General features: G+C 36.0%; 1 protein-coding gene across 4 annotated transcripts; it reads right to left on the minus strand.

Moving 5' to 3' along the window:
* Window positions 1–31580: 31580 nt before the first annotated feature.
* Window positions 31581–162972, minus strand: ADGRG6 (adhesion G protein-coupled receptor G6). 4 transcript variants are annotated; one of them, XM_081038531.1, is made up of 26 exons: window positions 162325–162972; window positions 154443–154543; window positions 97084–97425; window positions 94168–94791; window positions 86333–86401; window positions 84000–84080; window positions 78187–78272; window positions 75054–75106; window positions 74002–74064; window positions 70586–70728; window positions 68075–68186; window positions 66667–66731; window positions 65830–66040; window positions 64631–64802; window positions 63101–63241; window positions 60824–60928; window positions 59126–59171; window positions 57683–57789; window positions 53938–54065; window positions 52994–53262; window positions 51702–51798; window positions 49291–49574; window positions 37229–37330; window positions 36453–36605; window positions 34274–34319; window positions 31693–31842 (listed from the first exon to the last, which is right to left on the minus strand). In XM_081038531.1, coding segments are annotated over exons 1-25 (3570 nt in total). In that variant the 5' UTR covers window positions 162327–162972; the 3' UTR covers window positions 31693–31842; window positions 34274–34305. The 4 variants fall into 4 exon arrangements, with proteins under 4 accessions (XP_080894655.1, XP_080894656.1, XP_080894657.1 ...); XM_081038529.1 differs by lacking the exon at window positions 34274–34319 and having other exon boundaries at window positions 31581–31842; XM_081038532.1 differs by lacking the exon at window positions 84000–84080.
* Between the last annotated feature and the right edge of the window lie 58638 nt (window positions 162973–221610).

The raw sequence follows: 221610 nt of genomic DNA on the forward strand, positions 1-221610 counted from the left end.
ATGTTAATTATTCCAGTCTTTTCCCTCCTTCTCTAAGAAAAGAGAAAATAATTTAAGCATTGTAGACTATGATTTAACAAATCTCTCAAACTCAGGTAACTTTCTTATTTGCCTTTTGAAATTTACATGCACGGTTTCTATAGTGATTGATTTTGTAGCCTGACCCAGTTTCCTGGACTGAAATAGAGCACAGTTGGTTGGATTCCCCGGAGATGTGGGAGTGAAGTGGTTTGAATTCAGGCGCTGAAGTCGGACAAACGTGGAGTCAGTCCTATCTCTGCCACGCACTGGCTTGTGCACACCAGAGAGTTATGTGATAGCTCTGGGCACATTTCCTAATCATTAACATTGATATTACAGTAGAAAATTTCCCATATTTATTTTTCCTTAAACTTATCTGATATAATGCCTGAAAGCACCTAGCAAGTGGTATGCTCACCAGAAAGGTTAGCTGTTATTATTACCATTACTTATTTGTGTTGGAAGAATTGATAAGGTTTCTAAGCCACATCTCTAAGGATGGAAGGATTCATCCAACTGTAAAGGGATGTGTTGTCTGACATAATTGAACCGGTTGGATGAGGTACAGGTAAGGTCAAGATAACCACTGGAAAGGATTTGGGAATAAACTGGTCAAACTAGCAACGATTAGTGTGAACTGGTCCGGTTATTAGGAGCCGGTGCCAGAAAAATGACTCTAGTTAACGTAGCTCACGGAGTTGATAGAGGCGCGGGCTTTAGAGCAAGCATGGACCTGGGCAGCCTGGGTGGAAGGCTCCAAAATCATTGCCAGAATCCACCAGGTGATGTCACCAGACACAGCCCTGGGATCCCTGCCTTTGTTAACCCTTCAAAGTGACTGGTGTTGCTACTGCTCCAAAGAGGCATCGGTTCTCACTCTGCCTACTTCTTTGCATCGCAGTCTTCAAATTCAGAATATTAGGTAGGTGAATCTGAGCAGTAAAAGGGACCAGGAGAGAGGGCATACCTTTTCACTTTCCGAGTGGGACTCCGTTCCACCCACCATGACTCATAGGGTAGAAGACCCTCATGTACAGAAAGGATAAGGAGATGCTGACCAGCCAAAAAGCTTTGCCCCCTATAAGAGGATAGGATGATGTCAGGTATATTATCAGAACCAAAGGTACCGGTGTAAGTCATTCTGCAATATGATCCATGCTTAGAATGTAGGTCAGTAATTAGACTGGCTGAGTTATTTAGCATTTGAGGTCCCTGACTGATCATTTTGCTCTGGAAAACATCTGGCCTGTCCCCATGGCAGCCCCTCAGCTATCTCTGTGTGTTGTCAGAATGCTTATGTGAAAAGCTGAGGGCTGACCTGTTTGGGAACTGAAGCAATTTCCCTAATCTTGATGGCTTCAACACATCTTCCCAGGCTTGAATGGAAGAAGTTAGCATAAGGTTTTTGATTTGGAAAAAGAAGACAGTCATAAAGGTAGTTATTATTGCCCTTGTCCTACCACCTCCAGCCATAGATCAAACTCTTTTCTCATGTTTGGGGTCAGGAATGCTGAAGCCTTTGAATCTCATCCTTAAAAGTGAATCAGTTTGCTCGACTTTAGCCTAAATAGAAAACAAATATAATACTACCAATTATTGATGCTTAAAAAATAAACATATGGTTTTATCTAAAAGTAATATAATTTTATAAAGGGGAATTTTGAAACAATGGATAAAATGGAAAATTTTATTATCCCACCATTGTATCAAAACCACTTTGGTCCTTTTGGCCTATTTTCTGATCATGGATCCTCGGCTGACCTTTCAGCCCATAGAGGCAACGTGCTCTTTTCCTCAAATAGACATCCACTAACTGCTGTCTCCCAAACCTCATCCATAGGCCAGAGATGCTCTCATTTTGCAGATAAAGAAATTGACAGCCCAAGGGGCTTGTAGGGACAGAGTCCCAGAGAGCAGTTTCCAGGCTCTTGGCCTCATGTGGAAAGGTGCTGGCTCAGTTATTAGACGGCCATCAGCTGTGATCAGACGGCCATCCGCTGTAGCTGGGTGGCCATCAGCTGTTAATGGTTAGTCATTAGCCACTAATATAACTGCAGTGGCTACGCTAGGGGGTTGGTTGGTTGGCCGAGAAGCGGATGGCAGATTGCACATTGTGTGGAGTCTGCTTCCTGTATCTCCAACCCAGCCACCAGCGAGAATATAGTGGCATGAACCCCCAATCCATGGCTCTGTTGATGTTCCTTTTTTGGTCTCACCATATCCTGTGTTCTTGTGCGGGGAGCAGGAGCTGAGACCCTGCATTAGAGGGTTATATCTAAATTTCCACTAGGAACAGACCCCAGGTTTCCATAATATCCTAATAGTCTATTCCTTACTTTTCTTTCTTTCCTTCTTTTTCTTTCCTTTCTTTCTTTCTTTCTTTCTTTCTCTCTTTCTCCCTTTCTCTCTTTCTCTCTTTCTCTCTTTCTCTCTCCCTCTCTCCCTCCCTCCCTCCCTCCCTCCCTCCCTCCCTTCCTTCCTTCCATTATTTTCTTTCACTTTTCCTCTCAACTCTTTTTGTCAGTTGGGTTAGACAACGAAAAAAGACCTTTCTTCTTTTCTTAGAAATTGTCAAATGGTAAGCTACAGTATCATATTAATAATTATAATAGGTGCTGTCCTTGTCAAGCACCTAGGGTGTGCACTATACTTTATATGCACTGTTTCTAAACCTAATAAAAATATTTTAACTAGTAGTTGTTGTTAATTCCATGTTACTGACCAGGCCTTGGAAGCTCTTCAAGGTAAGGGACTTGTTCAAGTCACACAGTGACCTTGTATTGGCAGTGAGGTGCCCATCGAGGCAAAATCTGTGCTCCTTCCTCATGCAGCCTATTCTGGAGACTGGGAAGACAGTCAGGTTGAGGAGAGGTTTGGCGTTTAAAATGGAGTGTTTGTAGATAGCACTATTTACCTCAAGACTAAATGGTTATTTCCCTGAAACATTTGGCGTAACTGAATCTAAGAAGCTGTTACATGCTGGCTTTTTGGTCTGTGAGCCATGATGGGAAAAATAATTTTTATGATGTGTGTGCTCCTGAAGCTATGACTCCAATTGGCCAGTGAATGGCTGAGTGAAATGTAGCTTGAAGGAAAGTGGAAACAGAGAGCAACATGGCTCTCAGAAATGATGTAATGTCCCCCCACCCCACAGTCTATAAAACATCTTCGAAACAGGAGTCTTATACAATGGCAAGACTTAGAGAGCTCAGCACTTGATGAATGCAGGCATTTCTCAACCATACATTAAGAAGATCCCTTTAGACCAGCGTACTTTGAGTTATTTCCCCCACCAAATAATTAAACTGTGTGACATCCCTTTTCCCACACTTACTCCCCCTCCACACACACGTGGCTTCGTTCACGGGAACCTGAAGCACTGTACCATGTTTAGTAGTACCAGGTGTGGGGTGTAAATCTATAGGAGTAGGAGGCAGGCATGGAGGGAGAAACCTCTTTATGTGCCTTTGAGTAATTCTTTCAGGAACAAAGAAGTCAAATAGCTAGTGGATAAAAGGCTTTATTTCAGTTTGTCTTGGTGCTATTTAATAAAGAAATCGTCCCTAGAAAAGGCAATGGTGAACTTTGTGGTACTTGTTTCTTGTCCAGAGTTTTAACACTAAACAGATATACACAAAGTAAGTATCTGGATTGTTCCAGGAGCTTGCACAAATTCGTCTGTCACTCGTTCATCATTGTGCCAGTGTTCATTCCTTATACACCCTTCATGGTATCAGGCTCCAACTCGCAATGGCATCAATGTCTTTGTGTGTTGATCTTACTGTTCCATGCCTTTGGAGTAGAAGTGTTTTTTTAGGGTAATATAAGGTCAAGGGAAATGGAACTAGAGTTTGACTACCAGGCTAGATCTCAATAACCCCCAAGTTCTCAAGGCTGGCGAGTTGAACAGCTGCATTCCCTTCCACGAAACCAATTCGTGATAGTGCTTCAGGTAACAGTTTGAAAGCATTAGAGGGCACCAACCTTAGGGACTTTCCCATCCAGGTATATTCAATGGATCTCAAGAGCCAGGAATATCAGGAGCTAACGCTCTCCTCTTCTCTCCTCTCCTCCTTCTCTTCCTCTTTCTCTCCTCTTTCCTTGCACCATGAAAACTATGAGGAAATTCCATGATTCAATAATAAATGTAGTAAGTGCTTATTACAAAAACTTAGAAAGATGGAAACATTTAAAAAGAAACTAAATGGCACCAGGAAATACACAGCTTACAGATAAGCACTGTTAATATGCTTTTATATAGCCTTCTGGCTCATTTCTGCTATATGTGTGTGGGTTTGAAAGTAGCAAGCCTATCCAAGAATTTATTGTGCTTTATCTTGCAAAGGCAAGTATCATTTACTGTGAAATATGTTGAAGTGTGAGGACTGAATTATAATATTTCCCATTGGCCACTCTAAAATGTATTCATTATATTTTGGCATAACATTTTATAATAATTTTAGTTTTATGAACAAGTCGAAAAAATAGTATAAAGTATCTCTGTACACCCTTAACCCAGATTCCCAAAAGTCAACATCTTACCACATTGGCCTTATCACTCAATCTGTCTGACTTTCTCCTCTATAAAAGATACATAGATAATAGATACATTTTTTTTCTAATCCATTTGAAAGTAAGATGGAAGTTGCATACATTGTACCATTTATTGATGAATATTTCAGTGCCTATTTCCTAAAATTAGAGCATTCGTTTATATAACCACAATATAACTATCAAAATCAGGAAATTAACATCAATACAGAAATATTGTCTAATCTACAGACCTTATTCAAATATTTCCAGTTGTCCCACTAACATCCTTTATAACAAAAATAAATTATAGGGATGTGTGTGTGTGTGTGTGTGTGTGTATTTCATGTTTCTGGCCTGGAATGCAATCCAGGATTATACAGGACATTTAATTGTTATGTTTTTATAGTTTCCTTTAACATGGAAACCTCCTCAGCCTTAACTTTTTATCCATGACATTTTTGAAGAATACAGGCCATTTATTTTGTAGAATGTCCTTCAATTTAGGTCAATCTGATGTTTCCTCATAGATTCAGGCTTTGCATTTTTGAGCAAGAATACTACAGATTATTGTTTCCTTCTCAGTACATCCTATGAGGGGCACATAACACCTATCCCATTACTGAGGATATATATATATATATATATATATATATATATATATATATATGTATATATATATAATGAAATTGAAATTGTGTATGTGTATTATCATATATATAATTATCATATATATATTATATATACTCATATGTATATACAGTCCTGGTTTTTAATATTTAACATAATATTGTAATCATTGTCCCAATCAACAATATTTTTTGGCAGTAGGATTTTAATATTTGTATAGTATTTCCTCATATAGATGGATCTGAATTTATTAAAAATACTTCCATTGGCCATGTAGTTTGTTTTCATTATTTGGTATTCTAAATAGGAGTGTAATGAATGTCCTTGTATAAGAATATTTGTTAGCATCTTTGATTAGATTACTAGAAATAGAAATATTAGGCCAAAGCTTTTAAACTTTGAGATCCTTTCTAGATATTTTCAAAATCCTTTTCAGATTTATTAAACAAATTTATTATCTAACTATAAGTTAAAATGACTTACTTTTTTTTTTTAACTTTACTGGTATTAGTATTGTTTTTTCATCTCTGTGCATTTGAGAGTGGCATATAACAGGCAGTTTAGAATATGAATTCCTGACTTCAGCGTTTGCTTAGGATGTATAAAATTGCAACAAAACGTTACTCTTATGCTAATAATGAGAAAAGGCCAGATAAAATCATAGCATTTCTTGAAAATATTCGAGAGCTGAGGTCTTAAATCAAACTAGTGAACTAATTTCTGAAGGGTGACAAAGCTCTCTGAGGAGAGACGGGACATGTGGATTGGTTCACCTTTGTTAGAACATCGGAGGAGGGAGGCTACCACAACAAAACGCAAGATAAAAATCAACTAAAAATTGAAAAAAAAACTTATTAGAAACCGAGTGGGAGCTAGCATATCCGGTTAGAATAACTGCGAGTCCCATACCAGGTGAGTTCACAGTCAGGTGCAAGCTCATTTCCACAGTCCTCCACCAGACGCTTACGAGACGTAAGGTAATAGAAACATACTGGGGAAGAAGGTTTTGAAGACCGTGGAGCACTGACGTTTATAACAGCGACATAAAGTGCTACACAGGCCAACTACCGACTGGATTAACTCAACTCACCATACTATGGCCCAGACAGAAGAGGAGGTGTGCCCCTTCCCAAGCACAATATCGGGCATTCAATAAAACATGATGAGATATATAAAATGAAAAGCAGAAAAAAATGACGCAGTGTCAAGAGATGAATCAACTTCAGAGGAAGACTTAGAGATGATTCAGATGTTGTAACTATAACACAGAATATTTAAAAAAAAAACTAGGACTGGTGCTGGATATAATGGAATTGACCACATAGGATGGACCACCCTGAAGAAAACAACTATAAAATGTAACCGTAATACAAAACAGCAACATCCTGAAGGTACTGGAAAACGAACAGAAGCAGGGAGACTCTGGTCGGGAGGGCACACTTGCTTGAAGTGAGGGATATGAAGAATTCTGCAAGTGAATTCCTACCTCCAGGTTTTAGCCTGGGCTAAGCGAAATTCAAACTAAGCACAGTGGTGATTGGGGCTCATGTAGAAAAGCCTGGGGTCTTTCTGATATGGAATACCAGAAATGAGAAGCTGGGAAAACATGAATGCTGAAGACAGTGAGGGAATTCTAGAAGGAAAAGAGCCCGAGAAGGCATTCCCCAGCCCAGGCTACCCATATCTCTGACCCCTGAAGAATTCATGCAAGAACAGACTCAACACAGCTCAGCAAAAGCAAAAGATCTGGATTGAAACCAGAGCTGCTGCCCAAAGAAAGAGGTTTGGAATTCAAACCCATGGATGAATTTTCCCTTTTCCATGAGATATCAGTTCTGAAGGTATTTTATAGACCGAGGAAGGACATGACAATATCGCTAAGAAGGCACACTGCTTTCTCTGTTTCCACTTTCCTTCAAGTTACATTTCACTCATTGATTTATTGTCCATTGGAGTCATGACTTTAAGCACCTATACATCATAAAGTTTGTTTTTTTCACCTTTTGCCATACATAAACAAAAAATCCAGTATGTAATACCTTCTTTCTTTTCTCTTGAGAACATATTCCACTTTCTTGGTCCATTTGGAATGTATCCTAGACATGATGAGTTATAGAGATTCTAAATTCTATTATTTTTCTCCAATAAGTATTGTGTCTTCAAACAATGTAATTCACAATAGCAATAGATTTATAAATTTTACTAGGCTCTGCCCTGGAGCTATAACAGAGAACAAGACAGAAAAGGTCTTCGGCCTCAAGGACAGAAATAGAGGCAGAGACAATGAGCAAGTAAACAAACAAGTAAAACATCCAGAAGATCAGTGTAATGAACGGGATAACTACGATACTACACTAGAGACCAGTGGTCCAAAACTTTGAATGTTAAAGGTTAGATAGTTAATATTTTAGGCTTTGCATCTATTCTACTGGCCACTGAAGCACCAAAGCGGTCATAGATAATACATAAATGAGTGAGCATGACTGTGTTGTAATAAAACTTTATATAAAAAAGCAGGTAGGGGGCTGTTTTGGCCCATGGGTCAACATTTTTCAACCCAAGTATTAGAGAATAATGCTCACTTTATTCTTGATACTTTAGATAAAGTGGTCAGACAAGAGCTCTCGGAGGAGAAATAGTTTAGCTGAGACTTTGGGAAATGCCAGTGTGTTCTGGGAAAAGCAGTAGTAAACCTAAGAGTGGAAAAGGCTTGGGCTGTTCCAGGAACTGTCAGAAAGCAAGTATGGCTGGGGTGTGGTCAGCAAGTAACAAATAAAGGTTGGAGAACAGATGAGGAAATCCTGGAGGGCTTGTAGTTTAGCCGGGAGGAATTTAGATTTTCTTTCGAGTACAAGGGAGAATAGCTGAAGGGTTGTAAAAATGGAAGTGATAGGACCTGACATATCATTCAAAGGTCATGCAGTCTGTTGTGTGGAGAACAGATTGGAAGGTGACAAGAGGAGCCGTGAGGAATCAGCCTGGAAGCAGTTGCAAGAATCCTGTGAAAGACCACTGAAACTTTTACTTGGTATTCATATACTACTATCATTTGCCCTATGAGGTCTTATTCCTATGAAAGTAGTTACTGTTATTATCCATAATTAAAATTTAGGAACCAAAGTAACTTGTCCTAGGGGATGGAGCTGGGATGTCAACTCAGGAAGACTAATTTCCAGGCCTGTATTAGCCACTCTCCCATCGTCCCTTGACCTTAAGTCGCCCTTCCCACCACTGCCTAGGGCTATGTGGTTGTGTGGTTTCCAGAATTCTTTGGCTCGAGCCACCATGATTCAGCAGGAAACCATACCACCTTTGGCTTTTGGCACTTATTACAGCCAACAGCCTGTGTGTCTGATGCCTAAATGCAGGGGAGCCAGTACTCTCCATAGGCAACCTTCTCACCTCTGCAGTGTGTGCCAGAGGATGTTCTCGGCTGAAACCTGGCGGTGCTTGAGTTCACTGGAAAGCAGGAAGATAGTGTCATTATTCAGAAAAAGTTGTATTGAAAATGCTTTCAATGTCAGTTTGTCTTTTGTTCTGAATGACTGTACCAGTTTGTCATAATCTTCAGGATTTAGTGTCTTTTTCTTTTTTTAATCAAGCAGCAAGCACTTTTTGAGATTAGTACTATTTCACATTGACTTCATTGCATCTGAGGAATAATAAATATTTAAAAACGGAAGGTAGTCCCAAGATCACTAGGCCGGCAGTTTTCAAACTGCTCTGAAGAGGCTGAAAAATATTCAAGGGAAAAAAAGATGGAAACTCAACAGAAACAGACGCCTTCAACTCACGCACTTTCCTTATTTTATGTATTGAACTTTTGGAGAAGATTTAAAAAAAAAAGTCCACTGTTAAAAATGTTACCTTATTAAGTAAGGTAATTAATTCAAATGCCTTGATTTTTATAGAAAAGTAAGTTAAGGCCCAGAGAAATTAAATGATTTGCTTAATGAACCCATAAAGAGTCAGTGACCGGATAAGAAGTAGAATTTATAAACCCTGAATTTGCCTTGAGAATCAATGTGGTAAAGTGTTGGATAAAATGTTGGGTCAACATCTTGTATCTATTACTACTAGTTGTGTGTTTAGGCAAATTATTTTATCTTCCTAAGTCTCATCTTTAAAATGATTTCAGTTGTCTTCTGTTTTCTCTCTCTTTGCTATAACATTTTTCTCTCAGAAATGTGACTTTCAATCAGGTGAGGAAGGGTGCCATGAAATTTTAAAAGACCATCTTGAGACAATTTTCTTGCTTGCACGTTACTTCAGTCGGCATACTCTCCATCAGAGCAGAGGATGTGTCTGTTTCGTTAAACAGTACAATCTAGACTCTGAATCAGAACCTTGCACACAGTAAACACTTGTTTTTACATATAGATTTATCAACCTCTAAAGAATTGAATAACCCACCTTGTGCTAATGGTATACTTAGCTATTACTAATGGTGCACTGCCATCTGCTGGCCATATAAAAAATTACCATTGCATCCATGAAAATGAAATATTGAAGGACTATTTCCTTTTTTGTTTTTATATTGCTTTAACAGTGTTCAGAGAAAATATTGTGGGAACATTTTATGTCTTTTATAATAAAACTAAAAATATAATCTCTTTAGGCCAGAAAACATTTTTTGCACAAAATGACAAAATACATACATACCTTCACCTATACTGAGACATTTATCTAAACAAGTCTGGGAAAAGAAACGTTGGAGGTGAACAGAAGCACCTGATGGAGAACCGAACAAAGGTAGGGGGCGCCCCCCTGTGGACATTGGGAGCCTTACCTAGAATGAAGGGATCAAGGTTGGGCTCCACTGGTGAGGTGGAGACCATTTTTTAGAGAATTTAAAATTGTGAGATTTCTGAATCCTTAGAAAAAAATTCCATGTGTCATTTGCTATTGAGCCTGGTCCTTTAGAAAGAAAATCTTCCTCAGCATGTGTAAGTTCTTCACACCGTGTTATAAAATAGGCCCTTGTGAGCACAATCTGTTTCTTACTAGAAACAAATAATCATGGTAGGTTGCTACCATGAGAGATTCCTCTGGTCCTCGATTTTGTCTTATGAAATATGGATTGTTCTAGAGAAATCCTAAGGTAATTACAGCTCTGAATAAATCTTTCCTGTTCAAAGAGTGTCCTCCCTTGCCTCCCCTCCCCAGGTTGCAGTGCCTGTGATTATGAGAAATTACACAGCAAGGGGACTTTACAGATGTAAAAACATAAGGATCTTCAGATGAGGGATTATCCTGAGTTACCCACTATAGGTCTGCCCACTGAAATCACCAGGATGCTAATAAAAGGGGGAAGGGGAACAAAAGTCAAGGAAGGAAAGGTAACAATGGAAATAGATTAGCAGGATAAGGCCACACCGATGTCAAGGAATTCTGGAAGCCTCTAGAAGCTGGAAGAGGCAAAGAATGGATTGTCCCCTGGAACCTCCAGAAGGAACTAGCCATACTGACACCTTGATTTTAGCCCCACAACACTCATTTCAGACCACTGAGCTCCAGAACTTTAAGAGAATAAATCTGTGTTGTTTTAAGTCACTAAATTTATAGCAATTTGTTACAGAAGCAATAGAAAATACTATATATTTTTAACCAATAAGGATTTCTTTACATAATGATCATACTATTATCAGACTTCACAAAATTAATAATTCCTTCATATCATCAAGTTCCATATTCACATTTTCTTTTTTTCTCTCCTTCTACTACCTCCTCCCCCACACTCCAGTTCAAGCCATTGTTTCTCAGTCTAGTTGTGTAGGACACAGCTCCCTGCCTCATGCTGGTATTACGAGCACTCCCCCTGGCTGAGGCAGTCGGTCACTAGTTGTTCGGTCGCTCACGGCAGCTCTCGGCTGCCGGCCACTCACGCTGGCCACTGGCCATTCATGGCAGCACACGGTAGCCCACGGCAGCATACAGAAGCTCATGCTGGCTGCCAGCCACCCATGCTGGCCACCAGCTACTCATGACGGTACACAGTCGCCCACAGCAGCACACAGCAGCCCACGGCAGCGCAGAACAGCCCACAACAGCTCATGGCAGCCCAGCTCCAGGGAGAGCTATTATTCACAATCTTAGCTGTAGAGGGCACAGCTCACTGGCCCATGTGGGAATTGAACCAGCGACCTCGGCATTAGGAGCACGAAGCTCCAACCAGCTGGCCCTATTCACATTTTCTTGATTTTGTAGCTCTAATTACCATGTATTGTCATCACCTGTTTAACGCACCCACTTTTCATACTAGACAATGAGCTTATAAGGGGAGGGAGTAATTTTATTCAGAAATATATCCCCTACAATGTCCAGGGCATGGTATGGAGTAGATGCTTAATAAAAGTAGGTTCAGTTGAAAGGAATCACATCAATAATAGCTTTATTGTAAAATTCCTGAAAATGCAATTTTACTGTTATGACTATCTACACCAAGTCAGAAAGCATCACACTATAATGGCAGTCACTATTAATTGGCCACTCTGTGACAGTTCTTTTCATATACAGTTTTTCATTTCATGGTTATAACAGCTCTGTGAAATACGTAGCATTATCTTATATAGTTGGTCAAACTGAAGTCTGGCAATCAGTAATTTGATAAACGCCATCTAACAGGTGAATAGCAGAAACAGGATTCAAACCCTGGAAACATCTACTTTGAATGACCCTGATTTGGGAGAACCACCTCACTATAAAGTTTTAAGTCCCCTCACTATAGAAATTTTAGTTTCTTAGCTCCTTAGTTCCTGGTTTTAACCACTCTTCTAATCTGTTTCTAAATCCTATACCAAAGGGTACTCCTAGCCTAATGTCTCTCACCCCTGCTTCAGATAACTACTTAAAAGCCTGTGACTTAAGCTTGTTAATTGATCATTGTAGCCCACCATTCCCCAAGCCATTTCAGACCTAACTTGGATAAACAAACACTATCCCAGAGATCAAATGGGTTTTAACACTCTACCAGGACAATCCCAGAGATCAAATGGGTTTTACCACTCTACCAGGACAGTCCATATCTAACCCCTGGGTAAAGTTAAAATAATTGGGCTTCAAGTCCTACTGCTGGAGCCAGCGCTTTTATCAACTACTGTTTCCCCCAAAATAAGACCTATCCGGACAATCAGCTCTAATGCATCTTTTGGAGCAAAAATTACTACAAGACCCAGTCTTATTTTACTATAAGACTGAGTCTTATATAATTCTCTCAAGGCAGTCAGCTAGAGATAGGCACGGGGTCTCTACATTCCTGCACAAACCACAGAATGCGACCGCCCAAAAGACCTCCCCTCTCCACCCAAAACTTCTCATTTTCACAATAATTATTTACTCCTATGAGGAAACAAATGGGTACAAAACACCTAACTAGATTAAACCGACCACTCATACCTGCGTGGTAAAGGCCACAACGACCTTCATTTCACCTGGGCCTCATTATACCATCATTATAATAACATGTATATGGCCGGAAATTCATTAATATCATTATAACAGATTGAATTCTGGGATGGAACATGCAGTTTAAAAAGATGATAGCCTCTTGTCAATCACAGGTGTCAATCAAGTGGTTCCACTCACAGAAAGGAACAACCCATTCTAGAGAAAAAAAGGGATAAAAACTCCAAGTCCTTACCAGTCAGCGCCTCTTGAGCTTTGCCTTTGCTCTGAGTCGCTCCAAATCCTTCGGAGTTTATTTTTTCTCCTAATAATGCCACCTGGAGCCTTGAGCTTCTTGGGCCTTGGAGCCTCTTATTTTGCTCCGCCCGCTCCAAACTCTTTGGAGTGTACTTTCTCTTCTAATAAGGCCCTTGAGCCATTCTTTACTGCTTGGGTCTGCTTCTGTTTCTTTGAAGTGTACTTTTTCTTCTAATAAACTGCTTTTTCACTACTTTACCTGGCTATCTTGTGCAATTCTGTGCTTGAGACGCCAAGATACCTGGACACCTAGCCGAGGAGGGCCCCACTCTCCGCTAAGAACCCTACACTCATCATGAACAGCTGCTGCTTAGAGAACTGAAGGGTGCGACAATAGATAGGACGGGGAGAAACCATGAGTGCTTAGGCAAAAAACACTTATCGTTCACATGGCAGAACTGTAGGTGGCAGGAATAACAGCCTAACGGAGAGAATGCCAGAAGCCAGGTGAATTAGAATGTGATGATTAATATTTAATGTAAAATGTCACTTAGTTCCTGAGTTGAGATTGAGTAAGAATAAATATCATCCCACAGAAAAATACCAGCTGCAGTAAAAGGCTGTGGTATGATATGGTTCCATGAATACCATTGGGTCTTTCACTCTTTGACTTGCTCACTGGGTAGGATAAATGATGTCCAGGTCCTCCTCCCTGTGAATGTTACCTCGCATGGCAAAATGGACTTGGCAGATGTGATTAAATTAAGGGTTTGGGGATGGGGAGATTACCCTGGATTAATTCTGTGGCCTCTGCGAGCATAGCCTGGTTGACACCTGGACTTTAGCCCAGTGAAACTGACTTGAGGCTTCTGGCTTCTGGAGTTCCAAGAAAATAAACTTGTAGTGTTTTAAGCCACCCGGATTGTGGTCATTTGTTACAGCAGCCATAGGGACCGACCATGTTTCCCCCAAAATAAGACCTAGCTGTACAATCAGCTCTAATGCATCTTTTGGAGCAAAAATTAATATAAGACCCGGTATTATATTATATCATTTCATGTCATGTCATGTCATATCATATATCATATCATATTACATTATATATTAAAGTATATTATAGTAAAATAAGACTGGGTCTTATATTAATTTTTGCTCCAAAAGACGCACTAGAGCTGATTGTCCGGCCAGGTCTTATTTTCGGGGAAACGGGGTAGTATACTCACATAGAGAGATTACCTCTAATTGCGGCTATGCTTTAGTTTATGGGATGGGCATGTTTCAGAAATTACTACTATGAATTGATCTTAAATCAATTTTTCCATTGATCATCATTCTGAAATTGCAGAAGTTATTTAATAGAACCTCAAGGACAGCTGTGACAGCTGCTTCTCCAGTACCTATCACATTGCTTTATTTTTAAAAATGCATGAAGAAAAGCTCCCAAGTCATAACTGCAGCTTGAGGAATTTTTAAAAAGTCAATTTTTCTATGTTTTCACCGTCCATTAAGAAACAGCATTCCTAGCACCCCAAAAAGCCCCCACTGTGCCTCTTCATTGTCACTACAACCTTGTGGAACCTAAAAGTTACCTGTATCTTGCCTTTAGCTGTTTTTGACCCTTATATAAATGAAATCAACAACATATATTATTTTGTCTAGTTTCTTTCACTCAACATTGTTTTTGAGCTTTGTAGCTATAATTTCTTCATTTTCCCTATTGAATAATTATTTCCTATCAAGAATATACAAGTTCTAGTTTCTTTTGATATTGACAGTTTGTTAATTTTAGTCATTTTGGGGGTTGTGCTGTATATCTCAGTGTGAATTTAATTTTCATTTTGTGAAGTTCCTGTTTAAGTTTTTGGGCCAGTTTTCTGTTAGGTAACCTGGCTTTTTTTTTTTTTTTAATATAGGAATTTAAACAATATTCTGAATGTGAATCTTTTGCAGGATATATGATTTCAATTTTTTATAATGTGCATTTTCAGTCTCTTAAAAGGTGTTTTTAATGAACAGAAGTCCTCAATTTAAAGCAAAAGAACAAAAATTTAGCAATATTTTTGTGTGGTCTGTTTAAGAAATATATACCTACCCCAAGGTCATAAAGATTGTCTTGCATGTTATTGTATAAAAGTTGTATTGTTTTACCTTTTTTTCATTTAGATTTACCAGTCACCTAGATTTGATTTTTTGTGTGTGCAGTAGAAGACAAATTTTATTTTTTCCATATGGATGTCCAGTTGACTATACATTATTTATTGAAATAACTATACTCCATAAGCTGTTAGTATTGTCATAAATCAAAACACCATAATAAATATGTGGGTCTATATGTGGACTATTTTATATCTGTATTTGTTAAATCTCCATGTCATTATCACCTTGTCTTAATTACTGTAGCTTTATAATAAATCTTGACATGTGACAACGTAAGTCTTCCAACATAGATCTTCAAGATTACCTTAGTTTCTACTGGTCCTTCATTTTTCCATTAAAAATTTAGTATTAGCTTGTTAATTTCTACACACAAAAAAACGAAAGTTCTCTGGGGTTTTAAATAGGATTGAATTGAATATATACCCGTATATCAATTTATGGAGAATTGATATTTTTATATCATTGACTTTTTGTCTATTAATATGTATTTTCATTTTATTCAAGTCATCTTCATTTTTTCCTTAATAATGCTTTATACTTTTCATTGTAGACATCTTGCACATTTTCCTCTATAAGATTTTTATGCTATTGCAAATGGCATTTTTTATAATTTTATTTTTATATAACTTATTGCTCATATGTAGAAATACAGAGAATACTTATATACATAGAAATACATACAAACGTGTAGAAATGTTTGAATTTATTTGACATTTTATCCAGTAACCTTATTAAATTGTTTAACTATTTCTAATAACTCATTCATAACTCTTTTAGATTTTCTATGTATAGAATCATATTCTCTACACATGATTACACATTTTTTTCCCCTTTTTAATCCTTACAATTTCCGTTTTTTTCTTGGTTATTGTCCTGGTTAGACCTATTAAATAAATGTATCGTTAGCCTGCCTTCTCGTCTTGTTCCCAAATGTAGGGAAAGTTTTAATATTTCAATATTAAATCTGATATTTATAGTTTTTTTTGTAGATATCTTTATCAGGTTAAGTAAGTTTCCATTTATTCCTAGTTTGTCAACAGGTGTTCATGATCAAAAGGACTTTTCTGTATCTTATCAGGATATGCCTTTTCTACTTTATTCTGCTTACATAACAGTAAAATGATTGTCTAAAATAAAACCCATCTTGGTTACTACTTCTACTCAACATTTGAGTCAGTGCAATAAAACCAGAAGAAATAAAAGTCATCCAGATCGGAACGGAAGAATTAAAATTATCTTTTTTCCTGGATGGTTATGTGTATAGAAAATCCAACAGAATCTATGAAATAGCTACTAAAACTCATAAGTGGCTTTAGTAGCACTGCAGGACACAAGGTCACATTTCAAGACCAATTTCAGAGAAGAACATCCTACCTGAAGCCTTTCCTGATCACTCCCCAATCTGAAATCTGTTTTTCCCTTTTCTGCTTCTCCTGTTGTTCTCATGCAGTAGATTTGAGTCATAGAAACATTTTACTCACAATTAAATAATACTTAGCCACACTGCTGACCCTGCATGGTTTCTTTTTATCCTTCCCAGGAAAAAAAAAATCTACTCATACATATTAAGATTACACAGGCTTTTCACTAAAATAGAATTGTATAAATCTTGAAAGTGTGAGGACACCAAGAAATCTTAAAAATTATTTTTACCTATTTCCCCACTTTAAGGAGGCAAATACTTTGACTTGACTGCCATTTACAGTCTGGTCTTACCTGCTGACATTCGGGCTGTGACACCTCTGTACATATGTTTATCTCAACACTGCTAACACTTGATGGTACCTATTTGTGTTCACACCTGTCTCTTTTCTGGACTATAAGCTTCTTGGGTACAGGGCCCATATTTTATCTGCTTGACTAAAACAGCACTTAGTACACAATTATATCAGTAATAACAACAATAATAATCATGGAAGCAGGAACTGTCTTAAGTACTTTACACATATTTATTCAATTAATGCTCATTTAACTATGATAAAAGCACTTTTATTTTTGCAGAGGAGAAAACCAAGGGCTATATTAAGTAATTTACCATGTCTGGATGTGCTTAGGACAGTCGATTTATGCCTAATGTTCTGGTGCAACTATTAATAGCTTACCCTTACACAAAACGTCCCTTTTGGAAAATAAACTTATGTTTATGTTAGGCATAACCAGATTCCACACCTAGGTAGTAGGCTCCATATCGCCTGTTCATATCCTTTAAGAAATATGATATGCTCCTGAAATGGACATTGAATGAATGCATGGTTAAGACACCATTCCTGCCTTAGAGAAGCTGACAGTCTTGACAGAGGCGACTAGAAAATCTCGCAAATGACTACTGCATAGAGCGAAATGAAAAGAACAAAAAAAGGCTATGGATGTTTTATGGATGGAAAAATGGTGTTTGCTTGATGATAGGAGATACTTCATGTTATAGGAGGCATTTAAAATGGGGACCATTTGAAATGGCTGGAGCATAAGAGAAAATATTTCAAAGTAGAGATAATAGTGTGCCCTGTCTATGGGCAGGAAAGGGGTAGGACTTATTTGGGGAAACAGCTCATTTGGGTCATGGGATCCAAGTACTATGGAAAGCCTAGAATTCTATGGAAAAGACTTTAGACCCAAGTTAGTAGACAAGAGTAGGGAGGAGTTAAGTATGATACAGCCAGAACTTAAATTTAGGAAAATTAATCGGGATGCGGTGTATATGATGGTTTGGTATACATGCCACATAGTCTACTCAGGGAAAATTTGTTGAATGAATTTTAGAATATATGGCTTTACAAATTCAGTAGAAAAAAAACAAATAAAGGAATGCAAAGTAGTTCTCCAGGCAAGCTGATAAATCAGTAATATTACATTTTATGAATTCTTAATACTGTCTATGCCATATGGTATATATGCTTGCTGTGGGAACTGATGAGAATGTGGGTAATTTTGCAAATTAAAAGAAAATTTACATGCAGGAAATAGATAATTTATTATTATTATTATCATCATTATTATTATTCTAGTAATCTAGTTTACAAATAGTTTGAGACATGGTCAGGATAGAGCATGGTCATGAATCTTACTGAAGTCATGAAAACGCCAAGGATAGATCACAATAAGACTGAAACGTTTCTGACAGACTAGCGATGGTGAAAAGGAAATCCTCATAAGATTCAGAGAACTTCAGCCCAGCTAGAAACCAGTATTCTGACCAGTAACGTATCATAAACTTTGGAGACATTGTGCACGTAGGGTTTTCCACTAACCAGTTGGCAACATCTGCAGAATGTCACAGAGATTCTATGTTTACACAGAGAGAGCCTGGGCTTTGAAAACCCAAGATTGTCACTGGCCTCGCTGACATTTTCGTCAGGAGCAGCAAAGCCTGAAACTTCACATTTCTGTTCCTAGTTTCATCCAGGCAAGACAGAGGTGTACCTAATAATTTTCTGGGAGTGTTGCAACAATTGCAGAGATGACTGGCTGTACTGTAAGAGGAATGCATTACTGAAGCTGAAGGATTCCCCAATATGAAATTCAGCATATTCCAAAATATATCAGCATCTCCAAAAAAGGAGACAGTGCGTTTGCTAGGGCCACAGACTCACTAGGTAGAAGTCTCCCCTACTAAGTTGAAGGTCACATTCCTGTGTGATAAGTTAGTAACCTCATGTAGACACAAGAGATGCCTTCTTTAGTAATCACAATTTCCACAGTCATGGTAAGAGAGCTGCGACTATGAATGGGGCCCAGGATTCTGTAACTCAGAGAATTTGACTTAATGGAAAACAGTTATACTAATCAAGACCATAATGCCTGATCATTTACAAAATACTTTCACATATTTTATCTCCACTGATCTTCACAACCGAGTGAATGAACATCATCAGAATCATCCCACTTTAGAAAGGAGAAAACTGAGGCTTGGAAAAATTAAGCTATTTCCCAGTAAGTGATGGTTGGGACCACAGAACGTATTTCTGAAGAGCAAATCTTTTGCTGTTTCCACAACATTGTACGCTTCTCTTCTGAATTAAGGAAATCACATTTAGGGGACAGAAAGAATCGTTGATATGATTAACGTTTTTTAGTTGAAATTAATGATATTTTTATATCCTTTTCCTGGACTTTTGGAGAGTACCTTGTAGCTCAAATGAAGGCAAAGATAGCATAAAGAAGAAATAGAATCCAGAGAAGTTGGGAGTTAGTGGCAGGGCCATATGACCTCCTTCCGTTCCCATTATGTTAGCCTTTTCCAAGACAGTTTCCAAAGATATGAGCACGCATTATCCCTTTTAGACTCCAGGAATTGCTAAAATTCTTACCTTCTGAAAATGTCCTAAGCCCAAGTGTCAAGAGACACACGAAGTGATTAACATCATTCCATCCTGCAAAAAGCATGTGGCACATAGTCCCTCTGTTAATATAATGGTGATAATTAGTTTTATGGGTCAACTTGGCTGGGCCACAGTGCCCAGATAATTGCTTAAACGTTATTCTGGGTGTTTCAGTGAAGGTGTTTTTTGAATGCCATGAACATTTATTTGTTTTTTTTTTAATGTTTAAATATTTTATATTTAAGCATTTAAAAAATTTTTGAATTCCAGTTGACATACAATATTATATTAGTTTCAGGTGTACAACATAGTGATTAGACATTTATATAATTTATGATGTGGTCATCCCAATAAGTCTAGTACCCATCTGACACCATATGTAGTTACCACAATATTATTGACTATATTCTCTGTGCTATACTTTATATCTCCATGATTGTTTTTATAACTGGAAATTTGTACTTCTTAATCCCTTTATCTTATTCACCTGAGTAACATTTAAATCAGTGGGTTTTGAGTAAAGCAGATTACTTCTTAAAATGTGGGTGGGCCTCATCCAGTAAGTCGTGTCCTTAGGCCCTTAATAGAACAAAGACTGACACCCACTTCCCAAATGCCCCAGCAAGAAGGCAATCAGCCAGCAGACTGCCTTTGGACTCAAACTGCAACTCTTCCCTGAGTTTCCACCCTGCTGGCTGATCCCATCAGATTTTGGACTTGCCAAATCACATAAGCCAATTTCCTTGAAATAAATCTCACTACGGTATATACACACATCCTGTTGGTTTTGTTTCTCTGGAGAACACTGAATAATCAGAATTGTTACATGGTATATAGTATATGACATATAAGTATATACCAACACAGACACATACACATATATCTATGTATACTCAATGCAGCCACTGAACTAAATGTGCTTTATTGTCCCCATATCATATTAAAACTAGTCTGCTGATCAAGTGAACTGATCATCCTTTTAAGAAGATACCACCTGGTTATCTCTAGATTTGAGGTTCAAGGTTCAAGAGAGAAGGCAATAATCTCAGTTCAAGTCTAGAGTTGCTTTCTTCTCTGTGAAGGAAACACATAGGGACTCCATTTTCCTTCCAGGCCTTTGAGGAGACCATGTTCATTTGCCTAAACAATATGGAGCAATTTTTAAGAGAAGGAATGTTTCATGAAACTTAACAGCTTGTTTCCATGAATTTTAGGAAATAACACTATTATCATGCAGGAAACATTAGATTCTGGATCCCTGCCCACCCCGATGTTGGACTTCCCGAGGTTTGTGCTAACAAGAATTTAGAAGGAGGGATGGGTTAGGGTACAAGTGGACTTGCCCTGCTGTTTTGTTGTGACATAAAGAAAACAAGGCTTCGCACATCAGAATTCTTTCAGGAAGTGCTTAGTGACTCCTAAGTCACACATGCTGCTTAGATTGGTGGATGTGCAAGAGGTGACTGAAAACCAGGATAGGCCATGAAATACCTGCTCCCTCACTGCGACTCTGGGCTCTTCAGTGCCACTTTCATTCCCATCCATGCTAAGTGAGATATGGGGGAAAAATTAACTGGAATATTAAGGAGAGGGTGCTTCAACTTCAAGGGCTTTTATTGAGTAAATACTGACCATGCAAAATAGCAGAACAAATGTTTAAAAAAAGAGATTCTTTGAAGGAAAAGAAATTTCCAAGTGAATTGGGAATTATTTGGAAGAATGAAAGCCACAACTATGTTAGCAATCCCTTATAGCTTTTGTGGATTGGGGGAGGGGGGAAAGCCAACACTCTGTAACTACAAACTGATTTTTCTATAACCATGGTAAAGGTCTAACAAAACACTTTCTAACTCTTATGTTTGGAGAATTGTTCCTGGGAAGAAAATGTCCTTTATACAATTCTGAGTACTTTACTCAGAAAACAATCCATGTGTATGTGTATTAACACATTCACATATATGTAGTTATCTACCCAGAATTTTGATTCTGAGGATACAGGTTTTCATTCGTTTCTAGTTAAAATAATCAAGGTACTGTTCATTTCTATTTGCAGAAATATATCTGTTACATTTTTTTTTACTACAACGATACTAATGTAGGAACTGCATTGACTTGCAAGTTGTTCAAGCCTCCTTCTTGCTCTGCCCCACATATTTGCATTGCCACAGATAATCTTTCATTGTCATGTCGGTAACCTCATGTTGGTATCATTTTGGATACAGCTAGGAGACTCTCCGGGCCTGGGGAAGGGAATCCCATGAGACATTATCTCTTTAAAATGCTTCTTGGATCTTTGGCAGTGAGTTCTGTGCTAAGACCTGCCCTCCATAATTTATATACCCATGGCTTTCTCTAATTTGAATGCAAACCTGGCCTAGGCGTCCAGTGGTGAAAGGTAAAGATGCTCATCTGAGCTGTGGGGCACGTCTTGTGTGTTTATTAAACGGAATCTGTCGGTTTTGCCTTTTTCACTCTCTCAGCAAGAGATCCCCGTATTGCACATCTGAGGACAATTCTTGGCCACTGTCAAATCTGTTTTGCTTGCTGTCTTTGTATTTCCTACTGTTCTGCTTTCTTCTTTCCCCCTGTGGACTGTGCACATTGGTGGAACACAGCTGGGGAGAAGAAATAAGACTTTTGTACCCATGTTGAGGGGGATCATTAATTTCACAGATTGACTGAAAGAAAACGGGTTTTGTCTGATGTTCACAACGAGTACTGCCTTCCTGCGGGGCTGTCTCCTCTTTTGTATTTGCGAGTGAATTTTCCTACTAATTTTATCCTTAAAATAGTTAATTAGTGCCCTGAAAATATTAAAGTGTATAGAAAAAGCATTAGATTTGGAAATAAAAAGACATAAAATACATTTATTCTCTTGAAAAATTCAGATTGAACAAGATCAGATGTCTTGCTGGACATTTAGTGTTTAGGTCTCTGGAATCTGTATTTAAAAGGAAACTACTAGAATTTTTATACTTAAAGAAGTTAAAGGGAACTAAAATTCTAGTACTGAAAATATTTTAGCATTTAATCAGCCTCCTTTATTTACCAGATAAACTAAGGCCCCCAGCAGACAGGTGGCATACTAAAGTTACAAAGCACAAACCGTAACTAGCAGAGTATTTCCTACAAATTAAACCAGTGACATTTCTTGTACATTCTAGTAGCTGCATTGGATTCCTTCAGAGTGCAGGAACAGTCACCTTTAGCAAAATGGTATCAATTCACCTTTCTAAACCTTAAACAATAATAATTCTATATAACCTCTTTCTCTAGTTCTTATCCTTACTGGTTAACAGTATCAGAGTTTACCAGCCTTACTGCAAGCTGTAACATGGTTTTCTCATTTGTAGAAACTGCTAGACAGATAGAAATAGAACCAGGCTAATAAGCTGGTTGGGATCTCAGACTTTAATTACAATTTAACCAGAAAAGAAACATGCTTACCAGAAGTTCATGCAAAGCAAGTCTACCAAATACTGGGTTTTTGTTGGCCAAGTTACCACTGTTCTCTCAGTAACCTAACAGCCATTCAAGGAAGCAAATACATTTACCAAATGAATGAAAAGGAATAGGTTTCAAATGCTCGATTCAGTATAGTTTCTAAAAACATCTCTTGATTTTACACACTAAAAGTTGGAGAAAAATATGAATAATTAATAGTCACAGTGAATCACTAAACTCCACTTTTGATTAATTGAAATCTCTTCTCTTTGTAAATCCCTGGCTGAAGGTCCTGCTCATGAGTGTCCGGTGCTCAGAAGCCAGGTACCGGCGCCTGGGATCAATCCAGCAGGGTGAGTGGGTATCGCTCCTGGTTACACAGCCTGCAAGGCAGCCTCTCGAGCCACCCTGGATTTTTGTGAATATGGGGTGGTAGCCATGGGGTACGCCACTTGGATCTTTCAGAAGAGAACTTGCTCCAACTAGGGGAGTGAGCTAATGGCCTCCAGATGCAGAATCTTCAAGATCTGCTCCAGCTGAGGGCGGTCTCTCCTAAGCAGCCCCAGCCAACAGCTGAGCAGGGTGGGAGCAGCAGGCCTGGCTGTGTCTACTCAACACAGCCTTCTTCCATGAGAGATCTGTGTGCGGGAGCTCCCTACTGGGCTGCCAAGCCTTGCTCAGAGCTGTGCTGAACTTGGAGGCTCTTCCTACCCAACCCTCCTCCTTCAGACTCTCGGTTCACAGGTGTGACTCCTGCAGGATCTCCTTGCCTAGTCCTGCTCCCTCTCTCCTTCATCTTTCACAAGTATTATTCCCAATAAATTGCTTGCATTTCTAAATCCATTTGGCCTCCTAGATGACCCAACATGACACAATGAGCTAACATTCTTTGATGAATCACTTTTTTTTTTTTTTTTTTTTGGTAATCCGATAGTTCTAACTGAATCCTGTCTGAATTAGCAAGTTTGTCCCTTCCCCCGCCACAGTTTCTGTGGATGGGAGACTTGTGCAGCCATAGGCATACCAAGTGTTCTTGGACAAGGTGTGCACACTTGAATAAAACTGAGTCAATCAGGGCTCTTTCTCAAGAATTTAAACAAGGAGATATTGAAACCATGGTTATATGGTATTGAGAACTGGAGCTGTAAGTTCATGTTTAGAGTTGAGGCCAGACCTGGTACCATGGTAACTTCAGACTGCACATAAAACAAAGCTGTGAGGTCACAGAAAAGACAGGCCTTAGAGAGGAAGCAAGTCTGCTGCAGATACGAAGAAACAAGCAAAGATGAAACACTACAGCATCACTACTTTGGAATACCATCTGGTGGTTTCTTAAACAAAACTAAATACACTCCAGCCATCATGTTCCTTGGTATTTACCCAAAGTAGTTAAGAACTTACCTCCACCCCAAAACCCGTACATGGATGTTTACAGTAGCATTATTCATAATTGCCAAAACTTGAAAGCAACCAAGATGTCCTCAGTAGGCAAATGGCTGAACTGTCGTCCATCCAGACAATGGGATATTATTCAGCACTAAAATGAATGAGCTATCAAGCCATAAAAAGACATACAGGAGTCTTAAACACATATTACTAAGTGAAAGAAGCCAATCTGAAAAGGCTACATAATGTATGATTCCAATTACATGACATTCTGGAAAAAGTTAAACTATGGAGACAGTAAGAAGTCAGTGGTTGCCAGGGATTGGGGGGAGAGGGAGGAATAAGTAGGCACAGAGAATTTTTAGGGCAGTGAAAATACTCCGTATGATACTGTAAAAATGGATAGATACCATCACACTTTTGTCCAAACCCACAGAATTTACCACATTAAAAGTGAACTTTACCATAAATTCTGGACTTGGGGTGATAATGATGTGGCAATGTAGGTTCATCGATTGTAATGAATGTGCTGTTCTCGGCGGGAGGTGAGTAATTGGGTGGGGGGCTGTGAGTGAGTGGGAGCAGGGAACGGGTATATGGGAAATCTCTTCCTCTCAGTTTTTCTGTGAATCCAAAACTTCTCTAAAAAGATACAGCCTTAAAAAACAAAACAAACTATAGCATCGCAAATAAAATGACTGCTTGATGTCCAAAACCAACATTCCTTGTCCCAGATTCTCCAAAGTCTGGCTACACACGTGGCTGTTGGGCTCCAAGCCTTTTGTGCTCTTACATTAAGTTCCCTAATACTGCAGTCAGTCTGAGCCACAAAAAAAGTTCCCAACATAATTGCTCAGAAACAGGTTTAAGTACTTACTCATCTCAGACTGGAGTTGAACTTAGTTCCTTTTCCAAAACCATTAAAAAGGATTAGTTAATATCAAACTGATGTCTTTTTGTCCCACTTTCCTGAATCACATAGATAACATACAGGGTCTTGAATATCAAAATGCTGTTTCTTTTCCCTTTGCTTTGTACTTCTAGTCCATGTTCTTGCAAACCTACCAAAATCCAAGGTACTTGGAGATAAACTTTTCCAAAACATAAAATGCAAATGAACCAGCTAAATTACATACAAATTTCTATTTAATTCCATAAATACTACCCAAACACTTCTTACATGGCCAGTGCTATGCTATTGCCTATGCAAATGTGAATATAAACATAATCCAGTGCATTGGACCTTAATATTAACATCATTTAGCAGAAAAACCATACACATATGGAATAAAAAACAAAACTAAACAACTACAACAAAAACACAGTAACACTATAAAGTTTGTCAAGTTTAAGCGCCCTAGACATTGTAGGTATTTAATATTTATCGCTGTTAAGTGTTATGAGAAACAATGCATTAGCTCTAATTTAGCAGTAACGATTACATTTCAGGTCTTCACAGATAAACCAATTATTATTTGAGTTAAAATAGTTTCAAATGTGTCAGATCTGTCAGTTCTTCTGGACAGTTAGATCCTTGTAGGAAGGAAGGTTCTGTGTTTTTTTTTGCAACCCCCATCACTTAGCATCAGATCTTAGTTATTTAATACACTTGAGAGATTGAGCTTTAGGACAATGAAACAGGGAAATACCGCAGCGCTTTAGGGGTCTTTCTCTTTCTCCTGGAGAAATAATGTAAACACTATTTATTTTGTAATTTTCTCAGAGTATAACTAGACACTGTAAGTATCAATATGACAATATATTTACTGTGACTATCAAATACTTTATTCTCATTGCCATCTTGAATTTATACATATTATTTTAATTAATTCAGAATGAAAATAAGTCAACCAGAATGTGTAATTTAAAAAAGATTCAAGGGCCGGCCCGGTGGCTCAGGCGGTTGGAGCTCCATGCTCCTAACTCCGAAGGCTGCCGGTTCGATTCCCACATGGGCCAGCGGGCTCTCAACAAAAAAAAAACAAAAAAATAAAAAAGATTCAAAAGATTTCAAAGTACGTCTGAAATTACTCAACATCCAGTTATTCACCAGTGTTTCAAATAAATCCCTGATCAATATATTTTGAGACTAGACTATAAAGCATGTGGTTATAACCTTAAAATGAACTCGTTTTTCAAAACACACCAAATAAAAATATTTTAATGAGATGATTTGGTGGAATATACTTGTAAAAGCTACTCTAAGGGCAAATACCACTTATTAATTTGTTTAATTTAGCCAAGGATTTGCATTCCCTGTAAGGTTGTTTCATATCTTTTAAATTTTACTCAGACCCCCATCCCGATACCACTTCCCTTATCATACCCAGCATATGAAATGAGCCTCTAATTATTTTAACTTAAAAATCAGAAAACTCAACTAGCTTTCCTCACTATCTTCCCCTTTATCCCTCGTCTCATCTAATAATCTGCTTTTTAACCTCAGAAGGAAGCTATGCGCCTTCTCTTTGCCAGGGTGAATTCCACATGTGAATCTTATCATCCTCTCTATCAGGACCCTGCTATATCAACCACCACTCTCTTCTGCTGCTTTTTTTTTTCTTTTTTCCCGCCTTCAAATATGGTATTCTGTTCATAGAACGAAAAATGAAATTCCGTAAGATACCCTTCCTTAATGTTTATACTCCTTCGAACTAGTGTACCTGCTCTATTGCCCCCTTTCACCACATTTCTTGACAGAGCAGTTTCACTTTGTTTTTTACTTTGGAAAGGTAGAGGACAGGGAACTAGCACCTACAAAAACGTAGGCTTGCCACCGCTTTGAAAGCCTTGTGGCAGGCCGGCATCATCATTCTTTTGAGATCTGTGATCCCCAGACATTGTTCCTCAAGCTGCCTTGCTGTTCTCTCATCTTCTCCAATGGCCTCCTCACTCTTCTCCGAGTCCAGTTGCTCTGCCTAACTATCTTTCTACAGTCACCTTCCAGCTAGGATTCTGTTCCCTCCCTGCCTAGAGCCTATCTGCCTCCCTTGGGCCTGCTGATAAGTACATCTCCCCCAGGCAGACACTCGGCTTTTACACTGGTGCTCTGCTCTCGGCTTCTCCCACACACCCTGCAATCAAGCAAACCTCAACTATGTTCCACTCACCGCCCTGGACTTTCCAACCTCCATGCCTGGAATGATTTTCCTTACTCCCAAGAGAGGCCTATCAGCAGCTATCAAAACTTCAAAGGCCAAATCCTCACTGATGTTTTGCTAGTTCTGAGCTTTCGTCTGAAGTTCTGGAAGTTTTCATTGGAATTTCATGACATTGATCTCGTCCTTGGATTACCATCCTTAGGAGGGTACAGATTCTTTGAAGGGGGCCTCTGACATAGAAGAGTAAATACAAAGTCCAGTGGTCTTAGGTTTGAATCTTCCTCTTACTTTTTCTGTGGCCACAAGCAAGTTATTTACCATCTTTAACCACCAGTTTCCCCACATGGAAGATTGAAATAACAATACCGCCCCTCCCCGCCCCCCTCCGAAGTAGAACTATGGTAAAAATTACAAGAGATAGCAAAGAAGTATCTGGCACCTAAACATGTTTATAGATTCGAGTTTTTTCTTTTTCTTTTTCTTTTTTTTTTTTTATCAGATCCAATTTGCTTAGTTTAGACTGAAGCTGCCTGTGGTAATAAAATATGTCATTCCCCCCCCCATTGTTTTGGACAGGCTATAGATTATAAATGCAAACATTTGAATATTTCACATTTATTCTTATTTTTCTCTAGGGAAGCAGAAAAAGAAAACTGTTGCTTTAAGTATTCTTCCTTAAAATGAAAAGAGAAGGAGGAAAGGAGGGAGGGAGGAAAAAAGGGAAGACCTGAGAAAAGTAGGAAAGTTGGAGGAGAGGAGAGAGAAACAGAGAGGAAGGGAGGGAGCCGGGGAGAGAGATATTCAATGCTTTTATATGAGAAAAGTAGAATGTTATTCAATTGAAAACACAGAAGTGCTTCCAAAACAGTGTATTTATAAAGCCCAATTCCTTCAGATTTCAAAATACTACAAACACAGGTCAGCCTGCAAATCAAATAAGTGTTTCCCATCTACTTTAAGCTTTCTGAAGTAACCTGCTTGCAGATGAATCTTAAGCAACTTCTTGCCTGTTTTCTTAAAATGGCTTGGCCAGGAGTTGTGAACATTGGCTCAGAAGGCCTGATTTCACAGTGACCAGCCAACACGCCTCACAGCTTAGCACTGAGTAGGGCTGTGAGCCAAATGGGGCCTTGGCTTTCTGCAGAGAAGAGTTATCCTAAATAACCACAGCAAAAGGAAGTGGGGAGGTTCTGTTCTAATCACACAAGTGAAATTGGCTAAAGTCTGTCATTTTCTAAGCCTCCCACAATGAAAATAGCAACTGTAAATGTGAGAAAACTTACCAGGATCTAACTTTTACATAATATTACTGATTAGGTTCCCTTTTCAAGATGCTGAAGACTTCCCAAAAAAGAAACCTACATTACTTTTAATCTGTCACAGAGCTTGGCATCACATCAGTCATCTCAAGAAAATCTAAGAACTTCAAAATGCATTAATCTCCAGTAAACTGGATCTTTGTAACACATTCATTCTTAGTGTTTTGGCAAAGTAGCTTATGTCACTAGCTTAATTGGTGGCAGGTTATTTTCCAGTTGTCAAATAATCTTTTCCTATTTAAGAGTCAGGAATAAAAACATTTACTCATAAAGGAATTGAATAATTTGGAACACAAACAACGTAAGTATTTATTTGAAAAACATTTTCCATTGAAGTAAAATGGCAAATCAGCCATAGTAGCTTCTTACTACTAATTTTAATTTGCACTCACAGTCACTTTTATTCATCATATTCAAAGATATTGCTATAGAAAACTATTTCACAAAGTATTTAGAAAAAAATATATACAGTCTTTCCAACAGAAAGTTCATTAAAGTAACAAAACTAGGCGAAAGAAAGCTAAGATATAAAACAAGCTGACATTTATAAACACAAATAAATAAATATGTACAAAAGAGTCTATGCTGACAATGGACAAAGAAAAGCTTTACAGTACAAGTAATGGTGACAAGAACGGAAAACATCTCAGGATCCTAGACTAAGACTCTAACACAATGTAGTTTAAAACAGAGAGAGAGAGAGAGAGAGAAAGAGAGAGAGAGAGAGAGAGAGAGAGAGAGAGAGAGAGAGAAAGAAGTAAAAACAAAACCCAGAGAGTCTGAATTAATATTATCCTCAAAGTTAAGCTAAACTAAATTTTGACTCCACAGCTAACTTCCTGTAATTCTGTGCTGAGGGGGCTAACCAAAGGCGAGAACTGTGTCCTTAGAACTTTCTGAGGGTAGAATTTGGCTCAGTCTTTTAAATCCATTTCTATTCATCTGTTTCTACACATTTCCTTACCTCGTTCCTGGAAATTTCTAAAGTGAAGCTGACATTGTTGGCAAATATGGAAAAAAAAAAAAAAAAAAAGGTTTTCCCAGATCTAGATAAATATGAGTAGAAATCAAAGCCATTTTTGAAGCTATTTCTTAATTACTATTAACTCAATAAGCACTTTAGGTAGAAACCTCCCAGTAGAAAGCTAATTGAATTCTATTTTGAATCTCTAAGGCTTGGGGGAAAGTATATGTAGATTCAGTGACTAAGATTAATTTTCATCTATATGTAACCTCTGCTGGAAGAAGCAGCCTATTAGTATACGCCTACAGGAAAAGATTTGGCTGTATTGTCGTGAATCCTAGTGACCTTAAGATTTACTATCCTTCCTACTATATACACCCCTTCCCTGTGAAAGCCGCACTGGGCAGTGCTCAGGTCTCCCAGGACAATGCTCCACGCTACTGCAATGGAACAGTAATAAAAACCCACCATCGCATTATTTTGTCACCCATTCAAGTCTGGCAAATAGCTTTATGACTGAAGATCAGCAAAAGGTAAAGGGCCCCTTGGTGGCTGCATAGCCTGAAACTTCTCCTATATCTCAAACCAGGAGTTACCTGCTTTCTGAGCAGAGAGAAAAGCCCGAGGCTCAGTTCTGGCTTCTGCCTTTAAGCAGTTTGGCTCCAGAATGTTTCTTCTCATCACTTAGGCTGCCACCTCCCAGAACCTGATGCTTCCCAGATAACCCAGAGTAAATGTAAGGGTACAGCATGTACTAAGACCGATTTCTAAGAAACTGGATACAACTCCATCATTTAAGAACAATTAAAATGTTGTCTCCTACACATTCCCTAGCAAGTATATTATTCAGGACAGTTTGAAAGTTAGGTAAGCTGCTTAATATTATGCATGGCTTGTATGCAGAAACCTTATCCATAAATAACACACAATCTATCTTGCCAGACCTCCTCTGGCTCTTATAATCAGAGGACTTATGTACAAATAATTTTTAGACTAGCAATTGTAGACTCACATGTTTATAAATTATTTTGATGATGATAAGTCACCCACAAGTCTCAGTTTATATTCCTTGGAACAAAACTCTTACAGGGGGAAGTAAGAAGCTTTTCATTTGTGCAATTGGAAATGTCTTCAAGTCTGCAGAGCAAGGACAGGACCAGAGAGTCTCAATGGTTGTATTTCCTAAAAGGGAGAGACTCCTGTGCAGAGCAGGACTAATGGAAATTTTCATTCCTCCATTAAACCCGTGGGCTCAGTATTCAGTAGAGGAGCAAAAGCAGAGGTAAGAGATTCATTCCTCAACAACTACTGGAGAGGTCCACATTAATGGAACATCGATACTAAAGTTAATTCAAATGGGATTAAATTATAATTAATGATGATACTTAATCCGTGGGTCTTGAATAAGATAAGTGAAATAGTAGAAATTCACCTGGCCTCATATTAACTAGGTCCAAATTTGGGGAATTCTTTCTTTCTTAAGCATGTTATGGTCTTAAAAGTTAAACATTTGGTGTAATGTGAAAAAATTCCTTTAGAATCTTTGGGTCAGACATTAAACATTCTTTCGTGTCTGTGGTTGAAATTTCATTGAAAAGGAGGAAATGCTACTGCATTCATAGAAACTAGTAATGAGATGGGACTTGTGGGCATACAAAGTAGTTTATAAATATTAGTATACTTTTGACTTGAGAAAGATGAGGAAAATGGCCATATCCAAACCTAATTATTGGGTGGGGTGTAAATGAGCTCTAAATTAGGGTTTGTCCGTAGCTCTGCTTCTTCCTTGTTCTCTATAATGTCTCCCCCTGAGTTCTGATTAGTCTGATTCAATTATGTATGTTTAAAAAAGCATATTCCTTGTGGCTACTGAGTCACTTTGCTGTCAGTACTAAAGTTTCAGTGATGGTGGAAACTTCCCAACGGAAGAAATACACTGAAAAGACAGATTTTGAATTTCACAAAAACCTTCTTACCAAAATACATTCCATATACATATATGCATATATATATATATATATATATATATATATATATATATATATATGCAGTTACCTAGGTAACGGCACACTTATATCTGCTAGTCAGTTTTTACTGCTTGTACATCTTCACATTTCTGCAGACTGATTCCTCGCTCTTATACCAAAGACATTAAAACTTCGTGCTGTGACTGAAGGTGTCTGACATGATAATATTTTTATAGAAGTTGTCTGAATGAGCATTGCAATAATCCTTGACCTTATCAATGACCTGATGAACAGGGATGATTGATGTTTGCTCTCCATCAGCATGGGTCTGTTTTGATGAGAACTTGTCAGTGGAAGCACTGTCTGCAAGAAATGATACAAGAAATTAGTCTGCAAGAATTGCCGGTGATATGCCTAAGGGCCTCCATACTGACACTATATTTTGCACATTGGTGTACACAGAGGAAATGAAGCTCTGTTTTTTTCTTAGGTTAGGTAGTAGGCAGCACAACAATTTCATGTTTTTCATCTTCAAAGTGCATTCCTATGTATAAAGGAGTGTTAGTTTGCCTTCTAGGAGGGGTTTGTGTTGGGGTTTGTTTTAAGAAATATACTTGTAAGTGGCATTATTCAGAATCGATGAATAAAATAATCAGAGAATTGCCTCAATAAATATGGCAAAAGACTCAAAAAAAAGTGACAGATTATATAACAAGTGAATTAAAAGCTGCTGAAATATTTATGGAAGAATGATGTCTGAGATGTTTTGAAAATAATACAGGTAGAGAAAAATGAATAGGTGGCTATGAGTTGAGAGGTACAAAGGATTCATTACACAATCTCATCTACTTTATATATGATTGACATTTTTCATAAAGATTTTTATAAAATACAATTTAAAGGATTTTAGAGAATAAAAATGAATGAAAATAAACATAAAAGGTTCTTTTGAACACATTTCCCCATGGTTTTACCTTGTGAAATGATTGGAGCACAGAAAAAAGGCATCTTTTATTATTTTTCATTACAGAAACCTAGCTTATCTTTATCGAAAGATAAGTACATATTCTTAAGTACATATTCTTATTAACTGTGCTACAGTCTCAGAATGATGTTATTGCTAACAGCAATAATATCAGAGCAATTGATAATAACAAAGGACTGCTAATATATTTTTGTTCCAAATTTTTCAATATCATATATTTAAATATTATTTCCTTAGAACCCAAAATTTCTAAAATTGGCTCAGATAGTGCGCTAAAACTCTCTTAAGCTCTATTATGCACAAATACATATGTCTATCTTCATGTACTCTATGAATATCTTGTATTTGGCTCTCCCAACACATTTTGGAGAAAAAATTCTACCTTAAAATTAACCACAGAGATTTCACACTGATGAAGGAGCAAATACGACCTTCTACTAAGTACTCAGTTCCCTACAGTTGTATCTTCCCTACTCACTGTGGAAGATGCAAACACTCCATCACGAAATACTGCTTCTAGGAATCATTGCTCCAGAATTGGAATGCTCACTCCAACCATTTTATATTTTGAGTCAACTGGACTCAGCATGTGACCCAACATTAAAAATCCTTCAATATTGGTAAAAAGCTCTCATCCCTATATCTGTTATCTTTGAAAATGAATCAAATTGTTCAACTGTTATCTTGTGTTGGAACAGACACTTAAATGAAGGTTGAAACAGGAAATGGTGTGTTCATCCCACACTAAAGGCAGTAAGAGTGAATAGATGGCTTATGGGAAGAATGGGCAGACTGAAGCATGGCAGAATGATGATGACCCAGGATTGGTGAGAAAAAGGCTCAGGGCGTTCACTGTATAAAGACCTCTCCCATTCAGCTCTCAGCAAGCTGACTGATTCTGGGCTTTCCTTCAGTTCATATATTCACTAGCCATTGGTTTTCTGTTGGGGATTTTACTATTGACTTAAGACTCAATAAAGAACAATTTGTGCTTGATTTTTAGAAACTACACATCCTCAAAGAAACTTCAAGGATATAATCATTCTGCTTCACTGACAACGTCCAGGGGCATATACTTTTTAGAGATGTTGACCAGTTCCATTCTCAATATATGACCCAATTTTCTGAGTCTTCACAGACTAATAAAATAAAATTCTGAGCAAGGACTGTATTTCTATATATATATATATATATATATATATATATATATATATATATATATATATATATATATGCTATTCCCAGTCCTTTGGTTAGATTATACATTATGGGCAATACAGATGTTGATTATAGCTGTAAATTTGAAAACCAGGGGCTAGGGAAATGAACTGTTATTTTACCTATGCTGAAATTTCAAGCAGATAAAAATCCTCAAAAAGCAGGCTTAGAATGACAATTTCTCTTGTATGACTTCTATGAATGTACCATGATATATACAGTAATTCAAAAGAGCAGTGGAAAATTAAAGAATTTTACTTCATTCCTTTCTAACACAAACCTCTCAAGTACTGCCTCCCCCCCCCACCATTATTTTACCTGATATGTGACATACTAACTCCTGAGCATGGTACATTTCTTAGAAGGAGCGGCTTGCAGACACCCCCATGCAGAGAAGAGCCAGCACAGCACACAACCATTTGAAATTTCAGAAATTCTAGCTTGATGTAGGAATGTCATTGTGCTAGCTGAGAAGTGTTGTAAAGAACAAGCAATTTTGCTGATGCAGCAAGAATCTTAGTTTAATCCATGCAAATATTCTCTTATTACCTTGCAAGAAATTCATGCATTCAAAAAGGAATAAAAGTTTACCTGAATGATCCACTTTTGTTGAAGGAATGCTCTTAGAAGACATTATCTATACCATAAACATATGAATTTCTAGATCAATTCCAAGATATAAACCAACTAGATATCCATGATATGCAGTGACTCTTTGCATACTCTAAGTGACCCAATACACCAGCAGTCCCACTGAGAACTGGCTAGGTAGCAGAAGGCCATTTGTGTGTCAGTTGATGGGAAACCAGAATTTATTATATTATAGAAGTAATATCATATAGCTGACTATATCCGTATGCTAGTTGACAAGAATCCACTTAACCCCAAAAGTTTTATTACGGGAAATAGAAAAACATTAATGATTCTTAAAAAAACAAACAAAAAAAAAACCACCACATTTTGAAACATTAAAGTTTTTCTTTGGTAGTACCTCCATTTCTGTATTTCCTTTTATCTTTTGGTTGGGTTTCCCCATGATCCTTAACACTTTCAAATATTTCAATAATGCTTCCCAAATGCCCCGTATTCCAAATTGTCTACCTTGTTATCTTCTCTCCTCTTTTAATAGTGGCATTTCGTCAAACGAGCTATTCTCAGCTGTGTTAAGAGCAAAAGAATTCAGTTGGTCTAATTCCTATTCATTCATAACCGACTTATAATGCATTAACTATTTGCGTTTTAGAAGGGGAAGCAACATGAGTCTCTAATTTTAAGGTTGACTAAATAAAGTGAAGAATTCCTTCGTTATATATGAAAGATACTTTGTGCCAGGAAACTACCAATTAGGTAGAATAATCTATCTCAGGCTATCTCAGATAACACCTGCTATTCATTTTCTTACACAGGTAATTCAAGCAGGGGTGCACAGACCTCTGAATTTTAGGCAAAATTGTTTGTATACAGGACTCAAAGGCTGCAACTTATTCTGGAAGGAAGAGAGTCCATAACTTTTGTTAGATTCCCAAAATATCCTTGACTCCAAGAAACTCTTAAGGTGTTTCAGATCCTTCTTTAATTGATTTTGGAATTAACAAACTCTCTGTACACTCAAACATTTTCCCATTGTGCTATCTTGAATCTTAGGCAGTGGCCACTTCAGTGGAGGGACAGGGACACAGACAGTGGTACAAGCAGGAACTTGTGAATGAAAGGATTTAAATGTACATATGGGTCATCTGAAATTCAAGTGTTTGTAATGCGCACCTTTACACATCACACAACACTCTCCCTACTTGAAAAATGCCAAGGATAAATTTTTTCTGTGCCATTCACTGCTGCTTATGTTCAGTAGCTAAACAAATTCAAAATTTTGAAAGTTATTTCCATCATTCTTTTAGAAGCATCTGTGATGAAGAAAGTGTTATGTCTTGACAGCTGTTTTCTTGAGTTTTAATTAGTATTTAAAAGCAGCAATTCTGCTATTCTCCTTTGAAATTATTAAAAGATGCCACCTTTTTACACCATTTACTGGCTATCAAGTACTGCAAAAGAGTATTTTCACATTTTCTTCAGGATTGTTTTCATGCATGTTCAGTATCAGAATGTGTGGTCATTGTAAATATAAAGACATAGGAAATCAACAAAGATACGGTGTTTCTCACCATCCTGTATCACTTTTCAAATAGAATGCTCTCTAGTCTTTCATATTTAATCAGTACTTAAACAACTGCCAATCAGTACTTAAACAACTTCCAGTGGTCAAAGACTTAAGTCTTAAATGTAGACTTAAGTCTTAGATGTATGTTAAATGTAACATACATCATGGATGGTGTTACTTCCTGTTCGCATGCCAAATTGCCATGTAACTTTCATACTATGCTGAAATATTCCACAACTCAATTTCTATATTGTTAAAACACATATAACTTGTTAAATAAAACACTATACTTTTTTTAAGAAAACTAAGTTTTGAATCAAATGAAGTTACAATACTATTCAGATTTAATGATATTATGGCTATGTAGATTCAATTTTGGTTGTAAAATTAATATATATATATATATATATATATATATATATACACACACACATATATATATATATATATATATATATTCACAAAGGTGCTGGCTAAGGTCTTCAATATATCTGGATTTTCATAAATTTAAAATTAGCACCCTAATGGGCACTATGCTCCATCAGTGTTCACGATACGCCAGTTTTCTCAATGAACCAGAGAACATCTTTACAACATGGCTAGAGGACTCACCGGTGTGGCTATTCCTTTTAAAGTAGGTAGTAGAGCTGGATTTAGATTTGGATGTAAGGTAGGTTGAGTTGGAACCAATGGAGCTTGAGGACAAAGATTTTCCTAGATTATCAGAGCTTTTCTTGATGATATTGGTAGCTGTCTTACTCCAGTCTGAAAGAAATAACATCTCTCCATGAACATGCTCTATGGGGAATATTTTCTGCCCTGCAGAATCATCACTGAAGTATTTAAGTAACTTATCCAGAGCCATAAATGTAAACAATAATTAACTGAAGAAACTGTAAGTTTCTTACTTCAATCCTGTGTGTGAATTGTTTAAAATCCTACTTTAATATCCTAAGGGTGAGAAGTAACCACTGATGATTAAAAACATAAGAAAAGTAATACTTTTGTTCAGGTATGTTCTTACAGTATTGCAAAAAAATCTCTTTGTCTAATAATGTAATTGAGGACCTCAAAAATGGAAAGGTGGGTATGGTACAGTAAAGACTCTGGATATCTGACTTGTTAAATTAATCATAAAAACATAGGCAGATCACTTAACCTGTTTGGACTTGATGCCTCTCCTTTGCAGCACAGATGGGTCTGGCCCACAGTCCTCAGATCTCTTGCAGTCTGAATATTCTAAGAGTCCAAGTAAGCACCTCACATACCCCACCTTTATAACTTGCTACCACTGGGTCTGGGTTGCTCCGACAATGGAAGACCAAACAACAAATGTTCGCCACTACTACTCCTAGATGTAAAAACCAATTACCCACATGCCCCTTTACCTGAGTTGTCTGCTAACCGGAATCTACCACAGCAGAGATGCCGCCTCCACTGTTTCTGGACATTCTCCTTCATAGCACAGTGGAAGATAAATATAAATAAGCCTGGGACGAACGAAAATATAAACATTTAATGCAACAGACACATTTTTACAGACAAATCTTATAAAACACAAGGATTCATTTTTTGTTTTTTAATCTGAGTCACTAAGAAACAAAGATCATAAAGTATCGAAGTACGTAGTAGATGTTTTAATCCCCTAGAACAGAACTCAGAGGCTCAGGTAAAACCAGAACAATTATATGGACACGATTCTGTTTTTGCCTATTCTGTTCAGCACTCATTATGACTTAGCCTAAAGACTAAGCTGAAATAGGCAATATTCAATTTAATAGGCACTTAATATTTCCTTTATATTTGTTTTAATAACATTGAGAAAATTTTCACAAAATTTAGAAAAAAAGAGAAAACTGAAAACATCCATGAGCCCATCATCTACTTCAATCTGTGTTCTAAGCTGTTTTATGTATGCAAAGTATTATAAGTTTGGGACATTGAAAAGTGGTCTTTTTTCAGATCAAAAATGGCCCCCAAAGAGCAAATTCATATAGCTCTACTTGGCCTGCTTTAGTTTCTCAACATTTGAATGCAGAAACACCTCTGTTTTGTGAAACAGTCTTCATATTTATAGCCACTCCCTGCACCTATCAAAAACTAAACTTGTATCAACCGAGCTTTAGAAGCCAACCCCTTTTAACTTTTCAATGAATTTGTTTCTGTGTTTTAACCTCTCTTTGCTATCTCATCATTTTCTCCCTCTCTACTTGGTTATTTCCATTACTAACAAGCATATTCTACTAACTCTCTTTTAAAAACAAACAAAAAGTCCCTCCTTTAACTCCCAACCTTTTCCAGCTTCAACTTCTTTATTCCCTTTCCTAATAAAACTTCTTGAAATGGTTAACTTTTGCTGTCTCTACTGTTTCTCATTTCTTCTCTTCTTAACCCATTCCAAAATGGCTACTATCCACGTCCACAATGCCACCACAACTACTCTTTTAAATGTCACAGTGACTGCCATTGCTCAGTCTTCATTCCCATTTTACCAGCCCTCTCAACAGCAGTGAACACGACTGAACACTCCCTCATTCTTGAAATACATTCTTGATGCCATTTGCTGCTAGCTTTTCTCCTAATTTGCTTCCTGGTCTCCTTAGCCGCAGCCTTGTCATTACTTTTAAATGCTGGTGAGTCAGTGACTCAGGCTTGGGTTTCCATCTTTTCTATGACTACGCTGTTCTAGTAGGTTCTAATCTCATCTAGTCACGTTTACAAGTACCATAAGCTTTTATATTTGCCCCATTCCCTTCTCTCCACACCATCACCAGGACTCCAACCCATACTGCTTCCAGGACATATTCACTTGGCTGTATCTCCATTTAGCAACATCACAACCCCCTGATGTTCTAAATAGAAGTCCTCTTCATCACTACCCTCAAATCACCCAATACCGCTTCAAAGGCTCTTCCTTCAGATCTTTCCATAATAGGTTTCTACCTGTCCATTCAGGTCTCAGACCAATTGTTAACTCCTCAAAGAGGCAATCATGAAATATTTGTTTTTAATGTTTTAGCCTTTAGTCACACCCTTGTACATACTTATTTTTGTCATGGTACTGATCAGTACCTGATATTCTTGTATCCCTCATTTATCCATCCATTTGATTGATTGCCTCTTGCTAGTATAAGCTTCAAAAGCATAGGAATGTTTGTCTATCTAATAGTGTACTGGCCATTCCCAGAACAATGTCAGGAACTAAGCACGAACTCCAACAATGTTTGATGAATGAATGAATGAATGGTAACCATGATTAATCACTCACCTATTCTACATGAGTTAATTGAACACTTACATGCACATACGAATGTGTTAAATGTGTTTGGGGATGGGGGCTTAAAAACAGGAGTGAGTAGAACACAAATTCAGGGGCGATAGGCTATAACGAAAATACCTTCAAGGCAAAGTATCTGAAAAGCATGCAAATTAGTTGCCAAGGTACTGCTTTAGTAATATACCTTATTAAGCAGTATATCTACATAAGGGAGGGTCTTTTAGAGGATGTAGGGCTTGAACTGAACCTAAAGAAAGCTTTGGGTAGGGAGGTAAGGGAAGTTTCCGAGAAGGATATTTCATTCAGTAATTACTAAGCACTGCTGAGCTAGAGGTACTGTGTTTTAGGAGTTGGAAGTTCAAAGGTGAACCAGGTAGACGATTATTGTTTTCATGGGGCAAAAGGGCTAGCATGGGAAAACATAAAAGTAAAAATTGTTACACTTTGTTTAATAGACATTAAGACTTATCTGTTCTTTTTGAATGTAGAGTATCCTTCAGAAAACTACATTACAATGTTCACAACTAGAAAAATGGGGAAAAGTATTGCAAATACGTTCTTTTGGTGTGTATAAATTTGAAAAAGATGTCTAAGTTATACTTATATATTTTTTCAATTTCTTAACTTAAAATGGCCCTAAATTTTATTCTACAGTAAATTATATTATTTTTAATTATTAGAAAGGGAGTGTACTGGAATCTCCAGGGTGGGCCTGATCATAGTGATGGCCATGGCTGCTTCTACTCTTCAGGGTCTGGCTTCTTGTTTGGTCATCAGTGAATATCTGACACTTAGTAGGTGCTCTATAAATTCCTACCAAATTACTGGCTGAAAATGATTACATACTTTGACTTGCAAAGAAATGTCACCATGAAAACTACTGATTAAATTTTGGTCACTGATCTCAAACGCACAACTAGCCTATTAAAAAATTCCTGGTAAATTAAAAAAAACATTATCTCCAAGAGGTATAAATAAGGCATTAGTTGACCTAAGTAAAGTAACATTAGTAATCAGTCATCTAGTAATTTTATTATCACTATATCATTTGTATATTTATATTTATTAATATAAAACTAAAATACTTTTATTTTTATAATATTTTTATTATTAATATTTCATTAGTAATAAATTAATTAGTGAAGGAAATACATCCTAGTAACCTCATTATTTATCTGAATGGATATCAGATAGGGTAGGGACGTTCTAATTTTAAAAGGAAGAGTTAATAAATATGAATCAAATTTCAATCATTCAACACACACACACACACACACACACACACACACTATACCCTCCTGAAGATGCCTGTGGTGGGATGGAGAGGGAAGAAGCTGGGTTCAGGAGGAAAAGCTAGAGACAGGATACCTGCTTCCAAACTGGCCTGCATGGCAAGTCTCAGAGGAAGAGAAAGATTTTCTTCCACACTCAATATCCTTCAGAACCAAGACCTGCAGGCTGACTCACCTTTACAGGCAGTAGAGAGAATGAAGGAGGACCTTTTCTTCACCCTCTAAATCTGACTGCTTTTCAAAGCCTTCCCACACCTACAACCTCCAAGTCCCTCACTAGTTGGGTAAAACAGATAATCTCTTTAATAGGTAAACACGCTTTGTATCATAGGCAGTGTGAATCACCAAAGTGTATGAATAATTTGAATTGGTTAACAGATCCTTTAAAGTCTGTAGGGGATGATGGCAGTTTCAGAGAGCAGTGGGCATGGAAGCCTGAGATAAGGTTGACATAGGTTACAGATGAAGGAAGCTGTGGTTGAGAGGTTGGAGCCCACTCTGCCTCTGGTTGACTCTATTTGTTCAGCAGGAACAGAATTTGCAGAACTTGTTCTTGGAAGTATTTTTGCCATACAGCTAAAAATATAGGTAACAATGTGTTCTTAATTATTAAACAAAATCACTATTAGAGCTGGAAGAAATTATAAACTTCAGTTGAGAACTTTCATTCCCAGGCATTAATCTAGGTGTTACGCAGTAGAGGGCCTCACATAGAGCAAATGATTTTTAATTGAGGGCAGAAGCTGAAATGTATTAGACGTTGCTTCCCTTAATTCTCAGAGAACTAGTTTTCGGATCTGCTTTTTCCGACTTGCCGCGATGCTAAAAAGTGAATTGCCTTGAGGATCAGATACTGACCACAGTCACAGAGGAGGGTGTTAGATTAAGATAAAATGAACTTCATAAGACAATTTTTAAGATTGTGCAGTGCTGCTATAAATCATAATTACAGAGCATAAGATAACATTGCCTATTTTTAAGGTAACCACATTTGCCTGTAAATATACAGACATCCAACAAGTTTGAGACACTGGTATATAAATTAGATTCAAAATCTGATACGTCTCTAAAATTATGTGCAGAAGAAAAGTCATTTTAAATGCTCCATCCCCACTTTGAACTGTGATTCAATGGGACAAAATTAGATGTAATAGGCATGAGAAATTAGAATTCTTAGGAATGAATATGTTTTTAAATTCCAAAGTAGTATGCAGATTCTTTTGTCATGAGATACGTTTCCATTTTAAATCAGAACAGGATTCTCCTGATAGGTTAGTTTACTATTTGTAGTAACTAGCCTTTTTCACGTAAATTTAAGTTACTCTCACAGCAATTACCATACCAAAATATTTTCAGGACAAAACATCCCCTGTAGAGTTCAGCCATGAGAAATGTGGTAGGTATCCATCTGGAAGGGCACATGTACTCAGTATGGAAAAAAAAAATTCTCTTTCAGGAAGGAGGAGTAGAAATTATAGTAGGAGAGCCAAGGGCACTTGGAGGCCGAAGTGGGAAAACAGAGGGCTATTCCGTCTTCAATTTTGAGGGTTTTTTTTTTTTTCCATCTACCTCCAGACTTGGGTGCCAGAAGCAGAACTAAAACCGTAAGAGTTCTACGTTGACATCTAAGGGATTCTGTTTGATGTCTTATCCCATCTATGTTTTCCCTTTGACAATCTTCATATCAACTGCACGGCACCTCAGAGAGGCTTTTCAATCCACCTGGAAAAACACACTCTTCTAGCTTTCTTAGCGGTGACTGGAGGCCTTTACTCCTCATAGTGTGTCACAGCTTTATTTAACTGACCAGGGAGTAGGGAACATTGCCCATGAAAGTTGGAAGCTAAAATGGCTCAAAAGATTGAATTCAGAGTTCAAGCCTCTACTTCATCTTGACAGGCTAGCACTAGTTTTATGAAACCTTTATATAAGCTCCCAAAACAGAGTTCATAACGGTCTTTTTTGGGTGAATCATAGCCTGAAAAACCACCAGCTGATGCCTCTAAGGCCAAGTTCCTTAGCAACGGTTTCTTCAAACTTGATAACTGCCTGTATTCTTTATTTTACCTTTAGGGACCCATAGTCCATGCTACAACAAGAGGAAAAGACAAAAACTTAAACCTACTTTAAATGGAAAGATTCCTGACTAGTCCTTATCTACTCATTCCACCCCTTCCCCTGCCTTCCTTTACCTCCATCTTTCACTCACCAGAGGTTATCTGCTCACTTAAAAACAAACAAACAAATAATATATATACACATATGTGTATATATATACATACACATATATATGTATATATACATACAGATACATATATATATATGTATATGTATAAACATATATATGTATATATATATGAATTCAAGATGTCTTAATTCTCAGTAAATTTTGCAATTTTCTCATTTAAAATAAAGGGCATTTTCAATTGTGATGGAGGAAGGGTATTGCTAGTATGTGGGAAAGCAGGCCTGACTATGGGTACTGTTAGGGAGGAAAACATAATGAACACACTTTCTCAAATCCTCCTAGAGAAGAAGCACAGCACAGGCCAAGGCTAGAGCAACAAATATGGGAAAGGCACAGCTAAAGAGTGCTCTAAACTTGGGATAAGAAATATTCTGAAAAATTTCATCAAGTAGCGAGTCTGGTTTTTTATATCTTGTCATTTCACCTACCGCAGAATACATTCAATGAGCATGTTTGGTGGGGGTGGTGGAAGCCTACTTGTAATTATCAGTAGTTATATCACAAGTCTATACAGTAGATTGTATGGACTTGTGTTTCATCTTGGTCTTTATAAGAGCTATTTAACTATTTATTTATTTAAAAAACAAAACAAAAAAACCACAAGATCATCTTAGCCTCAATATTTTAGCTAGGAATCTGGCGCCCACATAGCATTCATTCCCTTTCATTGATTTTGGCAAAGATATCTGGCTTTCTGGGGCAGATGTAAAATGAGTTCCCAAAGAGATGTGCTCAGATCTTTAGCCTGATTATCAAAAGTTTTTTAAAAATTGCCAGAAACAATTTCCCTTGCATATGAAAATGAAGAGATCTACCTCAGCAAGATTTGCAGCAGCACATATTGTCATTCTTTCACTGTTCTAAAAGGTTATTTCAAGAAGTCTAGAGGACAAAAAAAAAAAACCAAAAAAAAAAACCTTGGGTCTTCATCTCTTGAGGAGTCCTTTACCAACAAAAAGCCACTGACACGTTCAGCAGGACTGTCATCATCAACAAATTCTGACAAATGGCCTAAGTTGACTTTTTCTTACTCTGTATAAGAAAGATCCAGAAACACAACTAAAGGGAAGATTGCAGAAACAGATAACTTCAGGTATGTGGGATGGAATCAGAATTGGTAGTAATGATGAGTGAATGGTATCTTTATGAGGCCCATGGATATAAGTGGTTCTGGAGTTTTGATAAGAAAATCAGTCAAGAATTTAACCAAACCAGCTGTTTGGGCAAAGGAGACCACATGCTCTAGATAACTGAGTTTTGACAAAAAAGCCTAGATGACCTCTGAGCTTCCTAGCAAGCCTGAGTGCCAATCTTCAAACAGCTCATATGTTGTTGTCACATAGGCATAACCAGCTGGTTGCTGGACTGGGGATCTTTAAGGTTTAGGAAGCTCTTTGGGAACCTCTACAACCCTACTTTCATACTACCAAGGCGCCCTTTAGAAAATGCTTTTTCTGTGGCACAAAATCCCGTGCCAAAAGATGAGTAATTTATTTCCTTGCAGTGTGTCATGTCTCAGCCAACACAAAGTCGTTTCAGATGTAAGGGGTATAAAGGTGGTTCGTTACCTTGGCGCCAAGTCACTGTGCTGTACATGTGATTATGGCACAGCTTCACATGCTATCGGCTTCTAACCCATAATTTGATTTAATTTTCTTAGTTTACCAATAGGATTACAATAATAAATACAATTCTCTTAATGATTTTTGCTGAATAAGGGTAAGAGATTAAATTCTCATTTAATCATTAAACATGTATTTACTAACAGTTTTTTTTATGACAGAAAATAGTCACTTCCTAGAAACTCTGAAATCACCAATTGGAAGAGCAGTGCTTTGTTTTACTTTTCGGCTTAGGCTCTGACCCCTAATAATGAATGTGCCTTTCTATTTTCATACATGCTACATTGTAAATATTCCATTGTCAGATTCAAACTGATCTTGGGAAAGTCAAGAACTCTTCTGAGTCTGTTTCTTCATTTTTAAAATGGAGAAAATATCCTCTTTCTTGGATACCTACCTTCCAGACTTGCTGCAAGAATTACATTAGCTCACAGATGTTACGTGAAAGTGCTTTGTAAAATTTGTAAATCACATTGCTCTGGGTATCTTCATGTTAGCAAATCCATTAATGGCAAACATTATATCTGAGTAGACTGATCAGGCCCTTCTGTGTCTGTCATTTCTATTTGCAGAACCACGTGCTGCATCTTATTATGCTGTTGCTTGTGTGCACAGAAGATGGGCTGATTATGCCTGAGACTATCAATTAATATTGTTTCACATGTCTGGAAAAGGAAAGTTGAAGACCAAGCTCTTGGTATGAGGCTAGGCTTTAGAACATGATGAGCTGGTCAGGAGAGTTAAACTTCTCTATATATTCAAGAAGCCTAACCTAATTGAGAGTGTCAAACACTGTTGTTGAGTTAACGAAAAAAAATTCAATTTGAGATACTGTTCATGACTTGTATAACAAGCAGCTATGAGCACATGCTGCACCTCGGAACAGTAATTCAATCCTCCCAGGACACTGGTGTTATATCACCAAGGCATACAGATGCCATGAGGACCCCGGCCAAGAGCTTCTCGGCAACCAGGGCGTGGCCTTTTATTTCTTTAGGATGAATTACATTATATTTCTTGAAGTGAGGGCTAATGTTCTCAGGCATATGAATTATGATGTACTTTTGTCAAACATCTGTTCTCTTTTGAATAGCATTATGTATGGCTGTACAATTTTCTCCAGTTGCATTCTTCAGAAAAAATTGAAATTTCTAACACAATGATGTACCAGTTTCATCCTGGGAGAGCAGCAAAGATAGGAAAAGCAGGCAGATATGAAATTCCACCATGTTAAGAGAAGATATATTTATCTTTTCATCTTAGAGAAAAAAAAATCAATGAAATAATTAATATGTAGCAAGTGAAGTAGGCAAAATGAACAAAGCAATACACTGTGGAAAATTAGAAAATAATAAACGTGGTTTCAGTCTTGATTCAATTCATAATTTCATTTGCTTATTCAAGCAGGTAAAATGTTAATTATAGCCACACAGATTATAATAATTTTCTGATATCCAATTAACAGGATTTTGTGCCATTAAATATAGTTATAAAATGTACTTAAAAATAAAAATACATATAGAATAAAAATAGAAACATTAAAATAAATAAAAATATAAAGCATATAAAGTAAAAATAGAAAAAGCATATGTAAAGTTTTAACATATATTAAACTGATGTGAGTACCCATCTAATCACACATGAATGTATATATTTGTATACAAACACATACATACATTTATAAATATATACATTTCTGAGAATTTTAAACGTTTTAACAAAATTTCTAAAGACACATACAAAAGTGAAAAGAAATCCATTAGCAAAAGCCACTCCTGTGATATACATGCCTCGACATCACTGTAGACTCAGCTCGAATACCTGTCTATCCTGCATGTCCCACCTCTGTAACACTACAGGCATTCATAATAAATTCATAATTTGTGGCATTCATACTGAATACCCAGATGCTCTACTCTAAGTTAAATCTGACAAGATTAAAGTCTGTTTAGCATAGTTTTAGTTTTCAGAATGTTGTAGTACATTCTAAATCTTTGGCCATTACTAAGTCTTACAATGATAAGCTTCAATTAACTATAATATTACCTTAACAAGAAGGCCTCCTACCCAAATCAGTAGATGAACGACCAAACCAATGATGAGTGTTTTGCAGTAGCATACTTTCTAAATTTCTCTTGACTCCTGCTGACATCTCTCCAGCTCCCTCATCCCCACCATAGTCTAAAATACTGCAACACCTTATCTCACCCGGACCATTGCAATAGCCTCCTATCTGTTCTCCCTACAGACAATTGGGCTGCTCTACTCCATTCTTTACATTATGTCCAGCTTCGTCTTTACAAGATACATATCTGATCATGTCATTTCATAGGTTGCTCTCATAAAGATCAAAACACGGTGCCTTCTCGTCTAGCCTTGATTCCCCTTTGTGCCACACCACTCTTCACTCTCCTGCTCTTTCTTGGTTCTTAGGTTATATAAGCTTTCTTTTAATTCCTTGAGTATATCCTATAATCACCAATACAGCAGATCCTCAAATGTTTCCTTTCAATGTTGATGTGCCACAGGAACTTACCTCTTGTTTATATCAATTAGCCTATGGTAAAACGAGGTTCCTTATACATCATTTTGCTTAAAGTCACAGAACCTACTGGCCACATCAAGTCAGGACTTACTATACAACAAATTATTTGCACTTGAAGTGTCCTCTATTTGAAATAGACTTCTCCTCACTTCCACTCCCACCTTTCATATAGTTAATTCCTACTGATCCTTCAGATTTCAGCTTAGATATCATGTCTTCCATCATTTGATCTTAATACCACGAGGTACTTTTATATGGTAACATAATTGATTAATGTCAGTCTCTCCTACTAGAATATAAGCTCCCTGAGGCAAAGGGATCATGTTAAGTCTTTTTTATTTTTATTTTTATTTTTTTTGCTGGAATGAAAAATATAAGAAGGAAAAGAAATAGACATCATGTAGTTGGTCTAAGTACCACCTGACTTCATTTTGCAGTCACTGAATTGTTTCTTTAAACTATCTGAATTCTACATGTTTCTTTTAATAAGACATATATTAACAACAAACAACCTCTCTTGGAAGGTTCAGAAAATAAAAACCATTAAATGACTTTCCACAGCATCCTGAGAAGTTTTTGTATAAGCCTGGCCAATATGCAATTGTTAAAAGACTCATATGCTCTGTATCACTGCCTTTTAATTTAAATTTCCTTTTTAGGAGGTGTTTTTAATATCACTGGATGTGCAGAAATCTGTTTTGAATTTGTATAATATAAATTCAGTCTTAAAGTCAGTGATTTATGGAGAATATAACTTGATGATGGTTTACAACATTTTTCCCTCCTGACAGGAGACCTATGCTGGGAAAAATAAAACATCCCATTTCTCATTAATGGAAACAGAGCTGAACAGACAACTGTAGCTGTTGAAGGTTACTGAAACTGCCAGGAAATTTTAAAAGCAAAAACAAGGTTGGGCTGGCAGATTAATGTTCCTTTCATGTACAATCCTGAAATATAAAACCATGGAATTTCTCATGTTAATGGACATTTTTGTCAGTATTTATGCAAGCACATTTATGTTGCATATTACAGAAGAGATTAAATAGAAGAAAACTCACTTTACAATGGCTAGATCTCAATGAAGATGTATTCATATGCTACCTCTTCAGTTTGCAATTTTTGAAGTTGCACTTGAGCCTTATTATTGTATTTACTAAAGATAATGAGCCCACATATTTACTCTGTTATGGGAGAGCGAACCTGAATAAAATTTGCTGAACTAATTCTTGTGGATTTATGCCAGAGGAGTCTCAGGTTGGATTGAGGCCATCCCCAAAGCCCCTCTTGTTCTCCATCTAGAAATCCATTTAATCCTTTAACAAACAATTATTGAGCACCAACTATGTGACATTTTCTTTTATTTTATTTTTTTAGGCACTCGTGAGCTAGTGGGAAGCTTAGGAGGAAAATCAAAGCAGATCCATACAATACAAAGTGGTAAACACTTTCCGGCAGGTAAATACAGACTTTCATCAGAACGTACCTGTAGGAAGCACCTGCCTAGGCATCTCATTAGTGAGTAGCACAAGCCTATTTCCACCACACTTTGCAGTCGAGTGCAGATTTGTTCAGCTTTAGTCAGCTCTTCCTTCGCCATACACCTACAGGGGCATGACCTGTAACTTCAGGTAAGCCAGTACTCAAAATGATTCCAAACTTTGTCACCTCATTCCTTTTGGAGTGTGGACCCCATGGTGCTTCTGAACATTCCGGAGTTTATCAAAACAGGGTATATCCAATGTCTCGAAGAAGGTCATTTAATTAAAAAAATATTAATAATTTATATTCACTTAAGCTTAAAGTTACGTTCATCAGAGTGCATTGGGGGGGTGTATTATGAAATCAGAAGCATGATAGGAAGCTCCCTGAAGGAAGCCTTGTATTTTTGTACAAAGCAAGCTGTTGGCAAACGTTTGTTCAACTATTGAACTAACTGCCGTATATCATGAAAAAAATGAACATTTCTGAAAAAGAGTATTGGTTATTTTGAAATCAAAGGAGCCAAGACATCAGGGTGAGTTGCTCTGTCTCTGCATAGAGTCTAAAAATTCTACCTGCCAAGAATGGTACACCACACTGGGAGAGGTTCCCCTCTGAGGAGACCAACACTCAGCAAAACTTTTAAAGGAATGTTTTCAAGTTGTCTGTGTATCCTTTAAACTTCCCATTGGGCACCTCCCTGTCCACATTCACTCAGGCAACAACACATGACTGGAGCACCTACTATCTTCCAGGCACTGTCCAAGGTATTTGGTACACATCACTGAAAACAAAGAAACTGACATTCGACCTCATCTCTCCTTTCAAGACATTTTTCATGAGTACCCACCCTGCGCTTGCAACTATGCTCAGCCCTGGGAATAGTGATACAGAAACTTAGCGTGGCATATGTCCAACAGGGAAGTGGTTGGCAAATACGATGAAATCAGAAAGCGGACGTTGTTCAGGCGCCGTTTATCTTACCTTGTAACGAATTGAAGATGGAGAAGAAGTACATGAAAGGGACATATAAGGCTCCCCAGGCAAAGAAAGCGAAACCCCATGTCATGCCCAGCAGGAACGTCAGGCTGACCACACTGCGCAGGTTCCTTAACACCTCTTCACGCAGGGTCCGGCTGGTCCTCTTGCCGTTCCGCCCACAGATTTGCACCATTACCACGACAAACATGGCGACGTTCAGGAAAAACATGACTCCAAAATACCCAGCACAGGTCACATAAAATACAACTGGATCCTTAATCCAACAGCTTAAAGAAGAACGAGAAAGAAAAAAAAAAATATTACCATGTCCTTTTTTACCTAATGTCTCCTGGCTTAGTTCAGGCTTCCAAGGTTACACAGCTGGACCGTTCTCAAGTGCCTGTAGGGAGTCACTTCACTGTTTGGGGACTCAGTTTCTTTTTTGATGTTTTCAAAGCTTTTGTCTGTTTGTTTTGATAGCTATCATCTTAATATCTAGTTATTTAAGTGACCAGTTAAGAAGAAACCAAGTGGCTATGTGAATTCTGACTTGGCATGAAGACTCTCTCGGTTGGTTCACCCAAAACCATGTTGAACCCCCTTTTCTCTTATGTGTCTGCACTGCAGAGAATGGGGAATTTAAGTATTCATATTCTCAATCTCTCTTGTACTTATGGAGTGGTCACGTGGACACTGTTCTACGAAACGATCTAGAAGCAAAGTCTGCTAGGGAATTTTTTGGAGAGCTATTCTTCCTAGATTCAACTGGCAAGGCTCATCTTTGTTCTTTCTGCTTCAAACATGAAAGCAGGCTCTGGAGATGCAGCAATCATCTTATATCCATGAGAGAAAGGCCAAGAGAGCTGCAGAGATGCTGGCCCTGACCGTTTCAGCCATAAAATCAACACCAGTTGTTGCCTACTTTCATGTTCCTTGTCACACAAGAAGAGTAAACTCTTACTTAAGACACACATAATTGTGGATTCCAGTACTGCAGACAAAATAACTCCTATTAATATAACTGGCCTAGTTGAGGCCAGACTTTATTGTAAAACTGTGATATTCTGATAGTATCACTTCTCATGCACAATTAAAAGGCTTATATTAATTACAACATCCTTATGAAATAAGGAAGGATATACTTTATATTCAAAATGATATATAGAAGATAGATGAAAGTAATTTAAAAACTGACAATGTGTAAAGTGTTCTATGAGTAAAGTCAACAAATACTACAATTTGCAGATGCCTCGGTGCCCAATAATACTATGGCAGTTCTTAGGTACCTCAAAAAATTGGATGAATTATTTAAGGCAATTAAATTTATCTTAAAATTCTACTGTAAATGGTCATCATTCAGGGTTGTATCTTCCACACTGAAACATGACTACCCCAAAGGCAAAAGCTATCCTGAATATTTTTGAATCCTAGAACCTAACACGATTCCTGGCACACAGTAAACATTCAATAAATGGCAATTGATGGCATAGCAATTTCTTAAATGTACTTCAGAGTTCTGTAAGAGTTGACTAACATACTTTTAAAATTCCTTTACTTAGAACGTATGCACTTAATCTTGCTTTTAATATATCTTATTATAAAGATCCCGCAAAAGATACAGCATATCCCTGAAGCTACTAGTTCTTTAGATATGGATGACCCCTTAGCACCCTGAAATTCCTGACCTGGATTCTTTATTTTCCACTGGTTCTTGTGGGATCTTTTGAATGCTACTTTGGAAATATAGAAGAGGGGACCTCATGAGAGAATGGGACAGGGTTGGATACTGATTGGATATAAAAATGTTATCCATTCATGAAATGTGAACAGAAATGTGGCATTACAATGAAAAGCAAGCTCTTTAGTCATTCAGTAATTCATTCAATCAATAAATGTTCACTGAGTGCCTACTTCGTGCTAAATAAAATATGAGAAAACTATTTACCAAAAGTGAACAATATAAAAATCTTAGCCTCAATGATCTCACAATCTGAAGGGAATTTTCCAAGTTATTCAAGAACTCACTGATGTCTCTATTCTCTCCATTTCCATATAACACTCATATTGGCATCATTCACTGTCTGATATTGCTATTTAACTCTCTTAAAGATGTGTGTGGGTTTAAGAAGATGGGAGTATTATGGAATCTCCTCAATAGAATCTTCTAGGCTCAGAAGACAGTATCTTAAACTTCTTCTGCATTCCCCCAGATGACAGAACACAATGCTAATATAGAAAAGCATCTCAGGACATTCAACTGAATTAATCTGCGGTGTGGCAAAGACCTTGACAAAGGCACTTCAAAATTCTAAAATGAGAGGCACACTATTTGCATGGCAACTTATACTAAACTTTAGGAAACAAAGGATATACACTCATCACAAATAAATTCCCAAAAAGTTTTTATTACTTACAATTCATCACCTTGTTCTTTTCCATAACTTTCTTTCCCATAGACATCATTTTGATTTCTGCTCACTAGAATAACTGACACGACCAAGGCAGGCAACCCTGTTACAAAAAGATCAGGACAAAAACAATTTTTCTGAAACATCTGGAACTGCTTCACAAGACTGATAATGGCAAATAAAAAGGAAAAGAAAGAAAACACTCCATATCACAGAATCAAATTTCTTACAATTTGATTTCTAAGAAATCAAATTTCTTACAACTTGGTTAAAAACATCAAAAATCCCGTCTTTGGTGTGGAACATCCAACTCTAGTTGGCAACAATCAAAACCTATACTTATTGGCAGATATTTAAATATTCTGTTTACTTATTGGTGCCCACTAGAGAACCAGAACCTGTTTTATGTTGAATTCAGCATCAGCCAATGTGGTTTCATGAATGATGTCTGTTAGACTGCTAGAATCCAGGCAGTAAGGGAATTGCAGCTTGTTTTGCCCCTTTCTATATAAAGAGTTTAGAAAACGTGGGGGGATAAACAATGTGGCCATAAAGTCTCTATAATCTTCCTTTTCCTCTCAAGAGACAATAAATAAAGTAATTCCATATATATTTCAGTGGGGAAGGCTACACCACCCTAATTCCCTGAAAGATGCCTCCTAAAATGGTAAACACCTTGGAAATGTCTCATACTTCTATATTTCCATCTGAAAAAGAGACTTGTGAGAAAGTTCTAAAGTGCTTGGTTCGATACGAAAACCAGGTAAAGAAAGAAACTCATCAAGAATATTCCAAATAGGCTAATACAATGATCCATGTCTGGCTGAGGAATCATACTAAGAAGTTCAAGGTAAGAATTCTGTCAGTATTCTGTTTGCACACAGAAAAATAACATTCTCTCTCTGGTTGCCAAGACATGGGCATGTGTCTGGGGGTGAGGATAGCTAGGAGTCTGAGCTGGCCTCTATATTGTAAAGCATAATGGAAATGCACCAAGGTTTGCCAGCAGCTTCTTCAGACTTGGGTGGGCTGGCTCTGGGCTCAGGAAATAAGTTTGTGGTGACTCAGGAGCCACGGCTTTTTCCTTTACTCCTGAATTTAGTGAGGACTGTTGAACAGTGTTTAAAAATACTGTTCTGAGGAAGCCCCTTACTTAAGATATGGATATCAAAGCCACATCATTTACAAATGTGAAGTTTCTTTTAGCAGTGCTCTTCTTTTGAAATAGCATTTTCCTATGAAAACTTGGCAATTTCCACGACAGTGAAAACAACAACAAAAACTTTTAAGAGGCTTACCCCAGCCAAGGATGCAGAATTTCAGTATGTATCTGCGGATATAAGTGTTAAATACTTTCACCAGAGCAATGTACATGTGAATTGCTTCTAGCCCCATCCAGGTAAAGGTTGCAAGAAGGAAGAAATGCAGCAAGGCTGCAATGGCAGTGCAGAGTCCGTTCACATGAAATGAGGTGATCCAGCCATCCAAGAGGAAGAGCAGATTCAGGAACAGCAGGGCTGTACTCAGGTTCATCAAGATTTTGGAGGGATAATCCCTTCGCAGTTTTCTGCAAAAGGGAAAAAGTAAGATATATGAGAACTAATATAGTAAACAAATCTTTTAAGCACAGGCAGTAAATTCATATCCTACACAGCTCTGCAGTAGGTTAGGGAACACTTTCCTAGGAGGTGGGCTAAAGATACTTGTATTTGGCAAATTATAATGGTTTATTGAAAATATTCATTTTATTTCAAAACAGTCTCCAGTTGTTTGCAAAATTTCCAATTGGTTTCAACAGCTTTTTTTTTTTTTTAATCCAGGAAAATTCTAGTTATAAAAATGTTATTTTTGTTAAAAAACAATCTCCCTAAAATTTTCTGAAGTATCCTTTTTCTATTAAAAAAAAAATTTGTCCTAAGATTTGTGAAGCAAATATTTGCATCTTTTTCCATGTAAAAAACACTTAACACAATTTTTATAATTTTTATTTACTTACACGTTAATCATCTCTAACAGGTTTAAATGTATTTTATCAATAGAAATATAGTGATTATAAATTAAGATTCTATAGCTGGAAAATTCATGTGGCATGATATATATCTTATGAGAAATTTAAACATTAAAACTGAACCACCCTACATGATTCATGAAGTGCATAAAAGTTTTTTTAAAAGCTGAGGCAATTTTCTTATTCACATTTTAGAACAGTTAGCACTGGGTTTGGCAGATAGAAAATACTTACTCAAAAGCAACATATGTCAGGAGAGTTGCTGCTGAAAAAATAGCAGATAGTCCACACCCAACGTAGGTGATGAAGGTGAGAATTTTAGTGTTTTTTGCATTCATCTGTGAAGCACTTCCTGAAAGGTCCTACACAAAACATGGAAAGCATTTATAAGAATCTCTCTTTTCATGAGAATGCTGTTGTGTCTTATTAGCAGTCCACTGCTAGCACTTAGACTCTCAGCTCAATTTTAGGTGCTAAAAACAAGGGTAAAAAATAAGTACTGAAATTCCTTTTTTTTTTTTTTTTTTTTTTTTTACTCTTGTGGATCACTCTATGAAACAAACATGTAGTAATATTGAGGGAGTTACATACTGTTTTTCATCCATTACCTTGTGACCTGAGCTCTTTACACAAAAGTATAATTTGAAGAGCAAAATCACTGAGTTCCCCAATAGAAATTAGAGAGATGTCGTTGCCTTGCATAAGAAATTATCCAGCCCATTCCTAATATTTGCAGGGCCAGGGGCGCAAGTACAAATGGAGGCTGTGGTGGTGCTCATGGGACCTGGGTTCTTTGCCTGGTAGGCCAGGGCTCAGCCAACAGACAGCCAGAGGCTGGTGCTGGCACTGAGGTTATTAGGCTCGGAGGTTGGTATTGAGGTTCTGAACTGTGGTCATTCCAAAGCATGGTATGTATGAAGTGGGGTACCTTTTTTTCATAAATGAGAACCCACTAAGAGTTTTTCAGTCATCGTTTTCTGATCCCTGTAGACTTGAAAGGGCACCATTCAAAGTATTAGAGGTTGTTGTAGAATTGCAAGAAGTAAACACTTTCTAGCATATATTAATAAGAAGTATTAACTTCATTGTGTTAAGGCGGACTTGCAAAGTCTAGGCCTGGTAGAAAAAAACTATTTTCCTTGAATGAGGAATTGGGATTGGGACAAATCATGAGTTAAGAACAATCACTTAATCCTGGTTGGAGGAGAAAAACGTTTTCATTATACATATCTTCTAAAATGGAGCCTTCTTGGGAAAGGGACATATTCCAAAAATAATATCTAGTTTAAAATTTTAGGTCTTAAATTATTTTTGAAAATGTCTGTTTTATAAGTTTTTCATTCTATTTTCATTAATTTTTCACCAAAATGTCAATAAAATCTGCTACTCGCACAAAATAAGGTAGTGTTTATATGTGTGTGAAATGAAATGGGACTTAGCTCCAGGTCTGATGCAGTAAGGAGCAGGGACAGTACCTCTGTGACACCAAGAAATGCACCAAGTGATAAAATTCAGCAGGTGCTCAGGGTTAGAGCTCAGGGTTAGAGAGGACCTTCCCTATCCTCTCCTTGGAACCCCTCAAAACACTGAGAGGATATCGGACTCCCATAGCACATGGCATAGAGTTCAAGTCAGTACCACTTGACTCACAGATAAATCACCTCAAATGGCATTTTGGTTACTCTAAGATTTCATTAGGCCAGAAAAATGTCTTGAGGAAATCTCCAAGGGACTTGTCATTACTGCTTGAAAAACATATGCTCCTATCTAGGCCAGACAGTTGACTTGAAAACCACAATTTAAACTTGAAAGCCACAATTTAAAATGGAAATTAAATAAAATAATGCTGTTCAGTAATACACATTCACACACAATTTTCATGCTGTTTTGTCCTTTTAGAGAATAAAGAATACAAAAATATTTATCATTCTGAACTAACCAATATGAAAATGTACTAATAAGTATAAAAATCAGTTTTACTAAAAAGAAATGTAGCAGAGATATTTGTATATTAGAAGATATGGTTATGGGTCTGAGGCACAATTTTTAAACTTCTCATATGGTGAGTGAGACAGGGGGCAATGCAGACTCTGGGATTATCTTATACAAGTGAATAAAGAGCTTGCAAATCAAGAGATTCTTAACAAAGTCTTGGTGGTCTGGAAAAGCTGACAGGATATGGGCCCATCGCCAGAAAGGATAAATTCTGGAAACTTTTTCATCCAGTAGTTTATAATCCCACAAAAGCAACCAATGTGAAAAGTAGAAGGATAGCACTTAAAAAAATGAAAATATCCGTATACGTGTAAAATCAGATGGCAACAGAAAAAGCAATATGTAATTGTAAACTCATAATGAAATTTAAACAATATCTGAAGAAACTGACCATTCAAAGAAGTGGGAAGTCAAACTTTGGTTATAAAGTTTGATTTATGAAGGTGGTTATAAATATGATTCATAATCATCTCTGATAGTGAATTGTGTTGTTGTTATCTATCTAATATAAGTCTTACAACACACACAGTCATGCTTAAACACACACAAACACACATGCACACAAACACAGCTGAAATAGTTAAATCAACTAAGCTAAAGCTTATATATCTGAGTGAGTTAGGAAAATAAAGTGTTTTCTGAAAAAAAGAGCATGGAAGAAAACAGGAATTTTTCTTTGAATCACTTAGGGAAAACATGCTATAGTTTAATTGTTAATTTTCATGCTCTAGCAGTAGAGAAAAAATATTTATACTTTGAGAAAGTTAAAAAGTTATTTTCTATGATTGTCACCTTTTTAAATGACTTGTTCTTATCCCTCTGAGCATTTTGTACTGGATTGTCAGGAAAATTACAACTTGCAGGGTTGCCATAGGACAATGGCCATTTACATAGGCCAAGTAGATTCATGAGCCAAACACTACATCCCACAGTTCTCACTGCTTCCTTCCAGTCCCACAGGAAGTGGGTGTAAGATTGAAGGGAGGGGATAAACATAACCTGATGTCTGTCATTGGAATTCGAAGAGTTTTATTGCCTCAGCACACATTAATCTCATCTCCAACTAAAAAACAAATATGGCTTGATCCTTTTATGGAAACTAGACAGAAACAATGGCTCTGCTATGATCTGAAGGGTGTACTGGGCACCAGAAAAGTGTCTAAAAAACACAAGTGTATTAGATATAAGGTAAAAGTATGAGTCTGTGGATAAATTCAAACAAGTCATGGGAGGTAGGGCAGCTCTAGAAAATCTGGTGGGATGGAAAAAAAAAGTCGAGGCAATCTAATTTTTGTTTAAAACCGTGGGATAGACTGGCTAGTGGGATAAAAACAGGGCCATAGGAAAGAAGGAAGAAAAGAAGGAAAGGATGATATGAAGGCCTAATAGTGAGAGAAATGCTGTCTCTCTCGCAGGCCTGAAAACTCCATATTATCTTTGTAACTAGTCTGTCCTATGAGGCTGTGATCTCCAAGACGAGAATGGCAGTCATTTTAGGACACAGCTGGCTCACCGAGCATAGTACCTAGTACAAAGTAACATTCAAACACATTGAGTGATAAAATTTATAAGAAAGAACATTTTTGATCAAACTTTTTACAATTCCCTTCCATGTTAGTAAACCCAACATTTTCTTCCTCTTTAACCTTTCTCTCTCCCCCACTCCCTCTCTGTCTCTGACTCCCTATTTCTCTCTTAATTCAATGGTCTCATGATGATTTCCTTTTTTTCAGGATTATTTATCATTGCTGTTCATGCTATGAAAAACAGTAGGGTTATTTCCTATAATTACTTTTGCATATTTTTAATATATGATCTCTAATTATATTCTTCATTAAAAATCAAGATTCAGGGTACAGATAAAAATTATCTGGAAATAATTCCCCAAACACATAAGCTAAAAATGCTGACTCACACACACACATAAAAAGTATGCCTTCCAAAATTATATCATTTCAAAATGAGCTTAGAAATCCGCCCCTACCATCAGAACTCCAAAGTGTGTGAGGTGGTCACACAGGCAGACCGTCTCGCTTGCACCTGAATCTGTGTATGCAGTACATCCTGATGTATTCCAAAATCCAGAACCTTCTGCAGGAGGAAGTCAACAAACAGTATGAAAATAACAGCAGGTCAGTTCTTTCTCTATAATGGATGATAGCTTCTTCAAAGAAATATGCCTCAATTTCTTGTACCTCACAGTTTATCTGTAAAATGGACACTATTTTTAACGCTGCCAATAGTTAGAATACTTTAGATTCCTGGAATCACAGAATGCTAGTGCTGGGTGGGTAGACAGAGATTATCTAGTCGGTGGTTTTCAACTGTGCTCCACTGAAGTGCCTCAGGGGTTCTGCAAAAGTTTGATTCAAGCTTAATATTTAATATATTATAAAATAGACTTCTATAAAAAGAACATCCTTTTTCAAATATGTTACATACTAAGGAAATCTCTGGAGATCAACACATGCTTTTTCTTGGGTCAGTCTGTTTTTGTGAAGACATGAGAACAAGGAAGGTCTTATGTACACAGAAGTCATGAATGACAACAGCTTATAGTAAATGCCTTTAATACATCTATTCTGACTTTTGTGGTATGGTGTGGAATATGAGCAACTCATAGATTTGAAGAATATTTTAAGACAGAAAGGTAATAATATCATTTTAAACTATGTATCTAGTAAATCAGGATCTTCTCTAAATGGAGTAACTAAAAACCAAACAACAACAACAACAAAAACTTTCCAGCTATGATAAAGAATATTAAAAAAAGAGGTTTGGAAATCTTTAGACTACATTTCTACCAAGAAGCATCCTGCACTAGCATTGGTTTGATTTGGCCATGATAATCCCATTGGGGAACGCAAGGAAATGTGACCGAACTTTAGATTTCCACACCTTACACCTAGAGATTAACCTCTTAATTTTGCCTTTCTCTCTTGATTGTCAAATGTCATTTTGAAGGCACATATATTCTTTCAAGTAATACATACCCATTATAACCATTCCTATATTTACATTCCTTTAGTGTGCTTCCTCCCATAATCGGAAGTCTGCAAGCTGGGTTTTTAATTATATGCCTTATGCATATCAAATAAAATCCTCAGAAGTGTCATAGAAGAATGAGATCAAGGGTACATTGACATTAGTCTAAAATGGCACTAAAAACGCATACTCTATTTTATAAATAACTGAAATCACAGAGGTTTGATTAAAAAAAAAAAGGCAAGTCTGCCTATTTCCCCTTGCAATGAACAAAAAGTTATAGAAACTAGAATTCATTTCCCAAACTAAAATTTGCTCCTCAGTTGCCATCACTCTTATATTGTGACTCACTCTGGTCTGGGGTGAAATGAAAGGAAACGGGAGTGTCCACCAATGTTTAAAATTCAGTTGTTATTCAGACAGTCCATATTTTAAAACTTACCATTTTTGTTCAGATCCCAGAAGGCACAGATGGGAGTAGGCCCTGTCTATATTAACACAAGAATAAACATGTGAAACTGTGTTTAGAATAAATGGAAAATCACATGATTTGAATATGGGAAAATTGTAAAATGCTAAGGTTTTCACAAAGAAATAGAGCAGCATTAGTCATGCTAAGAATGGCAGGCAGTCTAGGAATCAACTATAACCTCACGAGGAATTGTGTTACTCATTTACCTAAGAGTTACTATATTTGTCCCATCATAAAATGTTATGCTTACCATTTAGCAAAGCTCTTTACATTGTAATTGCATTTCATCTTTAAAATTCTCCCTTAGGTCTAGGTATATGCCCAAAAATATTGAAAGGAAGGAGTCAGATAGATATCTGGACCCCCATGTTCAAAGCTGTATTATTCACAACAGTCAAAGCATGGAAGCAATCAAAGTGTCCATCGATGGATGAATGAATAAACAAAACGTAGAAGATATAGATAGATAGATAGATAGATAGATAGATAGATAGATAGATAGATAGATAGATAGAGACAGACATATATATCTAAAATGGAAATATTATCCAGCCTTATAAAGGGAGGAAATTCTGATACATGCTCTATAATATGGATGAACCTTGAAAATACTATGTTAAGTGAAATAGGCCAGACACAAAAGGATGAATGCTGTATGATTCCATTTAAATGAAGTACCTAGAGTAGTTAAATTCAAAGACGACAGAAAGCAGAATGGCGGTTACCAGGGGCTAGTGTCGGGGGGCAGGTAATGGGGAGTTGTTTAATCGGTACACAGTTTCAGTTGGGGAATATGAAACAGTTCTAAAGGTGGATGTGATGATGGTTGCAGAACAATGTGAATGTGTTCAATGTGACTGAACTGTACCCTTAAAAATAGTTAAAGCAGTAAATTGGGTTATATGTATTTTGCCACACTAAAAAATTGCTTTATGGATGAAGGAGCTGAAACAAAGGAGGCCAAAGGGTAAAACAAGGAGGGCAGAGGGATTCGTGACAAAGCAGAGCTAGTTCTTAGATGACTTAATGTCCAAGCCTTAGTCCTTATCAGCCAGTTCACTTCCCACCCGCCTTCCTGCCTTGCCTAATAAATGGCAGAATCGTGACTGGGACCCTCCATAAAAGAGAAAAACCTATGCCTGGGCCACAGGGACAATACAAATGCTCATATAATTTTGATCAAATAAACAGATGATAGCAAGGGTAATGAAGCAATTAAAAAAACAACCTTTGCCAAGATTTTAGACAACTGCTAACCTCCCCCAAAATAAGTCAAGCCTTTTCCCCTCTAGCAGTGATTTTTGACGTCTTAAAAACACACACACACACACAAAACCCCACAACAACCCAAACCTTTAATGGTATGATTGTACAACTGCATCTAATTGATCTCAAGTAAAAAATGTCGTTTGTTTAGAAATAATGGCCCTTTTCTTCAGTCCCATTCTCCTTCTAACTGTTGAATGCTAGGTAAGACTAATCTCTCTTAGTTGCCACCATTTACCGTGACCTTGGAATAGGACTTGATGAGCTATTGTCCCCTTTTGGAAAATTGTCCCCCTCAAAAAAAGTGTCAGTTACCTCTTTTCACGTCATGTAGAAAAAATGGCCTCCCATTTCCCTGAAATCATCTGTCTCTGCTCTATTGCTATTTGTAGATTTTCTTACCTGGTTTCTTGTATGTTTGATTTTAATTCGAACTGGATCCTTCAGATTCTGGATAGTAATGTTTCCAATACTGCATGCCATCACATAACTCACTAAGGTGCCTTTCTTGGTTTTGACAACATTTTAAAGAAAAAGAAATTGTGTATTAGTCAGGAGTACACACTTGTATTTTATTTTGCTGCTCCAAAATAAGCAAACCATCAGCGCTTTTGACACTTAGGATCTTTATTAAGATCTTCAATTATAGAACATCCTGTTTATAAGCTCAAATTGCTGGCTTTCCTGAAAAAGCTTTGCTCTTTTCCTTATTATAATAAATACATTGAGAGAACATGAGGAGCCAATGTCGTGAGGCACTTCATAAAGCTTCATTCTAGATTGCTGTGACTGATGCCAGCTAGTTAACATCTGAAACAACGCAAACCCATAAATAAATAAAACGCATAAACTCATGAAAAGCTGTGAAACAATAATATCACTTCCCTACCCTAGAAAATAGATGAAGTCGTTTTCCTTTAGAGAAGTATGAAGAAAATATGGTGTGACAAATAAAAAACAATTCATCTTTCATATCTGTGCCAACAGCCTGACGTGTTTACTAATTTACACTAACTGTAATTAGACTGGATTAAAGGCCCATCCAGACTTCTGCCTTCTCTGATTGCATACTTGCTGGCATCTGTAGCTTCCACGTCAGAAACAAGCTTGTCAAAAAACAAAATTAGTGAATCTGTGGGCAAAATAATTAGGACTGATAGAATATCTGTCCAACGAGATATCCTTTCTTCTTCCCTTTGTGTTTCTTGTCAAACCTCCTGAAATTCTTTATTGCAGCTTATAAAGTCAGTTGTTTTGGAATAATTGCAGGATTTTTTTACATGCCAAATACATCTCAGCATTCAGAATATAGCTTCTTATTACTTTTGTACGGGCATTCTCAATAAAGTCAGCTGCGACTTTTCTTAAAAAAAGAAAACTTGTATTTTGTTCACTATGTGAGGGGAGAATTATAGAACCCTTAAATTTCTTTTACTCTACGATAAACTGACTTTAAAAATCAAACACATTTCCTAATAACAACAGTGACTGGAAAATGCCAAAGGAGAAGGAAAAGATGGTGTGGAGAAGATAAGACTCAAAATGAAACAAAGACAGAGTCTTATTCAGAGTTGTCCCAAACTCTTCCCACTGTGCTCAACCTCTCCTCTGAAGGGACCACCCGTGTCTGCCCCATCATTCACATTCTGTGACACCTGTTGCACGTTTGGTATTGTTTTCAAAGGTGACATGATTGTAAGCCTCAAATAATTTTAACAAATGCAGTTTTATGTGTTTGTGGCTATTAAATCCTTCAGAGTAATTAGATGTAATTGCACTGTTAATCTACTCAAAACTTTTTATATAGATTGTTCCTAAGACTTTTGTTGATAAAATTTTAAAGTTTTGGAATTAATTACTATAAACTATTCCATGGTATTCCTTTTACTTACATGCCGCCTACTTTGTCTTTCTTCCACATGTGACATATAGGGCAAATCTATCAGAATCCTTGAGACTTGCCACTTTCTCTTACATAGGTCTCATTGTTTGATATACACTGGTATCTCCAATTTAATAGATAACTTTTATTTTTTAGAAAAAGGCTGAGTAAAACTGCTCTAGATCGGGTTGTACTTTCAAAGGGAACCAGAGGTCACCAGTGTTTGCTGGCAGTGGATTTCCTAGTATCTAGAAATGATGCCAATAAAAATGATAATATGTGCTTAGCACAATGCCACCCTACTCTGGGAATGTGTGAAGGCCAAAGGTCATTTGAAATACTAATGGGAAAACTGATTAAAGCCAAGAATGCTGCTCATTATGTAAATAGTGCTTCCTGCTGAATTAAAGCAAAACAAAACAAAACCTTTCCTTTGGCGCTCTCAATTTCTTTAACTCCAAAGGTTTAAATTGCTGGAGAGCATAACATATTTAACAAAAGTTTTCATAAATAGTAACTTCTCTATGAATTCCATTTCTAATTATATCATGCAAGTCTTAAGCTAATATCTGATTTATTTAAAAAAAAACTTAAGTGAACACATCTGTTGATACTCATGTAGTCATTTGTAATAAAATATTTAAACAATTATGTTAATTTTTTTTTCATTTTTGAAAGTACAGTAGGTTAATTTTTCTATCTCTGGATATATTTTCAAAGAATCTAAACTTTCATTTTCCTTTTGAACAGAGAATCTCAATTTGCAATTGAAAAATAATACTTTAATGAACACTTACCTGGAAAAGTCCAGTTTTATTGAAGAAAGTAAACTGTGCTCTTTTAACTAATACAGAATATTCCTGACTTAAGTTCTTAAGTAAGCTTGGAGGCAAAATGACAGAAGCCAATGGATCCATTTGTCCATTCTCAAAATCCATCTGTCACACAAAGAGATATGTTGGTTGAGTAATCACAGTTAAATTGCAATGATAAATTTACTTCACATGCTGAGAAAAGCAGGAGAACAACTATCAGTAACACCTTGGCTGGGACCAGGACTTCCCTTTATCTCTACCACAGTGCCTGCCCTCCTGGTGTACCCCTGTAGACAAAGGTATAGATCTCACTGAGGTTTGCAAATGTGGCAAAACAGAAAATGTGCTGAATTTAACTAAGGCAAGTGAGATATCTACAAATCAATTAATATTTTCAAGTATAAGACTTAGAGGTATACCTCACGGATTTTGAGCTTTCCTCAAAACACACTGGGAAAAATAACTATCCAAACAATGGCTGGAGTTAATGTATTTGATTGCTGAGAATCAGTATCTCCACATAGAGAAAGCAGCTGAAGTTTCACGAACACTCTTGGATGTCATTTTTCTTGAACCCACAGATCAGGCCAAAGAGTGTTTTTCTTGCAAATGGACTTGGAATGAGACGGAGGCTGACTGAGTTTTCACTCTTAAAATGCCAAACAAAATTACTCCACAGAGCCTCGAGTCTAAAGCAAAATAAAGTTCTCCTTTATATCTAGATTTTAAAATATTTTATCTTGGTTTTTCGCCACAGCTAAGAAGTATTACATGCGACTTGTGCATTCTCCCATGTCAAGGACGATGTCTCAATCATTTCATTTGCCCACATGGCGAACACTGTCTAGCACACAGTAGGAACTTGAGAATTATTTGCTGAAGTGTCACTTGAACAGGTCAAAGAGGCTCTCCAGCCTTCATCTGACCGCAGCTGTCTTGTCCAGCCTCACCATCACCTGTCCTTTCCAGCCTTCTACATCACGGGTTCTCAGAGTAGAATCTTCTGACCAGCAATATCAGCCACACATGGGAATTTGTTAAAACTGCAATTTAGAGCTCCACCTTGGACTGATTAGATTACAATCTCTGGGAATGGGATCCCGTAATCTGTTTTGCCAAGTTCACCAGGTGTGTGATTATTACACACATCTGGCAGAGCTACCATTAGAGAATATACCATGCTTCATCCCACCTTTGGGCCCTTAATAAAGCTCTTTCTTCTCACTGAACTTATCCCCAACCCCTACACCCAACAGGGTGGCCTCCGCTCATGCTTTAATACTTAGCTCTACTATCACCTCTTGTAGAAAGTAAGTTACCACCTAGCTTCTGAAAACATGCCTCTTCCACGTGCCCACATACCTTATGGTTATGCTACCGTTAACCTTAGTCAGCATTTGGACCTGCCTGCCACTCCTTGGACCAGTATCTCCTTGAAGGGCAACTGGTAAGTGATCAGAAAGTTTTTACCTGTCTAATTAATCAAAGTTAAAGAAACCACTATCTCATTACCTGGAAATACGATTCATTATTGCTTGGAAGACTGATGCTAAAATTTAGTATTTCACTGGTCCCTGGAGATAGGGATGATACTCCAAGAGCCAAATTCCGAGTTGTTATATTCACACGTGATGTGCTATTTAGGTCTATTTTGAAGGCCAATTCATCAATTGTTTTTAAAGCTCTAAAGAAATGAAAAGTAATACCACCATTAAATAACATGTTTTAGGTACTTACACACACATGATTAGCAAGACAAAATACAAACCAAAAAAAATTGTGTTTAAATTGTCTGATCTTAACATGAACACTCACAAAATTACACCAAACCACAAAAATAGCAGTTAATACATAGAATCACAGTGATAAATGCATCCTCAAGAGAAATAATGCTTTAAGGAAAATCAACAACTAAATCTTAGCCTTTCTTTCTTCATATGAAAAATACCCTTCCAGCTTCATAACTGAGTCAGAACCAAAGAAAATAATACAGTAAAGTTTTGAACTGTAAGACACTGTAAAAAATAGCTTATAATTACTATGTAGATAAGGTAAGTTACCTATGTCATAATTCATCTTAACAAATATAAAATTTTCATCAAAGAAATTTGGTTGAAAGGAAGGAAATTGAAAAAGTTAAACATTTTAATATTAATACATTAAATAAAATAATTGGATACAAACTGAATTGTATAAAAATGGGTACATTTTTCTCCCTGCCCCAGGCATTTTCATTCCAGAAGTATAAGAATCACACAGCTATGGCAATTCTATGCTACAGTTCATAGGACAGCAACTCATAGTGACTAAGTTATGTCTAAAAGATATGAATTGAATGTTAAGTGTCTCCTTTGCAAACAAAAAAAAGTGTCATCAATCAATTAATATTTGTGATAGTTTGCTCATCTTTTGAATTAACCTCAATTAACATTTTTCAAATGAAAATGAAATGCTGATTATGATTTTCTGGGACTATTCAATATCTTGCCAGATGACAATTCTAATCATTTTGTCAATTATATATCTACAAAAATAAATAAATAAATAAATAAGTTCATTTTGTGAATGATCTTGAGAAACATCAATGAATTTTCTAGAGATTTAAACTATGAAGTAGGAGCAACAAACATTCACATGTATGACAAATTATATAACAACACATGAATCCAATAAATTTTACTCTCCAGAAAGAAAAACAAAACAAAACTTACTCAGAAGACGATTCAAGCAAGTCACTGTCTGGACTGGTTAAGATATTAGAAAATATATTCATTAAAGTTGAGCCAAGAGTTATATCAATGTTTTCTTCTTTATTCACAATCCTTTTGACTTGTTCTACAATGCTGGTAATATTGGCTGAATTTAAGGTCTGTCCATCACCAGTTAAATTTAAAATCTGATTGGCAACTTCATTTGCTTCTCCTACAAAAAGGCAGAAGAAATAACATGCAGAGTGTTACTGTTTTTTGAGCATTTCCAGGATCCAAAATATAGTGTGATATTTCACTTCATAGTTGAAGCAGGAAATCAGGCAGGGTTTCTGTGTATAAACCCTAATAACAATCTTCACCAAAGTATTTCTTTACATAAAGAGACTAACTTCTCTCTTTAGTAATATATAAATTGTGCTTTTGAGAAATTTAAGCAAATAACTAAAGGGACCAACAAATAGCTAAGAGAACCAAATAGCTTAAAGGGACCAATATTCACATATAGTTCTAAGAGAAATGCACCCAATATCACTGAGTAAGTGTAAATTTGTGGTTTAAAAAATAATTGAAAACTATAAAACATTGATGCAAATATAAATTGGTATATTATTTTTAAATCTTTTCTACAATTTTCTATTTTTAACCTCCTTCAGAATGAAGGTGGGGTAGAATGAGAAAAAACAGCATCTTCTAAGTAAGAGAAATAATCATTTGCCTAGCTTTTAATATTACAATAGTATCACACAGCAGAAGAATGTGTCTGAATAGGATGAAAACCATGGAGTATGAGGTCATTTCAACTTGTCTTTCAGAACCAAAGAAAAATTGCTCACTTACTTGAACAATTGGAGATATCAGGAGGCCCCCAGTAGGCTAAAGATGTGTTGACAGGGTCCTGATAACTATGAAATAAAAAATATTTCACATATTTGGCATATATGACATTATAAATGGCAAAATTAGTTAATAAAAAGTTGTAGAATTTGTCTTGATATCTAGGTAAGTTTCATTTGAAAATAAAAGTATAATTCATTGAAATTAAATTCATTAAAAATTCTTATTGGAAAAAAAATCAGGTGCATGAATCATGGAAAACAAAATACTAGCAAGAGCCTGTAGCCTAACCTAGGCTTCATCTGGTAACTAAGGTTAAAGGCATATTTGGTAATATGGGTCAAGTACTGCTTTAAGAACTTTCTGGATACAATCTGATGTTTATTTCACATAACGCTGTAAAGCAGATTATACTCCACGTTTTATAGATGAGGAAAAAGACTAAGATAAGCCAAGGAATTTTCCAAGGTCTCTCAGCCAGGAAGAGGTAGACTCATGTTTCACATTCAAGTCTTAAAAGTCTCTATACCCCCTTATTTCCTCCTTAGCATGTGTCAAACACAGCAGTAGGTTCAAACTATTATACCATGTTTCCCGGAAAATAAGACCTAGCCGGATCAACAGCTTATATTAAAATAAGACCAGGTCTAATATAATATAATACTCGGTATAATATAATATAATACAATACTGGGTATAATATAATATATATATAATACTGGGTATAACATAATATAATAATATAATATAATATAATATAATATAATTTAATTTAATACCAGGTCTTACATTAAGTTTGGCTCTATTAGAGCTGATGGTCCAGCTGGGTCTTATTTTTGGAAACACGGTATTTCTACTTGGCAGTTCCAGTTTCTGAATTCCTCCACTAAGAGAACTCTACTTGGACATAAGGTAGAGGGTGAAGAACTGGGATTGACTTGCAGTTGACCTGTCTGAGGTTTCTGTTCAACATTTAGGGAAAATCTATACACTGACAGCCTCCATTAGAAGACTGCCCTAACATGGATCCTGTCTTTATTCTCTTTTGCTGCCTCTTCCCCCTCCAAAAGTAGCCACTCCAAATAGCTTAAAAGTCTTAGAGTTTCAGAGGTATGTTCAAAGGCTGTGAGCTGGCCTGGTTCATCCATATACCCGGTGCTTCGCTCTTTCCAAATTTCTCCATCTTTGGAAAAGGCAAAATTAGCATGTTTCTTGGAGTAAAAATACTTTTATTGGTAATCTACCTGCTTCATCTTTACCCCCCATGGTGTGTATGATTTAGGCACACACAGAGATTCCTGTCCTTCTTTCTAAACAATACACAATGCCTGGGAACCGTGGTGCAACATGCATAAGAACCCTGGGAAGATAGATGACGTGGAGTTTGCTGGCAAGTCAATGAAAGTATTACCATATCCGTGAAGCAGAATAGTTCCTCTTTCCTGGACAAGGAAGCTTATATTCAGATGGTGCAATAAGTGGCCATTGATAGCCTTTGGGATCTTCCTCAGCAATACAAAAAGCTATGTGAAAATAAGAACCAACATGAGAAATATTAATCTATTTTTTGAAATTAGAGGTACACGATGAGAGCAAAACAATCATGCTGGTAATTACGTATTTATTTTATGTAATACTAAAATATTAGGCTTTATGTTCAGAATTTGTAAAAATTTAGAAGTTATGAAAAAATAAACATTTAATGCATTTCAGATACAAAAGTTATTACAGCTTACAAAACCATCAAATAAAATCACATATTTACATGAGCATAAAATGTAACATATATTATGATTCTAATGTAAATCACTAGTAGATAAAATCAGTAAAATAAAGATTTATTCAAGAAATACACACTACACAAAATGAAAATAGTCCTGAAAAATTCAAAGTGTAAATTCCCCACTGATCTTATTTTTCAAAAGAATGTCTCCATAGTATTATCATTGAATTGTGAGCATATTTTATGGAAAAATCTCCAACTGCTTTTAAAGCATCTTCTACCCAGAAGTCCGCTGGGGAAATGGCAAGAAGACACCTGTGAGCCATCTTCACCATCTTACACATACACTTTCATCCTCAAATCATCCCACCTGTTGTTTGAGAACTCCTTGGGTCAGTGTCATGCCATAAATAATTTACAATTTCAAAAATACCAAAATAAAAGCAATATATCAACAACAACAAAATCTTGTATCTCAGTACTGAAAAATAGCAAGTTATATCAGACTATTGGGAATCAATATTGCAGTCACCAATTTTTAAACATTTCAATAACCTTTCCATCTTATTCTGAGCCTTAAAATTGTCAGGGTTTGACTCTTTTTTTTTTCTTCAGTTGGTAGAAACTTTTCTTCACAGAACCACGTGCAGAAAAACAACAGAGTGTAGGATTTAAATTAAGTGGTATAAATTAACATGTCTAAGTATGCAAAGAGAGTTCTTCTGGGATTCCTCAGCCGCTGGGGTCAGAGAAATGGTTAGTCCTCACAGGGCTACTTCATCATATATAAACTGCCATTGGTCAAGCTACTTCTTTGTGGAGATTCCTATGTGTGAAAGGGTAACATTTGTATGTCCTCACCCCCAAGAAGCCCTGCTTGTAAAGGAACAAGCAATTTCTCACAGATGCTCAGAAACTGTTGATGATGACTTGCATTCTTCCATCTCTGTGAGTTCTTTGTAAATGTGTATGTTGACCCATTAGAGATGGGTGGTTCCCTGTAGAAGCTAAGATGCCGGCTCCTTTATTACACTGTGATTCTGGCCTCAGTCATAATCACGCTTTTTAGAGGCCGAGGAATATAGTTGCTTCCCCTACTTCAACCTCCTGCCGTGTGTTTAAGGAAAAGTGTCAAAATTTTCTTTTGATCTCCACTAATGTACCTAATCATAATATCGTTGTAATTATATAATAACATTAGAACAATAACTTTGCTTTTGTTGTCCAGATTTTTGATCATTTGCTTTTCTAAACTTTGCCTATCAAACCTCCTTTATTTATTTATTTAAGTATCTAAGTGCTGAGGAATGTGCTGGGTCCTGGGAAGAGGTGGGAAGTTAAAGAAAAATAAGATGTGTTCTTACGCCAGAGGAAATTCCTGTTTAAAGGAAATACATATAACACAAATAGGTCCAGTTAAATACTCTGGTCTTCTAATGTCCACGGTGCTCTAGGTATGTGGGCAGCAGGAAGTGGGGGCTCAAGGCACTGATATCTGTCCATACAAGTGACAACAGAAAAGGCTTCATAGAAGGAGTGGCTTGGGGCTGTCTTTAAAACTACATAGGTGATGAGCAGGTAGATGGTGAGAGTAGAGAAGGGCAGCTTGGGCAAAGACATAGAAAGGAGGTATAAGAGAGACGGCAGGTTTGGGGAGGTGCGCGCAGTACCACTCATGTGGCTGGAGCTTAGAATGTAAATGGTGGCTAGGGAAGAGTTGAATCTAGGTCCTGGATAACTCCCAGTTTTTTGGCCTATTCCAGTGAAGACAGTGGTGTCATTCATTAATGGAGACAGATCCGGTAGAGGAGGAAATGTTTTATAATCAATTCCTTTTATAAGATTTACCTCATTAGAGTTCCCACATGCACATATATATACACTCTTTATTCCTAAAGTTGAAGCCAGTCTGGTCAAGACTATCCTGGCATTGTGCTCTGACTCTTAGTATTATCATAATCCCTCCCCCCACCCCACCCCGCAAAAAGAGAGTATAAACTCTCCTCTGCCTCTTTCATTCCTTTAGATTCATAGGCATTGATTTGCTGCAATGTCAACACTATGATGAATTTCATCAATAGAAAAAATAGCTTTAAATAAGCAACAACACACGTAGGACGAATATTTTTGTTGTTGTTTCAATTAAACCTAATAGTTAGATAAAACGCATATTATAAAAAAAATATTAAAGGCACTCACCCAGTTGCTTCACATTCACTGTATATAGCCTCAAGCCGTCATCCAGGGACTCATTACTTTTCAAGAGCTTCTGCTGAATGACTTTTCCTTCTAAATTGAGATTGTTGGTAGCATTGTAAACTAGAAGGGCCCAAATCACCAACCTAGGAAAACATTGTAGATAGAACGGTTGTTGGGTTGGTTGTTTTTTTGTTTTTGTCTTTTTTTTGGTAAAAAAAATAGACGATTTGGATATAGTAGTTAAGAGGGATGATCATAAAGTGTTGAGACTAAAAAAATATGCCAAGACATTCATAAGTTTCTGTTGCTGCATAAATGATAGTACTGAAAATGTCTCTATTTAAATAGATTTTATAGAATATTGCGTGTATAATTCTATCATATCGGATCACATCACCCCATTTCTTTTGAGAAACATTTTTAGTAAAATTTAATAGCATGCATGCAAGGAAAAGACATACTTACGTTTAATTCTACATTTTTTATAGCCAAAAATAAAGGATTTTAGAAAAATTAAATTTCAACTAATTACATTTTTGTGTAAATTTCAATTACACTTTTGAGATTATTAAGTATTATTGTTTACAAATGTGTTACAATTTCTTGAGAATTGTGAGAAATGATTTTCCATCTCAGTAAAGCATTTTCAAGTACTTTGCATGGGGAAAAGTTACAAAATAAGTACTCAAAATATACTCAATGATTGGCCAGCATATTACTGAAGAAGTCTGTAGACTGTCTGACCTTGAATGTCTTTAAAAAGGAAATATCTCTATGGGAAATAGAGATGTATCCTAAAGGCCCCATCAAAACTCTGGCTCTACAATTTGAAGTAATACAATTTTCTGATGAATCACAATCCCAGCTATAGTCAGTAACAGAAATCAAAACTATTAATTCAACAGTGAGGTAAAGTTAAGTGACATTATTTTGTCAGGTAGAGGGTAACATTTTTCCCTTATATGTGCAAGCTCTGCGTTTATAATAGAACTTCCTTCTTTATATTGTGAGGATAAATGAATATGAGTAAGGCACTATATCATCAATATCAGTTACTGTCCACATGCCAAAGTCAAAGCAGTAGCATTGTTTTTGACATAACTATAAAGCTACTCAGTGGAGAATCATGCCATATTTTATTTATGAAATTCTTTGGTTATCAATAAAAATGAAATCGAATATTAATATATTTGTGGCCCTGAAAAGAAAGCAAAAAATAAGTAAGACATTTTCTATTGAAGTTTAGATGAAAATAAAGAATAGCTCTAATTTTTCCCGAAGCATCTATCCTAATCTCAAAGACAAAATGCTCTACTGTCTTCATAATTCATTCTGAAGGGCTATTCACCTCTAAAATGATCTACTGCTTAATGCTCAGATATAAGCCATATATCAGGATGAGATAAACATAGAAGTGAATATAATGAACTGTGATAACTAAATTTTTAACATGGACTAAGAAAAAGTATCCCTTGACTAAATTATCATTGGAAGATAAACTTTGCCATTACTGAGCACTCTCAGTTCGAATTATGACCCTTTATTTCTCTTGAATATTGAGAACATAATTAGCATAATGTATTGTGGATGATATTGAACACCAAATTCAGCAATTCAAGAATGACCATGAATTGTCACAGGTCTTATCTGGATTGTTTTCCTCTCTCATCCTGAAAACTGAAACTATTTATAGTTCTCCAAAGTCAAGTTCTATCTGTTGTTACCATCAGTCATTCCTTCTTTGAATAAACCAGTCTCTGTGACTTTGGTTTCCTGTCTGTCTAGGCGATAGAGTATGATAGTGTTATCTGAAGCTATGGTGTGTGTTGTGTTACAATCTAATTGAAAGGAAATGTTTGGAAAAAAGTGTGTGTGTAAAACTAGTGGACTATGGTTTTAAGAAAAACTATGAGAGACTACAAAGGTTTATCAGGAGCATTAGAAAGTAGAAAAAAAGAGAGGGGAGAAAGACTGTAAGAATATGTCTTTAAACAACGTCAAATGTTCATACCAAAAAAATAAAAAAGGAAATGTGTGAATTTGCCAATATACATTGTCTTATTTCACTCTCCCTATAATTTCTGTGAAGTTACCCAGTGGTTTGACAGACAGCAAACTGAAGTTCCATAAATTTAAATGTCTTTCCTGCAAGAGTTTCTGAGGTGCTGACATATACTAATGTTGGCTGATTTTAATATTGTCAGGGAGTAGAAGAATCACAGTAAGTGAACTAAAAAGGGCAATGCTGACTTCCTGAAGAGAGTCTACCATTGGTGATACCCTACACTAGGGCTGCTCTAATCACCAGACAGCGTTCAGCAAAGGGATCCTGTCTGTGATTTAAAGCTCAATATGACCTATCAGTAAGGGTTGGAGAAGAAATTATTTAAGTAGAGGAGAAACATTCTGTCATCATCAACAATATAAAAATTCATTACTCTATACTTCAGATCATAAAGGGAACGGAACAATGTCAGAAAATAGAAACAACTATCCCTAATCAGATAGCTGAATCCTGTTTGTTGAATATATACAGAAATAAGTTTCAAATGTAACTTTAAAGACATCTTTTTCTCATGAATAGAAAAAGAAAAAAAAAACCCATAAAAAACAAAAATAAAAATCTCTGGTCAGCACTCATATGGAATTTTATTTTTATCTTCTCATAATATATCATTTGGAAAGAAGTATACATTCCATCATTATAATTGTAAATCCATAATTTAAATTGAAATGAAGCAAGATTTATGCGAACTTTTGCTTTTCAAGTAATTTTTTGTGTGTTCTATAAAGATGCAATATAGTACCTTGAACACAATTAAATGTATTCCATTTAGGAGTCTAGGTTGTTTTTCATTATATGGCACTCTGAACAGCTGGCTTTTATATGCTGACTGATTTTATATGGTGGACATATCCATTAAATTACCTGCCTGAGTCATGATATTGATACAAATTTAAAAGGAGGCTTCAGAAAATTAGCTGATGGCTTTAAACGCAGGAAATATTGTGGCATCTATTACCCATATTATTATATGCTATCATACATAAATACCTTACTTTTTCAAAAGTTATAATAATTTTATTTTTCTTTGAAGGTCTCTTTGAAATTTCAAATGAGAAGTAATGGGTTATCATAAATAAACTGGAAATAATAAAACTAAGAATTCACTAATTTTAAATATTCTACTTCTGAATTATTTTCCATCCGATGTATATTTCTATCCAGTCTGCTGTATTACAGTATTGACTACAAGAAAACAAATTGTGTATTAGTTTTAAAGAAATAATCTAAATGTGCAATGTGATTAAAACATTTCTTTCCTATTTCACTGATTTCGTTGGTCTACCAGATAGTCAAAACAGAGGGCAAGAGAAAGGGTGCTACACCTTCAGGAAGACTTTCTCAGTTTTACCTTTGATCATTCACAATGCTTCTCTTGACTTTAATCTTGTCCTCTCCCGTGCTCAGGTGAAAGCTATAAATAAAAATATGTATATTCATTATCAACCTGGTCTGCCACACCATCTCATTACAAAATTTGAGGAGGTATAAGAAAGGCAGAACACACATTCTAAGACAGTGTTTCCAAAGGTATGTTCTGAGGTTCTAGCTCTTTCATATACATGAGGCAACCTAGCTCCACAGTCAAATAAACTCGGTGACTACGTGCCCTTGCTCTCTTTTCAAGATTCACCATGCATTTTAGTATAGTAAAGCATCTGAGATGTTCTGATATATAGAAACCTGCTTCCGTTCGTTTAACAATGTCCTCATTGAACTCATTTGACCATTCAATTTCTTTGTGTTATTATATCTTTTGGGTTCACAGAATATATGCTTAGGGTTCATGTAATACACTTTAGAAAGCAAATTTAAGTATAAAACTGTGAAAACCAGGTGCAGAGGAGCATATACATATGATATGATTTGCTAGGGAGTTGGTGGTATATTTAAATAGAAGAACAGTGAAAGTTAATTTTGAAAAACTAGTTTGTAATTGGCTATAGATGTCTTATAGAAAAATGATCTCCAAACTGGGGTACATGCAACCCAAAGGGTACTGTAGGTGATCCACTGGGTGTGAGAATAAACTAACAGAACTTCTATTCATATTTAATTATCCTCTTTTAATTTGCAATACATTATAATATATAATATATTGGTTAAGTAATACATACTCAAACACACATATATGCAACTTATTTAAAATCACAAATATTTTTGGGAGTACAAGCTAAATTTTAAAAAATTACTTGGATCCAAGATCAAAATACGTTTTAAAACTATTGCTCTAACATTGAAGTTTTTTGTGCAAAGAAATGACATAATATAGTTGTTTGAGAAAGATTATGAATGTGTGTGTGTGTCTATGTTATGTGTAGGGATAATCAGAGAGAAAGAGAGAGAGCAGTACTAAATTAGACACTACTTTTTATTTTTCAAATAATTCATTCTGTCATTTACCTGATATTAACCACATAGACAGTGTAGTTCCAATTTTGGAAGGTTGAATTGAGCTGAAAAATACAATGGAATAGGGTGAGTTTTGGTAATGCTTAAAAAAAAAAATCTGAATCAAGTTTCTTCCCTCCCAAAAGATAAGTTGTTATTGGACTAAGAACGTGGGAAAAATCCCAGAGAGCTAGAGGAGTGAAAGTAAGGTAAAGATAACAGTTACTGGATCATTGTATGCCAAGAACTTTACAAATGTTATTCCTTTCACTCTCACAATAACTAATGAGATAGGTATTATCTGCCCCTGCCGTCTTATAAACGAAGAAACTGAGCTTCACAGATATGAAAGAGCTTGCCTAAGGTCACCCAACTAAGAAATAGCAGATCCCAGATGGGAACCCAACTCTGTCTGTTGGTAAACACTACATTTTCCTCTCTAGCTCATATTATAATGGACTTCCAAATTAGCTGTAAGAAGGTACACGGGGAAGATTAGCACAATAAACACCTTCCATATTCTATATTCAACAGACATCAAGGCATAGTAAAACATGTTTTTCTGGTAATTATCCTCTCACAAGAATGTTAGCAGTAAGAAAAGTTATAAATTAACAATATAAACCTTTAAAAAACAAACAAAAATAAGTTCAAGATTATTGAGAATTATATTTTATTATGTGATTATTAAAGTCTTTACAGGTCTCAGCATCAGACTTTTTAATGAAGCAACAGATTCTTTTCAATATAAATAACCACCTTCTTTGATGCATTCATTATTCAATACAATCACAAAACAGGACTTCCTGACTGACATGAAATTCTCTTATTTATGTATCACCTCTAAAGGGTTTTTTGGTCTTATTTCATATACACATTTAGCCCTCCCAGCAAGCATTTCTAAAACTGAATGGAAATTCTAGGAAATTCTAGCAAAAAGTGTTAAAATTTAACACCTTAAATATTTTAAAATAATATTTTTAAATTATAAATAGTAATAATATGAATCAGACACACTACTTAGGATCTGCTTTAGTGTCTTGTATATTAAACTGAAAGTGTCCAGAAGCTTCAGATGAGAAAGATGCTATGTCGAAAACCATGCATAAAATAAATACAAATGTAAAATTATATCTGTCTAAAGCAGATTCTCCACTGACTGCTAATTTTCAAGATTCATAGCATTAGAAGTAGTTTATGTGAGAACAAAAATAAACAATTTTATCTTTTGAAAACATTCTGACTTAAAAAAAAAAAACACAAAAAGAATAATGCTGGAAAAAAATGGGATCCAAAAAATACTCTTTTGTAAAACCTACTCTCCATTTAGAAATTAAAAACATTTAGTGTTTAAATTACTTACTAATGTATCATTCCAAAAGTAAACGGTATGTTTTTCTCTGACTTCTATTGGAGAATTTCACTTTTACCCCCAATTTTGTAACAGAGTTGTTAATCACATACTATTATTTCCTGTGGTCAACGTGTTTAAAAATAAAACTTTTCCTATTATTCTTCAAATACATTAGTTTGGTGCAAAAGTAATTGTGGTTTAAAACGTTAAAAATAATTGCAAAAATCACAATTACTTTTGCACCAACCTAATAGTATATGTATGTATTGTCACCACTAGCTCTCAATGAATGGTCTAACTTTCTATTGTTACCAAGGACATATTTATCAGACACATATAAGAAAGTCCATTTTTCTTACTTGAGAATGTATACTCAACTGACTTTATTCACAAAAACTCTGAACTTTAATAGTGTTATATATAAAATGTAGTACAAAGTCTCATAGTATGCTGTAGATAGGGGGAAAAATACAAAAAAGAGACACCTGTATAAAATTAAACTTTGAGATTGTTACCAAGAAGAAAATGAAAAAAATCCATAGGTTAAGTTTTGGCTTCTGTGTGGCGAGCAACTGGACCTTTGGCACGGTAACTACCTGATCTAATGAGTTAAGAAAGGCCACCTCTTCTGTATTTTGTAAGACTTTGTGGAGATTTTGTAGTAATTCTTTAAATGTCTAATAGGATTCAATGGTGAAGTCACCTGGGCCTGGGCTTTTCTTTGTGGGGAGTTATTAAATTACTAATTTGATCTCTTTACTTGTTATAGGTCTAATAAAAATTTTATTTCTTCAAAAAAAAATCCATAGGTTGTATTGTAAGAAATAAAAAGGAAATAAAATGTTAAAGTTTTTTTTAAATTGGAAATTACCAAAATTTTCACTAACGTAATGCAGGTTAAATAAATTATAATCTAAACATCCATCAACAGAAAACTTGTTAAATAAATACTATGTAGATGGTGACATAATGGAATCTGAAGCACTGTTTAAAAAAAAAATTAAAAAGGTCTGTATCTACTAACGTTGCAAATTTGGGAATAACAAAATAAGTACAGTGTAGAATGGTGTGTAAACTATGTTACTTTTGTAAAGTAAAAAGGAGAAAAAGTAAGAATCTATAATCTTTTATATACACAAAGAAATTCTGGAAAACCAAAGAAAAAGTGACAGTAATTTCCAACCAAATGGGTTGATCTCCAGACAGGAGAGCTACAAGGATGGGTAGAAGATTTTCATAACACAGTAAGTACTCACTTAAAGTTATCAATAGGTTCTGCAAGTTGAAGTGAAATGATGTATAATGAAACCAATTTCACCACAGACTAACTGATATGAATAAGAGTTAAGTTTCGATTGCATCTTATCAACGTTATAACTGAAAAACGTTGAATGAAACAATATTATTCGAGGACCTACTGTATATATTTTAATACTCTTTGGTTTTTGAATCAGTCAAACAATTAAATTATAAAGAGCAACACACTTTTCAAAACAGTGCTGAAAATATATGGATATAATAATAAATAAAGATACCTAACAATACACATTTCCATTTGTGTGACAATTAATTATTTAGACATTAATAGTCTATTAGTCCCTTTTTTTTTCAAATTCACCTCTCTTTCTATACGGAACATCTTACTAACATATCGATTTATACATTTATAATGGACAGTATCTATGCTTCAGTATGATCTGTGTATTCAGTTACCCAAACAGTAGGGAATTTTCCAAATTTATAGAGGTTAATGATTTAAAACCAAAAAAGAAATTTTACGAGTTTACTTACCCATTCTGCCACCTTGCTCTGTACTTTTACCTCAGGGTGACGAAGGATGTTTTGAATCACTATTGAAATTCTATAGATAATTCCATCTGTCCATTGGAAATAGGATTTAGGCCATTAATTAAATTTTATAGTCATATAATTATCAATGTAAATTTACAATCACATAGTTTCATACAATTTAAAAAAAAAACAGTCTACTAGTACAGAAAATTTCTGAGGTATTTTGACATTATGCTCAATGACCTTTGCAACTTCTTAAAAATAGTTATCAGGTTACTCATATATAATTCATTGCTCTTAAATTATCACCTGCATGATTCTTTGTATTTTTAAATTCTACAGATTTCTGATATTTATGATCTGTAAAGTGATGATTTTTTTTCATGTACACTTTGAATTGTTACAAGGAATTATCTTTTTTTGTACATTATAAACAGTTTGGCCTGTGAAAACTTGTATGAGATGATAGGCAGGCGTTAACTTGAAAAAGAACAGGTATACACGTATTTACTGCCCTCAAGCCCTTATTCTCCCTTTCTCCTCCTCTCCCCAATAAAGCATTTACTTCTAAATGATTGATTTGGATGTCAACAGATTTTTCATCAAAATTCCACAGAAGTAGTCAGTTGTCCAAAGTAGACGGGGGAAAAACAATTATTTATAAACAGAATTTTGATTGTACAAGTTTGCTTTAGAAAACATTATGTCAGAAGATTCTGCTTTTTTCTATTGGCAATAACATTCAAACATACATATCTCTCTCTATATATCTATATCTATATATCTATATCTATAGATATATACCTCTATCTATCTATCTATCTATCTATCTATCTATCTATCTATCTATCTATCTATCTATCCTATCTATCATCTATCCATCCATCCATCCATCCATCCATCCATCCATCCATCCATCCATCCATCCATCGATCTATCTAATTAATCTCATCAGCCAGGATTTGCTAAATCTCTCTAAGTGTTTATTAATGGGCACCTTACTACAAGTATCTAATGAAAGACAGACACTTTTAAAATATGGGTGGGGGGAGGGGGATTCACAGTGTGAGGGATATAAATGATGAACGTCTAAGTATTACCTTGTCTTGTACACCTGAAACTAATAAATTTAAAAAATATATAGTAGGTTATATAGAGAAAAAACAAATTTCTGAATCTCCATTATTGTCAGTCATCTTTATTCAGGCTTATGTTTTGGTAAGTCTTATGTGAAATATGCACAGAAAATATAAACAAATACCTTTAAACAATAATGGGGAATGGATTTACTGAAGATTTTTGGACAGAAATTACAAAAAAGTATGCCTATGGAAACTCCCAAATCTACCAAAATGCAAATTCCAGTTCAACTACTATGGAAATACTTTTCTAGTATATAGGTCAGAATCATGCTAAAAAAAAAAAAATTGCTACTCCTGGATTAATATGAAAATATGAAATTGCTCCAAGTACAGTGAGCTTAATTTATGCAGACTGGGTTATTTCAGCTTCTAAAACTCTGCAGGTATTTAATGATCTTTATGTTTCTTTAAAAAAATATGTTCTGAATGAAAAATATTTAGAGAAATATATTTAAAACAATGATAATAATCCAGACCAAAAAAGCTTTTACACTGTAGATCTCATCATATCAAATCATGGACATTCAGAATGATTGAGAGGAAACTCAAATTGCAGAGGTCTAAGATTCTACATTTATTTCAGGATCCTGAGGATATTCTGTGAATGTTCACTTGATGCCAGCAGAGTAACTGAAAAGCTACCACTAGATGGAGACCTAAGGCATTTTTGTTAAAAGAGTATTATTCTTTTCCTCTCAGGAAAATACTGCAAAATACTAAAAAGTATTTTTAATCACATTTCTGAAATTTTATGAAAGCATAAATTATTTAAGATATTTTTAAATTTTAAATATTTCATTTTTTTCGTCAATTCACTGTTTTTATAAATAAGAAAGACATCCAATATCAGAGGCAGCCTAAACCAATTTATAAATATAGAACTCTCTTTAGAATTATATTGCTTAAAGCAAATAAAATACGTGAATATACCAAACAACCTAGCAACTTGTGTTACAGATTCTCTTGTAACACAAGAGAATCTCTTGTGCTATGGATCATTATCAAGTAGTCTTTCCTCAGAAGTCTTGGAATAAGATATTTATTCACTTTGCCAAAAACTAGTCCGTGGAGGCTACTTGTATGTCTTTAAAATTTTTTAATAATGTAGTCAACAAGTAATCATGAGAAATGTCCAAGAGTGAATTGTCAAAGGAAAATAAAATGTCCACTGAAGAGTTGGTGAAAAGGGTTTTGAATTGCAGCAAAATAATCAGCTTAAGCATTGCCAGTGCAGAAAATGCACAATTAAGACACACTGATGCAGGCTTTTCCATGTCATCCTTGCAGTCAAGTTGTCTTCTCCTATAAATGTAACAACTCCCAAAGTGTCTCAATAGAAAGGCTAGTCACAAATCTTCACATGTACCAGATACTTCAAAAGATATATGTACTGTACTAATAATAGCATCCAGGCCAAAAAAATTCATGATAGACATTTCTTTGGAAAAAAAATTATTTATGACTATATCCATTCTCCAATGAGATAACTATTCCAGCCATGAAGAACTTCAAAGTAGAAATGATTGCTTGCTTCTACAGAGATGCTATTAAAACACTATTCCTGTCTGGAGGTCTTTCTGCCGTTAATTGTTCCTTTTAGTCTTCTGAACATTCTTTTCAGAGTTTCTGGGAAGATGCCAAAAAGGTACTACTTCATTTACTCTCTATTCTATGCTGTGAAATATAGATCAGAAAAGGTAGATTTAAATATATACATATTTGAAAAGGTCTGTGTTAAAATATAAAGTAAATGTTATTTTAGATTCAAGATTATTTCTTTGAACTAATGGTAATTATGATATAACAGTGGCATTTGTGACTGGAGTCCTGATTATCTTGCATATATAATTTCTTTAGAATAGCTGGAATATTAAACCTAGATTGATTGTTGGAGCCACACAAATAGCCTGATAGGTAATTTCTTACTTAAGTAGTTAAATGTATGTGAGAAACCAGAAGCAATGTTATAATTTGCACTTACAAGCTAGGTTTTTAGAACAATTAGGGCTAGTGGAGTTAGTTCCTCACTTGGGTTGCTGACTTTATAAAAGTTTAACATTCAGTAGCACTACAGTGATGCTTCAAGCATAGAAAATGGAAATAGTGATTAGTTCAAGAGCTTTTCTTGGGAATGTAATGGAAACGGCACAATGGTTATTTGTGGGAATACCTAGATTATCCACTATTTCCTGAAACATCTGTGCAAAGTAGCTTCGAAGATAAGGTTTTTTGCAGTATAAAATATGAGGTATCAGATAAAAGTCGTATTAAAAATAACAAAAACTTTACACAGAAAAAGAGAAACATTTCACAAAAGCTAGGAAAGCACATTTTATTGATATATTGAAGAAATATACTTGATTATCAAACAATTTCAATCCCTCTCCCCTCATTACTGATGAAGTTAGTAAAACTCTAACAGTCCAGAGTTTAAAAAACTGGATAAGGTAGAAAACAGATTTGATAGATGTGTCTATCTTTCTTGTGTCTATCTTTCTAATGGAGAACAAAATAGATTCTCTAATATATCAGATCATAGGCCTGAGAATGTTTACTATGTCAGTTTCCCAAGGCATAATAAGAGAAGTGTATCTGAAATTGTTGATAATATGTGAATGATCTTAGCTAGTCCAGGACATGACACTAAATTCCATTTATTCACAAGGTGAACAAGTAGTTCTCCTTTCAATTATTAGAAATTTGACTACATCAAAGAAAAAATGTTATTTAGACTATAGTCTGTCTCTAACACTTTGTTATTTTTCCTTTTAAGAAGATAATGAAAGCTTCAGTCACTGAGATGGGAGAAAACAGTAGGATAAGGGGTAATTCAGTAACATTGTTTTCATTATATTTATTTTCACTTTTCACTTCTATTTTAAAACAAGTAGTAATGCTTTCATTTTACAATAGTGATATCAATTTTCCCATGCAAATAAAAATATTCAAGCAAAAAAAAAGTCAATTTAGAAAAAAAAACTTATATAAATAGTAGAGGTGGTTCAAGGATATGATTTTAAAAATGGTGCATGAATTTGAGTATACAATTTTGAGAATATTTTTACTACATGATAACTTTTTAATATTTTGAAACATTTTTAAATGCTAGGTTTATATTTTTATCAAGAATCATCTATATTAGTTTTTTTTTTTTCTTTAATGTGGCCAAGTGAAACCATTTCAACTGATTCTAACATTTGCTTGCTTTGTTGAAACTCCAGTGAAGGCTATGACGCAGAGAAAGATGGACTAAACAAGGCTCTCTTCAAGAATGTCAGAAATGACATGATTCAGTGAGTATAGCTCTGCTCCACCAAGTCAAGAACTCTGAAGCATCATATAAATGTTCTTGGGCAGTAGAGGATGTGCCAGTCCTGGAGGGAGAATGCCACAGAGGCTCTTTGTATGTTCATACAAAGAGCGAAATACTTAGTTAGAATTATAATATTCCCATCTACTGGCTGGAATCCATGTGAAATATGCACTGGAAACTTCAGCTGCTGTTGCTTTCTTGGGGGTTGCTGGAATTCTTGCTCCATCATAAATCTCCTTGGTGTAACTACCAGAATAACCATAAACACTTCCCTGAATCGATGTCTTTATAACCCTAATGAAATTTATATCTACGTTTCATGTAAAATATTCCATACTTCCAATTTAAATGTTCTTACAGAGGAAGTTGATGTAACCCCCAAAGCCAAAAGAAAAAGTGAACTATGTGGGTTTCTTTTCTCTGAGTTTCAGTCCCTGGTAACATACTACAGATGTCTTGGCCTCGTCAGTTAAAAAATTGGGGTCGAGAAAATTCCTTTGTTTCTAATATCCCATATTTGAGAATATTACTGTATTTGAGGCAATGGTGTGGTCACCTGATTGGAATTTCTCTTTTTCAGAAAAAACTGAAATCACTTACTCTGAATTACCAAAGCCTAGGTATGTGGTCCATGTAGGCAACAGATTAAATAATAACTCAATTCACCTGGAATTTCCCCTGCTCATTTCTTATCTTATATAACTGCTATATTTGTAAATTACAAATAATATAAATAGGAAAGTATATATGAAGAAAAAAAAGCAAGAAGTATTGGCAGTTACTTGAAGTATAAATCAATCAAAAATTGATTTATGGGTGATTTAGTTAATAGCCAATCACATTCTAACCATTATTCTTCAAAAAATAAAAACAGAGAGCAAAGTGTTGTCATATAAATGGATTTAAATGTCACAAATATTTGAACATAAAGTTGGCTTTAGTGAAAAATTAAATTACTAAAATTATTTCATTTTTTGAAACTATGAAATCCTTTAAAAAGTAGTTTTCTCAAGAGAATAATCTGACAAAATACCATGAATAATTTTTTTTTCTCAGATCTCTAGCATGATGCAAATTAATTCCATGTAATGAAACGCCTTTCTCATAAAAGTGCCTTTGAAAGGAATTTTAGCTAAAAGTACAGAAGAGTGGTGCTGGAAATGAACCCATTCTACTGGTCATTAAAATGGGGAACTCAAGAGAATCCAGTGATAATTATTTATTTTATTAGTCTTGCAAATGCACCAACTGATTCCAATAACAGAAACTTTGTTTGAACATTAGATATCTCCACCCTTAGAATACAATTTTTTGTCATGTCTGACATACTACAAACATAAAAGGTAATAATTTCTTACCAGTGCTTTGTTTATCGATTCTGTTAGTAACAGGCAGGTTAGTGGTGACAGTGGGTGGTGTACTAGGAGAGCTTACAGTAGCTGGTAATAAAGATGAGAAAGACGTAATTTTGCAAGGAGCACATGACAGTTAATATGGATGAGCAATCTACAATTAATTCATGACAGTCTATAGCGGAGGAATGGAAACCATTTCTTGCCACTAAATAGACTCTAAGGTTACAATGCATATGATAAAGCAATGCTTTCTATAGCACATCAAGAATCAGTGCACATGGACTTCGGTACCATATTGCAAGAGTCTGGAACTGGCACAAAGGGAACGGAGAAAGAACATTGGATTCTAGACCTAGTTCTGCCATTAACAGGCTAATGATCACACTGCGGATGACTAAACCTTTCTAGAACTCAGTTTCCTAAGTTTGTAAAAAGAAAAGTTTAGAGAAGGCAGTCTACACAGCTCCTGTCAGCTTGAAAATTATCGAAACTAAGTCAGCCTCCCTACTACGCTGAGAATAGAGAAATAAAATATCAGAGGAAAATGTATTTCTCCTTGAGAAGATAAATGTAAAGTAAAACAAAAGAGAATAAAATATATAGATTAAATCAATCATTTACAGATCCCAATACTGTACTAAACTTTGATGGACAAAATGGATTTCATAAAGTGCCTTATGGGGGAGACATTTTCAAAGCATTATGTCATACATATGCTTCTGATTCTATTAATATTATAACTCTCAAGGATTAAACCCTTATGTAATGCTTTGGTATCTTTCTAAGGGATTCTAGAAGAGCTGTAAAGTAAAATAACTATATACATAATTTTCCTGTAGTTTATCCTAGGAGCACATTTGTATTAAATGTACATTCAGCGGTACAATAACCATTTATGTCTCAATTTTTGAAAAATTATCTAAACTTAAAACATTTAAGTGATTACACAAAGAATTGCTGTCTAAAGGCTTTCTAGAAAATAATGAATTCTTTAATTCAAAATATGCATCCTTAACTTAAAATATGTTCCATTCCAAAGTAATAAATAATACTTAAGAATGGGGAATTTTTTTTGAAATCTTTATTTTTTAATGATGAACAATCAGTTACATTTATCTTAATGCAAAAATGCATCAATGAACAGAGAAACGATTTTTGGTCATTTAGGACATAGGAGGGGAAAAAATAGCTGGGCATCTTGTCCTTTAACCCAAGGAATCAGTATTATAGGTATGTCAGATTAAAATAAATCAGTAAGGAAATAAATACATACATAAATATTTTTTAAAAGACCTTTAGATCTTGAACCATGTAAAATTAAGTTTTTTCTATGTTATTTACTTATTTTAAAACTACACTGAGTTGATGGAAAAAAATTACTTAATAATAATATTTTCATAAGGTATTCATTGATAATAATATCAAGAATAATGTCTCAGAAAGGAAACAAAGATAATAATGAATTATACCCCTACTCCCACACTGGAAGCACGGAAGAGACCTTCAGTTGCTATTCATTTAGTCTTACTTCCAACCCCTGTCATTTTCATGCTCTGTTCCTCCTAATAAGAGATCCAGCTTTTACAAAAGGCATGGTCATGATTCTTAATGTGGTATATAGAATATACTACTTCATAAAGAAGCATTTAATGGAATAAATGGATGAAAGTGGGTCATAGGTAATTAGGAGGAGCAATTAAAGCAAAATATCGGTATTATTATTTTAAAACTTATGAGATTTTAATTATGTATTATTTAGCATGCAACTGTTTAGTACATAATACATAATTAGAATACTGAACATAACATAGTCATTATGAATTACAATGATTAATAAAATTATATTAATATTAGTTTACTATAACTATTTTTATGTTAATATATAAGTTATATTGCACATCATATTGCCTCATGGCCTTGTCTTGAGCTTCAGTGAATATTCAACTTAAGTTTTCCCCTTGTTTTTTAAACAGGAATACTTTTTCAAAATATTGAATGATTATATTTATACAGGACCTTTGTGGATATTCTTGAGAAGAAATATAGGGAAAAAATGAAATCAACCCTTGGTTAATAGCATATAATCATTCACATTTAAAAATCTTAGTGCTTTATAGAAATGCAGTCATCCAGTTCGTGAATGCATTCTTTCTCCACACTGTACGTACTGCGCACCCACACAACTAAAGCACATTCAGAAATTCTTCTGTTTGGCTGGTTTCTGGCTTCCCAAGAGAAAAATCAAGATAAAAATCAAAACAATGACAACCGCATTTTCCAAAATTAACAAGAAACAAACAGAGAGACTTCAGAAGATGACGACGCTGGCTCCCTACCTTGGCAGAGGGTCCCCAAATCGGCGCAGTTGGCCAGTTCTGCTGCTGGGAGTGGGATCAGGTAGGAACCTTGATCAACACAGAAGATTATACAAGTTTGACTTATGATTTAATATTATCCAGAAAAAATAATCAAGAATCATATGGCTGGTATAGTAGGAGCAGCTCTAGAAGAGTCCACCAGTAATACTCCAACATCAATAAATTCTCTTAAAGTCTTTGTGTCAATTTTTGCATATGTAAAATCAACTTGTTGACATATCCCTAAAAATCTTTAATTCAGTTTATTGGCCATCGACACATGAAAGGAAAAGTCTATATAAAAAGTTCAGGGCCTTTTCACATAATAAATTATACAGCTCTGGTGGAAATTCACACAAATGAAATAATATAAACATCAAAGATAAGTTTCAAAGATGAACCTGGATATTAACACTCATAAAATGCCTATATTCAGTTCCTAGGCACTAGCATACACTATTTGCAATTCCGGAAATAATGATGTTTCCATGACTTTAAGGTGGCCTCTGTGTCTATTTATTTCTAGGTTTAACTGACTCATCCTCATTAAAAAACAAGTTTTGAGCTGATTTTCTAATAGGAGTAGTGGATGTTCTCTGTTGCACTAAATCTCCCTCTGACAATTCACAGACTTTTACGAGCAGGTTGAGGCTGGGGAAGATGGGTTAACTTATCTCAAAGTATACTACACTATGAACAAAGACAGGAGAATAAATAAACACACACACATAAATACACAGACTAAATTTTAAAAGGACATTTCTGCAATAGTGATTCCATTCTAAAGTTTAAACATTTCCCAAACTTTCCTGTGGGACTAGGATGTGAAGGTAGAACAGGTACATCAGCTAACAAAACAGGCCTAGGTAAATGGGGCGCATAAGCAGGAAGCATCCCCAGCTTAACAGCATTTCGGGAGTCATGGTTTCTTCATTACTGATTGCCTCCAGCACCTGGCCCAGGGAAGAAATCACATTAATTCAGAAAGACTCAACCCTAAGGGCAAGTCTGGGATGTTAACTGGCAAGAAGCTCTCATTACAGACCTTCACATGTTCGTGCAATAAAAATTTACTGACTATTTATAGTGTTCTGAGGCAAAGAGGCTGGGATAATACTTTAAGACAATGTCTCTGTTTTCAGAGAAGCACAAATGGGAGATGGCTTCACAGTTCTCAGAGTGATGGGAGCACTTAACAACCCAAAGAAGGACGTGACACGAAGGGGCTTGGAGCGAAGGGAGAAGAGTGTGATCCATTACAAAGAAGAGTTACAACAAATATGAGATGGATATGTCTAGAAGACAGAATTACTTAAACACATACCTAAAGGCAGTGAAAATATCTGGGAACCCAAACAACATGGAATTACTGGAGTAGGGTTATTTGTAGAAAATTGGTAGGAATGATCAGATACATAGGTAATGGATAACAATGTGGAGGGCCTTGTGGAATGTAGGCAGCATGAGTGCAGGGACTCTGTGTCTTTCTAACAATGGTGTATCCCACACACATAGTGGGTGGGTGCTAAGCGTTATTGAGTAAATTACTGAATGCATTATGAATGACTGCTCACATTTTGAACTCTTTCCTAAAGGAAATGGGGGAAAATGAAGGGAAACTAGGTAAGAAAATAAGATTTATATTTGCAAACACTTTTGAGGCTCCATAATCAACTAAAAGAGGGGAGATCCAAGAAGCATAGATAACGTTAATAATTCAGACTTGGTATCATGAGCACAGTGAGGATGGACAGAAAGAGATGGATACAAGACATTTGAAAATAGAATGTATAGGATTCAGTGACTTATTGGAGAACAAGCAAAGAATCGGAAAAATGGAAGACTTTTTTTCTGGTTTCCAACTTGAGAAATTGGTACGTAATGACCTCATAAAAGGAGAAAGGAAATACTGGAAGAGCAAACATAGGCAGGGTGGGCTAACCGGTAAGTCTGGTGATAGAAACTCTGGTGCCCAGGAGACATCTGGATACATGGCAGGTATACCTGATTTCATAAGAGGTCTAGCCAGGAAACACCTAACAGAAGCTTAGATGTGTCTAGGATCACTGGAGCTAGAGTGTAGATTTGAAAAGAGAACAGGATGGAATCACAGATATTCCTATATTCAAGTATCAGATACTTTATTTAAAAAGAGCTATAGATTTGAGAAGGTAAAAATAGCTCCTGTAGAAGGTGGTTTTAAATGAAGAATGCAAGTGAAGAAAATGTCATGTAGGGTGTGACAATATGAAGTGTACCAGGAAGGTCAAGAATGATAAAGACTGAGAAGGCCTATAACTTTGCATTTCAATTTTGGTAGTAGCTCTACAGAAATTAGTTTCAGGAGCGTGGGAGTGATGAACTCTGGACTGCCAACATTTGATTGAGGGGTGAATGAGAAAAGAGGAAGCTTGGCTATGAAAGGAAGTAGAGACAGGAAGGGGGAGTTTTGAAAATTCAAAACTTAGGCAAGTGTACTGTGGATAAAAGCAGTTGAGCAAGCAGAAGTTTCAGGTCAGCTTCAGACAGAATTGAGGTAGAATTCTATCTTGCAAGTTTTCTGCCTATTACTCTTTCCCATCACATTTAACTTATGCTCTCCCTTCTCCTTCAGGTACTCTGTTTTAGAAAAGAACTTCTAAAAATTAAAAAGCTTTTAAAACTTAAAATGACTGAGGAAATCTCTGCCACTGGAGCATGCGAGAGAGGGGACCCTTGGATGGAGTTCCTGTGCTCTCAAATTACACACAATGTTGGCAGTGAAAGGCTCCTTAGGCCACTTCTGGCACTGATACAGTATCTCTGGAAGACAAAGGGAGATAAGGGGACATTGTGGGAAAGAAGTTTCAAGGCTAACTACATTTCCACTGCAGTATATTAAGGAGCTTAGAGATGGGAAGAAAGAAAGAAAATCAGAAGAGTTATGATTTACAGTAAGATATTTGACAATTTTCTTTAACATTTTATCCGTAGCATTGTACGGTAACAAATATAAATTTCAATATGTGATACTGTCATGGGAAATGGTAAGATGTACTTGTAAATATTTATCAGTTGTTCCTTCTTGGACACTTTAAGTTTAGCAAATTGGCACTGCTTTATAAATACTCAATGAATACTATCTTATATGATTTTAGATAGTAATGGAACTTAAATTTGATGATTGTTTTGGTTAAAATGGTGTAAATATAAGTGACGAGCCTTATTAGATGTAAATTATATTGATAAATAAAATCTTACATTACAAAGATACCAAATTATATAAATACATGAAATACAAAAAGTGTACACAAATTTTTATTTCTAACCAGTTCTATGTTCAGCACATGTACATAAAAAAGTCACTATTGCTAGTAATTTTCCAGGGCCAACAGATTTACAAAGGAAAATGTAAGGAAGAAGAGAAAATTCCCTCTCCTGGATAATGATATCTTCATCATCAAAGAATTGTTTTCAGAATGTGACCTATGTATGTTCACTGATTTTTGCAGATACCACAAAGGTGTTTAAAGGCATTTACTTAATACTAGCTGCTAAATTTAGACCCAAGTTTCCTTGAAAAAAATGTAATCACTGAAAATGAGCAGTTGATGAAAAGCTGTAAAGCTGTTACTCTTTCTTCTCTCTTTTCTTCCAAAATTATGCTACTGAAAGTCATGATTTATTTACACAAGTTGTGGTAAAAAAGATTGATGTGTAGCCAAAGACTCATCTCATACCCTACTTAATGATAATCCAAATAAGAGTAGACAGCAATAAACCCTCAGCATGAGTTATAATGGGAAAAAAATAATAATTCCTTTCAAGTCCCTCTTTGCAGCTGTACGAAAGTTGAATTTTACAATTTTCCATAAATAAATATATTTAAAACAAAATTATTTCTGAAAACCATTTATGCTCATAAAGAGTTTAAGCATCTCCAAATAATAAAGGCCTTTGTAAAGATAGAGTGATTTTATCTTTATTTTATTATTTGAAAATAATTTAGTAATCTAAAAATTCTACACTCAGTAATTTGTTAGGGATGAAAGGAAGGAGCCAATAGTGAATCAAGAGTTTTATAACCATGAAGGACAGAACTATAACAACTGAAAATGAAAAGGTAGGAATCCAAGAGTTGATGAAGCCTTAGTAATTAAGAACAAAGTTTTGGATATAACAAGAAAAGTTGGTACAAATCCAAACATTTCTAGAAAAGAATAACAACAAAGTTGGGTACTTATTAATTGTGTCTTATCTTTATAACCACAGGGGCTAATAAATGGAAGTGCTTAATAAATGCTTGTTAAATAATGTAATTTGTTTGAACTTAAGACTATTCATTGAGTTATACTGTACCACTCCTCAGGAAAGAGCAGTCAGCAGTAAAATAAATAAAACTAGTAGAGAAGGCACTGTCTGTTCTTTGTGAAAATTGATGGACATTAGCCAGTATCTAAACTTGAATCATAACACAAGCAAGTACTTTCACCTATAATTACAGAGTAGGCTAGGGAAATTGTCTATCCATGGAGGTTATAAAACTGAGTATGTTCAATAAAATTGTCCTAAGAAAAAGAATGATGCTAGAAAATAAAAAGAATTGCTGCTAAATAAAGCATTTCTTTCTGAAAAGGACTAACAATATTAAACATGTTTTTTTATTAACCATGATGAAAATTTCTTAAATAAGGTATACCCCCCAAATATACTTAGAACAGTTTAGGAAAACAAAAAAAAAAAAATCCAATTCTGAAGCTGTTGAAACATTTGCTGATTTTATAAAGGCTAGTATATTGCAAATTTGAAACAAACAGCAGGATGTTTAAATGTAGTCAGTTCTGTTCTATCTTATTTTCAAATGAAAATTTACTTAGCAATAGACTTTTGGAAAATCTATTCATTTTCTATTACAAGTTGATTCTGAAATAGAAGTTCATGTTTAACAGACATTGTCCAGCCAGGGTAACGTTAGGCATGGAATTACTATACTGATCATTAGTTTTGGGAAATTACTAGTACCATAAAGAGCAAGCCACGATATTCTGGGGCGGGGGGGGGGGAGGGAAGACAGATTAAAATGTTAATAGAGCATACTATTTTTTGATTTATTGAAGTTTTGCTTAGCTAACAAGCATAGATGTAATCTGTGTCACAGGTATTTCCTGTCAGTTAATAAGTGACTTAGTTCTTCTACTCCCAAAGCTGATGATTAAGCAGCAGGAAACTCCCTCTCCCTCTCCTATTATGACTCCTGAAACAGTCCAGGATAGCTGAATCTACGAAATGTGTGTGTTTAGTGTCATCATGGAATGTCAAGAAAACCACTATAAAAATTAAAGGAATTCAAGTACATTGACTGTGTAAGCTTGTGCCACTCCTTTCAATGAAATCATTTTGAAAACTTATAGATGACTGAACTACATCAGTATGTATCTGGTGCATTCTGGTAATCTTGAGGCTTGGGAAAGGAATTTTAAAGACTGTTAAAGACAATACAAAAACTCATGGGCATGGCTGTGTTCCAGTAAAACTTTATTTACAAAAATTGATGGCCTGCCACAGGCTGTCCTCATTTGTCAATCCCTCGTCTACAGGAATTCTAAGAGAAGTTTAGGAACTCTTGTATACTATATCCCTTACATTTCATTATATTGCAGAAAAGAAACCTTATTAATTTTGTTTAAATCAAATACCATGTTAACACCCTGGAAAACTAGCATTTTCCCATAGAAGGCACTCTGGCCAGAAGAGAGAGTTCCTGGACCTTCATAGTTCTCATCGGTGTAAGAATTCACTGACCTACTCTAGTACTATGTCCCACTTTCTAGTCCTGCTTATTCTGAAGCACAGTCCAATTTATACTGTTTAAGAGAGCATGGCTCTAAAACCAAACTCTCTGGGTTAAATTCCTGGCTTTGTCATGTCTTAATTGACATTGATTAAATTCCTTAATCCTTTTGAGCCTCAGATTTCTCATCTGCAATATAGGGTTAATAATAAAACCCACATCAGGGGATCTATGTTTTAAGAAATGAGTTAATATGAGAAATGCTTAAAACAGTACCTAGTATACAATATGTATTCAATTTCAGTATAAATGAAATATTAGCAATTATTAATATACCTACCCAAATTCTTTTCTTTTCTCTTTTTTCGTTTTTTGTTTTGGTTTTTATAATCCTCAAATATCTGCCCCCAGAAAGGGAAATGTTAAATGGTCTATATTATGATTTTTTAATAATGACCGAGGATATGGTGAGAACAGGCCCCTCAAATAAAGATTATCACCCTGAATGTAGGAAGTTCAGGGTGTCTTCTCCTGTGCGCCATCCCACACCAAACATATACACTTGATCTTCTCAAATTTCCTCTCTGAGTGAAAGACTTCTCAGGAGTCCCTGAAAATTCTCTGTGGCTAATCATACTGACTGGTGCTGGGAAACACCATTTGCTCTTACAAAGTTCCGCAGTCTCCTTCTGGAACAGGTCGTGGTTTACCCTCTTTCCAACAACCCACAAGGAAATACCTCTCAAATGACATCACTTAATAGCCTCCTAACATCTGCTGGAGCGCCATGACCACATGGAGAGATGGGTTACCCACACAGAGGGGTAGGTGACAGGAGTTCCCCAGGCCGGAAGGGCAAACACAGGTTGCAGAAACTGGGGAGGAGGCCTCTTCACAATGGATCCCACTTTGTTCAGAGTGTTGAAAATGAATTTCTGATAGAATTCCCTCCAAAGTCACATACATATTACTTTTTAATATTAGGCCCCTTCTTCCCTCCATTAATGAGTTTTCCCTGTGACTAAAAAATATACATTGTCAACACCTTAGATTTAGTCATATAACATTCAAAAGTGATAATGAAACTTCCACTTCTTGTATTTTGATCACTCCTGTAGTAAAATAAGGACTTTGAAAATTAACTTATGTACATAGAGTATGTTTGATAGGAGTCTATTTTAATTTTGTTACACAAAATTAGTTCCCTAAGTATTTTGCATTTAGCTACTTCAAATAATACCACATTTAAAGTTTCTCAAAGATCAACCACAAAGAGAAGAGTCTTTGAAACAAAGAACTAATGTTCATTTTCAAACAAATTGAAAAATAGTTCAAAAAAAACAGTGATAATTCCTGATTATCAAAGATTTTCCTTATTTGGACAGTTTTGATATTTAATACTGACTGAGTAAATACTATTCTTTTAGGTGGTAGTTGTTTATTTAAATAATGTCATGGACATTTCATTCCAGGAGATAATGATCAACTTTTCACTGTATCCTCTTTGTGATTAAAAACAATAACTTACTAATTTCTTTTGTTTCAGTCTGGTGTTAACATTTCTATTTGAGACATAATTATAACTGTTGTTATCTTAGTGATAAACTGTGATATTTTTGACATAAAGAAAATTTTAAAATGGTAGGACCAAAAGCTTTGATTGAAAAAAACATGGGGAAGGCAGTCTTTGTGACAAGGAGTCCACTGTCTTCCCTTACTGCTGGAATTTGGGAATAAACCTGTGTTTCTTTCAAAAAAAAAAAGAAAAAAGAAAAACATGGCTTGTAATCAAATGTATACTATGAACAGTTGAGCAGCTAACATTTTAAAAATCAAAAGAGCTCATTAATGACAACTATATACATGTATACGTACATACATACACACATACATGTAGGTATTATACACACATATATGTATAGTATAATTATATGTATGCATATAATTAATTATACATACATGTGTGTGTGTATAATTTCTTATTGACAAACATATTCATAGAACAATGCTTAAAAAAAAAAGAGTTAATATGCCACAGACTTACCACAGCTTAGGTTGCTTTCAGCTTTGAGAGCTAGGGTTGGGATATTCCAAAAGTCATTTTGCCAGTCGACCACATTCCCTTTCACATTACAGCTGAGGTTGGAGAGGATTTTGGAATTCATGGTAAAATTCCAAAGTCGAAAGTTATAAATGTCCCCTTTTAGAGAGGCAATTTCATTTTGATTGGAGCCCAACAACAATTTCCCATTCCCAGAAATAACTTTACTAATGGTAGAATCGCATGGAACTGCTTCATAGTTTCTTTTGAAATTTACACCAACAGAGCCCAAAGAATTATTCCAAACGATGCAGAGCTGCTCAAAGCTTTCTGTGAAAATGTCTTCTTTATCCTTTACAGGTAACACGCTGTTTAGTAAGCACTCTGAGCCAGAAATAGATAGAAAGTAGCCATTCTTGGCCTTTCCAAAACTGAGTAATTTGGGGAAGGATGCATTTGAGTAGGAGAAAGCCATCCATTCACTGTCTTCCTTGCCAATTTTGGTTGCTTCAAAACAGAGTGTGAAAGCGCTGAGCTCTGGAATAGAGACACTTTTTGCAACAGATACCTGGTAAACATCTAGCTTCTGGGGTAAAACGACCTTTTGATTCCTTAAGGACACAGCAACTAGGACAAAAGATAATGATAGATAAAACATGTTAACTTCAGATATGGACTAATGAGAAGCAAAATGTCTGATATACCCAAACCCTCCACCACTCTACTCATTGACTTGTGCCCCTCACTCCCCTCTTCCACTGTCCATCTACGCTCTAACACCGATGCATTACCTTAAACCAATAATGATAACAGCAATAAGAAACCCCACCAATTTTAATTCTAATAACCTTGAGTTACAGCCAGCCAACTTAACAAACAAGAAGTATTTTTCTTAGTCTATGAACTGAAAAAAAACAACAACATAAAACCAATAAAAACAATTAAAAAAACTACTAGTTTCAGGAAAGCTCTATTTATATTTAAGATTTTCAAAAATACGTTACTTTTCAAATCATTTCTAAAGATAATAACTAATCATTCTAGTTTTCCTCAACAATTACCTTTCACTCTACCCAAGCACTATGGTACCCTCTCCCCTTCAGACACCCCATGTCCTACTCATATTCTCCATCACCAGGATATTTGAGAGATAAAGGCAACGACAATTCCATGGAGGAGAAGGAGTTTAGTAAAACAACAAACTAAATGGAATGTTAAGCTACATTTCCTTTACATCTGGGTATTTGACCTAGTTTGTGAGGGAACAGTGGTTACAAGGGCAGAAGATGGAGCTCTTATCCCTGCTCTTCCACAGCTCTGTATGACCTAGGACATTATTATTCGCCTTGCTCTACCCTAGTCTCTTCCTCTGCAAAGTGAAGGACAATGGCATCTATTGCACAGGTGGTTGACAGGAATTAAATAAGTTAATACCCGCACAACACTACAGCAGCGCCTGTGCCATAGTCAATATATAGCTAGTATTGATTACTAATATAGATTACTATTATTATGTGAATAATAAATTCAAAATAAAAATCCATTAGCCTAGTCCTTCTGTGACATATGTGAAATTATTAAATAATACAATGGATTTAGCCCTATGCTAATCTAATAGATATGAAACGTTTTGATTTGAGAGAGAAGGCGCTCACCTCAAAAATACTGTTTAATAACGGTTTTGTAGGAATGCTAGTTTGAATATATTTCAATACTACACCAAGGATAAATCTATGGTAAAAACTTCATTAAAATAGAAATATTCTACTTAAAAATCCATGATGGAATTTAATAGAATCATGTATTAGGTTGGTGCAAAAGTAATTGCAGTTTAAAAGGTTAAAAATAATTGCAAAAACCATAATTCCTTTCCCACCATCCTACATTTTATCTACTTTTTAAATATAAAGCAGTTTACAGATTTATTTACCCAAAGGGATGTTTATGCAATATGAAACCAATATTCTGTATGTGTTGTTAAAATAATAAAGGCTAAAAGGAAATATGTCCATCAACATTTTATTAGTGCTTTTGGCTAGAGAAAGATATACTCGTATAGATATTGTAATTTCCTCCTTTTTTATTTTCAAATCCCCTATAATATCTCATCATTTTTAAAACATTATTTGAAAAATGAAAGCATGTGTTTTTCAATGACCAACACATACATTTAATGTCAATTACAAAGTAAACAACTCTGCCACCAAAAACACAATTTACAATAGTGAGTCAGTCATTTTCATCGTGGTGTCTTTCTGTTTCGATTCTTTTCATGATAGATAACATCTACTTAAGGCACTGAGGAGAAAAAGATGTACAACTAAATCTCTGTCTTAAAGCTTGAATACCTTAAGCAAAGACAGGTTTTAGAAAGAACTGAGTTATTTAAATGTTGTGATATGCCAGAATCTGAGAAATACATTTGATTGGCCATTTCAAGAGGCTTTCCTCAGGTTATATTGTCTATTAGCTTAAGTTATAAATACCTCTTTTTAAATTTTAATTTATGCTAATTTTCTATATTTGTCTCCTAGCATAATTCCTTAAAAGGGCAACATGTTAAACGCCTAAAATAAAATGATTCTAAATAGGAATGTTTTAAATGTTCAGTGGAGAGATGTTACATTTCCAGATTTTAATTATTAGCTGTGGAATATCTCATGTCTTCCAAGCAGCCTTTAAATGTTCTGCATATAAACAATATAAAATAATCCAGCTTTACTGTAACCAGATTTTGGATCTGGTAACTATATATTGCTAATGAGAATACTCAGAGAATATTAACAGCATCTTGCCCTTAAATTCTAATCCTAATCATTCACATTCACTTAAAAGAGCGTAACTGTCTTCTGGTCCTGTGTTTATTGCAGAACATGTTAAATGAAAGCAGAAGGCTGGCACCGCCTTTGGTTTACATACCTCTGATGTAGCTGGCATTGAAACCTTTCTTCTGGATGCTAAAGTCACTTGAAAAGGACACATGCATCTCATTCGCACTTGAGTTAAATGATAGGCCTTTAGCAGTTGCTCCACAAAATTTAGTCTGGCTCTCTCCATTATCAAGGGATAATGAGTCATAAATGCAATTGGGAGCTTCTTCAATGTCGAAGTCATGAAACGTTATCTGAATGATGTAGCCAGTAGGGGCTCGGAGGGTCCACATGCAAGCCTGGCTGTTAGGGTAGTCGTTAGGGTAGCACGGAGAAGTAAAGATCCCAGAAGGGTTGGATAGGACAACCCTGCAGTTGGCACATCCCCACACTGTTGGCAAGATCAAAGAGAGACAGAGAAAAAGACTGGGATCAGAGGCATACAACAATCCAAGAATACCACATACTGGGGACAAACAGTAAACATTTTTAAATATCAACACATATTCATGAAAATTAAAAGACAAACAAAACCATCTCAAGGAAAAAGAAATACCAATAAAGCAACAAAAAGTAAAAGAAAAATACAAAATTTTACAGCAATAGTTCTTAAACTGGGGCGGGGAGAGTGATATACTCTGAGAATCTGATGCAAGTTAGGGGAACTTTCTCCAGGAAAAATCAGGGGAGCCACTACACTAGCACACAATTTTAGGGAACACACGAGGCCTCAGGAGGCAACACGTTTCACAAAGCTTCACTGACCTTGGTTAGGAATCTCTACTCTATAGAGTAATTGAACTGGGTTCATGGGGGTTATAGAACCATAAAGATAGAACTCAATTATTACAAACTATGGATATAAAGCAAGAGGAATGCTTAGAAAATAAATGCTTAAAGAGAAAGCTACCAATGCAAAAAATAAATAAACAGGTTATCATCTGGAAGACTGTATTTTTTTCTAAAATTCAAATAAATAGCATCACCTTGCATTTGTGGGATATTTATAGTTTTGAAAGTACTATTATTTATCCTATTTGTTTATCACCGTTGATAATTATATAGTTGTGTGATCATGTCACTTATCAATATTCAGTAAATATTTATTGGTGCCTGTGATATGCTAGACACTGTTCTAAATAGTTAGTATATACCAATAAACAGGGACAACGATGTCTGTTGAATGATTCTTACACTTCAGTTTTGGTCCCAAGGATAAACAAACAATAATACAATGACAGATGGTGATAAGAGGTAGAGAAAAATGTAAGACAATCAATTATTTTTCAATTTTCAGTTATCCAAGGCCTGGCCACCAGCTGGAACCGGAAACCAAGGTCTACTGTCTTCCTATCTAGCAATGCTATTGCAATTAATATTCGTGTTGCTTTCAAGTATCTGTATCAAAGTAGGCAGTAATCTCATTGATCCAACACTCTGAACAAAGACACTGCCATAAAACTGACACATAAATTTTCAAACAACAAATAGCTTTCACCATGTTAATGTAAATTGCTTTATACTTGTTGTGTTCCTTTTTTACTAGATTGAGTAGAATGAATAGGCAATAATTTTTCTTAAAAATAGTAGTCATTACAAATATTACTTATTCTTCTATGATACAGTGATATATTCAAGAATGTACATGTTATGCTGCTCGAATTAAGTTTGCTGTTTTCTTTACCCCGTGTCCACCTCGTGCTATGCACTGCCTTGCCTTGACAACACTGCTCCCCATCCATTCTTTCTCACTTGCCCTCCCTCTGCTCTTCCTCCCTAAGGCTCTTATATCTTGTATGGGCCTGGAGACAGCTGGGGGGAAAACACTTTATGATCATCAAGTGTTCGCCGAATGCCTTCCCTCATCCATCCCTGGACCACCGTGTTCCTCTCCTCGGCAGCATTATTCAGAGCAGTTGTGTTACTTCCTTTTGTGAGACTGTTGCTTATTTTCTGTCTTCTCCTACTAGTCTCTAGCTCAACAAGCAGAGAGTAGGTGCTGTCATATTCACCACCTTCCTCCTCCTAGCATCTCTGACATATAAAAGACCTTTGACATTTGTTGAATTTATGAAAAAAATGAACAGTCTAAACGAATGGAAAAATGCCTAAATTGAAAATGACTAAATATGGCATGTAAACTTAAGTCAAACAAAATCTAAGTCTGAACCAAAGACAAGGGGTGCATGAGCTCTGGAATATCTCTTTGGATGGGGTTTTGGGGCTCCTTCCTTCGGTTACTCCACTCATACGTGGCATGGGATTAAAATGACTGGCCTTTCTGATAAGGTTAGCTTCCCGTTATTGTACCTTGAGCTCAAGAGAGAGAAGTAATCCTAGTGAATTAAAAATAATGTATCTGGGCCGGCCCAGTGGCTCAGGCGGTTGGAGCTCCCTGCTCCTAACTCCAAAGGCTGCCGGTTTGATTCCCACATGGGCCAGTGGGCTCTCAACCACAAAGTTGCCGGTTCAACTCCTCGAGTCCCGCAAGGGATGGTGGGCTCTGCCCCCTGCAACTAAGATTGAACACGGCACCTTGAGCTTAGCTGCTGCTGAGCTCCCAGATGGCTCAGTTGGTTGGAGTGCGTCCTCTCAACCACAAGGTTGCTGGTTTGACTCCTGGGCTGCACCCCCTGCAACTAGCAACGGCAACTGGACCTGGAGCTGAGCTGCGCCCTCCACAACTAAGATTGAAAGGACAACTTGACTTGGAAAAAAATCCTGGAAGTACACACTGTTCCCCAATAAAGTCCTGTTCCCCTTCCCCAAAAAAAAAAAAAAAAAAAAGTAAAAAAAATGTATATAGTAATAGGCACTGAAGATTAAAAGAGAAAAATAGGAAGGAAAACAAGATACAATTATCTGTGTCATCTTAATATGCATGCAGACAGCATCATTGTCCAAAATGAGATGCCATTCCCTATATCCGAGACCCAAGTAATGTTCCTGACATCCTTTATTCTGATATACTCTTTTTTGTAATTTTTTTCCTAAGAATTGAATTAAAGGTACAGGAAAATTCAATTTGACTGATAACACTGACTACAGACTCTTCAACAAGTTCACCTTTCTGTGCCTCAGTTTCACCACCTTCACACTGGTGGTAATAATAGAACCTACTCCTAGGGCTATTGGGAGGATTAGCTGGGTTAATACTGTAAAGTCCATAATTAGCACTGTTTAAGTGTTAGCTATTATTAACATTACTATAACACAAAAGCTGTGCATCCATAATTTAAGAGAGGAAAACTAGTACCCCACCTTGGTAGAATCTCTTTCCCCTTAGGCACTTGATGGGATATATAAGAGAAAGAAGACACCATAACGTTCATTAAAAAAAGCATTTAAAGCACTATTCTATATGATTCTAATCTATAGTAACTAGACAGCATTTAGAGTTAGTGCTACTAAATAGTGATTATCTTAATTGGATTAAATGTCAGTTAAACTAGGCACAATATCATCATGTTCATTATACTTCTAGATAACATCACAGTAAAGGGCTTTCACATGTAGTATCTCATTTGACATCATAATAACCCTGGGGATTGGTTTCACTTCCATCTTCAAATGAAGCAAATATGGCTAATATAGATTACATAATTTGCCCAAAGTTACACATATAATTGATAGCAGGACAAGATTCTTCTAGTGTCTTTCTAAGAAAAAAAAAAAGTTGCCACATATTTTTTTTAATGAATGCGCAACAAAGTGTGAACTCGAGTACTGTTTTAAGAGACAATGTTGTTGTTGTTGTTGTTGTTGTTGTCTTTATTTTTTTATTAGTTTCGGGTGCACAAAACAATGTAATAGTTAGACATTAATATCATTCACACAGTGACAACCTCCCTCCCCCCCTCCACTACCCCTCTGACGTCTCATATAGCCATAAGAGACAATGATTTTCAATGGCCAATTTCTTAAAAAGAGTGTAATCACCCTTAAATTTATGTTTTAGGAGACTAATTTTGAAGTATTTTAGTAAAGAGTGTTATAGAGTCTAAAATATAGTGCTTTGGGTTTGCCTATTAGAGCAAATGTCACTGCCAATTAATTTCTACACTATGAGGTAGTTGATGAAGAAAGTAATTTGTTCTCTCTTAAAGGCAAGGAACTTAGAAAGATGGCTACTGAAGTAGCCACTGAATGAAGCCTTGGTAAAACAAGGGTTAACATAGCTCCTACAAGCCACCTAGCTCAAAACATCTGGCTCAAAATGTTCCCAAAGACAGATATAGTAACATATTTATACTTATAACTTACAAAAGAAAATTTTCAGGTAATTTAAACAACAAAACAAATTCTACCCTCAACTCTTGCCTACGCTTGTCAGTGTTTGGCAATAATTTACTCCTGCACACTTGCACAAAACTTTATTCTTGAAGGGCTTCAAACCTAAAATGGAAAACCTCCCAGTCAATCTAAAGCCTATCTTAACTTACACACAACATTTAGATAGAGATTCAATAACCATTATCTTATTGGGTTTTTTATCTCAGAGACTTGAATTTTTACCCCACTCTTGCTGCAAGTATGTCTCTGTAAATCAAATACTATGCTCTGTAAAATCCCTCGAAAACATGAGTTTCAGATCTCAAGGGATAAATCAAGAGATCAATTTTAGCTGCTTTCAACACAGATCTGCAGATGGAATAACTGTTTTTCCTATACAGTGTTAAGTGGTGAACAACATTCTTCATTTGAATGTCTGTAAAACTGTCAAGAACGAATTTGTTGGAAAAACTAGCCAGTGAAAATTATCTTCAGAAAATTTAGCTTACGTCGTCAGCTCAGTTGACATCCATTCCAAGTCTTTGTTTGAATTATCTACGTGACTATTCTTACGAAACAAAAGTTAGTTGCTTATAAAGGTTTACAATATTTTATAGCCTGGCAGTTTCTGAAGATTAAACCTAGGGATCAACAGTTGACATTTCTAGGACCAGTTCTAATGCCTAAATCATTACAAAGACAGGACAGCCACACACCATTTCTCCAGATTAAGTAAACTGCCACCAGGTGTAATATCAAGGAAGTAAAATATAAGTAATACATTAGTGCTGGAAAGTATTAAATGATAATATACAAAACTGAACAACCTCATTAAAGTATTTAAATTTGAAGTGATTGCAGACTTCTATGCAGATTGGTTCAGGATGGTAAGGAATCTGCCAGCAATTTGGCTGTGAATCTGTAATTCATAACAAATCTGGGATTCTGTTAATGTGATAGACTTGGCAAGTATCCCACCTTCTCTCACCATTCTCTTCAAGTTCTGCACACAAAATAACATCACCATGTTGGGAAGGTCACTGTTAGACCAGGGTTACATTGGTCCTTCCAATCTCCTGCTAGAACTTCCAGGAGCCAAGCAAAGATATAAATTTACTCCTCAATTCCTCCTAAAACATGGTTTCCCCAGAGTTAACCAGAAAATTGTTTGATTTCCCTTTGTAAAGGGAGTTTCAACCTCAAAATGTTCTTTCGAAACACACGGATATGAAGCCACCACTTTACTTGAATCAGTTCAACTAAGTTTGACATAGCTAGAAAACTAACAAGAAGCTGAACTGAAGGTTCCTTGATGAGGCACCATTAAGCTTGATAATTTTTTGAATCTCCAAAGAAATTCACATGCACCACACCTCAGATACATTTCTGTCTTCTGTAAGATGGTTCATGTTTAGACTTCAAGTCCTGTTTTTCCATAATCACCTTGGCATGAGAATATTCCACATGTAACTACAAAGGGAACACTTTCGGAAGATCCCAACAAGTGAACTGTTGTATATCCATTTAGTCAGCCTATTATATTGATATATATCTCTTGCAAGAGGATTAAACACACAAGCACACGTGCATGCATATGCACACACATCACACACATTTTCATGGGAAACTGTTCTCTCTTAAGCAATGGTTGATTCTTTCTCCAGAATTAAAACAAACAAACAAAACAAAACAAAAACTAAAGCCAATGCATTATTTGAAACAACCTAAACTTCCTGATCTACCAGTTAATCTATCTTCTGGTTCATACATTCAAGCTTCTTATCCCTTTCCACATTCCTGAGCTACAAACCCCCACCTCTGTATCAGTCTAGCCATGGACTTCTGCTCTCTAATGCATAGGCTTCTGAGCACTATTGAAAAGAATTCACAAAATTGTGGACATTAGTTATACTAAAGAGGCTTCTAATTTTATCTCCCTCACCCTCTGCAACATTCAATACCTCTGAACACTCGATTATTTAGTCTGTCCCCTATAGTTCCTACCTTCTTCTCCTTGGTCTCCTCATGCCCTTCTCTCTGCCCTCTCTGAGCATCCCCTTTGTTCTGCTTGCCCTTACAATCCTTGCTATTTCAAGTATGGTCCTTATACCAGTAGCATCACATGGGAGCTTGTTACACATGCAGAATCACCCAGACCTTTTATACAAAATCTGTATTTCAACGTGATTCTCTGGTGATTTATAAGCACATTAAAATCTAAGAAGTGCTCCTCTGAATAACACCATACTACAGGAACTATTCACAGTCTCCATGAAGACACCTCCTCCCAAGACTGATCTCCCCTCCCACATCTCATGCAGTCATATTTATACCATGACCTCAGGGGAGGACCCCTGACCGAAGAGAACCAAATCATGGACTTAGCTAATCGGTCAATTCTCTCTCTGAGAATTTGAAGTTAGAGACAAAGATAATTTACTCACAGGATGATGAACAATAGAATGATGAAGTTATATAACCACTAAGGTAGCAGAAGCCTTGGCTACTTGTAAAGCACACTGATGGGCAAACAGAGAAAAGAAAGAGAAACTGTGTAGAACAGAGAGATGAGAGGAAACCAGACATTGAGAAACACAAAAACTTTAATTCTAGACATCCCATGTCCAGCAATCAATTGTTGGTAGCCTGTTATTGGATTCTATGACAAGAAATCCTATGATAGTTACCATATCACCTCTTCACTTGATCCAGGTTTATTGTATTTCTGTTCCTTATGACCAAGTGTGCTTTAGGCCAATATTTTATGGGCTCTCCTCTCTTTAGCACTCTCTCTACACTCATTCCCTTTGGGTGATCTCATCCAAACACAGGCCTTCATTATGTCCAAATAATGATGAGACACATGTTCTACTGAGCACCACACCCACACTTGCGAATGCCAACTCGGCATCTCCACTTGGAAGTTCTATCGATCCTTCAATGCAAATACCTTCCTCAAATAATCTGTTTTCATCCACTTTATAATTGTTAGTAGATGAGAATCATCTAAGCTAGGACTCTGAATAGCTCTTCTCCCACACCATTTCAAATAGTTTGTCAAGAGTTATGAGATTTTTTTTTTCATGGTTATTTAATTTATTCCCTCATCTCATTCCCACGACCACTTAGTTTAAGGTTCTCATATTTTCTCTCATGGACAAAAATTTCAGTAACTACTTTTCTTGTCAACAGTCTTGTCACCTCCAACTCATCCTCCACTTCACTACAAGAAACATCTATGAAAATGCAAATGCAAATGCAAATCTAAAAATAAGTTTTCTGTAACTGAAAATCTCTGGGATCCAGTAAGACAAGCGTCTTTGAATGACATATACAGTACTCCATATTTTCCCTGTTCACACTTTCTAGTTCATCTCTTAACATCCCCCACATTTATTCACTTAATAAATATTTATTACGTATTTATTTACCCAACACTGTAAGGGATGTTGGGAAGACAGTCATGGACAAGATATAATCCCTGACTTTAAAGAAACTATAGATTATTTCAAACACAAATAAATAAGTAAATAGCAATAATACAATTGAAAAGTGCTCTGATAGAGCAGGTCAATGAGTGTGATAACCTAGGTTTAGACTTCATAGAAATGGTACCATTTCTAACAGACGAGAAAGAAACTGAGACCTAAATGTGCAGCAGAGAAGTGGGCCAAGTGAGAAGGGGAAGCAGAGGAAAACAAGAAAAGAATGTCCTGGTCAGTAGATGCAAAGGCTTGGAGGTGAGAGAGAGCATGGATTGTTCAAACAACTTAAAGAGCTCAGGTTAGCTGAAATAGTGTGCAAAGTGGGGAGAAATGAGAGATAAAGATGGCAAGGGAGGCAGAAATGAGGTTCTGCAGGATTTTGCAGGCCTTTCTGAAGAAAATGAAAAACTATAAGAGCAGTAATGAAAATAAAAAGGTTTTAATTATGGGAAAGTAAAATAATCAGATTTGTGTTTAGTACAGATATTTTTAAAAACCTCACCCTTTTATACATAAACAACATGAAACTACCAGTGAATAAAGACCCTTTTTAAGAATCACTACAGCCTAACTCAAAGGACTTGACAGATGACAAGAAGAAAAACAAAAGACAGCAAGTGACAGCTTGTCTGTAAAAAGAAACTAGCAGTCACAGTGGAAGGGAAGATTAATCTACAAGGACTCATTGAGGCAAACCTTAACTGTTGATGAGTAACATGTAAAAGTGGTAAAGTGACCAACCTAGCGTTCATTCAAGATCTGTCTTACTTTGATCTTACATGCTTTATTACTCCTAAAGAAAAACTAAGGGAACGATAAAAAAACACTCACCTAATGTTCATTTGACTTGAGATGTCACAGAAAATCTTTCTATATGGATTATCTAGGCAAAGTTGCAGGGTAAAACTGGTTTATGTTGGCACTGACCAGAAAAACATTGCTAAATATTACCAACATAAGTGGAGAACGTCTTAGCCTAATAAAAACTAACTATAGTTCTAATACTCACAAAGTCAATGACGTAATTACTGGCTAAACAGTGCATTACTAACTTCTTGAGCACATGAACTATCCATATAAAGTACTAGGACTACACTTGTCTTGTAGTAAGATGCTCAAATAAAATTAGTTTTTAGTGTTGTTGTGATTATGGTTATTTGATAGCAGAGCATGTTAGCCATATTTCAGTTCCTTTGTTGGTACATTCATTCATTCATTCATTCATTCATTCATTCATTCATTCAATTTTCTGGGCTCCTACTTCCATTCATTTTCAGTTTTCTTTCAGATGTCTTTACATATGGTTACCAGTGGGTAGGTAGGAGTAAAACAAGTTTGAAAAGTCAAGTGAAAGTTATTGCTTCCAATTTATTCCATGTTATGTGGTGCAGGTGAAGAACCTGAAATTAATAGCTAGAATAAGTTTTGGTTTTACAAGCTTGCCCTTCCAATACGTTGGGAAAATGTATTGGGAAGAAGATGGCAGTAACAGGATAAGTGTGTGTCTTAGCTCAAATTTTCCAAATGAGCCTTTAATTTGAGGGCATAAAAAAAAACACCCACTCAGGTTTGTACACAGAAATGGAAGCAGTTTAAATAGTCAAGGTTTGGAGCACAGCAAATTATAGATGCAACTGGCATAATTTTGTCTCTTTAAGGAATATTTTTTTATGTAAACATCTTAGTAATAAGAAAGGGCTGATGTAAAAATTTCATAATACAGTTTTAAAAATATAAATGTTTTCTCAGTAAAGCTTTCCATAATATCCAAGAACAACAGCTTGTTTAAATATGCTAACTGTCTTAAGTTAATTCATCACTGGAATTAATTACTTTTCGAAATATTTACATAATGTTAAAAATATTTATATAATAGAGCTCAAGTATATTAGTGTATGAGAGAGAAAGAGAGTAGTAGAGAGAAATAAACTTAAGTTTTTTCAGCAAACCCTGAAATTGAACTTTAGAAAGATTTCTTCTATGCTAACTGCTTTCTAGCTAAATCACAAGATCTAACTAATAAAAAAAATAACATGTTATTATTGTGGGAAAAAGATTACTGTAACAATATACTTATGATACTGAACTAGAAGCTCTCTCAAGATCCTTTCCAGATCTAAAATTATGCCTTTCAAGGTATTTCCTTTAAAATTTGAATACAAGCCATATAAACTCATAAAACATGTTGTGTCTTCATAACAGTACGTGGAGAATGACATAAAAATAACAACAGTAATTACACGTAGCATTTAGTGGAGATTATTTTGTGCCAGATGAGAGAATACATTGCCTTCCTCTTGCAATAGCTGTCCTTACGTGAATATTTGGCCATATTATAAATGGATCATAGTGCTTTCTAGTTTTGGCTCTTCCATTCACCAACGTGTGACTATGAGCTTGTCACTAGCCACTGAGGTCTTGGTTTCCATATTTGAAAGGACTGTCTCTTTTGGTTTTGAAACCCAAGTATGGGTGATAGATTCAGGTCCTTACACACAACAGAGCTTCAATTGCTCCCTTTACTAGGAAGAAGCTTCCAAGAGAGTCATAAAGATATCTGACACTTCCCTGAGGAAAAGTGTCTCCATGTGTAGTTCACAAGACTATGAGACAAGGGGGTCTTTCTGAGTAGTCCTAAATCTCAGCCTGTTTGTGTTCATTCGTCCACTTTGGGGCCAATACAGATTGAATGCAAGTAGAACTAATGGTCAGCAAACATCCTGGCTTCTGGAATATATTCCGACAGCTCAGCAAAATTTCCACATCTTGCTAACAGCACTTATTGTGCTATTTTGAATATTGCTGGCTTAGAATTACAGAGCAAGTTGTGACAGATTGTGAAGATTTAGAGTGTGGTTACATCAGGAAAAAAATCATCTCTTTTCTACTGAACATAGAAGCTTTCGTGTGTTGTTGATGCCTACCTGCTTACTTTACAAAAGAAAAACAAGTGTACTACTTTTGTAAAGTAAACACAACTATTGAGAAGCAAGGCTGAATGTTGGTTTGCCGCACCATTGCCAAAATGTTTATCTAACTGCAAGTGGCACTGGGTTGAGGATGAGGTGATGTAGGTGCTAACTTCTGGCAGGTTATGTACCTCCCGGCAACTCAATCAGTGTCTCCACAGCTAAACTGCTTCACCTCTGCCCCAGGGGGCCTCCACATCAATCACAAATCTGCAGCAAAAGCACAGTGGAAAAAGTTCGTGCAGTTCACCAAACTTTATAATTGTAAGTTTCCAGGGTAGTATAAAAATCAACTTGCTTACTGTCCTCTTTCAGCCAGCTATATTTTTAAACTCCAGAAAAAGGGGAGAGTGACTTGTTATAAGTGGGTGAATAAGGTCACACCTGCAGGCAAGCCTGCCAGGCAGCCAAACCACCAAAAGTGGGTGGGCTGGGTGGTCTACAGAGCAAACAGTGCAGCATGTTTCCAGTTGGAGGCACAGACCTAAGAACAGAAGCTCGTCAGTGTCCAGGAGGTCTGAACTGGGGCAAACCTCACTGCCACTGGAGAGCGGAGGAGTGCTCAGGCTGCAGTCATCTGCTTCACTCACTACTTGGGGAGCGGAGTGATCATTCAAAATTTCTGTAAAATGATGTCTGTGCTCTTGATGACCATTTAGCTTCTTGGTGTTTGAAAGAAAGAGAAAAATTATTTTAACAAACAGATTCCTTGCATGATCCCATTTAGAACATCAAGTAGGGACGTTTTGTAGGGTGTGATCTAAGGGAGTTATTTTGAAATAATAATAGGTATAATTGTATTCTGGGTCAGTACCAGCTATAACACAGAGTTTAGTCACCCCACTCTTTATCAAAATGACACTGACAAATAGGCAGACTGAGCCCCAGTGATTGCCGAAATTACATAGGAACATCCATCTTACAGAAAAACTGAAAGGGAAATTTCAAACAATGGCAATTTGGGATTCTAATATAAATACCAAGTTTTAGATACATATTTAGCATTTTCCTAGGGAAAGGTTTATGATGGGAAGACTATGTCCCATTTTGGTATCAAATTTCAACCAAGAAAGGAAGAGAAACTAGGGTTTTGAATTCTTTAATAATGAGTTAAAGTAAGTAGGAGATATTTGGACAAAGATCCTTCTGAAAGTTATTTTGCTAAGATAATGTGAGCTGAATCTCTACTCAGGGAAATGAAAATAATTTTCTTCTGCCTCCAATATAATCAGCTGACTTCCAGTTTTCAGGATGAACAAAACATTAGGCATTTTTCTGAAGGACCACCCAGCCAATGTGGCACTGCTCTAAGTGGAAGGACATTTTGCATAGCAAAATGGGTCAAAAACCAAAATTAATTGATATTTTAACAGAAATTAGTATTTGCTTTACAGTGATGTTAATAGTCTATGTTGTGTGTGTATGTGTGATATTTTTGCCCAGAAGAAATTATGCTTTAAATTACCAAAAATATTTTTTTCTCTAATACATCATTTTTATAGGTGTTATTTTATTGTGTTGTACAAATTTCTTTTCTATAAAACTAAGTCACTATTCAAAGGCAGACAATGCAGATGAAGCTCCTTGATCACCGTGTCTCCCAACAAACACAGTCAATAAGAAATAAATATAGGACACTGAACTTCAAATGCAGGCCAAAGCTCTTAGCTAAAATATAAAAGAGAATGTTCTAAGTGATTGTTAAGAGTGAAGGCATAGCTGACAAACTGAGGATCATATTGGTCTTCAACTCAGACACAGCAAAGCCCCTTTTCACAGAGCCTGAGAACAGCAAAACTTTAAAGGAGAGTTTCGTGTCATTTCTGTTTACTATATTTAAACCTTTGCTCACAGGAGAGCTGAAAATTAAACACCTATAGTTCACAGAAGCTCTTTTGGACACAAATCTAAGTTTCTGTTTGAACTGGCTCCGGAGCTGCTCCAATGCCAACATCTTTACAGCTGCTCTCAGTATGTAAACCCCCCATATACTTCACTGGAAATAGCACATCGCCTAGTTGGAACTTTCTGCACAGTATTTCAGTGAAAGACACTACTGTCCTCTAAAGCACATTATTCAACAATTAAATTTGGGCCACTGAAGCAAGAGACAAAGGCAGCACTATATCCCATTTCATTCTATCAATCTGTTTCCTGACATCATTTTTAGGTACAGCCTTTCAATTCACAGTTTGATTTCTTTACATGACTTCTAGTGAGGTAGAAGCCATGTAAAAAGATGGACATCTACCTCCTGAAGTACACTCTTTTCAGAAATACAAAAAATAAGGGCTTTAGTTAGAAAATCTCTTATGTTAGCAGAACTTTTCTATGAACACCATTAATAAAGGCAAATTTTAATGTTAATAAAATTTTAATGAAAAACGGTATGTCAAATTGTACTCCACTTCGTAGAACATCCGAGTAATAAAATGTGCTGGTCCTTCCCCTGTCTTTGGTGGGTTATAAGAAAAAGAAATGAAAAAAGAAAAGATAATGCCAACCCCATTTGATTTGATTCAGGATTTTAGGAAGGCTGGGAGGGAACATGCTACACTAACAACATTTAGTATGAGTTGTAATTAAATCATCTTGTTAGATATAATTGTAATAGCATTATGGCAGATTATCACATTTTCCTTTTGACCTCCTTTGGTAACCGATGTTAAAAAAATACAGAGAAGTAAAATAGAATACATTTTGGACATAGGTTGGGTGGGAGCCTTTTGCTCTCTGCTTCCTTTTTGATTCTTTGGGTTATATCCAATAAAAATGGAAGTAGAGAAAGGAAAAAAAGCAAGTATCTCTAAGATGACCCACTTATCTTGAGTTCAGACTTTGACATTGTGTAATGCCAGTACACAAAGTTACAGATTTCCTTCATCCCACATAGAAAAAGGCTTTGGTGGTATTTTGTTTGTTTCTTTTTCTTTTCCCTTTTTTTTTTTGCTTTGGTGGTGGGCAGTGGAGATCTGAAAATCTTGTGGTACACCCTCTGAAATTTAAGACTATTTTCCTTGGCACTTATCATCTAATTTTATTTCCTTGCTTTCTTTGTCAGATATTTTTTTTCTCAATTAAATACCACAAATTCAGAAGATAGGCCAGGCTTAACGAAAAAAAAAAAAAGAACAAAAAAGGGTGATGTGTGTATATAATATGTACATGTAGATGTGTGTACGTAATATGTGTGCCTTCTGGATGCATACATGATATATATATGCAGACAATTTCCAGGCAGTCAGGCAGCATTGTCTACTTGATTGACTTCTAAATCTCCAGTGTCCAGTGTTACACATGATCAAGATTCACTACTCAAATACCGAGAAATTGAGAAAAAGGACAGATACACACACACAGAGTGTGTGTACTTCAAAATATATACATTAACAAATATTTTTACATATATTTTTTAATATATTACAATATAATTTTTTAAAATATATTGTAATTAAAAAAAATTTTTTCTAGTAATCAGGATTTTTACATGGTAGAACATCAAGTTGTTTCTTCCTGGTCATGATAAATGTTAAACTGAATTCCATTCCAGGCTGACATTATATTTGATTTCATATCACTCTAGTCATTCTATCCTCAGCACATGCTATGTATAAGGCACACATTATAAGTACTAAAGAAGAAATGACTTACTTCGGGGAAACCACGAAGCTATAGCAGCAGTGCCATAAACTTCCTGACATAGGAAGGTCACTGTACTTAAAGCCAGTTGTTGACTTTATGCATTGTTTCATCTTGAATCACCTGGATCTCTATCATCAATAACACTGAGTAGAATATCACTGCTTGTAGAAAACTTCCAGTTTCCCTATTTCATGTCCTTCATTTTACAGATGTGGAAGCTAAGGCCCAGACATACGAACTGACTTGCTTGAGAGAACATCATAATTAAAATAAAAATGAGAACCACTTCTGTTCCCAACTATGGTAAATGCAAATATTCTCTAATATGTGTATGCTTATACTAAATTTAAACATAGCAAAAAAATTATAGAGTGCCTAATGTGTCAAGTCATATACAATTATCTTACCATATGTAAATTAAATTCTTATAACAGCTTTGCAAAGTATAATATGATCACTATTTTATTGATGAGAAAACTGAGATTTCTGTATATCATTTTAATGCATTACTTGGCTTGTGTAAGCTAGTCTATAAACTTCTGAACGGGATTAAATCTAACTTGGTTTAGTCAACAATTACATGCTAAATTTATTTCTAATGATGATAGTTTGTATGGGTGGTCACAGTATTAATGACAATTTAATCTTCAAATTCTCTCCAGAATCAAAGGATTTTAAGGAATATTAGAGTTTAGGTAATCCACTCCATCATCTTTCTCATAGTAAGAAGAAGCAACACAAAAGAAAACATGAGCTTTGGAAACCGGGAGACTTGCCATCTGTATGTGATCTTGCACAAATTATTCAACCTCTTTAAACCTATGTTTTTTCTTAGAAATGGGAAGACCTCCTTTTTTTGTGGTTACGGCATAGATTAGTGAAACCCCATATGAAGTTCTTTACACAATGGTTGACACAGTATAAGTCATTTGATTACAGGTGATGTAATTCAGATCAGCCATCAATTCGAATGGAAACTGCAGCCAAGAAATCAAGAAAAGAATGACACGCAGGACAGTAACATAAGAATTAGGAAAGATCACCGAGGGCAAAGACATGTTATTAGAGACCAAGGCTAAGTTCATCCACACCCTCAGATTCTCAATTATTATGTACAGATGTGACAGTTGGACAGTGAGGAAGGCTGACAGGTAAAAAAAATCCTTTGAAATATGGTGTTGGAGAAGAGCTCTACAGATTCACTAGACTTCCAGAAAGACACACAAGTGGGTCCTAGAGCAAATTAAGCCTGAAACATCGCTGGAAACATAAATGACAAAATGGAAGCTGTCCTACTTCAGGCCCATCATGAGAAGGCAGGGTACTTTGGAAAAGATAATAATGTTGGGAAAAGAGAAGGCAGCAGGAAGAGAGTTAGACCAAATAAAAGATGGACTGACTCCATAAAAGAAGCCATAGGTATGAATCTGTAGGAGCTGAGCAGGGCTGTGAGGACAGGACATTGTGGACCTCACTCCTTCATGGAGTGACCAGGAGTTAGAGCCAAAGCAACAGCACACACAAGCACAATGAATGCTGCAGAACACTGGCCAGATCCCCCTTCAGTGCTGTACTCACCGTCTCGGCTGAGATAGTTAGGTACTGACAGCTCACAGTTGAGTCTCCCTCAGAAGACTGCCATCAGCTGAACAGAGACACCTCTCCCAAAGTCAAACCGTATTCCCTGGATAGACCCCATCCAGTGACTGACCAAAGTCAGGGTACAAGGCCCAAACCCCTTGCCCCAACCCAGGCATTCTGAAGGGCATCCCGGCTCCAGAGCTGCCTGTGGTATCTGCTGAGGGATTGTTGTGACTATGTTGAAGCCTGACTTGTCCCTCTGCCTATTCTTTCTTCACTCCCCCACAGGTGTTGGTTGAAGAATACTCCCTAATAAATCTCCTACATGCTAATCTCCATCTCAGAGTTTGAGTCACAGAAACATGACCTGTAACATTTAGCCATTTCATTATCTTATGCGTGAATGAAATAATACGAATTAAGGATGCTCAGTAAAGAAATCTCCATTCAAACTGCAGGGATGTAGTAGAAACACACTAAAATGAGAGAACTACAAGATATAAGTCTGGTTCCAGTCACAACATAGGTATTTTGGGTCACTTATTTACTGTCTCAGCTTTAGGTTCTCTCATTTTAGTTCTCTGTAAACCCTGGTATTTCTACCAGGCCAAGAAAAAGAATTACCTGTGTTGAAAAAAATCAATAATTTTATTTTCATCAAATCCCAATTGATTTACAGACCCAACATGACAAATTTAAAGATCGTGATGCTTTTTCTTAACAGATTTGGAATGCAGAACTTTCCAGATTAATCTAACCTAACCTAGTGTAAATTCACTAATAATTCATTGTAGAATACTAATCAAAGTATATTGTTGATAAAGGAAATTTCTTATGTTATCATTAAGACTGAAAGTAAATTTTAGGAAACTAGTTCCTTTTTTCCGATGAACTCTATTTCATAAGAAACTTCACAATTTCTTTGCTCATTACCTATGAATTTTTTGAAGCACAGACAGAAAGTTATTTACTTATTGAAGCGTATTTTGTATTCACAATGAAGCAGCAGATGCTTTCAAATGATGTTAGGAATAAACAGGAGAGGGGTACTTTTAAATAATGTAGAGAATTATAAAACGACAATTTCCTACTATCCTATTTTTACCAATCCAAAGACACACATTGGTCCCCCTGGAAAAATGACCCATCTCATGCCTACATCTAAATTTGCCTCTTCCATTTGATCTTTTAACATTTGATGCAGAGTCCAATTATAAGAAGGCTCCGTTGATCAAAGTTGGATTTTCATATTCCCTTTGATGTATCCTCTAGAGGGCTTAACAAACACCATTTTAAAAATATACTGTACTAAAACATAAATCTATCACTCATCTTTGTTTTTTATTGAATTTCTGGTAAGCGGATAGTGTGATGATTCTCAAAACCTTAATTCCACCACTCCATTACCATGTAGCTAATGGGTTCAGAAAAATCCAACCACAAAAACATAATCACAGTAGTTCTCTGTAAAGAGGTACCTGAAACCTCATTGATTACGACACTTAAAATGTTCCCTGTGAAGGTCAAATTCAAAACATATTTATGAAAAATAAACCTTTATGTTTAGATTTTAAACCTGTTGGCCAGAAAAAACATGGTAGTTTGGTCCTGAATATTAAGAAACTAACATAGGAATCAGGAGAATATTTAGCCACTTTATTTAAATACAAACTCTTGTCGGTACTTCGGATCTATGATAAAGAGTTCCCTAGAAATACAGAAATCAGGTTGTTCCTTAAAGTGTTAAATTTTAACTCGTTTGCATTGATACCAACTGACATAGTCATCTTAGAAAAAGAGAATCTTTCTGAGTAAGACTTGACTGTTACTAGAATGAATCTGGAGAAATACAGAGAGTATGATAAAGGAAAATCGAAGAACTCAATGGTAGTACCTAAGAACTACACTGGACCATTAAGAAAATCCTAGCAAATGACCCAGAGTCCTTCTGCCACGCTGATACGATCAAGTCTCTCATTAGATGGATACACACGTCTCATTTGGAGCGATAGGGTTGAAAACCAGATTCAATCACAATCTAATTCATACTCAGACCGTTGTTTGGTTTCCCATGTAGGTGGACCATCTAATCTTCCAGCTCCTCTGATAAATCTTGTTCATTATAGAGCACTAACATTTGGCTTCTCAAGTAGAGTGACAGCCCCATAAGAGCGATGTAAACAGGGATAATATTAAAAATATTTGACAACCTGTAACAATTAGGACTTGGGCCCTGATCAAGCAGAGTAGGTGCTAACTTGGAAGGCAGACCAATAAAAACAGCTGAAATCAGTTCTGACTGTGAGATTTCTGTACTTCCCTTTATTTGTAAGTAAACTTTCTTTGTTTACTTACAGTAAAGTTTCTGTAAGTAAAGTTTCTTATTTAACACTTTTCTTCTCTCTTATACTATGAGATCCATGAGCACAGGGACTATCTATTTACTACTGTATCTCCAGAACCTAGTATTACTCCTGGCCCTGGTTCAGGGAATGAATGAATGAATGAATGAATGAATGAATGAATGAATGAATGAATGAACAAATAAACAAACAAATATTAGCTTGGATAAATTTACCATTAAGAGATGGATCCATTATAACAGTGGGTTCAAAATCATACTCTGAGCCTTCAAGATGGAGAGTTATACCAATTCACCAAGGCAAGGAGTAGCCTTCAGTGAGGTCTCCTGGGAAACAGTTTCAGCAGCCTTTTTACAGGCAGTCCACTATCCTGACCCAGCCCTGCAGACACTACGAGTATTTTCTAAAGTGAGATTACCAACATAAGAAAACAACTTCACATTGTTTGTCTTATCAACACAAATCTAAAACATAACAACAACTAATTTAATGGATTAAGATAATAAGCCAGTTTTGCCATAATTTAAAGTCTGACTAATAGTTTCAATTTGATTATTAAAAGATACTTTAATAAGTAATAATAATACTTTACTTTTAGATTTGTTATGCTTTAGCCCCAAATTATTAGCCATGTTGCCATTGGGAAAAAATGCATCTTTAGTTGATGAAATTATTTGATCATAAATTTACATGAAATATAAAATATACCATCTTAGAGAGCAGATTCAGAACATGCTGTTGGGGGCGGGTAGCTAATGTGTATGATATTCTGTATTCTTTCCTTTTGCATGTCAGAAACACCCACTAAAAATTCATGCATTTAATGGACATGTAAACCAGAAAGAATATTTTGAATTCAAACATAGTTGATTATGACGTGAAAAGGATTTCTAACCAAAAAAGCAAAGAGGTTTAATATAGTGTTTAATATTTACAAACCAAACTTTTGCTCAGTGTTTTCATTATATACGCAATGTTTATAGTGATCAGCCAACAAGTATAAACAGAACAGCTTTCCCTGTGGCTGCCAAGAATGCTAAGATATTTTTTCAAGTTATGTACATTTCCCCCTAGTCTAGTTGTTAATTGAAAACTAAAGAAAAATTAGAGACAATGGCATTTTTATATCAAAAAACTATAGCATGTATTTTTTTCTCCTTTGCTACGCTGTAGAAATTTTTTCAGTCAGGCAAAGCTTTTAAAATGCAAAATGAATATTCCTCAATTCTCCTCTGACTTCATAATCAACAACATTTTACAATGCAATTATTGAACAACCCATAATTCTGACCTCTTTGGGGTTGGTTTGATTCTCAGTTCTCCTAATCCTCCATTCCACCTCTGCTATGTTCTAGTCTCAGGTATAGAGAATTAATGAAGTTGGAGTAGAATCAGTTCATTTCCCAGTATCCATCCCCATCATCTAAAGGATTTCTCAAATTTCCTTGTAGTCATCAATCTATTTTATCACAAAGACAACTGATAACTACAATTCTAGACTCACTTTGAATATCACAATGTTCGTTAAATATGCTAAAAGTAGCCTGTGTGCATGTGTATTTATCTCCTCTATGTATCTTTGCCATTAAATCTTACCGACCAATGATTGCCCAAAAAAGAATGGAAACAGAAGCTTTTTGTGTAGTTTTAAGGCACTCAACTTCTTGAACAAAAATTTTTTGAGGAGTCAGTACCTCTTAATATATCACATTGTATGTGGAGATTAAACAACGACAGGTTTAAAGAACGACTGGGTCAAAGAAGAAATAAGAGGAGAGATCAAAAGATACATAGAAACAAATGACAATGAAAATACATCCTACCAAAATTTTTGGGATGCAGAGAAATCAGTGTTAAGAGGGAAGTTGATATCATTACAGGCCTATCTAAAGAAACAAGAAAAATCCCAGATAAATAACCTCACGTTACACCTGAAAGAACTAGAAAAAGAAGAACAAATTGAAACCCAAAGTCAGCAGAAGGAAGGAAATGATAAAAATCAGAGCAGAACTAAATGAAATAGAGAATAAAAAGACAATAGAAAATAATTAATGCAACAAAGAGCTGGTTCTTTCAAAAGATTAATAAAATTGACAAACCCTTAGCTAGACTCACTGAGACAAAAAGATAAAAGACACAATGAAAATCAGAAATGAAAGAAGAGGATGTTACCACGATGCCAAAGAAATACAAGGATCATCCAAGAATACTATGAAGGACTACGTGACACCAAATTCAATAACCTTGAAGGACATGTTGTTAGAAACATAATAGCCTTCCTAGGCTGAATCACGAAAAATTGGAAAATCTCAAGAGACCGATCAACTTAAGGAAATTGAATTGTCATTCGAAACCTTCCCAAAAGCAAAAGTCCAGGACCAGATGGCTTCACTAGTAAATTCTAACAAACATTCAAAGAGGATATTATTAACCTGCCCTACTGGACCAGGTGGCTTCACTAGTGAATTCTATCAAACATTCAAAGAGGATCTCATATCCGTCCTACTCAAACTCTTCCAAAAATTTGAAGAACAGACAATACTCCCTCATTTTATGAGGCCAACATTACACTGATACCAAAACTTAGTAAAGAGAACTTCTTCTTGTACACACACACACAAAATTACACACCAATATCTCTGATGAATACAGATGCAAGAATCATAAACAAAATTCTAGCAAATCGAATGGAACAATGCATTAAAAACATTATTCATCACGACCAAGTGGGGTTCATCCCAGGAACAAAAGGAGGGTTCAATATACGCAAATCAATCAATGTGATATACCACATAAACAAAATAAAGGACAAAAATCATATGATTATATCAATAGATACAGAAAAAGCATTTGACAAGATACAACATCCATTTATGATGAAAAATTTTAATAAAATGGGTATAGAAAGAAAATACCTTAACATAATAAAGGCTATATAAAACAACTCTTTAGCTAATATCATAATTAATGGTGAAAAACTGAAGGAACACGACATGTTCAGGAACACGACAGGGCTGTCCCCTATTACCTCTGCTTTTCAACACAGTATTGGAAGTCCTAGCCAGAGCAATCAGTCAAGAGAAAGAAATAAAAGGCATCCAAACTGGGAATGAAGAAGTTAAATTGTCACTTTTTGCAGATGACATAGAAAATCCTAAAGACTCAACCAAAAAGCTACTAGAAACAATAAAAAATTTTTATTGATTTTGCTGGCTACAAAATCAATGTACAAAAGTCCATTGCATTCCTATATACTAACAATGAAATATCAGAAAAAGAAAAAAAAAAAACAATTCCTTTTGCAGTTGTAACAAAAAGAACAAAATACCTAGCAATAAACTTAACCAAGGATGTGAAAGACCTATACATTGAAAACTATTGGACATTTTAAAAAGAAATTGAAGAAGACACAAAAAAATGAAAAGGCATTCCGTGTTCATGGATTGGAAGAATCAACGTAGTTAAAATGGCCATATTACCCAAAGTAATATACAGATTTAATGCAATCCCCATCAAAATCCCAATGCTATTTTTTTCTAAAGAAATCGAACAAAAAAATCATCAGATTTGTATGGAACCACAAAAGACCCAGAATAGCCAAAGCAATGTTACGAAAAAAGAAAAATGCTGGAGGTATCACATTCCCTGACTTCAGCTTGTACTACAAGGCAACAATAATCAAAACAGCATGGTACTGGCAGTAAAACAGACACGCAAACCAATGAAATAAAATTGAGAACTCAGAAATAAACCCACATAAACATGGACAGATAATTTTCGACAAAGAAGTCAAAAACACACAATGGAGAAAAGAGTATCTTCAATAAATGATGCTATAAGAATAGGAAAGCCACGTGCAAAAGAATGAAATTAGACTGCTACCTGTCACCATGTACCAAAATTTACTCAAAATGGATCAAAGACCTAAACATAAGACCTGAAACAATAAACTGCATAGAAGAATGCATAGGTACTAAACTTATGGACTTAGGATCAAAGAGGATTTTATGAATTTGACTTCAAAGGCAATGGAAGTAAAAACTAAAACGAATGGGACGATATCAAACTAAAAAGCTTCTGCACAGCACAAGAAACCATTGACAAAATGAAGAGGCAACCAACCGAATGGGAAAAGTTTTTGCAAACAACGCCTCTGATAATGGGCTAATATCCAAAATATATAAGGAACTCAGACAACTCAACAACAAAAAATAGGCAGAGGACCTGAAGAGACATTTCTCCAAACAAGACATACAAATGGCCAATAGACATATGAAATAATGTTCAACATTACTAACGACCAGAGAAATGCAAATAAAAACCACAATGAGATATCACCTCACCCCAGTTAGAATGGCTATCATCAACAAGACAAATGATAACAAATGTTGGAGAGGCTGTGGAGAAAAAGGAACCCGCATACACTGTTGGTGGGAATGCAGATTGGTGCAGCTGCTATGGAAGGCAGTGTGGAGGTTCCTCAAAGAATTAAGACTAAAATTACCATTATGACCTAGCAATCCCTCTCCTAGGTATCTAACCCGAAAATCTGAAAACATTTATCCGTCAAGATATATGCACTCTGATGTTCATTGCTGCTTTATTTACAGTGGCCAAGACAAGGAAACAACCAAAGTGTCCTTCGATAGATGACTGGATAAAGAATATGTGGTATCTATACACAGTGGAATACTATTCTGCCGTAAGAAAAGATGAATTAGTGCCATTTGCGACTCCATGGATGGATTTTGAGATTATTATGCTAAGCGAGATAAGTCAGACAGAAAAAGTCGAGAACCATGTGATTTCACTGATATGTGGTATATAAAACTGAAAACAACAAAGGAACAAGACAAATAAATGAAAAAACAAAAACTCATAGACACAGACAATAGTTTAATGGTTACCAGAGGGGAAGGGGGGAAGGGGGTAGTAGATGAGGGTAAAAGGGATCAAATATATGGTGATGGAAGGAGAACTGACTCTGGATGGTGAACACACAATGTGATATATAGGTGATGCATTATAGAATTGTACACCTGAAATCTATGTAACTTTACTAACAATTGTCACCCCAATAAACTTTAATTAATATATATACATATATATATTATACACATATATATGTATATATGTATCGCATAGTATTAAATGTTTAAAAACAGCATCATTTAACTAGCTAATTATAAAAGTTAGACTGTCTAGCATCAGAAATTTCCTTCCAGTGAGAACACTTTAAATGTTCTTCCACAATATTTTCTTTAAAATATATTTGTATATGCCAAGTTAATTTCAAACACATCCAAAAGATAAATTTCGTACCTTTTCTTTTAAGATTGGCTATTTTGTCTGTATTGAAGAAATGACCTAGGATAGCTCTGTGTGATATGCTAAAATTCATGTAAAATAATCAGACTGTATTAATAAAGCATTTCAAATATCCTTTTACTATAGAGTATAAAGATAAGCTTATTTATACTGATTAGCACATTGTTAGACGGCTTCTTCTGAAGTATGTATTTCTTTTAGAATTTTGAGCTCATTTAATATTTTTCTTATCACTAATACTTTGGAAACAAAACAATCAGTGACACCATCTAGAGAAGTTTTTTTTTTCCACATTTCACAGAGTAATAAATCCAGAATAATAAATCATGTGTTAGCATGTAAGCTAAATCTTTATGACTTCTGTCTGAACTTGTCTTCTAACGACAACAAAAAAAAAGTCAAGTAGGAACTGTAGCTATTGTTCAACAAAGATATCTTTCATACATTTCATTTAGCATTTAGATAAACTTTAGAAACAGGAATTGAGTGCCGTAAATTTCAAGTATTGGTGAAATACAGCAAATACAATACTATGGGATATTATCAATCTTCATGTATCATTCTAGGAGAATATAAATTGAGAACTTCCCTCTTTTGAATTTTTTCTTTTGCAAGATAATTCACACAAAATGTTTTGACTTTTTGTACTATATTAAAATAAATAAGTGAATTGCAAATTATCATGTCTTTGGATTTGGCAATCGAAAAGTTGTAGATGATTAAATATTATTATGCTTGTAAACTAAATGTATTTCCCAAATTTGTTGACTCTTGCTCTCCTCTTCAATAAAAATTAAAATATTAAAACTACTTTATATTGTTCAAATTTAAAAATCTATAATTTGAAACCTTGTATATAACAAAACGTACCTTTAAAAACTTTATCTTTTTATCTTTCAAAGAACAATTTCACGAAATGAAATCATGAGAAAAATCATATTTAAAATAAACAGTAAGTACAGATCTTTAGTCAAAGAAGCTGATACCCCTCCTCATTTTTATTAAAAGTAATAACTACAATTTATTTTTCTGAATGTTATTAAAGTAAAATTTATGATTTATTTGCTTAAAGATGATTCACTACTTCTGGTTATTAAAATTGTTAAAAGATGTTACATTATTTTCTTACTTTCAAGTGCTCTACGTATTCCAAATCACTAAGCAAAACTTTAGTTCAGTTCTTCACATGCACTTATTTAAGTATCATTAAAATGATTAAATAAAAATATAGGGACAGTAGGAAATGAATTTTATATAATGGTCAAGATATACCTAATTTTACAGAAAACGCAGAAAATACATTTATAGGCAAATATTTATATTTTTACCCAGTTTAATATGAAGAATCTACTCTTGTGTATATGGGAGCCATGTTGGGGTACATATAAAAGTAATAGCACATGAGTAAATCGGAAGTCAGAATTTCATCTGTATGCTTACCAGAAATTTTACTTATCTAAATATACTTTTAAATGAATAAAACTGGATCATTTCCATTATTTTTCCTCTTTTAAATAGCTAAATGTATATTTACTGGGGGAGATGATAATTTATGCCAGATGAGTATGAATGAAACTGATTTCATTCATTTCGGTACTATGTGTTCGGCTTTGTTAAAAAATTTGATAATATTTTTAAATTTTTTATAAGGGTGGTGAACAACAAGAAAAAACTCAGAAGAAAGTAATGAAGACTACTATCAGTTTTCTGGCTTACTAATTGTGATTTTGGGGAAAACAACAACAACAACAACAACAACAACAACAACTGAAACAGCCAGTTAAGTATGGAAACTTCTATATGCTTTGTTTAGATGGTAAAGCTTCCACAAGAATTCTCAGAAATTAAGGGTTTCATAATAAATATTTTCAAGTTAATGGTAGGGATTGTTTTTCCTAAAATTGTTTTTAAAAGAATATAATGTGCGTCATGGAACAATAAAAAATCATTCTATTTTTTTCTTGTTTATTCAGGATATTACAGTTTCTCAGTTTGAATAATAATGATCACCGCACTACAGCACAAATATGGATTGAGAAAGCATTGTGGAAATGGATCTCCTCTGGAATTTGATTTTTGGAATAAGTCCCTGAGATAAACTTAGTTCCCCAATGTTTTTTGTTTCAACAATTTTCTCTGGCCTCTGGAGAATTTTTTTCCACTCAGTTACACTTTGCCTCTTTACCACTTGCTGCATCTCTTCAAAATTCCCACTGGCCTACTTGCCTTCCACTCTCTTTTATTCCCTCTTTGCACACAGTTCCTTATAGCAGCAGGTTCTTATAATTAATTGAGTCACCAAACACTAGAGCTATGGGCATCATAAGAGGTGAACTGCACCAAAAAAGTGTTTTCTAGATTGACCCTAAATAGCAAGACTTCTAGGCTTAAGGTCTGACACCAGATTCCACTTTGACATTCACAAAACAAAACAGTTTGGGGTGCAGCATTTCAATTAGTCAAGTTCCAGTGATCAAGTTTTTTTAAAAAAAAATTTGGTATTCACTGGCAAAATACTCATAGAATTATAGAATTCTAATTGAAATAGAATTAGAATGTATATAGTCCACTGTTTTGTTTTATAATTTGGAAGGAGAAGGAAGAAAAGGAGGTGGAGGAGAAAACGGAGGAGGAGGAGACAGCTACCTGTCCAAGGCCACATAGTTAGTGGCATAACTATGATTAGAATCTTGCTCTCCAATAAACTCTCCATTTGTATTTCCAAGCAAACAATAATCCAAGATCTTGATTTTCCATTAAAAAAATATTAAGTTCTTATACCACAACATGTTAGGCAGCCCAATGAGGCAGACATTATTGATAACCATGTCGAATAGTTAATAAAACCAAGGCTTAAAGAGAATTAAGTAACTGCTACCTTACAAAGCTTGGAAGTGGAGGAATCAGGATTCAAACTCAAGGATTCGGCTCCAGGGCTTTCCCATCAACCTCTGAGCACCATAATTAATTACCTTCAAATACAGAAGTCAGTCAGGTCTAGGCTGTCACTTTCCATTTTGAAGACCTGTTGCGTTCTCAAAATCCATTAACAAGAAGCTGACTCTCTTATCACGGTCCTTTTTATTTTTATTTAAGACAGCTTTCCACAATGACTTTCTAAACCAATTCCTGTGCCTGCATTTTATGAGACCATTATGTTCTGTAAATATTAAAAATGTTACAACCTAAGTCACCCTGCAATCCCTCGAAGTCCAAGGTGACCAGAGAAAATGATGTTATTGTGACAGTGCTCTATTCATTTAAATCCCTTCATTTAATATGAGAGGCATCTTCAGATACCTTATGGTAACAAAAACGTATTATTTTATGTATACTTGTAAACTTCAAATAAATGCTCTAAGCTTTTAAAGGTTATCCACTTTTAACTCAGAAACTTCACTGATTAACAGTTAAAGATATCTCTGATTCTACTTGGAATGAGCAGGGTGACAAAGATGTTTCTCTCTCTCTTTCTCGAAAAGTCTACATCTCCAAGGGCCTAAGAGTCAAGAAAAAATGGAAATCTCTTTATCACTCTATTTTACTCTTAACTCAAGAGCCAGGATATGTTCTGTTGATTTTTTTCTTAGTACCTCCAAGTTTTCTTTAAACAATGTACATACGAGCACTTATGATTATATGCTCTGTATTGACAATGATAGAGATAGATACACAGCTACATAGCTACATAGATATACACACACATACATATGTGTGTGTATATATATATATGCATTATATATATATATACTTTATATATATACATTTAGCGCAGATTTGTCATTCTTTGTTATAACTTGTGTGTATTAATATATATGAGCACTTCTAAATTCTTACAAGTGACCTTACTATCAAAATAACCTCCGATAGTGAGTTGAACATGTACATTGTGAATTGAATAAATAAAGGATTATTCATGAACAGGGAGGTTTGTACATAGTAGATCATTAATAAATATTTGGTGATGTAGAAATTGTGATAAATGGACATTTATTCTTGGGAATACATCTGCATTCCGTATTGTCTTCCTTGAAAAATAACTTGGCAGTAGTTGTTGGTACATCAGCATAACACTTGTTAATCCAACGCCCACGTCTAATGTTCCTCTTTTCACAGACGTGTAGTTACATACAGGAAGGACAGCCTGGTCCCACTGCCTATATAAGCTACATTAATATACAAAATTTATCATTAACAAGATGAAATAAAAAGTTAACGTTACTAAACAAGAGTGGCAAGCACCCCCTAAAAAGTCTGCATCTAACGTTTGAAAGCTTTTTTGTCAGATCAATGCCAACCGCACCTGTAAAACACATGTATAAATAGCAGTGCAACACGGAAGGGAATGCTTACCCTATTATGTTGAAGCACAATATACTAGAATAAAAGACAAAAAATCACCTGGTTTCTAAAGTGTCAGTGATATAAGGAGATCCAGAAACAATTATCTGGCATAAATTATAGAGTTGTAATGGAAAGATTAAAGAAGTAATTTCATTGGTTTCCATTATTCTAGTAACATACATAATAATCCTTAACGTCAAAACATCCTTGGAGCATGGAGAGTCTTAAGGAAGGCCTGCTCATGACTGTGAAATGTAACAGCACGGCACAAACCCGGCCCTTGAATCACAAAAGGATTATGCTTTTTAACATAAGGCAATGTCAGCAACAACAAAGAAAGACAAATCTGGGCTAGCAAAGCAGAAGTAGAGAATAAGAAAGGGCCAAAGTTTGTATCAGTACTCATTCTTGGCACTGGAGAGGCAAAGGAGGAGTTCTAATTTTAGTGTGATTTCTAGAAAGCTCTGAGATCAGCCCTGATATAACCATGCTTGATAAATCAAATCTCTAGTGTCAGTGCCTTATGCCAGTTTTTACTGTCTGCTGGTCTCCAGCTTCTCTGGAGGCATTCTCATTGCTGTGCCGCCAGTGTCCATGGGCAGCTTACAATACAGAAGAAATTCTCTACCGGGCTGGTCCTTGCATGAGCCATAAGCAGTCTATTAACAACCAGTAGTGATTGTGAAAGCTCGCCCGTGTCGTTAGCATCAGATTCTCAACAAGGTCCCTGCCTCAAAAATGTGAAGAATGCTATTAACGAATATAAATATTTAAATTAATATCTGAGATTCATACAATAGCCAGCTAAAACAGGTTACAAATGAATAACTGTCCTAGATGTGGAGATTTCAGAATGTAGACAGAAAATTCTTACATTAATTTCGAGAGTTACTATACTACAACGTCAGTCACATCCAGGGGGGATCTGGATTGTGTTTGTGTGTTGGGGGAGGGATCTGACAAATTTCTGGAACAATCATTAAGCCAGTAGGAGAAACGTCCATTTATATTTTAGTTGCTTCCAAGTTTGTGTGTGTTTATAAGTGGGTGGATGGGTGGATAGATGGATGGATGGATGATGGTTAGTATTCCTCTTTGAATTAGAAAAAAATAATTAAAATGGTTCAATTACATATCACATGATATTATACTTAACTTCTCTTAGATTATTTATAGTATCATAACATATAAAACTAACGATGTTAACTATATTACAACTACTTATGAAATGGTAATTAGCTTAGTAATATTTTTGCTGAGAACTCTGTATTAAAATGATACCAGAGAAAACTAATTTGGGTGTTTTACAGTTTCATGCCTAAGATGATTTTGATGATATATCAATGTAAAGTTATTAGCCATTATTTAAACACCAAATATTTGTGTTATATTTTTAAATGTATGGAATATCATAAATACTCTGATTTAGAGCCTTCATTAAGAATTAAATTATTAAACTACAACCAAAGAAAAAATTATATATTCTCAATATAGTTTAAGAAACAACTTTAGTATCATTAAAATCAAAGATTTATCTCCTTGGTTTTAATACAGTGTCAAAGACTCAGGGTATTAAAAAATGTATTGTCAAAATATTTGTTCATTCTTGACATAAGAAGTGCATTTAAATTCAGTGTCAGACATGTATAAAATGATCAGATATCAACTATTTGCTAATAATATTCATTTCATATATGTCCATAGAGGTCCCTGTAGAGATGCACTAGAATGCTGTAGAATGCCCCTCTGGTAGTCTTCCAAATGGAGCTTGACTCAAAATTACAAAAGAAGTATAACTTCAAGTGTTTGCCTGAGAGACATCTGAGCTACAGTGTGGGGGAAGGAGAATAATGTACTGGGCATAGAGAAGCACTGCTGCGGCCCAGAAGGGCGGGAAAAGAGATCATGAAAAGTACCTTTGAGTAACAAACAAAACTTTGACTAACTTATCATTTGCTGTTTTTTGTTCTTTCACATTTACACATTTATATGATAATCCGAGTTCCCAAGTTCTTAGCATTCTCCATGGAAACTTACAAATCAGGTTTTTACTTACTTTCCCCCTTTATGGTCTCTCAGAGGGTTCCTGACCACATTTTCTTGAAATTCTCTTCTTTCTCATCTTCCAAAAAAAAATTATTATCTCTCAGTTTTTCTCCTTATTCTTCTATTTCTATTCTTAAGTATTCTTTTATTACTGCCTTCTCTGATGATTTTTCCTACCTATTCCCTGTATTTTGCTGTTCCTCAAAGTTCAGCTCAGCAGTCTCTTTTCTTTTCCCAATAGCTTCTCCCCTTAGAATTTCATCCAATTTGATTATCTCTGTTCCACCCTCTTTGTAAATAACTCCCAAATCTGTATCTCAATGCCTGACATCTGTCCCATGCACTAGTTGCACAACTGTGGCCATCAGTTGGACAAGACCTCCTGCTTTCACACTGATGCCCCTTCAAACCTTTTCTCCCCATGTGTTTTCCATTTCAATGAAAGGCAACTCTGCCCTCCCAGGAGCTGAATTCCCACTATTTCGCCTTAAATATGTCTCAGACTTTTTTATCCCTCCCTTACGACCCTTCTCCTTTCTAAACCTTCATTCCTACCACTACCAAATCAGTATCTGTGAAAAAAGCTCACCTCACGTTCATTCATCTCTATCTAAAAAAAAAAAACAAAACACACACACACAAAAAAACAAAACCATAGAAATCAAGTGTCCACCAAAGGCCAAACACCTGAGCCTGAAATACCTGCCACAATTTCTGACTGTATTTTCTTTAATATAGTCTGCCGATTAGCTACACCAATGGAAAATGTTTGCCTGTAGTGCCTTATACATGTCTTTTACACACTAAGCTCTTTCCTCTGCCAGAATACTACTAAATGCAACTGAAAAAACTCTTTCCTAGATGTATCTGTGTCCATGGCAAACCACCTTTGTTCATTCTTTTGAGATTTATAATCTCTCCCGTGGGCTTTATACAATATGACTTTCAAAAGAATCTCATATTCTGTTTTTTTTCCTCTGACATATATCATTGTGCAATTTCACTTGATTACTTCTTTTTAAAGGACTGTCACAGCTAATCTCATTTCATAAACCCCAATCCCTCCCTGTGTATATTAAAGGACATTTATGAAAAACAGTACAACTTTGAGTATGAAAGAGAAATAAGGTGTAACCAAAACAGTCAGAATCACAGAATCTTGGCAAGATACATTCCAGTTCATCTAATTCAAACTGTGACCCAATACTGGAACCCCTGATGGCACTCCTGCCTGACAATATTCTGGCTGCTCCATACTCTCCAGTGAGAGGAAGCTCATTCCTTTGGGGAATAGGACATTCCATTGTTGGCAGCTCTTATTGTTAGAAAGTTCTTCCTTTTGCTGGGCCAAGACATACTTCCTGGTAACTTTTTCTCATTACTCCCAGCTCTCGTCCTACAAACACTTGGGTTTCTGTTATTTCTGAAGAGTTAGGTAATGCAACTCTTATAATCTGTCAGTTTGCAAATGTACCTTATTGGTTTATGGGGCACAGATGGCATAGACAATCTGAGTCCCCTAGCTGCTAACCAGTGCACTATATGTCTACTATATTGGGTAATACTAAGTAGTTTTGCCTTTCCTCACTTATCACTTTCTTCCTTTAGCCAAACTCACTGTTTTGCTTCCCTGCTTTTTGCATGAAATGTTCTTTCTAGCTTCTTCATTGGATTATTTCTTCCATTCTTTTGCCTAGGAATTTTGTATTTCCCCTAATGACCACATTTTATTTCTAGAATTTCAAGTTGGGCTGTCATTATTTGTGGCTCACCTTGGAAATATCCTGAAACTACCACAGAACAGACTGCCATACTCATTCATCAGGAGTTACTGAAAAACACTTTGTTCCCCAAGTCAACAATCTGATATTATTAATTGATGGTAATTTATACCAGCTCACCTTCAGTAAACACCACCAGCTTACCTACATATTGTCCCTTAGAAAAGATTTTACTCACCTACATCCATGTTGATTAAGAGGAATGATCGTTCGACAGGAAGTAGGACTGGAGACAGAAGGCCAGATTTTAAGCCCTTTCCTGCCACTAAATCCTAATGCAAAGATGGGCAAATCAATTAACTTCTCTGCAATGCAATTTCCTCATCCCTAAATAATAACAAACTACAACCTCACCACAGGGTGACATGGGCATTTTTAATCCCATCCTTATAAGTTCAGAACATTCAGTACAGTTTCCAAGTTCCAGAGCCTGAGGTTTCAAGGTGATGAAGTGCGTTAATGACTCCAGCCAGCCTGGCTCTAACACCCACTCTGGAGGACACCGCACATTAAAATGCGGAAGAAGAATTCACTGATATTCAACGTCTAACATATTTTATGATTTTAATGACATATGCAAACACTTAGGAAATAGTAAAAGAGTTCAGAAGGGTAATGTAACCCTGAAAAACCAACATTAAATATGCTAGGTGACGAATTCAAACAAATGAGTCAACTTACAGTGCTCTTTTTCTAACCCTCTGGGCCTCCCATTCAGTCTCAAGTTGTTCTCTAGCTGGATCTGATCACTGAAACACTGATTAATTGACAAATTTAAGCATGAAAATTACTGAATGTTGTCTCAGGTTTTGCATTATATATTTTCGTTGCTGTGAAATTTGAGGCAAACAACAGAATCATTCTTTTCTACTATTATCACCATGTGGATAACAGGAGCTGTAACCATCTCCTCTCCCACTTTTAATTTTTTACCCTCGGTAAGGTGAGTGAGTGCCGGGCTGTTTTTGTGCTCAGTAGACTCCTAGTGTAGCTAGGCTAGGATAATAACTAAATAGCAAGCATACTGGTGGTGCCATATGCTTAACTTTCCAGGCATCTGGATAAAAGGCCTGCCCGCCTGGAAGATTCAAAAACTCCTATTGGCCTATCCCTCCTGTTACAATCCCTCACCCCATATTTTGGTTCTTTGTGTTTCTCTGTTGAGGGAGGGAAAGGGACTCAAGGATATTCTCACTAATTTACACAGAATAATTTACAGAGGAGGTTCACCTTGATAAACTCCAAAGAAAAACAAAACAAATGTATATAAAATAGTCTATCTTTTGGCTTGGTAAACAATAATGTTTTATATCCACACAACATGTAAGCCTCCCAGCAAGATTTATAAGGAAAGGAAATCATTTCCTAGAGAAACTGCCCTGGAATGAGGTGGCTCATTATCTAAGCCAGCAGAATGTCAACTCTGCTTAACCCAGACTTCCTTCACAAATGAGGCAAAAAACATCCTGGTTAAAAACATTCTAGTTTAGTAAAGAACACAGAAAGGTCACCGAGCCAGTATTTACATAATTTACTTTTATTACAAATTAAAAAAAAACAGAAAACACTTTCCATTTCTGTAGAATGTCAGCTAACCCTTACATATGTTTATATTTCTTTGTGAATTGAATTAGAAGATATTATCATTAATATTCTAGGACATGCTACATAACCATCACCATGCCAGCAAACACTACCTCTCTGCTGCGGGACTTCTGTATCCAAATCTTTTGCAAGGAAGGATGGGAACCGATTATATATTATGGAGATATATTCATTTTAAAGTAATCAACAAGGGGTAATCTATCCATATTTTGATAATAAATTCTGTCACATCCACTTTAAGAACAATTGTATGCCATGCCTGTATTTATATATGCTTTCTTTTTTTCTAGAATGCCAACAATAATATTTTAGATTTGACAGTATTTTAGTCTAAAGATCTAAAATTCTTTAATCATCGTAAAACTCTTGTTAACACAGGATATCAATACAGTCCTGGATTGTAACAATGCAGTTAACTTTTTTGAGATAACAGTATTTCTTCACATCTCATTAAAAGATGACCTAACATACTAGACAAAAAAATTAACGTGAACACATGCCAAATTCCACAAGCTGTGAATTAAAATGATTAGTTAATGGGGAGGGGGTGGGGGAAGTAGTGACACATATTTTCCTACTTAGTCATAAGTATACTGGAAAAAAAAAGCAATTTCAAAAAAATAGAACAGAGGGCAATAGTTTTCATCAACTATTCTATTCCATTAATCCTGTCAATAGTGATCAATAAATATTGTAGCTTTAAAAAGTTTTTAAATACACCAATCTAGATGTATAGTCTGTGAATATCAGTGCATTTCAGGATTACTTTCATCAATGAAAATATAGAGGTCAAGTTAACGACATTTCTAAAAAGTTTTGTTTTAGCATCCTTTTCAGAGGGTCATGTCATTGTTGGATTCCCACTGCATTTTCGTCAGACAGCGTGATGATTATACCAGCAAACACAGAAGAATCTCTTTTCATTTCTGACCTTGTAAGATGAGATCACAGAAAGCCACACACAAAGCCCATGGGCTGCAGGACAAGTTTCACTGGGCTTAAAAAGATACAGCCCTTTTCATTGTGGCTTTGCTTTGAACTACACTCTTTAAAGAAACCATAAGATTCAAAGGGGGAGGGGCAGTGACAGAAGGAAAGAAAAAGGAAAGGCAGTATATCTTCCCAGAGCTAGAGGCATAGGGAAACACTAAAAAATGCAGAGCAATTGAAAAACACTAGTGTGATAGTTATTTCTTTAACTCTTTTCTGCTATATTCTATAGAGTATCCATGTCACTCAAAAGCATTTCTGACCTGAACTCCAAAGACAACTGGGCCTCCCTAGACCCCACCGGTGACTTCCAGACAAATGCATGTTGTTTCTGAGCTCCCATAGACAGAACTGTTATTGATCAAACTCAGTAATATAAAAGAAGCTTAAAAAACCCTTTTTTAAATCAATTCTAAAATGTTCTACATGGGCAAGAATTCTATGCTTTAAAATACTGTGCTGCAGTTCCTCTGATGTATAATAAATTGAAAATTGATTTTTCAAGATAGAAAGAGCATGTTTTTATACTCTAGTAATGAAAATGGAAAGAGTAAATTGTAAATTCCTCCTCCTCAAAACCCCAAATTCATAAGCATTAGGGAAAAAGGCATGTAAACTATTTTCAACTTTCATCCCACTGAATGCATTCAATAACTCCAAAGTTATAGTAAGTCAAATCTGTCTTCTGAAGCATATTGCCTTTCTTTTCCTGAGGGGAAAGGCAAGGTATCAAACATCAGCTCTTTCTTAATTCTGAACAGAGTGTAGAAAACTCTGTGTCCCAAAATGGATCTGGTGATTTATTATACAACATTGAGGGTTAGGGGAAGCCCTTTCCTTAATAATGGTTTTCATGATTAATGAATGGCATTACCATATTTACTCCCACATCTTTCCGGCTTGCATAAGCCCCTTCTGGCTTGAGAATATCATGAAGAAAAAAAAATGTTTCACCACCTAATTCCTAACCTCTCCCCTACCTTGTTTTTCTGCTTTAAAAAATAAAATTGCAGTGGCAAATAAAAACATTTCTTCCAGCAGAACATTTTTTTCTTGCCAGAGCCTATTAAAGACTAAAATAAAGGAGCAAACAGATGCTGGCTCTGAGCTGTAGTCAAGAGTGAAGTTTAAGAGCAGCACTCACATATCTAACCTTTACACAACAGCCTTTCCCCTGCCATATTCTTTTCTACCCTCTTCTTATGATAGGAGGCAGATCCCTAGCAGAGGCATGCCTATCCCAAACTTATGGGAAGAACTGAAAATCTTGAGTAAACTGGGAATGCCTTAGCCACCTATTTAAGAACCAAAGTTTAACAGAAAAGAAACCTCCAGTGTAAGAACACTCTTCCATCACTTACAGGTCCTTTCATTTCCTCTTCCGGTGAATCACAACAGCTTTCTACAAGTAACGATTATTCATTGAAGGAAGGAGGAAATGCTAGAAGTTGTAGATTAATTCATTTTGCTAAACGAAGTTTCTCTTAGTAAGGATCATGAAAAACTCATGGATTAACAAAAGTAAACAGTAAAGGTTGCAGCAGATGGCTGATGCCCAGAAGCCGCATGCTTATGTAATTTCTTTACTTCCCTTTCAAAAGTGAAAATGGTAAGAGGAAAAGAAAAATGAGTAATAGTACCTTCAAATGATGTTTTTGGCATAAGCATTCTCTTTATGCCTACTTTTAGTTATTAGTAAATTGTTTATTAAGATGAAACCACAAACAACTTTTAGAAAGAACAAAACAGCTAATGAGACATGAGAATAATTGTGCTACCCCTGGAAGGTCTTCTAAATTGTTAGTTTCCCCAAAAGTTCATTTTTAAGATCCTTGGTTGAAACAAAATATTATTTTCCAAAATAATATTTACTTGGTGAATAATTTGTCACTGTGCAAATCACTGGACTGAATAATAATAACAATTATAGCTTACATGTCATTGGTGCTTTCCAAGGGGTCAGGTTCTGTTAAATACATTACATTGATGCCCTTATTAAATTGTCACAACAACCCTAGGAAGTAGAACTATCATGATCTCATTTCACAGAGAAGTAACTTCTCCTGAGGCTACATAACTTGTAAGCAATAATATGAGCATCGCAATTAATAGTTTGTCTCCGGGAACCCATATACTAAACCACTGCACACTCTAATCTCAAATAGTCAATACAGGGAATGGAGACATGAACTGGAAAAACAAATGTGTGTGTATATATACATATGTATATATACACACACATATATGCTGGTATGCTGGATAGGCTTCTTAGATATCTCAAAGGAAAAAAAAAAGTTTAACCTGAATTTCAACTGCAGTGAATAAGAGTTTAAAACTGTGTTTCTCAAATTTCAGCTTGTATTGGAATCACATAGAGGACTTATTAACACACAGACTACTGGACTCCACTCCCAGAGGTTTTGAGTCAGTAGGGTGGGACAGAACCCAAGAATTTGCTTTTCTACCTGGTTCCCAGACAATACTGACACTGTTGGTCCCAGGACCAGACCACACTTTGAGAACCACTGGTATAAACCATCATTCTGGTGATAGTTATAATTGAAACATGGTCGAAGAAATTTTTTTGGGTACTATTACCAACTAAACATCAGGCATAAAATGCATCACCTGAGTCCTGGTTATTGAGATGAAGCAAATTTAATTGGAGAAACAAAAGTATGTGAGCAAGAGCGAACCTTTTAGAGCCTTCGCTTGCTTGGTATTTGTGGGCCCTTAGTGGATTTATCTCTAACATAATGGAAAGAACGAAGATTAGGAGCCAGAAGTACTTCCTGGTTCAACTGCACTGAATATTCTGAAATTCAGTCTCAGTCTTCTCTTCTACAACACAAGAATCATAATCTCCTTGCCTGTCTATTTTTAAAATTTTTTTAAGGGGGTTAGGGGGAACACTGTAAGACTGATGAAGTAACTGAATAAAAATATTTTATACACCAAGGAACAATACACATAATAAAGTAGCATTACTGGAATTCTGATTAAATTTGATTTCATTATCTTTAGAGAATTATTGATCATTCTAATGAATCATGATTAGAGCACATTTTAACTAAAACATTTCCTAAAGAGTTAGAGGAGACAATGGAAGAGAATGCCAGTGGGAAAACAGCAAGAGTTTTTACCCTTTATAAAAATAACTGACTTCTGAATAATAAAATAAATAGAGGTTGGTTACCCAATCCTCTTGAAGAAAAAGAACAGAAATAAAGAGAAAGCGAATGGGTCAGAAGAGAAAGAACAGAAATAGAGGGAAAGGCAGAAATAGAGGGAAAAGTAATGGGTCAGAAGTCCTTCCCATTTACCAACAGGCACAGGTCAAAGAGTTGCAGTTTTATGCAGTTATCAAGAAAAGGTAGCATGTATTTCCTACAAATATCTAATAGCTTATTGTTAAACTGAATTGAGTGACAGTGTTGAGCCTCAGAAGTTTATTCTACGTCTGTACTAATAAAATCTATTTCTTACTAGCACTGATTTTCTTTTTTTTTTAATTTATTGGGGTGACAATTGTTAATGAAATTACATAATTTCAGGTGTACAATTCTGTATTACATCATCTATAAATCCCATTGTGTGTTCACCACCCAGAGTCAGTTCTTCTTCCATCACCATATATTTGATCCCCCTTACCACCCCCCACCCCTTACCCTCTGGTAACCACTAAACTATTGTCTCTGTCTATGAGTTTTTGTTTCTCATTTGTTTGTCTTGTTCTTTTGTTGTTTTTGGTTTATATACCACATATCAGTGAAATCATAGGGTTCTCTGCTTTTTCTGTCTGACTTATTTCGCTTAGCATTATACTCTCAAGATCCATCCATGTTGTCACGAGCACTGATTTTCATACTGTGTTCAGAAACAACATTTCTTAACATAAAAGGTGGACTTCATCTGTTAAATTTGAATTAAGGGATTTTCCAGTTTATACAGAAAGTTGCTGTTATGGTAATTCCAGTTCCTCCTAGCCCTTAAAGACTTATTAAAATGAAAAGCAAACAACCCTAAATTCCTCTATTTCTTTTTTTGTCTATCATTATTTTAGGGAAGCTATGGTTTTCTGCTTCATCCTTTATGTTATGATTCTTTAAAAATTAAAACATCAAAAGAAAAAAAAATCCCATTGATAATTGTATTACATCTGAAAACAACATAATTAATAAAGGACAATACACAAAGTATTAAAACAAGATGGGATACTTGTCTTTCATAATCAGACCAAGATAAGAAATCATACTTTCACAACACCCATGATTTGGTACTGAATCATTAAATAATGTACTAAGATTTTTCTGGATACTATCAGTTTCTGAAAGAATGATCTATGTCAACTTATCTAAAAAGGAGTTTTGAAGTGGAAAGATTATTAAATAAAAAGCAAATGTTTGCAAATACACATTCCATATGTCAACAAAAGGGGTTCACAGCCAAGTAACCAGGGACATCCCCCTATACACACACTCCCTTAACCCTCACACAACTTGATTGTATGACCTTGTCCACAGATGCTTCTGTGATCACTTTAGCCATGAGGTCTCTGTCTCCACCTAATAACTGCGTTTTGATAACAGATGATCTCAGTCTCATAGAATGAGCTTGTCCCTGCATCATTAATTTAAAAGAACAGTGAACAGTCAAGGGGTACATGAGAACAAAACAACTCTGTTCTGGACAAGGAGTCAGCATTCAGCATGACACTCATCTTGAACCACATTCAAGACCAAAAAGAAAAAAATTAAAAGAAGTTGAGAGTCTAAAAAATTATGATATTATTGCATATTATAAATAATTAGGCCCAATGGGATATGCCAACTTATCTTTCTAAACTTCTAGTGCATTTTTAATTCCCATTTATTTTTGTATAGGAGCTCTAAAAATTCACAAGTTTTGTAGCAATGTAGGGAAAAGGGACCACAACTGGGAATCGCTTACTAACAATAACTTCTTTTTAGGACGGAGTGCAGAAGAACAATTATAATTCTGAATTTGTCTCAATGCATACTGCTTTAAATCAGCCTGCATTCCTATTCTAGAAGCAACTTGTTTAAAATCAAATAGAATTACTTTGAAGACACATTTAAAAAAAACACTATTATTAACTTTCTCCTATTTTATTTGCATACTGTTTCCCAGTCATCTGTATGCATGCATATTTTGCAAATATGGCATAGTTAATATTTACTACTGGTATTTTATTATTATAAACCCTGTGTTTATTTATACAATTGTAGTCATTTTGAAGTAATTCATAAAATTGTTTTGTATTAATGGGATTTTAAGTGGTTCTGTTTTTTAACCATAGATACTATCAAATGAGCATCTTTATGGGTGAAGTCTTTGTTTCTATTATTCTCTTTTGTAAAACTCCCAGTAATTAATCAGAAGGTACAACATCATCTTCCTGGATGAATCCAGCACGGACTATTTTTAAAAATCAAACACCTACATTTAATTTCAGCATAATAAATCCGCCGATTATAAGAGAGAAATATTTTTTTTTAAAAAATCTACAGTCATTCAAATGAGAAGTACATCAGATATACTGATAAACGCTTAAAGCACTGATTATATTATGTGTCTAAATAATTCACAATAAGGACATTTTAATTTGATTTAAAAGAATATGGCACAGAATAAATTAATTCTGAAATATTTAGTCTTAAAAAGTCAAAGATATCAAGCCCAAATAGTACTAACTCCTTATACTGCAAAAACTAATTTCTCAGTTGGTTGGATTTTAGAATTATTTTTCTCATGGAAATAACATTATATAATAAAATTCAATTAAAATCCAGGGTAACTCATAATATGGGTAAAACAAAATTAACAGCAGCCCAAATCCCAAATCCACTTAATACCCTACAGCAGGGGTGTCAAAACTGTGGCCTGGCCCGCAGGCCAACTGCAGTCCGCAATCCATTGTTAACTGGCCCACAGCAAATTCCAAAAATATATTTAGTTTACTTAAATAAACCAGGTGAGGCAATATGCACTTCACCTGGAGTGAGTGGCCCGGCTGTTTGTGTATTTTACCGCATGTGGCCCTTGGTAAAAAACGTTGAAAAACGTTTGGATACCCCTGCCCTAGAGCCTTAGCCCAAGATTTTGCTAAACTTGAGCCTCAGAGGAGAAGTAGAGAATAGCATGCTGGGTACCTTTCCTGCTCTCCTACAGAAAAAGGGGAGGGAGGCGGGTTACAGTGGAAGATGTGCTGAGACCATAAACCCACCATAGGGATAGTTCAGTAAAACAAAAAGCCAGGAAGAGGTAAACTTCCTGATATTGGCCTTTTAGACATGTTGTTTTGTTAAGTCCAGGGTTCTTATATTCCCAACATCTTGGGAAGTTTTTTCTAGGTACTATGTAATTTTGTGTAAATGTCAACAAAGTGGAAATGAATGAAAGGCAGAAGGAGACACCAGGGTTTGCAGCACTCCAAATAATTCAAGTAAATGTGCTCCAGTATGATAACTGAAAAGCATGGCTGTGCCTTCTGTACTTTTCCACACCATGGCTTTTATGTCTTTCACACGAAACCTGTAGGTTAAATGGGTTACCCTAATCTTAAATAAACGTCTCCCTTTAAATAATGTGCTTTAATTTATTTGTATTGTAGTACCTACACTCTCTTGGTGTTGTGCAGAATATAAAAATAAAGAAGACATGGCACCTACCTTTTAGGTACTCGTAATAAGGAAGAAAATACAAACATTAATAATCATAAAACCCAATGTGACAATAAAATATCAAATAAGTAAAATTGTTATAGAATTCTAAAGAGAAATGGAAAATGATTAGAGATTTAGAAAATACTTCCCTGCTCCATTTCTACCTTTAAAATGCTATCCAACAGGTGGTTACATGGGTATATACATACATGAAAATTAAGGAAAGAAATCTACCCATCTTATCAGCCTCATTTCAAATGCTCCCTAAATGAAGAGGCATTTAGCATAGGTTTTAAAATGGGGGAGCACTTTATTAGATAGCAAAGTAGGAGAAAGGAGATTTAGGCTGAGGAAATGCTGTGAAAAAAAAGACTCAGAGGCAGAGAAGCACATCAAATATCAGAGACAAATGTGTTTTTCAATTTGTTTATTTCTTAGATTATGAATAACGAAACTTAAAAATAGCTTAGAAAATATTAGTGGAGGATACATGGTGAAGGACCTTGAACATCACGACATAAACGCAGTACTTAATTCAGCAACTGAAAACGATTCAAGGTTCCTACATTTTAAGAAATGCTTATCTGAAAGTGGTTTATTACTAGATTGCAGAGGAAGCCAGGAGACAACAGCATCAGGTTTTCTTATTATTACAAAAGTTGAGGCAAGAGGCAGTGAGGGTCTGCATTAGAATGAAGAGCATTCAAAGCCAAATGAACAAACAAAAGAGAGATGCAAGGGATATTCCAAGATTTAGCAATGGATTAGATCTCAGAGAAGGGTTGCTAAGGAGGAGTCAGATACCTTTGACATTTTAATTCTGGGGGGGAGAAAATGATATTAGTGACACAGTGAAACCAGAAACAAGAAGCTTAGATTGAAGAAGAAGTTGTACAGAAGTCCATGAGACGCTCTACTAACCAATCTGCACCTAATTGATTCCCCAGGTAAATCTACTCGCATGACTTTCTCTGTAAAATATACCAAATGGTATTCACAGCAAGTCGAATCTTCAAAGCTAATAGTCCTGTGAACAGCTGCTCCCATGAGTTGAGTTGTGCTTATTAGACTATTAGTTCCCAGACCATTTTTTACTAGTTGTACTTCATATTCGATTACAAAAATTATTACATTTTACATGAACCAACTAAAAACATGAACATAAACGTATATATGGGTCTACGAAAACTTAATTGAATGGTTAGGAAGTTGTTATAAAGATGAATGAAAATAGCTGTTCAATTAGATATGAGTAAGATGACCAATAATGACTGGTGGTAAAACTCTTAAAAATAAGTATTCTACGTTCAGATCACTTCATAAGCAATCTCCCTGCACTGTAAAAAAAAAAAATTATATATATAAGCACTGATGACACATTCTAGGCATAAGTTATACAAGAGAGACAACACTGAGCTCCAATCAGCAGATCTATCCTCAAAGAAAAGGACTTAGTTAGCTCTATATCCAAAGATTGGCAAATAAATATAAGCTTGCATGAAGTTCAAATAAAATGGTAGGGACTCCTGGCTCCAGCCTTGATGAAGTAACAAGTATTGTATTATTCCCCTTCCAGCATAAACAAAAATATCAGTAGACAAAATATGTGAAGCAACTGTTTTCAGACATTGGAAAACTGACAAAACAAAACTCTAATCCTTGAGAGAAAAGAAACACATGAGGTGAGCTCCATATTTCTGTATGACAGCACTTTCTAAGCCATTGTACAGGTACCTAGAACCCAGAGAGAGAGTAGTGGCTTCACAAGATAGAAGATCCCTAAAATTTCTCCTACTCTATTATCATACATGCTTGGTTTCAAGGTATCACCAGTATCTTTGTACAATATGAAGATTTTTAAGAAAATAAAATGTTGTCCTCTTCAATGGCTATAGCGAATGACAAAACTATTAGCACAGGTCCTGCATAGCAAAATATCTGTGAAATCAGCTTAATTTTAAACTTACATGAAACTTAGAAATGACATCAGATTTTAAGACGTAAAGTTGAGCTTCACCTTTTTGTAATTTTATTAACATTTGAAATTATACCACTTTTTACTGGATTTACTGAATCATACATAGTGCTTCCTCAAATTATCCATCCAATAAGGATGCCTTCTCCCTTTCACAGATGTTTTTTGTATAATCTGTGTATCATCTGGGATCTTAATATTAACAGTTGATGATTACAGGTCCCATGACTCTGCTTCCATCAATGGCCACATTCTCATTACACCCTTCTTAGGCAAATAGCGACCTTTATCCAGGGATGCAGTCATAGCAGGTGCTTCTTCAGAAATGGGACTGTCTTGACTGATGCTTTCAACCCACTATTTACCCATGTAAAGCTCTCAAGTCTGTGCCCAGGGCAGAACAAATAACCCCTCAGAAACCACTCATCAGGTGCTGAGTATACTCTAGGTCGGAATTTTCAAGTGTTTGATTGAAATTTACTTTCTGGTTCATGCTTTATATTTGCTGAACAATCAGATTTACAAAAAGATTTGTGGAGTTTTTCACAAATATCATGTGTTTGTGAAAAGAGTACAAATCCTTTTGTGGTAAATGATCCACAGCTCTGTTAAGATAAAACAAAATGAACAGAATGAAAAACGTGCTTGGAACGATGATAACAAACGGAGTGAGTTTTCCTGGGCCGCCCTGTGTTATCTTTCATTTTCATTAATGGTATCAAGCCAAAAATATCCGTAAGTCTCCAATAAGGTCTTAAGTACAAAGAGAAATCCAATATATGTATGAAAAATATGACTAATAGCAAAAAAATGATACAATGATCATTGCATGCATTTTTATTAAATGGAAGAAAAAACTCTCAAGGAAAAGAGCTGCTAGGCAAAGATTTAATAACTTGAACTTTTGAATGTGTGCAGAAGCTAAAGAAGGATGAAATGGAAGCTTACACTGGAGCTAGGTGAAGTTTATATCATTTGCAAAAATCTCTTCTCCTACACTCACAAAAAAGAACATTCTTAATTACTGAAAATATTTAAATAAGCATAACAAATCCAAATACAGTAAAATTGAATATTCTATTCCTGCTGGCCAAAACAAAACGCAGCAAATATAACAAAGAAGCTGTGTTTTAGAAAACTATTATTTAATTCTTGATATAGCTAGTAAAATCCTGCTAGTTCTGGGGGCATTGGAATTCTATGTATTGGATCCTAGAACTATTAACAGTATTTTTTTCCAATTAGCTGAGGGTTTTTTGGGGGGAGAGGGAGAGGCATAATCAACATACAAAAAATGCATAGATTTTTAACTGCTGTTCAAGGAGTTTTGATAGATGTATGCCCCTGTGTTAACTACATCCCAACCAAAACATGAAACATTTCCATCAACCCAGAGTGTATCTATGTCTCCTCCTATTCAGTTGCTCCTGGAGGCAACAACTGTTCTGATTCCTCTCATTACAGCTTAGTTTTGCCTATTCTAAAACTTCATATAAATAAAATCCCAGAGTACGCACTCTACGTCCCCTCCTTGTTCAACATGTTTTAGAGATCCCCATTTATGTTGTCTCATGTATTAGTACTCCTGTATTTTGCAGAGTAGCATTCTCTACTATGAATATACCAACATCTGTTTGTCCATTTTCATACTGATGGACATTTGGATTCTTTCCAGTTTGGGGTTATGATGAATAATGATATTATCAAAGTCTTTTTGTGGACAAATGTTTTCATTTATTTTGAATAAATACATAATAATATAATCATTGAATCATTATATAATTTTAAGAAACTACTGAGCTGTGTTCTGAAGTGGTTGTACGATTTTTCACTTGCTCCAGCAATATCTGAAAGTTCCACTTGTTTACCATCTTCACTAACACTGGTCTTTTTGAGTCTTTAATTCTAGCCAGCCTAGTGGGGATCAAGTGGTTATATCTAGTTTTCAGGGTGAGATTACCACTATTGAAATTGGTTTTCTTATGTAAAAATCTCAACCACTAGAATTAAGATTAGGGAATTTTACATACATATACAACCAATGAGCATTTTATTTTATTTATATATATATATATATATATATATATATATATATATATATTCAAGGATTGTTGTAATCATATCCTTATATAAAACTATAAAAACACTGGGTATGCATTGATTTTATATTATTATGAAATCAATGCATGCTTACTGTTGCAAACAAAGGTATGCTGAAAAGGGGGCTACCTGAATCTTGTGAACACAGAGATTGCTATCTTGCTGTATTTCTTATTTATTTATTTATTTATTTATTTAATGAAACCATTGTTTAAAAAACCATATTACTCAGTTTGATGTCCTGCTCTTTTCAATCACATTTTAATCTTTATCCCACATCACTATCCCCTTTCAAACATTTGAAAAAATAAAGTTAGGGATATGTGTACCATTTCATCATGAAAATATACCATAATTTCTCAATTCTCCTATGGTTGGTTATTTAGGCTGTCTTAAATATTTTATTATTGTAACTGTTTCTGCAATCAAAATCCTTTTTGTTGCGACCCACAGCCTCCTGCTGCCGAAAGAGTGTGAAAAAGCTCAATAGATATTATAAAATTTATTAGCTTTTCAAAAACCTACTACTCTCATATACCTTAAATTTATAGAAAGCCAATATAAAATAACTCAAATTCACAGAAACCTTCCTCAACTTATTGAAGAATTTCAAATGCAGTTATGCCATAGTCATCTATTAAATAAATAAGGAACTAAAGTTAATTTTTGATCAAGTGACATCTGGGCTGTGCAGCCAGAAAAACAGAAATCAACCCCCGAATGTAACCACTTCTAATCACCCGCGGCCTGACTTTGTCAGAAAGGGAATCTAAACGATCAGGCAACAGTTTTCACCACGTGTACTACTGTGGCCTCCTACCTGGAGTCCACAAGGAATAAAGCCCTACTGGTATATACTGAGAAGTTAGTTCTGAATACAGAAGAACATCTTTGTGAAATTTTCTTTCAGGGTCAGCATTTAACTCACGTTACTGATGATGGATCAAGTTACTGAGAGTCAAGTTTGCAGCGACACTGATATGGAACCAATTGTTTCACTCTCATCATTAGTTTAGATTCATCGAAAAATTCTTTGATGCCCTGGTATGTGAAGTTCAAGTTTAAATAAAATCCAACATAAGTTTAAATAATTTTAAGTGTTTTCCAAAAGCACTGTTTTCTTTCAAACAATAGAGGATTGGTTCACTTATATTTTCTGATGTTATTTCTGATTAGCATTACTAAAATTTTAAATACTCAGAACTAACTGTGGTCTTACTTTTGAAAACATGAAAAGTTCTCTTTTAATAATAGGGAAAACAAAATTATCCATGATCAATTTTATTATTAGATTTCAAATCTAATTTTTTGCTTCCACATGAATAACAAAATTGGTTTAATTTATATATTTTGCCCTAAGAGTTAAGAGTTCTATTTAAACAAAGCCTAATGAACTCTATGTTCTGACCAAAACAATGAGAAGTTGTGACTCAAAGCAGTGAATTCTTATATCTTATATATCTCTGTTTCCCACAAATAGCAGTTTTAAATGTAAATTTGCCAAAAATTCCCAGTTCAAGGTTGTTTTCAAATATAATTATAACAAAGATAAAGGCTGTTGCAAAGTAAAGCTAGCACACACAGTGGACAGACAATAAAGATAAGTCTTTCAGTTTCGCTTCAACCCACCACTTTGAAATAAATATCCTAATATAACTGTCTTACAGAAAATTTTAAGATATGATGGGAAGATTTAAAAGTATTCAAAAGGAAAGGAATAGGAATGGGAAATAGATTCCACTGGGCAAATCAGGACACAAATCTGATTTAAATGAGAAAAACAAAGCAGTGCTATAAGATGCTTGGAAGTCAGAGGCATCTAAAGAAACAACGTGAAGAATATGAAAACCTTGATGCAACAGGGTATATTCTGAAAGTTGAATGTAAATAGACTAAATCATTAGTCATCTCATTTTCTGACACAACTGTATCTTAAAACAAACTTTCTATGAAGAAAGGGTTTTCTTGTCATCTTAATAACAAACATTATTGCAGCAAATATGTTCCACCTATTTAACATTTGAAAAAAAATAAAAGCCTTTGGAGAAGTTCAGACTATTCAGGATACCTTTATAAAGCCATAATTGTTTACACACACACACACACACACACACACACACACACACACACACACACACGTTGATACTTGTCAATGCATCCCCAAAACAGAACAATCTATTTTTTAAGAGTGGGGAACTAATAAATCCAAGTAGACTACTCTTTCAAGACATTCATAAATGAAGGGAATGACAAATGAAAACGATAGCTTAGAAGAACAAAAAAGGCATTGAGGGGAGGTGGAAAATTTTTGTTTTGAAAAGAAATTTTTGTTCTGAGTATGTTTGCCGACTAAACTGGGGAAAGTATAAACCAAGGTAAATAGTTTAAGATACAGGTGATAATGGGGATAATTGTGGAAAAGATCTCCCAAGGGGCATGGGGGGAATAGCAGAAAAAATATTAGAAAATAATCATTTTTTAATATTTTCAACAAAAATAGTTATTTTTTAAGTGTACATTTTAATAGTAATGAGATTTTCTTGGCATTTAAAAAATATGTTTCCATGAGAAACTCAGTCCTTGGAATAATTAAAAATAAATATACTATTCTAGTTATTTTAGTCATTTAGAGTGACCACTTCCATCTTTTGGCACAAATAATTATTGTAAAGTTTTATGAAATTTCCCCTCTTAAACAGCCGGTCTTTTACAAATATAGAAGGGTTTACCCTGTTAGTTTTAAAAACTCAGCATGGTACCTACGCTAAGTATTAATTTCTTCTCTTAAATAATTGAACATCTATGACTAAATCCAATTTTGCTTAATGCAAATTCTTTAACTTCTGTGCTCAGTCAATATTTCATTGCGACCCTACTATTTGGCAGGCATTTGATAGGACATCACAAAGCGAGGAAGCTGTGAAATTACATAAATTCAGGGCTATGGACTCTTCTGTGGGCAAGAAGAATCAAGAGAATTAATCAGTGCAGTGGCACAATTCCAACGGTGGTTTAACAGAAACACTGGATTCAGGGAGATGACTTAGGAGCATGTGTAACACACCAGGTGGAGATGAGAACCTCTGGAGGCAGTAGTTACAAAGATGAAGAAGACGAAGACATTTCTAATCTAGATTTAGTAACCTTCTTACTCAGAACCAAATATGGTTCTGAGTAAGAATGAGAAGGTCTCAAGGGTACCTACCTGAAGGTCTACTAGTATCTCCAGCTTTTCAATATGCGTATCAATGCTGTTCACCAATGAGGCAAGTAAGTGCCATTTCTGAGGCAGAAGGGTATGATAGAGAAAAAGCACAAACTATACATTCAATAAACAAAAAACAATTATGCCACTGAGTTACGTAACTATGACCCTAGGGAAGTGCTTAATGTCTGTTCCCTTCACTGCAATTTCTGATTGCACCTATAAGTATCTTACTGAATAGATAGAGGGTACATGTCTATCTCGCCTACTAGGCTGGAATTCCTCATTCAGCCTTGTTAGCATGGTCCCTCAAGTAACATCCTTCACAATCTGTGCCTCCTGCTAACCTAAGTTCATTCCTTACTCTCTTCTTCAAATACCCTTTATTCTAGCAACAGGAAGTAAAATAAGTCCTCACTTAACATCATGGATAGGTCGTGTAACTTTAAGCAAAAGGACATAAAACAAAACCACTTTTACCACAGGCTAATTGATATAAACAAGAGTTACATTCCCATGGCATCTCATCAACATTATAACGAAAGGACAGTGAATGAACTGACATTATTTGAAGACCTGCTGTATTAATCCTTCCACAAAATCATTTTCAATGCATTCTTCCATTGGCCCTCGCTCCTTTTTCTTCCTAGATCGCCCTTCTCCATTTCCATATCCTTTTTCCCATCTTCTGGTCTTCTGTTATCATCAGGGCTGATACTCGATGGGTACAAACCACTCCCACAGCTGTATCAGTTTTTATAGCCAGCCACTCAATCTGATTGCAGAAAAAGCTCTCCAAATGGTCATCGACAAAGTCATAGCATTTTGTAAAATTTTTTTTTTCATCCCTCCTGCTGGAAGATGCAGTTTTAACATTACCTACTGCATGAAAACTTTGCTGAGATCTCTTCTGCTATCCCTTGATTGTCACCTGTACAGTGGTATTAGATCACACATCACAGTGCTTCCTGTTTGTTTCACGTCAGTCTCCCCATCAACACTAAAATTCCTTGACATTAAGTACCATGATTTAGCTCTGCAGAGCCAGGACTTGAAAAGAGCCTGACACACATGAGAAAAAATCTGACACATGCACACACACACACACACACACAATGCTCAAATATTATGGTATTAGGACATAGCTTTAGCTTTCACATAGCTTTCAAATGTGTCTAAGGGTAGCAATGCTAGCCTCTATATTCTCTGTAACTCCTGTAAGTACTGTAATGCTCTCACAAATGTTAAACTTACTTTAATGATAATGAAGGTAGGAGAAAGGCTTTGAATAAGAATACCTAACTGGGAGATCTGCTAGGCTCACCCTGCTAAGGGAAATCCAAAGTCACAGAAGGGCAGCTTGGAAGGCAATTTGATGTGTTTACTACATATTGACTGAAAACCTCTTTTATATCAGCAAAATCATAGCACTGTGTTTGTAAGCAGACACCACTTTATAGATAAGAAATGGTTGCGTAGTATAAGGTTACATGTCAATTATATCTCAATCTAAAAAAAAAAGAAATGAATGCAAATTTAGAAAGAACTTTCTTCTGAAATAGTTAGTAAAAGAGGCAGACCTCTCTAATATGCATGTGTGAGAGACGCAAGCAACGCAGGTGATGAGACGTAATGAGAGTTTCAACCAAACTCCAAAGAAGGTATCAGGTCTTACTGAGCTGGGAGGGAAAGTCCCATGTCAAGATAGCAAAGACTCTGAGAGAAGAGCCACAAACCTTACTGTTTATTGAAATATATTAGTACTTCATCAGTATTGTAATAGTACTTGTGGTCATGAACTTCCTACAAAAACAGTTTTTCAGGTTATCATTCTAAAGAGAGATGTGATTAGCTGTCTACGTTAAAAGCTCATATTGACCTCTAATGAGCCAGCCAAGAGACAATTGGTGTACACAGTCTGATTACAAACTGATTACTGATTACTTGGAGCTCATCCTCTGAAAAATCCAACATTGAGGCAAAACATCTCGAAAAGTTTAGCTTTTTTCCCCATAGTACCATTACTGAAGCCACTGAAATTTCTATGACCAGAAACTCGCATCTTCTGCCTTAAAATTCTGTTCGATAAAGCCAGTAATCCAGCAAAACTGTTACTTAGACTCAAAAGGGGCCAATATCAATTATGCATAATGCCATATTTCTGTGCATGTTTAAGGCAAAAATAAATAAATAAAGGAATGAATTGTGGAGTGTCTAAAAGCAGTGATTAATATTCCCATTCAGTGTATTTCTTTTTTTTTTCAGATCTGTAGTTTAACAATACTCTTCAAAGTTTTGACCAGATAAAGAATTCTCTAAAAAGATCCCTTTGGGGATTTACAAAAATTATGAGCATAAGCTCATTCTTGTAGCTTTACCCAGACCAATAATAGTGATTAGTGCAATTAAATTTTTTATTTTTTTTTTTAATTTTAAATGGGTTGACACAATCCACTACCTGGGCTTTAGAGAGAACACTTTCTCTCTTTATCTAAACTAACACCACCAAGCTTGGAGCAGAATATACTAGCAGGAGGCCTCTTTTTTTGACTCATAACAGTCGATCTATTGAAGAAAATTTTGTAATTTTTTAAAAAGTGTATCATTTCTAAACTACAAGTTTAAGACAAAGCTAGTTTAGGAATGACTACAAACCAAAATATTTTGCCATGTAATGCATTATAATTAAAACTATTTTCCTGAGAAAGTTCATCTAAATATATTAATTGGCTACAAATATTTTTAATGATTTTTTTTAAAAAATCAAGATAAATTGTATTAACTATAGAAATATGATGGCAAAATAGTTCCAGCTGGACTACTTCATTCATTTTTCAAAATGTTATGTTGTTTTGTATTGCCTTGTTTCAGAAAATGGCTAAAAGGGTTAATCTGAACTGGTGATAGCCACCACCCATATGTTGGCAAATGACCTTGTTTTCTTTTCAAAGGTGTTTAATCGTCTTAGTTCAGTGGAGGAGAAAGGATGTTTATAATACTGTGATTTCATGCTCATTGTGGAATTAACATATTTTGTCCTCTAACCTCCATAATTTCCTCCCTTGCTGCCCCACCCTATAAAATATATTTACTCATTAAATCTAGAATAAGTGTTTTTTCCTCTCTCTTTGGTTCTTTTTCATTTTATTCTTTTCCACATTCCTTACTTACTGGATACTATGATATTGCAATCTTAGCATGAATGGGGCCCAAAAGCACATATGCTATCTTGCTGAAAATAAAAGGAAAATTCCTTAAAGAATTATCAAGTTGAAAGTGGCAGAAAATTTTGTACCTGCTGACGTCTAGAGCCCCCCAGGCTTATCTTGTCCAAGAAAATCACCTGCCCTACCTCAAATTTAGTATAAAAATCACTTACTAAAATTGACAGTAAATGCACACAGAATGAACTATTGAAGCAAAACTTTTGAGGTAAAATATGCACAATATGGCATTCTGTGCATAAGAAACACAGGCTACCTAACACACATTCTATGAATGTACCTGTAGGCTGAGGAAGCCTTCAAGGTTTTCAGAACAAATTCCTCTCCAATATTAAGATTCCTTCTCTGTGGACTGATTCCAGTGGTGAGGAAGAATTTGAATGTCAGCTGGTTTTAGTTTTTGGCAGCCAATCACTAGGAGAGTCATTTGGTACTGGAAGCATCAACTCAATCGTCCTCTGCTCTTTGAGATACTCTGAATAAGTCTGTTCCTTTCAAATAACCACTCTTCCAATATATAAATACCACTATCTTATCCCTATTGACTTCACTACTCCAAAATAAATGTGCTGTTTCTCTAATTTTTAAAAAAAATTTATCAGGATTTTTACTCTTAAAAAAACAAACAAAAAAAAACTGTTACACAAAAGTAACAACGTGGTGGCTGACACAAAGGATGTGCGTCCACAGCTCCAGCCCTCCCCATAGAGGCTTCACATAACACAGTGTAGACAGAGATGCTCTGGAACGTTCCGCAGATTGTTTGAGACCCTTCACCATGTGGAGCCACCTGTACAGATACACTGTGTTATGAACTCTCTCTACAGTATGGCAACCATGCTGGAGACAAGTGTGATCTGACCAGTGAAACGTAGGCCTCTGTGCTGACAGCCTCTTTTCCTAACACCATCTAAGGGTATCAGTTTCATCTGTGGCCCCATCACACTGCATAGTCACTTGAAATTGTCACTGCGGTGACAAGAGAAGTCACCTTTATTCTACACTGATGTAATTGAGTCTATGACCCCAGAATCAGATTTCATATTTACCAACATCAAATTCAGATCATTCCAAATGTATAGCAAGGAAGTTATCGGGGAAGATGCCTCAAAGAATCATATTGTAAACAATTTTCTAGGATTTGTTTATTCCATCACAATGACTCATTTAATCTGAAGTGCTGAATGGGAAAACAGCCCTTTGGCTGAAAGCATCAGACAGTAATTTGGAGCAATCTGACCCTAACTGAAGGGAAAAAAAAATACCATTATACATTACGATTTTCTGTTAGTCAATCATTATTCTGTTTCTTTTTTTCACTTGACAAGAACAGTTTGCATAATTAGAGCCTTATTTTTGACCTTCCAGATATATTTATTTAGTAATTTTAAGGATATACTAATACGAAAATGACTTTAAAAACTGGCAGATTTATGAAAGGATAATTTTTCTATGCATTTGAAAGCCTTTTGATCAAATATAAAAACATGTATAACATGATATGTCTAACACTTAAGTACAGATTACAATGTAACTAATACTACATAATAACGGCTCATTTGAAGATCATGAGAAAAATTAACACACAAACAAAAAGAAGCACAAGGTTCCTTTTATCCAATCACTTACCTTCCAGAACTGGGCTGTGCTCTGGGATAGAAAGTACACAATTCAAGCTAGATTGTACTTTCGGAAACATTTCCCTTTTAGTTGATGTATCATAGATATCAGAATAACACTGGGCTTTGAAATAATCTGCTGATATCATCGGTTTTCAGGAGAGAAGGGAGTCTCCTCCTCTCAGTGCTCATGACTAAGGCTATCTGTGTGGAAACAGGCTCTTGGTTCCTTAGGAATTCATTGGCTCTTGGCCATTTGTTTCCCATTCTACTTGAAGCCATAACCTTCTGTCTGCCTGAGATATCATCATTCATCTTCAGAGTCATGGAGTGTCATACTACATAAAAGAGATTATTATTTGAAACACCTTTTAGACATTCTTATCAAGTGAAGAACCAGAGTTATGGTTAAGTGACTAACAGAAAAGTATAATATATGTATACTTCAACAGTCTTTCTGGCTATTTTTTTTAATGTGGCTTTTAAAAATAAATAAATAAAATAAAATTATTTCATCAGGTTTTTTTTTTCTTTTGGTTTTCCAAAGTATTAAAGTAATACGTGCTCATTGTAACAAAGCAAATAGTTCAGAATCGTATAAAGTTCCATCGCCTTCCTCTTTATTCCAACCCTGATATAACCCTTCTTATACCCGAGATTTTATGCCCCTGAGATAACCCATTTTAAAGCCTAGGGTGTATCATTACATGTTTTATTAATATATTTATATAGTCTTACATATAGATGATATATGTATGTGTATTTACACATATACATATACATACCCACACACATGTGTGTATATATATATATGTATATATACACATATATACACACACACACACCAGATGTATATATAAAACATCCCAATTTTGCAAATCTGAGATAATTTTATATTGTTCTGCAACTTGTTTAACTTAACAACATCATGCACATTTTTCCAAGTCTATATGTACGATTTGACCACATTGTTTTAAATGGCTACACAGCATGTAATGCTAATAATGTAGAAGAATTTATAAAACTATTCTCTTGTTGATAAGCAATTAGTGTCTTTACCAATTGCTAGCTACAATGTTAGTTAAACCCTAGTACATATTTCTCTACATATTTATTGTTGATTTCATAGGATAGATGCCTACGTGTGGGAATGATGTCAAAGAGGATACACATTCTTACCTGGAAAAGAATGTTTCCCAGTTTCTTTCCCAAAAGACAAATCAACAGGGTTAGTGTGTGCCCTTCTCCCCGTACTTTGATAATACCAGATGTTATCAATCTTTCTAAATATTGTCAAGCTAATGGGTAAAAAACAATCAGGTTTTGTAATTTGCACTTCTGTGGGACCAGTTTAAATATTCAGCTGTTATTTTTTTTTTGTAGTTCTTATTAAAAGTTATATTCATCACTTGTCAAGAGACAACTCATTCTTTCATTACATTACTTTTTACAATACTGAAGGAAACAGGCCTTATGTACTATTTGCTTTGTAAATGTCTTGTGAAACTAAATTGTTAAATTACCTATTAGGAGAGTTAACATTGCAATATGATTTAAACCATGGGTATTACCTGATTAAACAACAGGATTCTAATTTTTCATCATCTGAACTAAGTATCAGTCTTAATCAAAAGAGGTGTCACCAACCCTCCAACCTATCACAGTCAAATTAATAAAACATTAACAATCAAGGGGGCAACAAAAATATATAGAGACTAAAGGGTAATATAGTGATAATGGGGTTCCTTTGAATTAGGGGATAAGAAGGCTTATCTGAGGTGGTAATAATTAAGATATGAGTATCAAAAAAGAACCAGTTGTATATAGATGAGAAACAAAATGTCAGTAGAAGGCATGATCAGGGACAGAAAGGCCAATGTGTCTAGAAAATAGTGAGGGGAGAAGAGAATAGCAGGATAGTAGGATGGACTATAATGATTGAGCATAAAGCAGGTGTGGGAATAAGAGGTAGGAATCAAGAATCTTATTTGCACATGTGAAGTTTGAGGACTACTATATATTTTCAAGTGTAGAGGAGGATAAGCAATCCAAAAGATGACTCCAGGGCTGACAATATGGATTTAGGAGACACTGACATCAAGATGCCATTTCAAGCCATTAGACACATTAAAGTCACCCAAGGGTCATGCGGAGAAATGAAAAAAATCAGAGTGCATATATAGAGATATGACATCACAGTGAAGAATTCAATGTTCTTGAAAATATAGTGGTACCTCATTATGGTTTAAAGATAGGACTTTGAAAATTAGTTATCTCTAAAGTTTTAATATGCATTATTTTAAGGAACCTTATATTGAGTTACTTATAAGGCAAAAGTTTATATTAAAATGCCAATAATAGCTCCCTAAGTATTTTTGTGACTTCAGATATTCATGTACCAGGTGATGGCATTTTAAGTGAATCATGTTTACAGATATCTAGATACAAAATGTTCTGGCTTCATGAGTAAACACGTAACTATTTGTCACAAAGCCTTACCTGATGCACATGAGCATTGGGTAATGCAAGAAATTTTTAAGAAAGGTTTCCTGTGTGAAAAAGTTGAGTTAAAAGCAAATTTAAGTACTTTGATTCCAATGACCTTGAGAATGAGTGCCTCCTAAAATTTTGTACCGTTGGTGCTTTCTGTTGTTCTCACCCTAGACCCAGCACAGTTGACTCCTTTGAATTAGTCTCTGTGTTTCACTTCATTTATTTAAAGGTGTTTCACTTCATTTAACCAAATGACTAAAATAATAAATGTGAATGTATCAATTAGAATGTTGACACCTAAAATAAAAAGTCCCAGTTTAAGGTCTAAAGAAAGCTTGAAAATTTACAAATGCCTTGACCTAAGAAAAATGAAAGTAAACAGATTTCAACTAACTTTAATCTCATAACTTATCTTACATCATGTAATTGGTTCTTGGAGGGTCACTTTTGAAAGTTGAAAAGTAGTTCAACACTGTACATTGTAAAAATCCAATATATATATATGTAATTTTCAGATCCCTTACAAGTTTGTTTCCTCTTTCCAGCAACCAAAGTAACAGAGTGACTTTATAATGAAATTGAAACACATACATAAAAAAATTCACTCAAAGATCAGTTTTGTTTTGAAGCCGTTAAACAACTGCCAGGGATTTTCCAAGAAAGTAGCTGAAACACTTAAAATACTTAAGGGCTTGGAAAGAAGAACTTATATATTAAATACAAGTTGAACGTCTTGATCCATACATAAGCAATTTCAGCAGATAATCTATTTCCATGATTCATTAAATGTATTATTTATTATAACATACAGATATACTACAAATATGGAATGTATAACATCTCGGTTAAAATCCCAAGCAATAAATATATGACTTCATGAGTAATGATTTTATTCTAAAGGAAAATATAATACACTGAATATATAAAGCAGTAAAAAAAAAAACGAGTAAAATAAAATGGACTTAAGAGAAATGCAGTTCGATCAATAACAAAACCAAATAAAGAAACAATTTACTTTGAAACATCATTTGCAGTCCTCAGGTTCTGATTGGCTTATTCGTATAATTAGCTGTTTATGGAAAATTTAGCTTTCAACAACAGCTAAAAGGATCTTGTTTCAAAGTTCAGGGAAAATGGTAATAACAAGAATTCGATATTTTAATTCCAAAAATACTGCAATTCAAATTAACTTTTCATATGATTTTAGGTGAACTCAGTAAACTTCATAGTCTAAACACTTAAATTTCAAATTCCTGTTCCATACATGGTAGTAAAATCAGAATAAATAAAAACAGCAAAGTCTACACTTTATTTTCTATAAATAACTATATGAAAACTTGAAAAGAGAAAAAATTAAGTGCTGATATTTATTCAATAGTAGAAGAAACAGCTAGTACAACTTTAATGTCAGATATGTAGTGTCTCATCACTCAACACAGGCTATAAATAAATAAAGCTAAAAGAAATGCAGCAAAGATTAAAGAAATATACTCATTAGAAAATAAAACAATGATCAAAGTAATAGTATTCACACAGAATTCAGAGAAGAATGAGAGGCCATGCACAGAAATAGCTTGTAAAGACAGAAACAGAAAAGAATGACAACAAATAAAGTTAACTTAAACAAATAGCACATTTACACTGAAAGCAATGTAATCATTATTAAATTTGGAGTTTGAAAAAGAAAAAGTCTTACTTACCTGAGTGAGGAACACAGACAATGTATAAAGTGAGTAAGAACAAAAGAGAACTTGGCTTCCACTTCCAACGACAGCTCCACATTCGACCTGAGTAAAACATCCTGTAATGGAAGAAAGAAACAATCAGGACACTGAAAATGCAATAAAGCATTAGGATAATAACCGTAAAAGGTACAAGTTTCCATCAGGAACCAGAAAATGGAAACCTTTTTCAAACTTGCTTCCCAATAAAGATGATGACCTCCTTTAGGCTAATTAGGCAAAAGAAAAAAAAAATCCCATTTATTTTACTTGCTACCTGGTGGCACATTCCTTATCAGAGAATATACCGGGGGTGCCAAAAAATGTATACAAGTGGATACGTTGGTCAACGTTGCTCAAGCAGTAGTTCACCATAATCAGAAGTGTCTGGATGCTAATGGTACCCACTTTGAGCACCTCTTGTAATTGCAGAAGTCAAACGTGACTTGTATTCATCTTTTGTTATAGGTATATATTGAGTATTACAATTTTAATACAGTTTTCCTTTCTTAAAATGTGTATACATGCTTTTGGCACCCTCTGTATAATAGGTGATCTCTGAATGAAGATGGGAAAATATTCAGAAAATGCAAGAAAAAAACATTTATTAAAAAATATAGCAATTTCAGCTTCAGCCTTCAGTGTCACTAGTCACATGCCAATCTGGGTAGCAAGAAGATGATAATATCAACACCCCCTACAATCTCCCAGAAATTTAAACTTTAAGGAAAAGTTAAATCAAATTGCCTAAGCTCTCTTCTTTCCTCTAAAATGAAGCATTAACATCGAAAAAGATTAACTTCTTTATCTAGCTATCAGTGTTTTTCAATGGCTGATAAACACCAAGTATTGCAGAAACTAGTAAATGACATCACAGGGGTGGTGCTGGGAAAACTCTCAAATAATTCTCTGTGCAATGGTCTCGTCTTTAAACTCAAAATTATATTTAATGATGATTTAGACAGGAATGGCCATGGTATCTTAGCTCAAAACAGTGGTTTGATCCTTTCAACTGACTCAGCCCCATCAAAAGAGGCAAGCCAATAAAGAGGGCAGCAAGCACAGAAGTCAGTCACCCAGAGTCACCCTCAATGAACTGGTGACCAGGAGAGTCATGAAGCAGGAAGGCAGACAAGTAGCTATAAGAAATCTCCATATCTTAAATACTCAAAGGGAGTTTGTTGCTTTGATTTCTGGTGGTAATTGAGAGTTATATTATTTCTAAAAAGAGGGGCAACTATTAGGGTCATAGTACAGTTGACCCATGAACAACCCAGACATTAGGGGCACTGATCCCTGTGCAATCGAAAATCCACACATAACTTCTGGCTCCCAAGAAAACGTAATTTCAGTTGTCCCTCAGTATCCGCAGGGGATTGGTTCCAGGACCCCTGAGGATGTCAAAATCCACAGATTCTCAGGTCCCTCATATAAACTGATGTAGAACAATGTATTATAGAGCCATCCTTCTGCATCTGTGGCTTCCCAACCACAGATAGAAGGTACTGTTTTCCTTCCAAAGTTGGTTGAATCCTCAGATGGGAAACCCAGGGATACGAAGGACCAACTGTATATTTATAGAAAAAAATCCACATATAACTGGACACAAGAGTGAAACCCGTGTTGTTTAAGGGTCAACTGTAAACCCTTCTTTATCTAAAGGTGGCTTATCTGAAGTAAAAGGTATTATACTGAACAAAATACCAGAAAAGTGGAAAGAGAAATACTCAAGCAAAAACAAGACATGACGTGATTCCTGCAGTAGCCTCAAAGCCTGCATCTTCAATCTGCCTTTTACTGTTAGAGAAGTAAGTAGCAAAGAGAACATATACTCCAGAGTCAGACCGACCTGAGTTTGCTACCTACAAATTACGCAACCCTTGGGAAATTTACTTAACCACCACCTTGTGCCTTGTATTCTTCCCCTGTGAGTTAGAACAGCAATGGAATCTAGTCCACAGGGTTGATGGATGATTAAATCAGACTCTGGTTTTTAAGAACAGTGCCTGACACTCAGTAACCACTCAATCAGTATTAGCTATTATTATTGCCATCATCCCAGGCATTCTAAGTATGGTTATTCTATCAACAGTGACATCCAAAGATTTCAACAAGAATGGACAGTAGGATTAATGCCATGAGCCGCCAACACCAGTTAACTGACTTTGTGACCACTTCTGGGGTCACCTGGGAAGAGAAATAAAATGGATTACTCATTCAGCCATGGATACAAAATTTCAAGTAGTGTCTGATATTCATGCCACATTTTTATATTCACCAAATTAGAAGTTCTTTTATCATACAGCTCCTAATGGAAATTCTAAACTAGGGAAAGCTTAAGGTCTGAAGAGTGTGTTTTGTTTTTGTATGAAAGGTATGTCGTCAAATACATTCATCCCAAATATTTGAAATTAAGAACAGTGTTGCTGCTTATGAGAAGCAATGAGGTATAGTAAGTCATCGTAATCATGGAATAGTGTATGGCTATATCCTGATGTCTCTGTTTACTGTGTGGTTTTGCGGGGCGGGGCAAGTACTTAAACTCTGAGCCTATTTTCTCTTTTGTAAATAGGATATTATCCACTAAAGAGGACTAGACGTAACATTGCACTCAGTAAGGGCTTTAAAAAGGGTAAAAGATAAACTTTTGTCACATGGAAATTTCACTCATTTTGAAGAATGGATAAATGAGGTATTTCTCATTCATGCTGAAGATGAATGAATATGCTTCTAAGACAAAAGTGCAATTATATATTCAAAAAAGTTGAGAGATGGGAGGTCCAAAAATGAAGTATAACCTCCTCATTTCACAGAGGAGGAAACTGAGGCCCAGGGAAATAAAGAGGCACATCAATCAAACTTGGCTGCCCGCCTTACAGATATTAACAGAAGGGAACATCTGCCCAAGAGAACGCCCAGCTTTTGAATCTTTGTGGCATGTGATATTCCCATTTATCAATACGTGAATAATGGTCCCTCTTTAGTTCACATGCTCTCTAAACAATATTCAAGAAGGTATGTTCATTAGCTTGGCAACACTCAATACTGTTTATTTCATGTGCTCACACAATTTTCTTTCGCTATAAAAGGTTCCCACACTTAGGGATTCTGTAACCAAACCTCAAGCTGTTTTACAAAAGCTGGCCTGCAGTCCAATCAGACAACGGACGGCTTGATGCGTTCCAGTTCCCAAGACTCCATCATTTTGCACAGAAAAGGAACCCAAGACAGGGCAAGCACTTGTAACCAAACATAAACCATATGACACACCAACTTTCATCCACTTTACTGTTTACTGAAGAACAGAAACAAGTAAATTAAGAATAGAACAGAGGAAGGAAAGCACTATGTGTCTTCTCAGGGGATCACTTAGCAGAGACACATCCCTGAGATTTAAACAACTTTCTCACAAGAATGGAAAATCCCGAACAGGGTTACTAGGATTCTAAATGAGCACTACAAAAAACATAGTGCAATCTTGTGTTGCTTGGGTTTTGGCCTCTAAGTTCTATTGAAGAGAGCAAGAATGTTTTTAAGTAAAAGAGAGCCACAGACTTTGTCATCTGAACAGAATCTGAAAATTATACAATACAACCTGTCATCTCACAGGTGAAAGTACTATGATGCTAAATCACTTGCTCCAGAGCACATAATTAGCAGTGATGGGGCCAAAAGACTCCCCCCGCCCAAGTCATCTGGCTTCCAACTCACAAGCCCTTTTTGAGAACCAAGCTACCTCGATTGCAAACTCGCTCTTCTTTTCAATCTGTATGGGCTACAAAATACAATATGCTTGAGTCCTGACCCAGAAAGCTTGAGAACTTAACCCTTTTATAGGAATTGTTTTCAATATGGGTATAAACCCTCATGAACTTGATTTAATCCAAATGAATCATTGGAATAATCTAAAAAACCTACCATCTTCCATCTCTTTTCTCCTACTGGCTTCCCTAAAAATCAGCATTTAAAGAGAAATTAGTGAAAAAATGTTGAAAATAATGGAGTACTTGATATGGTACTAGTTTAATTAATACCAGCAATAATTAAAATTAATTTCATTCTCTATATCCCAACTGTATTTCTGTAGCAAATCTTTTCACAAAAGGGCCTGAGCAGTGGTACAAAGAATAATTCTTCCTGAGCAAAAACAATGGCAATTTGGTTTATTCAAGTGTGGTCATAATTATACTACTTCTTCTGGTCAAAGCAATGAATTTCTTCTTGAGCCAAAGCAATGAATGAAAAGAGAAAATGTTATTCTATTATTCGAGTTCTTTTAAGTTGGTTTCACCCCTTCTACAAAAAGGCGGAAAGGTTTATTCTCAAACCAATACAAACCTTGCATAACTGGCTTGTACTATAGGTGATTTAAAAGGTAAACTTGAATTGTTTACCTTTATACATACACACAAAGTACATGTAAAACTGGAGAAACCTGAAAAAGAGATGTGTATTGCATTAATATTGGTTGTGATATTATGCTAGAGTTCTGCAAAATATTACAGGGTAAATATTACCGGGAGAAACTGGGTAAATCAGGATCCCCCAGTATTATTTCTTACAACTGCATGTCAATCTACAAATATCTCAATAAAACTTTCCATTAAAAAATTAAACCCGAGAGCCCTGATATACGTAACTTACTCTCAGGTGGTTCAGGAAAAAATTGTGGTGTGTGTGTGTGTGCAGAGAGTGGTGGGTGGAGGGAAAAAGAGAGGAAGGAAAATGATAAAATAAATCGCGTAAATACTTCCAGTAAGTGATTCTGTGTAAGAGTATACAGGCGTTCTTTGCATTATTCTTGCAACTTTTCTGTAGGCTTAAAATTATCTCTAAATAAAGTTCAATACACACACACATATTTACACTGAAGTGTATCACTGTTGATCTTATGACATTCTCATCGCTACTGAGCACTGTTGCTTTAACCATTGCAGTTTGATACAAGTAGTGTCTCACTTGGATTTCCTTTATTCGGATTGGCATGTTCAAGTTAGTTGTATAGTTTTCTATTACAATATAAATGTTTTTCTTACTGATTTGTGATTTTCTTTTTTTTTTCACCAGTTCTATAGTAAATATGTTAAGCCTCTGTCATATTTGCTATAAATGTTTTAAATACAGTTAACTTAAAGTACTCTTGATTTCCTTGAGGGAAACTGAATAATTTCATCCTGAGTAATTCTTATAAAGAAAAGTAAGATGATACTCAGGTAGCCACACTCAAGTTTTATTGACATTTTTAGTAACAATTGAAATGTCCTTTAAATGTTATTGCCCCATCACTCAGTATGCATTCAATGTAGATAATGTAATGTCATCCAAATAGAAATGAAAATGAAAAGATATGGTTTGTGCTCTAGCATGCCACACAGATTGAACAAAGTCTTTTTCTATTTAGTCTTAAGTCAAAATAGCCTTTAGAAAATTTTAATTATCATCCCATCATAAATATAAACTATGGAAGATACGGGCAGTTAGAAAAACGGTCAGGTTTAAGAAAGCGGTTGTCAGTTTATTTTTAATATATAAATTGATTCTCTTTTAAATCATTATTTCCAGAAATCAGAGTGACGTGTCCAGCTAGGCAGTAAAACTACAAGCTTCTAATATTTCCCATAAGCCAAGAGACAATAGCCTCATTCACCATTCACATTGGAAAAGCACAATGTCATGTAATTTATATAAGCCATAAATGGAACAGTAGCTTCATGCAACTTGAGACCAATTAATGCAAGTCTTGTTAAATCTACAAAATTTCTTAGGGTATGAAAAATATGCAATCACTACAACTCCAAAATATATTTATAAAAGTCTGCAATTTCAGATCTTCAGTGTCACTATATATAAATACTCTTTCTCCACAAGGAGTAAGCAGAACATGCATTTAAATAGTTTATACACTTGAACCTATTAAAATTAAAATTTAAAAGATAATATAGTTTGTTCCTCATTTTAACATTTTTCAAGAAGACAGCAGAAATATTTACCTTGGAAAGGTTGGTGTTATTTCCATATACTCTAACATATTAATATCAAAAGAATCAGATCATCTCAAACCATTCCATATGAATTATAAACAGCAAAATGGAAAAAAAAAAGTTATAATCTGGCAAGAAATGGAAAAACTTTCAGTCAAATAGCTCAATAAAGAAACTCAAATCAGCGTACTAAACTCTATAGTGTATTTGATTAAATATTTATGCTTTCACTCTATAATGATCTAAGATTTTTTAATCATGTAGAAATTCAAATGGACTACGTAATTATTTCATAATCAGGATATTTTCCCATTACCTGTTGATTATTTTCACATCTTGTATTTCAAAAATTGCTCTCCATGTTTTGTTTTTATGTGTAACGTGCTTCCCCCCCACCCCCACCCACCCCACCCAGGCTGTAAGATCTACATTACCTAGGAAAGCTGAAAGTAAGCTAGATAAACATATGCTGTTAAAAATCCTACTACATTTTTCAGGAAAAACTGAAGTTTAAAACAAACTCACATTCATTCAAAATGTGCCGCCTTTATATGAGAACAACTCTTATATGAAGCTGTTGGCTGTATCCCAAAATAAATTATTTCAGGCTATACCTGGATGAGTCCACTGGCAGAAATAAAACTGTAAAACTCACACGTGTGGAATTACTTCACTTACAGATTTAATAAAAGAAGTGGTTCCTTTCTAATGATACTGCTCCCTGCCAGGCCAGAGCTGCACAGTGCTAGGTTTGTGGGCATTACTCTTTTTCCTATTTTAAAATTATGTACTGGGGGGACTGGGAGGCGAAGGTGCAAGAAAGGAAAAGACAGGGCCCGAGGGCTATGTCTTTTCCTAGGTATGGAACTAAAAGAGGAAATTTAAGTGGAAATACAGAAGGATCCGGTAATTGGGGGAGGAAGGGTGACTATCAAATTCTAGAAATATTAGTGGAAAGGAGTAAAATGTCTATCAGAGTGTCTGCCCAAGATTAAATAAAACACCAGAGGTAAAATTACATATTACAAGAAAAAGTAACTTCTGAGTTGGCCACAAAAATAAGCTTGGCCCTTTTGAGAACAAATCTTCCTTTTTTTTTTCCATTCTGGAAGGCTAGGCAAGTGCTCAGTGGTGCTTTCGCCGGGTCGCTCTGAGCACCTCACCACTTAGATGACAATTCCATACAAGCAAAATATATTAGGTTTCCTTAACCTTTTTTTGCCCTGTACCTCCCACTTCTAATTCTACACACGTTCCCTCACAGATCCTATCACATAAATGGCATATTCATTAATTATTTTTTTAATCTGCAAAGTACAACCAAGAACCTTTTCTGCGAGCTTTTAAAAAACCATTCTAATAACCCAAAGATCCAAGAATAACTTCTGCAGGCAAGGGTGACAATGTGTAAAGTCAACATTTTCTCAGCGTACCAGTACCTTCCAAGCCCCCAGGTGCTGATCCAGGAGAGCGCTTTCTTGGCAGGACAAGGCCCCTGGATGGAGGAGCCTTGCCTGTTATTCCTTGTTTAATTTGAATCGAAAACAGGCTTTCCCCATTCTTGAAGCCCTGCCCTTTTTATTATGCTTTACACCGCCCAAATGTGAGGCTTACCTCTCCCTGGAAAAAAAAGCAAGCCACACACACACACACACACACACACACACGCACACACAGATGTCACAGCTCCGTCTGGCAATACCAGCTCACTCCTCAGTGCCTCGGGGCGGGGGGGGGGGGGGGCAAACTGAAGACAAACCGGTTTATTTTGTCAATACAGTCGAAGTCCTTACAAAATCATTTAGTTGAGGGGGTGGGGGTGGGGCGGGGGTATACAGGTAAAGGTGTGATGGAATTCAGAGCTGAGAGGTGAGACTTACATGTTGGCATTACTGCGCTGAGGTTCCCAGGGGCCGCACGCTCATCCTCCGCGGTCTTGCCCCGGCTCTGCCGCTCGGAGTTCCCCAAAGGAGACCCTCGGCGCCCGGACCGAGCGCAGCTGCCGGACCCTCACTCACGCTCTTTCTGGAGAGTTCATCGGGACTCCCCGCAGCCCCTCCTCGCCCGCGCTAGGGGCGGCGCAAGGTGGAAGGCCCGGGCTGCGAAGTTCAAGTGCCGATCGCTGGGGGAGGGGGCGGGCAGGGCGGCAGGTTCCTCCTCGCTGAGTTGAAGGAAAGTTAAGTCGGGAAGATGGAAACAGCTGATGCTGGGTGCTCTGGGCCGGGCGGGGGTGGGCCAGTGGGTGGAGGGGTCCGACTCGGCAGGTCCTCGCCCTGCCGGCGTGAGGCAGCACGTGGTCACCCCTTTGTGGGTTTCGTCCCCCCACCCCTGCCCCGCGGGCTCGGGCTGCTCCAGGGGCCGATCCACTCCACCCGCGCTTCCGGCGCCGAGGCTTGGCGGGCGCTTGGGACTCAGGTGCGGCTGCCGCGGCCGCGCGCGGCGTCTGGCCGGGCCCCGGAGGCCCCGGGGCGGCCCCAGGCTTGGCGCTAGGCGGCGGGGGCCGTCCGGCAGGCACAGCTGCTCCACCCAGAATCGCCAGAAAGGGCGAAGTCTTGCTGCCGGGCAGCGAGGAAAGCTATGCGGGGGCCGAGTGGGGATGGGAGATTGGCTCCAGGCCAGGCGCAGCTCCCAGACGCGGGAGGGGGTCACCCGAAAGCCGTGAGCCCTGAATCCAGGAGACCCTCCACGCAAGAAATGAGAAGCGCGGAGTGCAGGCGGTGATGTTCGCGTCTCCTCCCTGCCGGCTAGATTCCGTACTCCTAGCCCACGCGAGTCCGCGCGCGGGACCCTTCCGCCAAGGTCCAGGCCCCTGCCTTGGTTTTCTTTTACTTTTCTGCCCCTTTCTTTTCTTCTTTTTCCTCTTCTGTTTCTTTTCTTCGCTTTCCTTTTCTGTCATAGCTCTTTCGGTCTCTTCCTAATAATCAGAGTGAAGGGAGTGTCCTTCCGTCTTCAGAGCGCACTCAGACACCCCATACCATCAGCACATCTCTTGGTCTCTGCTGGGGTAGAGAAGTTGAATTTCCCAACAGGCCCTTCTCCAACCAAGGATGAAGATCAGTACCGACAAGGTGTTGAGCAGGCCCATTTGCCGTATACCGATGTCCACCACCTCATCGACCACTACCTCGTCCCACTGATTTGTTGGCGCCCATAGTCGCGCAAATAGAGGTTCATCCTCTTGGCTTACAATTCTGTCTTCTGTTTAAATGCATCTAAATACCCCCAGAGAGTGGTAACACTTTAAACGTTTGCCATTACTCTCGGTTTGAGCAATTCAAATCCCTTCTGGAAAAAAGCATTTTGGGCTGGAGGTGCTGTGGGGAAACAGACTCAGGGGTCTGAGAGTGGATGCAGAACAACACAGGGAAAGTCAAACTTGGCAGAACTAGTGACAAACGGCCTGCTCCACAATTTGGCTTGGGATCCTCCTGCCTGAACTTTCTCTGCCGTTCCACTGGGACCCAGGGATAGGACCAGAGAAGTCACACTTTCTTTTAAAAGCGGCACCATAAAAATATGAAAGGATGTCAAGGGGGCTGGGAAGATGTTCACAGAACGTTTTATTCAGTAGGATTGATTTGCAAATACAAATCCAGTGATTTCCCCAATGAAATTGGGGAAAGTCCTCTGCCTGGACTCCAGTGCTCTTCTAAAGTAGCTGCCAACCAAAGGGATCTGGGTACACCTCCTAGGAGACAAGAAGAGAGGAAAAGGACTCACGCTTGGAAAGAAATCCCCTTCCCCTTGAGTACTGCCAGAGCTAATCTACAAATTCTGCAGAGAAAACTTCCAATGCCAGAGCTGAATACACTCCCAGAGCCGCAGCTGCCCAGCTTGCATTGTGAGCGGCCACATGCGTACATGCATGGGCCACACACCCAAGTGCCAAAAATATTATATAACATTGATAGGCTAGTGATAGAGAACTGTTAGGGCAGAACAAAAGAGGTAGAGCAGGACTCGAATACAGACAGCTACAGGCGGAAAGGAAGCTGGAACACTGCCACCACACCCAGAGGCCTGAAAACCCAGGGTGTGTTCTTCTTGTGACTTTTATCAGTATTTATTTTGATGAATAAACAGTATGAATAACAGAGACATAGAACTGTGGCACTTAAGGGAAACTAAAACTCCTCTGTCCAGCCCTCTCATATTACAGATAGGGAAATGAGACTCAGATGTGAGACCTGCACAAACTCGCTAGAAGTGAAGGGGCGTGGGGTGAGGGCTGGGGGTCTGGGGTGGCACTAGGTCTTGCAATTCAAATCAGTCTCTATTATACCAGACTGTCTTGAGGAAATTTAAGTTCCACTCATAGAATTGGTTTTTTTAAAGCAAAAACATTTATTATTTCACAGTTCTCAGGTTCAGGAATTCAGGCACAGCTTAGGGCAGTATCTCACAAGACTGCAATGGAGGTGCTGTTGGCTACGCTGCGGTCTTATCTGAAGGCTTGACTGGGGAATGATCTGCTTCTAATTTCATACACGTAGTTGTTCCACTCATACAATGTTAATGTTAGAAGAAGCCAGGAAACATAAGGGCAGGCAAAGAAATGTAAATAACTGTATTAGGGTTCTCTAAAGAAACAGAATGGGTATATGTATATAGACAGGAAGCTTTAAGGAATTGGCTCACATGACTGTGGAGGTGCAAGTCTAAAATCTACAGGGGAGGCCAGCAGGCTGGAGACTCAGGGAAGAATTGCAGTCCAAGTCCAAAGGCAGTCTCCAGGCAGAATTCCTTCCTGCTGGGAGGAGATCAGTCTTTATTAAGGCCTTCAGCTGATTGAAGAGTCTCACTCACATGAAGGAGGGCAATCTGCTTCATTCCAAGTCCACGAATGTAAATGTTAATCTCATTCAGAAACACTTCCATGGCTACATCCAGAATAATGTTTGACCACATATCTAGACACCATGGCCCAGCCAAATAGACACATAAAATTAGTCATCACAGTAACTGAAACAAATGTACGTATATCTAGAAGATAAGAGTAGGATACTTACCTATGCTAGTGTATGTTAAATGTTCATAAACTCATGTACTGATATTTCTATACAATTACATGAATCACAGCTAAAGTTTTTCAGGGAACTAGTACCTGTCATTCATCAGTACATTAGCAAAATCTTTCTGTTTTAATACTTCTGTCTTCAAACTAAGGATTTATTCTTTTTCTTTGGAAGAACACACTAAGGAAATGGAGTCTGTAGAAAAAAAGTACATGATCTTTTAATGCAACAACATGGGTTCAAAGCTTGTTCCTCTACTTAACCAGCATCATGAACCTTGGCAGTTTACTATGCAAGACTTATTTGTCATAATACTTATAATGCTTAGCTCAAAGGGCCACCAGGCAGATTCAATGAGCTAATGACATAGCACACAGCATATGTCCTGGAATTTTATAATATTGGTTGCCTGTGCCTGCCCTGTGTATCATCCTAAAACTGAAAGTGCCAGGACCACGTTCCTCTGTATACAAGAATCCTCTGAAAACATTCCAGACAAAATGAATATTGAACATCTGTTTGAATCCTTAGCATTGATGAACACAACTGTGAGAAACTTCCTCTTTCTGTTGATTGAATCAGACATTCATGCCATCAACTACCATTCAGAACAAGGACATTCTATCTTCCACAAAAAGCCTTTCAAATATCTGAAGACAGCTATCATCTCTCTTCTCAGCCTTTCCTTATTCAGTTTCCACAGCCTGAGTTATTTTAACTATTCAGTGCCTGGCTCTTCACTACACATGTGATGGACCCTTCCCTATCGACATGGGTCATTATCAGCCCTCTTGACAATATACTCAAAGCAGATTCCACACCTCTCCCCTGATAACAGCAGGACATTACTCTTGTATGAATAAAAGTTAATACTAACCTTTGAATAGCCACATAAAATATTTATAGTAGGAATAGGCATAGCTTTTATTATATTGATCTTCTACTGTGTGCCAAGGAGTGTATAAATTTTATTCTACAGATCAAGTTGTTCAAGATATATATCTTAATTTATAAATAATTCAACCCAATTTCTGTTTTAACTTCTCATCCTGCCTTAATCAATTCAATTCTTCACCTGTCACCAAGCTTGCTGCTTTCTTCAGCAGGAGGGTGGAAGACATGAAGTCCTTGACTTATCCGTGTCAGCAGCTATCAAGCTGTCTTCTGGTCTCTGGTCATCAGTTCACATGGATTGTCAGTCTTGTCAGAGATTCCTCCAGGTTCATGGCTTTCCCTTGACTCCTAAATGGGCCATCACTGTTCATCATCCTGGTCCCTCCAAGAAGCCCTTCTCTCATTGGGGCCTTGACTGGGTCTCTATCTGAGAGGCAGGGTGCAGGAAACCACTCAGCTCCCTGATCTCAATAAGTCCACCACCCATCTCTCTTCCTTCTCTTCAATCTTGATAGAGGGGATATAGCTTCTTTTTCTCTGCTGTGTCTCAATATTTTACTGTACTGCAACACCTCGCAGTTCTTTTAGGGCTAAGATGATGAAAAACAAATGCAGACATCCTGAATGCCTTTTTGTTTTGTTCCTGTACCCCATCATTTCCAGAATCTATGAGCATACACTAGCTAGAAGCTTGAATAGGGAGAACTTACCCAAGTTGTTCAACTTACCCAAGATCATACAACTTACCCAAGATCGTGCAACAAGTAAGGGGAAGCTGAACTCACACCAAAGCTGAGTGACTTCTAATATTTGTGCTTTTCGCTGATGTGTTCTCCTCACTGTTGGCCCCAAGTCTTTTCACATGAGCTGTCACCAAGTCAGGAAGCTGATCCTGCCCCAGTGCAATGAGCTGAGCCCTTGGTCAGGGAGCTGAGCCCTTGTAGCATTGAGTCCAGTGTATCCAGTTTGTACAATCAATTTAAAATTTGATTCCTTCATTAACCTTGTTAACAATCTTGCCACACGCAAATTTAATAATTCTGTTTCTTATATTTAGAATATATGAATGATAATATTCACCCAGGCAAAACCTGTGGAATTCCATGGGGGACTTGCTTCCTACAGTGTTCTGATAATCGACATTGGAAGGCACACATTTTGAAACAGTTGTTAATCTATGCTGTTTTACTCTCATCCCATACACTTTTTCCAAAGGTAGCCCCCAAATTATCACAGGAGAGGAAATACACATAGCTTTTATATTCTACTGATATACTAATCTAGAGATTGTAGTTATCAATACTGAGCACAAATTTGAAGATACAACTTGTTCTTCCTGAGCTCTTGCTGGTTCTTAATAATATCTTATTCTTTTCAAGAGCTCAAAAGTCATCTTTTGTATAACCCATCCTTGACAATATCTAGAAGAAACAGCAAGATCATTAGATTCTGCTTCCCACAAATCCTCCTTTCCTACGAGAAAATCAGAACAAATTATGTATTGTTTTAAAGCTGACATGACATATATTGTGAGCCTGATTCTTACAGTTTGGTAATAAATATAGGCTGCTATGAACTTCATACAGTGAAAGCTTTTTAGTCTTCCATGGATAATAAAAATATTAATATCAACAATGATTACCACCATTTTTAGTACTTCCTATGAATATGACACTTTATTAAGATAATTATATGTGGTATCGCCATTAATTGTCACATCAACCCTACAGATACAAGTGACTTGACCTAAAAGAGATAAGGCAGGCAGAACTCTATTTTTTTCTTTCCTGACTGCAACACCTATATTCTGACCAACCAATTCAGGTTCAGCTATACTTGCCTGGAACATTTACAAAAAAGTCCCAGTGTACAGTCTGATGAGAAGAAATGCAAGGAAAAAAGACATGGATCTATGAAATACCAGCATACAGGTTTTTCTGGTATTTCATTACACTGCTTTCAAAAATACTACACAACTGGATTTTGCTAGCTGTGTGGGTATTCATTAATCTTTCTGAGAATGTACCTGTATATGTACGTTGCTTTTGTAAACCTCACAGTTTCAAAAACTTTTCCTGAATTATATTCAAAAATCAAATATAGAACTAAATGTAGCAATAAGAGCTACAGTCATCTAAGTAATTGTTAATTTTCCTATGCATTCATTCATTCATGCATTCATTCAATAAAAATATTGATCACCTACTTTATGGCAAGTATTGTTCTAAGCACTGTTATTATAGCAATGAATAACAATGAACAAAGTCCTTGCTTTCATCAAGCTTGAATTTCACTTGGGGTCGGAAGGGACGTAGATAGTAAAGTAATAAAAATTAGGTATGTAATATAAAGATGGTGATAAATTCCTTGAAAAGTTAAGCAAGAAGAACTTAAAGAAGATATGGATGACAGCTGCTATTTTCTACAGAGTAGTTAGGGAAAGCCTCGCTGACAAGATGTCACTGTAGAAAGATGAATGATGTGGAGAAGAGACCTAATAGGGTATATAAAGGATGAGTGTTCCAAATGAGAAGGACAAGCAAGTGCAAAAGCCCTGTGGCAATATGGGCTTGGCTTGTCTACCATAGCAAGGAGAACAGAGAGGCTGGACTTGAGGGAGAAAGAGGGAATGAGGTCTGAGAGATAGCAAAAGACCAACTTTTTTGCTTTATGAGTAATAGAACAGGCTTTGGATTTTACTGTAAGGTAAGTAGTCATTGGAGTAATTTGGAATAGATTAGAACATGGTCTAACATATTGGAGACTAGAGAGTTCAGAAGTGGGAGCCCAAAGCCTAGTTAGCAGGCTGCATAATCAAAGAAAGTAATAATGATGGTTTGAACTAGTATCATGGAAATGGAAGTGGTGAGAAATTATCAGCCTTGCAGTTATTTTAAAGGAGATTTACTGATAACTGGATATAGAGTATGAGGAAAAGCAGAGACAAGAAGTACGCTGTAATTCTCACCTACACAACTGGGTGAATGAGTTACTAATAATTGATTTGGGGAAGAGTGAGGGAGAAGCAGGTTTGGAAGGGAAAATCAAGAGTTCACTTTTGGATGTGGTTTAAATTTGAGATGTCTACTAGAAAATTTAACACATGCACTTACAACACTGCCTGGAATATATCAGATACTCAATGGAAGTTCATTAGTTAATTAAGCAAGCACGCCTTGTACCCTAAAGTTTAGCCTGAGATCAATGTCAGACTTCCTTTGCAATTGTTTGTAGAATAAACTTCCATAGAAGAATTAAAAGTTTAGTTATGTCTTAAATAATAGTTTAGATTCTCATCAAAAGAGGAAGAGAGTGAAAATTTGAAGCAATGGAACAATTTCAGCAACAATGAAGGAAATGATGACAAATATTTGAGAGTAAGTGAGCAAATGGTCTGGCTGCAATCGCAGATCTAGCGGCTGATAAAGAGTGAAAGGCTAATTGATGGTAGATCGTGGAAGGCTTGGCGGGTCAGGCTACAGAGTTTGACTTATTTTTAACAGTTTTCTGTTTTTGTTTAGTTTTGTTGGCAAGGGAATCATATGATGAAAGCCATGTTGGTGGAGAATTAATCAGAATGGAGTATGGTAGAGAAGATTTATGCAGAGGACTGCAGTAGCCCTGGGTGAGGAAAAGAAATACCGTGGGAACAATGGAAATGGAAAGGAAATAATGGGTACAAGAGACATATAAAGTTAAGGAGACATGGTTCTTATCTAGTCCAAACCTACATAAGAGATATCTAAGCTCTTTGATGCTTGACATCATGCACGGAAATATAATTGGCTGGATTCTTGTCAATTTATACACTTATACATGATCCTTTGCTATTTTTACACGCCATAGCTGTGGGAATCATTAGGGCTGTTTACCAGGGGGGTGGTACTCCTTCTGAGCACATGGTAGAAGTGCTCTTTCCTTTCCCTTGGATGTTAGGTACGGTAATGCAACCTGCTCTGGGAAATGGGATATGAATATAAATGATGTGTGTCACTTTGGGACAGAAGCTTTTAAAGAGCATAGAACAATTTGTCCCTGTCTCTTCCTCTTGGTGCAGCAACTGGCAATATTTTGCAATGGTGGAGATTTCATCAGTCTGGGTTCCACAGTGAGGATGATGTGCAGTAGCTACACCAGCTAACCTGCAGGGTTGAGTGGGAGGGACAAATAAGCTTTGCTCCTATACGCCACCAAGATTTGGGGTTATTTGTTACTAGGGTATAATCTAGCTGATCCTGACTCATACAATCACTGTTATCTAAAGTCTTGATAAAGCAACATACAATCAAATGTCAGAGATATTTAAATAAAAGGTAAAATTTCCCACATAAAATAGGTCCCTTTTATTTTACATGGGAAATCTTATTTTTCCATTTCCAAAGTATTGAACAACAGATTTATCACTGGAAGTATAATGATATTCACAAGTCTGGCCACAAAGAGATGTGTATAAACTGGAAGTCTTTAGGTTCTTCTTATGTATTTGCTTTCCTGAGTTGACTCTAGACAAGCTTTCTGTGACCTGCTTTTAAAAAATCGAAGTAAAGTAGTCTTCCAGGGATCTGGTAGAAAATGGAAAGTGTGTGTGTGTGTGTGTGTGTGTGTGTGTGTGTGTGTGTATAAGAAGGAACAAAAATTAAATTCCCCATGGGAGAAGGACAAAAAGAGACTAGAAGTAAACAACACTTTGTGAAACCAATACTAGCATCCTTTATTGGTCAGAATTTAATATCTGAGACTAGAGGAAAAGTTTATTAACTTAAGAAGATAATTAGTTAAAAAGGATGAACACATTCCGACACATCATACCATTTTATTTAACACAAATGCCATCATGCCATTTTATTTAGAACTATGCAGTCAAGAATATTGATAGAGGTGAACAAATAACCAGTTTTACATTTTAGACATACAGTTGACCCTTGAACAACACAGGCTTGACTGCATGGATCCATTTCTTTCAATAAATATACAGTCAGCTCTCCATATCCCTGGATTTCACATCCACAAATTCAAACAGTCTTTTCGATCTGTATGCATTGTTCTACGCCATTTTATGTAAGATACCTGAGCATCTGCAGATTTGAGTGCCTGCAGGGGTTTTGGAACCAATCCCCTGTGAATACGGAGGGATGATTGTAGTTAACTTTTTGAAGAGTTGAAAGTACTTACATGTGGATTTTTGACTGTGCTGGGTGAGGGGTAGGGTCAACACCCCTAAACTCCACATTATTCAAGAGTCAACTGTATTGGAACTGACAAAGACTCTTTCCTTGATCTAGACAGGCTCTCCTGAGCCTGACTAGGCCCCAGCTTTGGGCATGTCCTCAAGAGCTCAGCTTTAATGAAAATTCTGCTAAGTCAGTTTAGCCAGAATTCCTATCCTTGATATCTGAACAAATTTTTCATCCTGGATCCCCCAGGTTATATCTGATCATCCTGGCATACCTTCAGCAAAAATCCTGTCATGTCGGTTTAGTCAGAAATCCCCCTTTAACCCAGACGTTTTCTCTTAGTAATTTTTCATCCACCGCCCACCCCCACACCTGCTCCTTGCCTATAAATCACTTTTCCTTACTGCGTTAGGAACTGAGTACAGACCTATACTGAGGTCTCTTTTTTTCAAATTGTAATAATTCCTAATTAAAATCTACTTTTACCACTTTACTACCTAGCTTAGGTTTTTGGTTTTTTTTTTGTCATAACACATTTCAATTATTTTCTTAAAAAGGAACCCATAGAGGTATTATCTAAGCAGCTGCTACTTTAAAAATGAAAAAATAATTCAGAGAACAAGATGTTCTCATTTAGATTGGGCACCTGGAGAAAGCAACTCAGAGAAGGTGATACTTAAGATGAGACCTGATTGACAAAATGGAGCCAGCTATGCTAAAATTGAGAGGGAGGGTATTCACAGCATATGGATATAACTACTACAAAAGTCTAAGGAAGAAACACATTTAACATGTTTAAGGGGGAAAATAAGGCAGGTATAGCTAGAACATAGTGGATAAAGCCAGGAGAATACTATTAGGTTGCTGCAAAAGTAATTGTGGCTTAAAGGTTAAAAATAATTGCAAAAACCACAATTACTTTTGCACCAACCTAATAAAAAAAGGCAGAGATATAAGTAGGGGTCAGATAATATAGTCTAGTAAGTCAGGGTACAGAGTGGGATTTTTTTTCCCTAAGTATTATGGCATGCTATTTATGGGGTTAAATGGGGACTTAACAATTGAATACAAGGTTGAAAATGGATTAAAGAGGACAACAGGAGCATGGTGACCACTTTGGTGAGTACTGTAATAGTATGTGGTGGGAGGTAACGGTGACTGGGAGCAGTATGCTGGGAGTGAAAATGGGGAGAGAAGAAGACAGATTTAGAACAAGTTTGAGAGACTGAGGTCACATGAATTATAATCGTTTGGATACAAGAGGATGAGGATGAAGACACCTGGATTTTAAGCGTGAACAGCTGCATGGATAGTAATGAGTGAAGGTTGACACCGTAGAAGGGGAAGTTTTGGAGGAAAGAGGACATGTTAAGTTTGCGATGCCTACAGATGTCTAGTACAGATATCAAATAGACATTGGCATATATATCTGGAGTTTAAGGATCATATTTGGGAATTATCAGCAAACAAGTGGCATTTAGTGATTTTAGAAATAGTCAGAGCTCCAGGGAGACATACAGAGAAGAAAAGGAAGCTGAGAACATGCCTTGGGACAAACCGAAGTTTAAAGAGGAAGAGCCAGCGAAGAAGAAAAGAAGGAGTGGCTAATGAGGCAGAGAAAAGTTAAAAAATGTGTTGTCATAGAAACCAAAAGAAGAACATGTTTCAAACAGGAAGAAGGGCTAAGCTACATGAACATTGCCGATAAAGATGCTTGGATGGGGCAACACAGACCTCACCAGCGACTCACAGGAATACTGTCAGTGGAGTAGTAACACCATAAACCATAATGGAAGAGCCTAAAAAAACAATAAAAGGTGGGCCATTGACACTATTCAATTTTTTCAAGAAATTTAGCTCTGAAGTAGAGCAGAACAATGGAACATGATGCTCTTGAAAAGGAGTGTGGCAAAGATGTTTTCCCTTCCAAGTGGAGATGCAAAGGTATCTTTGTAGGTTGATATAAATGATTCAAGAAAGAAGAAACTGATGACAGTAAAGGTGAAACGTAATCTCAGGAGTGATGTCCTAGGAAAGCAAGAGAGAATGGTGGAGGTCTCCAGAGTGCATATAGAGGACTTGGTCTCCAATAGTTCCTACCACACTGTCCAAAAATGGTATCTGTAAGATAGTGATAATATTGATGGATCACCAACATCAAGCAAGAACATGAACTCATACTGGGACTGATGGGTGGTTAAACATTCTATTGAAAATCCCTGATAACATTAAAGAATTATTAGAATTCAGTTGAAAAAGCAAGTGAGCTAGAAGGACAGAGGTATATAATAAACACTGGTAAAGCTAGGTTCAGATTTTTTTCCATGGGCTCTTAATCAGTGGCCATTTGTCTCTTGCCCTGATTGGGAATGATTCAATGCCTATAAAGTAGAATGTCAGAAGTGACCTCTGAAAATAGTGTGGAAGGTGGAGTCCTTCTCATATCACAATAACAGTTCTTCAATTAAATGCCCATGACAAATAAAGTAAGGGACAACTTTGCAGTATACTGTAAAAGTACCCCAGGACGATTTGGGTCTTCACAAAAATTCTTTACTGATGATATATTAAGAGAACTTCAACTCAGGTTAGACTTTCTCAGCTTCTTACTGTGTTGAGCACCAAACAGGAACTCCACCAAGTATTCATTTGCTTTGCTATGAATATCAAATACACAAATTGTCTGAGTAATCTTTTTTTTCCTCCCAAAGTTTTTAGTAATCCTAGATTGGGCTTTCAGGAACTGGGAGGTGGAGGAAACAGCCTGAAGAATTTTTCACCATAATGTAGACTTTCTGGTATTCCATTGTTATTAGTCACCCTGCACTCCTCTGGACCTGGAAGCTGGAATTTAGAGCCTCTTTGATTTAGTTTCTCCCCAGAATATCCTCCATTTCCTGCCAGGTGGAGAAGGGTGGTTACCTAACTTGTGGGGGCTGAAGGTAGGCCTTCAGGCCTACATGTTCCTTATATAGATTTTCAAGCAGTTGGCTATCTTAACTCTGACATGAAAGGAATTTTGTCCCTCCAAGTTCTGAGCTTTTTTGAACTGATGAGGGCAGTTCTGCTTGCTTGCCGTTGGTCTCCATCTTGACAAACATTTAGGTTTGACTTCCATCTGCTAAATCATTACCCTTTCCTCTATTAGCTTTTCCACATTCATATATTGATCTTCAAAGTTACAGATATCTCTAAATCTCATTGAAGATGCAGTTCCTTTGAAAGTAGACCAAGAGATCATGAAAGACAAATGTTAAATGGTGTGTTAAATGGTGGAAGTGATCCTTTAGCAATTGAAAAATACCTATAACCTTGGGCACATTTATTCAGAATAAATTGTTAGAAATGTTGTATCTTTGTACATTTGTTCTTCAATTTTTCAAAGATGATAGTTTTTCAAAGATGATACTTAAAAAAAACAAGTTACAGTTGAAGTTTCAAAATGTGAAATCCTTACTATTTTGAGCTAATTGAACTTATACTCTTAGACAAATAATATCTTTACCATGCCATATCACTAAATTAAGTGTAATTTCTTAACATTGGTGGAGTTGACCCCAAATTCTTTTTTAGCATATCTGTATACTGAAATCTTGTCCCAGTTCATACATAAATGTATGAGACATCAGTAGTGATGTTAGCCATCATTTCTGATGCTAGTTTTTAGGACATAACCACCAAATTCTACTAAGTCTTGCTGCAATGCTATTAAATGGTTCTGAAATAACCAAGTCTGTGCCAAGCGTTATTCTAGAAAATGTAAAACAAACAACAAACAAAACCACATATTGCTCATATTTCTAGGAACACTAACAAACACCACACATGAAAAAAACATACTTGACCTTTCCAACATGTATACAGTTGACAAAATTCATCAGTATTTAGAGAAAAAACTCAGTACAGGTATTAGCCAGCATATATGGTCAACTTTGTTTAATTTTTAGGAAGAAAAAAGTTGCCTTAAGATTTTCAAATTCATAATTCCCTCAGCAAAATGTTGACTAGTTTAAATTCTTACTGTTTGAAAAGATAGAGTAGACAACATATAGATTTACACAATTTGTTTTTCAGTCAAATATATTTATTCATATATTTTAAATCCTTGCACATATTTTTTTCTGAAAGTTTATGCATGCCTAAATTCCAACTGTGTCATTGGTCATTCATCTGACATTTGGTATGTCAATTGGTATGAAATATTGCCTGAGTTTAGACTTCTTCCTTTCTTTAATAGTGCTTTTAATCATATCTCCTCTGTACTGGTCTTGAAGAAGCTAATTTTATTGTTAGAATTGTCTCGTGGAGTCAGAACAATTAGTAACAAAGAAAAGCACAATCCCAGGCCAAAAAATATAACTGAAAATAAGACATGCCTGTTAGACTACAGGTGAGAAATGTTGGGAAAAGGTATGAGGAATCAAATTTTCTTCAAATGGTGTGGAGAATAGCTGCTCATGGAACTTAACCTTGGAATAGAGCTCTTAGAGAGTAAGAACTCAAGAAATTCTAGGTCCCGGATTCAGCAGAATGAGCAGAGTACTTGGGGTTTCAGAAGAAAGCAGAGCACAATGGAAAAACACTCACTTGGGAACCACAGAATCAGGGATGCAAACCCAGCCTCTGCTATTCACTCATTAGGTGACCTTGGGCAACGATTGACCTCTGAGCTTGATTCCATATCTATATGTGGAATTAAATGATGCCCAGCTTCATTAATTGTTATTATGCTTACAGACAGTATTTTTAAAATGTGTGGCAGAGTCAGAGCTTAAAGATGATAGAAGCTATTACTATTAATACTGATTTCAAAGTAGAATCAAATTTTTTTAATGGAAAAAAGAGATCCCTTCAGTGAAGAATAAATAGCCAAAACTAGTGGTAATTCACACAAGGTTGGATTCTGTGACTCTGGTTAGTGTCTGTGTGTTGTCTTCTTGGATATACTTTGTAGCCTGCATGGCACAGTATATACTGCCATCTCAAATGTCCATGGTCTAGTGACCTACCATGGAGTAAGGACACAGATCTTGAACTGTGGTGGTGTGATTTGATCACTGAAGATTGCTCGGTGTTTTCATATTTATAGTGCAAACATACAAGCCAGGTAAACTGGGTATTCAGCCCACCTGAACTAAAACCCTTAAAATACAGTAACATACAGAGCAATGTATCAGCAAAAACTACTTTTTTTGAGTTCACTATAAATGGGCCCTGTTTTATCATTGATAAGAAAGTTACAAGACTCATCTTATAATTTTTCTAAAATGTCATTTGTGTATATTTGCCATCTGTATTACATAGAATTTTTAAAATTTCTTATTTGTATTATTGGCACATTCAAAATTCTTTTTCAAATTGCAGTTAAAATGGTGTATTGCTCAAATTTTATTTACTGTAGTGAAATATATATACATAAATTTACCACTTTCACCATTTTTAAGTATACAGTTCAATAGCATTAAGCACATTTACATCATTGTGCCATCATCACCACCATCCACCTCCGGAAAATTTTTTTCTCCCTAAACTAAAACTCTATACCCATGAAACAACAGCTTCCCCCTACCTCCCCCAGCCTCTGATAAACTCTATTCTACTTTTTGTCTTTACGAATTTGAATATTCTAGGTAACTCATATATTTTTCCTTTTGTGTCTGGATTATTTCACTTCACATGTCCTGAAGTTTCAGCCATGTTATAACATGTATGAGAATTTCATTCCTTATTAAGAATTGCATCCTCATTCCTTATTAAAGTTGTGTTACTTTATTTCTTCCAAAGGCATAATTTATTCATTAACTTTTTAAATATATATATATATATATATATATATTAGAACAGTTTTAGGTTCACAGCAAAATTGGGCAGAAGGTACAGAGATTTCCCATATAATCCCTATCCCTGCATGTTCATAGCCTCTCCCATTATCAACATCCCCTAACAGAGTAGTACATTTGTTACAATTGATAAACCTATACTAACACTCATCATCACCCAAAGTCTATAGTTTACATTATGGCCACTCTTGGTGTTGTACATTCCTTGGGTTTAGACAAATGTATGATCACATGTATCCACCATTACAGTGTCATGCAGAGTATTTTCACTGCCCTAAAAATCCTCTGCTCTCTATTTATCCCTCTCCCTACAACCCCTAGAAAATACTGATCTTTTTACTGTCTCCGTAGTTTTGTCTTTTCCAGATGTCATTTAGTTGAAATCATACAGTATATAGCCTTTTCACATTGGCTTCTTTCACTTAGTAATATGCATTGAAGTTCCTCCATGTCTTTGCAGAACTTTGTAGCTCACTTTTTTCTAGCATTGAGTAACAGTCCCTTGTCTGGATGTACCACAGTTTGTCCAATCACCTACTGAAAAGCATCCTAATTGCTTCCAGGTTTTGGCAATTATAAATAAAATGGCTATAATCATCCATGTGCAAGATTTTGGGTTGACATAAGTTTTAAGTGTCTTTGGCTAAATACCAAAGAATGCAATTGCTGGATTGTATAGTAAGAGTATGCTTAGTTTTGTAAGAAACCAGAAAACTATCTTCCAAAGGGGCTGTACCATTTTGCGTTCTCACCAGTAGTGAATGAGAATTCCCATCATTCTACATCCTCACCAGCATTTGATGTGACAGTGTTTCATGTTTTAGTCATTCTAATAGGTGTGTAGTGGTCTCCCATGTTTTAATTTGCTTTTCCCTGATGACATATGGTATGAAGCATCTTTTCAGATGCTTATTTGCCATCTGTATCTCTTCTTTGGTGAGGTGAGTGTTAAGATCTTTGGCCCATTTTTTTTTTTTTTTAAATTGGGTTGTTTTCTTATTGTTGAGTTTTAAGAATTATTTGCATATCTTGGATAACAGTTATTTATTAGATATATTTTTTGCAAATATTTTCTTCTAGTCTGTGGCTTGTCTTCTCATTTTCTTGACATTGTCTTTTGCATAGTAGAAGTTTTTAGTTTCATGAAGTCCATCTTACCAATTACTTACTTCATGGATTGTGCCTTTGGTATTCCCTCTAAAATGTCATCACCCTACCCAAGGCCACCTAGGTTTTCCTATGTTATCTTCTAAGAGTTTAATCTTGCATTGTACATTTAGTTCTGTGATCCACTTTGAGTTAATTTTTGTGAAGGATGTAAAGTGTGTCTAGATCTTTTTTTTTTGCATGTGGATGTCAAGTTGTTCCAGCACCATTCATTGAAAAGAATATCTTTTCCCTTGTATGGCTTTGCTCCTTTGTCAAAGATCAATTACTACATTTATGTGGGTCTGTTTCTGGGCTCTCTATTCTGTTCCATTGATCTATTTGTCTATTCTTTCACTAATACCAAACTGTCTTAATTACTATAGCTTTAAAGTAAGTCTTGAAGTTAGGTAGTGTCAGACCTGTAACTTTATCTTCTCCTTTAGCATTGTATTGGCTAGATAGACTGTCTTCTGCCTTGCCGTGTAAACTTTAGAATGAGTTTGTCAATATCCACAAAACAATTTGATGAGGTTTTCATTGGGTATTACATATGTTTTTAAAAGTTTAATTCTCAGAGTTTGGAGGGTGTCCTGCTGGAATCACACATGAAGTTAAAAAATGGTAAATCCAACGCTTTTTGGAGTGAATGATCAGAAACAGGACAGGTTTAGTGGAGGTCATGCTGATTTCCCATATAGGATTATGACCTTCCTGCTACTAAGTCCCAGCTCTAATGCCACCAGGTCTGAGAATTATGGATGTGAATAATAATTTCAGTATTTCAGAATTGAATTTATATCATTGATATTTTGCTACATCTTTCTTTGAAAACCAAAAAATACATAAGCAGAATAAATTCAACTCTTCTCTCACCCCCTTTGCATGTCTCCCTTAGCCAGCATTAAATATTTTAACAAAACAACAACAAAAAAATGATTGGAATGGTTACAATGCTACCTGGTAAATGAGAGAAAGAGAGAAGTGTACTTCTGCAGAGTTAACAGCAAGCAAAATTTTATTTCCAATAAAAACTTTTGCTTTGTAGACTATTTTAATATGCCACAGAATGAATAATTATGTTTAAAAAGTGTCAATAAAATTAAAGGAGACAAGAAAGGGGTGCCTGCCATAAAGCCAGAATTGAAAACTTCTTTTGAAGCTGTAAAATATCATTAATCTTTGAGTGAAGTGAAAACAATCCTCTCTCTATTCTCACACAGACAGCTGCTAATAGTTAGGTAGTTTCAGGAAAAAAAATATTTTGACATGGAAAATGCTAGTGCATTTAGGCATGGGCAACTATGTCTAGAATCCAAACTGATTCAACCAATAAAATATTTTTAAAAATTTCGTTAAAATATTTTTAATGAATATATCAAGCTACCCATAATGATTTTTTTCTTAATCATTTCTGTATTACATTAATAAATTCATAATGAGTTTCTCCTCACCCATTTAAAAAATTATGACTGGTGTCAAGGAAATCATCATTCATATCAAAAATCACATTTTTTAAAATTTTACTTTATCAGCATGCCCATATGAGTAGGTTAAATTTAATATAGCTACAGTTTAAATACCAAACACCACTTATGGTCTATGGAGTTTTACCATTATCTTATATATTTTTATTTTTATATATGGCCATTGATTTAAGTGGAAACTTTGCCAATATTAATGAGTCATGTCCATGAGCACATGCTCATTTTTATGGTTTCCCCAAGTGAACCTGAATCATGGATCTTGCTTTTCCAGCTCAGCTAGACTCAACAAACTTTTTCTCATATAATTAAGGCATAGGTCATTGCTTTGGGTAGGAACTGGTTCCAATGGAGCTCAGGAGAACTATTAATCTATTCCTGCTGGACATTGTTTGGTCTTCAGTCTTTTTCATCACATTAACACAGATGAACACATTACAAAGTCATATTCTAAAATGGCTAGATTTGCTCTTCAAACATACTTGAAATGGCACTGTCTCTTGAAAGAGACATCAGCTTTTCAATGACTCATTATAAAAGTAGACAAGATAATATAAAATTATCTGCTGTAATTTTTTGCTTGTAACTCAGAGCTATATTAATGAAGAGATTGGGAATTTCTTAATTTTAATTATTAGCAGATCAATATTTGCTGAGTTCCTAATGTATATAAAACTCAATGAGAAGCATTATTTGATACATCAGAAAAAAAGTGGAATAATAATTCCAGACTGAAAGACTAATTTATACTCGTATGTGTGCGCCCATATTTATAAACAATTTTCAAATGTATTAATCAGGTTTTAAGCAATGTGATAAAGTTTGTTTGTTTTTTCCTAATCTAACTGAAAGGGGTAATAAACATAAAACATCTACTAATTATGTATTCAATACAGTAATTATTCTTAACAAAAGTATTGTTTTATTTTTGTACTATTCATTAACATCAAAACAGTTTCCAGTGTCATTAGAATAAAGAATTGGCTATGATGTTTTAATAAATTTCTTAGTCATTGTTTTATGCTTCTAAATTTATTCCTAAAAAGGTAAGTTTCTTGCCTTCAAATCAAATACAAACCCTCCAAAAATATCAAACTCAGCCCTAAAATTTGCCTAACATTATAATTTATTAATATATTTATACCATATTTTTCCTGTTTGGTCACATATCGTTTTGTTTATCTTGTAAAATGTAATTAATTTCATTATATATTTTCCTTAATGTTCACATGTAAAATAATAATATGCTAAACTTAATATTTTGGCTTAAATTTGACTATACATTACATAAATATAAGTGTGAGTTTTGAGCTCTGTAATTATATGTAAATATATCTGTTTTGAATTTAATCTAAGTTTAAAACATAAGAATATGTCTTCACTGTTTGACTTCCAGATTGAATTGATAACTGGATTCTGAAATTGACATTTCTGATATAATCTTTATTAGTTTTACAATATTATAGCTATGGAAGCAGCGTATAAATGAAAGAAGCATTGATTTTGGAGTGAAAATGAATATGGACCTTTGGCATAGTTTCAGAGAAGCTAAGCTGAGCACAGCATTGTCCATGGGGATATTAAAGCAGAATTGTGTCATGAATCCTGTTAATATGCATTGTAACTGCTATGTGTCATAACGGCTATCTAAGAGACTTTGAATATTTAGCTTAATTTTGGTAAAATTAGAATTATAGCAACACCTATTACACATATAGCAACACCTATTCTACATATTGTATAGATCACATTAGATGATAGATGGGGCAGGCCTTAAAAATTGCAAAGTATTGGGAAAATGCTTGTTATTATTTGAATGTCTTCCATGTGATTTTAATTGTTTTCAGATTTCTGGTTTTAGGATGTCATTTTTTAAAAATCCAACAATTCCATCTTTGATGATGGTAGGAAACACTTATAATGTTAAACCACAAAAATAAAGAAGGGCCCCAAATGTGGTAAAAATCCCTGCCACTATAATAGAGAATGCAAAGAGAAAACCCAGGGCAGAGCTGGCAGAACTCAGAGTTCTTCAAAGCAAGTGGAAACCTTCAAAGTCAAAATAAATAACCTATTGTTTGTTTGGGACAACTAGATTGCGGTAGACTGGATTGCGGTAGACTGAATGGTCTCTGAAGCACCCTGAAATCCATTGGCATCATGTTTGGAAAGGGAGGCAAGACTGAATGAGGAAATGTAAAAACATGGCACCTTGGTAAGAAACAGTCCATTGATATGGCAATGTGGTGGAGAAATTTTCAGTGTGCATATTCCTGCAACTGTGAATATTCCTCATGCAAAATTTAAGACAAGTCACACATGCACACATACACACCTTTTGTCATGAATTTTTTTCTTGAGCTATAGAGACTACTAGGATGCCAGCTTAAGAAAAAAGAAAAAGAAAAAGAAAACAAAAGAACAGCAACTGAAAGCCAAAAAAACTGAACAGAGATATCAGTTAGCACACACAACATGGAGACTGCTTTAATAATTTGAGTCCAGGCAAGTTCCAGACTGCTAGATGAAAAAAAAAAATCTGATAATCCTCAGAATAGCAAAAATAGATTCCATAGTTGCTACACTTCCCAACTAAAATTTATTAGTAATATAAAAGAATTATATAATAAACAGGGAACAAAGATGTCAATAGAAACTAAAGTGGGCCCAGGGATTGAATTTAACAGTTACAAACTTCAAAACAGTACTACAAATATATTCAAATAATGAAAGAAAATTTGTTCAAATAATTTTTTAAAATGAGAAAACACTTAGGGATACCAACAGAGAAATTGAAACTATTTTGAAAGTCTGAAAACTCTAAAAAGTACAACAACCAAAAGAAAAAAAAAAACAACCTGGCAATAAGCTCAACTACAGATTTTAGATGACACAGGAAAAAATTAGTATGGAATAAAATTAAAACATTTTGTAACAATATCAAGTGGTAAGGCACATGTAATTAGAGCCCAAGAAAAGTAAGACTAAAAAACATGGCGGAGGGCGGGGGTGGGGAGGCAGATGAAAGAAAGACATTAAAAAAAAATGCCTTAAAATTTCCTAAATTTGTTGAAAAACATAAACTTACAAATTCAAGAAGTTCTGTGAAACTTAAGTAAAATAAAAACAGAGGAAATCATATGCAGGCACATCAGATTCAAACTAATGAAAACCAAAAATAAATAGAAAGCTTGAAAGTGTGAAAATGGATAGAGGAAAACTTATTTAAAATCTGAGTCTGGAAGCCCTGAAGGGGGAGCACTCAGGCATTGCCACTCACCACACCTTGCAATTTCCAAAAGGAATAAGCTATCCTTACACTTCTGGACAAGAAGAAACATTTCACCACTCCATCAGAAGGAAGAAAGATTTTTCTCCTTGCCTAGCAACAGACCCTGCCAATGAGAAACTGCCATGTCTCAGTCAATGGGAAGTCACTATACTTCAGACTCCCAGACTTCAACGTACATCTTGTTTATAATAGCCGCTCCTAATTCCCTCCTTTTTTTCCTATAAAGTAATTGTTCCTCTCCTTTGTTATCTGGAATTGCCTATGGTTTGCCATAGCTTGTGTGTCCTAATTGCAATTCCTCCACCATTCTAAAACAATCAAGTTTGCTGGTAAAATAACTGGCAATTTTATTTTGAAGGTTGACAAAGCAGCAAGAGAAAAATGATACATTATGTAGAGAGAAATAATAGTGTGAATAATGTTTGATCTTTCATCAGAAATAATGGAGTCTAGAAGATATTGAGATGATACATGCAATGTACTAAAAGAAAAAAATTACTATTCAAGATACTTATAGTCACAAAAAATATCCTTCAAAACTAAAATTAAAGACATTTTTAGGTTAAAGTAATTGAGAAAAATTAATGCTATCAGAATAGCACTATTTAAAATGCTATAGAAATTTCTTAATTGAAAATTGGAAAATTGTACCAGATGGTAATTCAGGTATACAAGAAGAAATAAATTACACCAAAAAATGTAAATATATGATATGTGAGTTAATATAAATGTATAGCTATCTCTTTTATTGGCTCCTTGAAAAAAATATATGTATATCAAAGCCAAATTTATACAACTATTTTATTGGAATTATATATGTGAAAACAATGCAAAGAAGAGAGGGATAAACAGAACTATACAGTTGAAAGTGACCTATCTTCAACTGGAAGTCATTTAAAACTAATTTGGAAGATTTTGATAAGTTAAAGTTGTATGTTATAATCTCTAGAGCAATCACTGATAAATTCAATATAGGAGTATACTAAAATATCAATACAGGATTTACAATTACATGCTGCAAAGCATTTGTTTAACATAAAAAAAGCAGGAAGGAGGGGTAGAGGAAAAAAACGAAATGAAACAAAAATAAGAGCAAAATGCGGAGGCATAGTGGATGGGGGGAGGGGGGTTCACAGTGTGAGGGATATAAATGATGAACGTCTAAGTATTACCTTGTCTTGTACACCTGAAACTAATAAATTAAAATAAAATAAAATAAAAAGAGCAAAATGTTAGACTTAAAATGCACAGCAATAAATAATTTTATTAAATACACAAAATAAAAGGCAGAGAATGTGAAATTGCATTAAAAACAGGACTCTACACTATGCTGCCTAAAAGAGACATATTTTCAATACAAAGACACAAATAGTTTGAAAGAAAAAGGATGGAAAACAATGTGCATGTAAACAGTAAGCATCAAAAAACTAGAGTTGCTATAAGGCAAAATAAACTTCTAGCCAAGGAACATGACTGCAGAAAAAGTGAAACACTTTTTGAAGATAAAAGAGTCTATACAAGAAGGTACAATAAAAATCTATATGCACCTATTAAAGAGCTTCTCAAATTGGCAGAACTGGAAGAAGAAATAGATAAATATAAAACAATAGTAGATTTCATTACTCCTCTCTCAGTATTTGATAGAAAAAGTAGACAGAAAATCAGGAAGAATATAGAAGTCTTGAGCAAAACTATCAACCAACTAATTGATAGGTGAAGGAGAAACCACACAACATGACACAAAATCTTTTCAAGCATACATAGAGAATTTACCAATATACACCATAGGCCATAAAACAAATAAATTTAGATTGAAATCATCCATAATGAGTTCTCTAACAAGAAAATTAAACTTGAATTCAAACAGAAACATATCTGGGGATTCCCCAAAATATTTGGAAATTAAAGAATTTGGAAGTTAAACAAAAACTTGGGAATTAAATTAACCCACTGGCCAAAGAAGAAATCAAAAGGAGAATTAGAAAATATTTTGAGATGAATGATAATGAACACATGATATATCAAAATTTGTTAAATGAAATCAAAGCAGTGCTTTAAAGTGAAATTCATAAGCTTTCAGTGCTTACAGCAGAAAAGAAGAAAGATTTAGAATCAATGATATAAGCTTTCAACTTCAGAAGTTAACAAAAGAAGCTAACATTAAACCCTATTTTAGTAGAATGAATGAAACAAGAAAATGAGTTGAAATCAATGAAATAGAAAAGAGTAAAGCTGTAGAGAAAATAAGTGAAACAAGGAGGTGGATTTTGAAAAATTAAATGAAATTGATAAAACTCTTGCTAATCTGATCAATAAAAAAGAGAAAACATACAATCATCAATATCTGAAATAAAATGAAAGAAAGGGTTCTACAGATTTTGAAAGAATATTATGAAAAACTTTATGCTAATAAATTTAATGCTTAGATTAAATAGACAATTTCCTTAAAAAAAAACACATAAAAATATGACTCAAGAAGAAATAGAAAATCTGAATTTCCCCATGCCAACAAAAATATTGAATTTATAATTAAAATGCTTTCTATAAAGAAAATCGCAGGCCCAGAGGGTTTAATTAGTAAATCCTATGAAACATTAAAGAAAAAAAATCAATTCTACACAAATTCTATCAGAAAATAGACGAAAAAGGAACATTTCCCAACTCATTTTTATGAGGCCATTATTCTTGATACAAAAATCAAAAAGAAAAATAATTACAAGGACAAAAACTATAGACAAATATTCCTTATAAGCGTAGTTGCAAAAATTCTTAATGACATTAGCGAATTAAGTACAACATGAGAAAGAATATACAAAGGAGATCAAAATATTTGCATTTGAGGTGAAACAATTAAATTGGGAAAGAGGAAAAGTGGAGTGCCACTTTAAAGTCAGATGTGGATTCACATTCTGCTTTCATTTGTGTTATAAACTCTGAAAGTTTTCTAAATCTCTGTACCAACTATAAAATGGGGAAAAGAAAACCCATTTCAAGGGGTTGTTGTTAGGAATAAGTGAAATCATGTATTCACATTGCTTAAAACAGAACCCAGAGCATTGAACAACATCAACACATTTTTAGATGTAGATATCATGCTGTGAAAAGAGTGGGAAAAGGCACAGAATTATCAAAGCACAAACATGTCTTGGGAAAGAATAAGATTCTTCTTTCCCTGGATGACTAGGTGTGAAGTAAGGGAATCAACTATTAAGATGTATATACTGAAGTTCATGACAAATAGAATGTGGATTTTATTGTACACCCATCAATGAATAGTTGAATCAGGTAGTAAAATATTTAAAGCTTTAAGAAGAGTACTCTGGCAGTGTAAAAAATGGGTTGAATATTTTTTTAGACTATGTATGTGTTTATTGCAATAGTCTAGACAGGGAAACTGACATTAAGGTATTTTCAGAGAAAATGAATGTTTTGAACATTGCCAGAGTAGAACGGAGGAATCTTGGATTCTGAGGATGAAGGAGGAGATGAAATGATTTTGAGGCTTATATCTGGATGAACAACAGAAGGCTGGTAGTTCCAAAATGAGATAGAGAAAAAAAATATAGACATTCTTTTCTAGAAAGGATCAGTAAGTCATTTGTGATATTAAAGTGATCAACTCTCCTTTCAGGATATAGTATGTTCTGCATCCATTGAAACGCTTTGCTCTTTAGGCAAGTCATTGAACTTCTCTTCGCTTCAGATAACTTATCTCTATTTAGAAAGGGAAAGTTAACAAATGTCTGATATGATTAGCAAATTGTTGTATTGCAGTGAGGATAAAGCCCTATGCAAACAAGAATTTACTGTTGTTATTCAAACAGCATGTAATCCCATCACGTGGAGTATTTGCTTAAGCGAGGCTGTTATCTGATGGAGCACATGTTTTTCCTATGGTCAAAGCCATCCTCTATGTGTGTCCACAGGGTGCTCTGCAGTCAGAGTTCTGCGGGACTATCATTTGTTCTCATAAAGAAGACAGTCTTTGCTTTTCCTCATCTTCTCACTCCGGAATTGAATACTGTATAAAACAGCTTGTCCCAGGTTTAGGCAAACACACTTATAAATTAGAAATAAAAAAAGAGGACCAAACATTTATAAAATACATCTGTACACAGAACAGGAGATTAAACATGTGTGAAACTTACCACAGTGCAAGGCAGTATGTGGGAATAGTGTGACATTGTTGCTGAATCCTCCTAGGTTTGATAAAAGAGAGGCGTCATCTTGCTTCTGACTGGAACACACAGAGAAGACTTCAGGGAGAAAGTGACATGATATTGACTCTTAAAAATGTGAGCCTTCATGCCTAATGTCCCCATTAAGTGCCCTCTTTTTTTTTTTTTTTTTTTTTTTGTCTTCTTTCTCTTATAGCATCTCCCCCACTCCCTCAGGTATAGGTTCCCCCATGTTCCCGCTCTACTCCCACAAAAATCTCCCGGCACCTAAAATGCTGAGAAATCTGTAAATAAGTGTTAGAACTAGAAGCAATAGTGTCCATTGAACTCAAAAAGAGCCTGGAAACTTTGGCTAGAAATAAATGGTAAAGATTTATTTCAGGGTCTTAGAGGTGCAACTAAGGAGCATAGGTAAGCAAAAATCTGTATTTCAAACAAGAAAGAACAGTTAAGAGTTCTTATAGTACAAAGTACATTTTTGAATTATCATTTCTGTATTCTTAGCCCTAGAGTTGGTCCTGGATGGTTAGCAGTCACCTGTCAGGCGTCTTGGTGATGTAAGCCAGGTGGTTTGGAAGATGGGCACCAGGAGGTCGGGTCATGTCTGGTAGTCTGGATAATGGATGTCGGGTGAATGTCAGGTGGTCTGCATATGTGAGTCCTTCAGGGGGTAATCAAAGGGTTATCTGGATGTCTGGTGTATGTCCAGGTATGAACACACAACGAACTGATGTATATCCAGACATTGACGCAAGACTGGAAAGTTCAAAAAATTAAGTTCCCAGGCTAGTTAGAACAAGAATAGAATTATTTCCTTATGCCTCAACCTTCATAATGTTAATAATTTTACCGGTTTATTTAAATTGACTTCATTTTATATATTCCCTCTATTCCTCAACAGCTACCTTTCCCTCTGGGTATCTGTAGTTTAATATGCAGAGAACAAAATTAATAAATATCCAATGGTAGAATTCCAGGGACTTACAATATTAGCAAAGCTAATTTTTAGTGGTTAGGCCAGCAACTGGGGAATCAGCGCTGCTTATCAATTTTAAGTGGCACATAATCTGCTGCTACATTCCAATAGCACGAATCAGAAAAATATCAGAATGGCAATTGGAATGTGACTTTTGGGGGTCATCTTTTAAAAGATCAAAGAGAACAGCACCTTATTATTACACAGTGTGTGAATGCCAATACAGAACCTTATAATTTGTAAGAAGATGTGAAAAAATGACTAGAGATGGCCTTCTTTGTGTTGCGTCTGGAGGGACCACTCAGTCAAAGAAAAGTACCACTTATGTACCCGCAGGTGTATAGAAATGGAAATCATGGACATGTGATATTTGAACCTTTGAGAAACCTGAATATTAAATTGGCAGCTGTGCAGCACAGTTGTCATTGCCGTCATTGTTAAATTCCTCTTAAAATATCCCATTGGTTGCGTGAGGGAAATATTTTGATAAGTGCCCAGAATTTCACTAGGAATTCATATACTGTTTCTGTACTTGAAGCTAATAAAGACACGCCCTCTGAAACTTCCCTAAATATGGTTTCTCTAGGTAACTTTTTGGTTTATTTTATTTGTTTACAGGGAACTTTATTCTTTGAACACCTGAACTTCATTGCGACACTTATTTCTCTGCATGCATTTAAATGCTTATGCTTAATGGTCAATTAATAACTCAAAAATAACCTCATTTTTCTTTCTTGAGGTAGGAGCATTTACCAGAAATGTTGGCTGAAACATGGTTTTAAAACTTATTATGCATGAAAAACAAGGAACTGGTGGGTGGTCAGTACAATGCGGTAGAGTCAGAATGGAAACCAGAGCAAACTGAAAACCTCCTTGTGGAAAACACTGTGTATGTTCAGAGATAAAAATACATCAAGATCACTGTTCAGCAGTGAGCTTCTATAGAAAAAATAAAGCCAATTTGATGTTGCCTCAGAACAGAGCTTTTAGTGGTTAGGCTTAAAATGTAAATAACAACAACAGAAAGTGATAGGAAAAAAAGCATAAAATGTGATTGAGTTAAATTTGTATCAGTGAAATGAATTCCTGATGAAAGTAGAATGGTACTTGCTTTTAAAAATGAGGATCTGTACCCATCATTTTATATATTTTTATAGTTCTACCTGGATACAAAGGCATGAAACAATATTCCCACTGACATTTTGTTCTGCTATGGTCATCTTGTGTTCACTGCTGAGTTAAAGTAAGGAGTCGGAGCTCCAACTTCCCCTACCTTTGAAGCTCCTAACTAAAGAAATAAAGGTATTAATTATCCCAGAGCAACTTCAGATGCAGCCTTTCACAGGAGCTGCTGATAGAATATTGAGAAATAATACTGGGAGCTCATGGAAGTCCCCAGGTTTCTGAGGCGGAACATCGATAACAAATAATGACCATTGTGATTTCTGTTCCGCGAACATTCTGAACTAGAAAAGTTGGATACATATTCAAGCTTCATTTTCTTTAAAAAAAGAAAACACTCAGAATGCTATCGAGTCCTCTGACTCCTTAAATATACTTCTTTCCCAACTTCTTTCTTTCTTGTTGTGAAATTCAATTGTTAGTGACCAAAGTCCCTCGAATGTACTTAGCACTTGGCCAACTTCTGTGGAAAGCTGAAAAGAAGTGTAAGATGTGATTCACATCTGTGCTTTTTCCTTTGATCACTATTCTGACTCAAAAGCCCTTCCTGTTGCCTGGCCCTTCCCCAACTTTCCCCATTATTTCCTGATGAGGAAGGGCATTATCAAGTGCTAACTTCTTCTGAAAGCTTTCTCTTTTGTATACGGGACTGATCCTCATCTACTAATTTCTTGAGGGCTAAGCTTGTCTTACTCATCCTTGAAGTCTGAAGTGTCTAGTTGTGTGTCTTGTGCATCGTAGGCACTCCTTAAAGAGTGGTTGAATTTTACTGCCTGGTCAAGGAAACAAGCTCCAGATTCAGGAAAAAACCAGTAGCAATAACGTTACAAAGCAATGCTGCATAGGTAACAAAATGAGTGGCCTCTGCAAGATGATGCAGGAGTTTTGAGAAAAGCAAATTCCATATATAGAATTGAAGAATGTATCATGGAGAAGAAGGAAGATGAGTTAAGCATTGAAGGAAGGTAGGAATGGGATAAACGTGAAAAAAAGGGGAGGAAACATATTCATAGGAAAAGATATATACCTGGCTAGAGTGGCACATTCTAAGAAGAATAAGAAATAATGACGATATCTGAATTTTATGAAGCATTGTAAAGTGGGGCGGGGGGAAGGGGAATTATCAACCTAGTCTGAGAGGTCTTTTGACATTTTCCAGTTTCCTAGAAAATAAAATACACATTTTACATATCTCTCTTGACCTTTCAATCGATGCAATAACACCAATGACACAACTAACACGCTTTTATCTGTCAGGTACTGTTTTAAGTGTTGTATATTCATTAGGCACTAGTCAGGGATTGTTTCCACTTTATAATTTAGGAATCTGAGACTCAGAGAAGTCGAATAACTTTTCTGAAGTTACACACTTAGTAGATAATAAAAATTCAAATTTATATTCTCTGACACTAGCACCAGCTCTTTCCACCAGTTCTTTTTTCTAAAAAAAAAAAAAAAAAAAAAAATACTTGTTCTCAGGAGCTTCATAGGATGTGTCAGGGGTTACTTACAGCCAAAGAATAAACATAGCATATATTCCCGGAGCATCAATTTTACCCACAAAAACAAGATGGAAAAAAAAAATCACGGATATATTAAAAACAATGCTAACTTAAAAAATAAGTGAGAAATTAACCCAAACGCAGCCTTTCAGAAAGACTTTAAGGATAATTGTTCTTTAAAGAAAAATTCAGGCTTTCTTCAAATAGCTAACTATAATGGATGTGTGTTCGGTTCAGTACTCAGCACCCATTCACTCTTTCCTGCAGATATTTTAGATCTCCCAATTTACCACCTCCTTCTATTGTTTGCAGTCTTAGAGTCTCAGAAAACAATGTGCCTTCCCTCCACTCACCAAAAGGTAAGCAGAAAGCCAAAGCTAACATAATGAGGTATTCTATTCTTGGATTTTGAGTCTTGAGCCTACAGTCGGAAAACATGGAATTTATGCCTCCTAGCTCTCGTGGCTCACTGATGAAGGCAAGAGTTTTTATTGCCGCAAAAGCCCCAGGAGCTAAGTGCTCCCTGAACTTTCTTACCCTGGTTATTGTGCTTCCCCTTCCATTTGTGATCTCACTCAGCAACTCACAATAAATTCTCTTTTTGCTTAAATTATCCAGAATCTGTTTACCTTGCTTGCAACTGAAGAATGCTGATGAATATACTGCTCTCCAATTTAAATATAAAATACAACTGTCATATAATTTAAATGTAATATAAATTTATATTTATTTAAATAAAAGTTTAAATGTTAAAAAAGAAAAAACACTAAACACATTTTGACCATGACGTACAATGCGATGCCATGTGTGGGTGTGTATATTCCTATATGCGTGAGAGATAGGTGTATATGGATGAAAATAATAACAAATAGAGGCTTAGATCAGGGAGAAGAAGTTATTAGTCTGTTTTGAGGGGTCTTTTGACTTTTTCCACTAAAATATTTACAAAGTAAAATATATATAATCAATAAATATATCTACAAACTCATAATTGACCTTTTTGGGACCTCTGTTAGAGCATGTGGCCCGTTTCATTGTATAGTCATGGACCCACACTGTTTGCCCATGCAGGTTTCCCAGGAGTAAGTAGCCCTTGCCCACGGGAGTTATCTCCCGCCTTCCATGAAGTGGACACAGTACACGGCACCTAGAGGTTCCTGCATTCAGTTTCGTTGCCTTGAATGATATAATCTCCACTTAGAATTGTGGAAATACATTACTGAAAAAGACTTAAAGATTCTGTGATCCAGGCTTTATTAACAAAGAAATCAAAGGCTAGAATAGATAAAGTGATGGGCTTAGGGGATCTAGAAAGTTAGAGACAAACTGGGACTGTAAATTCAGGTCTCTTAGTTTCCAACCCAAGTATTCTTCCACTTATGTCTCCTGACCATACTTCATCATTTAAAAGACTAAATGCATTAGAATTTATATTAAGTGCCATCAGAATCTTGTTCTTGAGGAACAAGTTTTGCAAGAGTGTATCAAGGAAAGTCATTTCAATTCTATTCAACTGGAATATAAACTCTTAACACAGGGTCCATCCATGCCTTCCTCTTCTCTACGTGGCCTCCAGAACACCTACTAGGCTGCCTGGAACACAAAGGCAATCAATGAAATTTCTGTTCAGTTCGTACATTATGGACTTCTTTCTGCCACCTAAAGAGTTGAAGAAGGACATTCCCATTAGAATTCAACATACATGACTCAGAAACATCTTAAAGGGGACTCCTGGCTTTTCAGAGCAAAAGAGTTGCAGGCAGTCCTTTGATCTATTTTCCTCCCACTTCAGGCTGACTTTCTGAACATCTGGCAGCCACCTTCTCAGTTCCCCAAATCTCTGTATATCATATGGAAACACTGATGTCTGGGTTTCAGTTCCCACCCCAGAAAGGCATCTTTGGAACAACTTTGCAATTTATAACTGAAAAATCTCTGAATTAGGTGAACTTGCATACAAATCCACTCACGCTTACCAAAATGTTTAGAGAAGAAGGATGTGGCTGGTTAAAAATGTCACCCAAAACACTTTCCTGATTAAAAATTAAGTTCTTCCCATGCCTTGGCATTCAGGAGGGAGTCATGTTTTTTAAGAAAAATATACTTTTTAGAAATGTCTGACACATATTTGATCCACACATATAGCTAAGAGCGTTTATGTTTTGGTTGCCTGGCTGAAGAAGAAAAGGAACAAAAAATTTCATCATGGAAAATTGAGATGGAGAGTTATCATCACCGTCTGCAAATAGTTTTTTTTTTTCTTTTTCTTTTTTTAATATGGCCAAGATTAGAATAACACCAAGTTCTTGCAGGGCTGTTATTTATGAGGAAATTATTTTTTTTCCAGAGAGGCAGAACCATCTACAGGGAAACTATGACCTTTTAAACAGAGAAAGGAATAGGAAACAGTTTTTTTAAAAAATCAGAATGAGTGTCCTTGGCAATGAAATTTAAATAATGATTCTTTGACCTAGGCATATGCTGTTCCGAGTAGACTTACTCAGCTACCTTGATTACTACTATGTACCACACCGTGCCATGATTTGGGATGCATTATTTCATTAATACTCAGTTACTCCATGAGTAGATGTTATTATTATCCCCATTGTACAGATGAGAAAATTTAAGCTAAAAATCACATAGTTGGAAAGTGATGAAGCCACTTTTGAACCCAGATTTTGACTCCACAGGGCATAGTTTGACCCATGCATTTCACCACTTTACCCAAAGAAATAATAGCAGGCTCTGGGAAAGAAAAGATCCAAAGAATATTTTCCTCAGGCAACAATCTTCAGCGCATCACAGGAAATGAATTCCTAGAATACCCCACCTCAGCTCAATACCTGCTCTGAGTGAAACACGCCTGACTAAAATGTGAGTCCATGAATCAGAACTATTTGCCAAGCACACAAAATAGTGACTCATTTGTGGCCCTAACACCACTCAGTGAAGCTCTAGGCACATAGACGATATTCGCAGAACCCCTTAAATTAGCATGAGAGATAGAAGCAAAAAATTGCCATGCTGTCCTCAACCAATTGACAGAATTTGGATGCCAATAAGCTAATTGATTTCAATGCATGGGTAATTCATAATTTTGTAGGATATCTTTTTCAACGATGATAAAATTATAGGTAATGTTCTTCCTCTATTATTTTTATATTTCTCTGATTTGGTTGTAGTGAATGGAATGTTAGGCAAGGCCACAGTGAGTCTTACAATCTGACGGTGCCAGTCGGGATGGTCATAACCACTTAAGTACAGTTGGTTAGCAATGTGAGAAATAATCCAGGAAATACAACTCTTATACACGTATTTTTTCCTACCTAAAAACTCATTTCCACCTTAATGAGTAAGATGAAATCTACAGGAGAGTGGCTTCTCAATTTTTAAAAATTCTCACTGAACTTCCATTAAAAAACAGCTATTTGAATCTTGTTTATTTTGTGCCACCTACCATGGAGAGGCAATTAAAGTATTTAGAAACGGCATTTCCTTGCAGATATGTTTTACTCAAAGTGCATGAGAGCAGCTCTTCTCAACTGGTATGGGTGACCTGTGTGCCAGGACATATGGATCTCTTCAGCCCTTATGGTGGTTGGAGCCCGGGGTGGCCATTTTTGACCAAGGGCAGGTTTGTCTAGCGCTCTGCAGATAGTAACAAGTGGCACAGGGTCCAATGGTGCACCTTGGTATCACTGTAGGTGACAAGCATGAGGAGCCACATCTAGCACTCACCTTTTCTCAAAGATGTGACTGGTGAAACAAGATCTTCAAAGAGGTATCTACCACCTGGACAACAACTTTAGCAACTGGTTTCAGAGAATGCCCATCATGTTCCTCTACTGGGAAGCCATCGTAAGACTTCGTGTTCCAGGTGCTCTAGGAAAAGGCCTGTAGACCAAGGTTACCTGGTCTGAGGAAGCATGGCCAGGTCCGCAGGCAGGAGTGGCACCAGTCAGATCTGTGTGTTCAATAAGCATAACAAATGTTCATAACTTTGATCAATGAAAGAAGGAAAAGAAGCATTAGTTTCTCTAATAAAATTCTACTTCTATCCATTTTTGGAGGGGTAAAACCAGGGGTCATAATTTTTTGTCACTTCATTTTGTCAACAAAGAATGTCTTTGTTGAAGGTCAGGAATTCTATGTCACTATTTCAAACTGACTAAAAAGTTATGTTCATGAAGGCAAGCTTACGTCACATTAAACAATTTGGAAATTTTAATTTTGAAGTTGTATACAAACTCAACAGTTAATATCATTTCTAATAATTTGGTTTTATGCTAATGAAGTAGTATAAAGCTAATTTCAGCAAGCCCCATATACACATCCCCCAAATTACCTGCAGCTTACCTCGGTGTAAATTTTATAATAGTCTGTTTAAGCCATTATTCGAAAAGGTTGAGAAGAAATGCATTGTATAGTCCAGCTAGCAGATATAAAATAATAATAAGAAGAAAAAGAAGAATACAAATAAGAATCAAGTCTTAAGTACTTTACATCTTGGATCATGTGAATAAAGCATCAGTGACTGCACTAGGACTCAGAGAATGACACATGGTAAGAATTCAGTATTTCTTTGTTGCTAGGTTGGGAAGTGGTTTAATGGAAGTCCACAGCCACACTGAAAGAGCTGTCCTGGGCTTTATTCATCATCCACAAATTATAATTTGGTTCCTATTTCTCCATATCTCTGAATCCCATTATGCTCCATTCATACAACAGAGAAAAGTTTACAAATATATCAAGTGCTTCTAAAAATAGAGAAGAAAAAGACAGATATTGTAGACAAATGGACTTGTAATATGAACAGTTTACAGAAAAAGAAATGGAAATGGTTCTTAACTATATAAAAACACACATGCTCTTTTTCATAATAAGAGACATGAGAATTAAAACGATATTGAGATATAAGTTCTCATTTGTTACACTAGAAAGAAATCCCACATGTTTGGCAATCTAGATGACTGGAGGGGCTGTGGGGAAACAGCAACTCTCATATACTTCCGGTGAGAGTGCAAAACGACACAAGCACAATGTAGGAGAACTTGGCAATGCCTAACAAGATTATATAACATAAGTCATTTAAATCAGTAACTCTACTTCTGGGCACTTATACAACGGCTACTCTGCCCCAAATGTAACATTACTGCAGGCTCAAGTCAATTTTTTCTGGGCTGTTGTTATAGTAAAAACCTGGAAACACTTCAAATTTCCATCAAAAGGGACTGATTGGAAAAAGTATAGAACACAATGGAATATTACGCATATATAAGGAATGAAGAATATATATATAAAATCTATGGCATAATCTCTAAGAATTAAATTAAAAAAGCAAAGTATATATAGAATGTTATTGCTTATCTATTGAAGAGAGAAGAGACTACAGATATATATATGCATGTCTTATATGAAATAAGAAAAATGGAAGAATAACCTTAATGATTTTAAATGGTTACCATAAATAAAGAGAGAGTGAGAAGGAGGATAGAAGGGATAGTGACAGGAGCTAGATTTCTTAGAATGTGTATTTTCTGTGTAGATTTGTATTTTGAAGCATATATGTAGTTTACATAATTATGTAACAAGATTTAAATTTTAAAAAACTATGAAATATAATTTAAAAATTAATCTACAACGTGTGATCAAAATATATGGTGACTGCTGCTGCTGAGTTCCATGCAGGGATCTTCAATACAAGGTTTGGGGCGCAAACCTGAGTCACAGTGTGTGACAAGTTTCAACGTGTCCTGTGCAGTCCGTCAAATGTGAGCGACGATTGAGAGAAAGTGTGTTTTAAAGTGTATTGTAAATCATAGACCACAAACCACACATTAACATGAAATCGGCAAAATGTTTCATCCTCTATCATAACAAGGCTCTGTATCACACATCACTTCTGGTATGGCAATTTCTGTCAAATAAAAACGTTAACGTGTGTCCTCATCCACCTTATTTACTGGATCTGGCACAGTATGACTTCTGGCTCTTCCCCAAAGTCAAAATGACCATGAAAGGTAAACATTTTGAATTGATTCAGGACATTGAGGCAGCCAGGACAGTACAACTAAAGACATTCACGAAAGAGACTTTCAGAGCTGCTTCAGAAAGTGGCAAAAACAATGGGATAATTGTGTTCGAAGAGAGGGGGGTGTATTTTGAGGGGGATTAATGGCAACGTGTCTTTTATTGTAATAATTTTTTTTAAATTTAAACATTCACTGTATTTTTTATCACACCTCGTTATTTTGTACACATTAGTGCTAAAACTATACCAAGTACAATTATTTCAAATTATTTTAAAATACAAGAATTCATGTAGTTAGTGGAATATCAAGGGATAGAAGTGCTAAAATATTTAGTTCTTTCATTAATTATATTGTTAGTGGTGATGATGCGATTATTCTAAAGTGTTCTGTGAGTCTTGTGTATTAAATCAAATGAGTAATTACATTATATTCAAATTTTAGCATCCCCAGTATCCTTGAAAAACACAATTCTTGGTATTGGAGAAAAGAGAAATTTAAAGACAGTTGAAGATATATAAAAACCATACAGTTCTACGTATGTATTGGAGGTACCATAATTAATTTATGTTTTGTAGCTTTGTCCACTGAAAAGGCTTGGAAATGATCAGTAGTATCAGTAGTACTCCCAAAGCCTGGAGTGTGGTCCCTAAATGTTATTTCCCATAAAAAGGAACATATATCAGACACATGTATGATTCCTAGGACTGGGGCAAGAAGTGTATAAGATGGGCCTGGAACATGTTATCATATCAGATGACAATGAACCTTTCAACGACTAGGTTTAGAATTGGATCAAAAGTGCTCAGGATCCAACCTAAAGTGGTCCCATCAATTAAAGATGGGACATCTATAAGGATAATAACTACACTGGATTAAAACACATTACATATGGTCGTATCCATGACTCCTAGTAACACTGGAAAAAACAAAAAAGCTAGTGGTTAGCATAGAGGATACTGTGGAACTGATTGATTATTTTGAGATATAATAAAAAAAAGAAAAGAATCAAACATGTATCCTGCTTTTCCTATAAAATTGGTGTCACTGCATCATAGGTAAGGGGAGTTTTTCTCTTTATAAATGTGTTCCAGTTGAGCAAGGAAAATAAGAATTATATTATAACCCATAATAAATTAATAGATTGAGGTCTTGAGCATCAGTGGTTGTTAACATCACAAAAAGGAGAAACGCTTTCTTATAGAAGAACATAACACCATTGAAGGAGTCTTTCAAATTATAAACCCAAATCTGGTCATGCTGATTATTTATAGGAAATGCATGTAAACCCACATTAGTGTGTTAAAATCGGCAAAAATAACCAGGTATCTGTGACAAACAAATTGAACATTAAAAAAGAAACGGAATTGGAAGGAGAAATCTAAAAATTAAAACATACTTGAAAACAGTGGTGTGCTGTTAAACCAACTCTGTGGAAAAAAAAAATAAGTCATGATTTGTAGTGTTTGCCAGTTTCTGTGGTATAAAAATTCAAAACAACACAAGACTTCTTTAGTATCATGTTGGCTTTTCTGGGTCTTTTGCCTTCCGATATAAACTCAGTACCAAAACACTAGATGAGAGATGGGCTATGATGGCACAGCTATGAAACTCAGCCCTGTACATGCCTCCCAGCTCCTAGAAAGCCAAGAGGAATAGGAAAAAGTGTAGTGAAAGCCATGATTCCCCTAGTACTTTCATTATCACTTGTGTCAGAGCCGTCTCTATTTAAAGGTCAAGGGTGTGTGCTTTAAGGACCTGCCTGTCAAAAGATCTCTTTTCAAAAAAAAAAAAAAAAAAATCTCTTTTCCATTGGACTGTCATTGTAGAAGGCCCCAGAACAGTGGTTCTCTACTTTGACTGCACATAAAAATCAATATACCTGTGTCTGGAATCCACCCCAGAGATTTTGATTCGTCTAGGGTGGGATCAGGTCATTCATTATTTTTGAAAACACTCTGGGTGATTCTAATGCATGGCCAGGGCTGGGAATCACTGCATAGAGAAAGAAACATCTGCAAAATACCTAATGGGTTGGATCACAACTACCCTCCACTGTGCTTCAAATGGGTTAAGAGAGTTCGAGATATTGATTCTATCAGTCCTCTGGATTTCTGAAGCCCTCACCCTCTGTCTATTTACCACAATGTGCTATTGATGTATTAGCATTTTCTAAGTTTGCCAAGACAAAAGAAAGCCTGGGAAGCATGAGGGTAACCAAGAGCAGAGCTTTGTTTCCAGAGAGCACTTAGAAAATGCCCATTTGTTACCAGGGCAGGAAGAGAAACACTAAAGGGGTACTTCTAAATTCTTTCCCCATGGCCATCATAATAACGGACCACTCAGATTCTCTGTGGGGAGCATATTGACCAAGGACTCCAGCTGCTATTCCCCCACTGCATTCATCCCACGTTCCCTTGAAGACTAACTACGCTGTCTCCTCCCAGCCAAAAGCTGAGCACTATAGGGCATTAGAGCCAGCCATTCCTACCTGACTCAGGTCTCCTGTAATTACTAACTTTGTCTCAAGGAATCTCTACTGGGCTGGCTGAAATCTCAGAACTCTGCTAAAGTCTGAGATTCTTCCTTCCTAGTGCTGCTTCCTTCACAGTCCCGTTCACAGATGTGGGACCTGCATTGTGGAATGAGGCTCTCCTGCTCTCTCCTATTCCCTTCCCTTTAACTTTCATAAGCATTTCCCCCCAAACTCTCTTGCACTCTTAATTTGTGTCTTAGAGGTTGTCGTGCAGGATCTCCTGTGGGGTTTCCTGCAGAGTCTCTGGTCCCGCTCCCCACATAAGAACGCAGGACATGGTGAGGCCAAAAAGAACACCCAAGGAGCCATAAGTAGGGGAATCATACCACTATATTCTCACCGGCGGCATCCGCCTCTCTGATTCTCACTGGCGGCATCTGCCTCTCTGCAATCCGCTCTTGCTAGTCCCCATTTTTTCTGCTAGCGTAGCCACAGCAGTTATATTAGTGGCCAATGGCTTACGGGTTACAGCTGACGGCCAACTAGCCACAGCTGATGGCCATCTGATCACAGTTGATGGCCATTTACTACCCGAGCCAGCACCTTTCTATGTGAGGCCGAGAGCCTGGAAACAGCTTTTTGGGACTTTGTCCCCACACTCCACCCCTACAGGGTCTCGCCTCATAATCTACGCGACAAGCGTCTTCCGCGAGGGTCCCTGTGCGAGGAGCCTAGAGGTGAATGTAATATCCTAGATACAGCTAGGCTCTCTGAGCACAGCCAGGGTTCCTCAGGGCACCACCAGTACTTCTGGGCACAGCCAGACTTCCTGGGTTTCTTAGGGTACCACCTGTTTCCCCAGGCACAGCAAGGGCCTCTCAGGGCACTGCCTCTCTCTCTGGGCACAGCAGCCAGACTTCCTGGACACAGCCAGGGCTCTCAGGGCACTGCTACTCTCTCTGGGCTCAGCCAGACTTCCTGGGCTCAGCCAGGGCTCTCAGCGCACTGCCACTCTCTCTCTGGGCCTCTCAGGGTACCGTGCTGGAACAACAGCAGCTCACAGTCAAGGGGCTTACATATTCTCGATGGCGGCCAGTCAAGACACAAAAGCAAACATCCGCCAGTTCCACTACATGGTAGTATGTTCCGAAACAGTCAAGCTGTCCATTAAATTAGGGATGGAAGGCAATTCCCCATAGTCCATAGTCATTCGCCAGGGCTGTCCTGGGGGTGAGGGATGACCTTGACCTCACCCTCATCTCCCACGGAGGACTCAGCAAGCATTTACTCCTGGGACAAGTCCCACATCCGGGCTGCCTCAGCAAGCTGTTCCCAGCCCACAGGGGCACAACAACCTTCGCTTTCTCCGGCCTCTGCTGGTTGGGGAACCATCCACATCTTTCCACCCCTCCACGGGGATCGAGCTCTCCGGCAGCTGCTCCTCCTGGTCTTCCTGAGACTGAGTTTTCATATGCATAAACTGCTCCACTGCCCTTCGGGAAGCTTTGGCCAGCACCGGCTCCTGCCGACTAAGCCATGTCATGCGGGGGAACCTCCTCGCTGCGCCATTTGCTCTCAGCTCCCCACATAAGAACGCAGGACATGGTGAGGCCAAAAAGGAATACCCACGGAGCCATAGGTAGGGGAACCATATCACTATATTCTCACCGGCGGCATCTGCCTCTCTGCAATTCCCTCTTGCTAGCCCCCATTTTTTCTGCTAGCGTAGCCACAGCAGTTATATTAGTGGCCAATGGGTCACTGGTTACAGCTGACGGCCAACTAGCCACAGCTAATGGCCATCTGATCACAGTTGATGGCCATTTACTTCCCGAGCCAGCACCTTTCTACGTGAGGCCGAGAGCCTGGAAACTGCTTTTTGGGACTTTGTCCCCACAGAGGTCTAAAACTAACACACTCCCGTTAGCACATTAGTAAGAATCACTACATCAGATATAGTAACTGATTCCCTGGAATATAGAAAAAGTCTGGCTTTGAAAGCTAAGACAAGAAAATAAATTTCTGGAGAAACTAAAGGAAGTCATCTTACAACTGATTCACAAAAAGGTCTTCAACTACAGATAGAAAGAACAGAGCTTTAGGAGATGTCCAGCCTGGAGTAAAAGGAGTGAGTTTGAAGATAAAGAATTAGAGTCACAAGCTCCAGGGAAAATTTTAGGTGAGTTCTTGAAGGGATGCAGGCTTAAGGTGGGGGAAAAACATTAATTCAGTGATTAAATCAACAAACATTTGAGTGTTTACTTTATACTAGATCCTTTGAATATATCGCTGAAAAGAAAAAGTAAATCAAGGTTCCTTCCTGGGGTCAGTGTCACGGTGGATACTAAAGGTCAGCGAATTTCCTACTTCTCAGTCTGGTGTGGGAGTAGTCCTAAATTTTACTTCTCTGATCACTGGCAGTTGGGATGCTTTACTCCCCACTGTACTGATATGCAAAGTTTGTTCTTCCTTATTTTCTAGTATCTGTCTAACCCAGAGCCAACCTTGAACTAAGCCTACTGTATAAAAATGTGTTTGCATATCTGCTTTACCAACTAGCCTTTGAACCTCACGAAGTATCTGGCCTCCACCACACATAGGCACACAGCAGGAATCCAATAAACAAATGTGTACTGAATGAAAAGCAAGACAGGACTTTCAAAGACAGACTTTTCAGAGGCAGCAGTCCTCAGTGTATGTTCCTGGAAACTGAGTAACAGAGTCTGAACACAACAGAGGTCCACACAGTCATGTAGAGTAAACACCTCTTTTGAACAATAGTAAATCAGATTAACAAAATAAAGGCTCTGAGAAGCCTTGTAATACAGAAACATTTACATTTGTTTAATCTGATATTGTGCAAAGTTTACCATATTACTATTTGCATGAAACTATGAATTCATGAAGAGGCAGGGACTGCTGGTCTCTTTTCAGATATGGCAATTTTCAAGTATAAAATCACCCTTACATTGATATCTTCAGCTTTCTCATAACAATCCTTCGACTACTCTGTCATATTTTACTGATCATAACTTTTTCTAAATTAAAAAATTTCTCCATTACCTATTATCCTTGACAGATGTGCTTCGTAGAAGAACAGGGCACTATTTCCAAGACCAAACATTCTTGGACATGCAGAATATCAAAATGGAAGTGGGTCTTCTCAGCCCACTAAACAAGAAAGAATACAGCTGTATCATTTAAAGTCTTATGAGGAAGTGTTTTCTACCTAGCACTTTATAATAATTCTTTTTAAAATTTTTATTATACTTTTATTAGTATTGAAGAAAGGATGTTGACTGGGTAATTTCACAATCCCACAAAATAGCTTGAGTACAACATTTCAATAACAAGCTGGTGTCTTTGATGTATTCATCTTTCTTGTTTAACAGTACCAAATTAGATTGAAATGAGCCCATCTCTATGCACTTTAATAAAGACTTTAATAAGAACAATCATATAAATTGGTCAAAAAGAACAAAGTCAATTTGCCCACCTTCAAAAACTGTGATGTGCTTTTTCAACAATTTTCTTTTAATCCTCTATGTTAGGAATAAGGAAAGCAAGAGAGGGTAGTTTAGCATTTAATAGAGGGAGAAAGAAGATAAAAGTGTATTCTAATACCAATTTCAGCATTTATTAGTTGTTGCTTAAGTCATTTAATTAGTTATGTGAATTTTGCTTGTAAGAATAAGAGTTGTTTCCTCATATTTTTGCAAAAACTGTAGAGATTTAATCAAATATATTTAGAGATGAAAATGCCAGTATAAGGCTGGCTCGGTGGCTCAGGCAGTTGGAGCTCCGTGCTCCTAATGCTGAAGGCTGCCTGTTCGATTCCTACATGGGCCAGTGGGCTCTCAACCACAAGGTTGCCCATTGGATTCCTCGACTCCTGCAAGGGATGGTGGGCTGCGCCCCCTGCAACTAACAATGGCAGCTGAACCTGGAGCTGAGCTGCTCTCTCCACAACCACGACTGAAAGGACAACAACTTGACTTTGAAAAAATCCTGGAAGTACACTGTTCCCCAATAAAGTCCTGTTCTCCTTCCCCAATAAAATCTTTAAAAAACAAATGCCAGTATAGATATGAATCATTTTGTTCCATATGGCAGTAGTTATTTAATTTATTTTTATTCATAGTCCTATATTTTAAAAGAACAAATTTCTGTTCTCAGGTTTTCTTGGCAAAGAACAGTTTCTTGTTTATAAACTTTTAAGTACAGGCAAATTTGGTAGATTAGTGTAATTTGTTCTACGATGTAGTATAGTTTAAAAGAGTATGTTATTTAAAAACAATAAATATCAAATACTCTCCATTACAAAATAATGTTGAATTTTTTTCAATTACCTGTAAAAGCCTCTAAAGATATCTGGCATTTTATAACTTGATTTTGGAATGCCAGAATTTTGCCTACCGACTCTTTTTCAAAAGTCTGCCCTGGACTGAAGACAAAATTTTTATTTCATTAACTATAAGTAAATTTTTAATTTTGAAAATGTTATAATTTAAATTGCAAATACAGAGAACATAGAAAATAATATAACATACATGTACCCAATGCTGACATTCAACGTTCATATTTTGCCATAATTGTTTCAGATCTGCAAACTAAAATTTCCTCCACCCACATTCCTTTTCCCAGCACACTTGCCTAAGGTAACAACTATCTTAAAGTTGGAAACATACTGAAATGTTTTTATACATTCCAATACATTTTACACATTTCAATACATTTTATACATCTATGAATGTTTTTATGCATTTAGTGCATTTCTCTGTCTCCACAAACTTATGTACTATTGGTTTTTATATTTAAATGTTGAATAAATGGTGGCATGCCAAACATACTCTTTTGCAACTTGATCTCAGATTTATATTTTTTATTTTATCCACGTTAATCTACATAGCTGTTTGTTTAATTAATTGAATGTAGTTTAAGTTATATTGAATGAAGAGAGCACCATTAATATATCTAGTTTCCTACTGAATTTCCCTACATTTTCAACACTACAAACTGTCCTGCAAATGAACATCTTCTAAGATGTTCAAACTGTCCACTTGTGCAAATGTGAGAAAGTCCATTGAAATGTGGAATTACTGTGCCATAGGAAATGGAATCTTCATTTTTACTTGATAGTTGAGCTACTTTCCAAAGTGGTTCTGTCATTTTCAGCTGTCAACAAAACGGTTAAAAAAAAAAAAGGTTCCATGTGCCCTTGCTAATTCTATATTCTCAGGTTATTTATTTATCAAAATTTAGCCATATTTGATGGAATATTCTGTGTATTTCATTGTTGCCTTAATTAGTAATTCCTTGACAAATGCTGAGGTTAAGTTTCTTTCATTTGTTTCTAGACCTTTCCAGTTTCTTCTCTTATGCTCCAGTTCATTATCTGTAGTAGACAGTAGACAGCTGCAAATATTCATGCTCCCCTAAGATTTTGTGGACCCATTGCTGGTAAGTGATATCAGCTAGAAATCATATTTCCAGACAGCTCTGGAATCTAGATTGGATATATGACTTGTTCTTGCCAATAAAATATGAGCAGAAATGACATGTTACACCAAGATCAAGGTGGATGAAAAGTGAGTGTACTTTCTCTACTCTGTTTTCCCCTTCTATCTGTAACTCTAAGAGATAGAGAGGTTTACAAGTTGCAAGGACTCTGGCTCCCTGAGTCACCACATGGAGGAAAGCTGACTATCAACCGGGAATACTCACCTTTGGACTGTTATATGAACGGGAATTTAAATTTTGGGTGAATCCAATGAAATTTGGAAGTTTATTTGTTAGAGAAGCTAGCAGCATTGCCTTAATTAATATAAATCCTTTACCTATTTTTCTGTTGGTGTTAATTTCCATTAACATTTAGTAGTTTTCTTACATCTGATGGATAAAGTTGCAAATCTTTCCCCAATCTGTGGCCTATTTTCCCCCACTCTTGATGGACAGGAATTTCTATAATTAAAAATAGCAATTTTTATTCAAATATTTTCTTTATAAACTCTGGTTTTGTTTTTAAAAAAGAAAATTTCCCCTAATATCATAACAATTTCTTCATGTTCATGCATTACAATTTTTATTAAATAAAATAAAATTGGTCTTGACGTTTCCAAGGATTTTATTAGTATTTGATGTGCACTATAGATCTAATTTCATTTTTTCCCATAGTTAATTGTCTCAGAACTTTGTATTAAATATTCATTGATTCCCTACTCATCTGTAATGTCTAAAAAAGTTCCCATTTATACTAAACTATTGCACTAGAAGGGTGAACTGAAAAATTGATCTTTCCTTTCCTTTCTCTATATAATATAAACACATAAATGCAGAGGGCTTTTCAAAATTGTTGTTTTTCAAAAATGAAATTATATTAAGCATATTTTACATGGTTTTATTTATTTTTTTAAATTTTCACAGTATTTCATGGGAATATCTCCAAGTAAACTAGTATAGCAATAATTTTTTAATAAAATTTTATGAACAAGTGTTCATGATCAATAAAAATTTCTATAATTTCTTATATTCACTCTTCTGTTAATTGCTATTAATATTTTGCCTTTCTTTAATTCAAATTCATTGGGGTGACAATTGTTAGTAAAGTTACATAAATTTCAGGTGTAGAATTCTCTATTACGTACTCTATAAATCACATTGTGTGTTCACCACCCAGAGTCAATTCTCCTTCCATCACCATATATTTGAACCCCTTTACCCTCATCTACCACCTTCTCCTCCCTTACCTTCTAGTAACCACTATTGTCTGTGTCTATGAGGTTTTGTTTTTCATTTGTTTGTCTTGTTCTTTTGTTGTTTTTGGTTTATATACCACATTTCAGTGAAATCATATGGTTGCCTACTTTTTCTATCTTATTTCGCTTAGAGGCCCTTTTTTTTTTTTTTGTCACTAAAACATAGTTGCAACAGATAGCTTTACACATCTGTTCCTGCATGTTGGTACTTCTATTTCATTGGGACAGAGTCCCAGAGTAGGATGGCTAGGTCAAAGGATGTATTTATTTTTAATTTTAGTGTATCCTGCCAGATTGCCTTCCAAAGGGTTGTAATACATCATATTTCCACTGAAAATATATGAAAGTAGTCTTTCCCTTCATTTTGCCAACAATAGGTTTTAGAACCCTTGTTAGATTTTACTAGTCTGATGGGTACAAAGTGTTATCTTTCTGTTTTTTTGATCATTTTTTTTAAATCAAATAAGCATTTCTTTCAAGTATTTCTTGCCCATTTAGATTAATTCCTCTGTGATTTATTTACTCTGGGCTATGCTGTTGGGTATTCTGTTGGGCTGTCTGTCATTTTCTTGTAAACTTTTAATAGTTCTCTGTATAGCATATATATTAATTGTTTAACACCCACAATACAAATATTTTCCCATCATTGTTATTACCTTATGATTTTATCTGTAACGATTTTGCTATATAAAAGCTCTTAATTTTGCAATTGTTAGACAATGCCAAATTTCCAATATTGATTAAGATTTTCTCTACCTTCATGTTTCAAATAGATTCTTCTAGGTTTTCATTAAAAAATCATTCTCATTTTATATTTTCCCTATTAGTTTCAGTTGTTAATCTGGAAAAAGTACAACACATGCTTTTCTTTTTTTTTGTTTCCAGACTTTTTGGACAGTTCACAGTATATTCAAAATTGAAGTCATTGCTTTAAATCTAGAGGTACCTCATCTGAGAATGTGACTGAAGATTATTTTTTTTAAAGAATATTGACTATAATTTTGAAACTGTAATTAAATAACTGCTTAAGATGCAGAGCCAGGTCGTCTGGTTCCAGATGCTTTACTCTTTCCATTACCCTTTGCTGTCTATCTAGTAAGAGGTATGGCTGAAAGGGCTTCTGTGAGCCGTTCTATTTGTATGGGAGCTGGTCTGTAGAACAGAAGTAAGACATGATAGCCAGAGTCACCTCCTGAAAAATTCCTTTGCAGCATTATTTGAGGGTGACAAAGAGAATGGCAGGCATTCCTAAAGCCACATTTTACCATAGCATCTCCTCCTACTCCTCCAAAGGAACGAGTTTTCACAGTGACCCCCTAACTACATTTTCTCCCATCTTTCCATCCTCAGGGCTCCCTGTCACCCCTTTCCAGTATCCCATCCACTATTGTTTTACTCATCAGTCATTCATACCAGAACTGCACTGATCTGTAATAGAGGAGCCACTAGCTACATGTAGCTAGTTAAATTTAAATTAGTTAACGTATGATACAATTAAAAATTAACTTTTTCCGTTTTTCTAGCCCCATTTCAAGTGCTCAATAGCCATAGATGGTTAGTGGGCTACCAAATCAGCCAACACACTATATATATAGAACATTTCCATCATCAGAGAAAGTTCCATTTATTGAACAGGGCTGCCCTAAAGTGTAAGTGACTAATGACTGCTCAAAATATTTTTCCTTCAGGGAGATCTATATTTAACTGAATTCTTTAACTAAATGAATCCAACTCAAATTAGCCTTTGTTTAAAAGAGAGCTTATAAGTATCCAGGCTCTGGGCTGCCTTAGAAAGCACAGCTCCAAGTGTACCTACCTGCATATTAGAATTACCTAGGAAACTTAAATAATAGTTTGGGGGAGGGGTGGGGTGGAACAGAGCACTGTTAGTTTTAACAGCGATTCTAATAGTCAGCTGGCATTAAGAACCACAGAACTAAGTTAATTGTTTGGCATGGTCTGTTATGTGATCTTGCTGATTTTGTACTTCTCCGCCACTCAAGCATAACCATCAACGGAAAGGCCCATGTCATGTTTGACTCCAAATCCCCAATGTCTAACTCTCAGTGGGCCATGGACGCTTCTGCATTTCTTAAGGGAGTAGTATTTATGGCCACCAGCTGGCTTCATTTGTAAACGCTATAGATGGTTCTTCAATATATAGAAATATGAACCTGTCTAGACACAGTAATGGTAGGAATTGTTTACAATTCCCATTCTTTTCTTCAAGAACAAAGCCCCCTTTTATATTTAGGAAAAACAGGTAAATCATTGGACTGTACTAAAGCATGGAACTACTCATAATGGGGAAATATAACAACAACAACAAAAAAAAGGAATCTTCCTGTTAAATGAAGCCAGTGGAGAGAGACGCAGGCCTGTATGCTTGAACTCAAGCCATCTCCACATCTTTTGTTGGCCTTTTTCTAATAATTGGAATTTCCTTTGGAAATCATTTATTGTTGGTAGTGTCCCACCCCCATCTACTATTCTTAGAACGCACCTATTGGTGGAAATTTCTTGCCATCTTGAGAGTTCTTCGTAATGTTTTCCACCATCAAGAATCGCTGTTGTGATTTATTTGTAACGGGCTTATTGCCTAGTCCCATTGGAAACCTTTTATGATGGCATTCATAGCTACTGAATTACTTTTTTCACGTGTGTTATATTTGTAAGCCTCCCGGGAAACGGAGGACAGAAGACACGTGGATTTGGCTTGGTCTCTGATTTTCCCTCTGTTCCCCTGCAGGAGTCCTTCAGCCTGCACCGTGGCCAACCTCCCCTGCTCCCCTTTCCAGGTTGTGCTGCAGCCTCATCCATCAAGGATTTGAATAAAAGTAAAATTGGAAAGTTTTCCTTTACAATCAACACTACTCTCAGTTCATTTCAATCCTTTTCTCACTGCAACTCTCAAGCATCTCAGCTGCATGGGAAAAAGCAAATTGTACTGGGGCTCTTTTAAGACCAGAGCAGATTAGAAATTTTTTTTTAAATGTGGATTTTCCTTCTCTTAAAAACAAACAAACAAATAAACAATACCACTTTCAGCATTTAGAGGAAACTTGCAGATTTTGAAACTGAATTATAAAATTATGCAGCTGCTTTTCAAACTAAGAAAACATGTGAAAACATGAATGGACCTTGAGGGCATTGTACTAAGTGAAATACATCAGACAGAGAAAGACAACTTATGATCTCACTTATATGTGGAATCTAAAGAAAAAACAAAAACAAACCATCAAAAACCCCACCAAAACCCAAACACCCAAACTCAGAGATACAAAGAACAGACTGGCGATTGCCAGAGCTGAGGCATGGGGAGCAGGAGAAATAAGTGAAGGGGGGTCAAAAGGTACAAACTTCCAGTGATAAAATTAGTTAAGTCATGGGGATGTAAGGTCCAGCAAGGTGACTATTATATATTTTAAAGTTGCTGAGAGAGTTAGTTTTGAAAGTTCTCGTCACAGGAAAAAGAAAGGAAGGAAAGAAGGAAGGAAGGAAGAAGAAAGAAGGAAGGAAGGAAGGAAGGAAGGAAGGAAGGAAGGAAGGAAGGAGGGAGGGAGGGAGGGAGGGAGGGAGGAAGGAAGGAAGGAAGGAAGGAAGGAAGGAAGGAAGGAAGGAAGGAAGGAGAAAGAAGGAAGGAAGGAAGGAAGGAAGGAAGGAAGGAAGGAAGGAAGGAAGGAAGGAAGGAAGGAAGGAAATGTCAATAATGTAGCATCTGCCTCTTTTACATCTTTGGACTTTTTGAGTAACTAACTGATTTTCATGTAACTGCCTAGAGAGGCCTAGCAATAAACAATAGGACACTAGTCACCCTGCTTTCACTTCAATGATAGGAGGGAAGAAAAGAAAAGGAAAAAATACACTGGATAATTTATAACAAATAGATTGACCTTTTTTAGGGTAAATATATTTTAAGGCCCCTAGAAATTTTAAAATAAGAAAACTTTCTTCATTAATAATGGAAAATTACAGCTACTGAAGGGACTTAAAGTTTTGAAAGTATCATTTGGGAGAACTTTAATGAGTAGGAATGTCTTACTCATTCTTCCATGATCTCACTATTAATAGCTATAATTCCAGTGCACCATAAAGGTTCAAAGAATGCTTATCCATGGGGAGTTAAAGTCCTATTTTTTCTTGTACACTGAAGACCGTAATTATGAGCCTGAAGGACATGGGGTAAAGGATACAGAACATCATTTCAAGTTTTTTGTTTGTTTTAATTAATCCATGACCCTAGCATTCTTAACCGTGTTCCTTTTCCCCATTTATTATTAGTAATTCTGAACTCCTTGCAGAACATATCATGGTCTTTGAGGAAGAACCTAGTAGGAAAAAGAATGGAGTCAATAGGGATCGCACTTTGAATATTGTCCTTCTGGAACAAAAAGTGGTCTAATTACTGCCTCATTCTGTGCAGCTCCTGAGAACCTAGGTAGAAACAAACAATTGGATCCTTGAGTTTAGTTGAAGTCATTATAAATAAATTCTCTTTCCAATGAAGGGCAAAAACGGGGGGGGGGAGGGGAAATAAATACAACTTTCCTCAGTCACAATGTAAAATTAAGCAAGACTTGACTCAACCAGTTCTACAGGCCAAGTAATGCGTAGCTGAGGGAAGATAATACAGAGCTCCTTGGGAAGGATGGCAAAAGTCAATCCAATGCAATGGCTAGAGTTCATATTCTCCAACTCTCAGGCATTTAGTTTAGTTCAGTTCAATAAATTTACTCAAGGCCAGTGATGTGTTAGTGATGGGGGTAATGCAATAAATAAGGCATGGTTTCTTCCTGCTAGGAGCTTGGCAATTAGTCACCTGATTAGCTGAATCATGAATTCTTCCCAACATGACTGTCAATGCACCTGGCTTTACTTGGAGCCTTTTGCTTCTGAAGATAAATGGATTCAGTTATTAATCTCCCTAACTGTATATCCTATTCCTCTACTTGGCATATTTGTTGGGGGATGGTGATTATAAGATGCTTTCTTCAAGGTATGTGAGTTCATTTATTGTCATTTTGCTTAAGCAACTTTGCTTCCCATGAAATTCATCCTGAAGATTTTATCCTTGGGTTTTCTAAATCTTCTTATAGTGGTAATTTACTTCTCTTTTTTTCTGGTCCTGAATTTTTTTTTTTTTCCTCTCTTTCTCCCTTCTGTTAGTTTTTGCTACTTTTTAAACATCTGTTTTTGTGTTTATTTTTAGAATGCATATACTCACCTGTGTGCTCACAGTACATACAGAACTTTGCTGTTGGTATAAAGCAAAAACTCTTTCAATGCTTATGAAATATAATACAAATTCTTATCATGAGAAATTAATATCATCCCTAAGCTTTCTGTCACCAACCTCCCCAACATTTCTCTCCTACCTTCCTGAATCTTCTCCCGTTTCGCGGCTTACTTAATGGTCGGCGCCTTCCTGCCTTCAGATCTGTCTCATGCTCTTTCCTGAAGCCTACCCTGCCATCATGAACCTCATGAAATATTTTAACCTTTGAGCAGATGATGACAACCGTCTGCACCTGCTCTGCCTCAGTCAGACACTGTGCTAAGCACTCTGCATATTACCTTATCTCATCCTCAGGACACAGCCTTCTAAGGTTGAGGAAACAGAGGCTTAAACACGTGCTCACATTCACAAACAAGAAAATGCAGAAGTAGAATTGGATCCAGGTTTACATCACTCCAAGATTCATGTTCCCAATCTAAGAAACGAACATGTGAAAGAAACTGACGGAGGAGAGACTTCAGGCATTGCAATAAGTTAGAAGTTTACAGAAATAATCTAGGTGAGAAGTATGGGGTGAATTAATGGGAACTGGGAAGAGGGAAAATTATAGAAATATTGAAATGATGGAATTGACAATGTTTGACATTTTATTGTGTATGAGGGCAAAGAAAGAATTCAAGAAAAAGCCACTAAGTCTTGGTAATTGGGGTAAATGAGGGTTTTGTCCAGAGCCATAGCCTGCATTATTGGAATTGAAGCCACACAGAAAAAATATATATTTATTTTGGGACAATAACTTATATATAACTTTTGTAATTTTTGTTTTTATTCTGAGCAATTGAAATTTGTCCCTGGCAGCTCTTGTGTCAGGGAAGCTAACACCTCAGCCTGATCTTATTGCCCAAGGACAACAGAGGGCAGGCACTACATAGGCTATGCAAAGAAATTAATGTGCTGCTTTGAATTTCAAAATAAGATTTTTGAAGTCCACGATGAGATGATAGTTTGAGAAAAAGACTTTTCATTTGCAAGAGGCCTTATGGGAGGTGAAGGGTTTTCTTAGAAAATCCAAATGTAGGCTTTGAATATTAAGATGGAGCAGAGGATGGAGCATGAAGTCTTAATACAAACTATAGAATAGGGAAGAATGTGGCTACAGCACGAAGGCATTCCGATTAGGCAGAGAAAGGAAATAAAAACTCTTTCTATGCCTTAGGAGAAGAGCAGGTGGGAAAGTGGGTGAAAAAGAGAGAGAGGGTGAGAATGAGAGAGAGAGAGAGAGAGAGAGAGAGAGAGAGAGAGAGAGAGAGAGAGAGAGAGAGAGGAACACAATCAGCACCACACAATGAAGCATGAAGGGAAGAGGAAGAGATAAACCAGTTGGTGTATCTGGTCCGTGCACCATTGCCACCTCACCAAGGTTAGGAGGGGAGAGGATCTGGGGCTAGGCACACTAACAGAAAAACCCCAATAGGTTTGGGATAATCCCAAAGCCCGAGGATTTGCTCCTTCTTTCCTATAGCAGGGCCCCTCCGAGAAGGCCTGTGTTCAGCATAATGCCAGAGCAACATAGCACCCTGAGAACACAGCAGTGAAGAAAACAGCAATTACCTATGATCAAGAAGGTAGTTAGGTAGATGGGCTTCAGGTACCATTCCTGGTTCTCGGGGCCTATCTGTGCAGTGCAAGAGGTCCAGAACTTTCTCTATGTCCTGGAAAGGCATGTAGAAAAGGTAAGAGAACTAGAAGAGATCAGAAGTCAGGAAGTTGAGGCTTGAAGTTGAGTGAGGAGAACAGCTGCACTAGAGGCCACTGCCGAGAAGTCAGCACAGGAGAGTATGGATTCCGAGAGAAAAGGAGGGGCTAGCTGTGCTACCTGGTGTGGAGAGCAGCTCAGGATATTAGTGACCGACAGGATCAATATAGACCACAGAGAAAGCCACTAGGACGGGGATGGTGGCAGACGAGGTGCTACTTCTCTCTTCATGCAATGGACTACACAGGCTACTTGAGACATGACAGCATCTCTGGTCAGATAAGTAGGAAGGGGAAGAAGAAGAACTTGTGGGCTGAGTATTTATTCAAAAGGTACTGGTTTAACCAGGAAGATAGGTCTGGGATTCAAACTGCAATGACTTTAATACATTTAAATTGGCAAGCAGAAAAGGCAGAAAGTCCTGTAGGGTGGGCTTTTTGGCCCCTAGGGTTTCTGTCACAATTATTCAACCACTCACGTTGCATCATGAAAGCAGGCACAGGTAATACTTAAATGAAGTTGGCTGTGTTCCAATAAGCTTTACTGAAAAAAAAAAAATAGTGGTGGGGCAGATTTGGCCCATGAGTCATAGTTTGCTGACCTCTGTTCTACGATATAGAATTGTGAGGCCTCTTCCTAACAGTAGCATTGTCTAGAATCTTGACAAATCAGTGCTAGTTTGCACCAATGAAGGGACGTATTTTCTCTAGGCAAATATACTCTGTGTTCTTAATCCTTGTAATGAAATATCAACTTCACTTGAATACATAGTAAAGCATGAAAAACACTTAAACTACTAATAAAAATACATATGCTCTGTAGAAACTTTTAAAATAACTATGAAGTCTAAAGTGTGGGGATATTTTCTTGCAAAAGTGTATCGAAACAAACAAGTTTCAATATGCAATAGATCTCAGGTAAAAACAAAATGAGTAAGATTCCAGTAGGTAAAGTATAGAATGAGATTGAGGGAGAGAATATTTCTAGGCAGAGCTGCAGTATGTGCAAAAGTCCTGGGGCAGGAGAAAGCAATGAACTGTAAGAAGCCTAGGGTGATTTAAACAGAAAAAGTAAAGAAGAAAGTTATATAAGGTCAGCTGGATTGGCTGCCATGGATCAGATGACAGAACATTTTAGAAGCAAATGGGAAGGATTTTGGTCTTTATCCAGAGGGCAGTGGAGGGGATTTAAACAGCAGTACAGAAAACTCAGATTACAGGTTTTAAAAAGTGACTACCTGTGGTGAAAAGTGGGCTGAGGGAAGGAAAAGATGGAGGGAGAAGAGTTGGATGCTACTGAATAGTCCAGGTGAGAGAGACTGGATAGCTTGGATTAAAATCATGATAGTAGGGATCAAAGGACATGCCATACACAAGTAGATATTCAGAGTTCAAATATACAGGATTTAACGGATTGGATGTGGGGAATAAGAGAATGTAGGAGTCAAATATGACTTCTAGATTATACAATTGACTAAACTGCATAGGTGCTGTGGCCATTTCCTGAGACATTGGTGGAGGGTCAGATGGTGGAGCACGTGAGATAATATTTAGTTTTTGATGTTTAATTTATGTACCTTTAGAGTCATCCCAATACAAATAGCAAGTAATACAGAGGAAAAGAACTGAGCCTGAGAAATAAAATTAGAAGTCATCAACAAGGAAATGGTTAATTCAAGCTTGGTTGGCAGAGGAGATAGAATAGGGAGGGAATTAGAAGAGTCCAGAGCAGTGCTTTTAATGGTTGGTAGAGGAAGATACTGTCGAGGGTCCCTGATTATCTTTGAGAACATCTAAATAATTTACTTGGAATGTATTGAATACCTACAATTTGTCAGGCACCAGTCTAGGGCCTGGGGATACAGCAGTGAAAGAAACAAAGTCCTTGCCTTCATCGACTGGGACAGCATCTGACAATAAATCATGAACAAAAGTCTGAACTAACTAGAAACCTCTCTCCCTCTGCTCAGCAAGTATTCCCTCTGGAAGCCACCAGAGTGCTATCCCACTCCTCATGTCGGTTCTTCTTCTTGTATGTCCCGTCAAAGATCTCAATTCCCCACATGCATTGCAGAAAGTAGCCATCACACAGGACTGAGGGCGTTATCCTCCAAGTTCAGTGCTGGGCAGGGGGAGGAAACTCATGGGGAAGAGTCAAGATAGTAGTGCACAGTGGGAGTTACGATTTTCACGAGTCTCACCTATTTAGTGTTAAGGGGCCTGAGAGTGAAGGGACCATCACAGCACAAGGCCGTTCTCTAAGAAAAGCAATTTAGTCCAGAAGGTTTTGACACTATGCTTCTATGTAGATATAGCTTTAAAATACAACAGACAGTAATATCCCTCCTTACGAACAGAAATGCTAAAAGAGATACATGAATGGGGTGAGAGGAGAGCTCATAGAACTTCCGGGGGAGCAGGGCTTTTCTTTTTCACACTACACATGCCCCACTGAAGCTGTGTCCACAGGGTGCTCCTACTACTCTCCCCTGGAGAACTGCAGTTGGGACGGCCTCGGACAGCCTGACACCTAAGCATGTCAATCTGCCCTTCCTCCTCTAGGTTGGAGAAGGGTGGACACTGATATTATCAGCAAATTTCTCAGTGTGGTGATTATGAAGGATCCTTATTATTTATATATCTTTCTACATTTTCTTAACTTTCTAAAATGAAAAACTACATTTTTATAATCAGAAAAAAAAAAACGTTATTAAAAAAAATGCACCCAAGTCATACCACATGCAAACAATAGAATGGTTTATTACAGGAACTATTCAGAGAAATTCCAATCTTACATCTTAGAAGAATAAAGGTTATTCCTGAGATTGATGACCATGTGATGTCCTCATTGCCCAGGAAATATCAATTCTAGTAAGTGACAGGAGCGTAGGGGTGCATAAAGGTAGAGGTCACACATTGAAGTAACAAGGATATGGTATAAATACCACCTCACGTCCTTATTATCTGTGGGGACTTGGTAAGTTACTCAGTCTCCTTGGTTTCTGTGTCCTCTGAGGTAAACAGGAACTAACAGACACCTTCCAGAGTTAATGTAAGATTCCCAGAGGGAGGACATATCACACACTATGGGGAGGGTCTGCCACACGGTAAGTGCTTAAAGTGCAATCAATACTATAGAAATCAACTTTGATTTCCTGAGTGTTTTGATCCAGGATACCCTGTACTGAACTGTGAAAAGAGGAAGAGAGGAATATTTATTTCATGAATAAATCATAATGTTTTACAAAAGTAAGAGATCTAATTGGCTCTTGAGGACCCCATGCAAATGGAGACATGGGGAGGCTGTGTTATGTGGCTCAATGTTGGCAGAGACTGGACTCTGAAGGGCAGTTCTTCTGACTCCTAAACCAGTGCTCTTTACACCACAGTATTTTGTGATGAGGCGATATATGGTTTTTATTTAGCATTTTCAGAAAAGCAAGGATCTCTATACTTCTTTGAATTATTTTAGCCCTAATTTAAAATATAACCCAAATTAGCATAATTATACCATTATGAATACTCTTTTATCAGAAAAAGTTTTCTCTCAGATATGTAGTTTTTAAAAGATTGCTTATTTCTTGAGTTCGGTTTTAATTACATCTCATAGTTAAAAGAATCCACAGGGGAAATTATCAAACTGATGATAGTAATATAAATGAATGGGCATGCATAATTGGACTATTTTAACAGAACCAAATATACTTGTCTTTTATACATGATACTGTGTAGGATCGGGGTTAATTTTTGCCATAATCCTTATTAAATAAAACTGGCATTAGAATAGTACAAAAGTGGCATTTTATTTCATAACTATTAATAAATACTTGATAAAGTCAAAGAAAATAATCAGTGAAATTGGATGTTTGAATTTATGTAAACAGTAAATTGAATGAAAAATTTCCAGCCCTAACAATGTTTCCCCAAGGTGAATTTAATAAACTAGTTATTAGCTGTAGTCGCTCACAGGTGTTCATTGCCAAGGCAATATAAAGAGTGAGTACTGAGATGTCTTACTTTGTTCTGTTGTTGAGATTCTACTAAGTTTAAATACTGAAAAAAATCAAAATAAAAGTCTCTTGTAGTGAATATTTGTATAAGTCTCAGCTATAGAAAGCTTTCTAAGCATACCAAAACCTAGAAACAATAAAAGAAAAAGAAAAATCACATTTGTCTCATCTAAAATTTAAATTCTTTGTTTAAAAATATATAAACATATAAAAGTATAGATAAGAATGAAATACAAACTGGAAACATATTTACAATACATATGAAAAACAAAGAACAGATATCCCTATGCAAAGTGCATGGGCAAATTAATGTAATGTAATAAAGCTAAATTTCCATAGAAAGATTGATAATGAACAGTAACAAGGGATTCATAAGCCAGGAAAGGCAAATGGTTTCCGAAGAACGGAAAACAGTCAGCTTCACTCATAACAAAAGAAATGTCAATTAAAAATGAAATATACTTCACTGGTCACACTGTAAAGCTGTAAAAACATGAATAATGTCAAGTGCTACAATGCAACAACATCGGGAAATGGGTTCTATGTATGCCCTTGGTGGGATTGTGGCTTTGTATACATAACCTTAGTGGGCAGCAGACAGGCAATGTATTTAAAACTATGGTGCCAGGTACATAAAGTTGTGTTAAATGACATCTATTTTTACATGGGAGATTTTCAGAATGCCTTGTAGAGACTTTTCTAAAATGTAAAAAAACAGTAAAATGATGCAAAAATTCAGCTGAAAAATTCATAAAAAGTGGTGAGTCATTGAGTTTTCAATTACTTTTTCACTAAAGCAATTGCATATTCCCAGACTTGAAAAAATCTTACACCTAAGGTATGCATGTTTACTAACAAGAAATATTAGTTCTGAATTCCTGAAAATGTATTGAGTTTCATGAAGTATGGAAAGCAGATGTATCCACACAATTAGATCTAATGTATAAAGGAAATCTGGCAACATTCTAGTTTTGGCATTCCATTTTGTCCAAGGTTCAGATATCATACTTTATTATATACCGTACGCTCTTGACCTCCACAAAACCACCATGTCTGTTTTCCATTACTCAAAGGAGCTAGTTCTTGCAAAGAGCTATTAGATTGTTTTATGCATATTATAAAAACCACATTGATCGATAATTTAGAATTTTATAATGTTTTCATTGGTAAGTTTAGTTTTATATTTGCACATCATATTGAACAAGACTGCTTGTTACAAGAAAGTGTAGACATGTTGACAAGTGTATTGCAAGCTGTTTCTAATAGCAGATAGAGAATGCTGCTGTTGATAAAGGCAGATTCACATTCGTTACTTTCTGATTGTGGTTTCCATAAGGGAAGAAGACACAACTCTTTTGGATTACAAATAAGAATAGATTTCTGATAGGCTCCAAAATAATAGATAAGAATGCACTGTTAAAATGATATCAAGCATTGTCCCAGAACTTCACAGATATCATTACCAATTTTAATTAACCAGATACTGCAAAAGGTACTATGTACATTTAATAGGCAGGAATTTGGAAACTCTCTTTAAAATCATTTTTGCATTAATATGTTGTAACAAATTAGGAATTGATCCCAAGAATTTCAATAAAGGAATCACCACTAGTAATGGGAAACACATTCCTTTGGCATAGTCCTCTTTATTGGGTTTTCATTTTCCTACAATTCCCTAGCATGATATTTTAGTAGCTGCTGGGTCCATTTGGAAGCTCATAAAATAATAATGTCGATTAAAAAGATTAAAATCACTCTTCCCTTTGCTCCCATTCCTGCACAAATGTAATCCACATTCAAGAATGGTGGAAGCCAGAAAAAATAAGAATCATTGAGAAAGTGAGGAGAAAAAGCCAAACATGAATGAGAACTACATTTGTGATTTTGCTACAAAATTTTTTACTGGAACATTTGGACAATTGTCAAAAAAATGATGTCAGATTTACCTTTTGGGTCCCAGTAGATATTGACTGGAGTCAATGTCAAACTACCTGAGGTTTTCCTTTTAACTGTAGCAACAGACACTACTAGGCAGGAGTTTTCAACCTGTTTTTCTGCATGTAAACCTTTCTGAAGTTTCTCAAAATAATATTTTTAGATGCATAAAATAGTGTGCTAGGTTTCTATAGCTGCTGTAACAAATTACTACAAATTATGACTTACAAAGCACAAATGTATTATGTTACAGTTCTGAATTCAGAAGTCTGATAGAGGTCTCACTGTGCTAAAATGAAGGTGTTGACTGGTCTGCGTTCCTTTTCAGAGGATCTAAGGGAGAATCTGTTTCCTTGTCTTTTCCAGTTTCTAGAGGCTACCCATTCTCCTTGGCTCATGGCTCCTCTTTTCCAATTGCAATGTCTGCGAAGGCTGATCCAGTCCTTCTCACATTCCGCTCTCTGACCACACTGGGAAAGGTTCTCTGTTTTTATGAATGCATGTGATTAGACTGAGCCCACCTGGATAACCCAGGATAATCTTCCATCTCGTAGTCCTTAACCTTAATGACATTTGCAAAGTTCCCATGCCATGTAAAGTAATGTATTCACAGGTTCTGAGGATTAGGGCATGGGCATCTTTGGGGGCCATTATTAGACCTAATTAGGATTATGGATAAAATAATTATGTGAAATCAGTAATGAAAATATATTAAAATCCAAGTTTGTGATATAATAATGTTTGTCTTTATTAACACATTAATAATATCTAATGTCCATAAATTCAAAAGAGTGATGAGCATAAATGATTTTTCAATATATCAGTAACAAGTGCAACAACTGTAATGAGGGATAAAACTATCTGTAATTTTTATTGGTGACAGAGTCACAGGAATTGCTGAGAGTACTGTGGTTTGTTGTTTACATTCACAAGTATAGGAAATGCTAAATTTCAGCTAGAGATTTAAAAGTCAAGGAGTGATTTATTTTCTCATCCAAAGTCACAGACCCTTTTCTGGCTTAAGAACCTCTCTTCTAAGGAGATAACACAAAATGAAAAACTGATGTTGCTCCAGATGTGGCTAGAAGAGTATCGACCCGTTTATACCAGCAAGGGAATTTATCTCAGACAGCAAGCCTGAACTAAGACAGCAGATAGGTCGGAGTTTCAGCACAACCAGAAAAGTCCTATTATCTTCCAGCTTTGCTTTTCTCACAAAGTCTTATTAGACATTTCTAGCTCCTCTTGGTCTCTCTCCCAACTCTGATTTTCCATAGCATGTTTTTCTTCTTTCCACACTCAACAACAATCTAAACCCTGTTCTTTTCTCTTTTAATTATTTGGCATTTTATCATACATTGCCTTGGGATGGTACACGATCTTTTCATGTGAATTTTTCTTACTACCCTGATACGCTTGGAATTTCTGTAAGTAGAAATAATATACATCTTTGTTCTTTAGTGATGCTTTAAGGGATTTTTAGGGTAATAATGAGCGAATACTTATGATTGACAAGTTAACCAAATAATGACTCCCCCACTGGAATTACACATATATTTTGGTCAAAATGGTAAATTTCAAGAAGGTGTTGGTTTAACTGAGAGACTTCTTGAACTAGCTCTCCGAACAAGATATGTTATAAGAAAAGGTCCGAGACTAGGAATTTTTTCCCTCTTTTTCTTTTCCAATAACCAGCTTTGAGATATTGAGCAAGAAACTCCATTACTCCTGGGCCTCAATTCTATCCTTTGTAGACTGGAAGAATTAGATCATCTCTAAAGGTCCTTCCATCCTTTAGGGTTTGTGAACCAGAGTTTATGTCACTTTCATCAGCACTACTAAAGTTTTTAACACTTCATTTAACAATTCAAATTCTCAGGATTATTCAGCTTCCCCAAGTGGTTTAAGAATTTAGATGCTGAAACACTGAGACTTTCCCTAGAAGGTAAATTGTGACCAAATCAAACACATTCCTACTAAGATTCATTCCTTCTTGTCAAGACTCATTTGTAGTGATATGCTATCTCCAATTTTACTCAAATTCTTTCAGACCCAGATGACAGTTTCTGACTCTCTAGAAACTCTTTTTAAGAAAGCATACTGCAAACTTTTCAATTGCTTTCGTACACAAACTTTAGTATCCTGGTGACTTACCCTACGTACTGGCTGAACAGTCATGGCAACGATGACTACCAATGAGAATACCAGTAGGACTTCAGTAACATTTCCTGTGCGTTGTGGAGACTGAGTTGCACCCTTGCTTTTAAAGCTCGAGGTAGAATATTCT

Source organism: Rhinolophus hipposideros, assembly GCF_964194185.1.
Source record: "Rhinolophus hipposideros genome assembly, chromosome: 3".
Classification (NCBI taxonomy): Eukaryota; Metazoa; Chordata; class Mammalia; order Chiroptera; family Rhinolophidae; genus Rhinolophus; species Rhinolophus hipposideros.

Bases quoted from the DNA above. Each gene is read 5' to 3' on its own strand.
- ADGRG6 (XM_081038529.1), bottom strand. The intron at 60,929-63,100 runs GTAAGTGTTCAT...GTCAAAACCAAG, and splicing joins ATAAAACTGGACTTTTCCAG to AAAGGCACCTTAGTGAGTTA. The intron at 57,790-59,125 runs GTAAGTTTTAAA...TTCCTCCTGCAG, and splicing joins CTGGGATCTGAACAAAAATG to AAGGTTCTGGATTTTGGAAT.